This window comes from Protopterus annectens, chromosome 4.part1 (genome assembly GCF_019279795.1).
Source record: "Protopterus annectens isolate FY-2018-M chromosome 4.part1, PAN1.0, whole genome shotgun sequence".
NCBI classification, from domain to species: Eukaryota; Metazoa; Chordata; order Ceratodontiformes; family Protopteridae; genus Protopterus; species Protopterus annectens.
In genome coordinates this window covers 50,350,163-50,638,520 of record NC_056734.1, presented here as the reverse complement: position 1 = coordinate 50,638,520, position 288,358 = coordinate 50,350,163, and positions in this window count along the sequence as shown.

Below are 288,358 nucleotides of genomic sequence, written 5' to 3'. Positions count from 1 at the left end.
TTGCTCTTTTTGATTTTTATTTACATAGAAACAGAATTAGCAGTAGTTTATGGTGCTCTATGCCAAGCATCATGCAAAAATATAAATAAAGAGTACAGGCATATAGGCATTTTTGTTTTTGAGCCATTTCAGACCATGTGTATTTGTGGGTGTGGGTTGTGTTAATGTTTTGTGTGTCATCATTATAACATGTGACACGACCTGTATGGTAAAGTGTTCATGATATGGAGCATGCAGGGCCATACCTCTTCTCGTCTCTTTCCAGATTTTTGTAGAATGTCCAGATCTTTACCTCATAATTTTGTTGTATTCCTCATAAAATGTGTGGTTTCCTAGCAAATCATTGAATATTGAAGTCACTGCATAACAACATACATTTACATGTCAGTCTTCATACCCTTCAGAAAATGCATGCTAATGCTAAAATATTTTTTAGCAACTTTCTAAGTTTATAAAAGCAAAAACTGTAATCTGACCATAACTATGAACCGTTGTCTGCCATTACTTTTGGCTTTATCCAGATTTCTTACACTTAGAGGTGTAAAGGTATGAGCAGAGTGCAATACTGGTAGACTAAATACATGAATATGCAGGATACTGGAGGTGGAGTAACATATCTATTCAGTACAATGTTATAAGAAAGAAAACCTTAATTAATGTTTGACATATTGCCAGATTCAAACACCAGCCAATCTGCATCAACATTCTATAGATGTAAGCATTAACTGAGTGCACTGTAAATGAAGTCATATTTCAGGTAGTAAAACTCACACATTTGAAGGGATAATGAGAAAAGTGTGATGTAAAGGATTATGTGTGCATCGTGCTTCATAACAGTAATCAGAATTGAAACACTGAGTGTGGAATGCATTAAATCCTCTGGCATGTTATACATATAAGAAAAGCTGCTTCCTTAGAGTGCTATTGGTATTGTTTTCTAACTCGAAGTAGAGATAAACACAGTAGCGCAAGGAGCAGTGTATTAATTTGGCCAAAGGTAAAATACTCTGTTTTTGACATGGTTTCTGAAGTGTCATTCACATCAGTTAGTATTGCTGCTCATTGTCACGCTTCTTGCAAATGCTGAGGACAGAAATAGAGAGTTTTATTTATGCACCATTTCAGGCCATGTGTGTCATGTATAAATCTATTTTTGGCTATATTAAAGGTGTGAAAAGGGGTTGATAGGACAGTGGTGAAAATGGTGGGGGGAGGGGCAAGCAGGGAGTCAGACACTGGGGAAGATAAAGGAATGTGCAGGATGTTTTGGGAGACAACCATAGCTATCCACTTCTTCACAAGATAACAGTATATCTATAAAAAAAATGTGATGAATGTGGATAGTCAACCCATCAATGGTGTGTGACACCAACTTAATAATGTTGTGTATCCAATATGACCAAATTAAGTGTGCCACACATATATGTATGTAAAGTGTAGAACTACATATGGGGCGAAATATTATTTTTAGAAAGGTGCCCTTTACATTTTTTGAGAGTGAGAGGAATTTTTGAATGGTAATTTGGAAAAAGACAGGTAGGTAGCTTGGATAGGTGTGGTATTTGCAGACATACAGGACACACAAGACATTCATGGATGATTATGGACACAAAAGGTTGTGGGACACCATGACAAGGAATAGGTATGGACTTCAGAGGAACATCCTTGTGCAGCATGAACACAGTGTGAATCTAGTCATCACCCTCTGAACTCTCATCACTGTCTCCTGTTCCAGATACCTTGGGCAGTACTGGACAGGTCATTGCTTTGGCTATTTGATTCAGGATTTGTTCCATTCTGCCAATGCAGGCACCAAGGCCCCTCATCATTATGCCCTCCACCAGCCCTGTTGGCTCTTAACAGGTGACACAGTCACCATCTCCACTGTCACAATGCCTGGTGGGTACCAGTGCACCAACCCCCAGGGCAGAGTTACCTGGTGCAGATAGTGCAGAAGTTGAGGAGGCAATGCTGCCAGGTTGTGACCCAGAATTGCCGAGCAACTCTGCTGTCTTTTGTGGTGCTGCCACAACCACCTATGGAGAGATGATGGTCTGAGATTCCATGGCTGGTCCAGCTCCCCATGTGTGTTGCAGCAAGAATTATAACTCAAATGTCATTAGACAAAAAAGAGAGAGATAAAGGATGGGGGTGGGTTGAAACAACATAGAAAACTATCATAAGTGTCATATAATTGTAATATATCCCAGACCATGCATATTCCCACATAACTGTTTTGATTTATTACATCTATATATGAATGTGAATCCATACGTGTCTTAAAGTCTACATTAATCTCACCAATATTATCAATATTATGCAATTACTATGACTATTGCATATATGCTTTGTGCATTAAAACTCATAAAATGTGCATTTGAAATGATTAAATTGTCATTGTAAATTATTGATTGGAGAATAATAACCTTTTATGTAATATAGAGTAATTGTTGCTGCTTGGATTTGAACTCACAAACAACTATCTTGACAGAAATATTGGCTAATGCAATGCTTCAAGGGCTATTCAAGCCGGTATGCATAGTTTGCATATACAGAGTATGCATACCCATGTCTGACTGTGGCAAGCAGTTATGGGCCGATGTTAATAGAACTGATAAAAACAAGTTCAAAATCACTGCTATTATGAAATGTGTAACAGGAAAACTTGAGCCTTATCTACCATGACTCCCTGAGGCATTGTAGTCTATCCCTATTTCCTTCTATCACTACAGATGCTGCACAGAACACAAAAAAATAATGAACAACTTTTTGTGTTAAGTTATGACATTGTATCTCCTAGTAATGCATCCTGCACTTTCTCAAATTAGGTGGGTGATGCATCCTAAAATATTCGTCCTATCAGCTAAGGAGGTCTTACTTGCACTTTTTCATGTCACTGTAATGGTGACAACATTGTTCACCAGTGCATGGGATGCCAGCTGCACTGATGACAGCTTTGTACTATGACTCAATATATTTTTTCTGCAGCAGCCATCAGCTTAATGAGGAGGTCAACAAAAAACTTAAGACTCCTCCTGACATCACCATTGTGCTCTAAATGAAGCACTACCCTCATCACTGCCTGCAACCTCTTCTCAATGATATCAGAAAAAAGGCACAGCATTGGCACCCACTTCAGATTTCTTGTGTACTGGCTTGTACCCGATGATGGACAAGCTACAGAACTGCATTTGCATTACAGAAAGCACAGATATAGATCGGAATGGTATGTATGCATGATTTCTTCATTGTCCACTTTAGGTGAGAAACATGGCAAAAAATCTTGTCCATGTTTGCGTTTAAGTCCAAATGCTCCACAGTAACTCCAGGCAATGCTGAGCTACATTTCAAATTACATATTGCCACCTCTGGGCATGTTCACTAGGATGGCTGATAGCATTCATAACAAGAACAATACCACAAATGAATCTGAAATAAAAAAAAAATCCATGATAAGTTTGTTATCATTCAGTGTTGTCCTCATGTAAATTTAATTAAAGTAATAGAAAATGCATTGGGGGAACCTAAAATGTTAAAAAGTGTGAGTGATAGCACTTTGGAATCAAACCCATGACAAAAAGAACACTCTTTTTTTTTTTTTTCATTCTGTGTATTAAATGTTAATGCCACAGGAGAAATAATAATCACAGGGTGCAAGCTGAGGTACACAGTTCTGAAAAGGACTGGATACACATCTATTTTTAACAACCATGTAACTGTTTCACCTCAAGGTGTTTCTCTATGGAATAATAATTTGAAGCAAGTATGTATACCTGTGGAATATTTTCCCTTGCACTTATTTTTTTAATATCTTGAAAGCTAACTGATGCATGTTGAAACCAAGCTTATTTCCATGGTCTACAGCAAAGGTTTAGCACATGCATATTTTTTTTTCCTAAGTTTTTGCTATAGGAAGTGAATTACCAGTTATTTACAATCATTCCTTCAAACCGACAGCACTCCATGCCAATTGTCACAAAAAGAAACAAGAAACACTTTTGGAATACTGACTTTGTGTAATGACCCGGTGTTTTCATATGCATTGATGTTATAATACATGTTGGGAAAGTGATCATATAGAGTTTACAGGAAATGGTATTGTGTACAGCATACATATATTGATACAATGTACACTTGGGGTAATTAAAAATATATCCCACTAAAGCCATGATCATACACATGAGTGTTGCAGGTGTCGTAGATCACATTTATCTTGTTCGGTATCCATCACTTCCACTTATGATGCAAAATTCCCATTTTAAATTGCAGGTACAGTTCAGGTTCAAGTAAAGACAAAACAAATTTCTTATGACCCCCTAAAGGTAAATTATGCCTAATGTTTATTCAAACACTATAACTCTTTTGCTGTTATGTGGAACATACCTCATTAACGCAATGAGCAATTGCAAAAGCTATATAACAGTTGTTATTTTCTGCATTCAGTACTATCTAAAGTGCTGACTAAAGGACACTGTTGCCTCATTTGCATGACTGACAGCGAAGTCTTTGTGCATGTGAAATAAAAGTTTGAGTTCTTCTCACGGTAAGTGAACTGACATTCTGTGAAGGCCATAGCTGACAGGCCCCAATGCATAATGCCAACTGTCACACAAAGGATGATGTTTTCTATCTATCTATCTATCTATCTATCTATCTATCTATCTATCTATATATATTAAATAGTAATCATGGTGATGATTTCTGAACCTTGAGCCTCATACAAGTAATATAAGACATCAGCCTCTCTATATTTGAACCCTGCACTTATGGCATCACCACGAAACACTGACATGATTAACAGATTTTGCCACTACACCATTTACAAATGAATGTATAGAAAGTCATGCACACATACTCAGCTTTAAACTTCTGACAGTTACACTTAAGACAGTAACATGGCCATGTTATCACATAGTTGTCATTTGTCCTGTCACAATACAATTCATGGTGAATGTGATACTTGCAGAGGTGATGGTAGATAAGCATGGGAGATTAGAAACAAATGTCTGCAAGAGAATATTGTACTGCTTCCCTTTGTTTGCATTACTTTATTATAATTCTTTTGTACCATGAATGTATGACACTGTGCAATGATTTTAACTTTTTTTGTATTTCTGTGTTGTTTGTATGTATATGTATATGTGTATATATATATATATATATATATATATATATATATATATATATGTGTGTGTGTGTGTGTGTGTGTGTGTGTGTGTGTGTGTGTGTGTGTGTGTGTGTGTGAGTATGCAATGAGTTACATCTACTTTGTCATCTGAGGCACATAATCTTCTTACAAAATGTTAACTAAAGTGTGTATCAAGGTTCTCTGCTAAGCCAGTAAATGCACATAAAGCCTTCTCAGTAAGACTTTTCTCTCTGACACACCCTCTGTAAGCATATTTCTAGTTAACAGGAGTGCTAAACAAGTAATTGAACTTGCAGAACTACTGAGTGACACTTGCAAGAATTACCTAGACAAAGGTCTTAATACTCACTCTTGCACTGTTCAGCATGTGCATGCCATCGTGTAGGTACTAACACCATGTTAACTGCCCACCCCCTCTAACAAACTGAGCAATTCAAGAATGATAATGACCTGAGACCTAATTAACATATTCAACATACTTAGAGGAGTTAATCTACACCATATAAGAACCTGGTGCTATGAAACTTTCACCTTGCAAAGGAAGATTGCTTTGTTTCCTAAGTGCTGCCAAACAACATTACTGCTGCTGCTTGCTAGACTGTTGCATTTCCAATATTTTTGGAGAACAATCATAAAATCTGTCAAGGTATATAAAGTTTTTTTATAAATGGCAGCTTAAAGATTTATGTTTTAAATGTATTTATTTGCAATGAGTGCCAACTTTGCAAAATTGTGTTTTTATGATGAGTGTATAACAGTTGCTCTTGCAGTGCTCCATTATTTCATAGGTATCTCGCAACATTCTGAGGATGATGGGACATGTCTGACTTGTGAAGCTTGGGTAGTTTATCATTACATTAGGAAACTGTTTTCTGTTAATGTTCTTTTACCTGCCTAGTTTTTGTATATTTGACTCTTCATATGTCCCTGACATCAGTGTTCATTCTATTCTACATTCATATGGCAGTGACATTTGTGTGGGGGCATATGGTGATTTTACAGGTCTTGCACTGATGCACATCAGTTCAGATATGTATTTTTATGTATTAAATGGTGATACCTGCATAATGAGTATTTTCTCCTCAGTGTTAAATCAGCTTGCAACCCCAACCACTGTTGTGTCATGTGTGTGTCTGATATATTTTTTATGTTTTACTTCACACCATGGATACGGCACCAAAAGCAAAAAAAAAGGTGTCAGTCCCATGGAAACCTCCATTCTCAGATGCTGAGAAGGTCATATCCCAGGCCTTTCATCTTCATGGGACATGGATCCCAGATCCCCATTTAGCTGACAAACTCTTTTGAAACCATGTTTGGCAGCATGTGGTCATTGATGTGAATGCTGTGGATAGTCAGGGCTGTAACAGCAAACGTTTCAGACATAAGGCCAGTGATATGGTCAAGAATGCTATTAACAGAGCCAAGGTTATGGCACTGGAACAAAGAGCTACTGGAGATGGGCTTCCTACTGAACCACACTCCCTGAGATGGACAGGTTGTTGCTGACTTTTAATGATCCAGGCAGCTCAGAAGAGTTCCACAGTGATATAATGGACGGTGGTGAAGAGGAGGATGGCAACTATAGGATGTCAGTTATTGGCTCTTCAGGTATGCCATTCAATTATAAATATAATATTAGCAGTTTAAGTTTTTTCTTAAGTTTTATGCTTCACACTTGTAATTCTCCTTTTTCTACAATCCACTTACCCATGAGAAAAATAACTTTAAGATCACCTCCCTAAACAGTACACCAACTGAAGTAGTGCCCCTTACAAAACTGCTGGATGTTACAATAGATGACAACCTCAAGTATAACCTCCACATACAGAGCAATATAAAAAAAAATCCTCACAAAAAATTAGAAACGGTATCTGGAGCCAAAAAATTCCTTACTGCATCCACTAGAATCACTCTTGCCACTTCATACCTAATTCCCTCTCAATTAAATGTTTCTCCCATATTAATTAACTTTCAAGTCACCCTAAAATCTTAACAAGAACAGTGTTACAACAAGCTACATAGATTTGCAGATCATACAAATCACAGAACATGTCACTCTTCTGCACTAAAATGTTAAATTGGATAGAAATAACCCCACCAACTGAATTATACCCAACTCTTCTTAACATACAAAATTATATTTAATCCCACATCCTGCCAGTTGTAAGCACAATTCTCCACTACTACCTCCCAAGTCATCACCTTCAATCTTCTGACAAAAATCTGCTTGACATGTTTAAGCCTAACAAAAACTGAGTTGAAAGTCTATATTCACACTGCATAGCAAAAGTCTGCAATGTGATCCCTGTACCAATCAGGCATGCAACATACATTTATTTAATCTGGAACTAGAAGAATTCCCCACTAACTCCTGGCTTTGCAATTGCTGCTCTCCTGGCTAACATTTTAGCTTCTTCTCCACTAATACTTTTCTGCATCCTATCTGTCCTTTTCCTTATTTTTATTTCTCTTGCTCTTATTTCCCTTTTTCTTAATCTTTTCACTCATTATTTCTCCTGCCTGTCATATCTACCCTACTTATCACCTCTTAACAAATACTTTTTCCTCACTCTCCCCCTCTCTTCCTCACCTCCTCCTTACCCACTGAATTTTTTATTACTCTGACATTTCATTTATGAGTGAGTAGCCAACTGACTCACAGACAAGTCACATGTGGTTAAAATGGGTAAATCCAGATGCAGCAAGAGGCCAGTTACTAGTGTTGTGCCACAGGGCTTAGTACTGCAACCATTCCTGTTTGGAATATACTTTTCTGAAGTCAAGGCAAATGTGGAAGGCCTCTGGATGACACAGATTGCTGATGACTGCAAGCCAGGGGCAATCACTGAATCTCCCAGTGATACAGATATCCTTCAGAAGGGTCTAGATCAGACAAATGGCTGGTGCCAGAACCATGGCCTAAAACTAAATGCAAAAAAAAAAAATGCTTTATCATACTCTCTGGGAAGTGAAATACCCCTGCAATTTACAACATCAATAGCACCCCCTTAGGGTAGACTAAGAGGGAGAGATCTAAATACACAGATAGATAATTGGCTGAATTTGACAGCTATGTGTCTACAGTGGTGAGGAAATCCTTTTATTTGGTGCAACTTATAAGTAAAAGTATGCCATCCAGATCCAAGGAAATTATACTCCCACTGTACTCAGCCCTCATTAGACCAATAATCGAGTACAGTGTGCCATTTGGCATGTACTTGACTAGGCATTTACAGCAGCTGGAATGATCTCAGAGGTTTCTCACAAAGAAAATACAGGGTGTAAACAACAGGAACTGTGTGGATAAACTAAAAGCCCTCTCTCTTTACTCTGTCTCCTACCAACTGTTAAAGAGTGATCTATGCCTGACCTACAAGGCACTCACAAATCCAGCCCTGATGGAGCTGATATACATCCGTAAGTCAAACAGTACGAGGTTCACCTGATCTAGGCATCTAAACTTAGTCAGCAACTCAGACAAAACATGCTGGAGAGACAGATATGTGTCTCAGAGATAGCCCCTTCTTTGGAACAGGCTTCCTATTCTCATTAAGCAGAGCCCTTTCTCGGCCCTCTTTAAAAGCAATTTGGATCAATGCATGGGGAATTGCAAATTCACACCTGCGGTAGCGCCTATGTCCCTTACGAACAGGAGTAATCTGTAAGATGCTCAGTGGCATAGGCACAAATCCATGCCATCCTTTTGTCGCTAGTGGCCATATATTGCGTAAAATCAGGTTATATTAGCTAGGCTTGTAAAGGCCCTTAAGCTGATAGCCTAGTAATCTCCTATGAACCTATAATTACCTCTTGCACTTATAATATGTCAACAAATTTCAATGCTACATGATATTGCATTCATCTTGTTTTAATGACAACATATGTGTATTATTATAGGTCATACTTGTATTAATATTTGTATTAATCTATGATTTTACAGTATATTGTAATATGATGTCAGTTTTCATGTATGTATATGTCTTTTCTCTTCTTTTATTTCAGGAGCTTTTCTCCCTGACCCTCCACTAAAAATGGATAAAGTTATCCATTTGGGCTTTCCTGGTAAACAAATATCAATAAATACATAAATAATAAATAAATCCCTCTTTCATCTACAATTTGTGTATCTAGGGATTTCTGCCATTGAGGTATAATGACGACCTGCACATCTTATTGGCATTTGTTTTATATATACATATATATATATATATATATATATATATATATATATATATATATATACATACACACACACACACATATATACACACACACACACACACACACACACACACACACCTATATATATATATATATATATATATATATATATATATATATATATATAGATATATATAATATATGTGTGTGTATATATATATATATATATATATATATATGTATATAGATATATATATATATATATATATATATATATATATATATATATATATATATATATATATACATATATGGGTCAACTTCTAAATACCATAATACCACAACACTGAAGAGCAGACTATCAAGACAAGAATCACAAAACTGAAAATCCCAGGGCAAGTAAGCACTTGCCGAAAGTTGGGAATTATGTCCTTTCTCCACTGTAGTGCGATCCCACAGGTGGTATATATAGTTAGGTAGGGTGTGTGAGGCGCAGCCCCCCACATTGGAGATATGGGGGGCATAGCCCCCTAGCTAGGTGAGTTTTAGGTAGTGCAGTGTATTTTAATGTTGTGTTGGGCAAGTGTTAATTGTCCTGGGAATGCTTACGTGGTTCGGGATTTTCAGTTTCGTTCGTGATTCTCGTCTCGATATTCTGGTCTTCAGTACTGTAGAATTACGGTATTTAGAAGTAGATCCATATATATATATAAATATATATATATATATATATATATATATATATATATATATATATATTCACACACACACACACACACACACACACACACACACACATATATATATATATATATATATATATATATATATATATATATATAGATGGTTTTCCTGCATTTTGTTGAATGCTGTTTCTTCAACAAGCACAGGGGGTGTGGTCTAATGTTATGGGTACAAATTGCTGAGTGATGGAAATATCAGTGGTGTGTGATGTGGAGACAGGTATGTGAGACTGGAGGGGTGGGAGTGTACGTGTGTGTGTATGTGAGTTACGGTCGAGAATGAGTGAAGGATAGGTGCTGTGCCCTTGTGTATGAGTTTGTGTATTTTAGGGTTAGAGTTAGGGTTAGGTTAAGGGAAAGATATAGTGTTGTCCGCATTTGTTTGTGAATGTCTGTGTGTCCGAGTGTGACTTATGTAGTGGCAGTATGTGAATGTTTGTGTGTCTGAGTGTGATTTGTGTAGCGGCAGTATTACAGGAAGGTTTTTATGAAGGTACGGTGTAGGTTTAGGATTGAGGGAAGGGGCAGTGTTAGGGTTAGCACCCACTACTAAGATGCTGCATGGGGATCAGCAATTGCTTTAAGAAACATGCTGAGTGTTCTTGAGGCATAGGCTTGTGACACCCCCACTGTGTCCCCAGTGGGCAACTGAAATTCCGCTGTAGGTAGTATAAGTAATATTGCACATACATTAGTTTCCTTTGGGATGGGTTCTCCATGTTTTCCATGGGGCCTCAGGTGAGCATGTCAGGTGTTCAGTAAATGTTTTATAGTATACCTGTCCATCCTGCAGCACTCCATTATTTCTATTTCGTATAGTCCATAAAAGGTCAAAAATGGGCTGAACACCCAATGTCTTCTAGGCTGAGGTCTGACAGCAGCATCTTATATTTGAGCCTGTTGTACATACAGATTTATAATGGCTGCTGCAACCCCTAACATTTTTTCAAAGATTCCCTGTGGCTGTATTCTAGCATGTCTTGGAATTCAGAGCTAAAGCAAGTGTGAAGTGTCCACTCTCATGTTAAACATTTTGAATTGCTCCACCATGATTATTTGCTTCATTAGCATGTACTTCAGCTATTTATTGGCTCATTAGCATATTAGGCTGCAACCCCCTGATTTGCAGCTGACTGCAATGTGTGCTGCTGCTTGTTGAATCGCACTGTGCTCACCTATCACTGTTCATTGCTTAGGCTTAGCATGACATGTAGACATTCATGGATCTAAGCCTAGGTCTCTGAATCTTCTCCCATATTATTCCAGTGCCATAGAATCAGAAACAATTAGAAAATAATCTTGTCAGATATAGACATCTTGCAGGGTTATTCTGTTAAGGCTGCTTTGCAAATGTGCTTGTTAATTTATTGTTCCACAGTCTGTAACAAAAATATTGCTTTTTGGACACAGGTGAAATAAATTACCTGCACTCTTTAAAAATAGCCACCCCAATTAAATAGGTATTCTGCATGAAACAAATAGCTTTTCTAAAAAAAAATTGCACCACTAGATCATCCATGTGTTATCTGTTCAACTAAGGATTTCCTTTTTCTGTAATCAAATCAAGTTTTACATAGAAAATAAGACAATAGTAGTACCCATTATAAAAATAGGGGTTATGGTAAGTCCCAGAACCTTTCTTTTTTTTCTTTTTCTTTCTTTCTTTCTTTCTTTCTTTCTTTCTTTCTTTCTTTCTTTCTTTCTTTCTTTCTTTCCAGAATTGGTATATCTCCTAGAATTATTTTATTGACATATTTACTTTACCTAAATGCTTAATTTCTAAGCATTTTAGAAATAAAATGCAAATGAAATAGACATCTCTAAAACATTAAATTAAACTAACATAAAATATATACTTGCATCTTTCCTTCTGCTATATATGTAATGATAGTCTCCAAAACCACTAGACAATCGGTCTGGCTATTAAACAAAGGAAAATATGACTCCTCTATCAAGCTAGTAGGTGACAGTAATGGTGTTACAAGGGTTATATTACTTACTACCTGGTCAGTCCAACCCTGGTGACCTTGACAGACTCAAATGCAAAAGCAGAGCAGCTCCTTTTTAAGTAAATGGGCTTGTTAGTGACTTCAATTCCAATATAAAGACTTGGAGACCTTTTACATTTTATAGGAAAAATATTCAGTCTTCTTCTCCTCCCCTTTTCATACACATTATGGGCTTGTTTATATTTGTTTGTATATAATAGCAAAAATGCTTAATGCACATAGTTCTGTCCATTTAGATATCCTAATAAACTGTAACCATCTCAGAGTGAGCATACAAAAGTGCAATAGATTGTGAATGTTTTTATTTGATTTTATTTATTTTATTTGTTTTTATTTTACATTTGTTTACTGTGAAATTCTTACTGGAAAAGCTGTCTTTTTTAATGCAGGCCTAGGGAGAACAGCTCCATGATTAAATACATGACAGAGATAATAAATAGAAATGGAATACACAATTTACAAACTGAATAAAACAATATGATCATAGTGGTACATTTGAGGTATCAGAGTTGAGCATAGTGTGTAAGATACAGAGATAACAAACACCAATATAATTCACAATATGCAAACAAATGCAACTAGAAAATGTTTTTGTTTTATGTACAGCTATCTCCTGCACTCTCCATGTCAGACGACTGATTCCCCTACACACCCTCCTACTTATTTTACTGAAGCAGGAGGTCTTCATTATGTTGAGAAAAGTAGAATAACTGGTTTGCTTGTTTTTTAATAAATACCACTATTTTCTGTAGTGGCTACGTAATTGGAAAGCTGCATGTCAAAAAAAACTGATCTCAGACTGCTCTGATCTAAGCACTTGCATTTTGGAAAAAGGAATGTATCTCTGCCTAGTTGTGTACTATATGATGGTGCAAATCACTAACAGCCCTTTCACTAATAACCTTTAACATCCTTAGGGGTTGCAACACTAGTTTACTAAAATCATTAAACAAGGAAAATCACCTTGAATTCAGTTTGCATAGGGACAGCTGTTTTTTTTAATAGCTGTGTGAACTTCTGCATGTCTGAGTGTTATACATTATTGACCAGATTCAATAAACCCTACATGGTCCATTTACACCATGTGTGTGGTATGGCAGCACACTGTTTTATATTCAGCAAGTGGTTCTACATGGTGTGTAGAGCTGCACAAACAAGGTAAACACCGTGGCTTGCTAATTACATCATAAGCTGCTGAATTGTATGCTAATCAACCAATCCAAGATGGAGGAACTATTCAACAAGCTATAAAGCAACCATATAGGTTCAGTGCTGGTTTTCCCTGTGAATTCCAAAACCTTTTGGAATACAGCCATGGAAAGGAGTCTACACAGAAACAATGTTAGAGGCTGCTGTTGCTTTAATTGATGTGTATGTCAACAGACTGAAGTCTATGCTGCTGCTGCTAATAGACGAAGACCAAAGAAGAGAATATTTTTCAGGCCACATTTAACTTATCACAGTCTACATGATGTGGAAACTGTAGAGCACTAAAGGGTGGATAGAGGCATACTACAGGAACTCTGCAACCTCTGTCGTCCTCAACTCAGACCCAGGGCAAACCGAGGGGAACCCATAGCAGTGGAGACAAAGGTATGTGTGGCACTTAGAATCTTAGCTACAGGTACCGCAGAGACCAACAGGGGACATGCTGGGAGTGTCACAGGCATCAGCATCCAGAATCTTCCATCAATTCCTGGATGCTATGCTCCAACATGCCAGTGACTAAATATATTTTCCCCTGTACTCCTGAGGCCAGGACTAGAAATATGCAGGAGTTCTTCCCTGTAGCACAATACCCTGAAGTACTGGCTGCCATAGATTGCACACGTATAGAAATTAAGGCACCACCTGGGGAGCAGGGAAGGCGCTACATAACAGAAAAGGCTTCCACTCTATTAACTGCCAAGTCATGTGTAATGCCAAGGGAATTTATTTATTTATTTGTTTATTTAACATTTGTTGACTGGGAAAGTCCGACTAGGTTCCACAGATCCTGTTTTCAGCGGAGGCCCTGGGAGAAATGCTCCAGAAGGAATCATCTTGAACATGTGTGCTGGCAACCCTGGCAGTTACCACAACTCACATATCTGGCACAACTCCCAACTGTATCAGATGTTTTCTAAGGGGGATATCCCACAGGGTCATTTACTAGGGGATGCAGGTAATCTGCTGGAACCATGGTTGATGACACCCATAGAAATGCATACACACCCACTGAAGAACATCATAATGAGGTACACCCTCAAATAGATTGTGTTTCGGATGCTGAAGTCATGGTTCCTAGATCCATTAGGGGGAGCTCTGCAGTACAATCCATGGACATGTACTGAAATATTCACATGCCATTCTATACAACATCATCCTGAGAAAACAGCTTCAGCAGGCTCAACAAGGGGAAGGACCACACATCCCACCAACAATGCCAAGGTCACCGCAGCCACACACAGATGAGGAGTCAGAGGGGGAGCCAGCAACTGCTGTGGGTATAGACAGACACAAGCATGCTCAATATGTCCTCGCATTGGCTAAGATACAATGCATAGCACACTCACTCTCCACTGAAGGGCCTAAAACCTTCCTCCTACACACATACATACAGTGGATATAAAAAGTGTACACACCCCTGTTAAAGTGCCAGGTTTTTGCGATATAAAAAAATGAGACCACAATAAATCATTTCAAAACAAACAAATCTGTTAGGGGAAAAAATATAAAAAATATACAATAAGCTGGTTGCATAAGTGTGCACACCCTTAAACTAATACTTTGTTGAAGCACCTTTTGATTTAATTACAACATTCAGTCTTCTTGGGTAGGAGTCTATCATCATGGCACATCTTGACTTGGCAATATTTGCCCACTCTTCCTTGCAAAAGTGCTCCAAATCTGTCAGATTGCGAGGCCATCTCTTGTGAACAGCCCTCTTCAGGTCATCCCACAGATTGGATTTAGGTCTGGACTCTGGCTGGGCCAGTCCAAAACTTTAATTTTCTTCTGGTGAAGCCATTCTTTTGTTGATTTGGATGTATGCTTGGGGTCATTGTGGTGTTGAAAGGAGAAATTCCTCTCATCTTCAGCTTTCTAGCAGATGCTTGAAGGTTTTGGGACAACAGTGACTGGTATTTGGAACTGTTCATAATTCAGGTCTATATTATAACATCGAAGTTTCAAAACTTTGAATGTTTTAATATCGACTCCTATTCAGCGAAAGCTGAAAATATCGAAGCAACAGAAAACCAAATTTTTTCCTAGGGAAAGAATTTGGTTGTCCATTTCTGTTGCTTCGGTATTTTCAGCTCTGTGGTGGAAAGTTACAGGTCGGGTTCAGGTAAGTGTGCGATTGAGTGTGGGTTAGGTTAGTTAGGGTTAGGGTGCAGGTTAGGTATGTGTGCAATTGTGTGGACATGAGGGTTAGGGCAGGTTAGGTGAGTTAGGGCATGGGTTAGGTATGTGTGCGATTGTGTGGATGTGAGGGTTAGGGTGGGTTAGGTGAGTTAGGGTTAGGATGCGGGTCAGGTAAGTGTGCGATTGTGTGGACGTGAAGGTTAGGGTGGGGTAGGTGAGTTAGGGCACGGGTGAGGTGAGTGTGCGATAGTGACGGACCTTGGGTTAGGGTTTGGGTTAAGGTAATGGATAGTTAGTGGTATGTGTATAGTTTAGTGTAGGGTTAGGTGTAACATTTTAGGTGTATGTGTGTGGATTGCTGTTTGTTTGGTGTGCTTGTGTTGTGTGTATGTGTTTTGGAACAGTAAATTTTTTCCATAGGAAAAAATTCTCTGTTCTGTATGTTCGTTGTTTTCAGCTTTCGCTGAATAGGGGTCAATATTAGAACATTCAAAGTTTTGAAACTTCGATGTTCTAATATAGACCCCATAATTCCCTCCACCTGGACTAAAGCCCCAGTTCCAGGCGAAGAAAAGCAACCCCAAAGTATGATACTGCCATGATCATGCTTCATTGTGGGGATGGTGTTCTTTTGGTAATGCAAAGTGTTGTTTTTGTGACAAATGTACCTTTTTGAATTGTGGCCAGAAAGTTCAACCTTGGTCTCATCAGACCATAGCATATTTTCCCACATGTTTTTGGGAGACTTGATGTATTGTTTTGCAAATTTTAGCTGGTCCTGGATGTTTTTCTGTGTAAAAAAAGGCTTCCATCTTGCAACCCTATCCCATTGGCCAGACGTATGGAGAATACGTGAGATTGTTGTCACATGTAGTACACAACCCATACTTACCAGAAATTTCTGCAGCTCCTTCAGAGTTGCTGTAGGTCTCTTGGAAACCTCCCTGACCAGTTTTTGTCTTGTCTTTTCATCAATTTTGGAAGGACATCCAGTTCTTGGCAACGTCACTGTTGTCCCATATTTTCTCCACTTTTGATGACTGTCTTCGCTGTGTTCCAATGTATATCCAATGCTGTGGAAATTCTTTTGTACCTGTATCCTGACTGATACCTTTCAACAATGAGATCCCTTTGATGCTTTGTAAGCTCTCTGCGAACCATGGCTTTTGTTATAGCATGCAACTGAGTAAATGTCAGGAAAATCCTACTAAGATAGCTGAGCTTCTTTCGGAGTTAATCAGAGTCTCTTTAATTGATAGCAAATGTGTACCCAAGAAGACTGAATGCTGTAATTAAAGCAAAAGGTGCTTCAACAAAGTATTAGTTTAAGGGTGTGCACACTTATACAACCAGCTTATTGTACATTTTTTATTTTTTATATTTTTTCCCCTAACAGATTTGTTTGTTTTTCAATTGAATTGTACATGTTATAGGTCACATTAAAGGTGGGAAAAGTTTTGAAATGATGTATTGTGGTCTCATTTTTTATATCACAAAAACCTAGAATTTTAACAGGGGTGTGTACACTTTTTATATCCACTGTATAGTAACATTGATACCAGGCAACTCTCACAACCTTTACCTATCCATGTATTGGCTGTGTACTGCTTGCATCAGACAGAGTCAGCCCTGAACTAAAACTGTTGCAAATGCTGGATTTACAAGGTAATTACTGAACCTGGAGTGTATTGTGTAATAATATGAGTTACTGGCATATCCCTGAATTTCATTACTTGGTACTGTCTGTAACCAAGTAAAAGGTGGGAGATTTGTAGAGAAATTACCTTAACATGTGATAGTAGAGACCTATTTGCCTTAAATGCGACCATTATCAAGTAGTAGGCCTCAGGCATCAAAGATTCACACAGTCATACCTCTCAAAAGTAATGATAGTCACTGCATGCCCTCAGTTTAACATCGTACGTTTGCACTGGAAAATCATTAAAGAGAGGAGTTAGAAGGTAATTATACATATTGCAGTTTCAGACTTCACAACCCTCACAAGAGCATTCACAATAAAGTTGCGAAATTTTGCTGCTATCAACTGTCTAACTTTCTAAGACCAATATAAGTTAAAGGTACAATTACCAGTTCAACATCACAAATGCAGATATACTAAGCACTAAGTCAGCTGTGCACTCTGAGCATAAGATGCAAAGCTTATGTAACCCTGAATACAAAAGATACAAAACGGGCATACGGCACAGTTATCATCACTTGCACAGGTTGTTGTGGAGGTGTGGGGCAGGAAGCCTAGACTGAGACAACAGGTCAGTGAGTGTGTATGTGAGTAAGAAAGAGAAACAGGCAGACATTTGGATATACCAACAAAGGGCTAGTGAGACAAAATGAGTTTTAAGCTGCATGGTTGAACCATGTAACTGTTGTGTGTGTGTGTCTGTAAGGGTGCTCCAGGTGAAATTGCTGTGAGAGTGTCTGAATAAACACAACCAAGCTCTGTGTTAGCTCTATATCTTGGTATGTTGAACAGGTGTGAGCCATGCATGGTAGAGGTGACAGTTCATCTTTGTCATCCCCAGCCATGAGAACTGGCTCTTCCAGGAGTTCCACTGGCACGTCCATGCCCACAGTCAGATGTACTGCTGCTACCTGAATGTAACTGATGTCTGCTGGACAAGCTGTCTTCACGAAGATGCCCAGTAAAACCCCATGGTCTGCTACATCTGGGTGTGGACAGCTCACCCACTGACAGAACACTGGAAGTACTGCCACTATGGGAGCATGATCGGGCACAGCCACGTTGGATAACAGCAGATGATGTGGCTGACCTACGCACATGAGGATCCCGTTACCCTCCCAGCAGACATTCCATCACAGACACCGCTTGTTCCATCACAGACACCCAACCCTCTCAACCTGGAAGCATTAAAAATCTGGACAAAGCCCCATGAAAAGTAGGTACAACTGCCCAAAAATTGTGACACTGATTTTAATAAAATTTGTGTACATAATCATGTAACCCCACCCACTCTGATGGAACTGTGAGTTACCAAGATGAAGACTGAAGTCACTAAATATTAATAAATAATGGCAGACATTTTAATTTCAGACTTCCTGTCCCTCAGAAAACACATAATATTGCAAAACCTGTTATTCTAGCAACTATATGAGTTTACAGGAACAATATTTAAAATCTCTCCCTGTTTTTGGGCCTTTGTCCCACTATTATTTTGGCTTTATCCAGACTTCTTGCTCTGAGAGATTGAGAGGTATGTTAGCAAGTAATAAGGAGTTCCCAGCAAGAGGCTTTACCTGTTCAATGCTTTGGACCATTTTGGTTTAGGTTTATCTTCACCAGGTTTTTTCTTGCTCTGTTGCTTGTTAACTTTACCTCTTTTCCCATTCTCTTCCTTTTTCTTCTCTGACAATGCTGCCACTCTCTGGCATCTGGTAATTACTTCATCTGAGCCATTAGATCTCCTCACAGGTGCCCTTCTTCTATTTGTCTTAGTATAATCCTTCTTATGCAGGCGCTCTGTGGCTACTTACTCCACAGGAGTTGAGATTGACTCAGTTTCCCCTTCCCAATAACAGGAGACATTCACCCTTTATAAATACTTGGAGTCAGTTAAGTTTTAACAAAAACCTGATCTCTGATAGTTGCACGGTTTATTATTTTCTTTACAGCTGTCACCCAGAGTCCTATATGCTTCTGTGACTGCCTGCCTTATACTAAAGTGTAGCGCTTTACAACTTACTTTAAAAACTTTCTGGTACTCTTATTCCCCCAACACTGTCAATGTGGTCAGTGAGATTGCTGTCCTTCTGCTTTCCATATATCTTCCTCCACACCAAATACTGCCCCACCTCTGGAGTGTACATCAGCTGGCCACACCCAGTTTAAAGCGACAGTATGCATGTATGGAAAAAGCCTGTTGATGTTATCTAGCAAGGAGTCAGGAGGTGATGAAAATATTTCACTCTGTTTTAAAAAATTTCTGAACCACTTAGTCTCATGTTCAGTGAGCCCTGTGTTTAAGGTTGTCCTTTTAATACCACTTGGAAGCACTCTGCCCCCAGAAGGAAGGTGCATTGAATAAGCATATAGTTTTACAAACACACACACACTATTTATCCTTGTTCACATCTTTTTAAACAGGTTAAGAACTTTATTTGCATAACATCACATTTCCAAGATGTGTTAAAATCTTTCTGATTTCTCAAAAAATAAGTATTACTGCACTTCACTGCAAAACGTTTAGTCATAATAAGTATTACTGCAGTTTGCTACAAAATGTTTATTCATAAGAAACCATCCTAATAATCAAAATATTTATGGATTTATTTACTTTCTTTGGGCGGTGGACTACCAACCCTTCTCCATACAAGCTGTAACCTCTACAAATATAGTAAGTGCTAGGAGCGCTCATTACCTGATGTATTGAATAGCAAAATATCAATGATGGAACTGAGAGAGAGAGATTTACTTTCTTTTTTACTGTTATCCTTTTAATGTACTTCTTATTGATAAAGGAGTCAAACATAGGATACTCAGTAATGACTTTCGAACCACACACACAAAAACCAAGTAAAAGAAATGCCAGTAAATGACTGGAGCTTCAAAAAAGTCAGAAGTCAAAAATATGTTTACGCGTTTCGTTCACTTTTAATTCACCATGAAGAAGTTCATGGTGAATTAAAAGTGAACGAAACGCGTAAACATATTTTTGACTTCTGACTTTTTTGAAGCTCCAGTCATTTACTGGCATTTCTTATACTCTGTAATGAATTCAACAAAAATACAAAAGTTACAAAATAAATATCACTCAGTCCTCTAGGATATAAGGAGCAAGGCAAGGCATCATCCTTCATGTATAAAACACCAGACTGCAAACAAACTGGCAGAATCTCCTTCAACTTAGACCACTGCATAAGTGGCCAATAAAGAAAAAAAAATCTTGATTTGAAGGGGCCACTCAGAGATTCATGGCACCCCATTATTTTAGCCTCAAAACCAGAAAATTCTGAGGAATTTGATAAGGTTGAGAGGTATGCAGGCACTCCTCATTCCAACATGTCATTCATCTGATCCATTAAATTGGCAACAAGGTGGAGGCAGTCACACATGTCAGCCTATGCCACATCTACAATCCTAAACATTTCTCTGGAACACCTATGCCTATGCCTCCATGACAGCCCTAAACATATGTTGAGTGGCATTGGAAGAGACACCTGGATCAAGTGGAGGACGGACAATAGGCCTCCTCCGAACACCCCTAACAACCCTCCTGTTTGGCAGCTCGCGCACACTTTGGTTACAGCCAGAGTCAATAGGCACTGAAGGCACACAATAACCACACTTCTCTGATCAATTGCTTCACCCTCCACCTGTACAATAGCTGAGGGCTTACTGGAACCAGTAGGTGTAGGCCTACTGGCTGTATCCGATGGAATTGCAGGGTATGGTTGTATGTCAACCTCAGTGTCAAATTCAACTTCTGCTCCCCCCACTGTGCCTCTGTTTGGCCACCATCATCATCAGAGTCTGCTGATACACTGACATTAGGCGGTAGAAGTCCCACACTTCTACTGTCAGGATAAAATGCAAGAAACACAGGAACAATTAATACCTAAACTACTTTACTCCAATACATGCTAACAAAACAACAGTGCTGCCATAATTAGACAGTACAGCAATACACACAACAGTCCTGACATCAACATCACACACTAAAATATTTCTTCGAATTGCTCATCAGTACTGACATAAAAATGTTTGGCTTGCCATCTGCAGATGTGGATATCCTCTGCAAGCCAGATGGTCCTGGAAGAAGTTAGCAAAAGGTAAGGACAATATAATCACAATTAACAGTAACACAGGGTGTAAAATTTTACCCATTTATATGTCCATAAACTATACTTTCAACAAGACCTTGGATGACAATTCCAACTTAAGCTACTCAATGAGAATGTGTTGTTAACTGTAGCAATCTTCAATCCCCCCAAAAAAAATTCTTCTGAAACAAAAGTAATGTATTGATTCAAATTGCTTTACTAAGCAATAGTATTCAACAGCTGAGATATAAAAGCCTACCTGGAAGCTCTTCCAGGGGCATGCTTGCTGTCCCGAAACAGTTGCACCGGTGACGAGGACATGCTGTTCTGTGCTTTCCTGGGAGCTGTCTGGATTCCTGACAGTGGACAGGAACTCTTCATTTGGTGTTAGTGGTGGCTCTGTAGCAGGCTCCCTCAGTACCTATCCAATCATAGTCCTAGGTGTCCTAAAAGACAACAAAAGGATGATAAACATAAATATCACATAACTACAAAATAACTGTTTTCAGATAAAACAGAAAAGGTAGCATCTCAGGTATTACCCACTGGAGAAACATAAACAGTCTAGAGATCTGAAATATGAACAACAGGCTGGATGCGAAAAAGGAGAGTAACAATAGCAACATATCTTTGTTTGCTCCATAACAGAAATGCAGCTTTGCTCTCCCCAAAACAACAGGCAAATGACGCATTTTGCTAACAAACCGTCTTTGAAATGGTAAAAGTGCTATCAAATGAATTGTCCCTGAAACATGTCTACAGATTTATCACAGAACATTCTATTTTAAGGTATTGCCAATCATGGATACCTGTGAAATGCCTTCACAAACATGCCCACAGCATCAGTACACTTCTAACTAATGCATGCAGATAAAAGTGTAAAAGCCTTTGCTTCAGATTTTTCTTAATTATGTTCCAGCATATGCAGTATGTAGCTGGCAAAATGCAAACATGCCTTCTCAAGTTCAGTAATCCTCTGTGCAGATATATCCCAAAGTCATAGCTTCTGTTCTCTGTTCTCCACATAAACAAGTCTACTCACTTTCAGTTTTCCTAGCTACATGGTTGTCTTTTTATATGGTGTAGATTCAATGCTATTAGCATGGTAAAGATGCAAATGAGGTGTGAACTGATTAGAATTCCTGAATCACAAATACTTGGCTCCATGTATCTGAAGTAAACATTGTGCAGGTACTCCCTCAGTGTTTGTTTTTAATAGATTGCAACTGTGAATGATTACTGCTTGGGAAAAGGAACATACAACAGCACTGCAGGGTGCCATACATCCAGTGGTGTGTCAAGTTAGACTTACACAGTGTTAGATGTAAGGTTGGAAATGTAAGTAAGCAGAACACAATTCACAGGTTCTGTACATTAACATCTAGCATCCCCTTCATTTGTTGGCAACTGCATAAGATATTATTTCCATTTAATATCCTCACACATTTTAAGGCCAATGTTAAAGAATGGCTTACAGACTACATGTCTAAGATTACTGTTAGATAAGAGAAGAATGACCAACAAACATAGAGAGGTAAGACAGAGCAGTTTATTTGCAAGAAGTAGTCAAAACTGGTTGTGTGATCACTAAGTGCACTATATCCAAAAATAAGAAATGTACAAATAACAGTTGTATGGTTTCATATTACTCTAGATGATGTTGTAGTAGGTTGTATGCAGAATGACTTCAGTTCTTTTCTGCAAAGCTGTTTGTGTGGCAAAGAGGGATAAGGCACCCTTCCTATGTTCTGAAGGTTCATTGGAGTAAGAGTTGAAATCCAGATCTATGTATAAACGTCTCATATGAACAAACATTTTCTAGTGTGTATGTCATAGATTGCTTTAACTTATTTCAACTACTTGTCCTTTTTTTCTTTTCTTATTTTTTTTGGGGGGGGCAGTGTTTGCATAATGTGCTGCTTAGCACAATCACGGGAAATGGAGGAAAATGAATGGCAAGTTTGGTTGTGCTTCTCTCATTTATACAAAGCGTGGCAATGCACAAACTGGCCAACTGGACCACCCAGAAAGCAGACAGAACACCTGCAGACAGGACTCAGAAAATAATAATAGTCAATAATAGAAATTAGATATATTCAATTAATTTTGTTGGGCATTGTGCAAACCTGCTAAGCAGTGTTGCACAGTGGTTAACACAGAGACCTTAAGAATGCTTAGTAAATTAGGGAACATCATGTAACTAGTCCTGTGGCAGCAGGTGTAAGGGTAGTGGTGGAGTACACATGGCCCTGGGTTCTAGTACAGAGTGTGCTACCTTTTTTTTGTCACTGTTGAGACAATACAGTTTATAGCATTGAAATGAAAAATAGGCAAGTGTTATTTCAACATTCTTGTTACAACAAGTGTAAGTGTAGGACTACTATACACATAGTCCTAGGTGCTAATATAGGATATTCCATGCATGTTTACTGTTCTACTTCCCGTTAAATTTGCCTTCACTTATAACACTTTAGATAGTGAAGCTGTTATGAATAATATGTATGAGGGATGAGACATCATTACTGTATTATCAGATGTATGACTGAGGGTATACTATGTACTATAGTTCTGTAAGTATAATTCTGCAATCTGGACTTCCATGGCCTTCACAGTTACCTAAGACACATGCACAACTGGATCTATATCCAATAACCTTGTCAGGTCACACATACATACATGTGTAACAGCTCATACTGTCACCTGTATTTATGTATGATTCTTGACTATGTCTGAGCAGCACTTCTTCTGTGGCAAAGATGGAAGATCAACACTTTGGAAAAAAATGGTTTGTCCCTTATGCCTAGGTTTGAATACCACAGTGTAAAAATCAATTTTCTCAGTGTAAAAAGTTAAAAACAAATGTGTTAGGTCATTACATTTACACCTTCAGTGCATGTCTGCAAACCTAACTCACCTAACAGTTACCTTCCAATTTCCAATATATATTTCCATGCTACATCAGTAGATACCCTTCAAACTAAAGCCAAATATCATATTAACCTTCAAATTGCAATAATTTAATTCCTCACTGCTTGGCACAGCTGCTCTCTGTTTAACATCGCTCAAATGCATTGCTCGGGTTTGTGTTATTTGCTCTGCTCCCACACCCCAAAAACTCCAAGATAAACTGCAAAAGTCATTTCTAGATATTGAAAATTATCTAAATGAACTTCAACTCATCCTAAACCCAAACAAAACAAAATTAATGATCTTCTATAACAGGAAATCCAAATCAAAACCCCCTCCTCTCTCCATATACTCCACTAATGGCACTATAATAGAACCAGTTAACCAAACAAAACTACTTGGTGTCATGATAGACAACAACCTAACACTCAATAAACACATATCACTCACAATAAAGAAAGTTCACATCAAACTTGGTGCTCTATATAGGGCCAAACCTTACCTTACTCAAAATGCCAGACTAGCCACTGCCAGATCCCACCTCCTATCTACTCTTCTCTACTGTTCTCAACTTTTCACTAACCTGTACAAGTCTGATTTACATATACTTGATTCCTGCTATAACAAAATAGCAAAATTTGCTGCTAATATACCCAACAGGACCCATCATTGCCTTGCTCTTCAAAAATTACACTGGCTTGAATTTCCCAATCTGTTATTGCTTAATCAGCTCACCACTGCCCATTCTATTATCCACAAACCTGAAAATTGCCCTGCACTCTCCAGCCTAGTGCAACAAAATACCAACCCCAGGACCCTTAGATCATCTGATAAACTTATACTCAAGGTTACAAAGTCCATAATTACTTTGGTGACTATCTCTTCTCCTTCAAAGTAGCCAAACAGTGGAACCTATTACCCCAGAATATCTTAAAAACCACAGATCATCATAGCTTCAAAAAACTCCTAAAGGAATACCTTACTCAACAATGGCTATGTGCCTGTAATACTCCTGGCTAGTTTCTCATGCCTTCGATCAAATGTTTTCTATTCTGCTATCTTCTTATCTTACTTCTACCAAATGAAAATACCACAATGGTTTTTAGTTATATATATCTAATGAGTTTCATATTACTGTCTGTAATAAGGCTTAAGAAATGTAATGTTTTCTGTTTTACATTCACCTTTTTGTAAATTGTGATTGTTGGCAACTGTCAAACTTTTTGCATATTGTTTGTAAATCTTTTAATAATTTTTGTAATCTTTTTGTACTATTGTTATGGAGCTTATCTCCCCGGGTCTCCGCTGAAAACAGGCTACTTACCCAGCTGGACTCTACCCGGTTAACAAATGTAAAATAAATAAATAAATACCTGGAATTGGTGGGAAAGCTTCAATATTCAGAGCTCTAGTTCTGCTGGTAGACATGGTTTGAGTTAGTAAAAAGGTGCCAGGTCTAGGGCACAGAAGTGGGTTGTCGAGGAGTCCAAGATATTTATTGGACTCCTGGTAAAGCACCACAGCCAAAGGCTTCTGCAGGGGAACTAGTCTGGCTCACAGTACAAGTCTTAAGCATGGAATAGTTTGGCTCAGGCAGCATCTGGTGTCATTGTTATCCTGCACACTGGAGAACAATGTAGGCATCATTCTAATGACTTACAGAGGAGAAAAAGGGATATTCTCAACTGTTGGCTGGAGGACTTTGAGACTGCGGGCATCACACAGCTGTGCTAGTATGAAATTAAGGGAGTACTTGTAAGACTTTGAAAGCTTAATATAGGCAAGACTGATATACATAATGCTCTTCTGTTCTTTTCTCTTCTTTCCCCAGCTGCCAGGGACCATGAGTTCAATGTGCAGGCTCATGTTGCTCGATTGGAGAGACTGAGGGAAGTAAGTGGTATATATGCAGCAGAAGTCCTACTATAGCATTAAAAGTGAAAGATAGCTTTTTTGGTATTTTATAAAAAATGTATCAAATTGAGCATGCATATCCCAACTGTAAAAGCAAGTATGCATGCATTAGTCTGTAGCACAAACCAATTGTAAGAGTCCAATATTAGACTGTAGTCAGAGGCTGTGGGATCAAATACCACAATTCAAAACTATATAATACTGTTATTTCTCCAATAATATTTACATTAAATTACAAACTCTATACCAGTGGCACAAATGCCCTCCTGTAAACTGTAATCTGTATAACTGGAACATGAATATGTGCAATATATGCGCATTTCAAGGGTTACTTTCAGCAATCTGTAGCATACTGTGTATCTATTAGGAAGTATATTTAAATGTAACACTTCAGATAAAATAGGTGTATAATTGTATTAATGCATTGTTTGTCACATATGATGATACTAATTTTATCTCTTTTTTTCTCTCACCCCAACCCTTATCTATCTTTTTTATTTTCTATTATGTGTCATCAAAATGTCTCCATATCATTCATGTGTACCCCATCACTAAATGCTTCACAGCATGGTGAGGTAGTCCAACCCCAGTCGATCAGCCTGCCCCCACTCCACCAGCTCTAGCACTAATGCACAGCATGTCTGGGAGCCAAACTGGCAGCACTGCCTCTGTTGCCCCTGTACTATGTGTGCCCTCTGGTAGTCCTGCCCCAGATGTTGATGCAGTGGTCTCCTCTGGGAGCAATGGCAGAGGTGGTGATTTCATCACCCACAGCTAGTTGCCAGGGATGGTGCATAGGGTCATGCCCTGCACCACTGGTGCATGCCTGCACTGGATGTAGGGGCTGCTCTCCCTCATGGTCCATAGGAGAGGGAGGAAACATCAAGCACTCCAGTCACCAACTGAGTAAGGTGACAGTGATGTCAGTCCAGTGGATGAGGAATTGATTCTCACTGTTTCCAAGCTTGATGGGCATGAGCCTGTGTTGTCCCCTCCTTCACCCCAATCATGGTGTCCTCCAACCTTTTGTTTTGTGTCCATCACTGTCCCTATCTCTTGTCTTGTCTTGTATGTTTGGAATAGCTTCCTCACCTACCCAACTTACGTGACCCTGACATACCAACGTCCCTACCCCAACATCCCTCTCTTGCTGAAATAAAAAAAAAAAAAGAAATAGGCACCTGTCCCGTAAAAAAAAAACGTCCCATACATAGTTCTTCATTTCACACATGTCTCCTTGACACACTTGATTCATTCGAATTGGCTATACAACATGATTGCTTTGTGGTCACCCTCTTTGTGGAGGTGACAGTTCAAATTCAGTTAATATTCTGCACTTATTTTCAGTTTACACTGTTAAAAAAATGAATAGCTATGGTTCCTTCCTACCTCCCTCCTGTACATTCCTGTACTGCGTTCCCTTTGTTCTTCTCCCTGCTTGCTCACCATTTTAACACCTTTAGTCTGTTCAAAAACAGAATCACAGACAACACACATAATTAGCAGAAAAAGCAATGGATCCCTTCACTTTTTGTGCTTTATGTTTGCACAGAGGTGCGCATCTCGCACCAATGCACAGCGATGGTGACCGGCAGCAAAATGCTGTGGTTACCTCCATGCAATGCCACTTAACCCTATTGCACTATGCCAACACACAGCAACACATGTACTATAAAGAATTCATGTCATTGCATTATCAATGTTTATTTAAAAGTCTTTAAAAATATTGGATACACCTGGATTCAAATCCAGACTCATCTGGGCCCAAAAAGAAATGTGTTAGTGCATTTACACCTGCTGCCACAGAGTCACTTAAGCAGTAGGTGTGTTTCATAGTCTCAATACTAACTCTCAGACTTTAGCAATGCAGCTTGTATTTGCACACTGCTTAACTATGTGTAAACATGGATAGTACTAGAAATGTGTGTCTCACATGCGCAAACACTTTGCCAACTGTTACTGCTCACTGAGTTATGGAAAAGTAAATATTATTATGTACTATTGCTGTTCACTGTCCATTTCCTGTCTGTGACATGAAATTACATGGGGAAACATAAGAAAATTAAGGCCCTATCTAGCAATATGTCATATATTTACAGCACAGCCTTGTGTTGCCTCCCCCCAAACACTGCAACTCTGGTGTCTCAGTACTTTTTCCACATATATATCACCTACACTACAGAAACTAATATCAAATGTTGTGTGATATACAATGCACATCAATCTGGTAACATGTAGAACTAGAACTATTGAACCATAAGCCTAAAAAGCCTTATCTGCAAGTCTAGGAAGGAATCAGCATGGACCTTATCCACAGGGACATAGGTAACCATCAACACATTTGACCCAATCCATTTTGGTTTTGTCAAGGGTAGATCTTGCATATTAAACCTAGTAGACTTTTTTCATACTGACCCCAGAGACCTGGATGAGGAACAACAGGACATACCGCCTATGATGAGTTATCCAAGGCCTTTGACACTATCCCCATTCAGGTACCATAAAGAAAATTTCCCATCTGGGAATTAATCTATACATTATTTGATGGCCAGTCAACTGGCTCACCAACAGAACTTGCACTGTCAAAGTTGGGGACTGCACCCCCACCACTAGACCACTTACAAGTGGAATACCACAAGGATCTGTGCTGAGCCCTCAACTGTTTTGAATATATTTCTCTGAAGCCCAGGCAAAAGGTAGATGGCCTGTGGTTTACAGATGACTGTCAACTAGACACACTTATATAAAGTCCCCCAGTGATGTTAGCACATTACAGAAGGGACTGAGACAGACAAATGATTGGTGCCAAACTCATGGACTGAATTTTAAAGCAAAAAAATCCTCGTTGTCCCTTTGGCAATGAAGTACCCCTACTAATTATGATATACATAGCACCCTCTAAGCTCAAACACAGTGTTGCAAGAGTTGCAAACACATCTTGATAGCAATGTACACTTCAATCACTAGGCATCCATAGTGGTGAGACACACATTCTACATTGCGCACCTTATAAATAAGGCCATCACATGAAAGATGAGGGAGATCATAGCTCTGCTTCACTATATCCTTATCAGACCACTAACTGAGTATAATTCTCCCTTCTGTCTGTACCTCACCAGACACCTGCAGCAACTGCAGAAAACACAGAGGCTTGTGACTGGCAGAATCCATTGTCTTCAAAATATGTCATACATGTAAAGACTGAAAGACATGTCACTATACTCAGTATCATGCAGGCTTCTGAGAGGTGACCTATGCATGGCCTACAGATCAGTCTTAGACCCTACCCCACTGGAATGCTGGACATCTGCAAATCAAATTGGACAAGGATAACTTGCTCCACAGATCTCAACCTAGCCTGTGACATAAACAGAACATGCTGGGGAGACAAATATATGTCCCACCGATTGCCACCCCTCTGTAATAGGCTCCCACTGCATGTGAAGCAGTGCTCCTCAATAACCCTATTCAACCACAACCTTAACAACTGGACGGGTGATTGCAAATTCCCCCCTGGGGTGGCACCTATGTCCCTTATGGGCAGGGTCAGTTGGTGCTGATCACAAAATTGCTGTTCTAACAATGACCATCTAACTATGCTCAATAAGGGCCATTGTGTTTTTACACAACTAGGCCTGTAAACGCCCTAGGGCCATTAGCCTAGTAACCTCTTATGAACCTAAGTAGGCCTCCCAACATCTTCCCTCCAACATGGCCTGCTGATATCATCCACTATAAGTTGATCTGCAGTCTCCTAAAAGTCAGACTTGTGCCATGGCACTTGTGTAAGGTACTGAGTTCTGTAGTTTGTGTATTTACATAGGGGTTCTGTTCTTACTGCAGTCAACTGTGTGTGTGTTTGCCTAGACAGAAGAGCAGAAGTGGGTATCCTACAGTTATTGCTCCAATGCCATGGATTGACAGTATTTTGATACTTGCACATGCCTTCACATTCATTTTATGTAGACCTCCCAACATCTTCTCTCCCACATGGTCTGCTGATGTCATCCACTATAAGTTGACCACAGTCTTGTAAAAGTTCGACATCTGGCATGGTGCTTGCATAAAGTACTGAGTTATGTATTCTGTGTACTTAGATAGGTAGGGGTTATTTTCTCACTGCAGTTAATGGGAGGTGTGTGTGTGTTTGTGCTCTTGCTTGACATTACAGAGATGCTTTTACACCAGCATGTGGGACACTTTTATTGCCATATTCTCCTCAACAGACACTGAGGACATCATCAGCTATAAAGTGTTGTCTGAGACACTAAAAGTCTGCCTTGAGCTGTGGTGCTGGCCTTAAATACAGAGGTATGTAGTCTGTGCAATGTACGTAGGGTTCTATTCTCAATGCAGTCAACTGTGTGTGTGTGTGTGTTTGTGCTCTTACATGACCTAACAGAGAGCCTTTTACACCAGTATGTGGGACACTGTTATTACCATATTTTCCTCAACAGACACTGTTGATGTCATCAGCTATATCTGATTTGTGGATATGCACTATTCCCACCAGGGCACGGTCAGATACTGGCCTGGAGGCCATGCAGAAGTCACCTCATCCTATACAATATAGATTACAGTGACATAGCTTTCAGTCTATCCACATAAATCATGGCATGGTTTGTAGACCCAGTGTTTTCTTTATGAGAAACCCCCTGTGGTCTCTCCAGCTGCTGCATGTGTCTGGTGAGGTACAGGCAAAACAGAACATTATACTCTATTAGTGTTCTGATGAGGTTCGAGTACAGTGCTGTCATACAATCCTAAGATCTGAATATGATGGTATGACTTACGATGTGCACAATAGGCTTTCAATACCAGTGTGGACACTTGGTGGTCAAAGTTCAGATTGCTATCTATGTGTGTTCCCAGTGCTTGCATCACCAGGTTTCAGCACAGTAGGACTGTTATCGATGCTGTAATTAGCATGGAATTCTACTTTTCAGAAGAACAACATAAAGACACATTTCTGCATTTATTTATAGAGTGCGTGGCTTTGTCATCAATCATTTGTCTGTGTTATCCCCTCCTGTAAGTATGTTATCATCATCAGTGGGCTCAGTGATTGCACCCAATATGCAAGAATCAGCAAACTTGGTAAGCCAAAAGTGGTATACTTTAGTCTGAACCGTCGGGAAATACATTCCAATCAGTAAAGGGCCAAGCACAGATCCCTGGGGCATGCTAGTGGTGACAGCTCTACTGGTACAGGTTGATTCACCAACTTTCACAGTATGTGTTCTATCGGTGAGTCAGTTGGTTACCCCTCTGGTGACATAAGGATTAATCCCCAGTTGGGAGAGTTTCTCATTGATAACTGTGCGGGGGATTGTGTCAAAACTGTAGTAAGCCAGATCAAGATAGGCAGTATTTACTGTCTTACCTTCATCCAGATCTATCACACAGAATCAGTGCTGTGACATCATCACAGATCACCTATGGTATGACTCAGTACATACACCATCCTGATATGGTTGAATACACACTCCAACAGACCTTCCACATGGGCTATGTACCCATAAAAGGGTGTACATCAACATGCATCCATCTGAGATGGGAGGAACACCACCTGATGCATGTATGTATAGACACATCCTGACTCTCCTTAACTGTGAAGTAAACCAACATGTCAGCAAGGATCTTTTCTATATGGACACTAGTAATATCCCAGCTGTGTGCAACAGACCTGTGTGAGTTGTTAATGCTACATCATGTCTGTTGCATCTGACAGATGTACTCAAAGAGGTCATTGAGAGCATGCATGATGACAACACTATCATTTTGTGGAACTTGACCAGGCCAAGGCAAATCCACACTGAACTATTCAATCAACACTGTCAGATGTGGTCATAAACAGCTATAACACCAAGTGGGTAGACCAGTGTATCACATACATGGCATCGCACTATGTTAAAATGTCCGAAGTGACCTATATCTCATGTCCAGTGATCAGGCCCATATATCAGGGCTGTCTGCTAGGCCCTTTGATGTCCATTATTTAAGTGATAGGCATCACAGATGACATACACAGCCTGTGTCAAAACAGGTCTATATTAGTTCATCGACAGCTTAGGTTGTCAAATCTGTAATGATCGAAACCTACGCGTCGAACTTGCAAAATCACGAATGGCCATTTAAGCTAATTCTTTCCTCGGGAAAGAATTCAGAAGGTCGTCTGCGAACAAAATTAACTTTTCAACCTAAATAAAGTGGGGTGCTTCGCCCCACACACCCCCCCCGACATGGGAGGCTATGCCCCCCACACCCTCCAACTAAATATACCAACTCCAAGATCGCTCCACATTGTCGAAAGGGCAAATCCACAATAATGGCCAAGCGACTTCTTTCCCGAGGAAAGAATTTGTTGAAATGACCATTCGAGATTTTGCAAGTTCGGCGCTTAGGTGTTGATCATTACAGATTCGACAACCTAAGCTGTCGATGAACTAATATAGACCCTGTTAAAACTGCCTGAAGGACTACAGATTGCGAGCAAACATTGGCTCCAACTGTGATATTAGTATAATACAGACAGTATCAACACATACCAAAGACAGATGCCACAACCATGATAACACCTGTAATAACAAGAAATCATTGGGGGATTTGTTATATCAGGAAAGCAAACACACAATCCAAGTATAATGTGGACATAATACCCTATAATCAGACCAATAGGTCACAGTGCTGACTACTCCCTTGTTTGTAACATAAGTACTGGGTATGTGAAGGACATGCACATCAGAGGCCATTATACCTCCATAGTTCCCAGCTTTCATCACACCAATAACTGAGTATAATGCACCCTTCTTCATGTACCTCCCTACACATCTTCCACTGATGTGTAACTGAAGTGTACCACCTTTGTCAAAGTGAGCTGTCACACATCTTATTGGTCATACTTAAGTATTCTTTTTGTGGCATAAACACGACTGTCTGATGGTGCAGAACACGAATCATATTGTTACATTAGATGCATGTGTGCTACCTGTTCTGCTGATGCACACACTACATACATAGGTGTTTCACAACATTAATGGCATGGATAGCATTCATGACAGTGTGGATTGTGCCATATACATATATATATATATATATATATATATATATATATATATATATATATATATATATATATATACACACACATTATATATATATATATATATATATATATATATATATATATATATATATATATATATATATATATGCCATGCACAGCAGTCAACTAACCTGTATTGCTCATAATGTCACATGCAGGTATAGCAATGTCCCTCCTAAGAACTCCAGCAGATGTTACGGTGCCAGGACAGAGAGTGTGATTACCCTCATAGAGTGTGGACCTATCATAATAGTTGTACAAGTGTATTTGTGCAGAATCATCTCTTATCACTCTAAATCATATATGTTATGTCAGAGACATGAGATTACTGGTGGTATTATTCTGATATTGTCCATGATTGTGGTTGGTTCTTTTGATGTTGTACATGAGCCTTTACCTGTGTCCCACTTGCTGGAGACCTATGCTGAAATTACACTCATATTCAGGGAAATCAGTTTGCACAGCTTCACAATATGCACACTACCCCAATTGTGTGTCAGATCCCTGATAGATATCCTCTGCATTATTCATGTAAGGATGCTTATCTCAGAGACATTCTCCCCATTGTTATGTCACCTTGTGTGACAGTCACATAATATACATTTTCACTGTGCAGTCCCTACTGTACCAAATTGATATGTGATTGGTGTTGCTGCTATAGCCATCTTCCACTAACATTCCCTTTTCAACTGCTGTACATTAGGTTGTTTCAACTGTCCTCTTTCCCTGTGTTAATTCCTACAGTTCATCTGTGTGTCCCTATTCAGTACACACACTTCCCCTGAGGGTTTATTTTACATGGCAGTCCATGCACCATTACAGATCATTTATATAGCCTCAGTACAGAATGCCAGGAATGGGATATCACAATACTCTGCACTGTAGCTACACTGTCCTGTACTGTATTTGGACCATATACTTTGTAATCGTGCCTCTCAAATGTCCAGATTTTCGCATAATGTCCAGATGTGTTCCTTATCAAATGTGTGGCTTTCTACAATATCACTAGGATAATCTCAGGACTGATTGACTCAGTACTGCATACGCTTGAGTTTCATTCTTCAAATGCTTCAGAACATGTATCGTAACACAAACCCATGGTTATTCTAGTACACTTCTATAGGGCAAGTATGTAAATATGTCCCGATTTCTGGGTCATGGTCCCTCTATTATGCTGGCCTTTGTCCTGCTACCTGTGAAGCCCTGATGATCATTGTGGCATTCCAAGCAAAACTGCAGACTGTCAGTGCTCTGATTTAAACAGGAGTGCTATCTGTGTTTCCTTATATGGTTTCCTTGCTGGCAACACTGATGCCAGCCACAAAACTTTGCTTAAGCACAGTGCGCTACATGAATATGCATTGCACATTGCTGCTTGCCACATACCACCTTTGTGCGAAGCCTACACATAGTTTATTAAATCCCGGGGCATAGTTTTAAACAGCTATAAAAATAGTTCTCATTTGTGGTGCAATCCCTTTTACATATGGATTCTAGATTTAAACGCCCACACTAGCAATAATCATATTTAAAGGTTTTGGGTTTCTAAATACCAGCTATAGATGTTTTAATTTGAGGCAGTAAAGTATATATATGATTTTTTCTTTCTTTTTTTGTTCTTTTCTCTTATATCAAAATATATTATATTTTCCATGTTATACTCCCACTATGATCTGTATCTTAACACTTAAACATGTAATAGAAACTGCATTGCAGTTTGTTATTCTCTTGTGAATGCAACAAAAATATGTGCCTACTACACATTAATTTGCCTCTTGGTATATATCTAACATCATTTGTATGATGTGCTTCAAATAATTTTGATACGCATCAATGTTTTCTGGTAAATAACACAAACATTAGTGAAAATTATCTTAGCTTATACTTTACAGTTTATAATTTAATGATAGCTGTGTGCAAGGCAGCTAGTGGCACAGAATCAATCACTTAACCTTTTTATTTTTTCTACTGTTTGAAAATGTTTCCTGTGAACTTCTTGCTGTACTTTCCTTTTTGAGCTTTGCTCCTGTGACCATAGAAATGTGATTCTAGTGTGATTCTATAAGAGGAAAATATATTACATCACATTGTTTTTACCTCTTGTATGGGTACAGTGCTTAGCATTTGTACTTGTTACTGTCAGTATGATGGGAATTTAGGATTTTCAGGCTGTTGTTTTATAAGTCTGTTGAGAAAAAAATCTTTACCTGCCTACTTATTCAGCATCCCCTTATGGTTTGCATTCATATTTTTTCTTCTGTAAAGCCCTTTTTCTTCAATTCTTTCCATATTCCCTGTTTTCTCTGAGTCTTGTTTTTCTAGAATGCTACTAAAACAATTCTTTTGTACTGTACTTGCTCTGGGCTATTTAATCTAAAAGCAATTATTAAACAAGTGACTGCTTACTCTCAAAAAGATCTTTCCTTTCTTTGTGTATGTTCCTTAGTGGCCTTACCCTAAGATGTCTTTTCCTAGCAGTCACTGAATTAGTAGGATAGTTATCATTTCTCAGTTCATCCTTTCCCATCTAAGGACTATATGCCACTAAACTGTAATAGCCGCCACAGAATATAATCAACACAAGATGGCAATGTTGACATATTTCTATGTCGCCACTCTAAAGTCAGATTTAACCTTCAGTGCCATTATGGTCTTTATTTAATATCTTTCTTCTCATCCATTCCTACTCTTTCCATCCTCACTTGCAGTCCACCCATCCTGGATGTCTTCCTTTCTCCTGCCTTTCAGATTTCCTGAGAGTTTTTCTGTATTCTTGCACTTCCCAATTCTGACAACTCAAATAACTCACTAGACCAAATGTCCTTGGGATCACTATAATAGGTCCTGCCATTTTCTTGGACAATATTTTGCATTTTCCCTGCAACAGTAAGCATGTGATAATTCTAATATCATCAACAAGGTTAGAAAGTTGCATAAATGCTGACACCCAAAGTTTTAGCCAATATCATGGTCAAGCTCTAATACTATTAAACATTTAAATATTTTCTTTCAAAGCTTCCAAATACGCAAATATCTGTTTACATAGTACTATATCCCTGAATAAGCATCTTATAATATAGTGACCATTGTAGTTTTGAACTTGCACACTACTTCCCCAAGTAATTCCATCTTATTAATGCTCCTACGTAGGCTTTGGCCCTCTTCCTTCTATTATGTACCACTACTACAGAAGTGTGCAACCTTTCAGCACATCATGAAAACAAATCAGGACCTCATATAATTTTCTTTTCTGCCTATGGCTATCTTTATTCCATGCATTTTATCTGCATTTCAATCTCTTGGCAATGACATGAAGATAGGCTTAACCTCTGTCTTTTTCCTAGCTCTAGGTAACATTCTGTTGCATCTGATGTTCTGTAGTTCTCCATAGTTTGTTGCTGAAAATATCCATGTTTCTGAAATTGAATACATCTGGATGTCATAGTTGTACAACCTTTTTAAAATTTCAAAGATCCCAGTGAGCATAGTAGCTATTTAAATCTTCAGCCTTACACTACCAGTAGCAGTATATCCTGGACAATGTACTAAGCAGCACTGCCCTACTGTTGGCAAAACTACAAACCACAGAACTTGTATTCCTGAATCAAAATTTTCATTAAAACAGTTGCATACAAGAAGTTAATCTCTGACTGTGTGTTATGTCCCTGTGTATTGTTACTATTATGTAAGAAGCCCAGAATTTCCAGACAAAGGATATGCAAAAAGATTAAAAGAGAAATTAGAGGAAAGAAAAATACTTCCACAAGAAAAACTGTCAGAAGCTTCAAACAAAAATTTGTCTTCATTAATACAACTGATAAATGAAAAATACTACCATGGATATAAAAAGTGTATATACCCCTGTTCAAATGCCAGGTTTTTGTGATATAAAAAAATGAGACAACAATAAATCATTTCAAAACTTTTCTGACCTTTAATGTGACCTATAATCTGTACAATTCAATTGAAAAACAAACAAATCTGTTAGGGGGAAAACATATAAAAAAATAAAAAACTTACAACAAGCTTGTTGCATAAGTGTGCACACCCTTAAATTAATACTTTGTTGAAGCATCTTTTGATTTAATTACAGCATTCAGTCTTCTTGGGTAGGAGTCTATCAGCATGGCACATCTTGACTTGGCAATATTTGCCCACTCTTCCTTGCAAAAGCACTCCAAATCTTGTGCACAGCCGTCTTCAGGTCACCCCACAGAGTTTCTATTGGATTTAGGTCTGGGCTCTGGCTGGGTCATTCCAATACTTTAATTTTCTTCTGGTGAAGCCATTCTTTTGTTGATTTGGATGTATGCTCAGGCTCATTGTCATGTTGAAAGGTGAAATTCCTCTTCATCTTCATCTTTCTAGCAGACGCCTGAAGGTTTTGGGCCAAAAGTGACTGGTATTTGGAACTGTTAATAATTCCCTCCACCTTAACTAAAGACCCAGTTCCAGCTGAAGAAAAGCAACCCCGTACTGCCACCACCATGCTTCACCATGGGGATTGTGTTCTTTTGGTGATGTGAAGAGTTGTTTTTGTGCCAAATGTACCTTCTGGCATTGTGGCTAAAAAGTTCAACCTTGGTTTCATCAGACCAGAACACATTTTCCCACATGCTTTTGGGAGACTTGATGTATTGTTTTGCAAGTTTTAGCCTGGCCAGGATGTTTTTCTGTGCAAGAAAAGGCTTCCATCTTGCAACCCTACCCCATAAGCCAGACATATGGAGAATATGGGAGATTGTTGTCACATGTAGTACACAACCAGTACTTGCCAGAAATTCCTGCAGCTCCTTCAGTGTTCCTATAGTTCTCTTGGCAGCCTCCCTGATCAGTTTTCATCTTGTCTTTTCATCAATTTTGGAAGGGCACCCATTTCTTTGCAACGTCACTGTTGGCCCATGTTTTCTCCACTTTTTTGATGACTGTCTTCACTGTGTTCCATGGTATATCCAATGTTGTGGAAATTTTTTTGTACCCTTCTCCTGACTGACACCTTTCAACAATGAGATCCCTTTGATGCTTTGTAAGCTCTGTGAACCATGGCTTTTGCTGTAGCATGCAACTGAGTAAATTTCAGAAAAATCCTACTAGGACAGCTGAACTTTATTTGGGGTTAATCAGAGTGTCTTTAATTGATGGCAGGTGTGTACCCAAGAAGACTGAATGCTGTCATTAAATCAAAAAGTGCTTCAACAAAGTATTAGTTTAAGGGTGTGCACACTTATGCTACCAGCTTATTGTAAGTTTTCTTTATTTTTTATATTTTTCCCCTAACAGATTTGTTTTTCAATTTAATTGTACAGGTTATAGGTCACATTAAAGGTGGAAAAGTTTTGAAATGATTTATTGTGGTCTCATTTTTTATATCACAAAAACCTGGCATTTTAACAGGGGTGTGTACACATTTTATATCCACTGTATATAGACCAAGAAACCTTGTGCTGTTTGGAAAAAGAAGTGACGGAGGAAGTGCAAAATTAAAAAAAAAACTAAATTTGCCGATGTTTGAAGGATATAAAAAAGAAATAAGAACATGGGAATGAAAGAGAGATCCGATATGGTGCAATATTTATGCAAAGGATAAAGTCTAATTAATCAACACAAAAAAGGCTGGCCCAAAGATATTCAACGAGAAATATAGGCAAAGGCAACCAGATATGGAAAATTTTACAATAAAAAAAAAAAAATAAGATCACAAAGGGAGAATGTAGACCAGAAGATTAGTCAAGTAGACGTAAAAAAAAATAGAAGCTGAAATTATAGGATATTTCCGAAGTGAAGGATTCAGTGTAGAAGGTCTAACACAGATTATATAACAGCATGATGGAACAATTAGTCCCCAAAGTAAGGAGAAACAAGAGGAGCAGGAGACATCTAGAAAATAAATCTGGACACGGGAAAGAAAAGCGATTTAATATGGTGTCATATTTATGCAAAGGAGAAAGCAAAACTAGTCAATACAAAAAGAGCAGCAGCATCAAAGATAATTGAAGAGAAATGCAGGCAAAGACATCCAGATAAGGAACATTTTACAGTATAAAAAATAAGGAAATAAAGAGGAAAAGTAGAGAAGAGGATTAGTAATGGAGAAGTTAAAAAACAGAAACTGAGGTTATGAATTACCTGCAAAGTGAAGGAGTTAGTGCAGAAAATTTAACTCAGACAACAACACAACAGAATATAGCAATGGACAACCAAATTAAGGAGAGACTAGTAGAGCGAGAAGCATCTAATCAGTTGGTATATGAAGGTACTATGAAGACCCCAATAGGAAACCAGTACAAACGTTCAGCTGGAGCTATGCAGCAAGGGAAAGAACAGGAAACTGTGACAACTCGGACACAGTCACTGTCGTCGAGTTATAAGCCAGCGAGTTCCCATATGAAAGAGCAACGGATGACACAGGCTAAAACTGAAGAGAGTATAGCACAGGAAGATGCTCTGCAACTTTCTATGGAATGCCTGCAGGATATGGAAAACAAACAATGTGCCCTCAGTTCAGAAGAAAATGATCTAAGAGAAGAGTTGCTTGATTTAATAGAGATGGATAGACATATTAAGATCAATGAAAGAAATAGACTGCAGAAGTTCAATAAAACCCAAAAAGTTAGAAGTTTGATAAAACAAATGAACACAGTAATTAGGACTGTCTGTAGAGATTCATGCGATATAACAGAAGTAAATGGCACACTATTGTACTGTGCAGCCAAATTAATAACAGATAAAGTCCTACCACATGAGCACAGGGTAGTAAGGGAAAGGACAGGGAGAAATCGAATGCCATCATGGAAGTATCGAATAGAGAAAACAATAATGCAATTAAGACAAGAAGTGCCACTGTTAGAAGAGTATAGAAGAGGGATCAGATCAACAAAAATACTCAGAAAGATAGACATAACAGAAGCAATGCACAGTATATCAGGATTTATTCACTATCACAAATAATAAATTAAAAATATCAGCACAGGCAGAAAAACTTAGAAGATACATAGATAAATGTAAAGGAAAAGTACAAAATAAGCAATTTATTGATGACCCAAAAAAAGTTTTATAGAGAATTGGGAAACAAGGTAAAAGGAATTGAAAGACCAACAACAAAAAAAAAAAAGAAATAGATACTTTTGGAGAAATATTTATGAAGCTCCTGTGGAACATAACAAAGATGCTAAATGGATAGAAGAAGTAAAAGAAAGAATAAGAAGTTAAAATGTACAGGATATGAAATGGGATGAAGAAACGTCCAGAACGATTGAAACATAGATAAGAAAAGTCTCTAACTAGAAAAACTAGGCCCAGATGCAGTACCTTATTTCTGGCTAAAAGTATTAGCATCTTTGCACGAAGAATGAGCCATGAGTAAGAACTACTTATATGCGCACCCTGATCAGACACCAGCCTGGCTAACAACAGGAAAAACAATGCTACTACTTAAGAGCGAACCTGCAAGCTACTCTAAAAACTATAAACCGATAACTTACCTTCCGACGATATATAAACTATACACTGGAATCGATGCTGACAGAGTTTATAGTCATTTAGAAGAAAATTCAATTATGGCAATAGAACAAAAGGGTAATAAAAGAAAGTCATATGAACAAAGGATCATTTATTGTTAAATAATTTATAATGGAGTACTGTAAAAGAGGGAAGAATCTAAGTATGGCATGTATAGACTACAAAAAAGCATTTGACAGTATCCCCCACTCATGGATAAAAGCATGCTTAAAAATGTTTAAGATACACACTACAATGATAAATTACATCACAGTGAGCATGAAAGGACAAATTATTATTCCAGAGATAAAAATTCAAAATGAATATTCCAGGTTGACCCTCTGTCACCATTGCTCTTTTGCCTTGCCCTTAACCCATTAAGCTGTCTGCTTAACAGATTAGGTCATGGCTATAATTTGGCTCCCATAAAGCAGCAAAGAATAAAAACTTATCGTCTTCTCTTTGTAGATGATTTAAAGCTGTATAACTCATCAGATGAGGAACTGAAAACACAACCGCGAGTAGTCAAAACTTTTTCAGATGGTACAAGAATGTCATTTGGTCTTGATAAATGTGCAAAAGCAACCTTTAAAGCAGGAAAGCTGCAGCACCAAGAAAAATCAGTTTGGGACAAGAATGTGATATAAAAGAACTTGAGCTAGAGGGAGTATATAAATATTTGGGAATTGATGAAGGATCAACAATAAAATATGAACAAATGTGAATTAAACTCAGTAAGGAATATTTTAGAAGACTTAAATTAATCCTGAAAACAGTGTTGACATCTAGAAACAAACTTCAAGATATAAACCAATTTGCTCTTCCTGTCCTAACTTACAGTTTTGAACTGATTGGCCCCAAAAGGTATTGGATAGATTAGACAGGAAAACAAGAAGGGTGCTTAATGCTCATCAAATGATTTATAAAAATCAATGCATACCAAGATTATATATTTCCCATTCCAAAGGAGGTATGGGCCTCCTTGAAAGTGATTACATGTATACATCTGCAATCGTGGGACTGCATACATAATTGGTGACCTCACAAGACCCAAACATAGTGAAAATTTTGAAACATGAGGAGAATAAATCTAAGATGACCTCCCTGCTTAGTACAGCAGAAGCATATCAGCGTCAAGCAGGAATGGAAATCAAACCAGAAGTAGATAAAAATCAGGCAGCAACTGAATGTGCCAAAAACCAAAAGGAAGAATACAAGGTGAAAGATCAGATGAGAAGGCAAGAAATGTGGAAAATGTATAACTATAGTTGCAAGTATAGAAAACTCCTAGAACAACCTCATGTTGATCAGGATCGAACACAGGAATGGTTAAGGAATGGCTAATTCAAACCAAAAGATTAAAGCCCAAGATATTGGACTGCATACACATTGGCTCATTGAACACGTGGGAGAAATAGGCAAATGTAGATTTTGTAAAACAGAATTGGAAACAGTTGCACACCTTGTTGCTGGTTGTGACATACTAATGGCAGAAGGACTGTATACTGAAAAGCATAATAATGTGGTAAGACTGTGGCACTGGGGATTCTGCAAACATTATAATATTGAAGTAGCTGAAAATCACTGGAAACATGAGCCACAAAGCATCACAGAAAATGATGAAGTATACATCACATGGGATCATCTATTACCAACAGTTCAAAAGATAGATATGAGAAAACCAGATATAATGGTCCATGAAAAGAAGATGAAAGTAGCACTGATCATTGAAATCGCTACACCCAATGACTACAGTGCGTAAAGAGAGATACAAAGTCATAAAATATCAGGACTAGCAGGTGGAAATGACAGCAATGTGGAAGAAAGATACCCAGTCAGTTCCAGTAGTAGTAGGAGCAACGGGTATTATAAAAAAGAATCTACAATCATATTTAGATATGTTACTGATACATGTAACTCCATACGAATTGCACTAGGAGTTATTACTGGGCACATTGCAGGTGCTGCGAAGAGCACTTCTGGCTAACATCCAAGACTGAAACAACAGGTTCATACATGTGTACTAGGCTAACAATCACAAGGGCCTTTTTAAGCCTAGCCATGCATCTCAAATCTCTGACAAGTTCTGATACCCTTGATAAGTGTAAGCATGAGCCTGGGAGATGAATTAGTCACAGTTTATCTGTGTCCATTAGAGACATAGGTGCCAAACCAGGGATGAATTTCTGGTTTATCATCCAATTGTTCAACTTGCGCTTGAATTGGGTTAGGAAGAACTCTGCTTCCCATGGATGGGTAGCACCCTGTTTCATAGACGGGGTAGTTTCTGGGATACATACCTATCTCTCCACCAGGTCCTATTTATATCACAGGCAAGGTTTAAGTCTTTAGAACAGGTAATTCTGGTGCTTTTTGTTTTGTGGATATGTAAGATGTCCATCAGAGTGGGGTATGACAATGCCCTGTATGCCAGGCATAGATCTCCCCTCAAAAGTCTGTAGAAGACAGAATACAGGGATAGGGCATTGAGGCAGTTTGTATAGGAGATATTACTTACGCCCTGTATTCTTTTAGTGAGGAACCTTTGTGGCCATTCCAATTGTTAGATATGCCTGGTTAGGTACATACCAAAGGGGGCATTATACTCAATGATAGGTTTGATGAATGCCAAATACAGTGGAACAATGACTTCCTTGGAATAGATGCCATACCTTTGTTTATAAGTTGCACAACATAGAATGATTTCCTCACCACTGTAGACACATGATGATCAAAGGCTAAAATACTTTCTATGTGTGTCCAGAAGTCCCTGACTACTGGGTCAACTCTAAGGGGTGTGTTGTCAATATGATAGTTACCAGGGATGGATGAATTCACAAAGAATACTATTATGTAGAGGGATGACTGTTGCCTTTCTTCATTCATGAGGCACAAAGCCTGTTTGTTGGCTACAGTTAAATAGTAATTCCAGAGGCCCTGATAGCTCATACTTCATGCTATTTAGAAAGCATCCTAAGATATTGTCTGGGCACATTGATGCAGTGTTCTTGGTCATAGAGAAAGAATTAAGGACCTGTTCCCTAGAGATAGTAGTGGGGTTATATTTGATGAAATTTCCTGAGGGAATGTTGAGGGAGAGAGAGAGGGGTAAAGTTGGAGCTGAATTTATCAGCCAGGAGGTTTTCTATATCTTCTGGCTCAGTATAGGTGGCTCCATTTACATTGATCTCTGCATGCAATTGTGTATTGCATTTGAGGTTGTGGACATAGCTAAAGACTGCTTTGTTGTTGTCCTTGGCTTGGGAGGCCAAACCTTCCTCAAATTTGACTTTTTGGTAGACTTTATTTGTCCTCTGTGTGCTTGTTTAGTTTGATGAGAGTGTTTTTATCCTGCTGGGTGCTGCACCTCCTAATTTTTGCCACAGTTATCTTCCTCCTGTTATACAGACAATTGATTTTGTGATTCTATCAGGGTGGCTTATTTTTTGAGTTCATTCTGCACTTCTTCCTGGTGGGTACAGCCTCTATGCAGCTATTAACAGTTCCTGAATATTCCAGGTTTAGTTGGGGATCCAAGTTTTATTTTTACTTCAAAGGAGATCATTTTCTGGTCTGACCTTACCAGAGAAGGCATTACAGTAGGGGGTATGCATCAGTCTCCCATATTATTGAGGACCAGATCCAATATGGTTGCACCCCTGGTTGGTGTATTGACTATCTGGTCCAGGGAGTTTGTGTTTACAAAATCCTGGAATCTTTGTACATATACATTTGGTGTCATATAGGATTCACAGTTAATAATGGGGTAATTAAAGTCACCCATGTATATGGTATTGGGTTTGATGGTTAGTGTTTCTAATAAGTTTAAATACATGGTATGGATTCCCTGGGCCATAGAGGGGGACCTATAGATTGCAAGGAAGTGGTATTGGATTTTATCTATGGTGATTTAAACATGGAGTAGCTTAAGTGCATTGTCCTGTTTGACCAGCCTTGAAGTATATTTATTTTTGATGTAAATAGCGACACCTCCACCTTTAGTCCCTGCCTGTGAAGTAGCTGGCCTAAATGTGTGGAAGGCATTATAACCTTGCACTGTTGGTGTGCTCTCTGCATCTTTAAGCCATGTCTCAGTGACTGCACAGACATCAGCATTCTCTAGGGTAAAGAGAGCTTCTAGGGAGTGGAGTTTTTTGTTTAGACTCCTAGCACTGAGCAGTAATACTTTAGATTTTCTTGGTTTTGATTTGCTATATCAGAAGTACTTTTAGTTTGGCATTGCTAAAAAAGGCACTATGGGGGAAGACAATGTTTTAGTTAATATTCAAAAGCCTAGAGGGGAGAGGTGCAGACCCTCCGTGGCAAAGCAGCATGATCTATTGACCATCTCCTTCCATGCTGACAAATATTGCACCCCCTTAGAATGACACCAAAAGCTAAGCCAATTATTAAAGTCAATCATCTTTTTTTCGTATTGTGGTATCATTCTTGGAGAAGGTAAAATGCTGCTCAGTGCTAGGCTCATAGCAGTCTGAGACACATATTCTGAGAGCTCCATGGTGTCTCTCTTCATATAGTCTTGGGAGGTACATTTCAGGTTATTTACTCCCACATGGACTACGACTGAGTCATTTTTGTAATTGTGGTCCAGTCACCTGAGTGCATGCATAATGTGGTGGATCCTAGCCCCTGATAAGCAACTGACCGTAACTTTCTCCTTACTCAGCCTGGTGAGAGGGGCACCGGTGTGTCTCACGATGGAGTCTCCAGTGACTAGAATGTTGGATTGTGTGGTGGCTTTCCTAATCAGCTTAGAGGTAGAGGCTCTGTGAGATGCAGCTCTATGTGTTGATGTGGGTGTTGTTTTGAAAGAGCACATTTGGGGCTGCTGAGGGTATTTGTAATGTGTACTTTGTCTAGGAGGACTTTGTGGTTTAGGAAGGTTACATATAAGTGCCTCAGCATATGTGGGTTGATATGTCTGCTTTGAATTGTGTTTAATTGGTGCAGCGTGTATATTACTGACAATATTATTGACATTAGGAGTACTTTTATGTGAGAGCTTTGCCTCCAGTGACATTGCGCAAATACATCTCTCACCTACCATATCAGTTTGTTTGAGAATTAACTAGTTGTCAGTGAACATGAGACAATGTCTACATTGCCTCAGGATGCCCATATCCACCAAGCTGGTAACAGAGACAGAAGGAAAGTTAATATCCATGGCAACAGATCCTTTTTTATTGATTAGACAGTTGGAGCAAGAATATCAATCACTGTCAGGACTATCCAGTTTGTAACTATGTGGACAGTGCTTGTCATTGCAAACTAGTTGTCCTGTGTGCAACTAAGTATTAGATAAATTTTAATTCTGCTTTTACAGGAAAAGTGTCACTCAAGGTGCCTGAGTCTGTACAGAGCATTGCCAAACACTTGAGGGGAAACTAATACGTAGACCCTGAAAATTTAAGGATGAAGTATTTAGGCAGATATTCTGAAGTTAGAAACAAATCAAGCAGTACTTACTGAAAATAAAGAATTAGCTTGTCAAGAATGATGATAAGAGGGGAGTCACATGAATGGCTACTGCCTAGCTACTACTAATGCTGGTCTCACCACAGCATCCCTCTTTTGGGATAGAATGCTCCTTTTCTTCTTCTCTCACCAGAAGCAAAATGTTAGCACCAATCTGAAGAAGAGAAGCAGGCCACAGCCTGTTTGGTGATCCACAGTCTTGCCGCAGATGATGCAAGTAGGCTTGTAGCCTTTTTCTGGTAGATGCCTCGAATAACAACCAGACCAATCAGGAACATTAATCACGGACACTCACTTTCCAACCAGAAACAGTCATGAGTCAATGCACTCTGCTCCTTCTCTCACCAAAATCAGAATATAGCACAGATTCCAAGCTGCCACGTATAAAGCAGTTATTAGGCTTTCTGGTGATCAGAAGTCTCCAGGAAATAATGTCCTCATACTCCTTCTCTCACCAGAAGAAAACAGAAGCACTATTCCCCAAGATGACTACTGAGAGGCAGATTGTGGGCTCACTAATAACTAGTGATCTTGCAGTAGATGTTTAAAGGTGAGATGAAAATAAAAGGTTTATCCTAAACATTACAGTGTGCACTAAGTAGTTAGATATGAAAGTTGGTAACTTAAGAGAGCCCCTATTTTTAAAACAGCAAGATAGATTGAAAGGAGTGGGCATTTTTGTATTCTGGTACTATGGAATACAGTGGGATAGCCAATAAAATTAAATAGCTGAAGGGGAGTGATTTCACAAAATGATAAGTTTGTGCTTACTCACAACATCCAGTGAAAGGAGAGAGGGAATGAGATATGTGGCCAAATTAATATAAGGGGCAGGCAACGGGAAAGACAGTGCTGTTTAAGAACACAACAGTAACAGGGTGGAAGAGTAGGAAAAAAATTCTGTCTGACTCACAAGACACAGAGCTGTGGTCTCTTCAAGTTTTAATATGCAACTAAAAGCAGAATGCAAGTAAAACACAGTGTAAATAAAACAAATCATAGTATACAAAACAGAAAATACTAATACTAATTTCATAAACTTTAATCATACTTTGACTTAGAAAATCCCATCATGGTATTAGAAACCCAAAAGACTTAGAAGTTAAAAAACAGAAAGCAGCTAATGATGCATACTTCAACTTAGTGAATATTAAAGTTTATTTGCTGAAATAAAGAAATTTAATATTACATTTGCTTTATAAGTCATGCTATTTATTGTGTATAATGGAAAGGTGAATGAAATAATAGCAAAAAGAAGATGGATTCCTGATACAAAGGAATGATGTCCTAACTATTACCCAATAGCCTAAGATGGAATAGTGATCCAGGCACTGGATAAGTTTACCAGGGAAAGTAGCAATAAGTGGCTATGTTAGCTCATCCATCCAGTATGCCATAATCAAAAGTGATTATGGCATACGGAGGCTCTCATTTCTGAAGTATACTAGATGGTAAGACATTAGTCTAAATGCAGAGCTTTGTATAGCACTTGAAAAATTGGTCTGTGTCACTTAAAATGTTCAAACCAAAGGGTAAAAAGGACGCACATGCAAACCACTCAGTAAAAACTGCAAGCAAAACCCAGCCAAGCTAGAGTTTTCACTGTGTGGTGCCTTAAATCTTCTACAGTGGAGGCTGATAGGATATATGCAAATGACCACTTAAGGACATTAAGTGCTTCAGCTAAATGACTTCTGAATGTCCATGACTTTTTAAGTCTTTATGGTTACATTCAGGCCAATAAAGCCAAACCCCACTAGCTATGGACATGCATGTTTTGGCCTTTTTATTGACCTCATCAGTACAGTATAAGTGGATTATTTGACTGTACTTCAGAAACACTAGGTCTTTAAACCCAGCAGCTGATACCCATAAAGATTAAGGTGCCTGAAAAATATCCCAACTAACATCTAAACCAAATGGTAAAAAGGCACACAGAGAAACCATTCAGTAAAAACTGCAAGAAAAAAACAGCCAAGCTAGAGATTTCACTGTGAGATACCTTAAACCTCCTGTAGTGGAGGCCCATGGCATAAATGCAAATGACCCCTAAAGGACATCATGTGTTTTAGCTACATGGTTTCTGAATGTCCATGACTTGTTTTTACATTTAAAGTCTTTATGGTTACATTCAGGCCAATAAAGCCAACCCCCTCTAGTTGTGGGCATGCATGTTTCAGGCTTTTTATTGACCCCCATTAGTAAAGCATAAGTAGATAGCTTGCCCATACTTCAAGAACACAGGGTCTTTAAACCCAGCTGATGCCCATAGAGATTAAGGTGGCTGCAAAATATCCCAACTAACACCCAAACCTAAGAGTAAAAAGGAAATACAGACAAGCCATTCAGTAAAAATTGCAAGAAAACCAGTATCAGACAGTGAAAACTGCAGTGTGGCAATTTATAACTGTCCATTTTTTGTCATCTTTACTTTGAATCCTTACCATGTACTTCAATTTTTTTATTATCTTCTGTCTTCTTTTCTGCTACTCCCCTTCTGCCTAATTTTACTTTCTCTGTGTATGTTTTCTTTTCCATCTTCCCACTAGACTTCAAGACTGTCTCTACATCATCCTTTTGTATTTTCCCATTATGTCCCCCAGGAAAAATCTCCTTAATTTTCTGGCTCACTCTGCATCACCATTTCTTTAAGCAAGTCATCCCACATCCCAACTAACTGGAGGTTTGTAATTATAAAGCCATCATTTCCTGGCTCATCTCCATCAAACACGTTTCTTTGAAATATCTCCTCAGAATCCTGCACACATTCTTCGGTCTCGATATTTGTTTTATCATTCATTTCTTTCACCTGTCCTCTCCTTCTCTCTCCATCTGCCTCCCTGTTTCTCCAGGCTGCCTCTACGCCTTGAATGGAAACAGAAAGTGCTCCTGCAAAGTGGGTCCCACTCACGACAATGACAAGTAGGGAAGTTCCCTGATGCTCTGGCCAAATTTCCCCAAGTAATACAAATACTACCACAGGCTTCCCCTGAAACGAGACCACTAGGTCTCTACGCCTTGAATGGAAACAGAAAGTGCTCCTGCAAAGTGGGTCCCACTCACGACAATGACAAGTAGGGAAGTTCCCTGATGCTCTGGCCAAATTTCCCCAAGTAATACAAATACTACCACAGGCTTCCCCTGAAACGAGACCACTAGCCTAATGGAACTAACCTAGCCAACAATAAATAAATAAATAAATAAAAATTAAATACAATAAAAAATGCTGAATTAATGATGCAGTACTTAGGCTAAAATTGTTTCATTAAAGCATTTTAGTGAATAGCTAGCAATATCACAATCAGCAAAGTGCTTCAGTGTTGAGATGTATACTATGCAGTTTCATACATAGATTCATAGAAATTCCTAGGCTATTGAATCTTTGGACCATTAATGTCTTTCTAGTACCCTCATTAAAGCCATATTCATTTTTTCCAGGAGGACCATACCAGTCAGTCCCTGAGTAAGTTTATGATATCCATCCAGTCATCTATGTTATGTTTAAAGAAATATTGTGATTAACACTGCAAATGCAATGGAAGTCTATTAGGATCATAGGATCATAGAAAGTTACTAGGCTATTGGCCCTGAGGCCCTTACAAGCCTAGCCAAGAATTTAGCCCATGTTCCAACAAGTCAGCACCCTATGCCACTGTCTAGCAGGGACATAGGTGGAATCCCAGGGGTGTATTTTCTGTACCCATCCAATTATCCAGGTTGCACTAAAAAAGGTTTAATGAGGTACTCTGCTTTACATGGAAAGGGAGTGTGTTCCACAAAAGGGGAGTCTCTGGGATACAAATCTGTCCCGCCAACAAGTCCTATTGATGTCACAGACCAGGTTGAGGTCTCACATGCGGGTTACTTGAGTGGAGCTTGACTTGCACATATGCAGCAGTCCCATCTGGGCGAGGTCTGAGATTGCTTTGTATGCCAGACAGAGGTCACCTCTGAGCAGTCTGTAGGAGACTGAATAGCAGTGGTAGAGTCATTGCATTTGCAAAGATTAAAGAAATCCAGGGCAATTGGGTCTCAAATGCCTCTGTAAGTGCGACAGGGATCTCACCTCAAAACTCTGTACAATACCAAATAAAAATATAGAGTTTCTAACTTCTCGCCTATGATGTTTTTGGTCAGGAACCTTTGGAGGCTTTTTAATTATGTGATATGTTTAATGAGATACATCCCAAAGGGGCCTTTGTACTCATTAATTGGTCTGATCAATGCTGAGAATAAGAGAGTGAGTACCTCTTTAGACTTTGATAATATTTCATTGGCAATTAGCTGTGCTAAATAAATGGAATTCCTGACCAAGTTCCTAGGTCCCTGACTGTATTTATGTTTTATAGAAGTACTTTGTCTACACAGTATGACAAGGTAATGGTTTGTCTACCAAAAGTGATGATACTAAGCTTTCAGTATGCTTTTATTCACACAGAGGATGGATTTCAGTCCTTATCTCTGGTCAGTGTCTAACTGGAGTTGTATGCTCTCCTTGTTTTGGCATTTTTTCTAGGGTATTCTGATTTCCTATTACTTCTTATGGACCAATGAACAACAAGAAACTAGCATTACTGTAGGGACAGATATCTTCTTTCCTTGCACACTTGTACCAGTTTGGGTTTATTTATATATTTGAAGCTGGGATATTTTTGCCCTAGGGATGGGCAAAATGCCACCCCCTTAAAAGTCATTTGAAGACCATGAATTACATTGTTATGTATCAATATTGCCATGCATCCATTCATACATAAGAGCAGAAGCCAAAGTAGCTCCAATTGCAGAAAAGGTCAAAGAGAACATATTACAGTGGTTTGAATGTATGTGCAGGAAAGCAGAAGACAATCTTTTGAAGAAGATTTGGGACAGACAGGAAGAAGGCAAGAGGAAACAAGGACATCAAGCAAAGAGGCGGATGGATTGTGAGAATTTGAAGACTTTTGAGAGTCAGGCGTAAGTGTTGCTGCAGGTAGGAGAGTGGCAATGAATAGGAAGGGATGGCTACAAGTGACATGACACTCTGACCCCATGTAGGAAATGGGAAAAGAGGGGTTCATGATGATGATAGCCATGTATCCAAGCAATTTCTCTGCATTCTTCTAACAGATTTTTTTTTCAATTGCAAGCCTTGACTTGTTTGCCTGATTACTTGATCTTTGGTAGTAGCTTCGCTTGAATGAGGAGGGGGGAAGATGTTTGTATGTGTGTGTAAATATGTATAAATCGATATATATATATATATATATATATATATATATATATATATATATATATATATACTTATCTATATAGATGGGTCCTTATATGGGGTCCTTGCAGTTGCTCTATTTGGTTTTATTTATTTATTTAAGCTTGTTAACGAAGATAATTAACTGATCCAAAGTCCATTATCAGTCATATCCCAACTCAAATGGCAAAAACAGAGAAGAGACAAAAATCTTTTACAATACATATGTACAGATAACAAATAATAGCATATCAGTAACATCAGTTAATTATACACAGAGAACCATTGCTCCTTCTTAGCCCAGTCCATCTTTCTATCTTACATTTTTTTCCTGCACTCCTTCTTTCTTTTGTAACTTCCTGGACATCTATATTCCACCACCAGCTTTTCTCATGTACCTTTTTTCAAACTTGGCTTGGCCACATATCTGTTCTATAGTTTCACACATGCTGTTTTGAGATGCTACCATTTATTTTTGACTCTACCATTTTCCAATTCTTACCTGAGGTACAAAAGCACCGAGTATTTCTTGAACTCTTGTGCTTTCATTCCAGTCAACTTCTATTACTTCAGCCCAGTCTTTGTTGACTATAGAACCTTCTCTGACAACTGCTTGTAGCTGATTTTGGCCACCAGTGTTTTATACTACGGGACAGTTGTTTCGTTGGAGTGACTTTGCAATCTCTGACTCCACCTCAGTTCCCTTTTCTTATTAGGAGGATGTGTAACTGAGTTGTATGTTGACAATTCTTGCATGTTTGTGACCGTTTCTCTTCATGAAGCATGTGTTGGCCACCATCAAGCCGTTTTCCAGACAAAAATCTAGAAAGGTTTCTCCTTCTTTATTCCTTTTGCTCCATCTATGTGGATCCGGGCATCCCTAATATCTTGTTCAGTCTCCTGAAATGAGCATTCGTGTTTCCCATTATCAACAGCAACTGTTGTCCCACATTATAAAGTAGGCCCAGAATTTACTTTTTTCCTTGCCATCAAAACCATGTTGTGGGGCATAAGCTGAGATTATGAATACTGCCATATCTTTATACTTGAGTCTGATTGCCTTGTGTCTGTCACTAACTCTGATGACATCTCTCCATCCCTATCTTCTGAAGACCGTCCCTCACCACAGTTCCTACATCATTTCTAGTCTGCTACCCAAACCTCCTAGTAATAGCATCGGGATCTCAAGTCTTTGCTGCACTGCCCTTCCATCATGTCTACTAGAAAAATGTGATGTCCAGTCTCCTCCTTACATTCATATATTCCATTTCCAAATTTCATCCTGACAGAGAAACTACACTCAGTGTAGCAATCTGTAGGTTGACTGGTTTATATCCTACTTTCACACAATAGAGCTATCTCAGTTAACCCAGGCTGTGCAACTTGACAATGCCAGCCAGAAGCTTATTGACCAGAGGATGCTGGAATTTATAGAGGGCACACACTGGCCAATATTAACACATAGATCCCTCCCACCATTATCATCGGTCTCTTGTGTAGGTGAGAGTATGCCAGATCCTCAAACCCCCTTATCACTGACAAATACTTATGCCCATTTTTGGCAACATTAGTTAATATGATCAGATCACTGACAGCTAAATTTTACACCATCAAGTGGCTAGCCCTGGCATAATGCAGACTGTGATCCATGTTCTCCTTTCTACAGGACAAAGTGTACAATATGTGAGGCCTAAAATGATTGCTATACAAAACACTTCCATTATGGCACCATTTAGGTTTGTGCTGCTGAGCAATACTCCATTACATTTTAGGTGCACTCTGTTGGCACACCTTTCAAGTTTGAGGTGGAACTTGTATGTACCACACTAAATTTACACAACTCTGTAATTTGGCAACAAATCTAAAAGACAAATTCAGGAGAACAAAAAAAAAGTTACACATAACTCAGCTTGAAATAACTATGCAATCAGGCTGAATCTGTTTCACAGAAACTGGAGGGAAGTACTAGTGACTAACACACAAGAGATGCTATCAGCACACATGCACTGTGACTCAGCTTTGAGATACTGCTTTAGACCAGTACAGGAAGAAGTGAAGGATGCCACTGAATGTAAATAGTACAGGCCTAAGTTCAAGAAGAGGACCAAATACTTAGAAAGCAGAATTAAGTTCAAACTAGAGGCAGGTGCAGAGCAGACAGCTTGGATACATTCTGTTTGTTAGACTGCAGGCCAGTGCTGAGAGCTTATAAGTGAGGGTAAAGGTACACTTAGTTTCTCATTTCTTAACAGGAAACTAGTCTGCTGTTTTAAGTGAGTGACGGGAATGTTCTTTTCTGCATGATTCCTGGATGAGCCTGCTTATTTAGAAATATCCAAAGTCTTAGTAGGGTTATGGTTGCGGATTCAGTTAGTTATAAGAGTATAAACTAAAGTAGGAATAAATGAATTCTGCCAAGTGAAGACTTGTCTTGAAGGTGTGAAGGCTATGCTGAAAAAAAAGAACTGAGGTGTGAAATAACAAACAGAGATGTAGGTCTACCCAGGCCCCTAGGTATTTGAACACCTTTTTTATTATGAATGGGCTATTCAAAATACAGAGGGAATGTGCCAGTCAGAAGGAACTGAATGAATCCTGGTGTTACAGATGAATGCTATGACTTTCTGGGAAATTATCGTAAGTATTCTGCTGTTACTGCTAAAGTGTCTAAGTAATTTTCACAGACCAAATTCAAAATTAATTAATAAATATAAAAATGTTGGGGGGGTAGGGATAGTAATTCCTCTGAAGAAGGTGATAGAACTACACCTGTCAATCTTTACTCTCTGCAGATGAAGGACTCTGAGAAAGGATCTTTCAAATCTGCACACTTCCTTATTACAGTTAGAAAGTATACAGAGTGCATGGTCAACAACATAAATTCATGAGTCACTATACCACTTGTCAAAGGCAATGGCAACATATGAATTAGAATAAAATGGGAGACAGAAAAGACAGGCCAAACTAAGAAAGAATACTGGTTGGCTAACAAAAATGCTAAGAGAGCAGTTACAATAAAAAGAGAACATGCATCAGAAGCACTCGACTAGCTTCAGGTAGGTAATTTGGCAGATGGCATAAAGAAATTCCATCAGGTTACAAGGCAAAGACAAAAAGATAAACAAGGCAATCATCAGACACCAGTCAAATGGGATGCCTGCAGCAATCTGTTCACCAGTCCACAGTATATCAAAGGCTGATGGAAGAAGTACTACCAGCAGCTTCTAAATGAACTGTCTGGTTGCCACACAAACATCACTTGAATAAAAACAAGTCCGGGGTGGAAAAAGCAATCTTATCTCTTTATTAATATACAATCATTAAGCACTTTTCATCCTGTAAGATGGACTTCAGCAGAATAAAGATTTATGCAAAGCTGCTCTTTTATAACAAATAAAGCCTGCCCACACAAATAAGGTTCCAAAATACCATTGGTCAAGATCAACATCAACTAACGGAAACCATAAAAATACACACGACAGAGTGCCAAAACAAACAAACCAATACAAAGTAAAAAATAGGCACTCTAGAAGGATGTTCAACACTCAGCATGGGTAGAAAAGTAGTTTATTAGTCCAAAAACACAGAAGCAAATTAAATAATATAAATCATATAAACCACATCAATGCCCAACAAACACCGTTTTCATCCTCAAAGAAGACTTCATCAGATGTATCCCAAATTTCCAAAGCAACATCCTTTTATACAATACTAATTAAAAACAATCATTCAATTAAAAGAAAATTAGTTCATACAACCCTATCTCAAAAGCTATAATATTCAAACAAGCCTAAAAATATATAATATGAATAAATATATATGCAAATAAAAGTGTATTTCAATGAATAAATAACATTTACATAAAAAAACATGATAATATATCACACCCATCAATATAAAAATAAGAATAAGATTAAAAAGAAAGCCTTTTTAGTCTTCATTAAACTCCTAACTAATCATTACTGTATAAAATAATAAATGAACTCTGTCTAGTGGCCAAAATGACAAATTAAAGTCTGGCAGACCTAAGTTTTAAAACAGGGGCTATGGAAACTGTGTCATTCACACCAGGGAATCTTAGTTCCCATGGCCCCCGTCTTTTGTCCATAGGTATAATTTCTAGTACAAAAAATAAAAAGTAGCTGATGAACATATAGTAGTATGCTTATATAAAGCATTATTAAGCTTTTTACTTTTAACATCACATATATGTTCGTAGATTCTCTTATGGAATTTCCTTTCCATTTTGCCCACATAAAATGCATCGCTGGCTCCACATAAAGCTATGTAAACCACTCCACTGATATTGCAAGAAGCATACCCTTCGCAAGTAACACTCTTATCTCTTGTGGGTATATAAATACTCTTCCATTTAAAACATATGCACACTGGGAGCAAATTCCGCACCTATAAGTACCCCTCTTAGGTGAATCGCCTACATCAACTACCTCACTCTTCCTCTCAACTAAATTCTTAATGTTGAGACCTTTCCTAAAAATACACTTATAGGACTCGCCAAAACTTTTCAGGTCAGATAAACTGGCAAACTTACTCATTCGTTCATAGATTCATAGGTAGGTGCTAGACTATCGGCCTAAGGGCCTAAGTAAGCCTAGCCAACAAGGTTCCCTGGCTTGCACCACCCAAAAAAAGTTATTTTCCTGTGCCCCTGACGAGCAGAGCCACAGAAGTGATCCCCATGGTGTATTTCCTATTTCCCATCCACTCATCAAGATTTTTCTTAAAGAGTGCTAATGAGGAACTTTGCTTGACATAGATGGGTAGCTTGTTCCAGAGTATGGGAAGTCTCTGGGACAGGAATCTATCCCTCCAGCATGTCCTGTTCATTGTGGTGACAAGGTTTAGGTCCCTAGAGCATGTAGCTTGGAGAGATTGGGATTTCTTTAGGTGTAGCATGTCCAACAGCTTTGGGTTTGACATAGCTTTATATGTTAGGCAGAGATCACCTCGGAGTAGGCGATATGCTATGGAGTAAAGCTGGAGTTTTTTTGAGATGGTCAGTGTAGGGCATCTGTTTGAGGCCAGTAATCCTCTTTGTGAGGTACTTCTGTGGCCTTTCCAGCTGCTGCAGATGTCTTGTGAAGTATATTCCAAAAGGGGCATTGTACTCTATAATGGGTCTAATAAGTCTCAAGTAGAGGGAAACAATGACCTCTTTTTTCCTGGATGAGAACCCTTTTGTGATGAGGTGTGCCATGTAGAAGGATTTCCTAACTACTGTGGTGATGTGATTATCAAAGGAGAAACTACTGTCCACCTGAGTCCCACGGTCTCTTATCACACATTTGGTGTTAAGTAGACTGCCGTCTATGTGATAGTTCATGGGTACAGAGTTTTTACCAAAGGGGATGACAATGCACTTTTTGGCATTGAGCTTCAGGCCATGGCTCTGACACCAGGCATCTGTCTCAGTGAAGCCCTTCTGTACGATGTCCACATCATTTGGGGACTCAAATATAGCTCCTAGTTTGCAGTCATCTGCGAACTCCGTTAGCCAAAGGCCTTCTGTGTTAGATTCACTCTTTAGCCATTATATTTCTGATAACCCCCGCATCTCCACTGAAACATGTCACAAAAGCTTGTTCATATAAATTTATTCTCTGTGGAGGACTATTAGATTCAACCCTATCCATTTCATCCTTTCCTAATAGGGGGGCAAACCTATGCTGTCTACCTCGAATGACCTCTTCTTTCTGTTTTTTATGTAAATGTTATGTAGTCATTGAAATACACTTTTATTTACATATATATTTATTCATATTATATATCTTTAGGCTTGTTTGAATATTATAGCTTTTGAGCTAGGGTTGTATAAACTAATTTTGTTTAATTGAATAATTGTTTTTAATTAGTGTTGCATAAAGAGATGGTGCTTTGGAACTTTGGGATATATGTGATGATGTTTACTCAAAATCAATTAACTAAACATCCATTGAAAATTGATTGAAAAATCTCATAATGAAATAAGCAATCAATTATGTTAAAAAAATTAAAAAGTTACAATACAACCACAACATTAAAAAAAGTATCCTAAATGCAATAGCTGTGCCAGATATCTTAAAAAACATGCCTGAACAATTTAAAAAATAGAGAAAGGTAGATTTTTTTTTGAAGTTCAAGTTTTCAAAAACTCGATCATATCATCTCCACAAGATGAATTTAAAGTTTCTGAAAACTTGAACTTCTGACATAGACCCATATATACACATTCAGATAGAACCACACACACACACACACACACACACACACACACACACACACACACACACACACACACATATATATATATATATATATATATATATATATATATATATTAGTTAATTAGGCTCCCTGCTGGCACAGGGAAAAAGAGCAGTGATTGCAGATCAGATCATCTGGGGTCTATTAGCTACTCAGGGGCTTGAGGAATTGAATGGGAAGGGAGAGTGGACAATGTCATCTGCCCCATACTGGAGGAAGGTGGCCTGTCCTACTGCAGTGCACAGCAATTAGCATTATGGTCAATCAGTGTGTGCTGTCCACTAAACTGCATTGCAACCTATTATGGGGATCTGCACATGAACAGAAACACACATGGGTCATGTCATCACTGTTTTGGTTTGAAACCATGAAGATGTTGCAGGAGAAATAAAGTTAGGGCTATAAAAAAAAATCTCCACTAGTCTCTTGGATAACAGGCCTTGCCCTAACAGAAACAAATAGCCACTTGAGTTAACAGACATCTGAAGATTGGCAGATATATTAACATTACAGTTCTTCTGGCTAACTATAGTAATCCTTTGAAAAACACATTTCCACTTGTTAGATCATACATCATTAAATTGCTAAAATACTGATCAACTCCCCTTCGCCTCCTAAATTTTGAATATCTATGTTTTATTCTAGGTTTCCAAGACTGATCTGGTCAAGTTAATTAGAAATTTTCTGAAATTCAGAAGATTGGGTATATCTTTATAAACATAGGCCAAGATAGGCAGAAAATATTTGCCCATAAAAAAAGAAAGAAAAAAAAAGGAAAATTCCTAACAGTGTTGATTAAAACTAGAATCTATGCACAAAAAAAACTTAGAAATCATTTTCATAGTTCCATTTATTGCCAACATTTTTATTTGACACACTACAAATACTGGAAATGGTTCCATTATTCTAGCATGTCATACATAACAGCCAGCACCCCTTTAAACTAAGCAGATATGCCACTTAGGCATCTGGCTTGACTCACAACTAAAATTCCAGAACCATATCAACATTACTAAACAAAAGTCAACAAACAACTGTTCTGTTAGGGCTAAAAGGATTTCACCTATCATCTCATCTCACTGAAGATCGACATGTTATAGGTAATTGGGTACTAGTCACACAGTTGAGTATGGCCTACCTATTATCTCACCAGCTTTTGAAAAGAAACAGAGTCTGCTACAAATAATATCCAATTATATTGCCATTTCATTACCCTCTTTCCTAAGGGTATCGTTATTGTCATACCTTTTCTAAAGCAAAATGGCCACCACTCAGAGACCACAACTCTATCTAGGTCCCCTTCTATTTAAACTCCTGAATTTATTTTCATTGTGTATTTTACTCTTAGTTCTTTAAAGTATCATCATAAATCTCTACCTTCAAACAACCCTACCTAATAAACTCCTCGCAATATACTCCAAAGTGGCAAAACTACCCTCTTAGTCAGTGAACCTAAGCTATAGAAAACTTTTTCTTCTAATTTAAATGAATTTCAGTCATACCCAAAATTCTGCTCACAATTAAAAGATCACCATTTCAATGAAGTCAGATGCACCTGTTTTATTCAAAATGCTATAACATAAAATAAAAACATCTTTTCATCACTCCAGTTAAATAATTTACTATTCATATGGATTCTTACCTAACTTTGATATATGTGTATATATATATATATATATATTATATATATATATATATATATATATATATATATATATATGTGTGTGTGTGTGTGCATATATATATATATATATATATATATATATATATATATATATATATATATATATGTATGTATATATATATATATATATATATATATATATATATATATATATATATATACACACAATGGATATAAAAAGTGTACACACCCCCCTGTTAAAATGCCAGGTTTTTGTGATATAAAAAAAATGAGACCACAATAAATCATTTCAAAACTTTTCCCACCTTTAATGCGACGTATAACCTGTACAATTCAATTGAAAAACAAACAAATCTGTTAGGGGAAAAAATATAAAAAATAAAAAACATACAATACGCTGGTTGCATAAGTGTGCACACCCTTAAACTAATACTTTGTTGTGTGTGCACACCCTTAAACTAATACTTTGTTGAAGCACCTTTTGATTTAATTACAGCATTCGGTCTTCTTTGGTACAGTTCTGCTGTCCTAGTAGGATTTTCCTGACATTTACTCAATTGCCTGCTACAGCAAAAGCCATGGTTTGCAGAGAGCTTACAAAGCATCAAAAGGATCTCATTGTTGAAAGTTATCAGTCAGGACAAGGGTACAAAAACATTTCCACAGCATTGGATATACCATGGAACACAGTGAAGACAGTCATCAAAAAGTGGAGAAAATATGGGACAACAGTGACATTGCAAAGAACTGGATGTCCCTCCAAAATTGATGAAAAGACAAGATGAAAACTTGCCTGGGAGGCTGCCAAAAGATAGCAACACTGAAGGAGCTGCAGGAATTTCTGGGAATTACTGGTTGTGTACAACATAAGAGCAGGGCTGCTAGTTTTGTGTTGGGCAGTGACACTGAGGTAATCCTAATTTTATATCCTTTTCTCTTGCTCTGTTGTTAGTAATTCTCCTGTATAACGCCGATCTCCCATATCTATTTCAATTGGTCAAGATTTCTATCAGCAGCTCAGGGGCGAGGTCATTTACCCTATTATATACCCCCAGCCGAGGGATTATAGCCCGCCTGAATCTATCCTCCAGCACGCCCCACACGCCCCACGTGGGATTTTGATCTCCGCGTTTGTTGCTCCTCTGACGGATCTTTTTTTGACTAGATTTATATCATTGAAGCAAGGTCATCTCTGCTGGGTATGTATGTGGCACAAAAGTCCTCTCTGAGCAGCGGTGTGTTGAGCGAAGAGAGCTGAGTTCTTTCAGTCGGCAGTACAGGACAGATTTTCTTTGTGTCGGGCTTTTGGTGAGGAACTTTGTGGTTGCCAGCTGCTGCTGCAGTGTCGGGTCTTCAGATCCGTCCGAATGGGGCATTGTACTCAATCATTGGTGATCCCTGATGGGTATAGGAGACTATGAGTATAGGGATCTAGATGATAATCCTTCATATGACCAGGTTAAATATACTAGATGGGAATCCCTTAGAACTCTACTCCTGTCGAATGACGTCCTATGGAAGTCCCGTCCCTAGGTGGGTGGATACTGACCTTGTACTCCCTGGATTGCCCTTTATGCCTATTTGTTAGGGGTAGGGGGTTTTTCCCCTTTTTTCGAAGTGTATCCATTATGCATTTTGGCATTAGCTTTAGGCCATGGCTTTCTGGCATGGCTTGTCCAATTCTGTGAGACCCGCCATATCTGTGCTGATGTGTCAGATCTAATATGGCTTCAGTGCCCAGTTGTGTTTTTGCTTACAAGCGTGCAAACTTTGTGTTTGCTTGTACTCTTGTGTTTGCTTGCTGTGAACCAGCCAATGAGAAACAAGTGTGGGGGCATTACCCAGCAACTCACTTGGTGTACTGCTTGTCCTCAGCAGTTTGCAATCAACTCTTCTGACACATGAGTTGTTTTTTCAGCCCAGAGTTTTTATGGCACAACCTTGTGGGGTATTGTTTCAAGCTGAACCTGATTGAATTTTCAACGAGTATGGGTGGGGTATTGTCTCATCAGGGCTGGGCCACTGCCTTTAAAAACATCAATAAGTTTAGAATCTATTGTCTTGGTGTGACAAAAAAACCATAAAGTCAATCAATGATCTGCAAATTCAACTGCCAAACTCCAAAGTCTGGTCCAGTCCATGTCCCTATGTATGTCTTCCATTATGATCCTGTCTCAAGCTAATGGGCGGTAATTTCCAGATTGCAATGGGCCGGGACTTTCAATCGGGTGGAGAGACCGGAGGCACCGCCACGTGCACAGGGTGCACAGTTGCAGTGCACCACTCAGATGCCGATGTATCCAGAGATTATGAACAGCTGTCAGCGCTCTAGCTAGTTTCTCGTTGAGTTCAGGGAGCACACAAATGGGACAACCACAGGGGCTGTGTGTTTTGCTTTGTTTGGAGAGGAGTTTCTCACTTGGGCGTGGAGATGTTTGGGGGCTGCAATGCTGGGGATTATATATCTCTTTGGGGGAGGGAGGGAGAAGTTTGCACTGAACCTGTCAGCCAGTATATGTTGGCAATGTCTGTAGATCTTAACATCATTTTCATTTTTGAATCAGTTCTGAGCATACTGGAGTTTCCTCCCAGTTTTTCTATAGCTAGCTAAAGAAGGCCTTATGATTGTTGTGACAACAATCTCCCATATTCTCCATATGTCTGGACTATGGGGGTAGGGTTGTCAGACAAAAGCCTTTTCTTACACAGAAAAATATCCAGGCCCAGCTAAAATTTGCAAAACAATGTATCACATCTCCCAAAAGCATGTGGGAAAATGTGTAATGGTCTGATGAGAATAATGATGAACTTTTTGGCCACAATTCCAAAAGGTAAGTTTGACGCAAAAACAACACTTCGCATCACCAAAAGCACACCATCCCCACTGTGAAGCATGGAGGTGGCAGGTTGCTTTTCTTCAGCTAGAACTGGGGCTTTGGTCAAGGTGGAGGGAATTATGAACAGTTCCAAATACAAGTCACTTTTGGCCCAAAACCTTCAGGTTTCTGCTAGGAAGATGAATATGAAGAGGATTTTCACTTTTCAACACAACAATGACCCCAAGCATACATCCAAATCAACAAAAGAATGGCTTCACCAGAAGATAATTAAAGTTTTGGAATGGCCCAGTCACAGCCCAGACATAAATCCAATAGAAAATCTGGGGATGGCCTGAAGAGGGCTGTGCACAAGAGATGCCTTCGCAATCTGACAGATGTGGAGAGTTTTGCAAGGAAGAGTGGGCAAATATTGCCAAGTCAAGATGTGGCATGCTGATAGACTCCTACCCAAGAAGACTGAATGTTGTAATTAATTCAAAGGGTGCTTCAACGTATTAGTTTAAGGGTGTGAACACACAACAAAGTATTAGTTTAAGGGTGTGCACATTTATGCAACCAGGGTATTGTACATTGTTTTTATTTTTTATATTTTTTCACCTAACAGATTTGTTTGTTTTTCAATTGAATTGTAAAGGTCATATGTCACATTAAAGGTGGGAAAAGTTTTGAAATGATTTATTGTGGTCTAATTTTTTTATATCACAAAAACGTGGCATTTTAACAGGGGTGGTTACACTTTTTATAGCCACTGTATATATTAAAAATAGCTATATAATCTCCTATATTCCTTTTTTTCTCTGTTCTTTCTCATCTCTGTCTCTCTCCCCGTAATGCTAACTAAACCATGTGTTTTTATATTACTGTATATTGCTTAATTGCTGATAACTGCTTAATTATGTTTGCCTATAGCTAAATTACTGTATTTATGTATTTACTACCATGCTTTACATATATTTCTGATTGTGTAGAGATGATCTGTTTCTTTTGGACTGATATGAAAATGATCTATTGTGATCAAGGGTTCTGTATTAGTTAATAAATTAAATAAATAACTAAGTTTAGTTTTCCAACACTTTTGAACCATCTTACAATCTAGAACTCAATACGTTTTAGAACTTAAGACAGCTGTTGGGTTATTGTGATTTAAGCTAAGAAGTCATTGCCCAACAAATGCTAAAATATTAAGAGAGAGGGAAATGTAAGATCCAGAATCTAAACCAAAACCAAAGAACAGGACCAAGAACAAATCAGAATAAATCCAAAAGCTGGTCTTTATTGTAGAAAGGATATTCCTAGCTTTATCAAGTTGCTAAAACATTCTGAAACATCAGCTTAAATAGCTGCTTGTGTTAATTAAACAATCATAATACAATAATGGTAATGGCAAGTTTTTAATTGTAGGGAATCATGCTATGCAATACCATTTGAACTGTCAACATAATTCTTTATGTATTTGGTAGGCAGGTTCCCTAAGTAAATGAATGGTATTCAATTAGTTTTTTAATTGTATTATGATTGTTTAATTAACACAAGCAGCTATTTAAGCTGATGTTTCAGAATGTTTTAGCAACTTGATAAAGCTAGGAATATCCTAGCTGATCGTGGACTTTGTGTGGTGTTTTTCTACAATAAAGACCAGCTTTTGGATTTATTCGAACTTTGTGGTGTAAGCTTCCTGGCGGTTGATAAGATCCAGAATCCAGAGGGTCAGGATTCTGATTAACCAACCCAATGTGTAAAAGTGTAGGATATATTTAAAATAACTAAAACATTTAAGGAATACCTAGAAAGGATGATTAATAACTCACAATGGTACTTACGTATTATCGCAACCAGATTTTCAACAGCCAAACCATTTACTTAACGATCTTGAAATTTTGTAATTAATGATGGAGAAATGAAGTATAAAGTGTGTCCTTATAGCACAACATTGTCTTTTTTGTAGTGATGATAAAAAAATGTAGAAAACATACTTGGAGGGACTGCACGTCACTTGTTGGAGTAATATTGACTAGAAAACATCTGCCGTGAAAACACAGCCTGCCCAGAAAAAAGACTGCTTTCAATCAAAACTAAACTGCAATTGCAGAAAATTTCCCACCACATACTAACACAAAATCACACAGTGTACAATGCACATCATTACAGCAGTAATAATATAAATCATCGGTGTACTACAATCTAGGTTTTTCGGAACACACCCCCTTCACAAAGCCAAAAAAGCACTACTCCCAACTTTCTGTACTAAAATCGACCGTAGAATCAGATGCCAACATCATCCACCCTCATAATGTGTAATCATTAACAATGCAGTAGTTCTTTGTACATTGATTAAAACCTAGGTTACAAATAAAACGTTTACCAAAAGAAACTGCCTACCTCTGTGTTTTCCTTCTAGTAAATATTCCTTGTACACCATGGAAGTATTCCTACCGACACTATGAAACCAGCCTTGATAACTGAAGTGTGCATCTGTAATGCACGCAAAACAGGAAGAGGATTTCTTCAATTGTTCTTGTTCCTGAAAGTAATGCAAACTTTTTGGCGAGTACTAAGGACTATGATTAGCACTTTGAAGAGTTTCAGGCACTGGTCTGTCTGCAGGAATGCGCATTTCGCAACCGCGAAAATCTGGTTGCGATAATACGTAAGTACCCTCACAATTTATTAGTTTGGAGGAAATTAATAACTCTATTAAATTATACCAGATCCCTAAATCTTCTAATTTCCTTTAGTAATCATTTCCTGTGTATTTTTCAGGTCTATATCACCATATCGAATGGTGATAATGCCGAATGCCAAAAATATCGAAAGTTCACGAGAACAAACTTGCTATTGTGGGGGGCTGTGCCCCCCACCCCCACTAATTATATATTTTAACTCCGAGGTCGCACTACAGTGAGGAAAGGGCAAATATCCCAATCCTCACTGTACCGCGACCCCAAAAACACAAGTTTGTTCTCGTGAACTTTCGATATTTTTGGCGTTCGGCATTATCACCATTTGATATGGTGGTATAGACCCGTATTTTTCATATATAGAACTTAACTGGTATTTACTTATTGAAAGAATAGTAATGCCACTTGCCAGTACATTCTTCCTGATTAACTTCACATATTACTAATAATAAGTCTGGTTAGGACATCCTTTCTAGGGTATATAACTTTCATTGCTCTTTAAGAAGATGTCCACTCAAGTACTGGAGATATGTACTAACTAACATCCTCCATTCATGATGTATTGCCAATGAATGCTTCAGATCAAATGATACTGATCTGGGTGTGGAAGTTTCCATCTTCTTGAAAAATTACTCTCAGTATCAGACTACTATATATGGGTCTATATTGAATCACCAAATGCTTAGAAAAGCGAACACTGATTCATCGACCCCATGTAAGCAAAAGCTTACAATCTCGAACACTCAGAACAGCAATTTTTTCCCAGGAAAAACGTTGATGTTCTGAGAAACACACACACAAAACATGCACACCACAAACTATTTCTAATGTGGGGGGCTTTGCCCCCCACACCCCCCTACTTAAATGTACCAACTCGGAGACCGCACTACAGTAACAAAGAAGGCAAAATACCGAAGGTGCCAAGTGATTTCTTTCCCAGGAAAAAAATTTGCTTATATGCCGCTTCGCTATTTTGCCATTTCATGCTATAAAGTTCGATCGAGACACATTTGAAAGAATGCGTCATTGATCAGCTAATAGGGAACCCTATATATATATATATATATATATATATATATATATATATATATATATATATTATATGTGTGTGTGTGTGTGTGTGTAGGTATACTAACCAAAATGAAGAAACAATGTGTACCCAAATTATTGGCTCTGTGACACTCACTTACATAATAAATTCCTTAATAAAGTAAAAAACATAGTGGTCAAGTACAATGTCATCATCATGGAAGATTTGGGTTAACTTGCAAGCAAATAAGATAACTATAACCCCTACAGCAACCACAAAGTAATCAGTTTCTGGTATTTTATTTTATTTATTTGTTTCACATTTGGTTACCAGGAAAGTCCAACTGGACACAGGTCCTTTTTCAGTAGAGGCTTGGGGATAAAAGCTCCACATACAAAACCTTGCATAGCATTTATAACACAGTCACAGACATTTTTCACAGTACAATTAAATACAGAAAAGCTTATCACACAACACATTACATAGTATTTATAAAACAGTCACAGACACTTTGCATAGTACAATTAAATCCATCCATCATTAACCTGTTTTCCACATGGGGTCAAGGTGTCATTTCAGCAGTGACAATCATCTCAAGCCAAGGTTTCCACTGCTGGGTGGCTAGCCCTGCCACAGTACTGCATTTGTGCCACTCACTACTACAGCCAATTTAAAAGAAACCAGAGCAGCCAGAGAAAACCCACATGACCACAGGGTAGACATGCATACTCCACACAGAAGGCACCCTAGCTGAGAATTGAACCGGAGAACCTCTTGCTTTGAAGTGACAATGCTAGCCACTGCACCACTGCAGACACCCCAAATCAACACAATCATAGTAGTGTAGTATATCATATTATTTGCATATACAATTACATTTGGTTTAGAATTAAGTGTTATTAAGAAGGTTTAGAAAAGGACAATTAAAGAATTAAAAGAGATTAGAGACATGTACTGTTATCTTATTCCTTATTTAATTTTAATAGTAAACACCTTAAACAATTTACTAAAAATCCTAGAGGTGCAGTTATACTCTGGGTATTAGTTTAACAAGTATTGCCACAATTTGTTCCACTCCTACTGTTATCTTATTCTTTATTTAATTGATTCTGACATTGTAATGTTCTATATCAATACACAACACAACATTTACACAAAGTACATATTTGTGACTTTTTCAGTTGCAAGTACTCTGAGATTAATGTCACCCTTGACATCAAAAATTGGTTTCTCACTCTCAGTGTCTCTAGTATGTCTATGGCCAAAACTTTCCTTATGCTATATTTCATCCTGAATGGTTATATCCCCATAAGGTGCAGGTATAGGGGTAAATTAAAAATGTCTGGTAGAATTTCAGGTTAAATAAATTGTGAAGGTGGAAAGAAACTCATTACGCTACCTGTAACTGTTATCCCACACTGCCAAAAAAAATCCAGACATGAAATGGGTACACAAACAATTAACTAATTCCATTCATCAGACCAAGGGGACCAGTTAATTCAGTCACATAGCCACAACTGAAATGAATATCAAACTCTCTTACAACTATATTGGAAAACTAAATGGTAAAAGATACTGGACAGGATTCACGAAGCCTCCGTATAAGAGTTACAAGGTTTACACGGAAGCTGCAGTTAAACGGTGTGACGTCAGCATGTCATGCATATGTATGAGGGTATGCTGAATCACACCTAAGGCTTACACGGTCCGTGGAAGACAGTAGGGGGCGTGTCCGTAGGCCGAGCCCTGCAAACGGACACGCCCCCAGAAGAGTAAAAGTCCCGAAAGTAAACCCCCATGACAGAATCCGTGTAAATGTGAATAAACACAACACAACACATGCCCCCACAGACTATGAACATAAAATATATAAATGAACATGTTATATTTTTTTTTTAAATTGTAAAGATGTTTGCCCGAGAGTGCGCTCGTTTGCGCGGGTGTGCCCGTAGCTTAGCCTCAGTTAGCAGTCAGTGGAAAAGCATATAAGAACTACATATACAAAGTAAGCCAAGAAGCAATAGCATAGCGGTAGAGACGTCGGCTGAAGAGCAGACAGTCATGGTTCGAGCCCCCCCAACATCAATTTATATTTTTAGGGTAATAAGCACGAAACAAGTCCCTGACATATATGTACACATATAAAATTATATTTTATGTAAAATGTAATGAAATGGGCCATTTATTTTGAAGAAATGTGATATAACAAAATAATAAAAAATGTTAGATGTGCCTATAGCTGAGCTACAGTTTAACAAGTTGAGTGCATCTGCCCATAGGTGAGCAGTGGTTTAACAGGTGTAAAATGAGTGCCCGTAGGTGAGCAGTGGTTTAACATGCTGAAACTGTGTGCCCGTAGCTGAGCTGAGTGTAATATGCGTGCTGACAGCCAAATGATGCTTAAACCAGCGTACCCCGTTTGCGCAGACCTGCGCGCCGCGCCAACAAGCTAACCAACGGGCAACGTTGAGCAAGCTGTAACAAAACTGCCTTTGCACAGACACACCTCCTAGCCTGTGTAGACAGTCATAAAATAAAAAAGCAGTGGCCAGGTTCAAACCCAGAATACCATGCACCATAGTCAAGGTACTGAACCACTAAGCCATGACAGTTGCACTTAGAAATGCAGTAATAGCAAATATATAGGAATGAATAGAAAGAGGAGCATGACAAAGCAGGTTTTGTGAAGCTGATACAATTCCAAAATGGCCAATCACAGATAAGTGTGGGAAAAACAGCATATATAAGCCCCATAGGCGGGAATACACAGCATAACCAATTGTAGAACCAACTTGCAGCCAGAATGTCAGGTGTAGGTGAGGGTAGTTGCTTTCGAGCACAGAGGTGGGGCGTTGAGGAGTCCAAATATATGGATTGGCTCCTTGTCCACAATCATGAGGCCCAACTCATGCAGGGCCAGGTCCTGTGGGGAGCATATAGGGCTGAGGCATGGGACCGGTTGGCACATGATCTCACCAGTGCCATAGGGATACCAAGGACTGGTGAACAGGTCCATCACCACCATGCGGACCTGAAGAGACGGAAGCAGGACCAACTGAACCGTTGGATCCAGGAGGCCCAGCAAATGCCCAACGCCCCACTACTGAGTAAGTTACATCTAATTATTTATGTAAGAAATTAACCTAGCTGATATTATGGAGATGTGTATTCCAATATTACTTTATTTATATTACAGCTGCAGGTGTCCGTTCTGTGAACCGTAGAGCCTATGGCGATAGGCTGGCACGGTTGCACCACCAGGCAGGTCAGTAATCCTCTCCCTGTAACTGTAAATAAATATAAAAGTATGACAGTTAGCAAAAGAGTGCAGTGTAGTCACTAAGTAGTAAAATGTGCAAGTAACAGTGTAAGAGGGTTTGCAAGTATTGCTTGATTACAAAAGTGTGATGCAGTCTGTAATCCAAACAGAAAAATGAAAAGTCTGAAATAAAGTCTGAAATAAAGATGTCCCACCTGTAATATAATAGTACATAACCTGCAGCAGGCTGAAAAGTACAGCTGCAGAAGCTGAGTAAAACACATGTGTGAAATATATCCCTGTTGAAATACAGAAACATGACAGAAGTGAGACTGTTGGAAAGGATTGTAATAACTACAGGTAAAACATGTCAATAAAGCCTAGAATTAAGTACCATCCTGAATTGTAAAAATAAAACAAGTGAGAGAGTGTGAGAAAGAGTTATGAATCCACCAATAAAGTAGTAATAACTCCTGAATAAAGTATACTGCAGTCAGTACAGAATGAAATTAATGTGACAAGCAGAACCAAACTGTAAAATGTGTTGAAAATGTTACCGCAGCTGGAATGTGTATCCCAAAATCTGGATATGTTGCTCTCAGTCTGCAATATGCAGATAGTATGGTTGTCTGAAATACCAAACATCCACAGTTGTCTATAGCTATATAAAGCAAATGTAGCAGGATGATGTAGCTGAACAGAGCCAGATATGAATGTGCATGAATAAAAATGAAAATGTATATTGATGTAGCAGTAACATTCCTATCACCAACTTGAAGTAGTTATCACATAGGAAACTGTAGGCAGAACTGTAGTGTGTATATATCTGCAGCTATTAGAAATGTACAGCATATGTATTGGTATTTGAAGTTGTTAATGAAATTTTCTTCACCCTACCCTATAACCACATATAATCCATTCCACGTGAAATTGGTATGTGCAATCACAATTAACACCCTTGGACATTTGTCCTGTTGGTTCATACATATTTGCATGTACGTTGATGCATCTGCCCTGTTCATACATCCAAACCTGATGGCCTGTTGCCATCAATCAACCCTGCATGTTGTTGGACTGTGTATTGCTGTTCAAAATATGCATGTGTTATGCTTGCTGTTCAATGGTTTGAATATCTGGGTGTTTGGTTAATGGGAATACTAATGCATGCTGTTACAACTAATTGTGAATGGTATTGTACGTTACTAACCCAAACTGTCATGACATAATGCAAAACATAGGATGACAGGGAAGGCGGGTTCCAGCGGACCCACCTCTCCCTCCTCAGCTGGCGAGTGCACCTGGCAGTAGTGCCCAGGCCGGACCCTCCTCCGGTGGCCCTGTGCCACCTGTGGGTGGAAGCGCAGCAGGGGATGGGGCTCGTCCCCCCTCTGCAAGTGTGGCCGGAAGAGAACATCCACTCACCCTCCGTAATGTCCGGACTGTGGTGCGTAGGGAGATCTGGGAAGCTGTTCTTGGGCCCCTACACCAGCTTGAGGCACAGGTGGCACAACTAATGGGCGTGCCTGCTGCCCGGCCTACACAGCCCCCAGAACAGCCCCGTCCTGGGCCGTGAAGGCACAGTAGCAACTGCCCATGAGTGGGGATATCAGTTCCACTGTTGCCATCTGTGGGCTCATGGGCTCTAGATATCCAAACATCCATCCCCGTCAATTGTGTTAACCCCCCCACATGTGTCATACATCGCCCCTGTATGCATCTTGTTTGTCTTGTCTGTTAACCTACCCAACCTACCTCCCCAGCTATACTGACTTCCCGTACCTGACATACCACTCTCACCTGAAAAAAAAAAAAAGGGCACTCTGTACCCACAAAAAAATTACGCCCCATACATAGCTGCCCATTTCGCACACATGTCTGCTGAACATGGAAACTGTCAATTACAATTGGCTGTACAACAAGTATTATTGTTGTCCTTACACCTCTCTCAGGGGTGGAAGGTTTCAAATGTCACACCAAATTACAAACATATGCACAGCTGTTGCTGATGAAGAAATGGGCAGCTATGGGCCTTACCTACAGCCCTCCTGCAAAACCCGAGCTTGTTTCCCTACTGTCTTACCCTCTTTGTGACCCTTTTTCACCACTTTCCTGTCTCCCCATTTTCATTTCTTTCAAAGAAAATAGCGCGGGTGTGCGCAAGAGTAAGCACTTTTAAGCGGTTGTAAGCGGGTGTGCGCAGAGCTGAACACAAGTGCGCATGCATGAGCTCCGCGCAAACCAGCGCTAACCCAGTTACAACTGCTTAAAAGTGCCTTAGTCACTCTGAAAGACAAGTCATGTAGTCTGCTCAAAAGCAAAATAAAATCCCACTGTCAGTCCCACACCCAGGAAACAGTAGTCTGCATGACTTACCACTAAGCCATGACTGCTATATAAGAACATTGTGCTACAATAAATATATCATGTAATAGTAGGAATGAATCTAAAGGGAATATAGGATGTGTAGTACACAAAGCATGTCATGTATATTTACTGTCAAATGTAGTGGATTTCTAGAATAGTAGTGTTTGAACAGAAACAGCCATGCTAGTTGGTAGCTAGTAGGTGATAATGTCACTGTAGCACCTTGCAAGCCACACACATACTTTCAGCAGGATAATCACTGCCCATACCCCACAACCTCTTACAGGAACACATCCAGACTAAGTAATAAAAAATGTGGAGCAAAGGGCCAAAAACAGGGACACATTCCAAATAATGCTACAACAAACTTAGACAGTTCAGAGAGTAACAGGTTCTGCATTTTGTTGGATGTTTGGAAGGGTATGAAGTCTGAAACTGAAATGTTTGTCACTATAGTCTGACTTGAGCCCAGAGTGAATTGCCAGAAAAAGCTGTTTATGAGATATTGACCAAAATATGAGGCAAAAATGTGGACAACCTGCAAATATCTGTACACTTGAGAGGTCTGACACTGCCATATTTGAATAGTTAAGAGCCTAGACATAGCAACAGTGACTGAGTTACAGGGATGCCCCACAGACTCCCTGTGAAATGTACAAACAGTAGGCAGAAAGGTGTTCCAATACATGCAATGGTAACTATGAAGTACTGAAAGTATGCACCACTTACACGGCAGAAATAGTGTAGTAATACATATGCTCATGCTATCCCACAGTCACAACTGCAGAATACCAGACAATTTAATGGGTGTACCCCACTGATATGTACCATTCCATGAGGCAGATAAAAGATGCACCTGAGAGTCTCTGGGGCCTGCTCAGCAGCATACTCAAATACCCTAATAGATGTCAAGGCCCACACCATGGCCAGACCACACTGCATGCAGTAACACCCTAGCAGATATAGCAAGTATTCCAAGGTGTGAATGTACATGGAAATTAGGAAAGCCACAGCAACACACTACAGTCAAGACAACTAGCAGGCATACAAGTAGTGAATATAAAGGGCAAATATTGAAGCCATAGCAACAAAGTGCAAGAGCCACTGCTATATACCAGTTACACCACATGTCCCACAGGAAAGCACACACACCCACATTAACAGTAGTAGTAGTCTTAGGTGTCAGTGTACATACACACTTAGTACAGGAAACTGGAGAAATGAATGGAGAAATGTTAATCTACAACACAGCCAGAAATATGAGAGAGATACTAACCTTTACACTCACAGAACAGTGTCCACAGCATACCAGCATGGTCCCTGCCCTTAAACTCTGAAAGGGCTATGCCTATCTCACATACCTTTTATAGCACTGTCCTGGAATCACAGTGAGAACTGCAATCAGTACACAACTGGCTGCATGCAATTAGCAAATGCTGGCTAACAATTGGTGCAGAGGCCATCACATGGACATATGCAGATACCTACAAAAGCATGCTGTACTCCCAGTCCACACATGCAATACTTTCATTGCACCCTGTGGAGGTAGGGAGAGACAGAGAGAGAGAAAAAAAAAACATACACAAACAAAACCAGTCATCAACAACCACTCAAAAGCTGACAACTGGTAAGTGGAGCAGCAGGACACCAAACCAGATGGCAATGCAAGCAGCTGTGACAAACACAGGTAATGTAAAGTAATACTTTAAAAGTCTACATACTGTGAACCCTCCATATGTGTCATTGGTCTGTATCCATATGTATATGAAGATGTGCATAGGGCAGGGGACATACAGCAACTATCAGTGAAGGCTGTACATACATATGTATGTGAGGGCATCTATGTGCACATATCAATGTAGGTTGAATGTAGGTTGTAGTGCAATGTACAAAGTAGGTTTCACAGTTATGTATGTTTAGCAGTATGTTAGTGTGTGTATACAGTTTTGTAAACAAACATGTTGATATACCTATCTATCATATGGATACGTATGTATGTCAATATATGTATGTGTGTATATATATATATATATATATATATATATATATATATATATATATATATATATATATATATATATATATATATAGATAATATGCATATATGTATACATACATAGAGAGGGATGTAGGAATACATAGACAGATGTAGATAGATAGAATATGTACAAACATATATATGTAATACACACATACAGATATAGATATATGTAGATACATATACATAGACAGACGGATCTGACTATCTACAGATATGACTGTATATGACGATCTCACACTCCCCCTGTCCCACCCCCTCTGTCACTCTCTCCCCCTCTTTGGCACACCCCCCCCTCCACATCTATAGCAATATATGTACATCGATATATATATATATATATATGTGTATATGTATACAGACATATATATATATATATATATATATATATATATATATATATATATATATATATATATATATATATATATATATATATATATATATATATATATATATATATATATATATATATACATATATATATATATATATATATGAGAGAGAGAGAGATGTATATATATTCTGAGTGAGGCACATGTGTACAGATGTATTGCAACAGGTGTCTGGTGACAAAGGCATGGAGTGAACACCAGTGTCAAAAGTGGAGTACCATACCTCATTTCAAATCACCTACACCAGTAACCACCAGATATGTGATTGGCTGCCCACCACTGCATGTGTCAGGGGTGAACAGGGTCATAAATGTGTACAATAGTCCCCCCAATGATATTCACAGTGGCACACTATTCCTGGAATACCTGCACATGGTATGTGTCAGCAGACATGGTGTGTCAGCTATGGACATGTAGGTCAGTGTACCCCTCCACACCACACAATGGCTGCCACGGTATGTACCTCACATGACAGCTACAGATATGGAGAAGGACACAGTGACATGTACAACACTGTGACAATGCACTCAAACACATTACCAATGCACAGTGACTGACAACACCACAGAGTACACAAATACTACCCACATAGAGGTTACCACTCCTGGATTTACATACTTAAGTCACACCCATGACAGATGTCCAACAACCATAGTAACACCTCACACCATCCACAACCTAAATGACTGCTGTGTGTCATCCGTGACACTGCAGTAGAGAGCACATGGTGGAGGTACAGGTTCCTACCCACAGATAAGACATACCTTGCAATAAACCACACAGCATTAAGAAGCAAGACTCCCCATGAGTACATGTCACACATACCCCTGCTGAATGTTAGCCAGATAGGTAATATGCCATATGAGTTACCCTGTGTAACTGTTTGACAGGAGCAGGTACCATCACATCACATGTGTCACAATGGTCAGGGTAGCAGAACAGTATGCTGCTGTAGTCCCAGGGGCAATAGCATATTGTATTGTATTGTATTGTAATGTATTGTATTGTGTTGTATTGTATTGGTATGTAGAGGTGCCTCCTTCGTGGAGTGGAACCACTGCTGCTGTACGCCAGTGTACAGGTACATATCCTGTAGTCAGGCTAGTGTTACATAGCACTTCTATATGTGTGTTTAACTCCTCTTGGAGTTCATGTAGCATGCAACCGGGGATACCATCAGGTCCCATTCATGTTGTGTTTTCTGCTTTTCTGAGGGTGGCTCTCACCTGGACATCTGTGATGACAGGGAGGTTACAGTCAGCTGGGATAAGTATGTCTTAGTTTGGGGGAGAGGGAGGGGGAAACTTGCACTGAACCTGTCTGCCACAATGTTGCCAATATCTGTGGGTTCAGTGAATTATTTGTTGTTGTGTACTAACTATGAGCATATTGGAGGGTTTCCAACCAGGTTGCTAACATAACTGAAGAAGGCCTTGTGGTTATCTGTAGCGTCCCCGTTGATTTCCCTCTCAAAGTTGCCCATGGATGTTTGTATGAGAGGAAATAGCTCCTTACTAGTGCTGATCAGACATGCATTCCCTTTATGGAATTATGCTCTGTCTTGCAGTAGCTTCCATCTTTTGTTATACAATCTGTCTATGGCTGGGGTCCACCAGACAGGATGCTTTCCCTTTGTGGAGAGTGTCTTGGTCTTATATGGGACTGCATGATCCAAGCATTCTCGGAGATGTCCGTAGAAATCATTTGTGAAGGGGTCAGCATTGTGGGTTGTGTCTTCCACTGACCCAGTGGGCTTAAGGATACCATGTCAGTGTTATGAAGTGTAAAGTTTGCATTTGAAATGTTATTCACTGTAGGCATTTGTGCTGGTGGTGGAGGTGGGATATGTATATCCAGGGCAATTAGTTTGTGGTTAGCTCACAGTAGTTGATGATGTACCCCATACAGTACCTCGATACAAAGCCCCAGAGTGAGGAGGTGCTTTGGACCTGAATCAGTGTTCTGACTGCTGGGGTTTGGTAGTATGTCGTATGGAGTGTGCCAGGTACTGTTGCACAGTTGTTGGCTGAGCACTGATACCTGGCCATTTACATGTGTATCCACCAATAGACAGACAGATGCTATATATGTGAGATATGTTGTATCACAACAGTCGAGTAGCATGTGTAGTATGTGTGCCAAATTCTGCTGACATATTTTGCTGATATCATGTTATTTCCTTTTTCAGGACCATGGCTCACCAGTGCAATCCAGCGTACTCTGCAGCTGAGGATGAGGAGATACACCAGAACATGGTGCGGGATTATGCAATACTCTTTTCCCGCACCAGCCAGAATCAGCAGGAGAGGGCTGCACTGTGGCAAGACCTGGTCCATCGGGTAAATGACATAGGCACGCATAATAGGACATATGAGCAGGTACGACATCACTGCAGTGATTTAATCAGAAATGTCCATCAGCATGCGTCGGATATCCACAGGCAACAGGTTGCCACAGGTGGTGGGGTGGCTACACATCCCCCACTCACCAGACTGGAGGGACTACTCATAAGTGTTGTGGCTCCAGCCCGCCAACAACAACAACAGCAGCAGACCTGCATTATGATGGAGGCTGGAGCCACACAGCAGCAAGACTATGAGTGTGCAGGTAATATGCCATATGTATAGTTGACTGCTGTGTACACTGGTAGTTAATGCATGTGTGAGGTGTGTCCTTGGTTTGTAGCTGTCATCATAGTATTGAATGTGCAAGTGTGATATTCTCAATATCAGCAGCTGACCTGTGAAAGGCAACTGTTGTACTACTGACCTGTATCATACTCAGTAACAATGGCACAGTTGTGCCCACTGACATTAATTTCTTTACTTCTGCAGGTCCCTCTGGTGTAACAGCAATGCAGCCTATCCATGCTGGTGAGTGTGTATTAACAATACCTTTAATAGTCTTGATAGTAATAGTAATATTAGGCTCACTGAGTAGTGCTCTGTGTATGCATGCAGGTGTGTCTGTGTCTGTGTGTTGATATCTTGCATACTGAGTAGTGTGCAAGTGTGCAACTGTGTGCATGTGTGCATGTGTGCATGTGTGCAAGTGTGCATGTGTGCATGTGTGCACCTGTGCATGTGTGCATGTGTGCATGTGTGCACCTGTGCATGTGTGCATGTGTGCATGTGTGCACCTGTGCATGTGTGCACCTGTGCATGTGTGCATGTGTGCATCACTGGTAACATTGTGTAGACATTGTAAACTGTGTTTCCTGTTTCCCTCCCACAGGTTCTGGTGCTGCTCTGGTGTCATGCAGCAGGGAACCTGAATCAGGTGCCACGGGTACTGATAATGATGATATCTGTGTAATGGCACAGGAAGGTATGCCAGGGTCCGTCATTGGTCAGCCAATTGACAGTACACAGCTGTCAACCCCATCAATGCGCACAGTTATCCTGCCAATACACCCTTTGTCACCAATGTCCCTAGGTGATGGACAGGATACAGTGGGCATTGACCAGGGTAATGTGGTATCTGTGGCACATGCTTCCCCACACAGCAGCCATGGGTATGGCCCTGAGATGGTACCAGACAGACAGATGTCCAGGGGTTCTCGTGGGAGCATCCGTGGGCATAGTGTCCCTGTCAGACGTGCCCACAGAGGTCTTACAACCTCAGCTATGTTTCGGGCTGTCATGCAGGCACAGTCACATATGGAACGGTACACCAGACAGGGTCTGAAGGAGCTGACAGCATGTCACACAGCCATGACTGACAGTATGCGTGACATTGCGGCTGCCATCCGTAATTTCACCGATGTCATAGACAGACGTTGTGGGGACATATTAGATCGGTTCCACAACTACATGTCCATGCGCCAGGGTGATGGTGGACGGTTGAGGCGTCGACGTGATCGTATGCTAGCAACAGCAGCAGCTGTCAGTCGTTGCGGACGACAACAGGGCCGCGGCTGCCCCCATAGTGCCAGCAGCAGCCCCAGCAATGCTGGGTCTGTGCTGTCATCAGACCGCCCCAGGAGACCACGTGCACGTGGCTCTGGACAGGCCCGACAGGGATCTGCATCCAATCAACAAACACCTGCTTCTGATGACAGTACCCAGTCTGGATTGGTACCAGATACGGTCCGTAGCACCCCTGCAAGACACAGGTACCATGTCCGTGGCCAGAGAGACTGATCTGTATGACCTGGCAGGTACAGTCTGTGGCTGTCCACAAACACCAGTATATGGCAGCCATGAGGTGAAACTGTGTGCATCCATACACACATGCGAATTGACAACACCTAGGGCTACCACATACATGCACACACTGCATCAACAGTGCCCCACCTTGTACTGCTGTCCCTCACCAAACACACATACACATACATGTCAATTGGTGGTATCAGTGGCAGACTCAGGCATACCAAGTTCACACCCTGTGCATATGATGAAACTGTGCCACCTCCTGCAATCTGTAACATCAGTGCAGGTACAGGTTAACATGTTGCTGATGCACAGGGTGACTACATAGATGTGTAGTAATAGTATCATGTTGTTAACAGTACTGTGTGCTGATATAATTGTGGGTATATCCCAGCATGCCTGATGCAGTAAGGGTATGATTGTCTTGTACTGTTGTCTACACCCATGGTAAGTACCATAGTGTATCATCTGCACATGTTGGCATACTGGTGGTAAGGATGTCAACAGAAGGCTACATACATAGGTAGCACAGGGGATAAGGTAATGAAAGTATTGATACACAATGATGGACATGTAAACTGCAAGTGGCATGTTGCCCACACTGGACTCTGCAATGCGGATGTTTGAGGATGTTGATATGTGTGCAGTATTACACGACTGGTACAGGACACACAGGAGCACCCTAGCACTGCAAGCTCACATCTCATACCATGCTAGACAGCCCCAACACACAAAACTAACTTTCACAGGAGGGAGAGTCCCCATAAATGTCAGGGATACTGTGGTGGCAGGACAGGTAGCATACATCCCACTAAGTATGGAACCACTGAGTGAAGGCTCAGTGTCTGTTATTTGACATGTGTATTACTGCAGGTATGAGCACCTGAGTTTTCATCCAGATATTGTACATCCTGACGGTACATGGTCTGTACACTTGTGTGTGCTGAGACTGGACCCTAGCCATCTGACCTGTGTATTTCCATGTACATGTGTATAGTGCCTGCATATTTGCACTGTTACCTACTGGAAGTGGTACAGCTTGTTTGTTGTACAATGGACTACATGCAGCCCTGCTTACTGTAGCTTTGTTTGCATGCATGTTTGCTTGCAGTTACCCTGGAACACTGATCAATGCAGAGGTACAGAGCTTCTGTGGACTCCTAGTGACATCTGCATAGCTTACTATATGTATGTCCATGTCTCACTTGACAGAACATCACTGTTTGTCCTGTTCAAATGTACGTTGCCTGTGACACATTGCATATGACTTACCTGGCATTTGTCCACGTGAGCAGTCATGTATGCCAGTGCTAACTAATCACAGGCACTACACCCTCACATACTCACCTTCTGTACCTTGTTCCCCATTGGCCCTATGTGCTGTTAATCACCATGGCAATCACAATACTATGGTAGCATGTGCAAAGGTCACTTGTCAGTCACCTCTATGGGACAGTTGTGGAATATGTGGGTCATGTGGCAATGTCACAGCTGCCACATGTACACAGTCAACCCTCTCCCCTACACATGGACGTACAACACATGTATGAGATGCAACCACATAGCCAAACTGGGGACTAAGCACTCTGAACCCAGTACTGGCATAACCTGTCAGGTGGCATGAAATACTACAGTGACTACAATACCAGTCTGATGTAGACCTATACTGACAGCAATCCAAACACGTGAACACACTGGGCCATTCGTGGAGTCTCAGAATAGCATCCTGCCTGAGCAGCAGACACCTCTGCAGCTGGCACACAGGCATACGTTAAGCCAGAACACAGCACGTGCAACACATAGCACACAAATCCTGTGTGCCAAACAGTCACAGCCTGTATGGCTAGACAACACACCTGCTACAGTTGTGTTAGGTACCTTTATTGTCCAGTACAGTGAGGTCCCACTCACCAGGCTGGACAAGGTGAAGGTCACAGTGATATGCCCGTGGGGCACTATGGTCCACCACATAACACAAGCATACAGGTCAGTCAGAGGCATGGACACATATGACTCAGTCATTGTCCATGCCACTCTGGCTGACCTGTGATGTACCTCCCTGGACTACATGATAGGGAACATGGAAGGGCTCTCTGAGCATGTGGCACAGGCTGGTATGACCCTGACCTTGGTTTGCATCATACCGTCACCAGGAATGCTGACGTATTACTGAATGCTGATGAATTACTGTAGCTACAACACCCTAGCTGAAAGGCTCCTAGCATGTAGTCACTGCTTTGCTATGGAACAACTTGTTACCACTCCCACAACAGGTGAAAACATGCAGCACCTGTTCATCAACAACATGTAGACTATATGCCCCAGACCAGATGTGTATCCCTCGCTGCTAGGATGATACCATATACATCTCACACCGTATATACACATACCAAATGCAGCACCCACACAGAAGACCACAGTCATAATGTTATCCAGTGCAAATACCATGTATTCACATGTGGCAGGCATCAGACATGGGAACTATTGAAGGTCACAGGTACATATGTGTATTTGGCACACATACATCATCTGTGTCCATTGCCATTACTGGTTTAATCGATGTCATGCATTATTGTGAACAACAACCCACACACATGGGCATTCTGTGTGACAAAAACACACGTGGCATGTGTGGAATTCAAAGCCATAACTAACTGTGCTATGACAGTAGTGAGAGACACAGTAGCAGAGCGTGCTATTTGCATTACTGGGAGATTTGCCCTCTTCTGCTGTACTTGTAGAGTGCTGACATCATCTCTGTGTAGAGATTGGAATATGCAGCAGCTGGTGTGTTGTACTGGTTGGCAAAAGGGTCAGTTCTCTCACACATGTAATTCCACCCCCTCCCCCCACTTCTCAGATTCAAACCCCTACCTAACTATGTTATGAAACACAAGATGGACGCATTAGCAGAGCGTGCTATTCGCATTACTGGGAGGTTTCCCTTCTCCTGCTGTACTTATAGGGTGCTGACATCATCAGTGTTTAGAAAGGGGAATGTGTATCCTGTAGTGTGTTCTCCTAGTTGCCAAAAGGGACATTTCCCTCGCACAGAATTGCACACACACTAACCCCCCTCACCCAAACACACACACTTGCCATTTGCAGGATTCAAACCCTAGTTGCCAAAAGGGACATTTCCCTCACACAGAATTGCACACCCACTAACCCCTCTCACCCCAACACACACACTTGCCATTTACAGGAATAAAACCCCTACTTAACTATGTTATGACACTCAAGACGGACGCATTAGCAGAGCGCGCTATTCACATTACTGGGAGGTTTTCCTTCTCCTGCTGTACTTATAGGGTGCTGACATCATCAGTGTTTAGAAAGAGGAATGTGCATCCTGTAGTGTGTTCTCCTAGTTGCCAAAAGGGACATTTCTTTCATACAGAATTCCACACACACTGAGCATTTGCAGGATTCAAACCCCTACCTAACTATATTATGACACTCAAGACAAACGCATTAGCGAAATGCACTATTTGCATTACTGGGAGGTTTCCATTCTCTGGCTGTACTTATAGGGTGCTGACATCATCAGTGTTTAGAAAGGGGAATGTGCATCCTGTAGTGTGTTTTCCCGGTTGCCAAAAGTGACATTTCCCTCACACAGACTTGCACACAGACCAACCCCGCACACCCAAGGAGCATTTGCAGGATTCATACCCCTACCTAACTATATTATGACACTTTTGAGAGATGCATTAGCAGAGCGCACTATCCGAATTCTGGGCATCTATTCTGCACCTGCAGTATTTATAGGGTGCTGACATCATTATTTCTACAGAGGTATGTACATCTAGTACTACCTGTCAGGTGGGGGATAGCATATATATGCATTTGCAGCCACCTACTTCAGGGTCAGATATGCACATCGCACTGGCAGGTTATGTTCTATACCATGCTTCGTGACCACAGGACCTGTAACACACAGCACAACCAGTTCGGACTACCCCTCCCACATCCAGGACACACACTTTGCTTCCCTGGGAACAGTGCCAAGATATGCAGGTGTTCACATGCACCATTCCAGTTGTTAATGTCAGGTACAGGTATATTGTGTGTGGGAACTACTCAGGCCTCTGCAACATTACCCTACAGCCACTACAATTTGTGAGTCCATGTGCTATGGCAGAACCACTCACTACAGCCACAAGGGGGAATACATATTGCACCTGACCATCTGCAACATGGGTACTCACTGTTCCACACCAGAGGTAGACCACCATTGTTGATATCTGACCATACCCACCTTTCCCTGGACATCCATATCCCATCCCCACCCCAGGCAAGGTTGTCACTGCAAACAAAGTGTATTTATCAAAAGCAGACTTTACACTTGTGAAGACTGGGGTGGAAGACTTCAAAGGACCCATGCTGGGGGAGTATACAGGCCACTCTGCATAATCCTTGACAATTGCATTCTATGAGCATGTGGAAGGTTTGCATTGATCATGCTATCCCAAATATACCCATGACTCCTCCACAACAGGACACCTGTCAGGTGTACACCAGCCATATATGAGCTGTCCAACAGACAGAGTGAGCTAATACATTGCAGAGCAGTAGCCCACAGAGGGAGGACATCTCTGAACAGTACTGGCACGACACTTCAATCCCTCATAATTATCACCACAAAGTGTTGACAGTGAAATTGTCCAGACAATGCAGATAAGGCTCCCCTCAGTCTGTTATTGATGCCCACTTACTGTTAGAGGTCCTCACCAACCCTCTTCCAGCACACACCAACAACATGGATGTGGCTTAGCAAATTCAACCCCTGGGATCTCCACTGTGTCCCTGCTTGACAGAGGCACAGCACACTAGCCTCACACGGTGCCTTATGTGACCTACTTTACAGTGGCACAGTAGCCTACTGTACTGGGGAGGCAGACGCCAAGCACACTCTGGCTAAGCTGTCATTCCCTAGGGCAAACAGCCTATTGCTGACCTCTACACCCATATGTTTAATTGTCAGATGCACAATATTTGTTGCTGATAGACTGTTTGCAGGTCTTTATTGCCATAGCATTCCCTGTTTCTATGAACAACTTGTGTATCTGTGGAAGATGTTTGAATATGAGAGGGATCCACTATATCAGTTATGTCTCTGTAGTCATTTAACTGTGTGCACTGGGCAGATTTCTGTAATGTGGTTGGTTCCTGGAATAACACGTACAAATACCAGATATGTGTGGCCAACTGCTAAACTGAGATTTGGCCTAAGTGTGTGAGCATGCCCAGTTCAGGCTTTCCATGGCATGTTGTCTGACATATGTCTCATTTATCAAAGTGTGCGAGCATGCCCAGTGTGAGCTTTCCATATGTTGAACTCTGCAGCCCACCACATTTGTGGATGAGTGTGAACTTCAACAATATCTCACGTTTATGGTTGTGTGTTGTGTGTCATGTTGTATAGTTACTGTCCAACTGCTTTGTGTCTGAACACAACAGGGATTATACTGTGCCTGCAGGGTTTGCATGGGATACTTTGCATACAGTTGTCAACATCCATTCATACTGACCTAACACTGTAGTACCGTATAGTGTACTGGTTCAGTACTTTCACTGTGGTGGACAGTATCCTGGGCTTTAGTCCTATCACTGCTTTACATTTTCATAGTGAGCACAACAGCCTGGTTAGGGGCCAGTTGTGCACATCTGACCATGTTGCATTATGTTCAGATATGAACTACTTAAACCAGGCTTGTCCAACATTGGTAGTGTATTCCACAACATAGGTGTACATTGGCAAACACTAGCGATGTGCCCTAGGCCATTTCTAATGCTAGTCGGAGAGTGTGTTTGTCCTTCGACACACATTGTAAGTGGAGTTTGCCATGACATATGTCATGGTTAGTATACTATGCCTCTGTCTACCCATGACATAACAGTGATACCCAGGGTAAACCTACCATCTCCCATCCACTCATCAAGATTCCTCTTGAGGAGAGTCGATGAGTGACTCTCTGGCTAACCTGTACTGGGAGTTTACTCAAGAGTGGGGGTGGCTTCTGTGTTATGGATCATTCAGTACAGCTTGTCCTATGTATGTCAGTGCTGGGGTTCAGGTCTCTCATGTGCATAGCTCACTGCCATTCAAATTGTACAAGGTGCAGCATGTTCATTGATTCCAGCTTGGACATGGCTTTATACATCAGGCACAGCTTGCCTCTGGGTGGGCAGTATGGCAGTGTGTGGAGCTGCAGTTTGTTTAATCAGGCAACACATGGCATCTGTTCAAGCTCTTTGATACTCCTGGTGAGGTACTTTTGGGGACTTTACAGTTGATGGAGGTGTCTGCTGAGGTACATCCCACAGGGGCTATTGTAGTCAATTGTAACGCTGATGAAGGATGACTGCAGAGCCATGATGACCTCCCCTTATCTAGATCTGATAACTTTCATGATTAGGTGGGTATATGGTATGTTTCTGTAACCATTACAGCCACATGCTTGTCCAATGCAGGATATCTATCAACTTGTGTCCCCAGGTCTCTCATTACATGTTAAGTACTTAATGGGTTAACACCTATGTGGTAATTGGTGGGCACTTACTGTATAGCCACAGGGGTTGACTATACACTTTTCTGCAATTAGCTTGCTAACATGGCTATGGCACCAGTTGTCTGTTCCTATGTGGCCCTTTTGTGGGATGCTTGTGTCAGCTGGAGGGTCAGATATGGTGGCCAGTTTGTAGTCCTCTGCAAACATATTCAGACACAGTCCTTCCATGTTGGCCTGTACCTATGGGACATATATACCAAACGAGGGAGGTCCCAGGACCAAGCCTTGTGGGATGCCAGTTATATCTGGTTTGTAGTCTGACATGGCTGCAGCATGTCTGACCATGTCAGTTCTGTCCTTGGTCTGGTTTGCAACCCCTCTACTGACATAGGGGTTTATATTTAAGCTGGTGAGCTTATCTATAATGAACACGTGGGGTATTGTATGGAAGCCTTTGCAAGGTCCAGCTACGCTGTGTGGACCACATTGCCCTCATCAATGACCTTAATGACTGTTTCAAATGAGTCAAACATGTTTAAGGGGCAGGATCTGCACTTAAGAAAGCCACACTGGGTAGGGTCCAGTGTCAGTAGGTCCCCAAAATCTTTATGTCTGCGGTACATGCTGATCCTTTCCATAGCTGTGCAGACCAAGCTTGTCAGGATTCTGGGGTGGTAGTTTGCAGTATCCATTCAGGCAACACCTTTGTTGAGAAGGACCACTGTTGTTGTACACTGCTCTTTGGGTACATATCCTGTGGTAAGGCTGACATTGAGCAGTAGTGTGATTTGGCATTCCATTCTTCTTGGAGTCCATGTTGGACTCAGCCCAGGACACCATCTCATACCATTGCTGCTGTGTGTTTTGCTTTGTAGATGCTGGCTGTTACCTCAGCATCTGCAATGTCAGGGGGCCAGCAGTCTGCTGGGATAGATATTTTGCATTCTGGGGGGGGGTTGCACTGCACCTGTCAGGTTGGATGTTGGCAATATGTGTGTGTGTTTGGTATGTTGTTTGTAATATTTGAGTGATTCAGAGCATATCTGTGAATTCCCAATAAGGTTCCTACCATCTGTTAAGAAAGCCTTGTGATTATCCTTACTGTACTGTACAATTTGTATCTTCATAGGTTCATAGGTTCATACTAGGCTATCCACCCTAGGGCATTTATAAGCCTAGCCAGAGTGTGTGTGGCTTTCACCACCCCTTGCTATGTGAATATTATGGCCATTTATGATTTACTTTACTGTGCCTCTGTCTGGACGTGACACAGTGAAGACCCCCAGTGTACATCTATGATCATCCATCCACTTGGCAAGATTCCTGTTGAAGAGTGTCAGTGAGGGGCTCTGCCTAACATGGAGTGGGATTCTGTTCCAGGGTGTAGGGAGCCTCTGGGTTATGTATCTGTCCCTCCAGCACATCCTATTTCATTATGTGTTGAGGTTGACATCTCTCACTCTCACAGCTCCGATGGCTTTGGGTTTTCTGGGGTGGAGCATGTCCATTACTCCTGCGTTGGACATGGCCTTGTACAACAGGCATACAACACCTCTGTGTAGGCAGCATGTGACTGCATTCAGCTGGGGTGTCTACAGCCAGGCAGCATATGACATATATTTAAGACCCTTTATCCTCTTGGTGAGGTACCTTTGAGGTCTTTCTAACTGCTGCAGGTGTCAGGTAAGGTACATCCCAAATGAGGCATTGTACTAGATTATGGGTCTGATAAGAGAACAGTATAGGGGCACAATGACCTCTGTTGATGTAGATGTGAATCCTTTCATGATACGGTGTCCAATATAGACAGTCTTCCTAGCCACATTGGCAATGTGAGTGTCACATAACAGGTTACTGTCCACTTGTGTCCCTAGGTCCCTGATTACTCCTTCCATACATAATGGTTTACCACCTATGTGGTAATTTGTGAGTAGCTTGTTTGGTATTTGGTGAGACATTCATACTGTCCAGTGTCTTCAGGACGGCTGGGTGGGGTTCCTGTGTGTGAGAGTGTGGTCTGTAGCATGCTACAGACTGTACAGCAGTTTTGCCTACGGTTAGTTGCACATGGGTGATCTCCGATGCTTTGTGCATTGTCAGTTACCTGGATGTATGGGTGTCTGTGCTGAATATGGATACTCCCCCTCCTTTTATGTTTTGGTCCAGGTTTTGGGGCCATAACGCATGGTATGAGGTATAACCTGGTAGTGCTGGTGTGCTGTCAGGAGGCTTGCTGCAGGTTTCTGTCACTGCATGGACATCAATGTTCTCCATACTGGGGAGTGCCTCAGGAGCATGCATATTGACGTTTACACGTCTGGCATTGGTCAGCATTACCCTTATGTTTCTTTCCACTTATGTTTTCTAGGGTGGTGGGTTAGTCTTTTCAGCCTTGCCTACGAAAGGCTCTATGGAGGTGGCAAAAGCCTTATCCAATATCCAGATGCCCAGGGGTAACAGGTGCAAGCCATCCCTGGAACAGCAGTGTGGCTTGTCAAGCATGACATCCCAAGCAGACAGACATTGGAATGACACCAGTAATTGTGCCACTTGTTAAAGCTGATCATTCTGTGTTTGTACTGTGGCATCATTCTTGGTGAGGGTAGGATGCTGCAAATGGTCAGTGTCATACCAGCCTGGACTACATAATCGGAGAGCTCATCTATGTCTCTTTTCATGTAGTCTGGGGAGGGACATCTCAGGTCATTCACGCCAGCATGGACAATGACTGCATCATATTTCTTCTTGCTTTGGGGTGACCTGCGTACTTGTGTTATGTGGCATATTGTAGTAGCCTACAGGCAGCTTACTGTACCCTTTCCCTTGTTCAGTCTGGTGAGCGGGACAGCAGTGTGTCTGACTATGGAGTCACCTATTACAACTGTATCAGGCATGTTGTTTCTCCTTCTGGCCTGTGACTGTTTGGCACACCAGCTTTGTGTACTATGTGTTGCATGTGCTATGTTTGGAGGTTGTGGTTGCTTGGGTATCTGCTTTGGAGGCCTCTGTTGGTGTGGTGTGTTTGTAATTAGGGCCTCTGGGAATGTTTTTCTGTGTTTATGTCTTTGGTTTGCAGTTGTGATAGGTCTATGTGGGACTGGGTTTGTGGTGTGTGTGGTTACCTTCTCCTCCTGACTAGTTTTGACAGTACTGAGTTGAGGGAGCTCAACCTCTGGTTTGGATAAATGGTTGCATCTCTCACATATATTTGTATTTCTTGGGGGGGGGGGTTGAGGGTTGTCTGTGTACTTGGGGCAGGTGTAACATTGCCTCAAGATTCACAGATTCAACTTGTTGTAGCTGGCCTTAGTGGATTGTATGTGTGGACATATTTTATTGCCATACTACTGATCAGTGATTACTTCCCTTTTTATGTTTGCTCTATCATGTAGTAGCTTCCTCATTCTCTTGCATGGTTTGGAAATGGCAGGAGTCCACCATGCCAGATGCCTGTGTGTATGGCATTGTGTCTTGGTTTTATTTGGGATTGCATAATCCAAGCAATCCTGGCAGTGTTCATGGAATGCCTGTATAACAGGTTCTGTGGTGTGGCCCCTATTTTGCACCTGCACAGGGCCTTTAATGGATTCTACATCAGTTTGGAGGAGTGCAACCTTTGCTTTACACATGTTTTTCACTGTGGTTTTCTGGCAGGGACTGTGGTCAGGATGTGTATATCCAGTGTGATTACTCTATAGTCTGGTCTTACCAGTGAGGGATACACTTCTCATCTTGCCATCCAGTACCCATGTTGCTGATTATCACATCCGGTATGCTTACCCCTCTTGTGGGAGTGATACATTGTTCCTGGGCATTTTGGTTTATGGATTCTAGGAACTTTTGTCCTACAGTGTTGGAGCTAGTATAATGCTCCCAGTCTATGTCTGGGTATTTTCAGTCACCCAATATAATGTGGTTTGGAGGGCTTGATATATTCATGCATTCTAACATAGGCCAAGTGCAGTTCCTGGTGTTAGGATGGTAGTCTGTAGCAGGCTATAAACTGGGAGGCAGTTTTAGCCACTGTTACTTGACCATGGCTAGTCCATGCTGCTTCTTGTTGTGGTACCAACATGGGGTGTGGTTATCCTTGACAATTATTGCTAGTCACCCTCCTTTTGTAGCTTGTTCCATGTTTTGAGGCTGTACAGCACAGTATGAGGTGTAACCTGGTAGTGTTAGGGTGCTGTTGTGAGCCTTGACCCAGTTTTCTGTTACAGGACAGATATCAACATTCTCCATACTGGGGGAGTTTAGACTGCATGCATCTTGCTATTTAGACTTCTGGCATTGGGTAGCATTGCATCTAGGTTCTTATCCCTTGTGATACCTATGGAGGTGGGTTTGTGTTTTGAGCCTTACCTATTCAGGGCACGCTGTGGGTAACAACAGCCTTTGCCAGTATCCATAAGGCCTGGACTGATAGGTGCATGCCACCCCTAGCAGGTGGAGCATCATGTCATGCTCAGCATGTCATCCCAGGCTGGCACACATTGGATCCCCTTTGACTAACTGCAATACTTCAGCCAATTATTGCAATTGATCATCTCATCGTCATATTGTGGCATCATGCTTGGTGAGGGTAGGATGTTAGTCAGGGTCATCAAGTGTGCATATACTACATGGTGTTACATTGCTTAACACATGGCATTCATGCCTCAGGTGGTGCTGCAGGGCTGCCTCTGTCGGATGCACATACTACATTCCCTGTACATGTTTGAGAGCAGGTTATGTCATTTTAGGCATCCCTGTTATTATATGAGTGAGTCAGAGAGGGGTATCATTCACAGGGTTCCTACTGAGCCAGTGTATGTGCTATGCGTTGCCTCTTTGCCAAGGCCAGGGCATACTGGGCACGCCTCCTTCTGCCTACTGGGGCAGGCTCAGGTTGTTTCTCCTCTGAGTCACGCTCTGCCTGTGATGGCCTTGGCAATGGTGGGGGGCTGTTTGGCCCGGCCCTATGCTGGTCCTGCTGCAGCTGTTTTCGCAAGATCATATTATGTAGCATAGCACATACCATGACAATTTGGGTACATGTAGTTGGTGAGTACTGCAAGGCTCCACCAGATGTGTCCAGACACCAGAACTGTGACTTGAGCAGCCCAAACACACGCTCTATTACATTACGTGTTTGTGCGTGTGCCTCATTATGGCGTTCCTGTTCAGGTGTGTGTGCATTTCTGATGGGTGTCATCAGCCACGGCTCCAGTGCATAACCTGTATCCCCCACTAGGTGTCCATGTGGGATGTCCCCATTGGCAAATGTCTGGTACAGCTGCGTCAAATGCCAGATATGGGAATCATGGTAGCTCCCAGGGCAGCCAGCACACACATTCATTATTATGCCCTGGGCATCACACACAACCTGGCAGTTGATGGAGGGGAAGACCTTGCGGTTAATGTAGGCCCTACCCTGCTCACCGGCTGGTGCTTTGATGCATATGTGCGTGCAGTCTATTGCACCCACTACCTCAGGGTATTCCGCTATTTGCTGGAAGAGACGCATATTGCTGGCCAATACCTCACGGGCATTGGGGAAATATACATGATCACCGACATGTGCTGACATGGCATTCAGGAACTGGTGCAGTACCCTGGAGGCTGATGCCTGTGATATCCCCATCATATCACCAGTTGGTCTCTGGAAGGTACCTGTTGCTAGTATTCTTAGGCCAACACATACCTTGGTTTCCACTGGGATGGGTTCCCCTCTGTTGGTTCTGTGTGTGAGGCGTGGCCTGCACAGCTCGACAATTTGCTGCAGGAGGTCTCTGTCTACACTCTATAGCGCTCTACTATCTCCAGCTCATGTAACCCATGGTAGGTGACCCTGGGCCTGTACACTCTTCTCCGTCTCCTCACTGTGGGTTGTGTGGCACCATTTGCATTGTCACCACTCTCAGCAAGTAGCCTATGTCTCCTTATGACAGCTATGGCAGCCACTAGCATTTCTGCTCTGAGTTCAGCTTTTTCAGTTTTCACTTCTAATAGCTTACTCCTGTCTTGCAGTGTCTCTTGAGAGAAACATCCTGCACTGCTGTTTGCAGAGTTTTAAGTGCTTGGCTGAGCTACTATTCTGCCTGTGTAATTGCCTGCTTCTAATTGTTTTCACCTGCTAGCTCCAGCAGTATTCCCTGCTAGCTTCCTACTAATTCTGTTGCTTCCTTTTTCCTTTCTGTTTCCTCAGGGGGGAGCAACGCGCATACCAGCAGAAACATGCTCACAGTGGCTTACATGCACGCACACATGCTTACATGGTTTAGAATCATCTTATTCGGGTTAAAATGCATGCACACCAGCGCAAACAGTCTTACAAGTCTGCCAACAGGCTCCCACATGCTCAGTCTGCCTTACACGCGCACACTGCCCTACTCACGCCTCATGGTGCGCACACGTGCGCATGCACGCCCAGCAAGAAACTTTGGTGTAAGCAACAGTGTACACCTTCCATTTCTTGACTTTCCCATGCTTATCTTGTGGCACTCCTCTTTCCATAATATGTGTCTGACATCTGTCATGTAACACTGACCTCCAATGAACTGCATTTCTTTCTGCCATTCCCCCCTGTCATGTCACCTATCTCCTACTCTATTCCTCCCCCTTACGTATCTCTTATACTACTCAGAATGTGCTCATTTGCTATGTGACAGTGGAATTCAGTATCCTAACACTCATTTACATCAGATTGCCTACTAATGCTTAGTTACATGTCTTAGACTCAGCTTCCCCCCTTAGCAGCCACTAAACGGTGGCCATGTTGTTTTTGGTCTGCTGGTCTCTGCATTGTAAATCCATGTATTGCATAAAACCCACATTTGTGGGTTTATAACCTTCATTTTTATGTTTTATACAGCGCAGCCCGTTTGCACAGGGCTGCACTGCGTTTGAAAAAAAAAATTATTTATTTCTCATATTTGCATCAGGGTACCTTGCCAATGGCCACATATTTGGCCATTGGCATGATGCCTGACACATATGCACCCTTTATTTGGAGCTGACATGGCTCCATTGTGTTTGTAGAAACGCACTCAGTTGTCAACTGAGTACATTTCTGCAGCTAAAGCGGCTCTTACACGGGCTGCTTTGGGCTTCCTGGATCGCTAATCTACCTCATTTGCATGCCTTTCGGCTGCAAGTGAGGTGATTAGCATATCCATGCCCACTCCATGTAAGAGACGTTTTAGCTGGTCTCTTACACGGAATTTCGGGCTGTTCCTGGATCGCGAGGGCTGCATGGAGTCTTACACTACTCTTAGACTCCGTGCAAGCCTTCGTGAATCCTGCCCTAAGAGTATAGTACAGTGGAGTCCAATAACACCATTGTCTCAAGCCAGCATGAAATTAGCAATATCTTAGCTGACCTTTGCAGTACAATGTTGGGCCTCCCAGATAAAAGTCTTCTCTCGTCTCAGATGTAGACTATGAAGCAACAGACTTACATCATGACCTCATGGCAGCCTTCCATATACACATCAATAATAAAAGCTCAGTGGCCCCTGAAAACATCATCAAGAGTTTCTTCAATTTGATAAAGCATTATCTGGCATGTGATATACACGTCATGAAGAATAAGTCTTATTCCAAATGTATTGTCTCTGATCTGTGATATTAGGCTGCATTGGTGGCATTTCTCAAGGAGGAGGCTAGAAATAAGACCCTCATTATCTATAATCCCATTATTTTCAACTCTATTCTGTGCAAAATAATGCAGATGTTCCTCATGTGGTGCAGAATGACACTGAGGATCTTTTTTTCTTGATAAAAACAGCAGGGCATTGTAAAGGGTCAGCCCTGTCTTCTTCATGGGTTCATAGATTCATAGGAGGTTACAAGGCTAATGGCCCTAGGGCCTTTACAAGATTAGCCATGTAACAACCCCCCCCGAATACCCTAGTTGACCATAGTTAGACAGTCGTTGTTTTCAGAGTGATACTATGATCAGCACAGAGTGCCCCTGTCCATGAGGGCCATAGGTGCCACCCCAAGGGTGATTTTGTGGTTTCCCATTCAGTTGTCAAAGTTGCACTTAAATAGGGTCATTAAGGAGCTCTGCTTTACATGAAGTGGAAGCTTATTCCAAAGGAGCAGCAATCTTTGGAAGATATATCTGTCTTTTGTGCAAGTTCTATTAATGTCGCAGGCCAGGTTGACATCTCTGGAGTGAGTAACTCTTGTCTCATTTGATTTGTGGATGTACAGCATTTCCATTAGGGCAGGGCAGAGACTGATCTGTAGACCAGGCACAGGTCACCTCTCAACAGACTGTATGATACAGAGTACAGTGATAGAACTTTCAGTCTTTCCATGTTGATTATGTCTTGGAGGCTATGAACTTTCTTGCTTATAAACCTCTGTGGTCTTTCCAGCTGCTGCAGGTGTCTGGTGAGGTACATGATAAGGCCAAGTACAGTGGTGCAATGACCTCTTTGGTCTTGGATGCGATGCCCTTATTTATGAGATTGGCAGTGTAGAAGGCATTCCTTTCTACTGTGGACATGTGGGGATCAATGTTTAGATTGCTATCAACCTGCATTCCTAAGTCATGCACCACTGTGTTTGAGCTTAGAAGGATGCTGTCTATATCAGGGTCTATTTCACCCTGTCGAAGGCCGACAATATCGAAGCTGATATTGTCGGCACCAAAATGTCGAAAGCAAAAGTCATTGTGCGTGTAAATGGAAATCTCTGTAAGGGGAGATTTCCATTTACTGCAATGTAATGCGATCTCAGAGTTGGTATATTTAAGTAGCGGGGAGTGTGGGGGGTGCAGCAGGGGCTTGGCCCCCTGCATAGAGCAATTTGCATTGCGTTTGGGTGGGGTTTTTTTTGTGTGTGTTTGATGTTTGGGGGTTTCGACATTTTCGTGTCGATTATTATGCTGTCGACAGTTTAAGTTTTCGACAAAGTAATATAAACGCTTGTATCATAACTTGCAGGGGCTACTTCTCTGCCAAAGGAGAAAATGAGGGATTTTTTTGCATTTCATTTCAGTCCATGGCCCTGGCACCAGTTGTTTGTCTGTGTCCGTCCATTTTGTAATTTGTTGATGTCGTTGGGGGACTCTGTGATTGCACCCAGTCTATAGTCATCTGCAAACTTAGTAGGCCACAGGCCATCAACTTTTGACTGGACTTCAGAAAAATAAATTCCAAATAATAGAGGGCCAAGTAAAGATCCTAGTGAACATCACTGGTAACTGGTCTACTGGTGGAGGTGGATTTCCTAGCTTTAACAATGTGCATTCTATCTGTGAGCCAGTTTGCTACCCATCTAGTGACAAAATGGTTGATACCCACCTAGGAGAGATTTTTAATGATCCCTGAGTGGAGAATTGTGTCCAACACCTTAACCAAGTCAAGATCGGTGGTGTGTACTGCATTACCCTCATCCAAGGCTTTGGTGACTTTCTCAAAGAAGTTCACCAGGTTTAATTAACAAGATCTACTCTTGACAAAACTAAACTGGGTTGGGTCAAGAGTTTGAAGGTCTCCTATGTGTTCGTTGATAAGATCCATGATAATTATTTCCATGGCCTTGCAGATAAGGCTGGTCAGGCTAATGGGTCTATAGTTCCCAGGGTCGGTTGATGGACCCCCTTTGTGCAAGGGGATTACTGTTACTGTTCTCCATTCTCCAGCACAAAACTGACGCTCAGGCTATGGTTAAAGAGACAGCTAGGTGGTTCCTCTAAGGTCCTCTAGGTTCCTCTAAGTTTTGTTTTAGATTGATTAGTATGAAGCCTGAGATGTTATCTGGTCCTATACAGGCCAAATTTTTGGCCTTGGAGAGCACTTGAATGACCTGTTCTTTGGAGATAAACAGTTGAGGATAGGTGACAGGAATGCTATGGGGTATGGCTGGTGGGGACAGGGGAATGAAACTGTCACCACATCTGGCAGTCAGCATGTTGGCAATTACTTCAGGTTTTGTGTGAGAGGTGCCATCCACTATAAGTTTGGCACACAGCTGGGTATTTCCTTTGAGGTTTCAGACATAGCTAAAGAATGCCTAATGATTGTCTTTAGCTAGGAATGCCATTCTAGTCTTGTATCTTTAGAGGACTTTACAAGATTTCTGATTTGCTTGTTTAGGTCTTCCTCTGCTAAATACATTCCTTCTTGTTTTTAGACATCAGTTTCTTTCTTTTGTTATATAACTTATTTATACTTGCACTCCACCAGGGTGGCTTGTTTTTGCAAAAGGACGCAGTTTTAGTCCTGTCAGCTACTGTCGAGTCAATACATTTGCTTAAGTGGCTATAACAGGCATTAGTGTACTTCTGTGCATAGAAGTCATTGCTGTCTGTGTTAGCACAGGTTTGAAACCATTATATCATCATTTTTGCTCTTGTGGGGGTGTCAGATCTGATCTTTACTTCAAATGAGACAGATTTATGGTCTGACCTAACTAGGGAGGGACACTGGGGGTAGTGCAGTAGCCCCCCATTTTGGTAAGTACTAGGTCTAGGACATTTCAGCCCCTTGTTGGGATGCAGACTAACTGTTCCAGTGCATTTGAGTTAACAAAGTCCAGGAACATTAGTGCAGTTATGTTTTTGCTTGTCTAAGCTGCACAGCTGATAGATGGGTAGTTGAAGTCTCCCAAGACCAAGGTATTTCGCTGAATACTGAGCAATTAATGCAAGTCCAAGTAGGCGGTGTGTTGGGTCTACCTCAACCCAACAAAAAAGTAAAATAAAGCATCGAGAAATTTTAAAAGCTATTTCAAAAAGTGCAATAAAGCATTGAGAAGCCCAAGAAGTTTATTTCACAAAGTCCAGTTATTATAAAGTACTACAAAGTTGTTCATTCGCACAATTATGATAAGCTGAAAGAGAGAAAGTATAAGTACAGTGTACCAAAACATTCAACAGATTGTGTTTATGCCAATTACTTATGCACATGCATGTGTGTGTATATTCATACGTATTTGCAAGACCCTTCTCTGGTATGTGTTAATATGGCAGACAGATTTCGAAAATCTCATCACTTGTATTTGACCAGAATATTACAGAAAATTAGATAATACTTGAAGAAGAGTATGATATTTTCATACAAGCAGCTTATGCAGATAAAGAGGCATGGGCCAAGGCATTCATTTTGCTAAATCTAGCAGGCTCTGAGGCCACAGAAAGAGAACGTTCATTTGTATATGCACCAGTAGTGTATGAAGGTGAGGGTACAGACCCTGAGTGTTTGAAGCATAAGTTCAGAGAAATTTGTAACCCCCAGATGAACATTACATTAGAGAGGCATTTGTTTAATCCAAGAGATCAGAAACCAGGGAAACATTTGCAGCTTATATAACTGACTTGAGAAACAAAGCTGAAATGTGTCGGTTTGGTGATTTGAAAGATGAGCTGATAAAGGACACACTTGTGTGTGGTATTAATAGTGCTGCAGTGAAAAAGATTTGACTTCGTAACAGTGATATGACATTGAGCGAAGCAACATAGATTTGTCAGATCCATGAGGTGATAGAAAGAAATATGGACATGCTTGCGAGTGACAAAAGCATAGTTTCAGTAAGCTCCAGAGCAAATGTAGATAGTATGCAACATGTGGCAAACAGAAACAGGCCAAAGGAAAGGGCAGCCACAGGGTTTCCAAAGAAGGTACGAAGCTTTCCAGAAAGTTCCAGGAAAAATGAAGTTGGATCCCAAGGTCACTCCAGTAGTCAGACCAGCAAGAAAAGTTCCAAGAGCAATGCAAAATAAAGTCAAAGCTCTGTTGGATAAGATGGTGCTGCAAGGTGTGATTTGTTCAGTCACAGAGCCAACGGAATGGGTGTTGTCCATGGTAGCTGCTCACAAGAAAGGCTCAGATGAAATTAGAATATGCATTGATCCTAGAGATTTGAATAAAGCATTAAAAAGGACATATCATCCAATGTGCACAGTTGAGGAAGTTGTAGCTCTGATACCAAATGCCACTGTATTTTCTGTTTTGGATGCAAAGAGTTCATTTTGGCAAGTGATGCTTGATTGCAAATCCTCTTTCCTAACTACTTTTGGTACTCCATTTGGCAGATACAGATTCCTAAGGATGTCATTTGGAAAAAAATCTGCAAGTGAAGTCTTTCAGCATGCAGTGGAAAAATTTTTTTCAGGATATCCTTGTGCCATAATAGTAGACAATCTCTTTGTTGGAGGAAATGGTGAAGCAGAGCATGACAGAAACATCAAAAAAGTTCTAGACAGAACACGTGAAGTAAATTTGAAGCTCAGTCCTCTGAAGTGCAAATTCAGTCTTCCAGAAGTGACCTATGTTGGACATTTGTTTACAAGTATAGGCTTAAGACATGATCCATCCAAACAAACAGCTATTTTAGAAATGTCAGCACCAGACAATGTGCAAAGTTTACAGCGTTTTCTGGGCATAGTCAATTATGTCGGCAAGTTTATACCAGATTTCAGTGAGTTAACAGCACCTTTGAGAGGGATAACATGCAAAAATGGTGTATGTCCATGGTTGCAACACCATCAGAAGGCATTTGATGACCTTAAGCAGAAAATTGCCACCCCACCTACGTTAAGGTACTATGATGTGAATAAACCAGTTATTCTTTCCTGTGATGCTTCAAATTTTGGTCTTGGTGCAGTTATTCTTCAAGAGGGCAGACTAGTAGCTTGTGCATCTAGGACACTTACTCAAACAGAAATGCATTATATTCAAATTGAGAAAGAGCTTTTGGTGATAGTTTTGCATGTTCCAAGTTTCACGATTATATTTGTGGTCGAGCTATTCAGATCAAAACAGATCATCAGCCTCTAGTTACCATTCCAAAGAAGGCTATGCATTCCACTCTTGTGAGACTACAAAGAATGATGCTCAAATTCCAAAAGCACAAATTCAAAATGGTTTACACTAAAGGTAAATTGCTCTATCTGGTTGATACCTTATCCATATTGCCTAGAAGTACAACAGAACAGCTTGATGCTGAAACTTTTGAGTTTGATGTGATGTCAGTGCATAATTTTTCCACCACTAGACTTGATGAGTTGAGAGATCACACTATGACTGATCCAATTTCGCAAAAGCTTAACCACTACATCAATGTCGGATGTTTGGAAAAGCAATCCAGTGTATCACCTGAGGTGCAATTGTATTTTCCTTACAGAAATGAATTGTTGATGGAAGATGGCATTATTTTCAAAGGTCTTAAAAATGTTTTCCCTGCTTCCTTACAGCAAGAATATATTCAGATTTTGCATCGTGGTCACCCAGGTTTATTATCCACTAAGAGAAGGGCAAGAGAAATAGTATTTTGGCCTTCATTATCAAAAGACATTGATAAAGTTCTTTCTTCTTGTTCAATATGTAATAGTATCAGAGCACATTTGCAAAGAGAACCACTTCAGCTAAATCCAATACCTGAACTACCTTGGTCTCCTGTAGCAACTGATGTCTTTGCGTGGAACAATCAACACTATTTGGTTTTGGTAGACTCTTACTCAAATTGGTATGAAACTGATCTGCTACCAAACTTAACTTCAACAGCTGTTATCACTAAGTTAAAACATAATTTCCCAGTCTATGGTAGTCCACCCAAACTTTATTCTGACAATTGTACACAATTTACTAGCCAGTTGTTTCAGAAATTTGCAAAAGAATGGGACTTTGTACATGTCACTAGCAGTCCTGAATATCCACAGTCAAACGGCCTAGCTGAACGTGCAGTGCTGAGTGCAAAGCAAATACTTGAAAAGTCAAAGTGTAGCAATACCGATGTATTCTTGAATTTACTTAATCTTAGAAACATACCCCATGATGATATTCTTGGCTCACCTGCTCAAAGACTACTTTCCAGACAAACTAGAACTACCCTAGCTATTTCATCAAGTTTGTTACAGCCTAACTCTAAGAACAATAAAACCATTAATGCTCAATTGTTGAAGTGTAATATCCAGAAATCTAGTTCTGACAAATCAAGCAGATTACTTTGTTCATTGAGGGAAGGAGAGACGGTACAAATTCAGACAATGAAAGGTTTCAATCGAATAGGACAAATTACAGGCATCTGTGCCAAGCTGAGATCCTATTTGGTAAACTCCAAAGGTGTGGAGTACAGGAGGAATCGCAGGCATTTTCTTTCTGTACCACAATCATCATTTCAATCACAACATTGTATCTATGATGCAAACTTTAATACAAAAAATGAGTCAGACATTGTTTCAAGACCAGAATGTGTCTAAAAGTCTGATTCTGTTCCAGAAAGTAATTTGAATATCCAACAGGTCAACCATTTTGCAGAGACTGTTCCAGTTGCTAAATCTGATTCCCAGTTTTATGTCACATGATATTGATGAGTTTCTAAGCCTAGTCTGAAATACACAGCAAAATGGACTTGATTGTATATAGCTGTGTATTTAGTATTATATAAGGCATGCCTTTAGATTATCTGTGATTTCTGCATGCTAAATAGTCTCATGACAAATCGCATGATCTATTTCTCAAAGAAGGAGGCTGTAGATCAGAGTGTAACGTGCTATGTCTTTAAGAAGCATGCAGTGCTGTGCATGCATGTATAAATTCCAGACACGTGCAATCCCTAGTGCCATTTTGCAGAAGCAGCCAGTGAGTGAGCATGTATGATCGCAGTATTTAGTTTGTATATAAGTTACTTAGTCATAGTCAATAAGCCTTTACAGTGATGTGTTTGTATAGAATAAAGCTACTTAAACAGAACCCACGAAGACTCATTTATTTGTGTATCAACACAAAAGTGACAGTGAGTTTATGTGTCTTGACGTTAGCTTGTGTAAGAGGAGAGGTGTGTGAGCTGACAAACTTTTTTATGTCTTGTTTATTGTAATGTGAAAGGACTGATTCAAGTTTCATGGTACAGTGGCATCTCTCAAATACTGTATTTAGTTGCTTTAAGAGCATGTGGTTGTCAGTATACATGAGGCAATTGCTATCTTAGCTCAAGATGCTCATCACAATCAGGCTGGCTTGAGAAATGTTAGGAAATTGACCGTCCATAACAGCAGGTAATTCCTGGTTTGTGGGATGGCAAAAGATCAGATACTGCTCTGGAATTAGCAAGGGGACTTAACAGTATATAGGATTATTGAAGAAAGTAGGACAACACTTGACAGTGTTAAGCTAAGCTGCCTGCAGTGCAGCTTTGAGCAACCCAGTTGCCCCAAGAGCAGCAGGAAAGCCTGATAGGGTTTCACTGAGTGGTGTTCATGGGAAACATGTGACTCTAGGTGTTTGCATCTATACAAGGCACTGCTAACCCATGTTGCATGGTGTGCAGCTACATGCAAATGTGGTACTTAAATACAAAGGAATTTAAACAGTTCTAAAACAATCTACCAGTGGATAACCCCCCTCACAGAGCCTTTATTCCAGCAATCTCCAACTCAGATGGGTCCTGAGCTACACACTTCTACCACAAGGGTACAGGGGGACTTTTAATGTAAGATGACTGGTTTTAGTCCCCAAGTGATATCAAAGAGTCTAGATTCAGCAAGTCTGAATCTAGCCTATGTTATTTAAGGCACATGAAGCAAATATACAAGTGTAGAATGAATCAGTCACAGCAGTAAAAGCAGTATAAAGTGAAACAACAGTTCAGTGAAATGCAGTAAACAAGTGCAAAAAGGCTTAAATTCTACTTATTTGTTGAAGATTTCAGTGGATGCCTTGGATTCTCTTAGATACACTTCAGAACTCTGGCTAGGAATGCCAAACTCTGAGCAGCTATGGTAAACTGAATCGTGTCACTGTTTTTAATCAATCTTCTTTACTGATCTTTCTCCACGTAATTTAAAGTAAAAAAAAAATACAGTTAGTCTTTAAAACTTTTCTAAAGCAGTTAAATGCTATGTTGTATCATCAACTTACTCCTTTTCTTTTTTTTCTTTATAATACCCATATACCATTTGTATTCCCCAGCACTGCTAACAATTAACATCACTCATTATTTAATATTAATTTTGATTTCAGTAAGGCATTCTCGGTCAATAATAGCTCAAATGTAAATGAACCTTAAATCTATCATCTTAACTATACTCTCAGATTTTGAAAGGTAAGCTAAATACACCTTACTTCATAAACATAATTATCAAGGATCCACCCTTTCTATATAAAATCCAATTATACTTTTAACATAATTTGTGTATATATATATATATATATATATATATATATATATATATATATATATATATATATATATATATAGAGAGAGAGAGAGAGAGAGAGAGAGAGTATTCAAATTTTATGCTAATTAGATGTCCAGATATTTTTAGCTGGATGTATTTGCTTTTCAGTGGTCTTTGAACTTATTTTCAGTGTCTGCAGGTTGTGAGGTATGGAGATAGGATTAGATACATTATTCTTTGATTGAATAATTGGTTGATTGTGCTTAAACCATCAAACAATGTATATTAAACAACATTATGAATATAAATATTATACATATAAATAAATATTTGTATGAGATATATGGAGATAGGAACTCCCATATTTCTCTACTACAGCAAAAGATTCCCCTACAAAAAAAGGAAGCCTCCCGTTATGGAAAGTTTTGGCAGGCTGCTTTATTTTGTCTTAACTTATTAGCACAAAATATTAGAGCAACAATACATTCTTGCTCAGAAAATTTGTGACAGGTCCATTGAAAGTGCAGTTGTTGGAAAATGAGCACTTTGGGATTAAGATGACGTTATATCCTTGGAATAAATTGGATATACAAGCTTTGGCATGAAATATAAGAAAATTAATGTTTGTACATTTCAGAAATGATACTGTAAAAGTACAAAAGTTAGAAAGTTAGAGAGAATATTTTTAACACTGTTAAGAGCACCTTAGTGTTAATGAGATACAGAACCTTTGCACAATGGACTTGAAGAAAATGTATGACTTGAACATGGAAATGGTCAGGCTATTTATTGACTTTATATTTTATTTCTTCATAATTTCAAGAGCACTATCAGTTATGATGATAAGGTGAACTTGAGAGGTTCGTGAGCATTTTTTGAAGGACCACCCTAAAATATATTTATATAAATATGTGATTAATAGGTTATACAAAAAGATAAATGTGCAAAGGAACATTTCTGGATAGACAGTTGAATGTTAAACAGCAAGAATTCATTAATAAAAACACTGTTTTAATATTTAATAAAGATGTGGAAACTGAAGTATTGAAGTACAGAAAAATAGTTCCTTTGATAGCAAATGGCAAAAAATAATGCAAACTCAGCAGGAAGAAGTTACAGTCAGTAATACTTTTGTGTACTAGCCAAGGTGCAAGGGGAAGAAGTTGACATTTGGCAATTAAATTAAATAAAGCTGTGATAACTGGGCAGAGATGAATACAGTGGGAAAAGAAGAAAATGTAAATAAAGATAAAACTGCAATTTTGATGGGCTTGTTCTTATAAAAAAAGTTAAGGTAAATGCTATTAAGTCATCAACATGCAGGTATGCTGTTGTAAATTTGTCCAAGAGAGAAAAACTGAAATATATTCAGGGTGGAGAACATTTTAAATTTCCCTACATTTGGATGAGGAGTTTTTGTTTGTGCATTTTTGTTGACTTCTGTTTTGTCAACATTAAGAACTTTTTCCATCAAAAAATTATTTTTTTTTTTTGCTCAGAGAGTTGTAGACTTTCATGGCAGTAATCATTCAACTTGAGTTTTGATTTTGTCTTATAGAATATATTTTTTCAGTTTTGGCAGTTCGGTCTTTGATTTACACTGTTTGATTTCCTTACTATACTTTGCTCGTGTGTGTGTGTGTGTGTGTGTGTGTGTGTGTGTGTGTGTGTGTGTGTGCGTGTGTACTTTGTTCCTTTATTTAGATAGGGACATCAGGATTGCTGTTTCTGTTTTATTAAATGAAATGAACACAGTGAATTATTTTAGGAAGTAAAACATATTTAATGACAAATCAATCAGTATAACAGATAGGGAATTCAGCTGCAGTTTATGCTGCAAAAGAAAGAAAGATGTAAGAGATGCAAGAATATTATGAAGAACCAGAATATATGAGGTAGAAAGCAGGCACTATACCTATACATAGGGTGATTTAAACACAACAATAAATTACATTTGCATCAGTAAAATACTGAGAGACGTCAAAGCAAATGTATGGATACTGTTTTTTTTTTCAAAGACAGATCAATAAAGAGAATATTGAGGGATATCAAAAATATGAAACAAAATGAAGATTGTTGATTACTTTTAAAATTAGATTATTAATGCAAAAAGACTTCGAGAAAACTTTAGCTTTATTATGGAAGGAATATTTAGGTATGAAACCATTATATGATGATTGAATAGTGTGGTGGCTTTCCTTTAAATGAAAGATAAAATTAGTTTATAAAGTTCAGAGAAAGAAAGGCAAAATTTAGTATGGAGCTAAATAAAGAGAGATGGTGTCATTGTTTAATAAGAAATGGAAGGGAATAATAAGGAATAATTTAAACTGAAGGATGAATTATACAAGAAAAATGAAGGCAAAATGAGAGAGTATATTAAGAGTCAGAGGTCTGCAATACATGGTAAAATAAAATATTATCTCAATTTTTTAAGTTTAAATGTTAAACTAGGGTTATACAGAGAGTACCCTCATTTAGAATGGTGAGATTAAATAGCCTCAAAAAGAAGTCATGGGACAGATAATGATTACCTGAAAACAATTCTGGATGTGGAGATAAACATAAGGATGTATAACAAGGAAGTTGGATGAAGGAGATGAAACAAAAGCTAAATTAGGAAATTTGAAAGAAAATGTGGTTCAAGTAATGTAGAACATGAAGAAGGAAGGAGTTGCTGAACAAGTTTATTTTGGCTGAACATTTTACGATTTTGAAGGACTTGTATTTAGACTTGTCATATATATATATATATATATATATATATATATATATATATATATATATATATATATATATATATATATATATATATATATATATATATATATATATATATATATATATATATATATATATATATATATATATATATATATATATATATATATATATATATATATAGATAGATAGATATATCAGATTTATTTTGAAAAAAAACATCAACCTGACAAAAGTATTTAGCTCTGATAGATTATAAATGGTGATGGTAAAGCTGGTATATTATAATCTTCTATTAAACTCCATTATCTCTTTTGGACTAAGCCAAGACTTTCTTCTATAGTTACAAAACTTCCTGGACAGGTGAGACATTAAAGTCCATATTAGAGCCTTATTTTCTCCTTTTTCACCCCTAATCACAGGAGTGTTTCAATAATACATCTTATCCCCTCTATGTTTCTTACTATTTACTAAACACCTTCCCATGGACCACTGGCAGCTCAGTATCATTCTATATGAAGATAACATGTTCATCTACACAGTCAAACTTTTATATTTCAGCATTAAAGTAGAACTTGAAGAAGACCTTTCCCTCCTCTCTACTTAACAACTAGTTGAAAGGACACATTGTGTGTATGTTCCAAACTTGGCTATTAGAAAGCAACCTATACCTTTAATAGCAAAAATGCAATCCTATCAGCAGAAGGAGTTGATTTTGACTAAACTGTGACAGAAAGACAAAGAACTGAAAGTGGGAGACAGCAGAGTATTTGTGGAGAATGATTATTCATTCTACACCAGGCAAAAGAGAAGCAAATTGATTCCACTATTCAGGAAATATTGAGACACAGGTGTGAGATTCAAACTGCTGTACCTATTTGTCTTCAAAGTATTTGTCCATGGAGGGAAAAAAGTTATCTTTTGATGAAGTGCATACTAAGGAGGAAATACAAAAGTTTGTCCAACAAAAAGTGAGCTGAGAAGCAGAAAGATATTCTGCTTCTTGTTCTTCTGGTAAAACTAAACTTGTACTCAGTAACAAGAAAACAAAATCTAGAATATTTGGTACCAAACAAACATTTTCTACCATTCCCACCCAATGGGCCATTTAGTTTAACAATTGGGTGCACTTAGAAATAACAGCTTACTTCAAAGACCTAGGTATCTAAATTGTTCAAAGATGAAATTTTCAATATCATATCCTGACTACTAAATCAAAAGATAGCATGCTACTTATCCATAGATTAGTACTAGGCTAACTGCCCTTGCGAGCCATTTTAAGCCTAGCTAATTATCCCTTGTGAGACTCAAACCCTGCACCTTGTGTTAGTAAGACAAACACCTTAACCATTAGGCCACCCTCCCAACCCATGGTGTAAAAGTAACTTTCATTTCTTCTTCCCTGCAATCAGGGTAGCCATAGGCAAGGAAATTCTAATGGCACAGCATAGCCTATGTTATGAAGAAAAATTTCCCTCCAAAGCACATCTAATATCTGTGGATTCATTTCCCTGGCCCCAAAAACAAACATTATTACAATGCCCTTCAAAAGGCAAAATAGCTGCTGATTAAACACTGATGCACACTGTGTCTGGCTTCCCTTACCTATAAACTTTTAAACCTAAAAAGCCTTTCCCATTTTCCCCAGAGACTGAATAAGATACACTGACTCTGCCATAACAAAAGATTTCATTATGCGGATACAGATTCTCTACACTAGCCTCCCAAAATATGGGAATCCCTGACACTAAAGGTAGAATCACTGCCTTTGAACTAAGCCTCCTCTAATTCCTATAAAATAGATAACATAACTTAATGTACAAAGACATGCGTCTGGAGCATTTCTCCCCAGGCCCTCTGCTGAAAACTGGCTTCATTCCAAGTCGGACTTTCCCGGTAAACAAATATTAAATAAATAAAAATAAATAAATAAAATAAATAACTTAAACCTACTTCCCTCCCTCTAGGCTCTCATATTTGTTATGCTATACTCAGTTATTCTAGCCATAAAGTATTTCCCCACCCAACCTTTCTTTCATCTTTAAAACATTCCTTTCACTCTACCCCATCTATCTACCTCCCCATCTTATCATACATACTGTATACATTGAATGTTTGCTATATTTTCTGCTTTTTTTGTCCCAGTTATATAGTAGTTTAAACATTGATAACTGTATTTTAATTATATCTGTAGCCAGATAGACTGATAGATAGATAGATAGATAGATAGATAGATAGATAGATAGACAGACAGATAGATAGGCAGACAGAATATATGATTTTATATGACATGATTCACATTTCAGAATGTTGAATCACAGATGATCAAATTCAAAGGGTCAACTATCTGAAATCTTGACCACTGGGTATTGCAGACAAACTATTTTTAATGAGATTGTGATACAGTTGGGGTAACAGAATGGGCCATTTTCCTCAATGTACTGTGATCTTGGAATTGGAATATAAAATTATCAGGGGGGTGTGGGGATGCAGGGGAGCTTGCCACAATGTGTTTTTTTTTCACATTTCAGGCATTTCACAATATTTACCATTTAGTGTCAATGTTTTGTGGTTTTGTGGTTCAGTGTTATGAAAAGTTGATCATTTGATTTAGATTCTTATATATATATATATATATATATATATATATATATATATATATATATATATATACATATATATATATATATATGTTGAAACTCTTTTCACAATTCATCAGTATGCATGCATCAATTTGAAACTGTCAGTTTTGTTATAATAATGGGTAGATAGTAAGATTAGATAGAAATGGGAAGGCAGATTAAACATTGGGAATTTAGTAATACTTATGATAACTGTGACAGGCTGAGACCCAAATATATAGCTTAGGGGTATTTTTGTTAATTTTAGGTAGCCTGAGTAAGACCAACAGTTAAAAGCTGTTTATGTCAAATTGATATAATGAAGAATGGAGTCTATAAAGGAAGTTTGCTGAGTCCAATACTGTTACTTAACTTTTAAAGAAAATAGCAACCCATGCAGAAAGGTTTTTAGAAAGCTGGAAATGGGATATATGAAAAAGTACAGAATACATTGTGATAGTTTTTTATGCTGATGATATTCTTTTAATGGCAGTGGAGACAAAGTCTGCCTGCTTTATGATGATTATTATTTAGGAGAAATCAATAATTATGATACTTATGCTTAAAACAGAACATTTAAACAGGTTGGTAGGGATATAAAATAGAACAGATTTATTTTACTGATAATCATATTATAGTTTTGGAACTTCAGCTTGATGACATAACTGGTGAGGCAGTTATAATAAGGAATTCTAGATTTATATTTTTTACAGTTATTACAATATAGAAAGCATCCATTATATCCTACCCAAAAATACATTTTTTTTTTTGGGGGGGGTTCTTTTTTAAAGAGTTTGTGGTTATTCTGGTAGAATTTTTCTTTTTGTGTTTTTTAACGTATTGGTTTTCCTGTGCGACCTTTTTACTCATTGTTTTAGTTTATTAGTTGGGATATTTTGTAGACAACCTAATATTTAGGGATATCAGTTGGGTATGACAACCCTGTGTTTCTAAAAGTCAAACATTCCTCTTATGCTGTGCTGATGATGCCATAAGAAGGCAGAAACATGCATGTCCACAGCTACAGGGTTTGGCTTTATTGGCCAGAAACTGTCCATAAATAAACTTAAAAGTAAAAGAAAAGTCATAGACATTCAGAATTGCCATTTATCTGAAACACCTAATATCCCTAAAGGTAATTTGCATATATTCCAAGTTGCCTCTGATACAAGAGGTTTAAGGTATCACACAGTGGAAAGTGTAGCTTTGATATATTTTTCTTATTGTGTTTTTTAACCAATTGGTTTTCTGAGTGACCTTTTTATTCATTGTTTTAGTTTGTTAGTTGGGATATTTTGTAGCCACCCTAATGTTTAGGGATATCAGTTGGGTAAGACAACCCTGTGTTTCCAAACATCAAACATTCCTCTTATGCTGTGCTGATGATGCCATAAGAAGGCAGAAACATGCATGTCTACAGCTAAAGAGTGTGGCTTTAAATAGACTTAGTAAAAGTAAAAGAAAAAGAAAAAGTCACGGACATTCAGAATTGCCATTTAGCTGAAACACCTGATATCCTTAAAGGGCAATTTGCATATATCCCATGTTGCCTCATATACAAGATGTTTATGGTATCACACAGTGGAAAGTCTAGCTTTGCTACATTTTTCTTTTTGTGTTTTTTAACCAATTGGTTTTCCTGTGTGACCTTTTTACTCATTGTTGTAGATGGAAGTTCTGGAAATATTAGGCAATATATACACACACACACACACACACACACACACACACACACACACACACACACACACACACACACACACACACACACACTCACCCACACACACACATATATATGTATATATACAAAGAAATGTTTAAATGTCAATGAAAGGGAAAATAGCATGGATAGCTGAGAATGGAGTACAGGTTATACTATAGTAACAGAATTGAGATAGATAGACAGAAAAAGTGTACAGGGAATTGTTCAACAAAGCATGGTGAAAAAGTAGAATGGAAAAAGTGGTATAACAGTATGTGAATGTAGTAGAAAGATAAGCCTAGACTGGAGAGATGAAATACAATAAAGTAACATGATGTACTGACCTGCTCTAGCCCTGGCAACATCAGAGTATGAGCAGTAGACCTGTACTATACTGTTAATGGCATTAACAAAGTATAATATGGTGTTATCAGGGATGTCAATCCATCAATTCAGTCCATATGTCAGTATATCTAAAGCTGACTATAAACGGGAGCTCCTGCAGCATTCAAAGTAAGAGGAGTAATAAAACACATACATCAGTAAAATGTACAGGCTGAGGTCAAGAAAAGAAAGATAAACCTCAAGAGAACTGAACTATGACCTTCCTACTGAAAGTTTCAAGAACAGTAGCAAGGGCAACCACTTCAGCAGAGTAAAAGGGGATTGTAAAATACGCATATCAGGAGAAATGTAGCACACATGCAGATTCTGAACTGAACAGTGTAAAACAGTATACAACTCCCAGGGGATTCAAACCCCAAACCAGTGCATTGACACAGTAAAAATAATGGCATGAATACACAGCACCATTGAAGGAGTTGGAATAAAGGCAGCAGCAGTACCTGAGTTCAGACTGGTATGCACAGCAATGCCTAGCTTATTTGTGTGACTAATTAGTGCATGACAAATATTTTCCATCATTTTACTATAGAGCATGGAGTACAATTTGTCGGTGAGCATATGTGGCTATCTACATTGCTCTCTGCTAACTGCTGCTCAGTGTTTGGCCACAGAGATGATTGTGATTAATATGTCCTATGTGGGCATGTGTGGGTATGTGTGGGGTGTGTCAATTTTTTAACCATCTCAGAGGTTGGAAATTGAACTATAGAACACTCAGAGATGGATAGGACAAGCAAGCAAAAGGTGAGGAAATACGGAATGAGCAGAATAGAGGCAGGATAACAGCCTATATTTCTCAATGTCCTAGCTCAACAATGGCAAAGCCACAAATATACTTGATTAGATCTTGCAAACTCCCTGAAATAATTTACAACCTGATGATAGTATTTTTTTTAATTTAAGAGGAAATGGGACAAATAATGGCAAGAAAATACACCTGCATGTATTTGAACCCAGACCTCTCTCAACAATATTCTCAGAACCAGAGCATTTGTCAGCCACATTACAAAATTCTTTCTTGGAAGTGTGTTGGTATAACATGCTTCAGGGGAATGGAACACATGGCATTAAGAAAAGAAGAATACATCTGAATGTGTTTGAATCTATGCCTCTTTCACTGAACCAAAACATAAGTAAGGCATACCACGGGAGCACTCATAGGAAATATTTCTAGAAAACACATTTGATGAGACTGGAGCCCACGATAACAAGAAAAGAAAAACACATGTGAATGGAATATAATTATTTCCTATGTCACTGATACTCTGTAGACCACTGTATTGACAAGGTATGCTATGGGAGCACTCATAAAAAAATTTCTGAAAGTCACATTTTAGGGGATTTGTAGCCATGATAGAAAGAAAAGAGGACAACACCTGAATGGATTTGAACACTTACTTTCGACACCAATATTCTTTTGGTAAGTGTGATCTGAAGTGATACTTCAGAAGAATATACATTGAAAGTGTCTGAAAACACACATGTCAAGGGAAATTAGGAACTGTGTTGAAGATTAAAAAGTGAACACTGGAAGACAACAAACCAAGCATCACAGGATTAAAACCTTTCTCCCAGTGTATTGACAATATACATTTCATTGTATGAGTGCACTGAGCCATGGAAGCTGTTACATACATAAGATGTGAAGTGTTTACGTATGGCCATCATCAATGTTGCTGTCTGTTAATGTATTTTCAAAATGGTTGGAAAAGATATATGACAGAGATGTCAATGCGAAGCAATCAGAGGGTATAACCCATAATGAGTAAATAAGGACTAACCATGTTGGAGGTGGGTGAAGAGACTGATCTCAATGGAATGGATTTTAACCTGTGCTTTGCATAGTGATATGCTCCATAACACTGTAGTAGCAAGGGGATCCACTGAAGCTGCCTGTAAGGGGTCAAAAAAGATACATATCAGGGAAATGTAGCACATTTGCAGAGTAGAACACCATACAACCCATACAACCCTATTGAGTCAAACACTACACCCAAATACTTTGACTCAGTAGAAATCATTTCATAAGTACACTGGCCATTGAACCAATTAGAATAATGGCATTCACTTGACTCTATTGCACATTGCATATGGAACTGCAGCAGTGCACATTGCATACTGAATTGCAGCAGTGCTTAGCTTGGTTGCAAGATCACTAGCAAGACCTTAATAAATTCTGAGGATGTCTCTTCAGCCTTGCCATAGAATGAGAAGTGTAATTTCTTCAAAGTGATAATATTGACACTGACGCTACTGTCTGTGAACCATTGCAGTATATATGGCCATATAAAAGATGATTTTATATATAAGCCCTTCTAGGTATATGTGTGTGTGTGTGGTGTGTCTATCTATATTGGACCACATCATAGATTGGAATGGGAGTAAAGGAAAGAGATGAAAAAGGGAACAAGCAGGGAGAAGAATACAAGTGAACCAAAACAGATGAACAAGATGTCAGTGGATTAGTAGTATATCTCACAACTTCTTAGTTAAACAGTGCTAAACAAATCCATACTTAAAACTGATCAGAAAGTGCCGAGCTCCCAGTCAGAATTTATACAATGGTGATAAGAATGTTTAATTCCAGAGTAATAGAAGACGTGACAGAAAAAAAGTAACACCTGAATGGATTTGAACCCATGTCTTTGTCACTCATATTCCTCAAACCACAGCATTAGCCAGATATGTCTATAAAACACTCAGAGGAAAGCATGAAATAAAACATTTCAGGGAAAAGGAACATATAATACCCTGAAAATAGAAAAACAAGTGAAAACATTTAACCCCATGAGTTTGTCACTCAATAGTCTCTGAACCCAAACATTAGCCAGGTATACCACAAAAGCACTCACAGGAAAGGCATCCATAAAACACACTATAGGGGAACATAATACAGCTGTATGATAAAAACAGAATATTATAAAACAATATGCTAGACTCAGGGGATTATTTTAGAATCGCTTGGTGAAGCACATCATCACTCATCGCAGATTCTTGACTGTTGCCAAGATCTTAGCATGTTTCAAGAGTATTTCTTCAGGTTTGCCATAGGAGGAAGACTGCAGTATCCCTATGGTTATATATTGGCAGTAGTGCTGCTCTTTGCAAACCTTTACTCAACATATGACAGCAGAAGGATGATGTTATATATAAGCCCTTTTTGGGCATGTTTGTGATAAGTTTATCTATTTTTACCCAGCTAAAGGTTGAAAATGAGAGTATAGGACATGGATAAAAATGGGTTGCAAGCAGATGGTGGAGCACAAGGTGAGACAATAATGAATGAGCAGGATGGAGGTGGAATAGGAACATACCTCTCATCTTCCTTAGCTCAATAATCATGATGGTGAATTAAAATAATTGTAATGATTTAATGACTGAAATCCTCAATGATTGTGTAAGGAAACTTAAATTTTTAAGATGACCAATTAAATCTAGTCGTGTACATTAGCCAAATGTGGGTTACATTGAAAGGTATGGGTGGGACTATTTTTGTGACCAAGGTGATCTTTTATTTTTTTATTTTTTGTTGAGAAGAAGAACATTAGAGAAGGACATCAGGAAAGAAAGAGGTGGGTAAGGGGGAGGTTAGGTAGAAGGGAAAGACAGATATAACATGTGGGTTAACACAGTGAGGGAAGGGTAACACAATGGTGAGCAGACATTAGACAAACAAAGGGAAGACAATGGTGATGGGAAGAATGTACAACATACAGTGATGTGTCATAGGCATAAAAGGGGTGGGCAGTTGGTTTGAGGACAGGGCTTGGTGTCCAGAGATACAGTCTCCAACAACTTAGACCCAGTGAGAGATTATGTGTTACCATGGAAGCCATGACCTCTGGATCCTGCCTCAGAAGCAGGGATGTGACTCAACAAGTTGTCAGAGCTTGGTGTTCATACAGCCAATGCAGGCATCCAACCTCTTGTCTATTTTTCACCCCAAAAGCCCTGCCAGATCAATTCAGGTGACAAACATGTTATCTCCACCTGCACATCTAATGATGGGTACTAGCATATCATCTGCTAGTGTGGAGCTACTTGATGCATGTGGTAAAGGTAGGGCAGGAGGTGTGGTGGTAACTGTGGCAAGCTGGGACCCAGATGTGCAGGATTCCTCTGGTGGTGGTGGTGGTGACGGTGATGGCATTATTGCTGCCCACAGGCCTTGCAAGTGGATTAGGTACAGGTTGCTGTGCTATTGCATGTAACAGGGACACAAAAGAAGAAATAAAAAAGGGAAAGAACAGTGACAAATTGGGCGGAAATTGAGAAATACAATAACAATGACTACTGCATTCTGAAATGGGTCTATATCAGAACACTGAAAGTTCATACTTTCGAATGTTCTTACATCAACCCATATTCAGAGAAAGCTAAAAATAGCAAAACTACAGATAACCAAATTTTTTCCTAGGGAAAGAATTTGGTTGCCCATTTCTGTCATTTCACTATTTTCAGCACTGTGGTGGAAAGTTACGGGTCGGGTTCAGGTAAGTGTGCGATTGGGCATGGGTTAGGTGAGTTAGGGTTAGGGCAAGAGGGATGCATGTGTGTGATTGCGTGGACGTGAGGGTTAGGTGAGTTAGGGTTAGGGTGTGGGTGAGTGTGCGATAGTGACGGACCTTAGGGTTATGGTTTGGGTTAAGGTAAGTGGATAGTTAGTGGTGTTTGTACAGTTTAGTGTAGGGTTAGCTGTAAGATTTTGGGTGTATGTGTATGGATTGCTGTTTGGTGTGCTTGTGTTGTGTGTATGTGTTTTGGAACAGCAAATTTTTTCCCTAGGAAAAAATTTGCTGTTCTGAATGTTCAATGTTGTCAGCGTTCGCTGATTAGGGGTCAATGTAAGAACATTTGAAATTGTGAACTTTTGGTGTTCTGATATAGACCCTTCTGAAATATAGTGATACTCATACAGTAAAGGCAAAAGTCATTTAAATACCAGAACTTACACAGGTGGGTTATTAAACCGTTTGTCTTATCATAACATATGGTGGGGGTGCAAGCTAAGATAGAAGCCATCCTCACATGCCATCTGACATAAGTTAACAGTACCTGCAGGACTTATCTATTAGCACAGCAGATTTTTGCTTGTGACCAGAGATGTTATTTGAGTATTGACAATAATAAAACTGTACATACAGATGATATACATGCTGATCCCACAATAAATATATCTAGCACAGGTGATACACAAAGGATGGATACTTCCACTGCATTTAATGTGAAATGCTTAACAAAATATTACCTAAGGCTATCACACGCACAGGCCTTGTACTGCTAAAATGATATTAGTGGGACAACACATGCACTCTTCTGTGATAACAGGATTACACAGAGGGATGCATGCAGAAGAACAGTTCTAGCACTGCATTGTCAGACTCATTCCCTTAAGTTATGCCAGTACTGACAAAGGTGCTACTGCTATATAAGTTATACAGACTTATGTTAATGGCTACAACTGTTAGTGACTATACTATTGTGTAATATAACACACACAATAAATATTTTGGTGCATTTAAAGGGTCATATTACAAGGCACTACCAGATGTATCCAGGCCATGAAACCATGTCTTCAGTACCCCTAACAGACATTCTATGATGTTCTGGTTTGTGAAAGGGCATGAGTATAACCATGGTCAGTTTTTGTTATGTGGATTTCTAATTGCTGTCATAAACCAGGGTTCTAGGGCATCACCCACAAGATACCCCTATGGGAAGTCACTCCAGACAGTGGTCATACGTGAAGGGCAGTGAAGGCAGAGCAGTTGAGGAAGCTAGAGGTAATGGAGAAGAAGTGTCTGATATGAGTGGTAGGATGCATACTGTGAGATAAATGAATACATGAGGACATCAGAGCAGAAGCCCAAATATTTCCAATTGCAGACAAAGTCAAAGAAAACAGATTATAGTGGTTTGGGCACATGAGCAGGAAAGCAGAAGACAATCTGGGGAAGAAGATTTGGGACAGACATAAAGAAGGCAAGAGGCAATGAGGGCATTTAGCAAAGAGATGGCTGAATTGTGTGAGAGAAGACCTGTTGAAGAAGGCAGGAAAATGGCACTGAATGAAGAGGGATGATGGCAGTTTACACAACACCGCAACCTCATGTAAAAAATGGGAAAAAGTATTGTGATGATGCTGATGATGGCGTGTGTCATATGTGGTAGTCATGCAAACTGTCTAGGCGGTCTGCATACAGACTGTAGAGGATAGCCTGTGTATTTAAGACCACTTGGCAGTTGATGGAGTGATACTGTTTGTATTTCATGTATCACCTTCCCAATTCACCAGATGGACCTTTATTTCAATGTGGGTACAATCTATGGTCTGCAGTATCTGAAAAAATAGAATATAACATAAAATTCCTAAAAAGTGTTTGCTTTATCTTTGGGGTACATGGAAACCACAAATACAAATACTTCTCTGAATGTTGAAGTATGTCATCAAAGAAATGGTGGGAGTCTTCTCAAAGCAGATGCATGTGATGCCCTACCCCCAAGGTGTCCAAGTAGGTTGCTGAAATGTCCCTGTAGCTAATACATGTAAAGCAACACATTACTATGTATCCAGCTAGATGGGTATTCCACATCTCCCATGGGACTGCAGACAAAGTCAATACATATCGTGTGCTAATAGCATGGTGTCTCTGTACACACAGTAATGGTCCACTATGTTGTTATCATAGAGGATATGAAATGTTAAGCATGGTTGGAACACCTGGCACCTCAGGAGTGACAGTGAGCACAGATGGTTGTAGCAGCTGCTGTAAGATCCTCTTTCAAGTACATATTTACAGTTGCTATGGCAAACCCTAACATTGTACACTACTTTACTGTGCATGAACATCAACATCTGACTTTGAACAAATCTAAACTGGTACAGAGTGATTGCAAGACATTTAAATGTTTTTTGAATCACTCTACCATGTTGTTTAGCCTCATTAATATGTGTGATACTTAATTTATGGCCGACTATGTTATTTCAACTGGCCACATAGTGTTTCTTTGTTTTCCGAATTGCACACTCCCTATTCATCACCATTTGTCGCACAAGTTTGCTTAGCAAAATGTGGCAACAATTTTTGAATTTAGCAGGTGTGAGCAAGCATTATGTAACTGATTTTTAATCATTGACTTAAAGAATAGTTGGGAATTTTAGGAAAATTATTAATAGATATGAGTAACAGCTAGTTATAACTTTGAAAACTATTTTTTATTCTTTGTATCTGGTTTACATAATGTATATCTTTTAAAGGATTTTTTTCAATAAATGATCATTTTTTGCTTTTTCAAAATTTATCTGACCATTTCATTGTATTCAATTATTTTTAATGTTGTATGGTTGCAAATATTGTTTTAATAATGCTCTTCTAGGCTGTTGTAATGTTGATATAGTGGTTTTGATAAGTGCCATGGAATCTTTCCTATATATTTGAGATACCACCAACTCATAAACATGACACTTTAATTTAAATTCTATCTGAAAGGCAGCTTCTTAGGCATGCAGGGTGCAATGCCCTGTAATGTATACATATGGCTACCCCAGTGCTATAGCTGGCTCATCTAGTGTCCAGTTGCAGTCCATGATCTGGCACCCTTCAACAATATGTTGAGGAAAAAAGTCTGGCACTCCTCACCTATCTCTTAAGGAGCCACAGATCTCTATGAATTTCTTCAGCTAGAGGAGTAAGGATAAGAAAAAAATACTGTAACTTTACAAGCAGCTTGCTACAAGTTACACCGCTCACAAAGTGCTGAAGAAAGCACTTCAGTCCCGACTGCAAATGTATGAATGCTGTTACAGAAATTAATGCACTTGCAACCAATCAGCATTTGGTGATCATGCCCCCCCAACACATTGTGCCTGGTGAGGTTGCCCCCTTTTCTCCACCCTAGTAACTCTTCCACTACTACCCTAGCAAATTTAAAGCGACAACTGCCTCCAACACAGTGTAAGCAGTCACCCATCTTCACAACAACAGAAAATAACTGCATCAGAGGTAATATCCAGACCGACCTCTAAGTTCTAAAACAGCTTAATTCTCCTTGACTCATCTCATATCAGACATATTCCTGAATATAATGCCCCTTTTGGCATGTCACTGCTGAATCATATGCCTCAGTGTGACTGTCCTCAGAGATTCCTATCTAAAGACATCAGTGGCTCCAAGACCAGGGTTGATTAGCTCATCTCCATTTGCCTAACTGTGTGACCCTGAGAAAGTCACTTATCCATATAGCACTATCAGGCAAAGTCTGAAGCTTCCATGGGGATCAGTGTTCTATCCCAGTTAACAGAGACAAATAAAATAAAATAAAATTCAACAAATCAACCACTTACCAGGCAGACGCTTTGTTCAAAGTCTCTTGTAGACTCCTCTGTGGTGATCTGTGTCTAGCCTCTAGAGTCATGCCCTCCTATTCATACACCAAAAAATGGTTCTTCAAATATCATGTTAAATGAAGTAAATTTCATCAATAGAAAAAAAGGAATTGTATTTTGGCATAATAGATTCATACCCTAGCATGTCACTCACCACTGGAACAAACTTCCACTGCTTGTTATGTAGTGGAAAGCAGATTGGTACACTTATCGCCTTCAAGGTAAACCTACAAAATTGGATAAGCAGCCTCAAATTCTCCTCCCATCTGTTGTGTGTTGCCTCTTTGAGGTTAGAAGGAAATTTTGAATATGGTATATTGGCTAAGCTTGTAAGGGTCTGTAAACTACCTAGAATATTAGGTAAAAAACTTTAACCTTGGACAGCACAGTGGTGCAGCGGTAGCGTTGTTTCCTCACAGCAAGAGGTTCTCCGGTTTGACTCTTGGCTGGGGTGCCTTCTGTGTGGAGTCTGCATGTCCTCCCTGCATTCGTGTAGTTTCCTTCCACTTTACAAAGACATGCATCTGGAGCATTTCTCCCTGGGCCTCTGCTGAAAATTGGCTTTGTTTCAAGTCAGACTTTCACGGTTAATAAATGTTAAATAAATAAAACCATGAACTTAATGAAAAAGATCATATGAATTACAACTATTCTCCTCTTAATAAATTTACATTTTATTGATACCAGATGATATATTTTCTAACATATTTCAGTTAAACACACTGCCTAAAGGTATAATCACCCCACATTAAAAATTATAATCTTCACCATAGATATTAAGAAATAAGGGAAACAGATGAATAACTGTAGAAAAGGATAAAGTATTGACGCTGTATATACTTACGAAGTCTAACAAAACTTTAGCCTAATACTGACAACTAAAACATTTCACTGGCACACTGCAGTTTTTGTCTTAAATATGGTATTTACATACACTGTTAGGGTAGGGAAGGGAAGCTAATATGATGTACTCCTGATGTGAATAATATATAATACCTTAATCAATATTAATTTTTATAAGTTAAACAAGTGTAAATTTGACTAACAATGTTGATTTGAGGAACAATAGCACACAGCATTAAAAGGTCCTTCACTGCTCGCCTCTAAACTCAAATATAGTAACTCTGATTTTACCATTTGGGGTGTAGGGGTATAGAAATTAGACAAGAGGGAGCTGGAATTTTCAGAAAAAAATAGCAAAGGAACCAAGGTATTGGGAATAAATGATTTGGGAGTGAAGGTAATATATTGGGATGAGGCTAAGTAGGAGTTAGATTGCCTTCCCAAACAGGGATTTATAACACAGTATAAGCAAAGAGAAAGGGATATGGCACTGTTAAGTGAAAGACCAGCTCTGACAGAGATTTTAGGTAAGTCGAGAACAGAAGATGCTGCTAAAAAAGATAATTAGCATGGTGTATAAAATATTATGTGGTACCTATAAGAATCTGTTACTGGAGGTTTGAAAATATTGGAGAAAGAGAATAGAAAAGCAAATTATAAAGGAACAATGGGAAGAAACTCACGCGTATGCAGCAAAATCCAGAAAATATATGATTCTAGCACAGAAGTGTTTGTATACGTGTTTATATCCTCAAGTAGGCTTCACGGGATTTTTCCTCAAGTAGATATCAATTATCAGTAATGTGATGGGGAAGAGAAAGAGGAAATTGAAACATGTTTTCCAGATTTTGTAGGTTAAAAAACTCATAAAGAGTAGTTTGACATAAATGGTGAGGGAACAAATGGCAGGAACTAAGGAAATGATTCTTTTGAGCTGGGATATAAGATCTGAATTGCACAGACATAGTTAAGTCCTTAATAGTGTTAATACTACTGATGGCCAAAAAAGCAGTTACTAGAAAATGGAAATCAAAATGTAATCTGATTGTAATGAACAGGAGATGGGATCTTTAGAAAAGAGAAGGAGCGAAGTTGATAAAAATAAATGGAATGCACTGGAACAATATATGCAAAATAACGCCCAGTAGGAGAAGTAGTGAATTTTAAAGGAAGGTAGAAATGTACGTAATGTTGGCGTTAATAAAAATTGTTCAAAAAGAACAAACATATGTACATTGCATGATTATAATAATGGAAATGTTACTAGTGATTATTTTTTTTCCAAATAATATAGGTGGACCCATGTTGCAACTTAAGATGCAATGATTTAATAAAGATGTTTGAAAGAAGACCTCATATATTGTACCTCATGATGCACATCCTTGGAGGAAAGGGGAATACCTGGTTTGACAAATGAGAGTCATTCCATTTATTTGGTGAGGCGTACCTCTATCAATGAATAGAATTAACTTTGCAGACCAGCAGTATGATGACTGGATATTTATCAAATACTGCTCTAGCAAATGACTTCAAAGAGGTAGGAACACTGTTCTTAGATTTATTTCAATAAAGCTGACAGTTAATCATTGTCTTTGGATCCAAACACTCCTTTAAACAGGTGTACATGACAGTTCCTTAGCTGGTTCTTCTCTGTCTTAACGATAAAATATCTTCTCCCACTCAGTTTCATCCTCAGTGTCAGTGGTGTTCTACTGTGAATATACCTTGGCCACTTGCTATTTTAAGTTTTGGTTAAAGGCAGGTAGAAAGACTATAGGCCCTTCAACATAATTTAATGAACCAGCAGGTCTGTTTTACTGTATGGTATTGATTCGTTTTAGGCAGATCTGTCTTCACTTAAGAGCAAACTTAAGAGCAAACAGTACTGTAGTAGCAGTTTATGCTCTGTACTCTTGTTATTAAACAGTACAATGAATAAATTATGCCATCCAAGTCACTTCTATAGAAAATTCAACAAAATTGTCAGTACGACTACCATTAAGGCTGTTACCTTACAAACTAGGGATCAGGCAATTACAGATCCATGTTTGATTACCACGATATTTACTATTTCACTTTTATTCCACCTTTACCACATTCATATCCTGTATCAGATAACCTCATCATCATACCTGTATCTTGGACACCACACAATATTTTGAAGTAATCATAATGAAGCAGGTATGTGAAATATGCCAGAACTTAAAAGATTCTCAGGGGACACATTACAACCATTATTTCTTGAATTACCTGCAAACTTCCAACACATCCCTTTCTAGATGTAATGTTTCATAATTAACTAATTCATTTTACATTATCTGCTCTGAGGAAGACAACTGTATTAAGTTGTGCTCCTCAGCTCACCTTGCATTCTTTACCAGTATTGTACAGGTTAACCTTTGCTTTGCAATGCCAGCCCAGTCTCCAGAAGAAGTACATTATTGAACATATGCAACATTGCCTCCAGACGTGTGGCATTCGACCAGTGGCTTACCAATAGTTCTAGATCCAACAGCGATAGTTTTACAGCTCTTTGTTTATCACAATATATAAACTGTAATACAGCAGTTATTATTATTGTAAGGCTACAATACTCTCCTGTGTAGTATTCCTGATGAATATGTGAAATACAAGATAGACAGAACCAATAGAAACTGATTAGTCCAGAAAACCAGTCAGCCTGGTGAGTATTATGACTTCTATAATATAAATGATTACACTGCTCATGTTAGAAGTTTACACCTTATAACAGGCTCTACTTTAAGACGCGTTGCTGATAAAAGAAACAGTTAATGACTGGCATTTTCACAAAAGCAAACATTTAAGTTTTAAGTACGTGTACGATTACATGAAGGTATACTAAGAGAATTAAGCAATTACATCTTCAAAATCATGCTTTAACCTAGGAAATGATTAATTTAAAACAGGAAAACAAACACATTTGTGTAAATTAATTAAGTCCCTATGATTGTCTATCTGTATGGATTTGGTATGGAGTGGATAATAGCCTGGTAAGAGTTTTGAGATATAGCTTTTTTTCAGTTGAATTCCCTCTAAATTGTCTTAAGATTGCAATTTCGTCATATGGTAAAAATGTTTTCACAGCAGGAAAGTACAGTAATTAATAAAAAGTAAACTCATTCCCTTAATCATGTCACATTTGTTAAGCTAAAGTATAAATCAGAGCATTTACATGAAGAAATAGTTTGTGGTTAGTAATATGAAAGACAAGATTTAACGCTAGTGACACTTGTTAAAATTTAAGGTGAAGAAAACTGACTGATTTCTAAATAATCAAAAAGAAGCTAAATATTGCAGGTATGCAACAAGCAGATTATTGGAGTCTTTATTTAACATAATGTTTCCACTGTTTATATAATCATTCCCAGTGCCGCTGTGTACATAAATTATTATTCTAATAACATTGCACAGTGATGAGTTGCATTAGAATATTCAGTTTAAACACAGCTGCGTTCAGAGTTTTCCCACAGGCATTAGCAATAATGCATAAGCAATAACCAGTGGTACAGGAAACAGAAAGAACTGGCAATAAAATTCCAAGAAATACATTTTGTCTTGACAACCCCACTTCTTCAGATTTATTTGTTAATTGTACCATGCTCAAGGCCAGCATATATTCTAGAAACCTGCATTCTGAGCTTCTGAAATTAACTGTTTCAAAAGCTAAGCAAACCATGCTTAAAGAATGCAGCACAAGTACATTAAAATCCACAGTCAGTAGTGCTATTCTGTGCCCCATCAGAAGTAAAAACAGACAAAATGCAAGTAGATCCGCTGCACAATAAGGACACAAATTATACCTTTATTGCAAGTATAAAAATGAATGCCAAATGCAGTCAAGATTTTAAAAGACATGTATATAAAATGTACTGCAGCAAATATTAGCATTCAGACTAGGATGAAAGGAGCAATCAGTCAAAAGCTGTGAAGAAAAACCTGATCATCATTCTGTTTGTAAAAATAAGGACCAATTATTTTATCTGTAAAAGTGTTTTTGACTTTTCAGTTTATTATGTCGATCATTCACTTATTGTTTGCTTTATAATTTACTTTGGACCATTTTGAACACTGTATGACCCACTGAACTTAATTATATTAATTTTAAGTATCTATCCATAACTGAATCTCTTACTGAATCACACAGTATACAAAAGTAGTATGCAGCACAGAAATTCATGTATCCAGGATGAGGCCCTTTTTAAGACTCCCCTACACATTCTTGAGAAAAAAATTGCTCAAGTGCCAGTAGCATGAAACATAGACATTTTTTTTTTGTTCCTTTGGCACACTGACTTTCAGGAAGTCAGCATTTCATAGTAGAACCACCTTTTAGGTATGTTCCATTTCAAACTTGAGCTCCCAAGAGTATTAAAGACTCTATTTGAATGTACAAAGCTGTAATCAGATGACTACAAATGAACATTTGTCTGGAGTAAGATTTGTTCTATGTGAAGTGACTGCATCTGCCAATACCATATTGTATTTAATATAATCCATGGCCATCGACTCAATAAAAAGTAAAATACATTTTTTCTTTCTTTTTTGACAAATTCAGGAGAAAGTATCATATCAAAATGCTGTGGTCAGCTAAGCATTGCTTAGCATAGTTCAATTACTTGTGTTTTGGAAGAAGAAACAGAACAATTTTAATACTAAGTTTTTCTGAAACCTTCTGAAGAGTATGATTGGACATTTTGTGGCACCTAGAAAGTTTCTACATGTTTATTACATTCCTCCTTCTATTTTCTTGTGGCCTCTATCCACATCTCTGGTGTTAAGAAAGTATCAATCTTCTAAAGTATTCTATAAATGGGATGCTCCAAAACCTCATCTTTCACTTTCACACATCAGACCACTCATAACACTAGCATTTCAGTGTTGTAGTCATTAAGAGTTGTTGCCACAAATAGTTTGCTGCACTGGTTTGATTCCAAGCAATGGTGACTCCTGTGCTTGCCCTTCCTACGTCTCTTTGGATTTCTGCCAGGTGTTTTATTTTTTTTCCCCACAAGCCAAAGTCATGTCAGTAGATTGACTGGTGAATTTCTACATTACCTGTAGGCATGTATAAGGTATGTGCACTTCACAGCAATTGAATGGCATCCAGCCCTGTACTGGCTTCTCTGCCTTATGCAAGATGAATGTACCTATATTCTTATCCTGTCACTGGTCCCCAAATAGAATAAACAGGTATCATAAAATGAAAGAATGACTATTTCTTTGACCGTATGCTTTAGTATTTCATTTGCAAAGTTCTCCACATGGTTGGTAAGTCCAGTGCTTCTTCTGGATGGCAACTATGCCATCCAATTTTCTTCTTATTATTTTTTTTGTTTGTTTTTTGCATCACAGTATGGAACTGTAACCCTCCCAACCAAAGTCATAGTTTCCCAAATTACAAATTTCAGCTGTCTAATTTACCCGTTTCCATAGATAACATATAACATTTCACTATTCTCTTTCAGAACGGGGCTGTCCATGTGTTCATTGTAAATCACTGTACAATGAGACACTGGTAAGAGTTCAGCCTGTAAGCACTGTAATTGCAAAAAAATGAATAGACTTTTTTAATATTTTTTCATTTTTCTACACTTCAGTATGATATTGAGGTTGCCTTGTCCCTCAACTGTGTTATGTCTCTCTTCTATGAATATGAAACATGTTGAAAAGACAACTGTATTTACATGATATAAAAAGGTCAGCTGTTTTGCGTTTCATTATTAAAATAATAATAATGTTGTTATCTTTCGGCTTTTCCCAGTTAGGGGTCACCGCAGTAGAACCTGGTCTGCTAATGATTGGCAGTAGATTTTCACAAACGCCGAGGTGCCAGCTCGATGTTCAACCTTCAAAGAAGGCACGCCCATTTACGCATGTCTCTCGAACGCCCACCCAACCGCAGGGAGGACATGCAGACTCCACACAGAAGGCACTCCCCGCACTCCAGCCGAGAATCGAATGGGAGAACCTCTTGTTGTGAGGCAACAACGCTACCGCTGCACCACCATGGAAGCTATATTAAAATAATAATAATAATAATAATAATAATGCAAATAAGTTCATCTCGTAGTCACCGCTAAATAAAGAAAGCAGTCTATGATGTCTTATACATTCTCAAGCAATCCCTCCTTCTTGTTCCTTTCACCATGAATAATTTTACATACCGCAAGGTGTTGCAAGACTTTCTTCTTCTTCTACTTCTTCAGTGACTGAGACATGTCAATAATCTTGGCGCAATAACTGCAAAATGGATAAGGGTAGATATACATTACTGTCAGGAGGGTTGGTTCCCTAGTATTCAATGAGTTTCAATTCATGGTACTAACTGTGCCACTCTGTAACATGGTGGGTGACATTTCTCAGTATGCCATATACAGTGCATCATTTACAAGTGATTTTCTGTACCAATTACAATAACATAGTTTAAGACCAAATTTAACAGTAAAAACAAAGACAAAATGTTTATTTAATTTCATGTAGCAAATCATAATGACTTATATGCCTTTTCAAAGTGACAACTAGAGGTAATCAAACATAACATAAATAAGGTAAGCCATAATAGCATGTAAATATCAAGGAAAGTGCCAAAACTATATGGCAACTACTCTGGGCAAGGAATGGCAATATAAAAGGTAAGGCAATGAACAATAACCAGTGTAGCAAGGTACTGCACAAACAAATAAAGCAGTATGTGAAAAAGAAAGCACTAATGTGCAATTTAGTGATCAGTATCATAAGAGTGGGATTAAAGTGAGATACAAAATAAGAACCAGCAAGCTATAAAGAAACAAACCGCATTCTTCACCTCTGCATTTATACAGCAACAATGAGACAGGTTTGTAGCAAATAATGCACAGCAGGTTTGGACTCTGAGAATTGGACATATTGGAAACTAACAAATGTGCAAGTACAGATAGAACCTTAAAGGTGTTGGGAAGCAATAATTAAAATGATTGTCCAAATCTGATTTTATTTATTTATGTATTCATTTAAAATTGTTAACCATGCCCGAGCACTGATGACAAATGTCCAATTTCAGTTTCAGCCTGGGGAAGCATGAAAGCCTGATAATTACAGAGATACATTGCAAGAGGTAAAGTATATGTAATTATACAATTTCTGAGGATATACAGGAATTGTATATAGAAATGGAAATATATAGATATGTACTTTTCTGCAGAGAAATAAAGATAAGTGAGGTTTATAAAATGTGTGCTGCATTGTAACATAGAGATATATACAAATTCATATATCTTTTAACAGAGGGATATGTAGATGGCTGAGATTATTTACGATACAAACCTAGAGTTTAAAGTACTTTAGTAGTGCATTTGTTTTAACAATAGTTTTAAGTACGGAGTGTTTAAAGTAGAGGGGATAAGGAAGGGTTTTAACATGTTTAATTAAATGGCATGATTAGATTATGGGATTTGAGATATTACGTTGGTTTTCTGCTATTTTTCAGAATGTACATTTTCAGATGAGAACAAAATTAGTAGATGTATATTTAAGTGAAGGTGACATCGATTCCAGATTTTGGAACTTAGAAGAAGTATCTGTGCATTGGAGTAAAAATTAAATGTCATTTTACAATGATTAAAGGGTAGATGGGAAAGTGGTAAAGACAGAAATTGAGAAACAGAGAAGGAGAGCAACAGACACTGGGAAGATGAGAAACAGGTACTGGAGAAGCTGAGTCCTACAGTGTTAAAGTAACTGGGAGTGATGCTTGAGGAGCACTGCAAATTCTATTAAATAAAGGAGGGAACCACAGATCTGGAGATAGACAATGGTGATTGTGTTGCATGATGAGAAATCTAGGAAGACAGCAGGAAATAAAAGCATTGTTAGTCTCACTTCCACTTCAAGGCAGGTTAGGTAACAAGATGTAGCAGGACAGTATAGTGAATTTTGTAAGTTAAATGATGCTGATGTTAGCCAACTGCATGGCTTAGTTTTGCTGTTCTATAACTAAATTATCACAGACATGGGTAAATAGACCCACAGGTTATTACTGTAGTAGTTAGCTGAAGTCACTAGATATGGTATACCCAAGCCACTAAGCAAGGCCTTTGGCAGTGTGTCTAATATGCAGTTAGTAGGGGTACAAAATATATAAAAAAAAAAAAATATATATATATATATATATATATATATATATATATATGTATGTATGTATGTATATATGCATGTGTGTATGCATAAACTGGCTGTCTGACCAGAAAATGCCTGATAAGGATAAGCTGTCAAGACTGAAGTTATTCATTAGGGAAACAGTATTGGCTTCAGGGCAAAAGAGTCTTCTTCAGTAAGCATATTGAAGTCTAATGCAGTATTGGGATTGGAGAACAAAAATGGCTTGTATGGTGATGACATCAAAATTGTTTTAGTAGTCATGGACACAGGAGCCAGCCTCCCAACAAACAACAGTAATAGGAAGGAGTGACAACATGTATCAGTTAGAAATGTAAATCTTCATACATTTTATCTCTCTTATATCTATATACCATAAATTATTAAGAGGGTTTAGGGATGCCTCACATAAACAAAAGAAGGGACCAGGCTGTGGTGTCAGAAATAAAGGAGCAGTGTGTCACAGATAATTTGTACCATCTATTGTATTTTCATTTTGCTTTCAGTTTTGGTCAACTGAAACTATTTTTCGATTCTTCTCTTGAATTAATCCAGAAGCATCTAGCATTTCACAGCCATGTGGCATTACAGGCCAGTGTGATTTCTTCCTGTCACTGAAAAAGTCCAGACTTGCTTTTCTTTATTTTTCAAAGAAAAGTCTCAATTCTCTTTCTCATTTATTTAGTGCAGAATCTATTATAATTCTGAAGAATTTAGACACAAATCTTAAACCTGCATTATTTATTTAGTTATTATTCAGTCCACTGAACCACCAATCCTTCATGTCAATTTCTTCAATTTTTCCAATTGTAATGTCGACATTATACTAAATATGTCTTCAAAGATTAAAGGGAACGGAGGGGCGGAGCCTCATGGCTAACTGAAAGCAGCTTAAATCTGAGCTCTTCAAACTCTTACTAGAAAATACAGGAAAAACTAAAAATATTTAAAAAATTTGGGTAATTATTGAAGAAGAAGTAACATACAATAAAAATACCAACTTTGAAGAAAAAATTCTGAAATTTTCCTGTCAAATACTTCAGAGGACACCACAAGCTGTTGAAAATGAGTAACTCAAAGAACTCACACTCAGATTCTATACTGAAAAAAGAGATGCAACAGATATCTGCTACTTTACTGGACTTGTCATTAAAGATGGAAAGATTTTCTGAGAACTTAGAAAGTCTTAAAGATAACTGTCAAAAACAAACTGAATTTTTTAAAGAAATATTACAACAGCAACAAACAAAAATTTCAGACATTGAGACTTCCTTAAGTGATGTTGATGGGAGGTTAAAAGAAGAAGAACTACAAACCCAATTTTTGTTACAACAAAACACATGGTTAATAAATAAAATGGATGATACTGAAAATAGAGAGAGAAGAACAAACATAAGGATTTTTGGTCTTCCAGAGAAAACTGAAGGGGATGACATTATCTCATTTTTGAACTCCTGGCTACCTGAAGTTCTAGGATTAAAAGAAGGATTATCTTATGGAATAGAAAGAGCACACAGAGCTATTGATAATCCACTTTCTATTTCTTCTAAGTCTGCTCCAAGATCCATAGTGATTACATTTTTATCTTTTATGGACAAAGAACTAATATTGAGATCAGCATGGAGGAAAAATCCTGTTATGTATAAACAGTCATTATTAAAATTTGATAATGATTATTCTACAAGAGTTCTCGATTTAAGAAAGAAAGCATGGCCATTAGTAAAACTTCTAAAGCAGCATAAAATCAAGACACAGCTCTCTTATCCTGCCAAAATAAGAATTCAATACAATAATGACATGAGATCTTTTAATAACATAGAGGAAGCCACAGCCTTCATAAAAAACAACAACATAATTCCACTTCCCGATGAAATGGACTGGGCAAACTCATCTTCCCTAAAAAGAGCTTCAGGAAAAAATATCTGGTCGGAGGTGAGGGAAAAAAAGAAGCAGAAGACTGACATGAAGAATTCGGAAGATACTACTTCTCTCAAAGTATCAACCAAGGTATGACTACATTATCTAAAAGTTAATTCCCTTAATATATGACCCAAAGCAGTTTTTCTGTCCTTTATTAGTTACTTAGCCTATTATAATAATATTTTATTTAGTACTTAAAAATTGATTCACTAAGGAACTGAAATGCATAATTGCTTTTTTTTATGTTGTCGCATGAATATAAAATCAAGACAGTTTATTAGATGCTTATTAACATTGTTCTGGAAGTCCTTATAATAGTTTATCTTTTAGACTATTTCTCCTAGAAAAGCATTTCATAGCTAAAATAAGTTACTAGCAACTGTCTGAATAAATTCCTTTATATTTTATAATAGTATGTTATGTTATTAAAGTGCACATTTTATACTTATCAACCAAAATTTAGAGATAAATATGTTAAAAATAGAAATGTTTCTAAATGCATCAGTTGTTCTTAGAACATCATTGAACCATTTAAAAGTAAATAGCATTCACAAACCTACTGCTTGGCTATTTTTGGATTTTTACACAGAAAGTTGTTCATCATCTCTTTCACAGCACGAGATATACTGAAGCATGCATACTTGTAGTTACAATTACTGACCAGAAGATGGCGTGCAAATACACACTATCACAATATCCCTTTTCTAAACTCGGCTGTTCTGTTTGCTTGAAATGAAAGCGTTTAGCTTTCAGTTAATTTTACACATCATATATCCTCCTTTTATCCCCTGCTACAGCATTATTTCCTAGTGCTAACTTCAGATAAAAGTATACTTAAGAATAGTGCTAAAATAACTTTGAATAAAGCGCTATATATATGCTTACAAACACATTAAATTATCATTGCTACTAGTGGATAATAGAATTGGAAAAGTCTAATGATAGTATTTCTTAAATTAAATTGGATGTTATCATCATTTTAATAAATTATTTAAGTATGAGCAGCAGTCATGAACTTTCTGTTTTAGATTTCTTTAGCTTTCTGTTAAGGAAAGTAGCTTGTCTTTACACATTTATCAAGTGAAATGCTGAAATGCATACAGCTGTAATTACAGCTACTTCCCAGAAGATGGTGTTCAAATACAACATTGTAAAGCTTTTTTTTCTTTTTTTTTCTCTCTGCACATTATTATTCAATACTTTGAATGTGAAATGTTTACTTTTAAATTATTTCTAATTTCCCAAGTGCTTTCATTATTTCCCATTATTTAAAAAGAGAAGGGAGGAAAAGGGGAAAGAAAAAAGAAGGAAATAAAAAAAAAGAAGAAGAAGAAGGAGAGTAAGGAAAAAAGAAAGTAATAGTGTTGTCAGTTGCTGTTAAATTTTACCAGTGATATATCCAGATATAGTGATACCTGCGCTTTGAAGAAGGTGTTACATAAACTGACTGGGATAGAATGAGCCATTTAAATACTGCTGTGATCTGGTGATTAATGTTTTGTATATATATGATGTACATGCTCTCCAAACTCATGTAATTGTTAATGTGTTAGATGGATTAGTTTCATTTGTTGATTTAAAGTGACATGAAAGAAACTTCCAACTACTAGTTTAAAAGGTATTTCAGATGCTTATTTATTTAATAACTTGTTCTATTAAACAAGTTAACATACAAAAAGAAGCTTTATAAAAGGAGAGAAAGAAAGGAAAAAAAACAATCATTATAAATAGTTGTATATGATACAACTGTGACTTCTTGGCATTATCATTGTAACTTACATTCATAGGCATAATGCTAGTTTATTGTTTACAGCCTACTTTAAATATGAGACTTTTATCAGTTATTAAATACTCATTACATTTGTGTTTACAGATGATTAACTCTGTTATGTGTGGCTTTTACCTGGAACTAAATAGAGAAAATCTTCTGAATAATAGCTAATTAGTCACAGAGTTATAAAAGGTCACATATAAATAATGCAAGAGTTTAACTTTTCATACAAATTAATAATTTTTCTTTACTTTATTATATAGACAACAGAATTATAAAAGTCATGACATCTTGACCAGGTTTGATAAGTTATATTGTTCAAGTAGACGTAATCTAATATGTAATAATTCTTATTGTTAATTATTAATATAGTAATTTATTTTAGAAGATTGTAATAATAATCAAATAATATATGTCTCATACAGTTTTGGAAAGAAATTATAAGAGTTTTAGTAACAATGTACCAATTCTAATAATGCAAATTCATAGCACAAGTATCAATTCTATTTCTAATAGCACAGTTATAATCCCTTATAGATAGTTTAATATTGTTGTTTGTAAATTAATACCATTACTACAATGTATGGAAAATAACTATATAAATGACTAATTAATTGAAGCATTGCACTCTATGGGTACAATATTACCTATACCAAGACATGAAATAATAACAGAATGACTAGCTATTTATTAATTATCTATACTATGTTGATGGAATGCATTCATGTAGTAACAAGATTTTACAGTCAAGATTTAAATATATACATGCATGAAAGTATTTGATGTTCTCTGATTTTAGTTTTGTTTTCCTTACTGAAGAGCTCAAGCTAGAGTAATATTTCTTCTTTAATGCTAATGTTTATCTTGAAGGTAAATCTGTTTGAACTTTTAAGTTCAAACAGATTTGAGGTGTTAGACACTTCATGTTTGAGACTTGGTGTGGTTGAAACACTATTTGTTTGTTTAAAATATGTTAATACAATGTTTGTCAATTTTTTTGTTTCTCAGTGGTCCAAATGGAAGATTTTTTTTAAACACATATAGAAATAGTTATACTTGTTTTGTAATAACTTCTAAAAGTAAAGAGGATATAACTAATATACTAAATACCATAGGTCCTAAGACAAAGCAAACATCTAAAAAAACAATCAACCTGAAAGCACATGATAAATATTTATAAAAATGACTGACACAACTTTGTTATCTATAAACATTAATGGTTTAAATAACCCTATAAAAAGGTCAAACTTTCTAAAATATCTGAAATTACAAAAAGTACAAATTATATTTATACAAGAATCCCATCTAAAATTAGAGGAAGATTTTATATGGAAACCCAATGACTATCTAATCCTCTCTCATTCCCAGTATAAAAAAAAAACAAGAGAAGTTATAATCTTATGGAAAAGAAGTACCATTATTCCACAGATCATTTACAAACATGAAGATAAAGAAGGGTTATTATCAATTGTAATAATAAAATATCAAAATAGAATTTGGACTTTAATAAATATTTATTGGATTCCTGGAGTTGGACTATCTACTGTTAAAAACACATAGAATTGATTAACAAAGTATATAAAGGTATGATAATATTGGGGGGAGATTTTAATTGTATTCTGGATACTTTTGAAACAACTAATAAAAGAAATTTACGTCTTTCACCCGTAGGTAAATATTTCAAGAGATGGATAGAAAACTTAAATTTGATAGATGCATTTCAGTTTAAAGAATCTAACTCACTAAACTATTCACACAGTGATTATCGCTTTAATACTCAAACAAAAATAGATAAAATACTTATATCTTCTGACTTAAACAACAGAATAGTAAATTTTTCTATTATTCAATGTCCTCTTTCAGATCATAACGCCTTAATCATTAAAATACAAATGGATTTTAAAAGATTAAATCTAGTAACAAGAATATCAGCCTACATTTTTAAATTAAAGGAATTTAAACCTTGGTTAGATACAGAAATTAAATATTTTTTAGAAACAAACCTGATTAAAGATACAAACAATACAATAACATGGGACACATTAAAGGTCTTTTTATATGGCAAAATTGTTACATGGTTTAAAAATAAAACAAAAGAATGGGAATCTGAACTACATAATATTCAAAAACGAATAATAGAATTAAATATATGCTATTATGATGTATCAGAAGATCAGAAAAAAAGGAGAAGAAGTTAAAGATTTAAACAAGAAATATAATGAAATTCTTACCCATAAGACAAATCTAGCTTTGGAAAAACAAAAATTTGCCTCAATATCAACATCCCCAAAACACCTCCATAACTTAGCTATGAGAATTAAGAGGCAGAATTCTGAAAATAATATCATAAATATAATACACGAAGGGAAAGGGAAAAAGAAGGTATCTGAAGTAAATGATATTCTTGAAGCCTTTAAGTATTATTATGCTCATCATTATGGAAATAAGGCTAGCAATACTACTTCTTTAGAGCTGGAATTTAACTGTCCTTTATTAAATACATTACCTGCACAACTAAAAATAGACCTGGATAAACATATCTCCATAAAGGAAATAAGAGATATAATCAAAGTAAGTAAGAATAACAAATCACCAGGAATGGATGGAATCATAATGGAATTATATAAAATTCTCCCAAATGCAGCAATTTCTTTGTTCCATAATATGACAAATGAAATTCAAGCACAAAATATAATCCCACCATCCTGGAAATACTCACTAGTTACTCCTATAAAAAAGATAAAAAAGATTTATCCCAGTGTAGCTCATATAGACCAATCTTTCTGCTTAACAATGATTATAAAATTTTTATGTCTATCTTAGTGAATAGAATTAAAAAATCCTTGACTCACGTTATAAATGAAGACCAAACAGGCTTTATATTTGGTAGACACACGTATGATAACATTCAGAGAATATGAACTATTATTGAAGCTTTGAATAGAGATAACTTAGAAGCCCTTATAATTACACTTGATATAGAGAAAGCATTTGATTCAGTAAATTGGGATTACTTATTTAAAATTCTGGTATTTTTTGATTTTCCATCAAACTTTATAAATTTAATAAAGAACATATATAAAGATAATCTAGCTTATGTAAAGTTAGGTCCATTTACTTCAGAGGCTTTTAAAATAACTAAAGGCTCTAAGCAAGGCTGTCCTATGTCTCCCATACTATTTGCCTTAAGAACTCACAGTTATAACAACAGTAAGAGCAAAGCACTGAACACACTCGTAGATAACTGGAACCAATTCCAAGGCTAGTAGAAGCGGTTGGATCCCCAAATAGTAGGTTGGAATCAAAGCTTCAATCAGCACTTACAAATGCAGCATATAAAGTCACTTTTAAGTAGACAAAAGTATTCCAGGACTGTAGAAAATAAAGAATTTATTCTTGTACAAAATACGTTAAGCGCTTTCACTCGATAAACTCGAGCTTCCTCAGAACAAGCAAGGCTGTCCTATGTCTCCCATACTATTTGCCTTAGTGATAGAACTATTTGTTTCTACAATACGAAGTGAACTAAAAATAGAAGGAATTAATTTTTATAATCAATATAATTCCAAAATCATGTTATTTGCTGATGACATCTTGTTGACTTTAAAACCAAAAGAAGAGACCATACAAGCATTAGAGGAAAAAATAAAAGAGTTTTCCTCCATTTCAGGTCTTTATTTCAACAAAGCAAAATCAAAACATATACTCTTGAATAGAGATGATGTTTATCATCTGAGTGAGTATCAAATTATTGGAGAAAGAGTTTCATCACTCAAATACCTAGGAATTCTTATAGCCGATAACATAAATACTACTATAACTTTAAATTATAATAAAATTCAAAACTTAATTCAAAAACAAATTGATGCCTGGAATAAATTAACGTTAAAATTTGAAGATAGATTACAGATAATAAAAATGATATTATTACCCCAAATAAACTATATAGCATTAGCAATTCCTATCTTACCAAACAAAAAAATTATAAAAAAAATTCAGAAACTCTTGATGGGCTTTCTATGGTATCCAAAAAAAATGTAATTGCTTTCACACACTATATTAGACCCTGGGACTTGGGAGGAATTAAATTTCCAGATATAGAGACATACATTAAAGCTTCCATCTTTAAACTTGTACTACAATGGATAAACCCAAACTACTCGTCTAGGTGGAAAACTTTACATACAACTTTTTTCTTAAATGAAAATAAAACATTAAAAAATATAGACTTGAAGAATCATAACAACATATTTTGGCACTTATTAAGTAGCAATCTACAAAACAATACAACAAAACCTGCCAATTTATCATACTTAAATAACATATATAATCTATTTAGAAATTTCGTAAAAACAAATTCTGATATAAAACTATGGTTTGAACTTTTGATACCTTTTAATACAACAAAGAATTTTAAAGAAAAAATTCAAGAAAAAAAATTTATTAAATGGGAAACTATGTGTGTGTGTGTGTGTGTGTGTGTGTGTGTGTGTGTGTGTGTGTGTGAGTGTGTGTGTGTGTGTGTGTGTGTGTGTATGTATGTGTGTTTTTATACATATACATAAATAGATAGATAGATAGATAGATAGATAGATAGATAGATAGATAGATAGATAGATATGGGTCCCCACCATTTGATCTAAATGCAGGTTTGTTGACATCTGTTTAATCGACCACATTTCATTGAAATATGCAGATTGCTGAAAGGTATGCAATATTGGCAGTTTCTGGGTTGAGGAATGTTCCTTTTCCCCAGGGATTGTGTGATCTTGGAGTTAGTATATATATTAGCTGGGGTGTGTAGTTGCAGGGGAGATTTTCATTTTTTTTTTTTTGTTTGAACATTGCATGCACTGATATTCTTTCTTGACGCATGACCGTTAATGTGTCAACTTGGTTTGTTGACCTTATGCATTCAACATTTCAGAGGTCGAAATATGAGCTACTCAGCTAAAGTAAGTAGATCCATATACACATTCATGTGTGTGTGTGTGTGTGTGTGTGTGTGTGTGTGTGTGTGTGTGTGTGTGTGTGTGTGTGTGTGTGTATGTGTGTGTGTGTGTGTGTGTGTGTGTGTGTGTGTGTGTGTGTGTGTGTGTGTGTGTGTGTGTGTGTGTGTGTGTATATATATATATATATATATATATATATGTATATATATATATATATATATATATATATGTACATATAAAGTATAGACACACACATACACATATATAGGTCTACTTATATATTTATTTATTTATTTATTATTAATTTTTTTGCATATGTTAACTGGGTAGTGTGTCTGACTGGGTAAATAGCCCATTTTAAGTGGAGACCTGGGGAGAAATGCTCCAGTTCAGTAACAAATTAGTTAAGAATTCAGTAGTCGTGAACATAAATAGGAAAAAAGCATTTAACACAGTTACATAAGAATACATGTACTAATGAATACAAAATAATAGCAAGCAAAAATACAATTAAACAAATTAAATAAACACTATATCAGGTATAAGGAGTATAGTATAATAAAATACAGAGGTACACAAAATCTATCACACAAAAAAATTGTCAGAGAATAAGCAAGTCCATTTGAAGAAACATAAGGTTATAAGCACTAGCTGCTTAAAAGTGCTGGAGAGAGGTACATGAGAAGGGAGTCTGCAAAGTAATAGGAGAAAGAAATTATCCAGGAGCCATACAGTTTTAAATGAGAACATGTTGGGATTTTTTTGGATGTGCTGAAGAAGAGCATTCCACTTCTTAGCTATTTTATAGGAGTAGAAGGTGTCACCATAATCGTTGTGAGTCTGGGTAACTTTTAGCATAAGTCTGTCGGAGGACATAAGGGACCTACATGTAAAGTTAGGTTGGACCAGGCTTGAAATAGCAGGGCAGTTACTGGAGTTGTGTATGACTTTATGGGCAAAGGTAAGTTGGTTTAGTGTTAACAAGTTGGGAAGTTCCAGCCAGTTGAGTTGTTGAAGAACAGAGCAGTGATGTGTTTTAAGGGACTGACTGGCGGCAAACTTAGCTATTTTGTTATAGCAGGACTCTAGATTATTAAGATCAGTCTTGCAAAGGTTGTTGAAGATAGGAGAGCAGTAGAGGAGGGTAGATAGCAAGTGAGATCTAGCTGTGGCTAGTCTTGCTTGATGTGTAAGGTATGATTTGGCCCTATAGAAAGCTCCAAGTTTATAGTGGACTTTTGTGATTGTTAGGGATATGTGTTTATCATATTTTAGTCTATCATTTATTGTAACACCTAGGAGCTTGGTCTGATTTGTAGGTTCTATTTTTGTATCATTAGAGGAGTGAACAGAGACAGGTAGTGAGCTGAGCATGGATGACTTGTTTGTGAAGATCATTAACTTGGTCTTGTTTGGGTTAAGGATGAGTTGATGGTTAGAGAGGTAGTTTTCTATGTCCTGCAAAGATATCTGCATTTTGTGGTGAAGTTCTTTGGGGGAGAGGGCTGAGCAGATAATAGAGGAATCATTGGCATATTGGATGATAGTGGCAAGTTGGGTGGCAAAACTTAGGTTGTTGGTAAATATGACAAAGAGGAGGGGACAAGTATGGATCCTTGGGGTACCTCAGTGGCGACTGGTAGTAGCGGTGAGAGTTTGTTCTCCCATTTTGTAGCCTGTTGTCAGTTAGACAGATAGCTGTGGCACCATGTTAGGGAAGAGAAACTGAGGTTATAAATTGCAAGTTTGTTGAGTAGCTTTTGATATATCCAGGACTAGCTAATTTTTGAGATGACGAGTAATATCTGTAAAGGTTATTAGTGCTGTGCTTGTACTACGTTTAGGTCTAAAGCCAAGCTGAGAGCTGGAGAGTAGGTTGTTAGTGGCGTGGTGATTCATGAGTTGTTAGTGTATACATCTTTCTGGGATTCTGGCTATGGGAGAGAGGATAGCAATGAGTCAATAGTTTGCAACATATCTAGAGAGGCCTCCCTTGTGGAAGAATATGATTTGAGAAGTTTTCCAGAGATGAGGCACATACTGGTTTGAGATAGAGTGATTGATTAGGATGGATATGGTGTAAGCGATGAATGGAGCAGCTAGTTTTAGAAATTCGTTGTGTAGTTGGTCAGCAGCAAGATAGCAGGGTTTTAATTTGCTTAGGAGGTTTTTATGTAACAAGCTTGAATGGGTTTAAAGGAGAATAAGTTAGTGTTTTCAGTAGTAGGGGAGGGGACTGAGAGTGGTAGGTTTTCTTTGCTATCTAGGAGGGAGGTGATAGAGTTGAAGAAGTGAGAGTTGAACTATGAGACTAAAGGCAGAGAGGTATTAGATATGAAGGGAGCAGGCGGTGGAGGTTTCACCAGGGTTAAGGAGGTGGTTGATATTTTGCCAGGACATTTGAGGGTTGTCCTGGTGCTTTTGTTGGCAGGTTAGAAAGTATTTTTTTTTAATCACAGATGACGTTTTTCTTAACTTGGTTTCTTAATTGCTGATATAGGGTGAAATCAACTTTTTCTTTGGTCATATGTATGATATAGTGACCAATCTCTATCCCTTTGTTTAATTAGAAGTTTAGTTTCATTGGACAGCCACGGTAATTGTTTGGATTTGTGGCGTATTTTCCTGGTGGGGGCAAGATTATTTAAGATGTCAAGGATTTGTTGTTGAAGTATTCCACTGCAAGGTCTAGCTGTAGTTTTTTTTTTTTTTAATGGAGACCAATCACAATGTTGAAGTAGCAGATTAAATGTATCAGGGGAAAAGTTTTTCTTGATATGAGTGTATCTGAAAGGAATGCAGGTTAGGGTTTGAATTTTGTTCTGACTAGAAATGTGGGGGCACAGTCACTTTGTGTGACAGGTAGACAGCCAGCTTGGTACCCCAGGTTTGGCTTGTTTGTCAGTATCCAGTCAAGTAATTACTGTTTTTTGGAATGTTTGTCAGTGCAGGTGGGACAGCTTATAGTTTGGGTGAAGTTGTATAGGCTAATAAAGTTGGTAGGGCAGTTAGAAAAGCAATAGAGCCAGTCAAGGTTGAAGTCACCTAAGATGAGAGTTTCTTCATTGAAAGAAGAAGAGTTCCAAGAGAGAAGGGATTCTATGCTGGGAAGGATGTTACCTGGGAGCAGGTAGGAGGTTATGATATTAAGGACTTTTTGAGGATTAATACGCAGATGTGTGATTAGAACTTCAGCACTGGGGATGTCTGGGGAAGTGCAATTTAATTTTTCTATTTTGAGAGAGTCTTAAACATAATTGCCACACCCCCACCTCACTTGTTTATCCTATCTTGTCTTATAATATTGTATTAATTTGCTGTGATTTTAGAGTCTTTGATGTGGGGCTTTAACCAGGTTTAATTTATGACAGTTATGTCTGGAGAGTAGGTGGCCAAGGTGGCATGGAATTCAGTGATTTTATTTACAAAGCTTCTGAGTTTGAAATTGGTTATTAGAAGATCTGAGTTAGAGGTTATAGGTAGTGAGGTATATAGAGTGGTATCAATGAGAATTTGGTGTGTTGTAGATGAAGAAGAGAGTGGAGGGAATTGTTGATTAGGAGGGAAGTCGCAGTTGGGGCCTGGGTTGGGATGGATATCAGACTGGAGTTTTATATGTGTTAAGGAGTGCAATACTAGATTTTTCAGTTTGATCATTAGTCAGTTATACCTGTAGGTGGACAACCTAGGGTTGGTGGAGTGTATATGTTTTAAAGGGAAGAGCACGGTATAAATGAGGGCTGCTAAGACTATAAGGTTTAGATAGATGTTGAGGAGAGGTGTATGTGAGTGTTGGGGAATGATAGTATTTGATTTTATAATTACAGAAGTCTATAGCATTATAGGTTAGGTAGAGAAAGCATAAAAGCATTGTGTAGTAGTGTAAAGAGTGGTAGAGCAGCATAGTGTGAGGAGATGAATGAAAATAGGGGACGTTAAGCAGAGTAGTTAGGAGAGGGGCACTGTGCTAGGCAATGGTTATAGAGCTGTAAGAAATGGTGCCAATTGGGGAGACCATTGTTAAAACTATTGTGGTGGGAGGTGGTATGATTGGTGGAAGTGGTAAGGGGTGTGGTTTACTTAGGTATAAAAGTATTGAAAGAGGAGGGGTGGATGGGAAAGAGGGTAGGGTAGAGGAGCAGAGTGAGCCAGAATGTAGCAAGGGCAAACAAAGCAGGTTGGACCAGATAGCATCAGCTTTCCACCAAAAGCAATCAGTGAGGTAAGAAATGACTTTTACATTTAGTTCATTTTTTTGTTGTATTAGTGGACAAAATAATGTCTAATGGTGCCCTGAAGCATAAACAACGTTTACGGTATGGTCCTTAAAAAGAAAGAAAATTAGGATATATGTATGTTGATTACACTGCTCATAAAAGCAATTTAGCAGCACTAAGGGGCCATAATTGGCAGTGTGAGGTGCAAACCTGGACTGAAAAAGAGATTAGTTGTTGGAGAGGGCTGGGGGGGCTAGTTCCTTGCTGCTGTGACACACAGGAAAAAACACAATGCCACTAGTGTTTACACTAGGTAAAAACTGAGGTATTGACAAGAAATAAACTTTTCCTAACACCTACAAATTAATATGATTGTTGGTCCAGGTAACAGACTTGATGTAAAATAGCAGTCATAGATGCTTTTGGTGAAGCACAGTGTATGGGGTGGTTGAACTGATAAAAAGAAGCATATGTTAATGTTACTAATGTCAAGTACAAAATGTGAGCAAAGAAACTTTCAGTAAGTTATTACACATAAGAAGAGCATCAGTACATGCAACATTAAGATATCAAAAAATAACCCCCTGTAGGTCTTGCAAAGCATGTAATTTCATGTCTTGGGATAATATGTTTATTCATCCGGTTACAACACAACTCTTTGTCTTTAAGTTATATGCAGACTGTAAATCAGAAATTCTTGTGTACTTGGCTAACTGTGTAGTATGTGACTCATTCTACATAGGTAAGGCCAACAAAAAATTAAAAGAACATGTACTACAACATCTAGGTGATATTAGGAGGGAGAATAGCCTTAATGCTCTTTTTAAACATATTAAAATTAATCCTGGACATTCTTTTAAATTTACAGTTGTTGAAACAACAAATTTTGGCCCTAAAAGTGGTGATATTTTTAATCAAATGGAGCTGGTGGAAATGCAATGGATAGCTAGGTTACAGGCTCATAGAATGTCTAGACTCTTAATTTTACTATACCTTTAAAACCAGCTTTAAAGGCTAGACCATTACATCATTAATTATTTGTGGAATAGGATTGGTTCATCTTTGTTTTAAATATCGGTATGTTTTAATGTGATTTTTTTAGGATCTGATGAAGCACTGTTGTTGAAAGCGCTTATCCTTTTACAATAAAACTGCCTTTGGACTTTGATGCCTTCAGCCCAGGTGGCTGAGCTGTTACTTCTTTTCTATTTTGTTTTTTGTGTTACAGTTCAACCTTTAGTTGTTGGTATTATCGTCTTTTTATATATAATATATATATTCCCAACCCTGGAAATTGTGCAATCTTGCATTTCTGCTTAGCCAGCCAAAGAGTGTCAATTAAATTGATATCAACTTAAGCATATTCAATCAAATTTGCTTTCCCAATATCTATTTGTCTGTCTATCTATCTATGTATCTGTATCTATCTATCTATCTATCTATCTATCTATCTATCTATCTATCTATCTATCTATCTATCTATCTGTCTGTCTATCTATCTATCTATCTGGCTGTAAATATAGCTAGCTAGCTAGATATATATATATATATATATATATATATATATATATATATATATATATATATACATAAACATACAAACATGTATGTCTACTTAAATTGAGCAATAGACCCAAATGTCAATGTTGCTAATATCAAACACAAAACATTGACAACAAAAATGTCAACAAGTTATTACGTTGAGCACTAACCTTGGTTAAACACACACACACACACACACACACACACACACATATATATATATATATATATATATATATATATATATATATAATACTTGTACAAACACACACAAGCATTCACATTTGCATTATGCATATATACACACAAATATAAATATTTAGCAGCTTTCTACATTTATAACAATATGACATAAAGTAAAGCAGCAGAGACCACCAGTCTATATAACAGTGAAGGTTTAGTCAACATAAGAAAAACTAATACCAGTGCAGATCCTTCTGGTATGTAAAGGTGAATTACCAGAAATAAAATAAAAGGCATTTTCTTTTAGTCTGATAAATCAATTTGACACAGTTAAAGACCTTTTCAGACAGGTATCTTCTTTCTGGATTCTTAATGGAAGATGTCTAGGCTTCTTAGGGTGAGTCTAGATTCATGGTCCATAGGAAATATAAGGCAAATGAGTCACAAGATGATTTTTGCCTTGCCAATACTCACCTTTATGTTGTTCTTCAGTTCTCAAGAAAGGCAAAGCAGGTCAGTCCTGAAATAAATTTATTGGTACCCATCCGATCACCCAGGTTTAATCGGAAGGATAATGGGGTGTAACTTTGTTTACCTGCAGGCGAGGTCTGCTCCAGAGATAAGATAGACTTTGGGTAATAATTTGTTTCTCCTTTGCATTTTTATATGCTGGCTGAAATATAAGTCTGTAGTTCTGGTATTAGTGGAGCTGTGTGAATTGTGAAGTTACAGGGAATAAGGGAGTTTGGGGTCCCTAATGGCAAAGAAAACAATAGTGCTTCAAGCCTTTCCTGTTAGCTCAAGGACTTTTGTCTAACAATCTTATTGATTAGGAACATTTGGGGCCTTTCCAGTCACTTAATATGCCCAGAAAGGTACATCTTGAAGGGGGCATTCTACTCAATAATTAGTCTAATTAGGACTGCAAAACAAAGGAAGATGGCTTCTTTTGACCTGGATGAAGAATGCTGTCTTCTTTGCTGCAGCACACTGCTAAGAACAACTGTTCTAAGCATAATTTCCCCCTGCATCTAAAAGTCAACTTCTTTTCTGACTAATAAGCTCATAGTCCTCCTTTTATATACATTTTTAATGGAAAGAATGTTCATAAACAATTCTTATGGGAACCTCTATATTTAATAAAAATGTAGCTGTTTGAGACACTAGTATTTGCACTATCTGCAAAAATACTTCAGTGTTATTTACATTAGTGTTAAAAAATTTGACAGTGATGAATGCTGAATTATAGCTAACAAGATTTGATAAGATGAAAAGGAGTAGAGATGCATTTATTTATTTGTTGATATTTTATTACTGGGAAAGTCTAACTGGGTAAGAGCCCATTTTCAGTGGAGTCCTGCAGAGAAAAGATCCAAAGTATTACAAAACATTATATGAATAATAATTTACAGTCTTTAAAAATAATACAAAAAAAAAACAAATGTAGTTTAAATAATTATACCAAATTAGACACAATATGAAAAAAAATTGTTAAGAACAGATACAACTTATATGATAATGATTTAATAGTTAGAGAAATTTTAACAAGATTTTAGAAATTAAAGGTAAGTTAGTAGCATACAGACAGGAATTGCAATACAAAATGAGAGAAAAGCAGGCTTATTGTATATTTAGAGAGAAAGCCAGGGGGAGAAATTGATAGAAGTAAAGAAGTGAATGCAGAAGGGAATAGTAAGGAGATGTAAGGTATGAATAGGTATTTGTCCACATTTGGGGATATAGTTTATCCTGATGTTGGGCAAGAACAAAGCCAGCTTTTGGCTAGGAAGTCTTTCAAAATGGTTTTGAAGGATGGAAGGGAGGGACTGACTTGATAGATAGAGTTAAGGAATTCCAAGCCTTAGCAACATAGTATGAGTGCAGACAATGCCCAACAGACTTAATAGATTTGTGGGCAGACCAGAGGCCTTGGTCACTGGACCATAATGCCTGACTAGGAACATTGTTGTGTAGACAGTCATTATGATCCAATGGCCAAAACATCTTGCCCACAGATGCTTCAGTTCTCAACTAAAGACGGGACAAAATATTTCTTATACTTAATAGGACAGGATATTAAGACAAGTATGCTGAAGACTTTATCAGAAATTGATTAATACTAGGAAATAGAAGGTACTGTGCTTCTTTTAGTAAAACAGTGTAAGAAACTTCTCTGTGTGGAAGATTTTCAGTCCATATATTTCTAGTTAATCACTGTATATTAATCAGATCCGACAATAGTAGTAGAAGTAGCGAACGTAAACTCGTCAAGTCAGAACAAAACAAAAAGTAATAATAGAAAATATATAATTTTACAGCATTACTAAGTATTCAAAAGTAATCCAAGCAAGGCAGGCAGTCTGTTTCCAGTTGAAAATCCTTTATTAAGTACACAGACTCCAAAATCCTTTATTAAGACTGGAAACAGACTGCCTGCCTTGCTTGGATTACTTTCGAATACTTAGTAATGCTGTACAATTATATATTTTCTATTATTACTTTTTGTTTTGTTTTGACTTGACGAGTTTACGTTTGCTACTTCTACTACTATTGACTGATCTGATTAATATTCAGTGATTAACTAGAAATATATGGACTGAAAATCTTCCACACAGAGAAGTTTCTTACACTGTTTTGTTTTTGGATCCACTATACTTTAGTGGGTTGTTTTGAGACTTCGGGGATACCACGGAGATTACTTGTGCTTCTTTTAGTACAGACTTCACTTTTTTCTTGTGTTACATTCTAGATATGGCTCTAATTTTATTTTACTGTCCTTTTTCTCCATTAACTTTAGGTTCTCTATTTGTCTGATTATACATCCATCATAATGTATGTTATTCCCTTTTTTTTTCAAATATTTTATTGATTTTTAAAAAGACAAAATATAATTTCTACTAGAATACAAATGAAACAAAAGACAAGCTATATACAATATGTACATATGGCCTATATGAAAAAAAAAATAGAATTTAATTTTCTTCTCTCATAAATGTGAACTACAAAAATTAATTGTAAGGGTCCAGATGCAATTACACTATGAATAAGGGATGTTGCCTTTGCCTTTACTTTATCTCTGAGGCTGTGTATGTGGTAAAGCTTTACTGGAAAAGCTCACTCAGACTTTGCCATAGATTGCAGTGAGGGAAAGGTTAGTTTGTTTTTTGTTTCTTGTAAATTGCACTGCTTCAGTGTCTTCTTCTGTTTTATATATTAAGGTGAATTTTCTTTACACTGTGTTTTACTTGTATTCTGCTTTCAGTTGTACCTTAAACTGCTAGAGTTTGAGTTACCCCTTCTTTCACATCTAATTGCTTAGTGCACACTGCATCACTTACAATATTAGACAATTTTTCCATCTCATCTTTAAAATCTGCTACATCTAGTCCAAGACAACCAGCTATTGGAAAGCTCACATTCTACCTTTCAGTAGTCTTTTTAGGATTAATGTTTCTGTTTTGCTCCTGGTAAGAGAAGGAGCATGGGGAATACCTCTCAACTGAACAGATTTTTGCAGAATGTCCAGATGATTTTTGCCTCATATTTTGGTTTGTTCCTCTTGAAATGTTGGTTTTCTGGCAAATCATTGGCAAAGCACTAAGAATTTAGTTCAGAAAATAATGACAGTGATATGAGTTTTAGACTTCATAACCTTCAGAAAATGCATGCTGATACAAAATCTGTTCTATCAACTTTAAGAGCAATATTTAAAAATTGTCCCCATTTTTGTCCTTTGTCCTCCCATTATGCATGGCTTTGTCCAGATTTCTTGACTTAAACCTTGAGAGGTACGGCATAGGGACATTATTTCCTGGAGACTGATGATCACAGGAAAAGCTTGTCAATTACTTTACAGGTGCCAGCATGGAATTTGCGCTTATATTTTGATCCTAATGAGAGAAGGAGCAGAGCACATTAATTCCTGACTGTACAGTGGGAGTCTGTGTGGGAGATTCCTGATTTTTCTGGTTGCTATTCAGGGTACCTAAAAGGAAAAGGCTACAACAAGCCTACAAACCTCTACATAATTTGGGACAAGATTTTTGGTCACCAAAGAGCCTATGGCCTGCTTCTCATCTTGAGAATCTGTGCTATTGTTTTGCTTCTGGTGAGAGAAGAAGCAATGGGGCATTGCATCCCAACAGCATGAAGCTGTGGTGAGACCAGCACTAATATTAGCCAGGCAGTAGTCAATCAGGCGAATCCCCTCTTTTCGTCATTCTTGATAAAACTAATTCTTTCTTTTCGGTAAGTTCTGCTTGATTAGCTGCTGTCCAACAAAACTTCAGAATATCTCCCTAAATTCCTCATCGATAAGTCATCAATGTCTACTTTAGTAGTTTCCCCTCAAGTGTTTGGCAGTGCCCTGTATAGGTGCAGGCACCTTGATTTGACATTTTTCTTGTAAAAGCACTCTTGAAATGTCACCAACACTTAACCTACACACAGGACATATAGTGCAAACCAGATACTACTGACATTACTTTATGTTCTCATCAATCAATATAAAAGGGCCTGTTGCTATGAATATAAACTTTCCCACTATCTCCATTACCAGCTTGGTGGATATGGTCATCCTGAAGTAATGCAGAAATTGTCTCATGTTTACTAACAACCAGCTAATTATCAAATAATCTGATATAGTATGTGAGAGATGCACTTACAGAAATGTCACTGGAGGCAAAGTTCTCACATAAAAGCACTCCCTATGTCACTCAGTTTGTCAGTAGTACACATTCTGCATCCATCACACACAGTTCAGACCAGATCCAAATATGCTGAGGCACTTAAATGTAGCCTGACTAAACCCCAAAGACCTCCTAGATGAAGTACAGAAAACAAATGCCCTCAGCATCCATGAATGCAATCTTTAAAAACAACACCCACATCAACACAGATAACCATACCTCATGGAGTCTCTACTTCCATAAGGCAAGCCACGACAAAATCCAACATTCTGGTCAAGGGAGACTCCTCATAAGACACACTGATGTCCCTCTCACCAGGCTGAGTAAGGAGAGTCAAAGCCCATGTAGGTGTAAAGAACCTGAAATGTACCTCCCTAGACTGTATGAAGAGAGAGGTCATGGAGCTCTCAGAATATGTGTCCAAGGTTGGTAGGAGCCTTGCACTGAGCAGCATTTTGCCTTCAAGAAGGATGATGCTACTATATGAACAGAAGATGACTGATTAATAATTGGCTTATTTTCTGGTGTCATTTTAAGGGGTTGCAATATTTATCAGCATGAAAGAAGATGGTCACCAGACTACACTGCTTTGCAAGGGATGATCTGCACCTCTTCCCACTAAGCTTTCAAATATTAGATAAAATATTGTCCTTTGCCATAGTGCATTTGTTAGGCAATGCCAAACTGAAAGTACTTCTGCCATAGCAAATCAAAACCAAAATAATCTAAAGGTGTTACTGCTCAATGCTAGGAGTCTAAACAATAAACTCCACTCCCTACAAGCTTCCATCACCTTAGAGAATGCTGATGTCTGTGCAATCATTGAGATATGGTTTATAGCCATGGAGAGCATACCAGCAGTGCAAGGCTATAATCCCTTCCACACATTTAGACCAGCTACTACTCAGACAGGGTCTTAAGGCAGAGTTGTCTTGGTTTGCATCACAAATATATATATATCCTCAAGGCTGGTTAAACAGGATGATGCATTTCTGCTTCTCCATGTTTAAATCACCATAGTCAAAATCCTGTACCACTTCCTTGCAAGGTATGGGTCCCCTTCTATAACCCAGGAAACCCATAACATGTATTTAAGCTTATTGGAAATATTCACTATCCAACTCAGTATAATAATCCTAGGTGATTTTAATTACCCCACTATTAACTGTGAATCATACATGACACCAAATGTGCAGGCATAGAAATTCCTGGATTTGTAAACACATACTCTCTGAACCAGATTGTCACTCTGTCAATCAGGGGTGCAAACAGTCTGGATCTGGTCAACACTAATATGGGAGAAAGCTACACAATCCCTAGTGTAATGTCTTCTCTGGTAAGGTCAGACCACAAAATTGTCTTGTTTGAAGTAAAAATAAAACACAGAACCCCGGGTAACCCTGGAATATTCAGGACCTACTGTAAGGCTAACATCTTACTATTAAGTGATGACATGGCAAAATTTCAAGCCCCCATAAACCATGAGAACACTGCTGCCTACACAGAGCTGTTCACAGAAACCCTATACAAGCATGTTAATAGCTGCATAGAGACAGCTGTACCCACCAGGAATAAGTACAGAACTAATTCAAAAAACAAACCACCCTGGTGGAATCACAGCATCAATAGACTGTATAAGTGAAGGAAAAAAATCATGGCAAATATTAGGAAGTGTAGCACCCAGCAGGATAAAGGCACTCCATCAAACCAAATAAACAAACAACTTAGAGGACAAAGTCTACAAAAGCCAAATCTGAGCTAAATTTTACATCCCAGGCCAAGGACAACCACAAGGCATTATTTAGCTATGTCAGCAACCTCAAAGGCAATACACAATTGTGTACAGAGATCACTGTTATTGGAGCCACCTATACTGAACCAGAAGATGTAGCAAACCTACTGGATGATAATTTCAGCTCCAGCTTTACCCCTCCCTCCCCCTCAACCTCCCTTCAGGAAATACCATCAAATATAAATCCCTCTACTATCACTAAGGAATAGGCCCTCAATGCTCACTCTCTCTAATGTCAAGAACACTGCATCAGTGGGCCCAGTCAATATCCCAGGATGCCTTCTAAATAGCATAAAACATTTCCTGTCAGCCCTCTGGGATTGCTATTTAACAGTAGCCTCAAAACAAACTCTGTGGTTCACAAATGGAGAACAGCAATAGTCTTCCCTCTGCATGAAGGTGAGCCATCTACAGACCCTGGAAACCACAGACCCATAAGTTTTATTATTCTCATATGTAAAGCCATGGAAAGAATTCCCTTAGAAATTATCAATATTGACATAGGAAACCTTCAAACACTGAACCCAACCCAATTTGGTTTCTTCAAGGGCAGTCAATACCTAGTCAACCTGGTGGATTTTTTTTTTGAGAAGGTCAGCAAAGCAATGGATGGGGACAAAATGGTTCACACTGCCTGCCTTGACCTGGTTAAGACATCTGATACAATACCCCACTCGGGCATTGTTGATAAATTCAAGAATTTAGGTATAAACTCTTATGTCACCTGGTGGATAGTTGGCTGGTTCAGAGACAGGGCCCATGAAGTCGGAACTGGAGAGTCCTCCTCTATAAATAGGTCTGTCACAGGCATAGTCCCTCACAGATTGGTCCTGGGACCACACTTTTTGGCATTTACTTCTCTGAAGTCAAGGCTAGTGTCATGGACTTCTGGCCTACTAAATTTGCAGACAATTGCAAATTAGGAGCAATCATTAAATCCCCCACCAACACTAATGTTTTCTAGAAAGGGCTGATACAGACAAATAACTTATGTTAAGTTATGACAAACCCAAACATAAAACTACTGTTCAATCTCAGCCTTACTACAGGATATGTACCCAAAGAGTGGCGTACAGCAACAGTGGTCCCTCTCCACAAAGGTGGTGCCTCAACGGATCCTGGAAACTATCGCCCCATAAGCCTGACTAGCTTGGTCTGCAAAGCTATGGAAAGGATCATCATGGACCTCATAAATAAAGATATTGGGGACCTACAGACACTGGATCCCACCCAGTTTGGCTTTGTTAAGGGCAGATCCTGCCTCTTAAACCTGGTTGATTTCTTTGAAACAGTCACCAAGGCCATTGACGAGGGGAAGGTGGTCCACACAGCCTACCTGGACCTCGCAAAAGCCTTCGATACAATACCCCACTCGGGCATTATAGATAAGCTCACCAGCTTAAATATAAACCCCTATGTCACTAGATGGGTTGCAAACTGGCTCAAGGACAGAACCCACATGGTTAGAATTGCTGGAGCCATGTCAGACTCCAAACCAGTTACAAGTGGCGTCTCACAAGGCTCAGTCCTGGGACCTCTCTTGTTCGGTATATATTTCTTGGAGGTACAGGCCAACACGGAAGGACTGTGGCTGACCAAGTTCGCAGATGACTGCAAACTGGGCACCATAATCGACTCTCCAGCCGACACAAACATCCTCCAAAAGGGCCTCATAGAAACAGACAACTGGTGCCAGAGCCATGGCCTCAAGCTAAACACCAAAAAGTGTATAGTCATCCCCTTTGGCAAAAACAAACTGCCCACAAATTACCACATAGGTGGTAATCCATTAAGTACAGAAGAAGTAATTAGGGACCTGGGGACCCAAGTTGATAGCAATCTCTCATTTGACAACCACATGGCCAAAGTGGTTAGAAAAACATTTTATATAGCCCACCTAATCATGAAGGGATTCACATCTAGATCAGGGGAGGTCATCGTACCTCTTTACTCATCCCTCATCAGACCCATAATTGAGTACAATACCCCTTTTGGGATGTACCTTACCAGACACCTACAGCAACTGGAAAGACCCCAAAAGTACCTCACCAAGAGGATCAAAGGGCTCAAACAGATGCCATATGCTGCCCGGTTAAAGAAACTCCTGCTCTACTCAGTGGCATACCGCCTACTCAGAGGTGATCTGTGCCTGACGTATAAAGCCATGTCCAACCCGGAATTAATGGACATGCTGCACCTCAGAAAATCCAAATCCCATCGAGCTACGTGCTCGAGAGACTTGAACCTCAGCACTGAAATAAACAGGACATGCTGGAGGGACAGATTCATAACTCAGAGGCTCCCTTCACTCTGGAATAAAATCAGAGTCCAGGTTAGGCAGAGTCCCTCATTGACTCTCTTCAAGAGGAATCTTGATGAGTGGATGGAAGATCGTAGATTTACCCTGGGTATCACTTCGGTGTCACTGTTAGACAGAGGCACAGTATACTAACCTCAAAAAAGGGCATAGCAAAATTAATTTAAAATGGGTGGCGAAAGCCAAACACACTCTGGCTAGGCTTATAAATGCCCTAGGGCAGATAGCCTAGTATGAACCTATGAACCTATGTCAGAGCCATCAACTAAAACTAAACAGCAATAAATGCATAATCATATCCTTGGGAAGTCATCCACCCCTGGTAACTATCATATTGATAACACTCAGCTAAAAGTCGACCTGTAGTCAGGGACTTGGGGACCACCTAGACAGTAATCTAGCCTTTGACCGTTATGTGCTTATAGTGGTGAGTAAATCATTTTACTTTGTGCAACTTATAAACAAAGGTATGGCATCTAGGTCCAAGGAGGTCATTTTTCCACTGTATTCAGTATTCATCAGACCTATCACTGAGTACAATGCCCCCTTTGGTATGTACCTAACTAGGTGCATCCATCAACCAGAATGTTCACATAGGTTCCTTAATAAAAAGAATTAATGGAGTGAATAACATGGTCTATGCAGCCCACCGTAGAGCCCTATCCCTGTATTCTGTCTCCAACAGGCTGTAGAGGGAAGATCTATGCCTGGCATACAAGGCATCATCAGAAACCACCCAGATGGACCTCCTGTATATCCACAAAACAAACAGCACCAGCTTTACCTGTTCTAAGGACTTAAACCTTGCCTGTGATATAAATAGGACCTGCTGGAGAGACAGTTATGTATCCATTGAGACTACCCGTTTTCTGGAACAGTCTCCCCGTCCATGTGAGGCAGAGTTCCTCCCTAACCCAATTTAAGTGTAACTTGGACAATTGGATGGAGAAAAAGAAACTCATTCCTGTTTTGGCACCTATGTCTCTAATGGACACAGGCAGCCTGTAAATGGTTCATCTCCAGGCCCCTGCTTGTAATTGTTTGATCTCCCAAGAAGAGCTGGATCCAGCACTAGGTGGCCTAGGCAATAACCTAGGGCCTACTGGCTGGAACAGGCCACAACATTTACTTTTTAAATAATAAAAAAAAAAAATACATGTATTTTTAAGGGCATTCTTCTTTAAGAATGCCTTCTGCATCTGTGCTTCCCTACATCCATCAATGGACATACCTGTTGCTTCTGCCCGTACATCGGCTCACACACCTGTGACTTTCCACATTCCACACCCATAATTTGAATACATACTTGCCAACTGACAAATGCAGCTACTCTGAAAATGCACTTGTACAATGTTCCATTCATCAGTAAGCATGGACAACATTCCATTCATCAGTAAGGTATGTGTGTTTAATGCCCTAGTTAGGGATGACATGTAAGTTAATTTACTCAGGCATAAACCCTGTACCTTGGTTTCAGGAAACAAGGGCCTGAGTTCTCTACACCAACTACCAAACTACTCATAAGAATTGAGTTTCATTGCATTATAAAGGCATTGAGTTTCATTGCATTTTTAAGGAACTGAGAACTTCAAGGAAAGAGAAGTTTACTGCTGCTCATGCTAAGTCTATTTTCAATGTGCAGCTGTTTTGTTTAACAAGTGGTCATCTCTACTGGCTACAGAATTCATGGCCACGGTGGTGCAGTGGTTAGCATTGTCACCTCACAGCAAGAGGTTCTCCGGTTTGATCCTCGGCTGGGGTGTCTTCTGTGCGGAGTCTGCATGTCCTCCCTGTGGTCACATGGGTTTCCTCCGGGTGGTCTGGTTTCCTCCCACATCCCAAAGACATGCTGCAGGTGGATTGGACACTCTAAATTGGCCCTAGGTGTGAGTGCGTGTGTGTGCCTTCTGTGGAAGGTTGTGCGCCGGGCTGACAACTCGACACTGTAAAACTCCACTGCCAATCATAAGCGGACAGGTGATCCACTGTGGCGACCCCTAACCGGGAAAAAGCCGAAAGAAGAAGAAGTTCCCAGGTTACCAAAAACACTGCTCAACCATCCAAAAAGTGTCCATTGTTTGGAAGTGCTGCCCAAATTTTGGCCCTCTGCTCTATGAAATTGGCCAGCATTTCTTGTTCACTAATGTAAGAACCACAATGAATTTTTATGACAGCACATGACCCCCCTTTTGCAGTAAGCATTATATCAAGTACCACACAGTTCTGTAACACCACAGTTCGCATTTCAGTCATTTTTCGAATTGTCATTCTGATGTGATGTGAAGTATGGTTAGCTACCTCCTGAAGAATTTGAGCAAGTATGTGATTTCAAGCATTGTCCTTTGCACTTCATACCCAGGAGTAAAAACTGAAAATGCTTACTCTGTCCAGTGGATTACCTGCTTATTTCTCAGTCTGCCTGCTGGAGGTATTTCAAAACGCTGAATAGCAGGAGTAATATAGCCCACAAAACAACACCCTGACCAGTTTGTGGGTAACCAGGGGGTAGGCACGATCACCACAAATGTAGTAATGATCCTCTATCATGCCTATGCCATGCCCCCAGTCATAGCTTTTTCACTGTAAAGAGTTCAACACACTTTCATGTCTAGTGTCATTGCATTTTCTGATTCCCATTTCTGGCATAATATGTACCTTCACGATTTGTGGTGGTAAACTGAAGAGACACAACTTTTGAAAAATTAACCACATTACACCAGGTTAGATTAATGTCACTAAGTTCTTTCTCAAATGTTACCTGTGATGCAGGAATTGGAATCATAGGAACTCCTGCCCTGGAATGATGATGTATATGCAAACACACCCAACAGTTTGTCACATTTAAGTCCACAGCATACTGTCAAAGAGCCAACAGGAAACTATTTTCTCTCGACCAGGTTATAGAAGGAAACAGCAACAAGAACAAAACAAAGGTACCTGTAGTCACAGGATTCATCATGAAGTGCTGTTTGAGTTGATTTTCTGCTTAATTCTCTACTGGAGCAGATGATTTGTCCTTCACACTACATTAGCAAACGGTCCCCAAGGTGGTGGTAAGCATGCAGCCTTAATGTTTACATTTTTGCAAACATTATACTCTAGGCATGTTGCACAGTTATTAACATAGTGAAGTATCAAACAGGAGACATGATGGGCATACCAGCTTTGGGTAATTTGATTAAATAAAGCTGTCTTACCTGCATGGGCCAGTAAATGATATGCCCTTACCAGGTAAAGTAGCAAGGAGGAAGGTACTACCAGTCAGCCATTCAGATGTCACCAGAAGACATTGATGGATTTGATGCATCCATCCTTGAGCCACCTCTGAACTTTTTTCTGTGATTCTTCAGCTTGGAAAAATGGCACTTTTTAAAGTCAAATACATGATTACTGTTAGATTTTTGCAATAAAATCACATTTTAATTTAGTACCAAACAAAAATAAAACCTAACCACAAGCCCAGAAGTGTAAACAATTTAATATAAAACGCTTTACATCACTGTTATACAATAACTTCTTCAGATAAACAGACAAAGATTCTCATAACATTTTAAATAGTGGTCGCTGTAAAATCACATGATGAAGATCTTCCAATCAACAAGAGTTACTACAATAGAACTTGTAGTTAAAGTAACAGCACTAGAGTCAATTTTACATCTCTATAAACGCTGTGAATGTTATAATTATCAGATTGTCAAATCAAGAATATATTACTAGAATCTCTAGAGTGATTTGTAAATACAAGTTGTAAAAGTAAATTCTGTAGTTAAAAAAGTAATACATGCAGAAATGGTACATAAAAAACACATATAAAACCTGTACCAGTATTATTACAATAGTGTCATCTATTCAAGCTTTTTAACTTGAGAAGACAAGTAATATTACATGCTTCATTTAAACCCGGGTTGCAGAAAGCATTAAGTCACAACTGCCAAACTAATTCACGTTTCACCAACAATAAATTCATAGGGCCACCTCTAATGTCAACCTGAATCTGATCAATGGCTTTGAAGTTGAACCTGTGACCTCCACTTAACTGAGTGTGTTTAGCCAGAGAGTTATCAGGCTTGTTTTTGTCCATGGCATATGTGTGTTCATAAATTCTGCACGGAACCTACGTTCCGTCTTCCCAACATAAAAAGCTGTACAGGATTTACACTTTGCAACATACACCACATATTTGGAATCACAGTTTAACTTGTAGTTGAGATGTTTGAATGTATCACTGTTGCCATAGCCTATCTATACGGGATTAGTTGTTGCTGAGTGGAGGGCACCTACTGTGACCAGTCCAGGTGTTTCCATTGTTCAGAGTAATATCAACTAAATCTATCATTCTTGTAAGCACATAACTTGAATGTATTTATTTTTTAATTTTGTTAACTCTAGAACTTTCTAGGCTGAACCTTAAATTGTTCTGTTATGTTCAGAGTTCTATCCTGGTTAACACGTATAAATAAATCAATATACAAATCTCAGTTTTAAGGTGGATGTGCTCCACTGATTTGCATATGTATATTTTGTGCTTTGAGTTCACGTTCTTTTGGCTATACATTTTTTAGCTGATCTTGACAGTTGTTTATCTGAATTTCTTTCCATTTTTTTCTTAATTCTTAACCATGTCACAGACAACTTTGTCATTATAGTATGTACACTGTTTTATTAGATTATATTATGCTCTCTCAGTATTAAAAAAAACACCACATTGGGTGCTATTTTTGTTTAGGAGTCATGTTAAAGCAAAGCCATACAACATGCCTCAATCTTCTGACACTGTGTATTTCTGTAGCTTACTTCAGTTTTAGGCAACCACCTTTTCTGAAAGTTCTAGCTCTTGTGGTGTCAAATCAGCTTCTGTTAGGAACATATCTGTGTGACTCTCTTATGTCAGTGTTCACAGAGAATTAATTATTGCAAGTGAGTTTAAACTGAATTGATGTTTTGCTTCTCAAGTGGCCTATCACTAGGTTGTAGAGCAGAATCGCCCATTAAGAAAAAATACATGTTGACAGAGCAAGATGATAATTGTTCTTAAAAGCATTTTTGATTTTGTGATAAGACATAACGTGTTTAGGTTATTTAGTATTGGTACTTTAGCTAAAGGTGACTTGGTTTGTGAATATCCAGTCTATTAAAATTTGTGAAAGAAAGTTGAAACTTGAGTTTGGTTACTCTGTAGCAGTCCCCTTTCTAGTTAGGTTTTCTCATTTAATATTATATGTTTTCTTAAAGTTGTGTCTAATTAGCATGTGTTAGGGTATAGGAGAATAAAGACCTGACTACTTCCCAGGCAGCCTGTCCGTTAGACAAGAGGAGTGCATGTGGGCGGATCTTTAGGAGGTAAGACAGCCATTGTCAGCTGTATGACATGCCCCAGAATGCCATGATCCCCTCATCATCGCTGAACACAGGTCAAAGTTAGTCTGAGGGAGGATAACTAATTTTGGTTGATCAAGTGGAGAAGAGAGGCTACGTCCTATACTGAGCATCTTAAAGCCTTATCTCTATACTCAGTCTCCTACAGGTTACTGAGAAGCGATCTATTTCTGGCACAGAAAGGGACTCCAACTCTGATGGACCTTTTGCACATCCACAAAACAAATAGCATCAAAACCACTATCAGGGGTGTCCAACCTTTTGGCTTGCTGGGGCCACATTGAGTGAACAGAAATGGTCTTGGGGCCGCATATAAAATATATCATATAGTTAACTGTTTTGTTGCTCCGGAAGACCACAGTCGACCTCCTGGCTGTACTGGTAGGTGCATTTGAACAATGAATGAATAAATGTAATAAATGCTTAATATTTGCCTTAAAATTCTAATTATCATTCTAATTCTAATTCTCTAATCTAACAGTTAACTCTAACATCTTAGTTAATATATCTATCTATCTATATATACATATATATATATATATATATATATATATATATATATATATATATTTACAATAAACAGATATTCACTACAGCACTAGCATTTCTCACTGGGAAAACCATTCCAGCAATCCAACTACGTAAAATGTCAACATCAGCAGTCCTACAATACTATAATCCACAAAAATAACCCAACAAATTTGCAATAAAGTAAAGAATTCACATTACTGACTTAATAAAACAATTCTGAATAAGCTACAAGAGGGTTTCACCCAAACAAATAACTGGTGCCAGAAATATGGCCTCAAGCTAAATGCCAAAAAATGCATCATCATCCCCTTTGAGGAGAGTAATGTCCCCACAAATTATCACAGTAATAACAATGTTGCAAGCATGCAATCACTCATATGGTACTTGGACACCCAGGTTGATAGAAACCTGACTTTTGACAACCACGTTGTCTCCGTTGTAAGGAAAACTTTTTACATGGCCCACTTCATTAGTAAGGGAATCTCATCCAGGAACAAGGAGGTCATAACATCCCTGTATTCTTCCTTTACAAGAGCCATTATTGAGTGCAATGCCCCTTTTGGCATGTGCCTCAGCAAAACACCCTGCCAAAAGAAAGACTACAACCATTTCTGACAAAAAAGGTCAAAGAACTAAGTTCACTTACTTATCCAAACAGACTAAAAAGCGTTTTGCTTTCCTCTGTCTCTCACTGGCCCCTATAAATTTCATCATTGGCTTGCTTTCCAGGCTAAGAAAGATCCTGCCTTAAGAGACGTCCTCTACCTCAGAAATACTGGTTATACTTAAAATGCCCACTACAAAGACCACAGCTTTCACTGCAACATAAACAAGCCACTTTTTCTGGACAGGTTCTTGACACAAAACCTTTACCTTCTGTAAAAAGCTCCTCTCATTATCAAACAATATAGTTCAGCAACACGATGGCTGGATGGATAGCCATAAATGTAGTCCTTGGGTAAGTAGCATAGCCTTCATCAAACCAGATGGAAAATCCACATACTAACCTTTCCCAGCTGGATGGCTAAGATCTAATATTGGTTACTCAAGTCTAGTTGCCCAAGAAGAGGGGCATGTTTAACTAAGAATTCCATTTGCAAAATTATATTCAGTATACATATTAAATCTCTCTCTCTCACTTACACACACACACACACACACACACACACACACACACACACACACACACACACACACACACACACACACAAAAAAAACTTACTTTTAAAATAGGCAACCTCATTAATCACATGACACCAACTCACTGAATGAAATTGTCTGGAATTCAAAATATCTGAAAAAAAATCATAATAGAGATGGATTCATCCATGTAATTTCCAACCACCAAAAGGACCATCAATAAATCAACAAACAACTGCTCGGCAAAAAGTAAATCAATAAGAAAACCATAAACTGTAATGCTACATACTGGTGTAAACATATAACTTGTGTCACTCCCCAGGTTAATCCATACCAAAAGATTGTTTCAGAGCTTCAGCTATGTACAAACAGCTTTCTCCTAAAAACTTAACTCATTGATATTGCCTTGCTGTAATTATAACTGTAAAAAAAATGTTTTTAAGTTTATTCTGTACCTCAATGATTCTCACTGTTATGGGATGTAATTTCTGCCATATTGTATGAGTACTACATCCATAATTTGCTGTCTCTCTCTCTCATGTATTGTATTATATTGTTTTGTGTTATTTTTGGAGCTTTTCTCCCCGGGCCTCCGCTGAAAATGGACCTGTGTCCAGTCGGACTTTCCCGGTAAACAAATGTAAAATAAAATAAACTTGTTATGTAATGGTCCACAACTTGTGAATTCTGTTACTGTCATCATACAATCCTGTCATAAGTGAATACTAGGCTAGGTACCCTGAAGGCCCATTAGAAGTCTAGCCAATAATATGAGGTGAGAATCAAATTTTGTACTTTCTGTCTATGAGGTGAAGACCTTAACCGTTATGACAAGCTCAACCCCACCTGTCATCTTTGCTATGTATCAGTAACAATGCTTTTAGTAATTGAATAAAAAAGTGCTCTATAACATAAATCCACAGTGGCAAATTATTATTTCATAAGGCATGGTCAAAATATAGCCATATAGTGAAAATCACATAGGGCGGTGCAGTGGTAGGAGAATAGCATTTCTGCTTCACAGCAAGAGGCTTTCAGTTCAGTTCTGTTCTCTGCTGGTTTGTCTTCTGTGCAGAATCTGCATGTCCTTCCTGAATCAATATGGGATTTTTCCAGATGTTCCCATTTCTTCCCAAATCCCAAAGACATGAAGTACGTGAAATGTCTTTTTGCAAAACTATTCATAGAAGTGCGTGTCGTGTGAGAGTCAGTGAGAGTGTATGCTCCTCAATAGACCAACACCATGTCAGGAATGATTTTCAATGTCTTCAGCCCACTAGCTGTTGAGACAGCTTCCATATTCCCATAATCTTTCAAAGGATAAGGCATGTTATATGAAAATGGATGGATATAGGGATAAGTTTCACTTAAACTACAATCAACAGCTAATGTTATAAATGTACATTCATTTGGAAGACTTTTACAGATAAATTTGAACTTCTGCCATTCTTTTGTGGTATTTGCAACAGAGTTATTTCTTCATGCTATTTATTGAAGGCACTAACTCTTGTACTTCAGATGAGGGTAGTAAAACCTTTTTACATTTCTCAGATGTGGTTATCAAAGTGATTGTAAAATCATATACTGGGACTTAACTGAGTAATGACTATGGAAAAACCATGACAAGGTTTCTAGGATAATGTTGCTGAGTATTTTTGCCCAGACTAATGTGTTTCCTAATGTTATTAGCATGTATTTTGTTTGGCAAATGCACACTCCTCCCACTGGCAAAGTTCAGTATTTTTATCTGCAATTTACAAATTCAGTTTCTTCATGTTAGCAAATAACTGCTCCAATTGCCCCATATTACAATCGGACTATGATAGTATTCCACATGGCCAAACAAACTTGCATCCTACTTTAAAATCAGCTTTTTTATTCATATAGGCACCTTTTGCCTGTTATGTACAATCAAAGAGACCATATATCATAATCCCCTACTGAGATGCTTTCTTGTATGCTCTTGAAATTACATACACATAACTTCAGATTGTCACATTCACAAAAACAAATATCACTATGACAAATGCTTCATTTAGTATTTTTTTCTCATATGCCAATGATGAAAGATAACATTTTCTATTTAGCATTCTAAATTACCACCTGACTTACCCTGGTTATTTGTTAGTCAGTTAATGGCAAATAATTAAAAAAGTCTGACCATAATGGAACTCCCTCTTCCCTCTTAGCATGCATTACCAGATAGTGATGCAACACAAAGGTCTTTGCAGCACTGCCCACTTTAATAAATGTGAATTAATAAAGAAAAGTCTTGTGGAGCAGAAAGACATGTAACATCGAAACAATATCTGGTCCAGCATTCTTTGTAACAGGAATATTCCTAATTCATAGATTCATAGGTTCTTAGGCTGGTACTAGGCTATCGGCCCTAGGGCCTAAACAAGGCTAGACAAACAATTCCCCGGACATTTCTTCCCACAATATTTACTTCCCTGGACCCCTGTCTAGAGTGATCGCCGGGGTGAATTTCCTATCTCCCATCCAATCATCAAGGTTCCTTTTGAAGAGGGCCAAGAGGTGCTCTGCTTGACATGTATGGGCAGTCTATTCCAGAGTATGGAGAGTCTCTGGGTCAGGAACCTATCCCTTAAGCATGTTTTGTTCATTGTGATGACAAGGTTTAGATCCCTGGAGCGTGTGGCTCTGAGAGATTGGGATTTCTTTAAGTGGATCATGTCCAACAGCTCAAGATTTGACATGGCCTTGTATGTTAAGCAGAGATCACCTCTGAGTAGACAATATGCCACAGAGTATAGCTGGAGTTTTTTTAGATGGTCAGCATGGGGCATCTGCTTTAGGCCTGTGATTCTTTTAGTAAGGTATTTCTGTGGCCTTTACAGCTGTTGCAGATGTCTTGTGAGGTACATACCAAATGGGGCATTGTACTCTATAATAGGTTTAATGAGGGATGAGTACAGTGGGACAATGACCTCCTTTTTTCTGGATGAAAATCCCTTAGTGTTGAGGTGTGCCACATAGAAGGATTTCCTGACTGTTGTGGCGATGTGGTTATCAAAGTTGAGACCACTGTCCACCTGTGTCCCTAAGTCTCTCATCACACTTTTGGTGTTTAGTGTACTGCCACCTATGTGGTAATTCATGGGTACATGGTTTTTCCCAAAGGGGTAACTATACATTTCTTGGCATTAAGCTTGAGCCCATGGTTCTGGCACCAATCATCGGTTTCTGTAAGGCTCTTTTGTAGAATATCCACATCATTTTGGGATTCAATAATGGCTCCCAGTTTGCAGTCAACTGTGAACTTTTTTAGTCAGAGTCCCTTAGTGTTGGCCCAGCTTAGTAAGTTTCTCTATGATTCCAGAGGGGGGATGGTGTTGAAGGCCTTGGCGAGGTCCAGATAGGCTGTGTGGACCACCTTACCTTCATCCACAGCTCTGGAAACTGATTCGAAGAAGTCAATCAGGTTCAGGAGACAAGATCGGCCCTTCATGAACCCAAACTGGGTGGGGTCCAGTGTTTGAAAGTTGCCAATGCCTTTGTTTATAAGTTCCATGATAATGCGTTCCATGCCCTTGCAAATCAGGCTCATCAGACTGATTAGACGGTAGTTCCCGGGATCCAAGTTGGATCCCCCCTTGTGGAATGGGATAACTGTAGCTGTGCGCCACTCAGTGTGGGCACGAAGCCTGAGGTAAGGCTATGATTAAACATGGCACTTAGATGAGGTGCAAGTTCATTTTGTAGCTCATGTAGTACACAGCCCAGGATGTCATCTGGTCCCGTTGATGCTGCATTCTTAGCTTTGGAGAGTGCGATTTCTACCTGTGTGGCCGTGATTACCAGAATTTGGCAATCTTTTGGTATTGAGAAGAGCCCTTTAGGGGGTGACAAGGGGGTGAAGTTGGCACTAACTCGATCTGCCAGGATATTGGCAATATCCTTGGGATCAGTATATTTAATGCCATTCTGTTGTAGCTCAGAGCAGATCTGAGCATTGCCATTTAGATTCCTGACCTAACTATAGAATGCCTTGTGGTTGACTTTGGAATCTTTGGCAATTTTATTTTCGTAACTAGCTTTGGAGGATTTTATGAGGGATCTCACCTTCTTACTGAGGCTGGTAAGGGAGTTTTTTGCATCCTGGGATTTTCCTCTTTAATGCAACAGTTTCTTCCTTCTGTTGTATAGTTTGTTTATGGCAGGAGACCACCAGATTGGCTTCCTTTTTTTGGAGGAGAGTATTTTGGTTCTGTTTGGGATGGCATGATTCATGCACTAGTGGATGTGCTCATACAAGGCATTTTTCCTCAAATATGTCATTCTGAATGAAATAGCAGGCTATGAAATGGCATTAAAATTAGGAAAGGATGTCTAGTCTGACAGCCTGTCATATTGGGCTGCGCAAAAGAAACTTTGGAGCATTCCTAAAGAATCTTGGTTTCTAACATCAACATCAAAGAAAATCATTCAAATACTGTTCCAACAATCAACTATGTACAGGGAGATCTTAAGAATAATTTCCATTAATACTGGTATGGGGGAGCTGACATAGTTTAACATGATTCAGCTTTCATTCGGAGCTCTTAGTAGGGGACAATCTTTGAAAGAGATTGCTCATTTTTAATGCCATTTCATAGCCTGCTATATCATTCAGAATGACATACTTGAGGAAAAATGTCAAAGGTTTGACATGCATTCTGACTTCTATTACAAATGCTGCTTTACAATTACAATGCAGGACAGAAATTGACAAGAAATTGCTTCTTATTTACAAAATTACTGACTTTATTCAGACAAAGAAGAGAGAGACCAGATGTAGAACTTTACAGCCTAGTAAAAGAAAATAAAAGGCACAAAACTGAACTATTTAATGCAAATATATATATATATATATATATATATATATATATATATATATATATATATCTTCTTCTTTCAGCTGCTCCCATTAGGGGTCACCACAGCGGATCATCTGTTTCCATTTCTTCCTGTCCTCTGCATCTTGCTCTGTCACACCAACCACCTGCATGTCCTCTCTCACCACATCCATAAACCTTATCTTAGTCCTTCCTCTTTTTCTTTACCTGGCAGCTTCATCCTTAGCATCTTTTTCCCAATATACTCTGTATCCCCCCTCAGCACATGTCCAAACCAATGTAATCTTGCCTCTCTGGCTTTGTCTCCAAACCTTCCAACCTGGACTGACCCTCTAATATACTTATTCCTAATCCTGTCCACCCTCGTCACACCCAGTGCAAATCTTAACATCTTTAACTTTGTCACGTCCAGCTCTGACTTCTGCCTTTTTGTCAATGCCACTGTCTCCAACCCATATAACATAGCTGGTCTCACTACCCTCTTGTAGACCTTCCCTTTCACTCTTACTGGTACCCGTCTGTCACAAATCACTCCTGACACTCTTCTCCACCCACTCCATCCTGCCTGTACTTTCTTCTTCATCTCTCTTCCACACTCACCATTACTCTGAACTGTTGATTCCAAGTACTTAAACTCATCCACCTTCACCACCTCTACTCCCTGCATCCTCAGTATTCCTCTAACCTCCCTCTCATTCACACACATATATACTGTCTTGGTCCTGCTGTCCTTCATTCCTCTTCTCTCTAGAGCATATCTCCACCACTCCAGGGTCTCCACAACCTGCTCCCTACTCTCACTACAGATCACAATGTCATCTGCAAACATCATAGTCCACAGGGACTCCTGTCTGATCTCGTGTGTCAACCTGTCCATCACCACTGCAAATAAGAAAGGGCTCAGAGCTGATCCTTGATGCAATCCCACCTCCACCTTAAACGCATCCGTCACTCCCACCGCAGGCCTCACTGTTGTCACACTACCCTCGTACATATCCTGTACCACTCTTACATACTTCTCTGACACTCCCAACTTCCTCATACAATACCACAACTCCTCTCAAGGCATCCTATCATATGCTTTCTCTAAGTCCACAAAGACACAATACAACTTCTTCTGACCTTCTCTGTACTTCTCCATCAACACTCTCAGAGCAAACATCGCATCTGTAGTGCTCTTTTCTGGCATGAAACCATACTGTTGATCACTAATCATCACCTCCCTTCTTAACCTAGCTTCCACTACTCTTTCCCATAACTTCATGCCGTGACTGACCAATTTAATCCCTCTGTAGTTACTACAGCTCTGCACATCACCCTTATTCTTAAAAATTGGTACCAAAACACTTTTTCTCCATTTCTCAGGCATCCTCTCACTTTCCAAGATTTCATTAAATGATCTAGTTAAAAACTCCATTGTCATTTCAGCTAAACACCTCCATGCTTCCACAGGTATGTCATCTGGGCTAACAGCCTTTCCAGTCTTCATCCTCTTCATAGCTATCCTTACTTCCTCCTTGCTAATCCACTGCACTTCATGATTCACTATCTGCACATCATCCAACCTTCTCTCCCTTTCATTCTCTTCATTCATCAGCCCCTCAAAGTACTCTTTCCATCTGCTCAACACACTCTCCTCACTTGTGAGTACGTTTCCCTCATTATCCTTTATCACCCTTACCTGCTGCACATCTTTACTAGTTTGGACCCTCTGTCTAGCCAGTTGGTACAGGTCCTTTTCTCCCTCCTTAGTGTCCAACCTTTCATACAACTCTTCATACGCCTTATCCTTAGCCTTCGCCACCTCTCTCTTTGCCATGCACCTCATCTCCTTATACTCTTGTCTACTTTCTTCATCTCTCTGACAATCCCACTTCTTCTTTGCCAATCTCTTTCTCTGTATACTCTCCTGTACTTCTTCATTCCACCACCAGGTGTCCTTGTCCTCCTTCCTCTTTCCAGATGTCACACCAAGCACCTTTCTAGCCATCTCCCTTATTAGCTCTGCTGTAGTTACCCAGCTATTTGGTAACTCTTTACTGCCACCCAGTGCCTGCCTTAACTCTTCCCTGAACTACACCTCACAATTACCCTTTTTCAATTTCCACCATTTGATCCTTGGTGCTGCCCTCACACTTCTCCTCCTCTTCTTGATCACCAATGTCATCCTACAAACCACCATCCTATGCTGCGTAACTATACTTTCTCCTGCCACCACTTTATAGTCTCCAATCTCATTCAGACTGGCCCTTCTACATAAGATATAATCCACCTGTGTGCATCTTTCTCCATTCTTGTATGTCACCCTATGCTTCTCTCTCTTGTTAAAATACATATTCACCACAGCCATGTCCATCCTTTTCACAAAATCCACTACCATCTGACCTTCTGCATTCCTTTGCTTAACACCATACCTACCCATCACTTCCTCATCCCCTCTGTTCCCTTCACTAACATGCCCGTTGAACTCTGCTCCAATCACCAGTCTCTCACCCCTGGGTACAGTCATCATTACTTCATCCAACTCACTCCAAAATTTTTCTTTCTCATCTATCGTACACCCAACTTGTGGAGAATATGTACTAACAACATTCATCATTACACCATCAATTTCCAGCTTCATAAACATCACTCTATCCGACACTCTTTTCATCTCCAAAACACTCTTAGCATACTGTTCCTTCAGGATAACCCCTATGCCATTTCTCCTCCCATCCATACCATGATAAAACAATTTGAACCCACCTCCGATACACCTAGCCTTGCTCCCCTTCCATCTGGTCTCTTGCACACACAATATACCAACCTTCCTTTTGTCCAACATATCAGCTAGCTCTCTCCCTATACCAGTCATACTGCCATCATTCAAAGTTCCGGCCCTCACTATCACAGTCCTAGCCTTTACCTGCCTTCAGGCATGCCTTCCTCCTCTTCTCCTCCTTTGGCTAACAGTAGCCCAATTTCTGCCAGCACCCTGTTGGCCAACAGTACTAGTGGTGGTCGTTATTAACCCAGGTTAAGTCAGTTATCAGGCTGAAGAGAGCTCATTTTCAGTGGAGGCCCAGGAAGAAAAGTTCCTAATCTTCATTTTATATATATATATATATATATATATATATATATATATATATATATATATCTCGCACAGTACAAACCTTTCAAATTATTATTATTATTAGACATAGACCTAGACATAGACATTATTAGACATAGAACAAGATATGGAGCATTTCTCCCCTGGTATCTGCTGAAAATTGGCTTTGTTCCAAGCTGGACTTTCCCAGTAAACAAATATTAAATAAATAAAAATAAAATAAATAATGTCAGAGTTATAAAGCTGAATAAGAAAACTTTGTAAGCAGAATGTTATAGTGCACTATATCATATAACAGTAGTAGAACAGCCAGCACCAGTAACTACACTCAGGTCAGGATGTAGCCCACACCAGATATTTATATAAATATGGTATGTTTTAGTAAGTTAAGTAAAACAATAAACAAATATATGTAAAATATTATTTGTTCTGAAGAGGGGTCATTTGTGTGTCACCCAGATACACTTTCTACCAAACCCATGCCTATCAGTTCATCTGAATTAAATATATAAACAACACTAATGATAAATAGGCTCTGATTTTTTTTTGTTTTGTTTTATTGCATTGTCTTTGATAGCATTATTTAAATAAAGACAAATAAATACATAGAGCAACTAGATACATAAATAGATACACAGACTAGATATACAGACAGATTCATTCTAATTTATACCCAGAGTTATCAATGTGTAATTTGTTAAATCTTTAACACCTGCAGGCATGCCACAATCGCTGCCAGCTTGCATAAGTCATTTATGATGCTATGTGTGTCCTGCTGATGTTTTTTTTTTTTTTTTATTCTAGTACTGCAATACTTACCTATGGTGACCCAGTCATCGCATTTAGCCACATAAAGAACATTAGCAGTCGCCAGCATTTTAAGTAAAACACAAAATGGCAGCAGAAATGCAGTTAACAACTTAAGCTCTCAATCAACATTATACCAACTGCCACACCAGAATCAAATAATGGGACTGATTACTTCTCAAAGATATAACACTATATCCACTGTGCATACTAGTAAAAATATGTACTCACTTTTTATCACATCTCCCCAGCCCTCAAGGAAAGAGGGAGCTCTCTCTAAAACTATGGTACCCCGCTAAGCTTTGATGCACTATTTTAATGCTTTTAAATACTACCGAATGAACAGATGCTCTTTAAAACTTTTTACACATTTTAGACAGGCAGTTACTTTCCAATAACAGCATCTGATGGGGATAAGCAATTTTCAAAAGTAATGCAAACACATTTATCAGCAGGAAAATGAATCAGTCACTTATCTGGCTAATGGATTTGATTGCACTTATGATATCTTAATAGAAATCAGATCTCATAATCCTTATCAATATTACAAACAGGACTGGAACTTGTGGATGGTTAACAGACAAATAAAATATATTGAATTTTGTCTAGTGCTACTCATTAGAGTAGTCTGGGCAGAATCAGTAACTTCCACATTCTGATCAACAGCATTCAGACTTACGACAGTATTTATGTCATTAGAACATATTACAGATTCAGGACTTCCACCTTTATCTCAAATAGAGGTTTATGTTAGAGTACTCAAAGAATCTAGAACAATTTGGTTAACTAAGAACCTCATCATCCTTGAATCAGACATCTGATTATGGTTCTCTAGTACACAACTTTCACTTTGTGATTTTTTTTCAGGAATATCCTAGACATGTCTCTGGCAACATTTCACAATTACACCACCTTCACTTGGGGCTTTGTACTTTTGCACTGCAAAAACTGTTGTCTCCCACACTCTCATGCCCTTATCTCAACTTTAAGGCGTACTGGTTAGCCTGGCTGAAGGAGTGGCAGAGTTTGGGTGAAATATCACCCGTAGGAAAAATGCTTATAAGAATCTTTTACTCTTTGCTCACTCCTCATGAGGGATTCCTACAGAATGGCCTTTGGTTCAGGTTTGGATTATAGCACAGGTGTGTTAATCCTGATGTGGCTTCCAAGCACAAGCAGTGCAGGCTTAACTCTGTGGCAGAATGTGAAATAGCACAGTAAGACATGAAAGCTCTGTGAGGATCAGGTGTCAAGCTATTGTTTTATTAGCTTTTGTTAGGATGTGACATAGTACATATGAAGCCACAGTTCTCAACAAACTGCTGGAACTCATTTGATACATTGTGTACCATTACTAGAACCAGTTTGATGAGTATGGTATACCTCAAAGTCTTAAATCTTGCAAAAAATTGTTGGCTAGTTATGGTTGGCATATGAAATATTTCTGTGTATCTCAAGAGTAATCTACTGCTATGAGGTAGCACTTTCCTTCAGATTCATACAGGTCAGCGGCCATTTTCTGCCAAGGACCTTGTGGTAAATGATTTGGTACTAATGGGTCTCTCCTCTGGGATGGTTTGTCAATGATACATAATTGGCACGTTGGCTCAAGCTTTACAATGTCTACATTGATGTTAGGTGAACATACAGAAGTCTTGGCTTATTCATGATACATGATAATTCATTGATGTCCTTTTTGTATCTGTTTCAGCACTTCAGTATGTCCTGAAGTGGGTACAATAATTCTGTTTTTGTACAGTAGGAGACCATCACATTCAGACAGTTGGGGTCTGAAAGTGCAATATTTATATGTCAAATGCACTGACCATGTCAAGTTGTTAGGCCACTCATTCCTTACATATTTAATGACTCTTTGCAACAGTTTGTAACTCAATGTCATGTCTGGTAGCCTGTTTCAGTTTTTCTAACCATTTTGTAGCAACTGGTTGGCTTGTCACAATGACATGCACATAGAAAGCAGTAGCTTCTTCAGTATTAGACTGTGTCTTGTCAGATACTGGTTTTCTAAACTACTTGTATGCAATGATTACTTGTTTTCCAGGCAGATGGATTGTTATGGCACTGAAACATCTCATCTTTATGAGCAACCCATTGTACAAACTGTAGAAGTTAATCAGTGGAACCAGTGAGCTATGATCCATCTGGAGTTAGAAACTCCCTAGTCCCAATGCATATATTGAGAAATTCTCACTTGCTCATGTTTGCAAGGCTTTATGTCTGTGAAGATCTCTGTTCAGCATCCATTGTTAAGGAGTTCTTTATTAGTTCTGCACTGCTTGCAGTAAATCCACTGAGACGTAACAGCATTTTGTGGCAAGACATTTTATTGTCCACAATAGTATTGACAGCTACTGTGATTACTCAAAGACAAATCTTACGTGGCAGACTATGAAGACAAACTTAAGTGCATGAAACAAATCACTGGCCAGCTTACAAGATACCTTTTGGAATATTATTTTCAATCATAATTTACACACTCTAAACTGACAGAAAAATAATACAATCATCATCTATTATTGGATTAGTTTTTTATATTTCATAATGTTCTCATGATGTGCACCTATAATTTTCCTTTACACAAACAACTCTGCCTTCATTACAGAACTTGTAGTAAAAGCAAGGACAGCATACAATGGCTGACTGTCCATGTTTCTAACTGCTTCTCCTAGACAAGCAATGTTTTATAATAGTTCATTGTCTATAATAAAACAGAACTGTGTCACCTTCTCTAAACTTATACTATGCAGCTACAGTATCTGGCAGAGAGCAACATGTTTTCTGGCCTAGCTTACTTTGAAGCTATGTTTAACAAACAGAAATTCATTTTGACAGTTGTAATGTCTAAAGTAATTCTACTAGAGACAGAGAGAATTCCTCAATATGTACCTATTTTTAATTCACTCATGAATACATGAATCAAACTTTTATTTACTCAGGAAAGTGGATATAGGAGATCTGAGCTAGAGCTCCATTAGATAAACATCTCATTATTTTATTTTCAGATTTGCAATGAGAAATAACTAAGTTGGATAGACATGAGGTGCAGGAAAAATGAACACCAAGTTAGAAACAGAGTTAGTGATTAGAGTGGTTGAAAGGTAGCCTTCATTTCATGCATTTACAGGCATGCATACTCTATAATTATAATTAATTCATTAGTACATATTTTGTACTATATTACTATTAATTATCTGCACATGAAGAATAGCAAAATCAGAATTATAAATGCTACAACTAAGAGCCTTTTAAAAATCTTTTTTTTCCTCAACCTGGAAATGGATTGCTTATCCCTGTCCATAGTGAACTAGCAGCTGCTTTGGCATATAAAAAATTGCAATTTGCTAAGGTGTGCCGAAATTATTTTAACTTCATTTTACTACCTGGAATGATTGTGCAGTATTTGTAACAACACACTATATTCATTGAGAATAAACGCATCTCCCATATACCAGTGCTAACTTCAGAAACATTGTCTGCTTGGTGTAATATTAATAAGGTTAGTATTTACCTCCCTGAATTATTCTTTATATATATTAGATATTTTTTTTTCATTTTCACTAGTTATTTTAATTGTTCTAATTGCACTTCCACAAGCCAATCTACAACTTGCAATTTCCCTCTTTTGTCCTGACATGTATTAAAATCATGTAGTTTATAACTGTTATTTTCTTAAATGCAGTACCCTATTCATATCCTTATATTATCCATATTCCATTTATCAAAAATCATGAAATAACTAAGCCTGATTCATGATATCCTGAATTTCATTAAGTAGAATTTATTGTTGGTTTCCTCAGGTAGTCGTATAACTAATTTTGACCAACATGTCGCAATGTACATCACTCCACTTCTCAGTCTGATTCTTGAATAGTGTCAAATGTGATGCTGTATAAGAAAACCAGTCTGGTCATAAGCACATGGTGAGCATATTGCGAACATCATGTATGCATACTTTGCATATTGTGAAAACTCTCTGGTAAATGTAAAACATAAAAGGGCTATATTTAGTACTGAAAGAATTCTAACAAAATATTGTTGTGCTCTAATAACACACATGTGTTGACCATGTATGTTCACTGGATATACAGTTATTTTCCTTAGACAACCTGAGAGGAATGTCTAGTTAAGTGACTTGTTCAAGGTCACACAGCAATCAAATAAGAATTAAGGGAATCAAACTTTGTACTAGAGAAACTGCAGCTCACAGCCTTAATCCTCTATGCCAACTGCTAGACTTTTTTAGCTGCAATATTATCTTTAAGATAAGGGAGTTATTGAATCTGTTTTAATTTACAAACCAGTCCCTAAATCAGTATTACTATAAAACAAAACTAGAATCTGTAAAAGTGCCTCACACTTCCTCAGCAAATACTTCCCCTAATGTACAGACACACTGTCTAATTCACCACATTTTTTTCTGCAGGATGTCCTGCTATTTAATCTCATTATTTTCAATGTATTTTCCATTATTTTCTCTAACATTTTGTGACAAGGTCTCATTTTCCCCTTTATCAGTAATCAATAAATTAATCAAGCAATTAATTAATTGGTCATATTTTATTCATACATCCATAAAAAAGGATTTGAGAATTACTAATTATGCATTACTTAAATCATGCAGGAAAAAAATCTCAATATGAAATCTGTCATTAGAATGTAATCTTAGCTAATCTCCTGTAATTGCAGAAAAAATGTGAGAAAATGTGCTTACATGTAAAATAACCTGGACAGAGTTATAATATACTGGTTACCATTAGTCTGAAGCAATTGTCAACTTTTGTTGGTCACCACCCTCTACATGAATGAATATTTTCACATGCCTGCCTATAATTTTATCAGTACTTAAATTCTTTTGCAAAATTTTTGTTAATTTCTTTTTACAAGCTATGGAATAAGCATGGAGACATTGTGTTTAGTTTCCTGATACAAAATAAATATGCTTACTTGAACTTGTACACTACAAAATACCTAATTTCTTTATATGTTAGATTAATAGTTAATATTTAGCCAGGACACAAACTCTGCATTTACTAATTTCTCATAATTTTACTTTGTTTTGACTATAAATATAAAAAAATCTCTGTAGCTTTAAATGTTCAGCCATATAACAGCTTACCCTGGTTTACCTGCTTAGAGCATAACTCTAGCCAATAAATAACCAAAACAGTATAAAGTTCTGCCATCCATTTTCCTAGTTATTACTGACTCATTTAACATGAGACCTAACTTTGGCTAGAATCTGGAACAGTGGTGCCCTTTTAACTTTCACTAGAATCTGGTACAGTGGTGACCTTTTAGCCTTTTGTCTGTATCATGTCTCAAACCATGACTGTTTCTCACTTCACTCACAGGCCAGTGAAGCATTTTCTACAGTTTGTATGTGGTTAACTTTCACATGGCTCTGGAACTATGCCTGTCTTGTTTTAACCTCTCCTCCCTGTGAAAGCATGCTGGGAAATAACGGTGTCAGATACTAACCTGTCCCTCTTCTAGATCAACTAAATCTACAGCTGATTACCATTTACACTGAATATTCATCTTATGACAACATGGAAAAATGTGAATTCAATTAAAACAGCTTTTGTAAAATAATATCTTTTGAGCCTAGGAATGTATTCTTACATTTTTCTTCTCTCTCTCTTTGCAAAAAAAAATGTTTTAGAAATCTGGTCTGTGACTATGCCACCCAGCATAGTGTAATTAGCAGCACCTGACATGCTAAGTGAATTCAGATTATCTGGATCATGCCAAGAGTTTCATCTTTTGTGCCACAGGATGGGTGATGCCATAGAGAATTTTTTAACTACTTCTCCTTTGAGCCCAGATAAGGTAAGAAAGAATGAGAAAGCGTTTCCAGTGTGTGGTCTATGAGGGAAGACTGGAATATGGATAAGTGAGGCAAGAAACTGAGGGAATATATTCCAGTGCAGCAGTGAAAAAAATATAGCCATTATATTTGGCTTTGGAAACCTTCTGCAGGTAATAACTGTTGAAAAGAATCCCAAGCAGTGAAAATTAAATCTTCTATGAGGTTCAAGCTGAAAAAGACCTGAAGGCAAGGTCTGAAAAGCCTGAGTTCAGAAGCACTACAGTACTGTGTCCCCATAAAGCAAGCGGGGATGAATGCACTGATTAGAGGACAATTCTGACACCACTTTTTGGGGAGGAAGCATATGTTAGTCCTTAAGGATTCTGGATCTTTGTGAATGACAAATTAGCTTTAGCTACAAATAAGGGCCCAAAGTTAGATGATCTTGAAAGTAGATGGGATGGCCACCAAAAACAGCATTATCTTAGAGGTGTACTTTAGAGCCACCAACCTAGCCAGTTTAATGGAGGTCAGATAATCCTGCCAGTTATGAAATTAAAGTCCAGGTGGGGGGGGGTTGTCTGCAATGGCAGGAAAAGTTTAAGGCTAAAATAGCTACCCAAGCCAAATATAATCACAAAGCATTTTTTTTAATTATGTTTGTTATGTCAAAAGCACAATGCAGCAATAGGCTGAGCTGATTGTGAACAATGTTATATACACTGTGGCTGAAGATATAGCTAACCTACTGGCCGGTAAATTTAGTTCTAACTTTACTCCATTTTCCCCTCCATCTGCCACTCAGTGTATACCTAAAATTGTCTCATCTCCAGCTATCATATAAGACCAAGTCCTAAAAGTGCAATCAAAAGCTAAAAATACTGCATTGTTGGGTCCTGACAATATCCCTGGATGCATCTCAACTGAAGCATGATTTTAGCCACATCCCTAACAACACTATTCAGTCTCGGCCTCCATACAGGTTTTGTACCAAGCAAATGGAGAGCAGCTACAGTCATTCCCCTGCATAAAGGAGGACCTCCCATAGACCCAGGCAATTACAGACCCATAAGTTTGACCAGCCTTATATGCAAAGCCATGGAAAAACCTATCATAGAATTAACCAATCAGGACATAGGGAACCTCCAAATACTACTCTCATCTCAGCTTGGATACATCAAGGGCAGATAATGCTTACTCAACTTGGTGGATTTTTTTGAAAAGGTCACCAAAGCAATACTAATGGATGAAGGCAAAATGGTGCATATTACATACCTTGACCCGGCCAAAGCTTTTAACACAATGCCCCACTCAGGCATAATAGAAAAGCTAAATAAACTAGGAATAAACCTCTATGTCACCCACTGTATTGCCAACTGGCTCACAGATATAATGCAAGATAATCAAAAATAGGGGTAGTTACATCCACAAAGAGACCAGTCACCATTGGAGATCCCAGAGTTCTGTACTTGGACCTCTCCTGTTTGGCATCTACTTTTCTGAATTAAAAGCCAAAACCAAATGACTCTGGCTGACTAAGTTTGCAGATGACTGCAAGATAGGAGCAATAATTTAATCCTCAAATGACTTGGCCATCCTGTAGGAAGGTTTGTCTCAAATAAATAACTGGTGTTAAAATTATGGTGTGAAACTACATGCCAAAAAAAAATGCATTATTGCATCCTTTGATACACCCCTAAGAGTTGACCCAGTTTTTGGGGATTTGGGAACTTATGTGGCCAGTGACCTAACTTTTGACCAACACCTGTCTATTGTTGTAAGAACATCCTTTTATATTGCACAGTTTATAAACACAGAGACTGTGTCCAGACCTAAGGATGTCATTGTCCTCCTTTACTCAGCCATCATTAGGCCAGTCATTAATTATAAACCCCCTTTGGCATGAATCTGTCCAGACACATGCAACAACTGAAATGCCCACAGAGATAACTTACTTTTTAGACTCTCACTCCACGTTTCTAAGCACCCTGGAATCGATCAACGTCAAGCCCAACACTCTCATACTAGGAGACTTCAACCACCCCTTCATCAACTGGGAAAACTACTCAAGCACCAATGCACTGGCCCAATGCTTCCTGGAATTCATCAGTTCCAATGCCCTGGACCAGCTCATTCTTACCCCCACTAGAGGAAGCAACATCCTTGACCTGGTTCTTACTAACATGGGCAACAGTTGCTCTATACCAGTAGTCAGTTCCTCCCTGGTTAGATCCAACCACAAACTAATCACCATGGAGATCCAAATCTCACCCCCCCCCCCCCCCCACAAAGGTATCCACCATGAAAAACTTTGCCGAAGCTGACTTTGGACTCCTAAAAACAGAGGTCACTAACTTCACGGCACCCATGCCAATGGAAAATAGATGCATGACTGCCGAATCATACACCAATGCACTGTATGAACATGTACATAAATGCATGGAACTAGCCATACCCAACAGAACCAAGACGCTCTCCTCCAAAAAAAGGAAGCCAGTCTGGTGGTACCCTGCCATTAATAAACTCTACAACAGAAGGAGGCAACTGTTGCAGAAAAAGGTGAAGTCCCAAGACTGGAAAAATTCCCTTATTAGCCTCAACAAAAAGTTGAGATCCCTCATCAAAGCCTCCAAAGCCAGTTATGAAGACAGAATTGTGGCAGACACTAAAAACAACCACAAAGTCTTCTTTAGTTATAGCAAGAATCTCCATGCCAATACCCAGATTTGCTCTGAGTTACTGCACAATGGTACCACCTATACTGAGCCAACAGATATTGCCAACATACTGGCCGACAGATTCACTGCCAACTTTACCCCTCTCCCCCCCCCAAGGAACAATCTCAATACCGAAAGAATGCCAGGCACCCTGCATTACTGCAGCACAGGTTAAAGCTGCATTGTCTAAGGCCAAGAATACAGCTTCCACGGGACCCGACAATATCCCTGGCTATGTTCTACATGAATTACAAAGTGAACTGGCACCACATCTGTGTACTCTGTTCACTCACAACCTCATGTCAGGCTTTGTCCCTACCGAATGGCACACTGCTACAGTCATCCATCTCCATAAAGGAGGAGTGACTAAAGACCCTGGAAATTATTGCCCCATTAGCCTGATGAGTCTAATATGTAAAGCTAAAGAACTCATTATCATGGACCTAATTAACAAGGATATAAGGAATCTCCAAACTCTAGAACCCACACAATTTGGTTTTATGAAAGGTAGATCATGCCTGCTCAACCTGGTTGACTTCTTTGAGTCAGTCACCAGAGTGGTGGATGAAGGTAAGGCAGTTCATACAGCCTACCTCGATCTGGCCAAGGCCTTTGATACCATTGCTCAGTCAGGAATTATTGATAAACTCACCAAACTAGGCATCAACCCCTCTATTGTTAGGTGGGTTGCAAATTGGCTCACAGTTAGAACACACAGTGTGAAAGTAGAGGATTCCAAGTCAGACTGCCAACCAGTCACGGGTAGAGTCCCACAGGGATTGGTCCTGGATCCTCTCCTGTTTGGTATCTACTTCTCAGAAGTCCAGGCCAACATGGAGGGACTCTGGCTGACCAAATTTGCAGATGACTACAAGCTGGGAGCCATTATTAACTCCCCAAGTGATGCAGAAATCCTACAGAAAGGCCTCACTGAGACTAATGGCTAATGTCGAAACCATGGCCTTAAGCTTAATGTCAAAAAATGCATTGTCATCCCCTTTGGAAAAAACTTAGTTCCCACTAATTACCACATCGATAGGAGCCCACTGAACACTGAAGGCATTATAAGAGATCTGGGGACACAGGTTGACAACAACCTCTTCTTCAACTACCACATTGCCACTGTGGTCAGAAAGTCCTTCTATGTGGCACATCTCATTACCAAGGGTTGTGCATCCAGGAAGAAAGAGGTCATCATTTCTCTCCACTCTTCCCTCATTAGACCAATCATAGAATATAATGCCCTATTTGGCATGTACCTCACTAGACACCCGCAACAGCTGGAGAGGCCACACAAGTACCTCATGAAGAGGATCCTAGGCCTTAAACACATGTCCTACATGGACAGACTCAAAAAAATCCAGCTATTCTCTGTCTCATATCGTCTACTAAGAGGCGATCTCTACTTGACTTACAAAGTCATGTCTGACCCAGCTCTGTTAAAAATACTACATCTAAAGAAATCCCAATCCCTCCACACCACACATTCCAGAGACCTCAACCTCATTACCACAATCAACAGAACATGCTACAGGGATAGATTCATAACCCATAGACTCCCCATGCTCTAGAACAGACTTCCCATTCATGTCAAGCAGAGCACCTCACTAGCCCTCTTCAAGAGAAATCTTGATGAGTGGATGGGAAATAGAAAGTTCACCCAGGGGATCACTCCAGTGGCTCTACTTGATAAAGGCACTGGGAACTAAAGACGGACGGCACAATGCCAGGGCACTTCTATGGGCTAGACTTGTAAAGGCCCCAGGGCCATTAGCCTAGGACACACCTATGAACTAAAAGGACACAAGGCCTAAACAACATGTCTGACATGGACAGACTCAAAGCCCTGTCACTATACTTGGTATCTTACAGACTAAGAGGTGACCTATGTCTGGTATACATGGCATCCCCAGGGGTGGCCCATGCTATTGGACTGCTGGACTGCAGCCCCCTCAACTTTAAAATAAAAAATAAAAAATAAATAAATAGAAAAAAAAATTTTAAATTCACAGACTTCACACTAGTCCGGACTGAGACAGTCTGGAGCATGCACAGATGTCTCAGCAGCAGTCCTGACTGGGAAACATGGACAACAGAGCTCCCACAAGTCTATGCAATTTTAAACTGCATTGGGAGCTCACTGGGGTTGGACTGCAACGTCGGCAGTCAGGGATGCAGGATCTCACGACGGGCAGAGTTAGATTTGCGTGGGTGGTGTGTGTGGGTTTTGGATAGGGAGGTGTACTTTGGATGTATGGACTACAGGTAAGAATGGTGTGTGTGTGTATAGGGAGATGTACTTTGGAGTTATGGACTACAGGTAAGAGTGGTGTGTGTGTGTGTGTGTGTGTGTGAAAATGCCCCAGGTGCAATATACTGGTGGTGTGGTAGGGAATACCTCAGGCTTGAACCCTGTACCTTGTATGCAGGTGTTAAAGACCTGAATTCCCTACCCACCACCATTTGCAAAAAAATTGCATATTTTTGCCTCATATTTGATCTGATCTATTCCTCATAATATCTGTGGTTTGTAAATATTGCAATGCTTGATATTTGATGGTGCAGTGGTAGCATTGTTTCCTCACAGCTGCAGGTTCTGGGGTTTGATTCTTGGCTGGGGTGCCTTCTTTGTGGGGGGGTCTGTATCTTCTCCCTGTATTTGTGTGGGTTTGCTTTTGTGTCCCCCCATGTTACAAAGACATGTCTGCATTATTACTTCCTGGGCCTCTGCTGAAAATTGTTTTTTCTGTTCCAAGTCAGACTGTCCTGATTAACAAATGTTAAATAAAATTGACAGGCATTTGGATTTCAGACTTCAGGTTTCTGAATGTTTGCTTCCTTACATATTTGATGGTGCAGTGGCAGTATTGTTTCCTCACAGCTATAGGTTTTCTGGTTTGATTCTTGGCTGGGGTGCCTCCTGTGTTTGTGTGGATTTGCTCTGGTGTCCTGCCATTTTACAGAGACATGTGTCTACAGTATTTCTCCCTGGGCCTCTGCTGAAAATTGTTTTTATTCCGTCAGAAGTAAAATTGACAGGCATTTGAATTTCAGACTTCATATTCTTCAGAAAATACATAGTAAAACAACTTTTTATTCTAGCAATAAATATATAGTAACACAACCTTTTATTGTAGCAATTTTTTAAGTTTATAAGATGACTATTTGAAATTTGTCATTTTTGGGACTGTAATACCCTGTTATTGGCTTTGTCCAGGTTTTTTGTGCTAAGGTTGACAGCTATGGCAAGAACTGAATTCACTGAATATGTTTGAGGGCTGTATTCCCTCATTACTGGGTTTGTCCAGGTGTTTTGTGCTAAGAGGTTGACAGCTATGGTGAGAACTGAATTCATTAAATGATAGCCATTTAAGTTTCAGTCTTCCTCTCTTTCACAAAGCAGCTGATTTGGCGTAGTGGTATGTTGCTCTTGACTGTTTTGCACAGGGACCTTGGCAGTAAAACGTACGGTGGTAACACAGCATTTTTCTTTCACAAAGCAGGTGATTTGGCATAGTGGTATGTTGTTCTGACTCTTTTGCACTGGGACCTTGGCAGTAAAATGTATGGTGGTAACACAGCATTTTATTCTAGCAGCTTTCAAGATTATACAAGCAATGTTTAATGTGTCCCTTGTTTTTGCCCTTTTGACCCATCCCAATAAATTTGGCTTTTTCCAGACTTCTTGTGCTGCAAAGTTGAGATGCAGTTGAGTATTGAGTAGATTTTACAAGGAGCTGAGAGCTGCAGGGGAAGAGAAGTTTAGTGCTGATTATGCTAAGTCAGCTCACATTGCTAATAGCACAACAGGTTGTGTACTTGCGTTTGATGCAGAAGGTTGTTGGTTCTACTCCCATAAGGGGTGAATGCTGCTGTACTGAAATTTAAGATACTAACTATGAGCCTGTTATCAGTTTGCCATCCATTTCCTATTGCAATATTACTAGCTTATTTTTACTGTAATTTAGGCAATTTATTCCTCAGGGGCATCAGACACTTTATTTTTTGATGAAACCATGAAATATAAAGGTGATTGCTAGAAGCAACCTGTTCATTACAGATTTATTTAACGTGGAATTATTTAGATTACTTTTTTACTACTTCAGAGATTGTGCATATTTACTGATAATGGTGGACTGTAGAATTGTGCATATTTACTGATAATAGTGGACTGTAGAAGTTTGAGTAGACTTTTATGATGGAAATGTTCTGAATTGGGCAGTTTTGTTTCATTGTTTACTGGAAAAATTTTCAAAGCAATAGGAAGGTGTATCAAAGAGCACATGTATGTTTCATATGCAAGGGGGCTATGATTTGAAAACAGCCCAGAATTAATTTTTATCTGCCATGGGTAAATGTATTTTCTTTGAATGTGGGTTTTAATGTTGTTTCAATGAATGTGAATTTCAAGGGCAGAGAAGTTTTAATGCCAAGTTTGTTTAGCAGATGTCTTAGTGTTTGTACTGAAAAATGCAAAATAAAACTTTCAAATGAAGTTCAAATCATCATAGAAGTAAATCAGTATGCACGTTAGTGTTTATGGTAAATGGAGTGAAATAGCAAAGTAATGGATCATTAGAATGGCTGCAGGGGGAGGCTCCATTTGACCATGGTTTTGTGAGGGGGAAGGGCGGCAAACTTAGGCAGCCCCAGCTGAACTATACCTCCCGACTGTCCATATTTTCAAAGAATGAATAGATTTTTTTGCTTCTTATTTTTGGTTTGTTCCTCATAAAATGTGTGGTTTTCTGGAAAATCATTTAGGAATTAAGTCACTAAATAATGACACACTAGTTTCAGACTTCATAACCTTCAGAAAAATGCATGCTAAAGTAAGACCTGTTCTATCAACTGTCCCAGTTTATACAAGAACAATTTTAGTACTGTTTATATGTTCCCCCAATGTATTTGGCCTTGTCCAGATTTATTGCATTAACAGGTTGAGAGGTACATGCAAATAAATTACTTTATAGAATTAGGCATAGCCAAACCTCTCAACTGTCCCTGATTTTGGCTCAAAATGTTGCTCTTCCCCTAATGATCCTTCCTCAAAATAGCAATTTTGGAAGAAAACATGGAGGGTTTATAATTAAGAAATAACTGTAATAATCAGATTACTTTTATTTCAGAAATGCATGTAGATTATTTTATTTTGTCAGCTGCTCACGTTAGCAGTACTAATATTAAAGTGTCCCTTCTTTGACAGGTTCCCAGCTGTATTGTGTTGCTATTTTATATTTTTACATCACATTTTTGGTCTATTTTTCATAAAATTGTGTTTTTTTGGCAAATTAGTGACAAATAATTAAAGACTGAAGTTAGAAAATAATGACAGACATTTGAGTTTCAGATTTCATACCATTCAGAAAATTCATACTAATGCAAGACCTCTATTAGCTTTCTAAGTTTATAAGAGCAATATTTTAAAAATTGTCCTTATTTTTGGGCCTTTGTCCCATTTCTTTGTATGGCTTTGTCCAGATTTCTTGCTCTGAGGTTGAGAGGTATGACAAATCTGTCAGGGCCATCACAAGTCAGCCAGAGACATTTCAAACTGTGACATACTTGTTGCACCCCACTCCCCCATGTAGTGACTCTGGATGTGTCGAAGCAAGGCAAGGAGTAGTTATGCAGTGTAAATGTGCAGAGAATCCCACCCATCCAAGGTAGACACTAGTACTTGAGTGGCTTTTCATCTGTCCTTGATTTTTACAGAATGGTCTGGTTTCTGTCATATTTTTTGTACTGTTGATTTATGCTTATTACTCAAAGTGCCTGTTGCTCTGTGTTTAAGTAGCAATACTTTAATGACCATCAGGTAAGCTTGGCTGAGATTGCAAGATGCAAGTAAGCTTTAATAAGCATACTGTTAAAGAATTGCCAACACTGAAAGCCTTTCTGTTGCCATGTAGAGAATACTTAACTAGATAATGTATAAGCCTTGGGTATTGAAATGCATATGCCAGTATTTGTAATAAAGGACAGAATTACATTATTTTAAGAGTCTCATTACACTTGGAGACTTCCAGTCATCTCTGCAGGCTTTACCCATAAACCGAATGCCAATCGCGTGGTCCATAACCTGTACAGTAATCCTTTTAAGCAATGTATCTTGAGCTTATTTCTTGTTTGCTTTTCATTTTTTACTTTAATCATGTTTTCCCCATGAAACAAGTAGATGTCAGGCAGCAAGTCTTTTTTGGATAAGAAACATTTTACAAGTGGGGACATCAGAGATTTCTACTTTCAGCATGTTACTTGTTACTTTAATAAAGCTGAATATAAATTATAATTAGAACTGCAGTGCAAGAAGTGGTTTGAGTTGAGTGCTGCTTGTTTTTCTTATACTTGATTTTGACTGGCATTCCATTAATGTATTTAAAAAAAGTAAGTTATTTTTTCATGCCTCACAACCTATTTTGTTTCCATCTAGATATTAAGCTGTCAGCAGCCAATGCATTTAAATATTTTTATTCTTCTACACTTCATTTTGTCTTGAGTGGACTCTCTTAATGACGGTTTGGCACCCAGGGCAATATATTTAGTTTTTGTGGTTTGCTACTACAGGTGTGTGTGTGTGTGTGTGTGTGTGGTAGGGAATACCTCAGGCTTGAACCCTGTACCTTGTATGCAGGTGTTAAAGACCTGAATTCCCTACCCACCATTTGTAAAAAAAAAAAATTGCAGATTTTTGCCTCATATTTGATCTGATCTGTTCCTCATAATATCTGTGGTTTGTAAATGTTGCAATGCTTGATATTTGATGGTGCAGTGGTAGCATTGTTACCTCACAACTACAAGTCCTCAGGTTTGATTCTTGGCTGAGGTGCCTTCTTTGTGGGGTCTGTATTTTCTCCCTGTGTTTGTGTGGATTTGCTCTGGTACCCTGCCATTTTACAAAGATGTGTCTGCAGTATTTCTCCCTGGGTCTCTGCTGAAAATTGTTTTTGTTCTGTCAGTAGTAAAATTGACAGGCATTTGAATTTCAGACTTCATGTTCTTCAGAAAATACATAGTAACACAACCGTAACACAACCTTTTATTCTAGCAATTTTCTAAGTTTATAATATTTGAAATTTGTCCCTATTTTTGGGACTGTATTCCCCCATTATTGGCTTTGTCCAGGTTTTTTGTGCTAAGGTTGACAGCTATGGCAAGAACTGAATTCAATGAACATGTTTGAGGGCTGTATTCCCTCATTACTGGGTTTGTCCAGGTGTTTTGGACTAAGAGGTTGACAGCTATGGTGAGAACTGAATTCACTAAATGATAGCCATTTAAGTTTCAGTCTTCCTCTCTTTTACAAAGCAGCTGATTTGGCATAGTGGTATGTTGCTCTGACTGTTTTGCACAGGGACCTTGGCAGTAAAATGTATGGTTGTAACGCAGCATTTCTCTTTCACAAAGTAGCTGATTTGGCGTAGTGGTATGTTGCTCTGACTCCTTTGCACAGGGACCTTGGCAGTAAAATGTATGGTGGTAACACAGCATTTTATTCTAGCAACTTTCCAAGATTATACAAACAATGTTTAATGTGTCCCTGGTTTTTGGGCTTTTGATCCCCCCCAATACATTTTGGATTTTTCAAGTTTTCTTGTGCTGCGAAGTTGAGATGCAGTTGAGTATTGAGTAGATTTTACAAGGAGCTGAGAGCTGCAGGGGAACAGAAGTTTAGTGTTGCTTAAGTGAAGCTGGTTTGCCTTGTTAATAGCACAACAGGTTGTGTACTTACTTTTGATGCAGAAGGCTGTGGGTTCTACTCCCACAAGGGTTGGATGCTGCCGTACTGAGAATGTTCTCCTTGGTGAAGATACTAACTATGAATCTGTTATCAGTTTGCCATCCATTTCCTCTTGCAATATTACTAGCTTATCATTTTTTTAATGTAATATAGGCAATTTATTCCTGAGGGGCAACAGACACTTTATTTTTCGATGAAGCCATGAAATATAAAGGTGTTTGCTAGCAGCAACCTCTTCATTAGTTACAGATTTCTTTAATGTGGAATTATTTAGATGACTTTTACTTCTTCAGAGATTGTGCATATTTACGGATAATGGACTGTAGAATTGTGCATATTTACTGATAATGGACTGTAGAATTGTGTATATTTACTGATAATGGTGAACTGTAGAATTGTGCATATTTACTGATAATGGTGGACTGTGGAAGTCTGAGTAGACTTTTATGATAAATGTTCTGAACTGGGCAGTTTTGCCATTATGGGTGCATGCGTTTTGTTTCATTGCTTACTGGAAAAATGTTCAAAACAAATTTAAAACGCCCTCTAACAACTGTACTGTATTGTGCAAGGAATATAATTTAGTACAATGAGGAAGGTGTATCAAAGAGCACATGTATGTTTCATATGCAAGGGGCCTATGATTTGAAAAAAGCCCAGAATTAATCTTTATCTGCCACTGGCAAAATGTATTTTCTTTGAATGTGGGTTTCAATGCTGCTTCAATGAATGTGAGTTTCAAGGGCAGAGAAGTTTTAAAGCTAAGTTTTCATTGCGAGACTCATTGCTTTGTTTAGCAGATTACTTAGTGTTTGTGCTGTAAAATACAAAATAAAACTTTCAAATGAAGTCCAACTCATCATAGAAGTAAAGCAGTATGCACATTAGTGTTTATGGTAAATGGAGTGAAATAGCCAAGTAATGGTTCATTGGAATGGCTGCAGAGGCTCCATTCAACCATGATTTTGTCAGTGGGGATGGGCAGCAAACTCAGACAGGCCCAGCTGAACTATACATCCCAACTGTCCAGATTTTCAAAGAATGAATAGATTTTTGCTTCTTATTTTTGGTTTGTTCTTCAAAAAAATTGTAGTTTTCTGGCAAATCATTTAGGAATTAAGTCACTAAATAATGATACACTGAGTGTCAGACTTCATAACCTTCAGAAAAATGCATGCTAAAGTAAGAACTGTTATTCTATCAACTGTCTCAATTTATACAAGAGCAATTTTTAGTACTGTTTATATGTTCCCCCAATATATTTGGCCTTGTTCAGATTTACTGCATTAACAGGCTGAGAGGTACATGCAAATAAATTGCTTTATAGAATTAGGCATAGCCAACCTCTCAACTGTCCCCGATTTTGGCTCAAAATGTTGCTCTTCCCCCTGATAATCCCTCTGCAAAATAGCAATTTTGGAAGAAAACATGGAGGGTTTACAATTAAGAAATAACTGTAATAATCAAAGTTATAGATTACTTGAAATGCATGTAGATTCTTTTATTTTGTCAGCTGCTCAAGTTAGCAGTACTAATATTAAAGTGTCCCTTCTTTGACATGTTCCCAGCTGTATTGTGTGGCTATTTTATATTTTTGCATCACATTTTTGGTCCATTTTTCATAAAATTGTGTTTTTTGGCAAATTAGTGACAAATCACTAAAGACTGAAGTTAGAAAATAATGACAGACATTTGAGTTTCAGATTTTATACCCTTCAGAAAATTCATACTAATGCAAGACCTATTCTATTATCTTTCTAAGTTTATTAGAGCAATATTTAAAAATTGTCCTTATTTTTGGGCCTTTGTCCCACTTCTGTGTATGGCTTTGTCCAGATTTCTTGCTCTGAGGTTGAGAGGTATGACAAATGTGTCAGGGCCATCACAGTCAGCCAGAGACATTTCAAATTGTGACATACTTGTTGCACCCCACTCCCCCATGTAGTGACTCTGGATGTGTCCAAGCAAGGCAAGGAGTAGTTATGCAGTGTAAATGTGCAGTGTCCCCCCCCCATCCAAGGTAGACACAAGTACTACAGTGGCTTTTCATCTGTCCTTGATTTTGCAGAACGGTCTGGTTTCAGTCATATTTTTGTACTGTTGATTTATGCTTATTACTCAGATTTATGCTTATTACTCAGAAAGTGCCTGTTGCACTGTGTTTAAGTAGCAATGCTTTAATGACCATAAGGTAAGCTTGTCTGAGATCGTAAGATGCAAGTAAGCTTTAATAAGCATACTGTTAAAAAATTGCCAACATTGAAAGCCTTTCTGTTGTGGCCATGCAGAGAATACTTGACTAGATAATGTATAAGCCTTGGTTATTAAAGGACAGGATTCCATTATTTTAAAATGCTCATTACACTTGTTGGAGACTTCCAGTCATCTCTACAGACTTTACCCATAAACTAAACAGAATGCCAATCATGTGTGGTCCATAACCTGTACAGTAATCCTTTAAGCAATGTATCTTGAGCTTGTTTCTTGTTTGCTTTTCATTTTTTACTTTGATCATGTTTTCCCCATGAAACAAGTAGACAGTTGTCAGGCAGCAGGTCTTTTTTGGATAAGAAACATTTTTACAAGTGGGGGCATCACAGAGATTTCTATTTTCAGCATGTTACTTGGTACTTTAATAAAGCTGAATATAAATTATAATTAGAACTGCAGTGCAAGGAGAAGTGGTTTGAGTTGAGTGCTTCTGGTTTTTCTTATACTTGATTTTGACTGGCATTCCAGTAATGTATTTAAAAAGTAATTTATTTTTTCATGCCTCACAACCTTTTGTTTTCATCTAGATATTAAGTAAGCTGTCATGCAGCCAATGCATTGAAATATTTTTATTCTTCTACACTTATTTTTGTCTTGATTGGACTCTCATAATGATGGTTTGCCACCCAGGGCAGAGTATTTAATTAAAGTTAGTTTTTGTGGTTTTAGCTCCTCCCCTTTCTAGTTGACCACACCCCTTCCCCTTGACCCCACCCCTTCAGCTGTCTCCTGCAGCCCCCCTTTGATTTGAAGTCACCACCCGCCACTGCCCATTACTGATGGATTTATTATACTTCAGCAGGTGAAATGGCATCAGAAATAATTGGTCATGGGATCTAAACCTCTTCTGCAACATCAACAGAATGGTTTGGAGAGACAGGTATACTTTGCACAGGATACTACTGCTATGGGACAGACTCCTCATTCACATAAAACAAAGTTCATCCCTGTCCATTTTCAAACACAACTAAGATCAATGGATGGAAAACCAAAAATGTATCCCAGGACTGCCACCTGTACTACTAATGGACAGATGCAGCTACTAAATGATTTATCCCATGCAGCAGTCCCCTCAAATCATCATGAGGGGTAATATATAATTATTGACCACAGGATGGGTAAGACCAATCCATAACCAAATGGAAAAAGTTATTTTAAAAAGAAAAAGGTGGTCTGGATAGGCTTAAAATCGCCTGCAATTGCAGCTAGTCTAGTACTTACCTATGAACCTATGATCTCATAGACACTAAATTAATCAGTGTGACAGAAGAATGTTCAAGTCTGTCAATTATGACTTTCAAGTCCAAAGAAGGAGACAGGTTCAACAAATGCAGGAGGAAAGATGCAGAACTTCTTTCAGGATTTCTTAATCAGTCAGTGAGGGTTTGCAGTTTTGTTCGTCACAAAGTCATGATCTGAAGAGAACCCAAAATAAGCACCTTCACTGTGTAATACCTATTGCCCATGTCATGCAGGTATCAAAGGTAAGTTAAGACCACCTACAGACTGATGGAATAGAGCAGCACAGTGTGCCTCTCTGCCAAGATATAGAATCTCTTTCATGTGGCAGCATAGGTCTGTTGAGTTTACAAACTTATGGCATCCTCCAACATCTCTGAAACTCTGTCTGGGAAATGTAGAAAGGGTGACTTCCTTAACTTGTACTAAGAACATTTCCTGTACTAACAGACATAAGGACCTACAACTACATTTCTTAGCCATCGTGGGGCAAAGCTCATGAATTTTATCCTTTCTCTGATAAATTTCATAACAGGCATAGAATCAGAGGGAAAACTGGAACGGCATCCAGGAATCTTCTCTGTCACAGGAAGAAGAATGAATCCACCATCAACTCTTTCATGCTCATTGGACTCCTGAAAGAGGGATCACATTCTTAAGTAGAGAACATGTTAATCTCAGTTTTGCCTTATCACCAGAAGATTTTGATCAGACAGGATTACCAAATCCTCAGCTCTACAAAAAGACTAGGGGAGAGGCTGAGGGATTCTGCAAGCAAATTCACTTCTCTCATGGTGATGTCTTTGTCTATGCACCCCTGGCAGTCATGAATCTTCTCAATGTACAGGAAGTATGAGTGTGTGCCACTGTCATTTTATATACCACACCATGTAATGGCTGTTTGAATGGCAGCTGGAGATCAGGTTTTAGCTCTCTTTGGGGCGTTTTTAGCTCAAGAAATATTACCTGTAGCACCCGCTAGTTTTACACTAACAACCCTGCCTTTGGGAACACACTTCACGTGGACTATGGAGAAGCTGTGGTGCACATTGTCCCTTGTCTTGTGTGTTCAGTAGAGACAATGAAGTGGTGTTTGGGCTCAAGATATTTATTGTACATAAACACATCAGGAACTGTAACTGGAACATGCACTTAAGCTAACTCATTACTTCAAACACACTCACATGTGCATCTCCATTCATGCCTGCATTCACTCTGACTGACTGTACAAAGTGGCACTGATCTTGCATGTGCTCAGTAATTTATATGCATGAGTTATCTAGCTACAGTGGTTGACTAGGTACAATACAAACAATGATCTACATCCTCCCTGTTTGATTTGTTTGACATGCAATAGGAGAACAAGACATTTCACATGCAAGATATCACATCAACATTTAATAACAAATCAGAGCTCAAGTCCAAGTCACTGTGTATTTCGGATTGGATCTGGAAATTCTACCCGATCTGCTTACATAAAACTTTTGAACTGGGTTTAGCAAGAGGGACAATCTTTAGGGATTCTTTCTTAATCAGTATTTCAGGAGATACATGAGGATTACTTGAAGAAAGTATACTGTCTTCTGGAATTCAAACAAGTGTAGAATCACTCTAAGAAACAGAGTCTCTGGCATAGGCAATCTACTGGTTTGGAGGCTGGAAGTAAATGTCTTTGATTCCTTCTGAAATCCATTTCTTCACATTGTATAATGTAGGATCTCTGTTCTTCACAAAGATTTTTGACAATACCCACTTGGTCATATCCTTTAGATGTTTGCATTCTCACAGTCTCATCTTGTCTTAATAGTCTGAGAGGTTTGCTGGATTTATCGTAGTACAACTTTTGTGACTGACGTTTCTTCAAAAGTTGACCCTTGACCATTCTGTTGTTCATTACATTTGGTTCTAACAATCATTTACTGAATGCCAAAGTTGTTCTTCTCTGTCTGGACATTAACGTCTGAGGAGGTGAACCAAACAAATTATCTTGAGGAATGTTTTTGAGATTGAGTAAGTTAAGGAAAACATCGGTACCATCTCTCTTGGATTTCTCCAACAAATATTTCACACTTTGAACTGCATGCTCAGCTAATCCATTGGACTGTGGATACTCCGGCCTACTAGTAACATGGACAAAGTCCCAAGATTCAGCACATTTCTTGAACTACTGACTTGTAAACTGTGCACCATTGCAGAAATGACTTCATATGGACTACCATGGACAGAAACATGTCTCTTCAACTTTGTAATGACAGTGATGGACGTCAAGTTAGGAAGAAGGTCAATTTCAAACCAATTTGAATAGTCTACTAACTCTAAGTAATGCTGACCATTCCATTCAAAAATATCAGTAGCAACCATCGACCATGACAATGGTAATTCAGGAATCTGGTTTAGCTGAAGTGGTTCTTTTTGTTGGTGCAATTTAGTACTATTACAAATTGAACATGCTAGAGTTTCCTTTTCTATATCTTTTGACATAGAAAGCCAAAGTACAATGCCTCTTGCCCTTCTTTTGGTTGAATCACTACTCGGGTGACCACGATGTAAAATTTTGATATATTCCTGTTGTAATGCTGTAGGAATTACCACTTTAGGACCTTCCATGATGAAGTGTCTACTTCCATTATAAGCTTGTCTTATAAGGAAAATACTTCTGTATGTCAAATGGTCGACTGTTTTGTCATATTGGCCATCCTTGACTGATAACATTCTTTAGCTTCTGGAAAATTGGCTCTGAAGCTATGTGATTTCTAAGCTCATCAAGATGTGATGACAAAAAATGTTTGGCTTCCATGACTTCAAAATCTGCTTTCTCATTTTTGTACTGCTCTGTTGTTTGTCTGGGCGCTCTTGACAAAGCATCAGCAAGGTATGAATATTTGCCTTTTGTCTAGTGCTGCTTTTACTTTGCTCTGCATTGCTTCCGGAAGCTTATTTGCTGGTTTGACAACTGGGCTTACTTCATGGTTTAATTTCATGGAATATGTGACTGGAAGTTTGCCAAGATTGTCTTTGAAAATATCAGCATATTCGCTAAAAATATTCTGTGTAAAACTATCTTTGTTGTCCAGACTTAGATGGTGGACTTCTTTATTGAATGAAATCAGTCCCATTCTCAAACTGTCTTTGAGGCCTAACAATGAATGCACTTGTCTTTGGACTACATAAAACTGCAAGTCATAGCTGTTCACTGCAGAATGGCATGTGAGAACTACTGCGTCATCAGTATGAATCTCTTCACCACCATAATTAGCTAGTTTTGCACACTTTGATGAATCAAGTTTCTCACCACCATGTACTTTGGCAAATATCTCTGCTGATATAACTTTGCACTTAGATCCAGTGTCTACTTTAAGCTATACAGATTTTCCATTAATACGAACAGTACAAAATATTTCACTCTTGGTTGTCAATTGACAGTCTACTGCATTAACTGTTTCATCAATAACAGAGACACCATCAACATAAAAAGTTTCCACATAGCTCTCTATCTATCTACTTGCTTCTTCGGATGCTATCTTTTAATAAAAGTGTGTGTCACTAGATTTGCAAAGCCTTTTGAAATGATTCCACTTTTTACATTTGTGACATTGCTGCCCAAAAGCTAAGCACATCTGTCATTTAGATTCATGACTGCCTCCACAATTATGGCAGTTAACAATAAGGTTTGGAGTAGCAAACAACTTCTTCAGTTTATGGTTAAGGTTAGGCGGTGGCAAACCCTTTGGTTTATACTCCTTTTTCATCTTAGCTTTATGTCATAACACTATCAACATTCACACTGGTAGATCTTGTATGCATGCTTTTTTCATTTGTAAGCATATTCTTGTGTTTTTCTGTAAGTTCATATATCTGATGAATCACTATAGCATTGCTTATTGTTAAATCACTCTCTCAAAGCAAAATCTTTCTCACTGCATCTTTGTTAACACCACATACAAGCCTGTCTTTTATCAGCTCATCTCATAAATCACCAAATCTGCATGTTTTAGCTTTATTTCTTAAGTCAGTAATATATGCTGCAATAGTTTCACCAGGCTTTTGATTTCTAGTGTAAAACATGTGCCTTTCCATTGTAATATTTGTTTGAAAGTTACACTTTTCTCTAAATTTACGTTTTAAGCACTCATGGTCAGCTCACATTTTAGTCTGTATTACAATATGGCAGGTTTCCCCCTCCCCTGCATACATGGCAGGTGCATATACAAATGAATGTTCCCTCTCAATGGCTGCTGAGCCAGCTGAATTAAGAAATATCAATGCCCTTGTACATGCGTCTTTATCAGAAAATGCAGCCTGTATGAAAATATTATATTCTTGCTCAAACACTCTCCAGTTTTCAGCGATATTATAATCAAACACCAGAGGTCCAGGTCTGCGAAATCCCTCTGCCATAACAACAAGATTTGTTTAAATATAAGCATAAACCAGCTACTTGTAATTATGTCCAGCTGCACAACAATCTTTCTGAAATGGCTTTACTTTAACACTGTAAACACTGCAAATACTGTGAACATTCCAGAAATTTCAAATATTTCAAATAGCTTTAGTTAATGCGAAAAAGTAGTACACTGTGAAGAAAGTCAGTCATTTTAGCGTTTTTGTACATTTTAAACAATTCAGAAATTATTTCAAACATTTCTGTAATTTTTTGAATACTTTTATCAATATAGTCCAATTTTGGACATTTTATCTCGATAATTATTTTGAACATTTCGAATGCTTCCCCACACATTCAGTAACTGAAAAATCATTTAAATGAGTTTAAGTATCTTTGAATAACCTCGGACCTGTCTGCGAGTTCACTCCTGCATATTTCTCCTCTTTTAACTTTGTGCCTCGTGGCTTGTATGTTTCATCAACTTTGGATCCCATTCTGACATCATGTTGCTTGTCTCGCGTGTTCAAAAGAGACAATGAAATGGTGTATGGGTTCAAGATATTTATGGTATATAAACACATCAGGAACTATAACTGGAACATGCACTTAAGCTAACTGACTCATTACTTCAAACACACTTGCATGTGCATCTCCATTCATTCCTGCATTCATTCTGACTGACTGTACAAAATGCCACTGATCTTGCACATGCTCAGTAATTCATATGCACGTGCTGTCTAGGTACAATGGCTGACTAGGTACAATACACACAATGATCTATGTGCATGTCATTGATATGAAAAGCATCCATCATTAGTACATATGATTAGTTCTATTACAGGAAAGAGAGACCAACACTTAAAGCGGTGGAAGTCATCTACCAATCTAAAGCCACATGGCTGGGGTCTGACACCTAAAAGTCTACTTTTATATACTTTTCACATAGTACCTGCTAGCCATTTATTCCTTTCTGAGGGTTTTCTGAAGGTATGGCTGGAATCCTCCATTTGTTTGCTTGTAAGAGACTGCACCTTTAGAATCTACTGCTAGGAGACTGTGGTAAGGCCCAGATGCCATACCACCTTACTCATGTACTCGCCCTAACCTTGCTGCTGCACATAACTCCAGCACTATACATTACCTTCTGAGAAACCCTTTCCCTCATAGTTCCACTATGCAAGCCATTCACATACCCAAACTTCAGATAAACACATGCAAACAATACAAAAATCTATCCCCTTAACCAGACTATAACTGTAACCTGAAAACACTCATATAAACACTCCTACCCATAATGCCACAATGTTCTGTATATCTAAAAGTTCTGGCATTCAAAAAAAAAAAAACTTATGTTCAAGCAAGCACACCTCACACAGCAAGGGAAAAGTTGATGCTCCCCAGATCAGCAGTTCCAGTAATTAAACATAACTGCAATCGATCAAGAAACATATCAGTTAACTTTGAAGAAGCATGCCATATGGCTTACTAAACCTACCAAGCAAATTATGAATGCCACGGACAAAATATGGAAAAAATGACAAAAGCATAAAAATCCCACTGATCTCCTACAATTCAGAAAGCTCTGTAACCAAGCAAAGTGCCTAATCATTAATGATAGAAAGGAATACTGTCTAAACCTTAAAAATAATTACAAACAAAATCCTAAGAAATTTTGGAACTCCATTTCATCTCTAATAAACCCTGGTACCAGAAACAACCTATGCCCATTCCCCGAGAAAACTGCCAGTGAAATACCCACCCCCTTCACATTATAGCCAAACTCACCACTACTTTTCTCCACACTAAGGCTAATACTAACTGTTATCCACTATCACCTCCCTTTCAGGAAACAGCCTCCAAGTCATCCACCTTTTCTTTCTCCCCCATTCCCATTACCATCATAAATAAACGCCTGTTTAAACTGAAACCTGGCTCCTGTGCCCCTGATAACTTACCTCCAGAATACCTCCAAATGTCAGCAAGATCCATTGCCTATCCCATCAGCATACTTCTCAATAGATCTCTCCAAGAGTCTTATGTTCCAACTATATGGAAAAAAGCATACATTCTTCCAATCCACAAAGCTGGTAACAACACAGATATCCCTAATTTCAGACCCATTGCTATTCTCTCCCCTCTCTCTAAAATTATAGAGAAATGCATTCATTATCAACTTCTAAACTATCTACTACTAAACAAACTCCTCTCTCCAACTCAGCATAGGTTTAGACCTGGCCACAGCACTACTACTGACCTTATTTCCTTTATAAACACAGTGAACCAAGCTAGAAATGCTGGCAGATTTGTATCCTCTCTCTTTCTTGACCTTTCAAAAGCCATTGACATAGTGTTCCACCCCTACTCCTCAGTAACCTCTCCACCCTTGGTATCTCCCCCCAGTTCTAAACTGGTTCACAAACTATCTAAAAGATAGATAACAATCCACTAGATGTCTCAACTATTTCTCTCATTTTCTTAACTCTTCTACAGGTGTTCACCAAGGCTCCATCTTAGGACCCCTTCTATTCAGTATTTTTATGAATGACTTCCATACCATCCTTACACATGGAACTGTTGTACATTATGCAGATGATTCGGGTCTATATTATGTGATCGAACGTTAAGGTGACCAAACACCTAAACGGTGTCCCATAAATGTCGAACCCTTAGAACCGCGAACGGCCATTTATGCAAATGTTTTCCCTGGGAAAAAAATTTCTTGGCCGTAGGAAACAAAAGAAACCTTTAAACATTAATCAAGTGGGGGGCTTCGCCCCCACACCCCCTGACATGGGGGGCTGTAACCCCCACACACACCCAACTAAATATACCAACTCTGAGATCACTCTACATTGGAGAAAAGAGTAAATTACCAATGACGGCCAAGCAAGTTTTTTCCCAAGGAAAAAATTTGTGTAAACAGCACTTCACAATTGTCAGAGTTCGACATTTATGGGTCGATGTTTAGGTGTTCGATCAACTAAACGTTCGATCACGTGATATAGACCCAATGATTCAACCATTATTTGCTCTGCTAAATCAACAGCAGAACTTTTGCAGATAAGCCAGAATGCCTTTACCACCAACGGAATCTGGATTGCTAATAATCATCTAGCTCTAAACCCAAACAAAACTAAATTGTTATTATTTACTCCCAAGAAAAACCTCTCTGTCAACAAGACAGATTTCACCATTCATTCTCAAGCCAACTCTACTATAGAGGTTGACTCCCACACTAAATTACTAGGAGTTATCCTCGACAAAAAGCTGACATTCGACCTTCACATCCACAATAATATCAGAAAAACAAACTATAAGCTAGGCACCCTCTACCAACAAAAATGCATCTTAACTCCTCTACTAAGCATACTCACCTTCTCCTTTCTCTTACCTTCACTCCTGTATGGTGTTCCTCTCCTCATCAATATCCATGCCAACCTAAAAACCAAGATTAAGTCAGCTACAACAAGGCAGTCAAGTTTGCAACCAAAGAAAAATACTTTTCCCATCATTGCATTGCCTTAAAAGCACTTAACTGGCTTGAACTTCCACATCATCTAACCTACCTACAGCTAATCACAGCTCACAAGATCATTTAGAAACCCTCAGACAGCCCACCCTCTCTTCCATGTTAGCCCACTTCCACCCAAATAAACCACATAGATTTAAAAATCAACTTCTCCTGCAAGAAAACAAACCTAAACTACCAGCTGGCAACATGTTTTATTCCTTCCCTATTGCCAAGCTTTGTAACTATCTCCCATTGGCTATCAGACCCTCCAGTAATATCTCTTCTTTCAAAAAATATTTGCAGTATCACCTCTCCACCCTGTGGCAATGCACGTCTCAATTCTCATCCATCCACTCATTAGACCCATTATAGAGTACAACGCCCCTTTTGGAATGTACCTCACAAGACATCTGCAGCAGCTGGAAAGGCCACAGAAGTACCTCACAAAGAGGATTACTGGCCTCAAACAAATGCCCTACACTGACCGCCTCAAAAAAACTCCAGCTTTACTCCGTAGCATATCGCCTACTCCAAGGTGATCTCTGCCTAACATATAAAGCTATGTCAAACCCAGAGCTGTTGGACATGCTACACCTAAAGAAATCCCAATCCCTCCGAGCTACACACTCTAGAACCTAAACCTTGTCACCACAATAAACAGGACATGCTGGAGGGATAGATTCCTGTCCCACAGACTTCCTATACTCTGGAACAAGCTACCCATCTATATCAAGCAAAGTTCTTCATTAGCACCCTTCAAGAAAAATCTTGATGAGTGGATGGGAAATAAGAAATACACCCTAGGGATCACTTCTGTGTCTCTGCTGGACAGTGGCACAGGAAAATAACTTTCTTGGGTGGCATAAGCTATGGAATCTTGCTGGCTAGTCTTATGTAGGCCCTTGGGCTGATAGCCTAGTACCTACCTATGAACCTATGAACCTAATCCATAATCTGACTGCCTACACTCTAAATTTGTTCACACCTTAATTTACATCCTTACCTCTTCAAACTTTCTGTCACTACTCAAAACAAATAATTTAACTTTTGCTCTACTATCCATCTTTGCCCTTCTAGTTATCTAAACATCCATTCCACTCTGCTGCCTGTATACTCTAAACACCTTGAGAATGTTGCTAAGTTATTGTTTTCTTCAATATATTACCTCTAGTGTGTAATAATATAATCAGTGGACTAGTTTGCAATTTTACCTGTATAAATCTGTACATATTGTGTGTTTGCACACTTTTTCAACTATTGTATATTACTGCCTGTTTTGTGAATATTGCTTGCATCTTGTAATTGTTTTATATTTTATATACTGTTTTATATTTTATGTACTGTTATATTGTGGAGCTTTGCTCCCCAAGCCTCCAGTGAAAATGGGTTATTTTGGCCCAGTGGACTTTCCTGGTAAACAAATGTCAATAAATACATAAATTATATATATATATATATATATATATATATATATATATATATGTGGGTCTACCTGAAAACGCACAGCACCGACAACGATAACACTGACACCGGAAGATCGACAACAGAGAAGACTGAAAGTTGAGAATCCCGACGCTGAGAACACCGACATGTTAAGGTAAGTGTGCAGTAGGGAAGGACGTTAGGGTCAGGGGGTGGGTAAGGTAAGTGTGTGATTGTGACAGACATTAGGGTAAGGTGCGGGTCAGGTAAGTGTGCAATAATGACAGACTTTAGGTTTAGGGGCGGGTTAAGTGATTTAGGGTTAGGGTGCGGGTAAGGTAAGTGTGCGATAGTGACGGACTTGGGGGTTAAGGGCAGATTAAGTGAGTTAGGGTTAGGGTGCAGGTAAGGTAAGTGGGTGATAGTGACAAACTTTTATTTTATTTTATTTAACATTTGTTGACCGGGAATGTTCGACTAGGTTCCGCAGAGCCTGTTTTCAGTGGAGGCCCGGGGAGAAATGCTCCAGATGCATATCTTTGGAATGTGGGAGGAAACCGGAGTACCTGGAGGAAACCCACATGAACACAGGGAGAACATGCAAACTCCACACAGAAGGCACCCCAGCTGAGAATCGAACCGGAGAACCTCTTGCTGTTGGCTGATAGTGCCGCCAGTGGGTGATAGTGACAAACTTAAGGGTTAGGGGCAGATTAAGTGAGTTAGGGTTAGGGTGCGGGTAAGTGTGCGATAGTGACGGACCTTAGGGTTAGGGTTTGGGTTAAGGTTAGTGCATAGATAGTTGTGTATGTAAGGTTTAGTGTAGGTTTGTAAGGTTTATGGTGTGCTTGTGTTATGTGTGTGTTTTCCAGGAAAGGTATTTGTTTTGTTGATTGTTGGGATTGTGGTTTGTTGGGCATGTGAAGTTTCGTGTTTTTGAACTTTCTTTTTTTTTCGGTTTTGTCGTGCCGGTTATTTCGTTGTCAGTGTTTTGGCGTGTCGGTGTTATCAGGTAGACCTATATATATATATATATATATATATATATATATATATATATATATATATATATAAAATGTTTTGGCCAATAACAACACCCACTTTCTTCCAAAAGAGGTAATTTATTGGCAGAATGTATAACAGGCTTTACATTTTTATCTTAGGAATAAGCAATAAAAATGGCAACATAAAATAAACATGCAATGAAACAAAAAGTTTGGTTTTTTGCTGCATTTGTGTCCACAACCAAAAACAGGTGATAAGATCATTCACACAACTGAAGAGTCTCTCCTGCTGCACCTTCATGAGTGATTCCATAAGACAAAACGTCTCGGCTGCAGTGCAGCTTCTCCTGTGCTCCACAATCACAGGCTGTGGTGAATATTCTGAATTACTTCAACAAAAGACTTAAAAGTCTGTCACCAGCTTAGCTGTAGTGAAATAGTGATCAAGGTGCCTCTATCACAATATAGGTCATTCCCACACTCTCCACCACCAGCATTCTCTCGGCAAATGTGAATCTTCTGGTGACTCCTGCTCAGGAGTCAATTACAGTAGCTTTGCACAGTCACTCTGTTCACCATGAACACATCCGGATAAACAGGTTGGAGTCCTCTGGTTTCCAGAACATTTTCTGCAGTCTTGAACTTGCCTTCCCCTTAAAAAGGAGCAGGTAATTACTCAAATACATTCTCACCTGGAAATTCAGGCATGCTGGTATGAAGGGCAGACACCATTACTCTGCTTTATTATCTCGATTCCCATACTAGCCTTCTCAATACAGCCTTTAAACACTCCTTGACTCCCATACTAGCCTTCTCAAAAGCAACTTTTAAGCAATCCATGGTTGGCCATAAAGTAGTGCCACAGTGCCAAAACTACCTGACTACTAGACACCTTGGATTACTTGCTGGACAATTCCCAGTGGTCACTACTCTGTGTTACAGATGACAGCCCTATGTTGAAGCCACTGACATCAAGTAAGTTGGAATATCTGTGCGCTGTAGACACACCCTCTACTTTTTGATGGATAGTGATTGGGTGATGCTGCATCCAGAAATGAAACAGCTATAATGACTGGGTCCTTTGGCATAATTAATATCTCTTTCCCTTTGCCAAAGAAGTCACTGGGGGAGGCATGATTTGTGAACAGGGTGAACTCCCTGTCCAACAGGTAATATTAAGGATCCTAAGTCCCACTTCATAGCCAAACATTATTTTACAATTGTGAAGTATTTATTTTCTGTTTTAGTAAGTTTCTTAGTAAGGTTACGTATTGCATGCCCCTTATCATATATTTTTTCCCTAGCACAGCCCCCAAGCCAACCTCTGAGGCATGCGTAAAGACAATGAAAAGACAGGGAACACCAAAACTATTGCTGCATAAAGGCATTGCTTGAGCTTCAAGAAAGCATCTTCTGCCTCAGATGTGTCCCTGACTTGCTTTGGCAACTTCACCTTACTGTGGTTATTAAGGGACCATGCTGTGGAGATGAACTACAAAATAAGAATCTGACAGTACCCTACTATCCCTAGAAAGGACTTTACTTCTTTTTTTCCCCAGTGAATGGGCCAATCCCTATCAGCTTTTACTTTTTTTCCCTTTTGAGGCTTTATCAGACCTCTTCCTCTTACATATCCTAGGCACCTCACTTTAGTCCAGAGGTGTAGCTGGCTCAACCAGTGCCCTATACTGAACCCAAAAACTAGTGCCCCACCCACTGACATCTTCAAATGAAGAGCAAAAAAAAAAAAAAGACTCCTACAAAACTGCTACATTTAATTTAGACCACACATGGAGCACTACAGCACTTAGGGTTGACCATAAATGCTATACCATCTTTTAAAAGCCAGTATTGCAATAAAGAGCTATTTGGAATTGGGATGATGGATCAAGTGGTCAGTCCCACTCCCTAACATTTTGTGCACAAGGATGTTGTCCCCATTGTCCTGCCCTAGCTATGCTACTGCCTTGGCCATTCATATTTTACTTGCAACGTTAGCCGTGAGCTCTGCCTGCTTTATCAAATGAAGTTTTATCTACACCATGGGGGTGATCAGACTCACAGTCTTCTGACTAGATGAAAATATATTCCAGGTATTCTGCATCACAAGCCTAAGAAGGTTTTAATACCTTGTCCATCAGACTTTGGAAATTGGACAGAGCCCTGTGGAGGAAAAATGGCAAAACCATATACAAGCATAATCCATCAGCTATGGAGAATGCTGTTTTCTCTTTAGCCCCATCAGTCAAGAGAATTTGTCAGTACTCCTTTGTGACATACTGGGTAGTCAAAACACTTAGTCTTCACCAACCTCTCCATCAGCTTATCCACCACAGACAGACATAGTATAACTATTGAATTTAGAGATATTATTTAGCTTTCTGAAGTAATTGCAGAATTTCACTGTGCCTTCTGGATCTGGATCCAATACAGTGGGGTATTCCAGTTGCTGCTGGAGTCTTCAATAACCCCTAATTTCAGCATTTTTTTATCTCTTCTTTCACTACTTGTTTTTGAGCTTCTGCTATCTAATAGGGTCTTAGGTTAATCTTCTTCCATGGAACTGTCTCTGCATGGTACTTAATAAGAGTAGTTGTCCTTGGTAATTCTGAAAATATATCTTTATTCCTCAAGAGAAATTCCTGAACTTCCTGCTTTTGAGGCTTAGAGAGAGTTTCAGGTACTAACACTGGCGGAATTAAGAGTATACATTTTTCTTTTCCATGATCTCTGCTTTCAGACACAGAGCCAACTTCACTTGTGTGGACCTCCCTTCCACAGAGTCAGAATATTTATGTGATATATATTCTCAGATCATCTTTTCCTTGTTTGCTTAACTTTGATATTTATCTCATGTATTCGTTCAATGACCTCATAAGGTCCTTGCCACTTAGTCAAGAACTTGTTTTCAGTGGTGGAAACCAGAAGCAGGACTTGGTCCCCCACCTGATACTCTCTGCTCTGACCATTCCTGTTGTACACCCCTTATTGGGTTGCTTGAGCCCTTTCCATCTGTTCTTCCACAACAGATATTTCAGCTTTTGGTCTTTCCTGAAAGCTCATATAATAACCATTGGCACTCCTAAACAGTGGCATGCCTTTTTCCCATGTTTCTTTCATGATATATAAAATTCCTCATGGTCTCTTGCAACATAGTAACTTAAAAGATCTAAACCCTTTGAAAGCTTGGGCTACCTCTTGGAGTTAGAACATTAAACTAGGCAATACTTGGTCACAGTTCTATCCACCATTCTCAATTACTTTTTTCAACATTGACTTCAAGGTTCATGTGAACTGCTCTAAAACTTTAATGCTAATGTTTCAAAATTTTTGAAATACAGGATGTTCCCTGATGTGTCTTAATTTCTTTAGGTACCCCTACTGTACACATAAAAACAATAAAATTGGTTCTCTGATGATTGCTCTGCAATTTGCTTTTCTGAGAGGAAGAGCTTCAGGCAACTGAGTGGCAAGTCTTGTACCACCTGTATGTACTGTGTCCACTGCTGAACTTAACCAATGATACCACTAGATTCATCACAATCTATTCAAAAGGGAATTCCATTATGTGGTTTGGAGTTAAAGGATTCTGGAAGCCAGGGTTTGGGACTTCCCATAGACACTCATAGCATCCACTACTTCTTTTTTAATACCTGGTCAGCAAAACCTATCCAAGACTCTTGATTTAGTTTTGCTCATCCTTTGATGGCTCCCAAAACATGGTTAACAATAGATGGTGGGAATCCTTTGGAAGTGTCGCCAACCTCTATTCTGCAAACATTTTCACTTTCATGGCTTAAGGTATCCTCTTCCACTTGGTGTCTTTTAAAACTTAGTCAGCCTACCTGAAGGTCAGACAGATTGGGATTCCCCTCTTCCAACAGACAATGAGAGGCAGAGGGTCTTACTTCTTCTCCGGACATAGCAGGTACAAAGATGTCTGAGTCCCACTCTTTCCAGACAAAAGGTAACTCCAATTTCCTGAGTAATTTTCCCTCAGCCTCCTCTTTTCTTGAAGTGCCATGACTCCTCAGTGTTTTCATGATTCTCTCTTCCTTCCTCTCAACTTGTTCCTGGGGGATTCTTTTATTACCCACCTGCCTTGAAGCTCCATATTTCCTCTGTCATTCTCCATTATTCTACACCCCTATCATGTTCTTGAACTTGACTTTGCCTTGGTTTCTTGGAAGCTGGTCTGCCTAATTCTGTGACACTGACCCTGCCTTGGGTTCTTGGAACCTGGTCTACCTAATACTGTGAACTTGACCTTGCCTTGGATTCTTGAAGTCTGTTTTCTTATTCAGTTGATATCCTCTACCCTTGCTTGGTGTCCTTATGTTATATGGGCACAAACTTCCCTTTTTTGATGCATTTATCCGCAAGGTAGTGCCATAGTGTCCAAAAACTGCCCTACAACTGCCTGGCATGGCTTACCTGCTAGGCAGTTACCCGGTGGAGGCACTGCACTGTGTGTGTGTGTGTGTGTGTGTGTGTGTGTGTGTGTGTGTGTGTGTGTGTGTTATTTTGAGTAAGAGAAAACCTGACTATTTGAAGAAAACACAAAAGGAAGCACAGAAAATTCCACACAAACAGTGGCCAAAGGTCAGGTTCAACTCTAAATTCTAGAACTGTGAAGGAGAGCGCCACACCACTGAGCCAGTGTGCTGTCAAGGACAGCATTTACTATGCATATTGGTAAGGATCTGCTTCCTCAGGTATACATAAAATCATAAAATATGTCGCCCGCATCTCAGTGGTCACTGCTCCACAGAGTTTCCTTAGGCTAGCCCAGGATGAACTTCATGATTCCGACAATAACATATTAAGCAAAAAGTGAAGCTTAAAATGTCAAGTTCTGCCGAAGAGTTGTTTCAGCTTATATCCAAGCCTTGTTGTGATGATTATAGTACATTAACAGAACTGCACTTCTAATTAACTGTAATAACTATATTAGTCTGTGTGTATGTGTTTTTTTATGTTTTTATTCTTTGTAAGCTTAAAGTCAGCAGAGGGGCAATGGTAAATTAAGTATTAGCTTTTGTAGCCATCTTTTACGCTGTTTTTTTTTTCTGGTTTGTGCTCTAACACAATCATTTCTTTAACAGAATATATAATTATTAATTAGTCTTTTTATACATCTAAATATGTCAACAGTGAGTCTATAAACTGTTTTACAAGAATCTTTCTAAAAGTATTTATTAAAGGTATTAACATTTTAAAAAACACAAATGCAACTTGGCTTCAGGCAGAGTAAACCCTTAGGACCTATTAAAATGGTGCTTTTTTTTTCTTTTTTAGCTGATGATTTTCCAGACCTGTATGTTTCTATAGCAACTTTTCCACTGCTAATCTCACTTTCAACATTATAATGTGGTACCTCTGTCATAATACATATTCAATTTACCAAGTTCCATTAATTAGGTAGCTTCTACAGACTGCAGTGAAACAGACTCAGAAGGAAATGGCAAAAGATAGAAAGAGATTATATGCAATACTTGTATCTGAATGACGGATAAAGGAGTGGGTGACAGTCATGACTGCCCGGGGCAAGCAATGCCTCATGGGGAGATTAGGTATATCCAAGCCCTCTTCTCTGAGCAGCTAAACTAGATTCTGCATGTTTGTGTCACCAGTCATATACTGTATAAAACATTACCCTAACACATAAAATTATTCTTTTCTCCCAGCTTATGCTGTAACATGATTTAAATGTAATACTTCTAAAATTGCTCAAGATATTTTAGTCTGCATGCAGCTAAACCTTGAAATATGTCGCACTATAAAACATAGCCTGCCCATTATAATAAATTCTGATGGTTCATGTGTAACTGTTTAGCAGACTGTAATGCAGCATCTTTTCTTTTAGATGTGAAAGTCATTGCCTGCAGCTGTTGTTCATAGCTGACCATATTTTTTTTTTTCAGTTAAGCAATATAACATGTATGATAATACTGCTTTTACTACAACAAAGAACTTTGACAATTTAGGAGTATTTTAAGAAAACTGTTAATGGTTTTATTTATTTATATATATATATATATATATATATATATATATATATATATATATATATATATATATATATATATATATGGCTTAGCTTCTGCCTTGTGTAAATTCTATATGATGAAACAACTCCACGTATCATAGCAGAATATCGGTACAGATAGTTCTGTTAAAAGTCATTGTAGTAGCCAAGTTAACATTGCTGACAAGGATATTGGGATTGCTGTACCTTGTTAATCAAATAATAAATGATTGTGTATGTGGCCCAGGTTCTCCTGCTCAGTTCTCAGCTGGGTTGCCTTCACTGTGGTGGCTACGTGTCCTCTTTGTATTTGCATGGGTTTCCTCTAATATCTGAAAGACATGGTAGGTGGATTGGCAACTTAAACATAGTCTATAGGTGTGTGTGTGTGTGTGTGTGTGTGTGTGTGTGTGTGTGTGTGTGTGTGTGTGTGTGTGTGTGTGTGTGTGTGTGTGTGTGTGTGTGTGTGTGTACTTGTATGTGGGAGGGGGATGCATGTGATCTCGTAATCTGCTTCCATTGACTATTTACCTGATAATCTCTGGGGAAGGAGTTGGTTGTTTTGGGATTATTACAAGGTCAGATGTGACCCGACAGGAATGAAAGGATATGATCCTGTAAAAGGATTTAGGCATATTTTTAATAAGGAAAGTATACATTGCATGTGAGATCACAATACTGAATAATTAAATTACGTCCATATAATTCTAATTAAAAGCTTAAAGAAATAAAAACAGAACACAGCCTTAAACTATGTCAAATGAGTCTCCTGTATTTGACAAAAGAACGCTTAAGCAAAAATGGTATAGAAACCCAGCATCTAAGCTTGACAGTAAATCAAAATGCCACAGTTATATATGTAGCTGTACAGCAGAAATTGTGCATTTATATACATGTGAAATTTGCAATATGAAAAAAAGTGGTTAAATATATTTTCAGTCCACAAAGGGATGGACTATAGCTTAATAATGTAAATGACCTACAATTTACAGTATAGCCAATACAAGGCGTACAAAGCAGATATCCATCTGGACTGGGCAACTGCAAGGCAGCATCCAAACCATGGGGTTGATAACAGTATCAGAACAACTAACCAATAAAACCAAGAAAATGACATATATACATATATATGTATACATACACCAATAACGTTGTACCCTGTTTTCTGAAATGACACTATCAGGCCTATCTAGCATATTCAAAGAAAAGTGTCGGAAAATGGTAAAGGTGGGTGGCAACTCCTACAGCAGCAATAACTGCACTATCTGAACATCTGTGGATATGCCGAGTTCCCTCAAACAACCATGCTATGTGCATCATAAGGACCACTGCTGCAGATAATTAATAATGAATAGAAGACTACCAAGGAGTGAGAAGGTGTCTGACACTGACTAAGCATGGAGGAGGAAAGCATGCCTTTTAGCATGGCAGAGACACAACTAAGCCTACATCTAGACTGAATGTCCATTTTGTAATTTTTGAAGAATGGAAATCCAAGAGACTAACTCACAGATTCTTGGTGCTAGAACATACTGAAAGAGGCCACAGCTTGTAAAATGAATCCTGATCTGACTAGCTAATCTTTTCATGGTAGTAAACAAAAATGGTACAAATGGATAGATTTTTGACAGGGTCTGTTTGCATACTGCTCTACCCTCCTTCTGTAGCATTAAGAAAATAAGAAACTGATCAAATAGTCAGCTATTATGCTTGAGGCAGGGTGAATGGGGCAGTTGCTCTGGATGTAAGCTGCTCAGGAAGTATGACTGACACCTAAAAATAATTGCCACTCATCCAATGAGTGCAATATCAAGATTCATTAAAACAGCCACAGCCAATATAGCTGGTATTTATATGAACACCTTTAGATGTCATCAACTGTAACAAGAGTTAGTAGAGGCTCTTTGCTAGCTTTGCAAGGCCTAGTTAGTTAGTCAATTAATTTGATTCTCAACTTTAAGTTATAGGGGACACCAGTCTAGAAACAGCCTAGGATACCAAGTGACCAAGGTATGGCTCTAATGCTCAGAACTGCTCAGAGGAAAGGTGTAACAAAAGAAGGACTCAGACTTGATTTCTAGAGATTTAGGGATATACCCAAGTTGAAAATGCAGTGAAAGTTTCTTACAATTCTTCCAGAGAGCCTGCATGAACTATTCCATGTGGACATACCTCAGCCTCGGGTGGACAACTACTAGTGCTGTATAGTTGGTCAAGACTCTGATTGCAGCAGAAAAAAAAAACAATGCAGATATGCTTGCTGAAGACAGTGGGTACAGAAGAAATTCCAAAGAGCAAAGTGACCAACTGGAAATGGGAATGCCTATAGTGGCATTATGAATTTTGTGAGTAAGTATATGAAGACAGACATGTTTCATGTCTAGGATGACTAAAAATAGTGCCCCATCAGATATATGACGAACTTTGAAAATTAAAGTGTGACTTTGTTGAATAATTGCAAATTTTGAAACTCATTTCACTTTAAAGCATTTCTGCAGAGGACATTCACTCTCTTCACCCTGCAACTTACATTTACTAACTCTGAAAACACTGCTCCTCTGAGCAGAGTCAAGGACTCCATGAAAACACTACTCCTCTGAGCAGGGGGAAGGATTCCATGCAAATACTGTTCCTCAGAGGAAGGATGGACTCCATGAAAACACTGAGGAGGACTTCATGAAAACACTGCTCCTCTGAGCAGGGGAGCTCCATGAAAACACTGCTCATCTGAGCAGGGGGAAGGACTCCATGAAAACATTGCTCCTTTGAGCAGGGGGGAGGACTCCATGAAAACAATGCTCCTCTGAGCAGTGGGAGGGCTCCATGCCACCACTGTCTTGGAATGTATATATATATATATATATATATATATATATATATATATATATATATATATATATGTGTGTGTGTGTGTGTGTGTGTGTGTGTGTGTGTGTGTGTGTGTGTGTGTGTGTGTGTGTGTAAAGATCTTTTATGACCTTGACTGATCTAAGTTAGCCCTGCTGTGTTATAGGATATCAATGAGCTTGACCAGCTAGAAAGCATATAGTCCAACAATAAAGATGAAGGAATTTTGGAGGGGTGCCCATTCTCTGTGGTCATTTTGACCTTATGAATAGCTGAATATAGTTATGTATCCTGGTCCATGGTCAATCACCCGGGGGAGGGGATCCTGAGATGAACCAGAAATAAAACCTGCTAGAACCACATGTTGTGGTCAGGGTACTGATCAATTCAGCTTGAACCACTACACAGGGTGATCCAAGAAAAACAGCCAAAGTCTTCCAAGGATGATCCCTAATACCTCAACCTTAGTTTAAAAAGTCCTTCAGGTTAAGGATTTGTTTTTTTGTGACCTTAACTGATCTAAGTTATCTCTGCTATGTTATAGGCCATCAGTGAGGTTGAGAGGTTGATCAGCTAGAAGCATATAGCCCAACATTAAAGATGAAAAATCTCTGAAGGGCTGTCCACTGTCTGTGGTCATTTTTGCTTTATGGATAGCTGAGTATAAGTGCAAATCCTGGCAGGCAGTCAGTCAACTAGGGGGGCCTGGGACAAACTAGAAATAAAAAAAATGCTATAACCACCTGTTGTGGTCAGGATACTGATTGATCCAATTTGAACCACTGCACAGGGTGAGCCAAGACAAACAGCCTAATCTAGATGGTGCCTATTGGGCTAAGAGTTATATAGACCGAGTGCATTGGGCCTTAACCGCTGTGCTGTCCTTTAGATAGCATAACATGAATCACAGACTGTTTGCTATCAGGGCTAGCTACTCAACAGTGTAAAAATTGGTTTTAGGTGATTAGGTTGTGCTGACCAATGTCATCAAAAATGGACATGGGTTTTTGCCAGTGATAAGTAGGTTGACGACTTGAACTATGCAGGGAAGCCTGCTAATGGTGGGAGGAGTCTATGTGCCTCCATAGGCTAGTATGTGCCTGCCATAAAGCCCAGCAACCCTGGGTCAGTAAGCTACTGGCTGGCTGGTTGGTATCCAGTCGCCCAACTGGGGTTACCTGGGATAGCAATGTTGAGTGACAGCTGGATGTAAAACTAATCAATCTGTTAAACATGAAATAAGGATTGCTATACACAATGTACATTCACTGACAGGATACAGCTCAGAATTGGATGACATGATGGTAAGGAGAAGGCTGGACATCCTATGTATCCAGGAGAAAAAAAATGGAAGGAAAGTACAGCAAAGTCACTTGGCTTGAGATCTGGAATCTACTACTCAGAAGGAGGACAGTCTAGAAATGGTGTGGAATTATGGTGAGGGAGAAGTTTCAGAAGACAGCAAAGGATGTCACCAGAATTAGTGACAGACACAAGGCAATTACAATCCAGTGTAAGGGTGAAATATTATTTATAATCTCGGCCTATGATCCATAGCATGTTTGTGATACTAAGGAAAATAATGCATTCAGAAAACAATTGCAGGACCTACTACATAAAGCAGGGCAACATAAATTGGGGTTGGTAATGGGTGACAAGAATGACAGAATAGGATATGAGGACTGTCTGGGTTTACATGGGTGGGACAACAGGAATAAAGAAGGAGAGGCCATTCCAGACTTCTGTCTAGCAAATGGCTTGATGGTAGCCTTGGTTCAGTAAGAGAGACAATCACATGATCACATACAAGAATAGCCTGCACACAACTCAGGTAGACTTCCTCCTAGTAAGGAAAGGGTATTGTGGTAGAATCAGTGCTTGCAAAGTCATCATAAGTGAAACAGTCAGCCCACAGTATAAACCACTAGTTGCCACTATCATCTGCAAGCAAAGGTCAGGGAAGCTCGGCTCTAAGGTCAATAGAAGATGGACTGAAGACCTGGAAGTTGACTTGAGAGAAAGCATAATAGTTCAAGTAATTAGTTAAGTCTAGCCCCAGAGGCTGAAGATCTCGGTAGCCTCAGACTGATTGGGAGACCACTCATGAGGGAAAAGAATGGACCTGCTCAGTTTGTCTGCTAACACACTGGACTTTCTTGGGATAAGCATCACCACAAAAAAAAGCTTTGAAAAGATATTGTCCACTGCCACACCCTCATGACTTCTGGACAGATTAGATATGATTGGGCCCCCCTTGCTTGTTGATCTACCAGACTACTGCCATATTGTTCATTTGAAATGAAATCATATCCATGGGAATAGATTTCTGAATGGCCTGCAATGCTAAGAAGACTGCCCTCATCTCCAGCACATTGATGGGAAGCTTGGCACCTGTTAATGTCCATGTGCTTTGGACAATCTTCCCTTCAAAATACCCCACCTCAGGAGGGATGTGCTTGTGGTAAATGTGGCCATGGGAGATGGAAGAGTGAAGGGACAACCTGTAAGATCCAGTAGGGAAGTTAGTCATCAATGAATATGATATCATTAGACTGAATTGAAACTGTGTGGGTTGCTACAACATGGACCACTGGACGGATGGAGTCCATTGCAGCACTCTCACATAAAACCTGGTATAAGGGACCAGAGTAACAGAAGCTGCCATTGAACCTAGCAAATGTAGAATGGACTTTGCTGAGAATTCTAAGTAAGACAGTAGGCTTGATAGGGGGTAAAGACTCCAGAATCCAGGAGTTTCACAATTTGGGAACTGGTAACTAGGTAGCATTCTATGAACTCTATCTGGAATGGAGTTAAGTGGGATTTCTCCACAGTGACCACAATAAATAAGTGGGGGCATTACCAGAGCAAAGAGTTCCTGGCTCAAGTAAGCATATTCCTCATGGAAGTGGTTATGAGCCAGTTGTCTAGATATGGAAACACCCAATAACCCTTCAGCCTGTGATGTGCAGCAACTGCTGCCATGTATTTTGTGAAAACCCAGGGGACTGTAGTAAGACCAAACGGCAGCACCCTGAAATGAAAGTGACTGCCTCCCAGCCAAAAGTGGAGGAACCTCCTGAATTGCCTCGCTACTCTGATGTGATAGTAGGCATCCTAAAGATCCAGCAAGAACATTCAGTCATCCTTCCTCAAGAGAGGTAAAATGGACTGAACTATGACCATCCAGAAATTTCCCTGTCTTATGAACTGTGTGACACTGCCAGCCCAGCTATCTGGAATTTTGTGGATAGTCGTGCATTTCTGAATATTAGTATGATTCATATGCTTGTCTTACAAATGTAAGAGAACTATATGTTATGTGTATATTAATCTACTGGTGCAGAAGTGTGTGTTCAACTGTATGTTATGTACTGAGCTTCAAGAATGTAACCACAGTGTACCCTACTGGAAAAGAACAGAAATATATATCAACTGTATTTATTTATTAGTTATTCATTTTATTTTAAATTTGTTAACCGGGATAGCCCAACTGGACACAGGTCCATTTTCAGTCGAGGCCCGGAGAGAAAAGCTCCACATGTGGATAGTTACATAACAGTTAAACAGTAGCAATTTTATACAGTCACATATAGATACCAGTACAGACTTATAGGATTATATGCATACTTGGAATACATACATACTTAAACTTAACATTGTAGTTTTCTTGTTCGAACTTAGACATTTTTAGTGGTACAAGGCTGAAAAAGGTAGCATGTCATTCAGTAGTACAATACATATGAGAATGAGACTAAGTCTGAAACACTGACTATTTTACAGATAGCCAGGTAGTGAAGAGAGTGGTAAGCTGGTTAGTCTGGGTTGGTACAGGGGCACAGCCAGTGACTTTTTAAGGATTTTTTTTATTAAAATATACCTCTGCAAATGTATGTTTTAATAGTAGTAGCTGGAACATACAGAGTTAACTTTGCAAAACTTCAAGAAAATAAGTAAAAATTGTTTTACAATTATGTTATTTCTCAGTTTCAGTGAAACAGACACAATGTCTAGAGCTAGAGGTTTTTCTATTGTCTTGAAACAGAAATAATTACTACATTTCAAATGTAAAAGTGTTTTTATTGCTCTATGACTTCCTAGCAGCTGCACACTTCTGAGAGATATGTATTTTTGACACAGAAGTGTTAAATTCTAAGAATCTGTTTAGCCTGGGAACTGAAGTCAGGTGTCAAAGAGTGATGTCATCTGAGCTAACTCAGCAGTAATGTTGATTATTAATTTATGAACTCTCTCAGAGAAAGACAAGGCATTTTGCATCTTGTCTTGGGCCTAGAAACATCCATTCAGCACTTCTGCCTGTGTCTTGCTCCAAAAGTAAGTTATTTAGAGCATAGTATCTCTTAGATATAGATAGGAATATAGTAAAGATTAGTTTAGATATTTTCTTTATCTATTTGAGACTGTCCTGCAATGTTGTTTTAAAATATTTCCTGTGGTTCAGAACTCTGCAGTTACTGTGTTGATTGAGTATTGTCTTGTTCTTTTATTATTTATTATTAAATGTATTTAAACCTATCTTTGTGGCTGGTTTGTTTAGAGATGTTTAAGCTCTTAGAGTACTTGAATATGTATTTGGTGACACTGTACAAGCCACTCCTAAATAGCCTTAGTCTTGGTCACACTTACCATTTGGATAATAGTAACATTACACAGTAGGATTGGTCACCTTTTGTAAGGGTCTTTATAGTAGCTGATAAGTAGGGGTTGGTGGCAGTGATAACTACCTTATAGTCTGGGCAGAAGGGGGCATAGCTAGTAAACCTGTGCCAGCCTTCCCCAGGTGTATATGTGTGTGTGTGTGTGTGTTTGTATATAAATCAAATCTCAAAGTGTGTGTGTATGTCAGCTACTTCAGCAGGGACATGAAGCAATAGCTGGACAGGGAGAGTGCTGGGGGTCTTGGCTTGTCTCATCAGCTGAGATCTTAACACTATAGCTGTGCCAGTGGTGGCTGGTGACTTAAAATAGAAGGGGAGCTACAGGAGACAGCGGAATGGGTGGGGCCAATGGGAAGGGGTGCAGCCAACTAGAAAGGGGAGGAGCTATGGTCAAAACCACAAAAACAAGAACTTTAATTAAATATGCTGCCCTGGGTGACAAACCATCATTATGAGAGTACAATCAAGACAAAATTAAGTGTAGAAGAAAAAAATATTTCAATTCATTGGCTGCATGACAGCTTACTTAATATCTAGATGGAAACAAAAAGGTTGTGAGGCATGAAAAATTAATTTCTTTTTAAATACATTACTGGAATGCCAGTCAAAATCAAGTACAAGAAAACAAGCAGCACTCATCTCAAACCACTTTTCCTTGCACTGCAGTTCTAATTATAATTTATATTCAGCTTTTTAAAAAGTACCAAGTAACATGCTGAAAGTAGCAATGATACCCCCCACTTGTAAAAATGTTTCTTATCCAAAAAAGACCTGCTGCCTGACAAGTATCTACTTGTTTCATTGGGAAAACATGATCAAAGTAAAAAATGAACAGCAAACAAGAAACAAGCTCAAGATAAATTGCTTAAAGAATTACTGCACAGGTTATGGACCACACATGATAGATTGGCATTCTGTTTAGTTTATGGGTATAGCCTGCAAAGATGACTGCAAGGCTCCACAAAGATAATGAGCTTCTTAAAATACTGTAATCCTGTCCTTTATTACAAATACTGTCATATGCATTTCAATACCCAAGGCTTATATGTTATCTAGTTATGCAAGTATTCTCTGCATGGCAACAACAAAAAGGCTTTCAGTGTTGGTAATTCTTTAACAGTGCACTTACTTGCATCTTACAATCTCAGACAAGTTTACCTGATGGTCATGAAATCATTGCTACTTAAACAACAGGCACTTTCTGAATCATCATCATCTTCTTTTGGTTGTTCCCATTAGGGGTCGCCACAGCAGATCACCTGTTTCCTTTCTTCCTATCCTCTGCATCTTGCTCTGTCACACCAACCACCTGCATGTCCTCTCTCACCACATCCATAAACCTTATCTTAGGCCTTCCTCTTTTCCTGTTACCTGGTAGCTTCATCCTTAGCATCTTTTTCCCAATATACTCAGCATCCCTCCTCAGCACATGTCCAAACCAACGTAATCTTGCCTGTCTGGCTTTGTCTCCAAACCTTCCAACCTGGGCTGACCCTCTATTATACTTATTTCTAATCCTGTCCACCCTTGTCACACCCAGTTCAAATCTTAACATCTTTAACTCTGCCACATCCAGCTCAAACTCCTGCCTTTTTGTCAATGCCACTGTCTCCAACCCATATAACATAGCTGGTCTCACTACCCTTTTGTAGACCTTCCGTTTCACTCTTACAGGTACTCGTCTGTTACAAATCACTCCTGACACTCTTCTCCACCCACTCCATCCTGCTTGTACTCTCTTCTTTACCTCTCTTCCACACTCACCTTTACTCTGAGCTATTGACCCCAAGTATTTAAACTCATCCACCTTCGCCACCTCTACTCCTTGCATCCTCACCATTTCTCTATCCTCCCTCTCATTCACACACATATATTCTGTCTTAGTTCTGCTGACCTTCATTCCTCTTCTCTCTTGAGCATATCTCCATCTCTCCAGGGTCTCCTCCACCTGTTCCCTACTCTCGCTACAGATCACAATGTTATCTGCAAACATCATAGTCCACAGGGACTCCTGTCTGATCTCATCTGTCAACCTGTCCATCACCATTGCAAATAAGAAAGGGCTCAGAGCTGATCCTTCATGTAACTCCACCTCCACCTTAAATGCATCCGTCACTCCCACCGCAAAACTCACCGCAGTCACACTACCCTCGTACATATCCTGTACCACTCTTACATACTTCTCTGACACTCCTGACTTCCTCATACAATACAACAACTCCTCTCTAGGCACCCTGTCATATGCTTTCTCTAAGTCTACAAAAACACAATGCAACTCCTTCTGACATTCTCTGTACTTCTCCATCAACACTCTCAGAGCAAACATCGCATCTGTAGTGCTCTTTCCTGGCATGAAACCATACTGCTGATCACTAATCATCACGTCCCTTCTTAACCCAGCTTCCACTACTCTTTCCCATAACTTCATGCTGTGACTGATCAATTTAATCCCTCTGTAGTTACTACAGCTCTGCACATCACCCTTATTCTTAAAATATCGGTACCAGAACACTTTTTCTCCATTCCTCAGGCATCCTCTCACTTTCCAAGATTTCATTAAATAATCTGGTTAAAACCTCCACTGCCATTTCACCTAAACACCTCCATGCTTCCACAGGTATGTCATCTGGGCCAACAGCCTTTCTATTCTTCATTCTCTTCATATGTATCCTTACTTCCTCCTTGCTAATCCATTGTACGTCATGATTCACTATCCCCACATCATCCAACCTTCTCTCCCTCTCATTCTCTTCATTCATCAACCCCTCAAAGTACTCTTTCCATCTCAACACACTCTCCTCACTTGTGAGTATGTTTCCCTCATTATCCTTTATCACCTTTATCTGCTGCACATCTTTCCTAGCTCGGTCCCTCTGTCTAGCCAATCGGAACAGGTCCTTTTCTCCCTCCTTAGTGTCCAACCTTTCATACAACTCTTCATATGCCTTATCCTTAGCCTTTGCCACCTCTCTCTTTGCCCTGCACCTCATCTCCTTATACTCCTGTCTACTTCTTCATCTCTCTGACAATCCCACTTCTTATTTGCCAACCTATTTGTCTGTATACTCTCCTGTACTTCCTCATTCCACCACCATGTCTCCTTGTTATCCTTCCTCTGTCCAGATGTGATACCAAGCACCTTTCTAGTCATCTCCCTTACTAGCTCTGCTGTAGTTACCCAGCTATTTGATAACTTCACTGCCACCCAGAGCCTGTCTTAACTCATCCCTGGACTTCACATCACAATTACCCTTTTTCAATTTCCACCATTTGATCCTTGGTGCTGCCCTCACACTCCTCCTCCTCTTCTTGATCACCAGCGTCATCCTACAAAACACCATCCTATGCTGCCTAACTACACTTTCTCCGGTCACTACTAACTGGCCCTCCTACATAAGATATAATCCACCTGTGTGCATCTTCCTCCACTCTTGTATGTCACCCTATGCTCCTCCCTCTTGTTAAAATACGTATTCACCACAGCCATGTTCATCCTTTTCACAAAATCCACTACCATCTGACCTTCTGCATTCCTTTGTTTAACACCATACCTACCCATCACTTCCTCATCCCTCTGTTCCCTTCACCAACATGCCCATTGAAATCTGCTCGAATCACCACTCTCTCACCCTTGGGGACAGTCATCACCACTTCATCCAATTCACTCCAAAATTTTTCTTTCTCATCCATTGCACACCCAACTTGTGGAGCATATGCATTGACAACATTCATCATTACACCATCAATTTCCAGCTTCATAAACATCACTCTATCCGACACTCTTTTCACCTCCAAAACACTCTTAGCATACTGTTCCTTCAGAATAACTCTTATGCCATTTCTCCTCCCATCCACACCATGATAAAACAATCTGAACCCACCTCCAATACACCTAGCCTTACTCCCCTTCCATCTGGTCTCTTGCACACACACTACACCAACCTTCCTTCTGTCCATCATATCAGCTAGCTCTCTCCCTATACTAGTCATACTGCCAACATTCAAAGTTCCGACCCTCACTACCACAGTCCTAGTCTTTCTCCTCTCATCCTGCCTTCGGCCATACCTTCCACCTCTTCTCCTCCTTCGGCCAACAGTAGCCCAATTTCCACCAGCACCCTGTTGGCTAACAGTACTGGTGGTGGTCATTGTTAACCCGGGCCTCCAACCATCTGGGCACTTTCTGAATAAGAAGCATAATCAACAGTATAAAAATATGACAGAAAACCAGAACATTCTGCAAAATCAAGCAAGCCAGATGAAAATCTAATGTAGTACTTGTGTCTACCTTGGATGGGGGGGATACTCTGCACACTTACACTGCATAACTGCTCCTTCTCTTGCTTGGACACATCCAGAGTCACTACACGGGGGAGTGGGGTGCAACACGTATGTCACAACTTGAAATGTTTCTGGCTGACTGCAAAGGCCCTGACACATTTGTCATACCTCTCAACCACAGAGCAAGAAATCTGGACAAAGTCAGGCCCAAAACTAAGGACGATATTTAAATATTGTTCTTATAAACTTTCTAATAGAATAGTAGGTCTTGCATTAGTATGAATTTTCTGAAGGGTATGAAATCTGAAACTGAAATGTCTGTCATCATTTTCTAACTTCAATCTTTAATGATTTGCCACTAATTTGCCAGAAAACCACAATTTTATGAAAAACGGACCAAAAATGTGATGCAAACACATAAAATAGCCACACAATACAGCTGGGAAACTGTCAAGGGACACTTTTTAATATTAGCACTGTTAGCTTGAGCAGCTGCAAAATAAACAAATCTACATACATTTCTGAAATAAAAGTAATCTATAACTCTGATTATCATGCTTTCTTCCAAAATTGACATTTTGCGGAGGGATTAGAGGGAGAGCAACATTTTGAGCCAAATATCAGGGACAGTTGAGAGGTTTGGATATACCCTATTCTATGAAGCATTTTGCACGTACCTCTCAACTTGTTAACGCAGGAAATCTGGACAAGGCCAAATATATTTCAGGAATATACAAGCAGTACTAAAAATTGCTCTTGTATAAACTTAGTTGATAGTACAGGTCTTGCTTTAGTATGCATTTTTCTGAAGGTTATGAAGTCTGAAACTCAATGTCTGTCATTATTTAGTGACATAATTCCTAAATGATTTGCCAGAAAACCAAATTTTTTGAGGAACAAACCAAAAAGAAGAAACAAAAATCTATTCATTCTGTGAAAATCTGGACAGTTGAGAGGTATAGATCAGCTGAGCCGTGGCTGTCTGAGTTTGCCATCCTTCCCCCCTCACAAAATCATGGTTGAGTGGAGCCACCCCCTGCAGCCATTCCAATGTCCCATTACTTGGCTATTTCGCCCCATTTACCATAAACACTGCAATGTGCATACTGCTTTACTTCTACAATAATTTGGAGTTCACTTGAAAGTTTTATTTTGTATTGTACAGCACAAAAACATCTGTTAAACAAAGCAATGCAGTCTGACAATGAAAATAGACTTAGCATTAAAACTCTGCCCTTGAAACTCACATTCATTGAAACAGCAGTGAAATCTACATTCAAAGAAAATACATTTGGGTAGTATAAAGATTAACTTTGGGCTGTTTTCAAACCATAGGCCCCTTCTACACAAAACATACATGTGTTGTGTGATACACTTTCCTGAACTGTATTAAATTATAGTCCTTGTATAATACAGTACAGTTGTTAGAGGGTGTTTTAAATTTATTCTTTTGAACATTTTTCCAGTAAACAATGAAACAAAATGCATGCACCAATAATGACAAAACTGCCCAATTGAGAACATTTCCATCATAAAAAACTCTACTCAAACTTATACAATCCACCAGTATCAGTAAATATGCACAAGCTCTACAGAAGTAAGTTATCTAAATAATTCCACATTAAAGAGTTCTGTAACTAATGAAGAAGTTGCTGCTAGCAAACAATTTTATATTTTATGGTTTCATCGAAAAATAATTGTCCCTGAGGAATAAATTGCCTATATTACATTAAAAAAATGATAAGCTAGTAATATTGCAATAGGAAATGGATGGCAAACTGATAACAGATTCATAGTTAGTATCTCCGCCAAAGAGGACATTTTCAGTACAGCAGCATCCACCCCTTGTGGGAGTAGAACCCACAGCCTTCTGCATCAAAAGCAAATACACACACCTGTTGTGCTATTAACAATGAAAGCAGACTCAGCATAAGCAGCACTAAACTTCTCTTCCCCTGCATCTCTCAGCTCCTTGTAAAATCTACTCAATACTCAACTGTATCTCAACTTCGCAGCACAAGAAATCTGGAAAAAGCCAAAATGTATTGGGGGGGGGGTCAAAAGCCCAAAAACCAGGGACACATTAAACATTGCTTGTATTATCTTGGAAAGTTGCTAGAATAAAATGCTGTGTTACCACCATATATTTTACTGCCCAGGTCCCTGTGCAAAACAGTCAGAGCAACATACCACTATGCCATATCAGCTGCTTTGTGAAAGAGAGGAAGACTGAAACTTAAATGGCTATCATTTAGTGAATTCAGTTCTCACCATAGCTGTCAACCTCTTAGCAAAAAACACCTGGACAAACCCAGTAATGAGGGAATACAGCCCTCAAACATATTCAGTGAATTCAGTTCTTGCCATAGCTGTCAACCTTAGCACAAAACACATGGACGAAGCCAATAATGGGAGAATACAGTCCCAAAAATAGGGACAAATTTCAAATATTCATCTTATAAACTTAGAAAATTGCTAGAATAAAAGGTTTTGTGTTACTATGTATTTTCTGACGAATATGAAGTCTGAAATTCAAATGCCTGCCAATTTTATTTAAGATTTGTTAACCAGGAAAGTCTGACGGAACAAAAACAATTTTCAGTAGAGGCCCAGGGAGAAATACTGCAGACACATGTCTTTGTAAAACGGCAGGTCACCAGAGCAAACCCAGGGAGGAGATGCAGACTCCACACAGAAGGCACCCCAGCCAAGAATCAAACCAGCAAACCTGTTGCTGTGAAGCAACAATGCTACTACTGCACCATCAAATACTTAAGGAATTAAACATTCAGAAACCGGAAGTCTGAAATTAAAATGCCTGTCAATTTTATTTAACATTTGTTAACCAGGACAGTATGACTTGGAACAAAAAAAACAATTTTCAGCAGAGGCCCAGGAAGAAATAATGCAGACACATGTCTTTGTAACATGGGAGGACACAAAATCAAACCCACACAAACACAGGTAGAAGATGCAGAGCCCCACCCCACAGAAGGAACCCCAACAAGAATCAAACCTGAGAACCTATAGCTGTGAGGCAATAATGCTTCTACTGCACCATCAAATATCTAAGTAATTAAATATTTAGAAACCACAGATATTATGAGGAACAGAACAGATCAAATATGAGGCAAAAATCTGCAAATTCTTTACAGATAGTGGTGGGTAGGGAATTCAGGCCCTTGCCACCTGCATACAAGGTACAGGGTTCAAGCCTGAGGTATTCCCTACCACACCACCATGAGCACCATGAGTTTTCTGTAGCCACCAGTATATAGCAAATGTGGCATTTCACATACACCTTCATCTCTGCCAACAAGCAAACACATCCATTGAGCAACCCTGTAATCGTGGTGTATGTTAAATATCCACCTTCATCGCTGACGAACACACACACACTGTTGAGCACACTCACCTTCATCTCTGCCGATGAGCAAACACATCCATTGAGCAACCCTGTAATTGTGGTGTATGTTAAATATCCACCTTCATCGCTGATAACCACATCCATTGAGCCTGTAATTGCACTGGTTAAGTTAGCTGCTCGCGATTGGTCCACTGCACCTCATTAGCTGCTAAATGCACTTTGATTGATCCAGCCTGATGCTGCAGTCCAGAGTGCCTCCATTCTGTGATGTCACCACTGCACAGACTGTGGGGCATCTCGGGGCCAAGATGCCTTTCCCCCTATCTAGACTGCTGAGAAAGCAGTCTGAGAGTGTTCCCGTGTATCTAGAGTGTGCGCACATGTGGAGTACTTCCGGGAGTTACAGTAATGTGTTTCTTTTACTATTTGTTTTTGTGTTTCTTTACTTTTATTTATTTTGTTTTCTAGGTGGGAGGGCTGCAATCCTGCAGTCCTGCAGTCCTATAGCACAAGCCGCCCCTGAGCTGTGCCAGTGGGGAGTCTTATTGCGGATCTGAAGAAAGAGGCAGAAACCAGCCCCAGACTCACTGTGACCTCTGTGTGCTCTTAAGAGAAATTGTACTTTACTGTGTGTTTACTTGTCATCCTCCCAATATGTACATCCCTCACTGGTGCTTGTGGTGAGGATTGAGGCTCTTTGATTACTGGGCCAGTGCAGGGGCATCACAAACTGGTTTAAATGATTGAGGTTCAGAATGGGCCTGTTACCTATTTTTCTTCAAAACCAAAAATAATCTTAAATAAACACCAGACTCTTGCTGGTCTGATCATATCTCCAGGAAGAGCATTTCTCTAGCAGCTTTAAGATCTCCAAGGCTGCTGCCTTCCTCTGACTGTGTGACATCATGACATTTTCTTTGCTTGTTTTGAGGTTGGAAGACAAAGGGAATAACATAACCACTAGTTATGATTTCTGCACCCAAGAATTCTGTATAATGGATAACCAGACTTAGTGGTGCAGGGAGAAATGCCCCCCCCCAAACTGCCTCTAGAGTGCAGCAGTTGTGCAACTTTCCAGAAGCACTGAAAGGGTTTGTTGGCAAAAAGGCATCAAAACCCTTTGTTCTGTGGGCTCCACTGCCATGGAGGTGACATCCATTGTAGTTGTTCCCCCCCTTCTACCCTGGGGATCAGTTGATCAAAGTGTCATGAGCAACGTCCTGGGTCTTGTGAAGCTACAGTCTCTTGACACCCTTTTGGTTGTAGAAGAAGGCCCTTTATGGGGTGGAAAAGCAGATACCCCTCAGCAGACAGTGTTTTTTCCTCTTGGTCACTTCTGGTGAGTGATTCTTTAAGTTTGGGTCCAAAAAGGGTGCACACATCAAAAGGGGCATTCAAAAAGAACATCTTGAAGTTCTCTGCAAAATTGCTGTGATGCAGCCAGGCATGTTAATGTAGAGTAATTCCAGTGTCAGCTGCTCTAGAAGTGCCAATAGCCGCATTTGATAAAAGGCACATGGGCACATTAGATATGTACTGCAGGGTCCGCAGTCTTGTGGACTTCTGCACATAAGGCACCCAAAAGGGACCTGGAGAATTTCTTAGTTACGTTTCTCTGAAACCTGGTAAAATGAGCTAACTAGTTCAGTGCATGTAAAGCAAAAGTCGTTGAAGCATAAGTTTGCTTCCCAAATATGCCTAAAGCCTTAGACTCCCTTTCAGGAGGATGGGCATTTAAGCTTTCTTTGGACAGCTCCTTTTTAGTGGCTTCTGCAACCATGATGTCATCTACAGCAGGGCCCTTGCTCCACTGTGTTCTGTCTTGTGGGGTAACCAAGATTTTTTCTGGATTTCATGGTAGAGGCTCCATCATGACCGGCTCCTTCCATGCCCACTGTGAAACCAAACCACTGAGCTTGCCATCAGGAGTGAACAACTAGAAAGTAGACAAACCAGCTCTGAATGCAGTGAGGAATACTGACTCCAATAATCTCAGGATGTCTCAAAGGAGATGTCTTCCTAGTGGGATCTTGGGAAACGCTCCCATTCCTCAAAGTCAGTGTCTTCAGTGGTTGACTCCTGGGAGGTTCTAGATGCCTCCTATTGTAAGAATGGTTCCTATGCTCCTCTACAGTAGGGTGCTCTAGAAGACTCAAAAGCAGAAGGGGATCTCACCTCATGAGTTTCTTTGATTCTTAAGGTAGTTTACTATCCCTATCAAATAGGATGAAATGACAAGGAGACTGTAGAAGCCAGAGGGATCAGGATGGAGCCAATTTTGAGCAGGGGAACTGTCCTCTAGATCTGAATAGAACACTCTCAGAGGACTTAAAGGCTGAAGTCAAATCTGGACCCAAAAAGGGCCCACTGGGATCTGAGGAACCCAAAATAGGTACCTCCTGAGATCTAGTCTGTGTCATTTCTGTGGCAGACACTAGAAACAAACTGTCTAGAGTTGACACACCTAATGGGAGGGATGGATCTGTTTGACCCTGACCCTGGGTACTGTTGCCGGCCTCTTGGCTCTAAGACCACTTGAGATTCAATGTTGCCAGATTTGAACAGTTAAGGGGCACTGTCAGTTGAAGCAGACCAAGCTACTCCAAATTCATCCACAGGTAATGTTCAGCTCCCTAACCACCAGATCTGAATATCAGACCATAAAAGGTGAAACTAGAAGAGAGATTATCAGGGAAGGACCAAACACCCCCAAAGCGGCAAGTATATGAAGGTCCCCCAGCTGGATCTGGTTCCTCAGAAACTTTCTCATTATCCTGTCAATGTTGACTTCTGAAAGGCTCCTTGACAACTGTATGGAACTGAAGGAAGACATCACTGACAGGGGCCTAGAGATCAACGAGACAATCTCTCTCTCTGTTTAAGAATCTGTGACTGCAGCCAGGGTCTAGCTGGCTCAGAGAAAATCTCTAAGAGAAAAGTTAGTAGGAATATATAGATCTGTATATATAAAGGACCCTAACATGACTGACACAAACAATTGTATGTTATTATCTAAAACCAGATATCCTGGAGAGTGAAGTTAAATTGGCCCTAGAAAGACTTACTAATAGTAAGGCTTCAGGAAGTGATGGGATTCCAGTTGAACTATTTAGAATCCTACAAACTGGTACTGTTGCAGTGTTACTTAGAATTTGGCAGCAGATTTGGAAAAGATCAATGTATGTTGCAATCCCAAAAAATGGCAAGGCTAAAAGGTGGTCAGATCTTCAAACAGTTGTATTTGTTTTGAATTTTATTAAGGTAATGTTGAAGATCCTGCAAGCTTGACTCCATGAATATATATGGGCTGAAAACTGCCTGATGCACAAGCTGGTTTTAGAAGGGGCAGATGCATCCAACATCCCCAGGTAATGGGAAACCACAGGGATCTCAAAAGGGTATTTACTTCTGCTTTACTGACTACTCTAAAATCTTTAATCATGTAAATCATAAAAAGTATTCCGGTTTCTAGAGACACATGGATGTTGGGCCACCTTATTTGCACTCTGTGGAATTTATATGTTAAAAAAGCAGAAACAGTTAGAATTGAATATGGAATAAGAGTGGTTCGAGATTGGAAAACAGTTCAACAAAGCTGCATATTGTCACCCTACTTACTGAGCTTACATTCTGAATATATTATTTAAAATGCAGGGTTAGATGAATCAGATAGTAGAATCAAAATTGCTTTGAGACATTTACCCAGGCTATGCAAATTTCTAAATGAGCACTGAAGTACACAAACAATTCTACTGTAATGGCTGAAAGTGTGGAAGAGTGGAAGATCCTGTTGATGAAGGTGAAAGTAGAAAGTACAAATGGTAGCTTGTTGATCAACAAAAAGAAATAAACACCAAGAAACACCAAAATTATGTTATCTCGCCGTATAAATTCTTTACAACTAATATATGTGCAGGTGCTGGTTGCAGCCATGACATTATTATTTTTTTTAAGAAGGAAAGCTATGAAAAATCTGGATATGATTTTAAACAGCAAAAGCATCACATTATCAGTGAAGGTCCATATTGTGAAAGCGATGGTTTTCTTAGTAGTAACATATGGCTTTGAGAGTTGGACTATATGTAAGGTGGTCCTCAGGAAGATTGGTGCTTTTGAACTGTGGTATTGGAGGAAAAGTTTTCAGAGTTCCATGGACTGCAAGAAGATCAAATCAGACAAACCTTATGAAAATAAATCCAGACAATTTACAGAAAAACTTGACAGTAAAATAAAGATCAAATAATTTGGACACATAATGATAAGACAGGATTCAATTAGGAAAGACACAGTTGCTGAGAATGATTGAAGACAAAAGAAGCTGCAGCAGAAGCTGAAGTTAGTGGAAAGCATTACTAAAGTAAAGAATGTGAATTTGTAAGAACTTAAAGAAGCAGTTCTTGAAAAACAATCCTGGTGTGCTAATGTCCTTGAGATTACAAGAACTAGATTTGATTAAGTAACAAAAGGAGGTTATGTGAATCAGCTGCCTTTGGAGTTGTATTGGGGATACTGTCTTGTTGAAGTCCGATTCCCAATTCCTCAGATGGAAGAGGATGGCAAGAATAGTCTCCAAGGACTGACAAGGGTAGTCAAAAAGTGCCCATAAAAGAAGCTTGGAGGACAAAAATAAAAAAAGACTGTTAACCAGTATCCTGGAGAAAATCTTGTGAAATTATTTGCCATACCTGCTTGTTTGGATAAAGATACAGAAGTTTTGTAAGCACTGTTTTGTTTTTAACACTTTTGAAGGGGAGCACCTATTATTCAGTAAGGACTGTGGAAAGGTTAAAGTGAAGTACTGATGATTTTTTACTTTTTCTGTTATTTGACCACATAGTGACAAAAGGTGTACTTTTCATTATTGTCTTGTAAATAATCATTTTAAACCTGTGGGAATATTATAGTGTTTTTTCTTTCAGAAAATGTCTTGACATGGTATACATACAAGGAATCAATGCAGAGCCCACAGCAAAAGAACTAGTATTGTTTTTTTCCTAAAATAGGAATTCACAAAGAATTCCTTAATGACCAAGTCAAAGCATTAATCTCCACAATAGTGCACAAGTTTTGTTGATTTTTTTAAGCAAGAAAGTTAAGCACATCTGTATACCACACGCAAATCTCTTAAAATCAGTGTTACAAAACTTAAAAGCTTTTGAGGGAAATGGGAAAAGGTGAGACCAGATGCTTCTATGTCTCCTTTTTGCTATAAAAAAGTACTCAGCATCTCAACTAGATTCAAACCATTTCACATACTGTGTGGAAGATATCCTAGAGGCTTGTTAGCTATTGCAAATAAAACTTGGGAGGAGGAAAACACCCCCTGTTAAAAGTGTGATACAGCATTTTTAGACCTGCAGGGGTTATAGGTTCATAGGTAGGTACTAGGCTATCTGCCCAAGGGCCTAAGTACACCTAGCCAACATGGTTCCCTGGCTTATGCCACCTGTGGCCATAGAAAGATCATATGGCGAGACAGGAGACTTAACAGACCATACAACAAAAATGCTTGTGGTACAGAATTCAGACCAGGAGATAAAGCATTTATTTTAAGTTGCAAATACTAACATAAGTTCCTTGTAAAGTGGCAAGGACCATTTGAAGCTGTAGGGAAAGTAAATGAAGTACATTATAAGGTAAGACCACCTTGGAAAATAAAGCCAAAACAGTTATGCTACAAAATGTTTTGAAACCTTGGAGAAATACTGAAAATTATGTAGCATATTTACAGAAGACATTAAGGTTAAAATAGAAAGACAGTTTCAATGCTTCAGAATCAAGTAGCAAAACAATTTACACTTTGGAGTAAGTATTATTTTCAGAGTTGCTTGGAACAATCAGTTTGATTCAGCACAATATAGAAACTGTGCCTTCTGAGAAAGTTAACTGTAACCATACATGATACCAGAGTCTCATCACCAAAATGTTAAGAAAGCAGTCTAAAAATGCTTAAACCTGGGACAAAGAAGAGTCACAGAGTGGAATATTCCTATTGTACTTGTTCCCAAGACAGATGGGCCTATATGTTTTAGTGTGACTTCAGAAATTTAAATAGTACAGTGAAATTTGATTCATAGACTATGCCTACAGTGGGCAATCTGACAGAAAAAATGGGCAAGGCTAGGCTTCTGTCCACAACAGATGGATTTTTTCACTACAGATTCCTTCATGTCTTTTGGTCACCATGGAGCTCCAGTAACATTTTAGAGGCCGACAGACAAAATTCATAGACCCCACACTAGATATTCAGAGGAACTATGTAAAACCATCAAACCTTCCCTGCCTCGAACTACTATTAAGCCAGACCACAGGAGTGAACATTTAATACAATGAATGCTTATTTTAGTGAACATTTACTCATCAAATTACATTAGTTAACCACCTTTTAGCAGAACTATGTGTTTTGCATTATTATTCAAGATGTATTTATGAATAGTTGAGAAACCAATGCCATATATGTTAATCTTTGTCAAGGATTTATTTATAATTGTGAGCATGTACTGTAACTGTAAAAAATAAAATCTATATATATATAGAGAGTGTTATATCTAGGCATAACTTTAAAATAAACTGCTAAGTAAGACAGTGTGATGGGATGTATAGTATTTCACATAGGTTCATAGGTTGGTACTAGGCTATCAGCCCTAGGGCCTATACAAGCCTAGCCATAACAATTCCCTGGATATTTCTTCCCACAATATTTACTTCCCTGGACCCCTATCTAGCAGGGTGACTGACGTGATCCCCGAGGTGAATTTCCTATCTCCCATCCAATTGTCAAGGTTCCTTTTAAAGAGGAAGGTACTATTTTACTTTCATGTTCAGTGCAGTTAAGGACAAATTCCAGTTTCACTTATTTATATTTGAAGGGTATTATTGTATAGTTAAGTACTGTCATATGTATAGCATTTAGAATGTAGAGTGTTTTTTTTTTTTTTACTTTACTTAGTTACTGGGTTTTTTAATACCTGCTATGTTGGCCAGTTATGGCAATTTGATTATGTGAACTTTGGCAATGTTAGCATTTGTTATATTAAACATGGTCTCACTAAATAGTAATTCATGGAAGAAAACATTCGCTGGTTTGGCATAGACTCAGTTCAGCAGCCTCCTTGGATGATGTGGTAATATTTTCTTACAGCTGGGAAGGCCAACTGTCTTAAGTTCAAGCTATCTGAGATTCCCGCTGCCAAGCTATGTTAGCTGTTTACCCAGCTGTTTAACAGCAAGTTAGGCATAGCAGAAGTCAACTATTTGACCTGCGTAATAGGCCCAACAGTAGTGAAACCACAGGCTGAAAAAGTTGAATCAGTACAATACTGACTCACACAACCCACTAAGAAACAGGCTAAGACTTTTTTTAGCACTGGTTAAATCATAAATTTATTCCTAATTTTGCTACCACTGCTTTTTCCCTGACCAATATTAGGAAGTGCAAGACTCTTCCAAAAGTTAATTGGACAACTGAAGCAGAATAAGCCTTTAAGCAACTGAAAGATATACTATGTTCCTAATTAATACTAACAGCTTTATATTTTTCCATATAACTTTTGGTACATATGGATGCCCCCAGGTAGGCAATAAAGTAGTCTTATCTCACATTATACATTGTAAGAACACATTCCTTTCAACTGTACAGATTTTCACATAATGTCCATATTTTTGTGTCATATTTTTGATCTGTTTCTCATAAAATATGTGATATTCTGGAAAATCACTGGGAAGATCTGAGGACTGAATTCACTAAATAATGATATACATTTGTGATTTAGACTTGATATCCTTCAGAAAAATGTATGCCAAGACAAATCCTGTTATTCTAGCAACTTTCTAAGTTTGTAAGAGTAATATTTAAATTTTGTCCCTATTTTTGGGCCTTTGTCCCCCATTCTGTCAAACTTTGTCCAGATTTTTTGAGCTGAGAGGTTGAGAGGTATGCAAGAACATGTCACTTATTACATCAGTAGAAGGCTCAGCAGAGCTAAAGAATGGCAATTAATGCATATTTAATTTTGCTGCAGCTCAAAGGCTCTCAGTGCCTGCCACAATGAGCTTTCACAAATCACAGAAAAATCCTTCAGCTTCCCATAAATACCAAAAAACAGTTTCAGCTTCCCCCCCCCAAAATTAAATTATAAATAATGACCCCTCCAGTCATGCTACAGAAATGTTCATTCCCATTGTTCCTGCAAACAAATTTAGTGCCAGTTTCACCCCAAGACTTCTAGCTAAAGCCCTGAAATACTTGAATTCCTTACCCTCCCTTTACCTCTCCTTCTTCTTCTTTTGGCTTTTCCCGGTTAGGGGTCGCCACAGCAGATCACCTGTTTCCATTTCTTCCTGTCCTCTGCATCTTGCTCTGTCACACCAATCACCTGCATGTCCTCTCTAACCACATCCATAAAACTTATCTTAGGCCTTCCTCTTTTCCTTTTACCTGGCAGCTTCATCCTTAGCATCCTTTTCCCAATATACCCAGCATCCCTCCTCAGCACATGTCCAAACCAATGCAATCTCACTTGTCTGGCTTTGTCTCCAAACTGTCCAACCTGGGCTGACCCTTTAATATACTTATTCCTAATCCTGTCTACCCTTGTCACACCTAGTGCAAATCTTAAAATTTTTAACTCTGCCATGTCCAGCTCTGACTCCTGCCTTTTTGTCAATGACACTGTATCCAACCCAAATAACATAGCTGGTCTCACTACCCTTTTGTAGACCTTCCCTTTCACTGTTACTGGTACTCGCCTGTCACAAATCACTCCTGACAATCTTCTCCACACTGCCTGTACTCTCTTCTTCACCTCTCTTCCACACTCACCATTACTCTGAACTGTTGATCCCAAGTATTTAAATTCATCTACCTTCGCCAACTCTGCTCTCTGCATCTTCACCATTCCTCTATCCTCCCTTTCATTCACACACATATTCCGTCTTAGTCCAGCTGACCTTCATTCCTCTCCTCTCTAGAGCATATCTCCAACTCTCCAGGGTCTCCACAACCTGTTCCCTACTCTCACTACATATCAAATAATCATCTGCAAACATCATAGTCCACGGGACTCCTGTCTGATCTCATATGTCAACCTGTCCATCACCAGTGCAAATAAAAAAGGGCTCAGAGATGATCCTTGATGTAATCCCACCTCCACCTTAAACGCATCTGTCACTCCCACTGCAGATCTCATCGCTGTCACACTACCCTTGTACATATCCTGTACCACTCTTACATACTTCTCTGCCACTCCCGACTTCCTCATACAATACCACAACTCCTCTCTAGGCACCCTGTCATATGCTTTCTCTAAGTCTACAAAGACACAATGCAACTCCTTCTAACCTTCTCTGTACTTCTCCATCAACACTCTCAGAGCAAACATCACATCTGTAGTGCTCTTTCCTGGCATGAAACCATACTGCTGATCACTAATCATCACCTCCCTTCTTAACCTAGCTTCCACTACCCTTTCCCATAATTTCACGCTGTGACTGATCAGTTTTATCCCTCTGTAGTTACTACAGCTCTGCACATCACCCTTATTCTTAAAAATCGGTACCAAAACACTTTTTCTCCACTCCTCAGGCATCCTCTCACTTTCCAAGATTTCATTAAACAATCTGGTTAAAAATTCCACTGCCATTTCTCCTAAACACCTCCATGCTTCCACAGGTATGTCATCTGGACCAACAGCCTTTCCATTCTTCATCCTCTTCATAGCTATCCTTACTTCCACCGTGCTAATCCATTGCACTTCATGATTCACTATCCCCACATCATCCAAACTTCTCTCTCTCTCTCTCTCTCTCTCATTCTCTTCATTTATCAGCCCCTCATAGTACCCCTTCCATCTGTTCAACACATTCTCCTCGCTAGTGAGTACGTTTCCCTCATTATCCTTTATCACCCTTACCTGATGCACATCTTTCCTAGCTCAGTCCCTCTGTCTAGCCAGTCGGTACAGGTCCTTTTCTTCCTCCTTAGCATCCCACCTTTCATACAACTCTCTATATGCCTTATCCTTAGCCTTTGCCACCTCTCTCTTTACCATGCACCTCATCTCCTTATACTCCTGTCTTCTTTCTTCATCTCTCTGACAATCCCACTTCTTCTTCGCCAACCTCTTTCTCTGTATACTCTCTTGTACTTCCTCATTCCACCACCAGGTCTCCTTGTCCTCCTTCCTCTGTCCAGATGTCACACTACACACATTTCTAGCAGTCTCCCTTACTAGCTATGCTGTAGTTACCCAGCTATTCAGTAACACTTCACTGCCACCCAGTGCCTGTCTTAACTCTTCCCTGAACTCCACCTCACAATCACTTTTTTTCAGTTTCCACCATTTGATCCTTGGTGCTGCCCTCACACTCCTCCTCCTCTTCTTGATCACCAGTGTCATTCTACAGACAACCATTCTATGCTGCCTAACTACACTTTCCCCAGTCACCACTTTGCAGTCTCCAATCCCCTTCAAACTGGCCCTCTTGCATAGGATATAATCCACCTGTGTGCAACTCCCTCCACACTTGTATGTCACCCTATGCTCCTCCCTCTTGTTAAAATACGTATTCACCACAGCCATGTCCATCCTTTATGCAAAATCCAATACCATCTGACCTTCTGCATTCATTAACACCATACCTACCCATCACTTCCTCATCCCCTCTGTTCCCTTCACCAACATGCCCATTGAAATCTGCTCCAATTACCACTCTCTCACCCTTGGGTACAGTCATCACCACTTCATCCAACTCACTCCAAAATTTTTCTTTCTCATCCATCGCACACCCAACTTGCGGAGCATATGCACTAACAACATTCATCGTTACACCATCAATTTCCAGCTTCATAAACATCACTCTATCCGACACTCTTTTCACCTCCAAAACACTCTTGGTATACCATTCCTTCAGGATAACCCCTACCCCATTTCTCCTCCCATCTACACCATGATAGAACAATTTGAACCCACCTCCAATACACCTGGCCTTACTTCCCTTCCACCTGGTCTCTTGTACACACAATATATCAACCTTCCTTCTGTCCATCATATCAGCTAGCTCTCTGCCTATACCAGTCGTACTGCCAACATTCAAAGTTCCTACCCTCACTACCACACTCCTAGCCTTTCTCCTCTCTTCCTCTTTACTTCTAATGATCATTTAATTGAAAGTGCTAACCAAAACCAAAATACTTCCTTCATGGGATCTGACAATATACCTGGCTGATGAATTAATAATGTTAAATATGCCCTCACAGGTACTCTCCTCAGATTGCTTAACCTAATTATACTTACTGATTACGTCCCTGATTAGGGTGCAGTACAGTGGTAATGCCTCTCTATAATATGGCCTTACAACCAGTCTGGATAACTATTGACCTATCAGCCTTACAAGCCTCATCTGCACAGCCATGGAATATATTGTAAATGACATCATAAACTACAATATTAAGAATCTTATTAGATTTAATCTCCAGCAGTTTGTCATTGTAAATGGTAACTCTTGTCTGCTGAATCTGGTAAACCTCTTCAGAAATGCTACAGAGTTTGCAGAAGGGGGCCATGCAGTACACATGATGTAGCTTGATATGAACAAGCCTTCAATACCATTCTCTTTACTGGTATTGTACATAAATTCAATGTTTTAAAATCAACCTGTATGTGGTAAGATAGACAGAAAGCTAGATAAAAAACAGAAGCCACACAGTGAGAGTTATAGTTGCTGCATCAGAAAGTATGAAAGTGACCAGTGGTGTCACTCGGGGCTCAGTGCTGGGACTTCTCCTTTTTTGCATTTGCTTTTCAGATCTCTAAACACACAGCCAAGACCTCTGACTAACAACATTTGCAGATTGCAAACTAGGTGTTGTTAAGTCATCTTCTGACACCCACATCCTCTAGAAATAACTCTGTCTAGTAAACATCTGTTGTACTAAAATGGGCTCAAACTAAATGGAAAAACGTGTAGTATCATCACTTTTCATAGACAATTCCTCCACTCATCATACTGTATAGACAACAGTCCACTACAAACCAAAAATATAACCAGTGACTTAGGAACCTGGGTTGATAAGTCCCTCTCTTTTGACCATCATCTGATAATATTGATTAGGATGTTCATTTATTTAGTACAACTAATTGCCAAAGGAATATCAAGGTCAAAAGTGGTAATCATTCCCTTATACTCAGCCATGCCTTTCAACTGTCCAGATTTCTGCAGACTGACCACATTTTAACCTTATATTTTTGGTCTGTGTCTCAGAAAATCTGTGATTTTCTGGCAAATCAGTGACGAATAAATTCACTAAATAATAGACATTTGAGTTTCAGACTTCTTACCCTTCAGAAAATGCATGGTAACACAAAATGTTTATTCTAGCAACTTTCTAAGTTTATAACAGCAAAATTTAAAATTTGTCCCTATTTCTGGGCCTTTGTCCCCCTATTATTTTTGGCTTTATCCAGATTTCTTGTGCAAGAGGTTGAGAGATATGTTAACTCAGCACCAAACAGGTCAATTATTGAGTGCAAACTCCCTTTCCGGTTGTATCTCATTATACATATCAAACAATTAGAAAGGCCCCAAAGGTTCCTACTCAAAAGATCACAGGCCTAAAGTCACTGAGCTACCAAGAGATGCTAGAATCCCTATCCCTTCGTTCAGTGTCTTACAGACTTTTGAGAGGAGAGCTCTGTTTCACTTACCCTGTCACTAGAGACCTAGTTGCCCAGGGCCTATATCTCCACAAGTCCAATATCTGTACCAGTACTAAAACAGGGACCTAAATCCTCACCAACAGATAAATAAAACACAGTAGAGAGACAAGTTTATAAACCAAATTCTTGCAAACATTGGGAATAAACTTACCATGCACATTATGTAATGTGACTATCTTCCATTAAACATAATCTAGACGACTAGATAGTTAGCCACAAATTTACTGTGGGTTGTACTGGTGTGTCCATCTTCAGGAAAGGATGTGCATCATACAGGAGGGTACTGGTGAGGTTCGAATGGTCATAAACCTTAGTAGACTTGGAATAACCAGGATATGACAGTATGTTATTATTTTTAATACTGATCTACAGCCATACGCATATAGTCATTCAGTGTTATCCTTATGTTTTTGGTCTCACACCAGCTAATAAACAAAGAATAGTTGAATTTTTTTACTGCACAGAAAAAACAGACTTGCTTGGGCCTCCCCTGAAACAGACATTTACTTCCCTGGGAAGGACAATCTCACAATAAGAGAAATGCTGTGCTAGCATTTTACAACGTATTATATTTCTCTCTCTTTCTTCTTCTGAACTTTCTTTTAACTTTTGTGACTTATGATCTCCATTCAGCATACTGGCATCTGCTTTATAAATATCACATTTTATGAAAGAGCTAGACATTGGTTTATATTGTAGCTATATATGACAATAGTGGCTACTTTTTAAAAGTTAAGTTGACTTGTTGTCTAATAATTTACTTCATAACTGTATTGTTATTTAATTATTGATAGTCGGAAAAATGAATTACCTCTACAGTCGCTTAGTTTTAACAAGCTACTTACCTTTCTTATGCACATTTCTGTGTGACCTGATGTAATCAACTGCCCCTATGCATTTTTATTTCCCAACTTGGGTCAAGATATCATCACTATTTGTATTAGTAATTCTGTTAAAATATTTTGTAGCCTTTTGTTGGCTTCTTTAAGTAGTTTAGTGTGTGATGGGTCCCTCTGGGCTAGCAATCATGGAGACTCAATCTTCACCGCTGAATCCAGTGAGGGATGGTCACTAAGAGCAAAGATTGATTCATACAGCAGTTTCAGATGTAGCTTCCTACATCAAGCACAGTTTTCCTTAAGAGCACACAGGGAGCATGCTCCAGACCTGGGGTTGAACTCTTTTTCTCTTTCCAGGGCCACACAAAACTCCACACTGACCACTTTGGTGCTTTGTGTCCCTCTTCCCAGTAGCTGACACACACACACTTGGATATTTGAGTTTCACACACACATATACACCTGGGACTCTGCGGTAATCACCCTGCCACCAGTCAGCTACCCTAAGGCTCTAACAAAGGGTACCCAATTATACTGTGTAAGATTAATACTAATACAAATGGTAGGGTGTAACCAAAGCAGCAAGGTTTTCAGGAGTGGCCACTGTGTTACTAAAACAAGCATAAGTAGTCTCAAGATGTTAAAAGCATTTTCTAAAGTACCAGCCACAATGAAAGGTATTAAAATATTTAATGATAAATTATAAAACAGAAAACAGCAGACTTCTGAATACAATAAACAAAAAAGTTTCAATGACAGAGATATAAAAATAATAGTCAGATATTTTCTCACTGATGCAGAAAACAATACTAAACTATTGTCACTAAATATCCCTGACTGACTAAAGCATTACTATTCCATGACTGCTTACTAAAGCAAGGCAAGCTGATGTCTGCTGAGTGTCTTACCACTGCAAAAGGCAAATGATGTCTCTCTTTATCTGTGTGGATGTGTGAGATATATTTCCTGTCAGGTTTCAAAGTGCTGCTGCAAGAGTTCCAAAGAAACCAGATGCTGGTTAGAGGATGACATCACCTCTGGTCACCTGACTCTGGTACAATACACACACAGAGCTTTGCTAAGTTCTGTGATAGCATCTGAAAGCTATAACACAATTTCAAACTCCACCCTTCCAGGTCTCTCTGATAAACATACACATTTGATCAGTTACAACAATACAACCTAATATACGTGCATATATTCTTTCTGTCCAGCCTGACCTACTGTTGGTGCATTTTTAACACACAACTATATTTTTAACTCAAATATCTGTGCAAATCAGTGTGATAGTCAAATAACATAAAATTCTTTACAAAACTCCAGCTAGCTATGCTGGCATATGTACACATGTACTGCCATAATCTCCCTGTCACAGATGGCACTACTTCATAACATCACACAGTTCATCACTTTAGTCTTGTAACAAATGAACAATCATTTTATGCAGTAGCTATGCATCATAAATGACTTCATCCATACGGTGTTTAACACTGGCACTGAAGTGATTTAAAGTTTAGTTCTCTCTCTCTCTCTCTCTCTCTCTCTCTCTCTCTCTCTCTGGCCTCAGCCACACCTACAACTCAGACACCAATCCCACACAGTCTTTCCACCCCTCCCACCTATCAGCACCTCCCACTGACAATACTTTAATCCCTAACACACACAATACCCTCTCACCCCCTTAACACTAACTACTAAGCATGCTATCACACTCTCTACTATGCTATCTCCTAAACGTACACTACTCTTCCTGACTATTAACTCTATTCTACTCCTGCTATATAATATCTCCTCTTATGAAACTCCTCTCAAACACTCTCTTCCACCTCCATACCACACCTCAACAGCACCAACATTTCTGAACACTCAACAATGGTCTATTACCCCAGCTCTCTTCTACACATCCAATACAGACTACTACAAAATCGAACTCCTTCCACAAGTAACAAAATCCCCCACCTCTCTTAGACTTGCTCAGCTCCTTAATATACTTTTCAAGCTCCTTCAACACATACACAAACAATTAATACTGACAGGAGACATCCATCCCAATCCAGGACCCTCAAATACACATACTTCATAACCCTACCCCCCAAACTAACCTTACTCTAATTTACCACAGGAAAAAATCATCTCTCCTCCTTCTCAACATTAATGTATATAGCATAGCTAACAAAATCTACAATTTACATGCTCTAGTATCCTACTACTCCCCAGATATAGTTACTTTAACTGAAACATGGCTAAAACCAAATATCAGCAATAATAAAACCAGTACCCCAGGTTACAATATCCTAAGAAAAGACAGAATAGACAAAAAAGGAGGCAGTGTAGCTATCCTATACAAAGACCACCTATCAGTTGAACTACTGCAAGTCTCTCCCCCCCAACCTCACAAATACTGAGCTGATTATAGCCAGATTAGCCATCAACCCTAACAAACACTTTAATATAGTAGGTGGGTACATCCACCAGTTAACAACATTCCCACTCTGGAAAACCTATTACAATGGTGTACCATAGCCCTCCCTCAAGAGACTATCTTAATAGGTGACTTCAATATAGACTGGCTTCTATGCTCTTCGACAACTCCCACTATGCACTTTAACTTGTATGGTTTTACCCAAATCATCTCAGCTCCGACCAGGACCAATAAAGTCTCTAAATGTGAAGCCATACTAGACTGGATACTAGTTAATTCCCCCCACCTATCAATCCACTCAGGTTGCCTCGCTGATAAGCTAAGTGGCCAGAGCCCAACAGTTCTCTTAAAAGAGTGAAACCAGGTACCACATCCAACTTCCTTCCACACAACTAGAAGCAAAAAACAATTCAACCCTGATATGTTTACCACTGATCTTAAAAACTGTTCCTAGGAACATCTCAAACTGCCATTAGATGAGGCAGTATTCCAACAACACCTTCCTCAAGATTCTTAATACACATGCCCCAACCAAAAATATTAGAGTAAAATCCAATTACACACCCTGGTTAACTATAGAAACTAGAGCAGTACTCAAACACAGGGGACAAGGCCTAGTTACACTTCCATAAGAACAAAAGCAGCACCAATAAACAAATTTTCCTAGAACTTAGAAACAAAGTAAAGAAATTAATTAAAACCAACAAATCTAACTACTACCACAACATCCAAATCACGCATCAGTATAACACACAAATATTCTGGGCAGCTGTAAACAACCTACTTCAACCAGGTAAAAATAGCACACCCACACCAAAAATGGCTAACAACTGTGAAAGCATGGTCACCCAGTTCAACAACTACTTTACAGAATCCATTCAATCCCTAGCAAACAACCTGAATAACACTAGACCTAACCCCCCAGTAAAAAATCCAAATACCCCCCCACAAAATTGCAATAAACTCTTCAAAATAAAACCAGTCCCGACCCACATCAAAAAAACTACTAAAAAAACTAAAACCAACTACTTTAGCTGCTGATAACCTCCCTGCAGATTATCTAAAACTAGCAGCAGAAGCCATCTCCTAACCAGTAACCATACTTATAAATAGATCCATCACTGAGACATATGTTCCCACCATTTGGAAAATATCACACATTTTACCCCTGCACAAAGGAAGTAGCTCCTGTTAACTAACTAATTATCACCCCATTGTCACCCTTTTCCCCCTGTCGAAAATCCTAGAAAGAGTCATACACTCACTCATGGAATATCTATTATCACACAACATCCTATCCTACACTCAACATGGCTTTCGCCCTGCTCATAGCACAACAGCCCTTCTATCCTTCACAAACACAATTAATCAGCTCAGAAACAACTCCCAATTCATATCAGCTGTATTCCTGGACCTGTCAATGGCATTTGACATGGTCAATCACCCCAAACTCATAAACGTTCTCTCCTCCCACAACCTCAGCAACACAGCTATAGCATGGTTCCAAAGCTACTTAACAGATCATCATCAAACCGTCCTTTGGCAAGAGTCCCTCTCACCCCTACTACCAGTTACCTTAGATGTACCCCAAGGCTCCATCCCTGGACCCTTACTTTTCCCACTGTTTACCAATCACCTCCACTTTGCCACTCCCCAAGCCAAGATCATTCAATACACTGATAACTTCACTCTAATCTGCTCTGCTTCCTCCCTTGCTGACCTGCAATCTATCACCCAAGACACCTTCCTATCTGTCGAAACTTGGCTAACAAACTCCCAAATTATGTTAAATCCCAATAAAACTAAACTTATGCATTTTTACCCCCACCAGAAATCCTTCCTCTTCCACAACCTTTCATATCTTCACTGAGAATAAAACTACAATCACTCTTACCCCCCATACCAAACGTCTAGGTATTATTATTGACAATAACCTGAAATTTGACCTCCACATAGACCAAATCCATTAAAAAAGTTCACAAGAAACTTGGTCTCCTTTAAAGGAATAAACAATTTCTAACTAACAATACAAAATTTACAACTGCTAGAACACATCTGGTAGCATCCCCTATCCTTATAAACCACCGTAAAACTGACCTTGCCAAGCTTGAAACCTGCTATAACAAAATCTCCAAATTTGCCACTAATGATTCTATAAATCCCATCACTATCAATCTCTCAGACAACTTAACTGGCTAGAACTCCTTCTTTTACTTCTATTTAATCAACTAACCATAGTACACAAAATCCTCCACCATCTCGAAAAAACCCCAGCTCTTAAGGACATTATCCAATCATACTTTGCATCCAGATCCCTTCGCTCAAACAACTAACTACTCCTCCAAGTCACCAAAGTAAAAAACTCAAAAGGTGAATCCTTCTTCTCCAACTATATCTCCAAACTTTGGAACTCTTTGCCCAACCCACTTATGAATACTTCCTCATCTAAACAGTTTAAAGAACTCCTAAAAACCCACCTTACAAACTCCTGGCTCTGCTCCTGCCACAGCCCAAGTTAGACCTACTAAACTCCCTCCAAACCTCCTATACTACACCATCCCCTCAAACATTGAACCCACTCAACAAACACCTTACTGATTCTTATATCAAACTTATTCTCTATCTACTACCAATGTTCAATCACACTGACATATCTTTGAAAATGCTACGTACTGAAATTAACCCTTCAGAATGTATTAAATGTTGTTGCTTTAATTCCTGTTGTTTTTTCACTCCTATGAACCATTACAGTTGTAAATAGTCTTATTATAATTACCTACTTTGTGTTACAAAATGTATAGATGTATTAGGAAATGTAGCAATTTAATATTTTAATGTGTTAACTATACTCTGTACTAAAGACTTTGTACTATTTGATATTGGAGCTTTTGTCCCCGGGCCTCCATTGAAAAAGGACACATTCAGATGGACTTTCCCGGTTAACAAATGTAAAATAAAATAAAATAAATAAATAATAGCATGTGCAGCCTTATACCAGAATATCAGTGGGCATTCTAAGTTCACTTCTTTTTTTGCTTGCAGAGTGGATGTTTCAGAAGGTGTTGTAAGTTCAGAAGCCAGTTTGTTTGAGGAGTAAGTTTTGTTATTCAAATTATCTGACGTTTGCTAAATAACCAAATGAAAGTGCAAGGATAAGATGAAGTTGTATCCAATTTGGAGATGTATCTAGTGCCAAAGCTGTGTCTTAAAAAGTATTGAAAAGAGTGCAAGCATTTCCACTACCAGAATTGTGCTCACTCTTCATTATCACCAAGACCAATGTGTGACTGGTCAGAAGGAGTAGATATTATTAGTTCAAACACTGCTTAGCAGTCACTGTGCTATCAGATTGAAAAAGAACAGGCGTACGAGCCCAGGACCTCCCGAATCTTCAAAAAATCCACAGTGTGATAAAAAATCTATTTGGAAAGATATTCCACAAATTCTATTCCACAAATTCTATGTTAACGAACTTTATTGTGAAGCGCCTCAGTAACAAGCTTCATCAGACAAAAACGCCAGTTGCAATCAATTTAAAACCTATGCTAAAGGGAATGATGTCATTTCCTTAGACACACCACTACAATTTAAAAGTAAAGTGCACATTCTTATATTACACGTAAACATCTATATAAAAACAATGATGTGCCAAACAGTCACCCTGTCAAGATATAAGTTTACATATAAATACATGAAAACTACCACTCTCTAGAATGCAAATATAGGGTGACAGTTACAAGGCAATTTGTCAAGCAACATAACATTTTAAAGTGTATAAAACACATAAGAAAGGATAAAACCTATAACATTTTTGCGTTTTTACTGCTCCATAACAGCAGATATCTTTACCTTAACCCCATAATTTAAATAAAGAAAATAAGCCCCTACAAAGTATAGATTTTAAAGGTTATAAAAACACTACCTTAGGTAACTTTTATATTTTAAAACAGCCAAGATGTTGCATGCATCATTCAGTCCAGGAAAGAAAAGCATCCAACAAAGTTGCCATTCAAGCTCTCTAATTTCGAGTAAAAGTGATTGTGGCCCACCCTGATGCCCACATTCACACAATCTATCCCATAAATTGAAAACTATGCCCAACATGGTTTAAGATGTGTTTAGAAAGGGCATTATCGCCTTTTTATTTTAATGGAATAATTATGTTGGTAAATACGGTCCGTAATCTGGTCCGTCTTCCCAACATAATATGCAGGGCAACAGTTACAAAGAGCTAAATAAACCACTGATTTGGTATTACAAGTGATCTTATGTTTAATGTTATATTTGTCCCCATTAACAACAAAGGAACTCCCAACTTTTAAAAGTTTACACCAATTACAGGTGCCACAAATGAAAGTACCATTTTGTCTAGATAAAAAAGGAGAACATGATGATTCTCTTGGTTGTAAGAGTTCCTTTAAATAGTTACCCCTCTTAAACACAAAAGAAGGTTGTAGTCCCAAAATCTCGATTAACTGAGTATTATTTAAAATAAAGTACCAGTTTTTCTTGATAATCGAACAAATGGCATTGACATGCCTGTTATATGTGATGACAAAGCTGGACTTAAAGTCACAGTGAACTACATTTTGTGTAGGGGTTGGTTCATCTAAGTCAAGTTGGTCCATCAAGGGGTTCGAAGATAGTGTACAACCCCTTAATTCAGAGCTACTTGTAATAGTAATATCTACATTTCGTTGAAGGAGAAGAGGTTTATAAAACCCATTTTCTCTCTTCAGGAAACCTCATCGATTATACGTCAATAAACTCCATAGGATACCCCTATTCAAAACATGGCCTTAAGAGTTGAGCACTCAAGATCAAAGCCTCAGGGTATTACACATACGGACAGCTCGAACAAGTTGACCTTTAACAATTGACTTCCTCTGTTTCCAAGGGTGGTTACTATCAAAATGGAGGAAGGCATTACAATAGTAAGTTTCCTAAAATGCTTGATAAATACTGATGGTTATCAACATCTTTGACCAATTTAACATCAAGGTAGTCTATTTCACTGGTTGAAAATTTATGTGTAAATTTTAAAAAGGTAGATGATTCATTCATGTACTCAATTAAATTAATGGCAGTTTCTTCGCCTCCATGAAAAAGGATAAACACATCGTCCAAGAATCGATTATAGAATCTTATAGACTCTTTATATGTAGTGTTATTCAAGAGGTAAGTGTTCTCCCAATATGCAACTACTAAGTTTGCCACGCTCCCTCCACAGGCCATACCTCTTTTCTGTAAATAATGGCAGTTATTGAAAATGAAAAAATTCGAGGACAGAATAATGTCCAAAAGTAATGTGACCACTGCGATCTCGTCATTAGGGGCCTTTAAATTTGACAACATTAACTCAACCCATTCAATAGCCTCTTTGTGTGGAATAGATGTATATAAATCCACTACATCTATTGTTAAAAATTAAGGATCGGGTGAGGGATGTTGTCAATAGATTTAAGAAAGGACCAAGAGTCTCTACAGATTTGAGGTATAAACCTAAGATACTTTGAAATAATATGGTCCACAACTCTAGCACAAGGATGGGTGATTGAGCATCTTCCGTCAATCAAAGCCCGCATTGGTGGATCTAGCACATTTTTATGAATTTTAGGGATCCCAAACATAACTGGGATCCTAGGGAAAGAGATGTTTATAAAATTAAAGGTATCAATGTCGATCCTGCCATCAATGAATAGGTCTCTGAAATACCCTTTAATTTTATTATATTGCCCAGACATCTCATTTAGCGAAGAGGTGTCATAAGCGGAAGAACTTAATACTGTTAACATTCTAGAGTTGTAATCTTCTTTATCGAAGATGACCAACCCTCCACCCTTGTCAGGTTTAATAACCCTAATCGACATGTCACGTAGATTTCTCAAAGCGATTCTTTGATCACGCGAAATATTACACTTGTTATCAAACCATTTCAAATTTTCAAAAAGCTGCCTTAAATCTAGTTCACAAGCACATTCAAACAAGTGAAGAGTAGGATGCAAGGGGGGATTAAAAACACTCCGCAGCTTAAAGCCAGATCTATCATTAGATAAATCCCCCTGAAATAACACTTTGAAATTCAAGCTACAAAGCATTTCAAGTCTGTAAGAATCTTAGGAAGATGGATCCTCTGATCAGGGACAAAAGACAAACCAAAGGCTAAAAGTTCTATCAAGTCACTTTCAATGTGAACATTAGAAAAGTTATAGACTTTAAAGTCCCCTTTGATGTTAGTTAGGATAGTTGGTGCAGAAAGAACCATCTCTGTACTACCATCATTAAAGTCTATTTGGATTTGTTCTTGTTGTTCTGCCTTTGATAGTACTTCCGTCCTAAAAAAGGCTTCTGTTGGCCTCTATAATTAGGACGGTTCCCTTGATTATTGTGATTGTCACAGATCCGACTACTCCTTCTTGGTTCCTGAGTCGTAAGGTTATCATCCGTAATGTCAAAGTCATAGTTGCCCCCATCGGGTAATTCATCACAGTCAGGAGGTACATTCACTCTGTCATTAGCATTAGCATTGTTAAATTTAAGATTATTTCTGTTAATAGATTTATGTAAATTAGGATAGGCAAGATGATTAGCGTAGGCTTGCCTATCTCTACACAGTTTTTTATTTTTATTAGATTTAAATTTCCCCAACAACGCATCGATGCTCTGAAAGATACGATTGTAATCGTATTTGTATCTCACAAAGTTAGAATCTGCCTTAATTTTCTCATCAAGTTCACTAGTTTCAACCAGTAAGGCATCAATCTGCCTTGAGTAATGTTGTACCATTAAGTCCAGTAGTTCTAGTCCTTGCTTGTCAAAAAGGCTAGACAGTTCATTGATAAATGCAATATCCTGGAATAGCCCTGTCAAATGAATTTCTTAAACCCTTAGGTATTATTTTCTCTTTAACACATTGTTTAAAGTAGGAAACCTCTAGTTGTAGTTTCCTTATTTTCAACATTTTCTCATCAAAGGTTTTAAGGTTATTAGCAATGTTATCAGTAGTGTTACCTGTAGAACTGCTTCCTGAAGCGGTGGACCCGAGGCAGTCGGAGAACCAAAATCGAATAAATCCAGGTTCCCTACCCATGCTGAAAAGAGGGCACCAATAAGCCCAGGATGGATGTCGAGACTACTACCCATTCCATTCGGAATGGTATTCTGGTCTAATGCCACAGTTCTAACCATACCTCGTCGTTCATTATTGTAATTTTGATTCTCTTCGGAGCCTGAAAGAACTCTTGTCCTGCTTGCAGGAAGAGCCTGTAATGGGCCCAGTATTTGTAACAGTGGGCCGCTGGGGTTGTCCTGGTGGTAAAGAGTCAAGTTGTCCGCTCGTCGAGCTGGCATTATGAAATGCTGGTAAATTAAAGTTTATATTCCGTGCCACTGGCGCACCATTACTTTCTATCCTGTCCAGCCGGGTGTTTAATGCGTCAAGCCGCTGGGTTAACAGAAGTAACAGAGTGTCTGTACTCTTCGGTTCTTCATTAGAAAAAACGCTACTTAAACCAAAGAGAACCGGTGTCCTGGGACTCGTGGAGCCGCTAACTGACATACTGATAAAAAACGGAAAAAAAACAGACTAGGCAAACATGAACAGGCCAGGACCTCCCGAATCTTCAAAAAATCCACAGTGTGATAAAAAATCTATTTGGAAAGATATTCCACAAATTCTATGTTAACGAACTTTATTGTGAAACGTTTTCACCTCAGTAACAACGGAAGCTTCATCAGACAAAAAGGTTGCAATCAATTTAAAACCTATGCTAAGGGAATGATGTCATTTCCTTAGACACACCACTTCAATTTAAAAGTAAAGTGCACATTCTTATATTACACGTAAACATCTATATAAAAACAATGATGTGCCAAACAGTCACCCTGTCAAGATATAAGTTTACATATAAATACATGTTTACGTGTAATATAAGAATGTGCACTTTACTTTTAAAAAGTTGTTACTGAGGCGAAAACGTTTCACAATAAAGTTCGTTAACATAGAATTTGTGGAATAGAATTTGTGGAATATCTTTCCAAATAGATTTTTTATCACACTGTGGATTTTGAAGATTGCCTGTTCATGTTTTTTATCAGTATGTCAGTTAGCGGCTCCACGAGTCCCAGGACATCGGTTCTCTTTGGTTTAAGTAGCGTTCTAATGAAGAACAAGAGTACAGACACTCTGTTACTTCTGTTAACCCAGCTTGCTTGCGCATTAAACACCCGGCTGGACAGGATAGAAAGTAATGGTGCGCCAGTGGCACGGAATATAAACTTTAATTTACCAGCATTTCATAATGCCAGCTCGCCCACTGTTACAAATACTGCTCTTCAGCAGGACAAGAGTTCTTTCAGGCTCAAGAGAATCAAAATTACAATAAAGTATGGTTAGAACTGTGGCATTAGATCAGAATACCATTCCGAATGGAATGGGTAGTAGTCTCGACATCCATCCTGGGCTTAATGGCGTGCCCTCTTTTCAGCATGGCCTGGATTTATTCGATTTTGGTTCTCCGACTGCCTCGGTCCACCGGCTTCAGGAAGCAGTTCTACAGGTAACACTACTGATAACATTGCTAAACCTTAAAACCTTTGATGAGAAAATGTTGAAAATAAGGAAACTACAACTAGAGGTTTCTACTTAAACAATGTATTAAAGAGAAAATAATACCTAAGGGTTTAAGAAATTCATTTGCCCCTACAGGGCTATTCCAAGATGTTGCATTCATCAATGATCTTTGACAAGCAAGGACTAGAACTATTGGATTTAATGGTACAACATTACTTAAGGCAGATTGATGCCTTACTGGTTGAAACTAGTGAACGAGATACAAATACGATTACAATCGTATCTTGGAAATTTAAATCTAATAAAAAATGTGTAGAGATAGGCAATAATCATCTTGCCTATCCTAATTTACATAAATCTATTAACAGAAATAATCTTACAACAATGCTAATGCTAATGACAGAGTGAATGTGATGAATTACCCGATGGGGCAACTATGACTTTGACATTACGGATGATAACCTATCCGTGACAATCACAATAATCAAGGGCCAACAGAAGCCTTTTTGGACGGAAGTACTATCAAAGGCAGAACAACAAGAACAAATCCAAATAGACTTTAATGATGGTAGTACAGAGATGGTTCTTTCTGCACCTACTATCCTAACTAACATCAAAGGACTTTAAAGTCTATAACTTTTCTAATGTTCACATTGAAAGTGACTTGATAGAACTTTTAGCCTTTGGTTTATCTTTTGTCCCTGATCAGAGGATCCATCTTCCTAAGATTCTTACAGACTTGAAATGCTCTTGAATTTCAAAGTGTTATTTCAGGGATTTATCTAATGATAGATCTGCATCCTACTCTTCACTTGTTTGAATGTGCTTGTGAACTAGATTTAAGGCAGCTTTTTGAAAATTTGAAATGGTTTGATAACAAGTGTAATATTGATCAAAGAATCGCTTTGAGAAATCACATGCCGATTAAGGTTATTAAACCTGACAAGGGTGGAGGGTTGGTCATCTTCGATAAAGAAGATTACAACTCTAGAATGTTAACAGTATTAAGTTCTTCCGCTTATGACACTTCCTCGTTAAACGAGATGTCTGGGCAATATAATAAAATCAAAGGGTATTTCAGAGACCTATTTATTGATGGGTGGATTGATATTGACGTCTTTAATTTTATAATCTTTCCTAGGATCCCAGTTATGTTTGGGATCCCTAAAATTCATAAAATGTGCTAGATCCACCAATGGATGCTCAATCACCCATCCTTGTGCTAGAGTTGTGGACCATATTATTTCAAAGTATCTTAGGTTTATACCTCAAATCTGTAGAGACTCTTGGACCTTTCGACAACATCCTCATCCCTTAATTTTTTAACAATAGATGTAGTGGATTTATATACATCTATTCCACACCAAGAGGCTATTGAATGGGTCGAGTTAATGTTGTCAAATTTAAAAGTGGTCACATTACTTTATTTTTCATTTTCAATAACTGCCATTATTTACAGAAAAGTTGGGAGAACACTTACCTCTTGAATAACACTACATATAAAGAGTCTATAAGATTCTGTGTTTATCCTTTTCATGGAAGAAACTGCCATTAATTTAATTGAGTACATGAATGAATCATCTACCTTTTAAAATTTACACATAAATTTTCAACCAGTGAAATAGACTACCTTGATGTTAAATTGGTCAAAGATGTTGATAACCATCAGTATTTATCAAGCATTTTAATGCCTTCCTCCATTTTGATAGTAACCACCCTTGGAAACAGAGGAAGTCAATTGTTAAAGGTCAACTTGTTCGAGCTGTCGTATGTGTAATACCCTGAGGCTTTTGATCTTGAGTGCTCAACTCTTAAGGCCATGTTTTTGAATAGGGGTATCCTATGGAGTTTATTGACGTATAATCGATGAGGTTTCCTGAAGAGAGAAATGGGTTTTATAAACCTCTTCTCCTTCAACGAAATGTAGATATTACTATTACAAGTAGCTCTGAATTAAGAACCCCTTGATGGACCAACTGACTTAGATGAACCAACCACACAAAATGTAGTTCACTGTGACTTTAAGTCCAGCTTTGTCATCACATATAACAGGCATGTCAATGCCATTTGTTCGATTATCAAGAAAAACTGGTACTTTATTTTAAATAATACTCAGTTAATCGAGATTTTGGGACTACAACCTTCTTTTGTGTTTAAGAGGGGTAACTATTTAAAGGAACTCTTACAACCAAGAGAATCATCATGTTCTCCTTTTTTATCTAGACAAAATGGTACTTTCATTTGTGGCACCTGTAATTGGTGTAAACTTTTAAAAGTTGGGAGTTCCTTTGTTGTTAATGGGGACAAATATAACATTAAACATAAGATCACTTGTAATACCAAATCAGTGGTTTATTTAGCTCTTTGTAACTGTTGCCCTGCATATTATGTTGGGAAGACGGACAGATTACGGGACCGTATTTACCAACATAATTATGCCATTAAAAATAAATAATGCCCTTTCTAAACACATCTTAAACCATGTTGGGCATAGTTTTCAATTTATGGGGATAGATTGTGTGAATGTGGGCATCAGGGGTGGGCCACAATCACTTTTCGAAATTAGAGAGCTTGAATGGCAACTTTTGTTGGATGCTTTTTCTTTCCCTGGACTGAATGATGCATGCAACATCTTGGCTGTTTTAAAATATAAAAGTTACCTAAGGTAGTGTTTTTATAACCTTTAAAATCTATACTTCTTATTTTCTTTATTTAAATTATGGGGTTAAGGTAAAGAAATCTGCTGTTATGGAGCAGTAAAAGCAAAAAGTGTTATAGGTTTTATCCTTTCTTATGTGTTTTATACACTTTTAAAATGTTATGTTGCTTGACAAATTGCCTTGTAACTGTCACCCTATATTTGCATTCTAGAGAGTGGGTAGTTTTCATGTATTTATATGTAAACTTATATCTTGACAGGGTGACTGTTTGGCACATCATTGTTTTTATATAGATGTTTACGTGTAATATAAGAATGTGCACTTTACTTTTAAATTGAAGTGGTGTGTCTAAGGAAATGACATCATTCCCTTAGCATAGGTTTTAAATTGATTGCAACTGGCGTTCCTTTTTTGTCTGATGAAGCTTCCGTTGTTACTGATGCGTTTCACAATAAAGTTCGTTAACATAGAATTTGTGGAATAGAATTTGTGGAATATCTTTCCAAATAGATTTTTTATCACACTGTGGATTTTTTGAAGATTCGGGAGGTCATGGGCTCGTACGCCTGTTCATGTTTGCCTAGTCTGTTTTTTTTCCGTTTTTTATCAGATTGAAAAAGAAAACGGTCCCAGGTCTGTGCAGCCAGTGAGAACTGCAATGGAAGATGACGGGTCTGTCTAAACACTAGATCATGGAGCAACTTTGGACATAAATGGGGTTATGCAATGGTAGAGAAGGAATGTGGTCTTGTTATTTTTTAAGGAACATCTTCCTGCTTCTGCTAATCATGTATCTGTAGCAAGATTGCTAGCTAGACAGCCAAAAAGTTGGAGAGATAGATAGATAGATAGATAGATAGATAGATAGATAGATAGATAGATAGATAGATAGATAGATAGATACATTCATACATGCATACATAATGAAATCGTATTTTTGGGTTGAGGCTGAAAAGTGGCTCTGGACCAGTCCACCTGTCCACTTACCAAATAGTAAATCTATTTTATTTTCTTATATTTTATTTATTTATTTATTCTTTGTTAACTAGGTTAGTCCCACTAGGCTAGTGGCCTCTTTTCTGGGTAGCTAAAATGGTGTTTTATACTAGGGGAAATTTGGCCAGAGAATCATGGAAATTCAATACCCTTTGGAGCTGCAAGATTGTGCTGCATGACTCCTACAGCAGCAAGGAAGAGTCCTTAGGGAAGCAGTGGCATGGAGGAGGGAAGGAAAGCTATGAAGAGTTTGGAGGTGCAGAGTGAGAATCTGGAGGAAAAAAATTGCTCAGTATGGAGCTTTAGAATATAAACAAAGATCACTGTGTGTTGGATGTTACAAATGAAAAGCATTTAGCTATATCCATGGAGAAGAAAGTAAGCAAATCCATTCATACCTCTCAACTGTCCAGATTTTTGCAGAATGTCCAGATTTTTGCCTCATAATTTTAGTCTTTTCCTCATAAAATTTGTGGTTTTCTGGAATTTTTGTAGCAAATCAGTGAGGATTGAATTCAGTAAATAATGACAGAAGCTTGCATTTTAGACTTCAGGATTATCTTAGAACTAGAGCCCTGAGCACCATCACACAAGTTACCTGCCTTAGTCCTTTGAGCCACAGAGGCTCAAAATGCATGGAAACACAAGACCTTTTATTCTAGCCTTTTCTAAGTTTAGAAGAACAATATTTAAAATGTGTCTCTGTTTTTGTGGCTTTGTCCCCCATTATGTTTGGCTTTATCCAGACGTTTTGCGCTAAGAGGTTGAGAGCTATGAATCTGTTGAAGTGGTGCAGAGCAAAAAGTGCTACCAGGAGGGCTTGGAGGTGATGTTCTGTTAAAAATAATCAAGCAGGATGATGATCCAGGTGATAGTTCTGTTATTTGATGGGGTAAAATAACATAACTTTTTTTGGAAATGCTGAGGATGGTATTATGGAAAAGGAACCAGGTAATGTGTCAGAAGGGAATGCAGCAGTTAAAACTTATGCAGCCATGACAGAAGGTAAACGAGGAAAGCAACAACAAATTGAGAAGGTGTGTGATTTTGTGATAGTGGGGAAAAAGGAGAGAAGCAACAAATTGTAACTAATTTTTTTAAAAAAGAAGAGAAGACCAACTGTGAGAGTGAAAACAATGACACTATAATAGACAGCTACTACGTATGGGCATATGGGATAATTTAGTAACTGTTCTGGGTTTTAAAACTCAAGAAAATCAGTCCTTTATATTGGATCAGAGACTTTTTGTGACTTAACATTTGAAATTGAAGGGTTGATAATGAAATTTCTGGAACTGTGTAATAAAAACAAGGACATTTACCTGTGGATCAATTATTTGCTTCATTAAGCCGATCATTGATTATAATGCCCCACTGGGTCTATATTAGAACACCGAACATTTGAAATGTTGGGTGTTCTAATATCGACCCGTTTTCAGCTAACGCTGAAAATATCGAAGTAACAGGAAACCGAATTCTTTCCTAGGGAAAGAATTTGGTTGTCCCTTTCTGTTGCTTCGGTATTTTCAGCGCTCTGGTGGAAAGTTACAGGTCGGGTTCAGGTAAGTGTGAGATTGTGTGGACGTGTGGGTTAGGATGGGTCAGGTGAGTTAGGGTTAGGGTGCAGGTGAGGTGACTGTGCGATAGTGACGGACATTAGGGTTAGGGTTTGGGTTAAGGTAAGTGGATAGTTAGTGGTGTTTGTATAGTTTAGTGTAGGGTTAGGTGTTAGAGTTTAGGTGTATGTGTGTGGATTGCTGTTTGTTTGGTGTGCTTGTGTTGTGTGCATGTGTTTTGGAACAGCAAATTTTTTCCCTAGGAAAAAATTCACTGTTCCGAATGTTCGATGTTTTTTTTTTTTTCGATTGCTAGGGTTCGATATTAGAACACTCGGCATTTCAAATGTTCGCTGTTCTAACATAGACCCTGCCCCATTCGGTATGTAGCAGTCCAAAGAATTGTCACAACTGGAGTGACCACAATTCTTTCTCACTATAAAAAATAATCAAGTGCCTGAATCACAAAAATTATGCAGACCATCTCTAAGCCTTATCCTTCTTCTTGATATCATACAGGTTACTAAGAGGCGACCTCTGCCTTATGTATAGAGCCTCGGCAGACCCAGTTCTGTCATACCAATTACACATGTGTAAGTCGAATGGTGGCATAAACACCTACTCAAGGGATCTCAATCTCTTTTGCAACATAAATAGAACAAGTTAGCAGTATAGGTATGTATCACAGAGAATATATTTTCTATAGAACCGTCTTCAACTACACATAAAGCAAAGCGAAGCACTTCTCTTACTCTATTCAAACATAATTTGGATGAATGCATGTGAAACTGTAACTTCATTCCCAGTTTGGCACTCAAGTCCTTCATAAATAGAGATGTTACTATCCAAAATATCCTTTTTCTTCCCACTTCAGAGTTATTTGCATGCAACATATAAGGGCTAAAACCTACCATTAGAATTTAAGGCTAGGCTTCTTAAGATCCTCACAGATCAATAGCCTAGAAAGTACCTAAGAACCTATATCACATCCAGTCCATAGTGTCCTGCAAATGTATTCAGTGAAGACCAAGTAGCTGCTGCAGAATTATTCCAAAGCTGCATTAAGGAAAAAAAGTCTGTCATGTAGCAATTGCTGCTGTGTAATGTGTCCTTGGAGCAGAGCGCATGGACCTTGTTGTATATGCCATTGCAATATCTGATTCAATCAGCTGGATATTCTGCCAAAGTCACAATATATACTGCCATCAAATTTCTTTTCTGAATAAGAAATGAAGAAATGGGAATCTTCTCTTAATAGATTTAGTCTTATCCGCATAAGTTGCTCATGCATACTGATACAACATAGAAGGTATTCTCCATTACTAAAGCAGCTGGTGAAGAAAACTGTTACAAATACAGTCAGACTGACAAAGGTTTTGAAAACTACCTCATGAAGGAGCTGTGTATATGGACTCCTTATACATATGAAATGCCACATAAGGAGGGTCCACCTACAGATCCCACAACTCAAAAATCTTTTTAGCAAATGTGATTGCAGCATAACAAATGTTTTTCAGGACAAATACTTTCATTTTTTTTTGATGATGCTGGTTCAAAAAGGTGGAAATTATAGCTTTTCCAGAACAAAAAATAGTTCTATATTAGATAATCGAAATCTATTTACCTCAAACCTGTATTCATCGACACCAAAACAGAGAAACACACTTAAAAGAACATTGAAAATTTTACCAGGGTAAGTAATCACTTGACCACTACAACATCACAGCACACATTGCACTAAATCAAACCCACTAAAGTGGGGGGACCCCCCCCCTAACTATTTGTACCAACTCTGAGATTGCACTACAGTGGGGAAAAGAGCAAAGTTGTGGTGTTGGCCAATTGCTTCCTTACCCTAGGAAAATTTTCATCATTTGCGAAAGTGAATTTCACTGTTTCGGTGTGGATGAATACAGGTTCATGGTAAGTAGAATTTGATTATCTAATATAGACCCCAAAAAATATACGAATCAGAAATGTGATTCTTAATAGTTCATATCAAGTGAAATGTTTCCTTCAAAAAAGGCACTATGGGCCTTAGAAAAACTTAAGAACAATGAATCTGCATCTTGATGGAAGATGGAAATAGTGCCTCAGTTAGTACACTTTAAGTGACCCTAGATGGAAGCAGGAAATAGTTCATAAATGCACTTTATTTGAAGAGCAATTAAGTCAAGTTAAATACTTGTGAAGAAGCTTCAATAAAGAAGGGGAAGGAGGTGTGAAAGGGTCATATCCTTTGATGAAGTTAATATGGAAAAAAAGAGTTGATTTGCTTTTGTAATTCTTCCAAGTCTTAAGTTTCTGGGAAGATGTAATGATGTGGATTTCCGGTGGGACAGGATAGCAGGGTCTTGAATGGATGGAAATGGAGAGGCGTCTCTAAAATGTGATGCATGTCCAGGGGTAATCATACTTTTTGAGGACAGAAAGGGGGATATTAGAATGACTTTGTACTTGGGATTGGCTTTCTAGATGAAGCTTACCATCAGAAGAGATGGCAAAAAAAAGTAGAGAGGTCTCAATGAGGCAATACTTGGATGACTGCATACACTGGGCATGCCTTTGGTGGGAAGACGAGGGAGTAAAAGCTGTGGACATGGTATCGGGTGAGAAGAAAAAAAGTCACAAGAAGACTTGACCGTGTGATGAACATTTCTGAGCTACCAAGAGGTTGAAAGATCACCTATGTGACATCAGCAAATAGCTCCAGCCTTTCTTCAAATGAACAGGTTTACACAAGAATATAGTCTGCTGTTATAAAGTGGATGGGCAATATACCCAATTCTTAAGCTGTCACAATTTCTCAGTAAGAGAGAAAAACATCAGCTCCTCCTTTCTGATCTAGAACACCATGGCTATGTAATCAGGTGGCTGTCTATCACATTCTGGGGCAGGGAGCCCTGAAAGGCTTACAAGGTGATTTAGACCACTCTTATCTGCAGAATACTGATGTAAAGACTAGCGTCTGTATGTAGCCGTACACCTTGTGCAGTCTGCCATTAACCATGACCCTCATCATCCCAGGGCAGAGAAGTGTCCATAGTGACTGCCACCAGTGAAGCAGGAATCTGAAATGGAATGCCTCATAGCAAATTGGGTAGATACAGGCACTACTGTATATGTGACTTGTAGACTAAGGAAATCTTTACTTTCTGAGATAGGGTCTGATATCTGACACCATTGGACTTCCGGTGTCCACTGTCACATTTTCATGTAATACCTTGTAGTAGTACTAAGGGATTTACTCCTGCTGTCAAGCCTTAAAGATCTTGAATCAAAGATAGAACATGTCAGATTGTGACTGAATGAGCTGAAGACACAGCAGTGCTAGAATAAAAAAATGCTGTAGAGGTAAAATTCTCTCTAAGGGTGGACAAGCTCTACACATTTTTGGGTCCAGACTACAGCCTGTAGTTGTAAGCAGCTGAGAATGCTACATTTGAGACTTCACTGTTTTAACTATGATCCCTAAGGACTAAAATGGACAGATTAGAAATTCTAGAGCAAGGATCAGATTGTTAAAGGGCAGCAACTAGAAGCCAGTTATCCAAGAAAGTGAAAACATTTGCCCCTTGAGTCCTTTGTTTTGCAACAACTGTAGACAGGCACTTAGTGAACTACCTAGGAGCTGTGGTGAGACTAAATGGAAGAGTCTCAAATTGATACGAATTGTCTTCTACATGGAAGGGGAGATACCTCCTAGGCTCTTTGCTATCTTGATGTGGAGGTAAGACTACTGAAAGTCCAAACAGTACATCCAGTCACCTTCAGACAAACTAGGAAGTAGGGTCTATCTCAGAACATTGCAAAAGGTTTCGTTGGAACTGACACTGTTTAAGTTACTTAAATCTAAAATGAGCTTCAAACCCTTTTTCTTTGATAAAAGAAGAACTTGGAGTAATGCCCTAATCCTTCCTTGTTAGGTTGGGGTACCTCTTTGATCATTCATTTTACTAGTAAGTTGATTACTACTCTTCTTGCTGAAACCTTTTGATGACATTATATTATAGCAAGACAAAGGACTGTGTCTGTAGGGCATGGAGCATTTCTCCCCAGGCCTCCACTGAAAACAGGCTCTGTGGAACCTAGTCGGACTTTCCTGGTCAACAAATGTTAAATGAAAATAAATGTGGAAGAAATTGTATTTCCAGTATTTCCATTTGATATTACTAACGCAACCGTAGTTCAGTTTTATTTTTGGAATAAAGCTTGCGATCATTTTATACTTCTAAATGGTGGTTCGTCTTTGTGGATTTAGCTGACACATTGCCTGCTTTTTTGTTTTTGTAATCCTGTTACCAGTTAAGAGTAGACTTACAAAAGTTTAGGTCGGAGAGGACATTTAGGAGTTTGGAATGAGAAACCATGTCAAAAGCTTTTGACAGGTCAAGGAAGGTGGAGGATACATAGTTGTTTCTGTTCCTGTAATAAATATAACTGAAACTTTCCCTCCTCACTAAACACAAATAATTCTTATTAATCTGAACAAAAGGAACCAATTTGTCTACTGGTATAATACACATATCTGACCTAGGAAAGCAATTTGTCGACGGTTTATAACCACTATACACCTACACCTGCTCTTTTGTACTCTAAAACGTCATAACCTCTACCACCGCATCTAGGACCTAAAACATCACAGGCCCTCTGGCCAAAACACACCACTAGACCTTTTAATCACAGTTAGCCCTTCATGTTAAGAAACAACCCAAGTAATCCTTTCACAAGTGTGCTCCATACCCTGGAATAAACAACCCAGTTACCTTTTGAAGGTGGACATCATCTGGAACTATAACAAAGATTACTAATCTCAAACATGACCATCATTTGGATTTCAAAGAACATCTTTAAACCTTGACTTCTTTGGATGTCAAAGGCGACATGGAAACTAGTACCTCCTAGATTACCAAGGCTTGACAATCCCACTAGCATCATTACAAACTCAGCAGGTTAACCTATCATTAAGGGTCATAACTGCACTGATAAACCCATATGTCAAAATGGTCACTCACCACTGTAACCATGGTCCAAGGAATCCACCTCACGTTGGAACATTTTCAAATAAGTACTAAAGTCTTGGTGAAATTTCTGATACGCAAACTAAAGTCTGTTCCAAGTTCAAATCCTCAATGGGACACAAAAATTCTCCAAACATGCTAATCTCAAGCAAAAAAATTATTCTTTCAAATTATGTCCTTACTCAATAATAAACCCTTCACTAGTGTGAGCCTGCACACAGTACACCTAACTACACCATGTCCCTAGAAAGTAGAAGGGCACTATCTGTCATAATTCAGGAAATGCTCAGTTAGTAGATTCTTCTGTACTCTACCTATCAGGCCAATAATGATACATCCTGGATTTTATATGCAATATGAGCAATGGAGTTAAAAGTCTCACAAAGCACCTTTGGAAGAGGTAACATATAAGGTTTTCAAAGGAGGAACTATCCACTTCGTCTTTCATAGATTGAGATGGAATCCTTCCTTTGGTATTTTGTCTCTTTATGAAATTCTGCATATTTTAGTGGATTTATTTTTACATTTCAATTAATGGTATGTACAGTCAGAAATGTGGGAAGACTTGTACGGGATGTTATTACTGGGTGGTCCCATTCTGTCATCCAGAGGTCTCATAGCTTTGTAAATTGACAATGGTGAGAACATATTCTCCAGAGGTTCTGTGTTTTCTTGGAAGGGAATTGTCTGATGTGCAAACTTTGTAGATCTTGGTAGGTTAGTGGACTTAGGGCATTAGCTAATATCCTTATCTTTATTGCTTAGCTTATAGTTTTTGAGTACCTTATTGGTTGTATATTGTTTTTTCCATTTTGGAAAGTTATGACTACTCTTTTCAGTGAAGTTTCGGAGAAAAGCTCAGAATAAACACTAGTAAAGTATAAGAATTGTTAAAGCCGTAAATGGAATTTCAAGGCAATTACATAATAATATCAGAAATGATAGGTGTAACAAAAGAACAAATAGGCTGAGTTGCATAAGGTTCAGTTAGGTGGTACAGTCAATGCAAGTTTCCTGTGAACAATCATATTTACAAACATTAGATATCATATTATATATTTACAATCATCAGCAAAACATAAATTGATATAAACAGGGCAGGAGCCTGATGTTCCACCTAGCAAATCTGAGAAAGCAGCGTGATGTAGTCCTGTCAGAAAATGGGAGAAGTGTCCTTAGTGACTGCCACCAGTGAAGCAGGAATCTGAAATGGAATGCCTCATAGCAAATTGGGTAGATACAGGCACTACTGTATATGTGACTTGTAGACTAAGGAAATATTTACTTTCTGAGATAGGGTCTGATATCTGAGATCATTGGACTTCCAGTGTCCACTGTCACATTTTCATGTAATACCTTGTAGTAGTACTAAGGGATTTACTCCTGCTGTCAAGCCTTAAAGATCTTGAATCAAAGATAGAACATGTCAGATTGTGACTGAATGACCTGAAGACACAGCAGTGCAAGAATAAAAAAATGCTGTAGAGGTAAAATTCTCTCTAAGGGTGGACAAGCTCTACACATTTTTGGGTCCAGACTACAGCCTGTAGTTGTAAGCAGCTGAGAATGCTACATTTGAGACTTCACTGTTTTAACCATGATCCCTAAGGACTAAAATGGACAGATTAGAAATTCTAGAGCAAGGATCAGATTGTTAAAGGTTAGCAACTAGAAGCCAGTTATCCAAGAAAGTGAAAACATTTGCCCCTTGAGTCCTTTGTTTTGCAACAACTGTAGACAAGCACTTAGTGAACTACCTGGGAGCTGTGGTGAGACTAAATGGAAGAGTCTCAAATTGATAAGAATTGTCTTCTACATGGAAGGGGAGATACCTCCTAGGCTCTTTGCTATCTTGATGTGGAGGTAAGACTACTGGAAGTCCAAACAGTACATTCAGTCACCTTCAGACAAACTAGGAAGTAGGGTCTATCTCAGAACATTGCAAAAGGTTTCTTTGGAACTGACACTGTTTAAGTTACTTAAATCTAAAATGAGCTTCAAGCCCTTTTTCTTTGATAAAAGAAGAACTTGGAGTAATGCCCTAATCCTTCCTTGTTAGGTTGGGGTACCTCTTTGATCATTCATTTTACTAGTAAGTTGATTACTACTCTTCTTGCTGTAACCTTTTGATGACATTATATTATAGCAAGACAAAGGACTGTGTCTGTAGGGCATGGAGGATTTCTCCCCAGGCCTCCACTGAAAACAGGCTCTGTGGAACCTAGTCAGACTTTCCTGGTCAACAAATGTTAAATAAAAATAAATGTGGAAGAAATTGTATTTCCAGTATTTCCATTTGATATTACTAACACAACCGTAGTTCAGTTTTATTTTTGGAATAAAGCTTGCGATCATTTTATACTTCTAAATGGTGGTTCGTCTTTGTGGATTTAGCTGACACATTGCCTGCTTTTTTGTTTTTGTAATCCTGTTACCAGTTAAGAGTAGACTTACAAAAGTTTAGGTCGGAGAGGACATTTAGGAGTTTGGAATGAGAAACCATGTCAAAAGCTTTTGACAGGTCAAGGAAGGTGGAGGATACATAGTTGTTTCTGTTCCTGTAATAATTAACAGTCTTAGTAAAAGTCAGAAGGGCAGTGGATGTGCTGTGATATTGGCAGAAGCCATGCTGAGTGTTAGTTAGAAGTTTGTTCGTATACAGATATTGTGAGACTTGCATATGAATGACTCTCGCTGGGATTTTAGACAGTGATGATAATATTGCGATAGGGTGGTAGTTAGAGAAGTCAGTAGAAGAGCCACCTTTGTGAAGAGGGATAATGTATAAGGTTTTCCAAAGTGGAGGAACTTGATGTCCAGCTATCGATCTATTGATTAGTATTGATATGGGATATGCTATTCCTTCTGCTGTTAGTTTAAGGTACTCAACTGGTAAATTGTCTGCTGCTAGTTTAGTGGGTTTTAATTTTCTTAACAATTTCCTAATTGTAATGGTAGGTACAGGTTGCAGGAAGAAAGATGATGTGATGTTGAGAGAGGGACTGGTGGTTGTATTAGTAGGGGGTGGTTGTTTGCTGGGCAGTCCTAAGATGGTTTCAGTAAAGTATTTGTTAAATTGAGTGGCAATGCTGTCAGAACTATTACTAGTGGTAGGTGGGGGTGTACTTGTTTTACCTGGCAGTAGGATATTGTTTATTGCAGACCAGAACTTTTGTAGATTTTTATGGTATTTAGTCTGGATTTCAGTATAGTAGCTAATTTTGTCATGTTTTATTTGTTTCTTTGCTTTATTTCTAAGTTCTTTGTAAGCCTGCAAGTTGGGTTGTGATATTGCTTTTCTCTCCATTTTAGGAGAGTTAGGGCTTCCTTTGTTAGCCATGGGGCATAGTTTGATTTGACGCAAATATATCTGCAGGAGACATGTGAGTTTAGTATTGTAAGGAAGGTGGAATTGAAGAAGTCTATAGCTTCCTATAGGGGAAGCTGATTTAAAGGTAACCAGTTACATTGTTTGAGTGTATCTATTAATTTGTTGGGGTTCAGGTGTTTTTTGTGTATTTGTACATAAGTGGTCTGTTTTGGTATTTATGTCCTTTCCCTAATAATATATGTTTGGAAGTGGTCACTGAGGCTATCTGGCAAACAGCCTGCATGGGAGTAGAGGGCTGGGTTGTTTGTTAGCATCCAGCCCAGGGTGGACTGTTTGTTAGATGTCTTATTAAACCTCATGGGTGTCTAGATGAATTGATTAAAGCCATGCAGGTTGATACTATTTTTGGGGTGAAGGGAGTTGTAGTCTAACCAATTAATGTTAAGGTTGCCCATGATTATAGTTTTTTGTGGTAAAGATGTACTGCACCAATGTAATAACTTTTCTAGCATCAGAATATTGTCCTCAGGTGGGATATAGATACCGATTATATATATTTGTTTGTTGAGATTAAGCTTTAGTTTGGCAAATATAATTTCAGCATTTTTTAGATCATGGGGTTTTTCATCTAGTCTTTCTACTGTTAGATTGTCTTTGAATAGCAGGGCTATGCCTCCACCTCTTTTATCTTTTCTGTCTGTACATATGATATTATAGCCTGAGGTTAGTATTTCATTGCTTGGTGTGCTAGGGCTTAGCCATGTTTCAGTAAGGAGAGCAATGTCTGGGGAATAAAGGGTGAGAGTAGCATGCAGATGGTGTATTTTGTTGTTAACACTTCTTACATTCATATTTAAAAGTAACATGTCTGATTTGACCCTAGAAGGGATGATAGATGTGAAACAACTTGATGACTGTAAGACATTTTGAGGGGTAATGGTAGGGGGCTTACAAATTGGGGCAGGATTTGGGTGTATGTCCCCACTAAGGAGTATTTTTGATGCTATGTAGACCAATGTATGTAGTAGTTTAGTTATGTGCCTGTTGTATTGCAGGGAGATACCTGCTATATTAGGATGAGGGTGTAGTGTGAATTTTGCATAGTTTAGAATGGAGCTGCATATGGGAATGCTGATTGTGTTTGGGTGGTGGGGGGAAGGAGTTAGAAGTGGAGTGGAAAGGGGTTGGATAGCTAAGGTCGGTATGATATGAGGTGTTGTAAGTTGCTACTGTTAATAGAAATAAGGTTAAAATTATTATTTGTGTTTTGTATAGTGATTTTCCAGAGGGGAGGAGAAAGTTGAGTCTGATAGATGTGGGGGATCTAGTAATGGTTTGCATAGTAGTTGGTTTGATTTAGTTTAAGAGGTAGTGAAATTAATGATAATAAAGTAAATAGAGTGGGGGGGGGCTTGGGATGGGGTTTGTGCAGTATGCTGTGTAGGTGGTATGTGTTGATTGGATGATTGAGAGTAGAAAGTGGCTATGGATGTATAAGTTTGAGGAAAGTGGGGGGTGGACAGGAATGGAGGTAGGGTAGGGAAGCAAAGAGAGCCCAAGTGTTACATGACTTGAGAGATACCTCCCTAGACTATATTTAGAGAGACATCTTGGAGCTCTTGGAATATGTGTCCCAGGCTGGTATGAGAATAGCACTGAGTATCATTTCACCTTCTCCAAGGATGATGCCGCAGATTATTGACTTTAATAATTGGCTTAGTTTATGGTGTCATTCTAAGGGAGTGCAGTATTTGTCAGCATGGAAGGAGATGGTCAACAGACCAGGCTGCTTTGGCAGGGATGGTCGGCACCTCTCCCCACTAGTCTTTCCAGTATTAGCTAAAACATTTTCTTCCCACATAGTGTTTTTATTAGGTAATGTCAATCTGAAACTACTTCTGACATAGCAAGCAGAAACCAAGAAAATATAAAGGTATTACTGCTAAATGTTAGGTGTCTAAACAAAAAACTCCACTCCCTAGAAGCTGTCTTCATCCTAGAGAATGCTGATGTCTGTGTGGTCACTGAGACATGTTGCTATGAAGTGCACACCAACAGTGCAAGTTTATTATGCTTTCTACACATTTAGACCAGCTACTTCACAGGCAGGTACTAAAGGTGTAGGTGTCTCTATGTACCTCAAAGCTAAATATACTTCAAGGCTGGTCAAACAGGACAATACACTTGAGCTACTCCATGTTCAAATCACCACAGGCAAATTCCAATACTACAAGCAAGCTATAGGCCCCCACTCTATGACCCAGGAAACCCATACCATGTATTTCAACTTATTAGAAACACTAACCATCCAAACCTATACCATATTCATAGGTGACTTTAATTACTCCACTATTAACTTGAAGTCCTATACAACACCAAACGTACAGTCACAGAGATTTCTGGATTTTTGTAAACACAAGCTCCCTGGACCAGAGAGTCAATACACCAACCAGGAGTGCAACCACACTGAATCTGGTCCTCACCAATATGGGAGAGTGATGCACACCCCTTACTGTAATGTCTTCACTTGTTAGGTCCAAACACAAAGTGGTCCTCTTTGAAGTAAGAATAACACCTGGACCCCCAGCTAAACATGGAATATTCAGGAACTACTGTTAGGCTAACCTCCAGCTATTACATGATAACCTGGCAAAATTTCATAAAACCTGAGAACACTCTGGCCTATGCAGAAGTGTTGACATAAACCCTGTACAAGCATGTTAATAACTGCATAGAGGTATCAGAGAGAAGTACAGAACTAACTCAAAATCAAGCCATCCTGTTGGAATCACAGACTCAATAGGCCGCATAACAGAATGAAGAAAAGCATGGTAAAACTTGGAGGTGCAGCACACTGCAGGATAAAAGCACTGTCATCAAATTAAACAAAAAATCAGAGGACAAATACAGTCTGCTAAAGCCAAATTTGAGGCAAGTTTGGCCTCCCAGGCCAAGGACAACCACAAAGTATACTTTAGCTATGTCTGCATCTTCAAATGCAGTATACAAATGTGTGCAGAGCTCATTGTAAATGGAACCACTTATAATGAGCCAGAAGATATAGCAAACCTCCTGGCTGAAAAATTCAGCCCCAAATGTACCTGTCTCCCCCTCAACCTTCCCTCAGGAAATACCATCAAATATAACTCCCCCTACTATCACTAAGGTACAGGGCTTTAATGCTGTCTCTAAGACCAAGTACACTGTATCAATGGGTCCAGACAATATACCAGAATGCCTTCAAAATAGCATAAAACATGACCTATCAGGGCCTCTAGAATTACTGTTTAACTGTAGCCTCCAAACATGCTTCATGCCTCATTAATGGAGAACAGCAACAGTCATCCCTCTACACAAAGCTGGGCCATCTACAAACCCTGGAAACTACAGACCCAGAAGTCTCACTAGTCTTATATGTAAAGCCATGGGAAGAATTATCATGGACATGATCAATTTAGATATAGTACACCTCCAAGCACTGGACCAAACCCAGTTTGGTTTCATCATTAGCAGATTATCCCTACCCAATCTGGTGGACTTCTTTGAGAAGCTAACCAAAGCAGTGGATGAGGGAAAAATAGTTCAGACTGCCTATCCATGACCTGACAAGGCATTTTACACTATACCCCAATGAGGCATTGTTGACAAACTCAAGAGGTTAAATACAAACTTGTATGTCACCTGGTGGATAGCCAACTGGTTCAGAGACAGGACCCAGTAAGTTAGAATTGGGGATTCCACCTCTACAAAGAGGCCAGTCACAAGTGGACTCCCTCACAATTCAGTCCTTTAACCATTCCTTTTTGGCATTTACTTCTCTGAAGTCAAGGCCAATGTCAGTGGTCTCTGGCTGACTAAATTTGCAGATGATTGCAAATTAGAAATTGTAATTGAATCCCACACTGACACAAAAGTTCTCTAGGAGAGGCTGACACAGACATACAACTGGTGTCAGAGCCATGGACTAACAATGCAAGGCAATGCATAATACTATCCTTTAGGAAGTCATCCACCCCTGGTAACTATCATATTGACAACACACCTCTAACAGTTGACCCACTAGTCATGAACTTAGAGACACACATAGTAATCTAGCCTTTGACTGTCACGTGTCTACAGTATTGAGGAAATCATCTGATGTTGTGCAACTTAGAAACAAAGGTATGGTATCTAAGTCCAAGGAAGTCATTATTCCACTGTCTTCAGTATTCATCAGAGCTATCATTGATTGCAATGACCCCTTTGGTATGTACCTAACCAGACATATCCAACAATTGGAACATCTACAGAGGTTCTACACTAAACCAATACAGAGCATAAGCTCTCAATAGAAATCTACACAAACAGCAGAGATCTCCAAGGCAGAAATGCACTTGACCACCACAACACAGGACAAACCTCGACACATAGCTCATCTACATAGTGTGCCCCTCAACCTAAGCTGCAAAACAGCTTGCCCAATACACTAATCATAGGTGACTCAATAGTGAGGCACACTGATGTCCACTCACAAGGTTGAATAAAGAGAATGTAACAGTCAGCTGTCTATCAGGTGCCAGAATCCAACAAATAACACACGCACTCAGGTCACTCCCAACAAGTACAAGTATGACTCTGTCACTGTCCATGTGGGTGTGAATAACCTGAGACACACCTCCCTGGACTACATGAAAAGAGACATGGAGGAGCTCTCGGATTATGTGGCCCAGGTAGGTATGACCCTAGCTCTGAGCAGCATCCTACCATTGCCCAGAATGGTACTGCAGTACAAGCAGAAAATGATTGACTTCAACAATTGGCTACATTTCTGGTGTAATTCTAAGGGGATCCAGTATCTGTCTGCTTGGGATGACATGAATGACAGATCTCGATGCTTTGCCAGAGATGGCCTGCATCTGTCACCCCTGAGTTTCCAGATACTGGCTAAAGCTCTTGCCACCCCTATAGTGCCTTTTTAGGTGATATTCCAAAGACCAAATAACCACCGTAACAGCTATAAATAAATGCAATCTGAAGGTCATGCTGCTCAATGCTAGAAGTCTAAATCTCAAAATGCACTTGCTCAAAGCACTCCTCAAAATGGAGAACATCAAAATTTGTGTTGCAACAGAGACCTGGTTTAAAGCAGCAGAAAGCACCCTTGCACTACCAGGCTATAACTCATTTCACACCTTTCATCCCCAGGACATGGACCGAAGCTCCAAAGGCAGTGGATATGCACACCTCCAGACTAGTAGCCCAGCATAATGCATCTAAGATAGTTCGGGTACAACTAACATTGGGTAAGACAGCAATTCAGGTTGTAGCCTGCTATAGGTCCCCAACCCTGCCCCAAGACTCTCACTCCATGTTCCTAAGCACCCTGGAAAATATTAGGGTCCAACCCAACACACTCATGCTAGGTGACTTCAACTACCCCTCCATCAACTGGGAAACTACTCATGCTCCAATGCAGTGACCCAACGCTTGCTGAAATTCATCAGTTCCAATGCCCTGGACCAGCTCATTCCTACCCCCATTAGAGGAAGCAACATCCTTTACCTGGTTATGACTGACATGGGCAATGATTGCTCTACACCAATAATCAATTCCTCCCTGGTTAAATCTGACCACAAACTAATCACCATGGAAATCCACATCTCACCCCCCCCCCCCCCCCCGCAAAGGTAACCATCATGAAAAACTTGTCCAAAGCTGACTTTGGGCTCCTAAAAACCAAGGTGGCAAGCTTCATGGCACCCATGTCAATGGAAAATAGATGCATGACTGCTGAATCATACACCTATGCATTGTACAAACACATACATAAATGCATGGAGCTAGCAATACCCAACAGAACCAAGACACTCTCCTCCAAAAAAAGGAAGCCAATCTGGTGGTCCCCTACCATTAATGAACTCTACAACAGAAGGAAGAAACTGTTGCAGAAAAAGGTGAAATCCTAAGACTGGAAAAATTCCCTTATTAGCCTCAACAAAAACTTGAGATCCCTCATCAAAACCTCTAAAGCCAACTATGAAGGCAGAATTGTGGCAGACACTAAAAACAACCACAAAACCTTCTATAGTTATATCAAAAATCTCCACAGCAATACCTAGGTTTGCTCTGAGTTACTGCATTATGGTACCTCCTATACTGAGCCAACAGATATTGTCAACATACTGGCTGACAGATTCAGTGCCAACTTTACCCCTCTCTCCCCCCAAAGGACCTATCACAATACTGAAGGAATGTCAGGCACCCAGCTTTACTGCAGCACAGGTTAAAGCTGCATTGTCCAAGGCCAAGAATACAGCTTCCATGGGACCTGACAATAGCCCTGGATATGTTCTACATGAACTACAAAGTGAACTAGCACCACATCTGTGTGCCCTGTTCAATCACAGCCTCACCTCAGGCTTTGTCTCTACCAAATGGTGCACTGCTACAGTCATCCCTCTCCATAAAGGGGGAGCAACTACAGACCCTGGGAATTATTGCCCCATTAGCCTGACAAGTGTGATATGTAAGGATATGGAGCGCATCATCATGGACCTAATTAACAAGGATATAGGGAATCTCCAAACTCTAGATCCCACGCAATTTGGTTTTGTGAAGGTAGATCATTCCTGCTCAAAACCCAGCCACTGGGGATGCACAATCCAGTGCATTTCTTTGTGCCAGTCCCAAGCCCGGATAAATGGGGAGGGTTGCGTCCAAAAGGGCATCTGGCGTAAAATTTTGCCAAATCATACATGCGGACAACAGTACAGATATACATACCAGATCGGTCGACGCCCGGGTTAACAACAACCGTCACCAGTGCTGTTGGCCAACAGGGTGCTGGTGGAAATTGGGTTACTGTTGGCCAGAGGGGGAGAAGAGGGGGAAGGCATGCCCGAAGGCAGGTAAAGGCTAGGACTGTGATAGCGAGGGTCGGAACTTTGAACGTTGGCAGTATGACTGGTATAGGGAGAGAGATAGCTGATATGATGGACAGTAGGAAGGTTGGTATATTGTGTGTGCAAGAGACCATATGGAAGGGGAGCAAGGCTAGGTGTATCAAAGGCGGGTTCAAATTGTTTTATCATGGTGTGACTGGGAGGAGAAATGGAGTAGGGGTTATGCTGAAGGAACAGTATGCTAAAAGTGTTTTGGAGGTGAAAAGAGTGTCAGATAGAGTGATGTTTATGAAGCTGGAAATTGATGGTGTAATGATTAATATTGTAAGTACATATGCTCCACAAGTTGGGTGTGTGATGGATGAGAAAGAAAAATTTTGGAGTGAGTTGGATGAAGTGGTAATGACTTCCACCCAAGGGTGAGAGAGTGGTGATTGGAGCAGATTTCAATGGGAATGTTGGTGAAGGGAACAGAGGGGATGAGGAAGTGATGGGTAGGTATGGTGTTAAGCAAAGGAATGCAGAAGGTCAGATGGTAATGGATTTTGCGAAAAGGATGGACATGGCTGTGGTGAGTACATATTTTAACAAGAGGGAGGAACATAGAATGACACACAAGAGTGGAGGAAGATGCACAGAAGTGGATTATATCTTATGTAGAAGGGCCAGTCTGAAGGAGATTGGAGACTGTAAAATGGTGGCAGGGGCAAGTATAGTTAGGCAGCATAGGATGGTGGTTTGTAGGATGACATTGGTGATCAAGAAGAGGAGGAGGAGTGTGAGGGCAGCACCAAGGATCAAGTGGTGGAACTTGAAAAAGAGTAATTGTGAGGTGGAGTTCAGGGAAGAGTTAAGACAGACACTGGGTGGCACTGAAGAGTTACCGAATAGCTGGGTATCTACAGCAGAGCTAGTAAGGGAGATGGCTAGAAAGGTGCTTGGTGTGACATCTGGAAAGAGGAAGGAGGACAAGGAGGCATGGTGGTGGAATGAGGAAGTACAGGAGAGTATACAGAGAAAGAGGTTGGCGAAGAAGAAGTGGGATTGTCAGAGAGATGGAGAAAGTAGACAGGAGTATAAGGAGATGAGGTGCATGGTAAAGAGACCGATGGCGAAGGCTAAGGATAAGGTGTATGAAGAGTTGTATGAAAGGTTGGACACTAAGGAGGGAGAAAAGGACCTGTACCGATTGTCTAGACAGAAGGACCGAACTAGTAAAGATGTGCAGCAGGTAAGGGTGATAAAGGATAATGGGGGAAACATACTTACAAGTGAGGAGAGTGTGTTGAGATGGAAAGAGTACTTTGAGGGGCTGATGAATGAAGAGAATGACAGGGAGAGAAGATTGGATGATGTGCGGATAGTGAATCATGAAGTGCAGTGGATTAGCAAGGAGGAAATAAGGATAGCTATGAAGAAGATGAAGAATGGAAAGGCTGTTGGTCCAGATATCTGTGGAAGCACGGAGGTGTTTAAGTGAAATGGCAGTGGAGTTTTTAACTAGATTGTTTACTGAAATCTTGAAAAGTGAGAGGATGTCTGAGGAATAGAGAAAAAGCATTTTGGTACCGACTTTTAAGAATAAGGGTGATGTGCAGAGCTGTAGTAACTACAGAGGGATTAAATTGATCAGTCACAGCATGAAGTTATGGGAAAGAGTAGTGGAAGCTAGGTTAAGAAGGGAGGTGATGATTAGTGATCAGCAGTATGGTTTCATGCCAGGAAAAATCACTACAGATGCGATGATTGCTCTGAGAGTGTTGATGGAGAAGTACAGAGCAGGTCAGAAGGAGTTGCATTGGGTCTTTGTGGACTTACAGAAAGCATATGACAGGGTGCCTAGAGAGGAGTTGTGGTATTGTATGAGGAAGTCAGGAGTGTCACAGAAGTATCTAAGAGTGGTACAGGATGTGTACGAGGGTAGTGTGACAGCGGTGAGGTCTGCGGTGGGAGTGACGGATGCATTTAAGGTGGAGGTGGGATTACATCAAGAATCAGCTCTGAGCCCTTTCTTATTTGCAATGGTGATGGACAGGTTGACAGACAAGATCAGACAGGTGTCCCTGCGGACTATGATGTTTGTATATGACATTGTGATCTGTAGTGAGAGTAGGATGAGACCCTGGAGATGTGGAGATATGCTCTAGAGAGAAGAGGAATGAAGGTCAGCAGAACTAAGACAGAATATATGTGTGTGAATGAGAGGGAGGATAGCGGAATGTTAAGGATGAAGGGAGTAGAGGTGGTGAAGGTGGATGAGTTTAAATACTTGGGATCAACAGTTCAGAGTAATGGTGAGTGTGGAAGAGAGGTGAAGAAGAGAGTACAAGCAGGATGGAGTGGGTGGAGAAGAGTGTCAGGAGTGATTTGTGACATACGAGTACCAGTAAGGGTCTACAAGAGGGTAGTGAGACCAGCTATGTTATATGGGTTGGAGACAGTGGCATTGACAAAAAAACAAGAATCAGAGCTGGAGATGGGAGAGTTAAAGATGTTAAGATTTGCACTGGGTGTGACGAGGGTGGACAGGATTAGGAATAAGTATATTAGAGGGTCAGCCCAGGTTGGAAGGTTTGGAGACAAAGTCCAAGAGGCATGATTATGTTGGTTTGGACATGAGCTGTGGAGGAATGCAGAGTATATTGGGAAAAAGATGTTAAGGATGAATCTGCCAGGTAACAGGAAAAGAGGAAGGCCTACAATAAGGTTTATGGATGTGGTGAGAGAGGACATGCAGGTGGTTGGTGTGACAGAGCAAAATGCAGAGGACAGGAAGAAATGGAAACAGATGATCCACTGTGGCAACCCCTAATGGGAGCAGCTAAAAGAAGAAGAAGATCATGCCTGCTCAACCTGGTTGACTTCTTTGAGTCAGTCACCAGTGCTGTGGATGATGCCAAGGAAGTTCATACAGCCTACCTCGATCTGGCCAAGACCTTTGATACCATTCCCCACTCAGGAATTATTGATAAACTCACCAGACTAGGCATCAGCCCCTATATCACTAGGTTGGTTGCTAATTGGCTCACAGATAGAACCCACAGTGTGAAAGTAGCACACTTCAAGTCAGACTGCCAACCAGTCACAAGTGGAGTCCCACAGGAATCGGTCCTGGGTCCTCTCTTGTTTGGCATCTACTTCTCTGAAGTCCAGGCCAACACAGAGAGACTCTGGTTGACCAAGTTCGCAGATGACTACAAGCTGGGAGCCATTATTAACTCTCCAAGTGATGTAGACATCCTACAGAAAGGCCTCACTGAGACCAATGACTGGTGTCAAAACCATGGCCTTAAGCTTAATGCCAAAGAATGCGTCATCATCCCCTTTGGGAAAAACTCAGTTCCCACTAATTACCACAATGATGGGAGCCCACTGAACACTGAAGGTGTTATAAGAGATCTGGGGACACAGGTTGACAGCAACCTCTCCTTCGACCACCACATTGCCACTGTGGTCAGAAAGTCCTTCTATGTGGCACATCTCATTACCAAGGGTTTTGCATCCAGGAAGAAAGAGGTCATCATCTCTCTTTACTCTTCCCTCATTAGGCCAATCATGGAGTATAATGCACCATTTGGCATGTACCTCACCAGACTCATGCAACAGCTGGAAAGGCCACAAAAATACCTCACAAAGAGGATCCTAGGCCATAAACACGTCATACATGGGCAGACTCAAAAAACTCCAGATATTCTCTGTCTCTTATTGTCTACTAAGAGACAATCTCTGCTTAACTTACAAAGCCATGTCTGACCCAGCTCTGTTAGAAATTCTACATCTAAAGAAATCCCAATCCCTCCACACTAGACACTCCAGACACCTCAACCTCATCACCACAATCAACAGAACATGCTGGAGGGACAGGTTCATAACCCAGGGACTGCCCATGCTGTGGAATAGACTTCCCATACATGTCAAGCAGAGCACATCACTGGCCCTCTTCAAGAGAAATCTTGATGAGTGGATGGGAAATAGAAAGTTCACACCGGGGATCACTCCAGTGGCTCTACTTGATAAAGGCACTGGGAACTAAAGACGGGCGGCACAATGCCAGGGCACTTTTATGGGCTAGGCTTGTAAAGGCTCCAGGGCCATTAGCCTAGTACACACCTATGAACCTATGAACCTATAAGTAAATTGTCTTATGCAGACCACGTCAAGGCACTATCCCTGTATTCTGTCTCCTACAGACTTTTGAAGAAAGATCTAGGCCTGGCATACAGGGCATTGTCAGACCCCACTCTGGATTTCTTGCATATCCACGAAACAAATAGCACCAGAAGTACTTCTTCCACAGACACACACCTTGCCAGTCAAATAAATAGGACATGCTGGGGAGACAGGTATGTATCCCACAGACTATCCCGCTCTATGGAACAGGCTCCCCATCCATGTGAAGCAGAATTCCTCCCTAACCCAAATCAAGTGCAGCTTGGACAATTAAATGGAAAACAGGAAATTCATCCCTGGTTTGGGACCTATGTCTCTGATGGACACAGGCAAACTATAAATGGTACATTTTCCAGGCCCATGCTTGTAAACATTACATTTTCCAACCCCCTGCTTACATTTATCAAGAGTTCAGACCTTGTCAGAGATTTGAGATGCATGGCTTGGCTTAAAGAAGCACATGTGCTCATTAGCCTAGTGCACACCTATGAACCTATGAACTTATACTGTATTACCATTCTGATGACATTTTTCTTCCGTGCTGACATTGAGTCCTGTGCTCTGACATTGATCAGTTGATTGTAGATGTCTACCCAGAGGTGTGTACTACACAATCCTGAAACATACATATTTTCACGAGACGCATTTCATTGTGTGACTCCACTGCCCTTACAACAGCATCCATTGTAATGTATGCAAACTATTGTGCTATCTGCTGTATAAATGGCACATTACAATATCTGTAAATGAGCAGTACAAATAGTATGTCAGCAACACCAGTGGATGACAGGAATTCATACTAAAGAAGATAGTCTCCCTGTGCGTCCGACACATAGCTTTATTGTTCTGCATCCATGAGAAAGATGAGAGGGATGTGGCACAGGTATTATCACTTGCACAAGATGTTATGTGGGGGTGCAGGAGGCCTAGGCTGACCCAATAGGTTGGCAAGCATGTGTGCAAGTAGGAAGAGTAGCAGGCAAGATGGACCATGTAAATGTTGGGTGTGTACCTGTAGGTCCCTCAATGTGACAGTGGTGTGTGAGTGTCTGCATTAACACAGCCAAGCTCATTGCCAGCCCTACATGTCTGTATGTTGGACAGCTGTGAGCCATATATAGTAGACCTGACAGTTCATCGTCTCTGCTCCCTAACATTAGAACTGGGTCTGCCAAGAGTTGCACTGGCACCTCCATGCCCAAGGTCAGATGCTGTGGTACTGCCTGAGGGCATCTGATCTCTACTGGGCATGTGTCCTCCATGGAAGCACCCAGGGCCATGAACCCATGGCCTTCTACATCTTGGTATGAACAGCACTCTCCCCTCTGAAGCACTAGATGTACAGCCACCACGGGAGCCTGATTGGGCACAGCCACATTGACTCTCAGCAGTTGTAGTTGCTGACCTACGCCCATGAGGCTGACACTCAACTGTAATTATACGTTCCATCACAGACAATGTGTGTTCCAAAGACAGATAGTGTGCGCTCTGTCTCAGACAGTGGCGGCTAGTGACTTCAAATCAAAGGGGGGCTACAGGAGATAGTTGAATGGGCGGGCCCAATGGGAAGGAGTGTGACCAACTAGAAAGGGGTGGAGCTATACTCAAAACTACAAAAGCTGGGACTTTAATTAAATACGCTGCCCTGGGTGCCAAACCATCATCATGAGAGTCCAATCAAGACAAAATGAAGTGTAGAAGAAAAAAAAAATATTTCAATACATTGGCTACATGACAGCTTACTTAACATCTAGATGGAAACAAAAAGGTTGTGAGGCATGAAAAAATAAATTACTTTTAAAATACATTACTGGAATGCCAGTCAAAATCAAGTATAAGAAAAACAAGCAGCACCCAACTCAAACCACTTCTCCATGCACTGCAGTTCTAATTATAATTTATATTCAGCTTTATAAAAGTACCAAGTAACATGCTGAAAGTAGCAATCTCGGTGATACCCCCACTTGTAAAATGTTTCTTATCCAAAAAAGACCTGCTGCCTGACAACAACTATCTACTTGTTTCATGGGGAAAACATGATCAAAGTAAAAAATGAACACCAAACAAGAAACAAGCTCAAGATAAATTGCTTAAAGGATTACTGCACAGGTTATGGACCACACGTGATAGATTGATTCTGTTTAGTTTACTTGTCTCCAACAAATGTAGTGAGCTTCTGAAAATACTGTAACCCTGTCCTTTATTACAAATACACTCATATGCATTTCAATACCTAAGGCTTATACATTATCTAGTTATGTAAATATTCTCTGCATGGCAACAACAAAAAGGCTTTCGATGTTGGTAATTATTTAACAGTATGCTTATTAATGCTTACTTACATCTTACAATCTCAGACAAGCTTACCTGATGGTCATTAAAGCATTGCTACTTAAACACAGAGCAACAAGCAGTGCAGCAACATGCATTTTCTGAATAATAATAAGCGTAAATCAACAGTATAAAAATATGACAGAAAACCAGAACATTCTGCAAACTCAAGGACAGATGAAAAGCCACTGTAGTACTTGTGTCTACCTTGGATGGGGGATACTCTGCACACTTACACTGCATAACTGCTCCTTGCCTTGCTTGGACACATCCAGAGTCACTACATGGAGGAGTGGGTTGCAACAAGCATGTCACAATTCATGTCACTATTTGATATGTCTCTGGCTGATGGTGATGGCCCTGACACATTCATCATACCTCTCAACCTCAGAAAAAGAAATCTAGACAAAGCCATAAATAGAAGTGGGACAAAGGGCCAAAAATAAGGACAATTTTTAAATATTGCTCTTATAAACTTAGAAAGATAATAGAATAGTAGGGTTGTGCATTAGTATGAATTTTCTGAAGGGTATGACATCTGAAACTCAAATGTCTGTCATTATTTTCTAACTTCAATCTTTAATGATTTGCCACTAATTTGCCAGAAAACCACAATTTTATGAAAAACAGAGCAAAAATGTGATGCAAAAATATAAAATAGCCACACAATACAGCTGGGAACCTGTCAAAGAAGGGACACTTTTTAATATTACTACTGTTACGTTGAGTGGTTGCCAAAATAAGAGAATCTATATGCATTCCATAGGTAGGTTCATAGGTAGGTACTAGGCTATTGGCCCAAGGGCCTACGTAAGCCTAGCCAACAAGGTTCCCTGGCTTACGCCACCCAAGAAAGTTATTTTCCTGTGCCACTGTCAAGCAGAGACACAGAAGTGATCCCCGGGGTGTATTTCCTATTTCCCATCCACTCATCAAGATTTTTCTTGAAGAGTGTTAATGAAAAACTTTGCTTGACATAGATGGGTAGCCTGTTCCAGAGTATGGGAAGTCTCTGGGACAGGAATCTATCCCGCCAGCATGTCCTGTTTATTGTGTTGACAAGGTTTAGGTCCCTAGAGCATGTAGCTCAGAGGGATTGGGATTTCTTTAGGTGTAGCATGTCCAACAGTTCTGGGTTTGACATACCTTTATATGTTAGGCAGAGATCACCTCGGAGTAGGCGATATGCTACTGAGTAAAGCTGGAGTTTTTTGAGACTGTCAGTGTAGGGCATCTGTTTGAGGCCAGTAATCCTCTTTGTGAGGTACTTCTGTGGCTTTTCCAGCTGCTGCAGATGTCTTGTGAGGTACATTCCAAAAGGGGCGTTGTACTCTATAATGCATCTAATGACTGTCGAGTAGAGGGGAACAATGACCTCTTTTTTCCAGGATGAGAACCTTTTTATGATGAGGTGAGCCACGTAGAAGGACTTCCTGACTACTGTAGCGGTGTGACTATCAAAGGACAGACTACTGTCCACCTGGATCCCAAGGTCTCTTATCACACATTTGGTGTTAAGTAGACTGCTGTCTATGTAGTAGTTCATAGGTACAGAGTTTTTACCAAAGGAGATGACAATGCACTTTTTGGCATTGAGCTTGAGGCCATGGTTCTGATACCAGGCATCTATCTCAGCGAGGCCTTTCTGTAGGATTTCCACATCATCTGAGGACTCGACTATGGCTTCTAATTTGCAGTCATCTGGGGACTTCATTAGCCATAGGCCTTCTGTGTTAGCCTGTACTTCAGAGAAGTAGACACCAAACAGGAGAGGTCCCAGAACGGAACCCTGTGGTACTGCACTTGTCACTGGTTTGAGGTCAGATTTGGAGTGTGCAACTTTTACAGTGTGGGTTCTGTCAGTGAGCCAGTTGGCAACCCATCTTGTGACGTAGGGATTTATACCTAGTTTAGTGGGTTTAGCTATAATTCCAGAATGGGGGATGGTGTCGAAAGCCTTGGCGAGGTCAAGATAAGCTGTGTGAACCAACTTAGCCTCATCTACGGCTTTGGTGACTGCCTCAAAGAAGTCATCCAGGTTCAGGAGGCATGATCTGCCTTTCAAAAACCTGAACTGGGTGGGATCCAGAGATTGGAGGTTACCAATGTCTTTGTTTATGAGTTCCATGATGATACGTTCCATGGCCTTGCAGACCAGGCTCGTCAGGCTAATAGGGTGATAGTTCTGGGATCAGTGGTGGCTCCCCTTTTGTGGAGTGGGATAACTGTTGCTGTATGCCATTTACTGGGCACAAAGCCTGATGTGAGGCTATGATTAAACGTGGTGTTTAGGTGGGGAGCCAGTTCCTTCTGAAGTTCATGTAAAATGTAGCCTGGGATGTTGTCCAGTCCCTTGGATGCTGTGTTTTTGGCTTTAGAGAGTTCAACTTTTACCTGCATAGTTGTGATTACAGGGACTCTGCATTATTCCTGTATAGATATGGGCCCTTTAGGGGGTGAGGGGGGTAAAGTTAGCACTGAACCTATCTGCCAGGATGTTGGCAATATCAGTTGGTTCTGTAATTTTCATGCCGTTGTGCTGTAACTCAGAGCAGATCTGGGTGTTGCCATTGAGATTCTTGACATAGCTATAGAATGCTTTGTGGTTGTCCTTAGAATCAGTGGTGATTTTGTTTTCGTAGCTAGCTTTGGAAGATCTTATAAGGGATCTCAGCTTCTTACTGAGGCTGACCAGGAAGCTCCTCCACTCATGGGATTTTATGCTCTTTTGCAACAATTTCTTCCTTCTGTTGTACAGTTTGTTTATGGCAGAGGACCACCAGACTGGCTTCCTTTTTTTGGAGGATAGCGTCTTGGTTCTGTTTGGGATAGCACGATCCATGTACTTGTGTAAGTGCTTATAGAGTGCATTTGTGTAGGATTCAGCAGTCGTAACTGTATTGTCCATCTTCATGGGTGTCATGAAGTTCACCACTTCTGTCTTAAGATGCATGAATCTGGCTTTGGAGAAATTTTTTACGTGGTTTCCTTAATGGGAGGGTGGGGGCAGGATGTGGATATCAAGGGTGATTACCTTATGTTCGGATTGGACCAACGAGGAGTTGACTTCAGGTGTGGAACACTGGTCACTCATGCTGATAACGACTTGGTCCAGGATATTGTTGCCCCTGGTGGGGGTGTGGATAAGTTGATCCAGGGCATTAGAGTTTATAAATTCCAGAAAGCGTTGTGTGAAGGAGTAAGTACATGAGTAGTTTTCCCAGTTAATGGTGGGGTAGTTGAAATTGCCTATTATTAGGGTATTTGGTTGAATCCTAATATTTTCCAGTACATCAAGAAAAGAAGAGTGGGAATCCTGGGGCATGGTGTGGGATCTGTAGCAAGCTACAATTTGGATTGCAGTTTTGCCCAGAGTTAGTTGCACTTGGATAAACTCAGATGCATTATGCTGAGCAACTAGCCTGGAGGTGTGGATATCCTTAATGAATATGGACACACTTCCACCTTTGGTGTTCCAGTCCAGGTTACATGACTGAAAAGTGTGGTATGAGTTATAGCTTGAAATTATTTCTGAAATAAAAGTAATCTATAACTCTGATCATTACAGTTATTTCTTAATTGCAAACCCTCCACATTTTCTTCCAAATTGCCATTTTGTGGAGGGATTATTAGGGGGAGAGCAACATTTTCAGCCAAAGTCGGGGACAGTTGAAACGTTTGGATATACCTAATTTTATAAAGCAATTTATTTGCATATACCACTCAACTTCTTAATGCAGGAAATCTGGACAAGGCCAAATATAGTGGGGGAACATACAGACAGTAATTAAAATTGCCGTTGTATAAACTTAGACAGTTGATAGAATAACAGGTCTTGCTTTAGCATGCATTTTTCTGAAGGGCATGAAGTCTGAAACTCAATGTTTGTCATTATTTAGTGACTTCATTCCTAAATGATTGTCCAGAAAACCACAAATTTTATGAGGAACAAACCAAAAATAAGAAGCAAAAATCTATTCATTCTGTAAAAATCTGGGCAGTTGAGAGGTATAGTTCAGCCGGGGCAGTCTTTGAGTTTGCCGTCCTTCCCCCCTCACAAAATCATGGTCGAATGGGGCCTCCCCCCTGCAGCCATTCCAATGTCCCATTACTTGGCTATTTCACCCCATTTACCATAAACACTGTAATGTGCATACTGCTTTACTTCTATGATAATTTGGATTTCATTTAAAAGTTTTATTTTACATTTTACAGCACAAACACTAATAGACATCTGCTAAACAAAGCAATGCAATCTCACAATGAAAATAGACTTAGCATTAAAACCTATCTGCCCTTGAAACTAATATTCATTGAAACAGCATTGAAACCCACAATCAAAGAAAATACATCTGGCCAGTGGCAGATAAAGATTGACTTGGGGCTGTTTTCAAATCATAGGCCCGTTGCACACCAAACATACATGTGTTCTTTGATACACCTTCCTGATAGTATTAAATTATATTCTTTGTATAATACAGTACAGTTATTAGAGGGTGCTTTAAATGTATTGTAGTGTTTTTCCAGTAAACAATGAAACAAAATGCATGCACCAATAATGACAAAACTGCCCAATTCAGAACATTTCCATCATAAAAGTCTATTCAAACTTATACAATCCACCAGTATCAGTAAATATGCACAATGTCTGCAGAAGTAAAAGTCATCTAAATAATTCCACATTAAAGAGATATGTAACTAATGAAGAGGTTGCTGCTAGCAAACAACTTTATATTTCATTGTTTCATCTACAAATAAAGTGCCTCTGTCCCTTGAGGAATAAATTGCCCATGTTACATTAAAAAAATGATAAGCTAATATTATTGCAGTATGGAATGGATGGCAAACCAATAGGTTGATAGTTACTAGGTATCTCTACCAAAGAGGACATTCTGAGGACTGTAGCATCCACCCCTTTTAAAAGTACAACATAATACAGTAATGCATCTACATACTGTGGGAGCAGAACCCACAGCCATCTGCACTAAAATCAAGTATACTATTTGTTGTGCTATTAACAATGCAAGCATAAGCAGCACTAAACTTCAGTTCCCCTGAAACTCTTAGCTCCTTGTAAAATCCACTCGACACTCAACTGTATCTCTCAACTTTGCAGCACATAAGCACAAGAAATCTGGAAAAAGCCAAAATTTATTTTTTTGGGGGGGCTCATAAACCATGGACACATTTTAAACATTGCTTGTACAACCTTGGAAAGTTGCTAAACTAAAATGCTGTGCTACCACCATGCATTTCACTGCCAAGTCTTGAACCCAGGACCCTGTGTACTACAATAAGTAGCAGCATACAACTATACCAAATCAGCTGTTTCTTGAAAGACAGGAAGACTGAAACATAAATGGCTATCATTTAGTGAATTGAGTTCTCACCATAGCTCCCAACCTCTTAGCACAAAACACCTGGACAAAGCCAATAATGGGGGAATATAGCCCCCAAACATGTTCAGTGAAGTCAGTTCTCACCATAGCTCTCAACCTCTTAGCACAAAAAAACCTGCACAAAGCTAATAATGGGGGAATACAGTCCCCAAAATAGGAACAATTTTCAAATATTGATCTTATAAACTTAGAAAATTGCTAGAATAAAATGTTTTGTTACCATGTACTTTCTGAAGAAAATGAAGTCTGAAATTCAAATGTCTGACATTCCAGAAAACCACAGAATTTATGAGGAATAGAACAGAACAAAAATATGAGGCAAAAATCTGAATGCTTTTCATAAGCAGTGGTGGGTAGGGAATTCAGGTTCTTGCTACCTGCATCCAAGGTTAAGGGTTTGAACCTGAGTTATTTTCTAGCCACCAGTTATAGTTAACTGGGGCATTTCACACACACACACACACACACACACACACACACACACACACACACACACACCTAAAGCAAGTACCTGGAGATCACACCCCCTAAAGCAAGTACCTGGAGATCACACCCCCTAAAGCAAGTACCTGGAGATTACACACACACCCTAAAGCACGTACCTGGAGATCACACACACACCCTAAAGCAAGTACCTGGAGATCACACACACACCCTAAAGCAAGTACCTGGAGATTGCACACACACACACACACACACACACACACACACACACACACACACACACACACACACCCTAAAGCAAGTACCTGGATATCGCACACATACATGCTAAAGCAAAAGCAGCCATTTCGGGAGGCAGTTGTAGTTGTGTTTCCTCCATAAGCCAGTTCTCAGTGCTGGAATGCCAACCTGGAGATTGCTCTCTGTGCTCCCATGCTTCATAAAAAGCAGCCAGCCTTTCCTCCAGTAGTAGCAGTCCCATGGTTTCGGCAGCCAGTAGTTCAGTTTCCTGCCGGAATGCTGAGCACACATACACAGACTGCAGTCCTTGCAGTCCAATCCCCTTCCAGTCTATGCAGCTGTAACCACATAAACTTCTGGGCATCTGTAAGACTACTGCCCTAATCTAAATCCAGACTGGTTAAACAGCAGTGTGGATTCGTGTTTCTATGCACACATTTGTTAGCAGTTCTGGGATTTTTCTATTTTGGTTTTCAGCTGGGGGGGGGGCTGCAGTCTTGCAGTCCAGTAGCACAAGCCTCCACTGGTCTCAGATCTACCTCCTTCCACTGTGTCAGTCAACTGATCCAGGGTATCAGCAACACAGTGAAGACAGTCACTGATGTCAGACTGCACTGCATCCATAACCCTGAGCATCCGTTGGGAGTTCCTTTATGAATGTGCCTTTGCTACCATGATGGCCCTAAACATACACAGTGACATGTGATGAAGACACCTGTAACAGGTGGTGGAGGGACAGCAGACCTCCTATGAGCACCCCTATCAATCTGCCTGTTTGGAACCTCACCAACAGTTTGCCTATGGCCAGTGTCGACAGTCACTGAAGCCACAGTAGCCACACTTGCCTGTTCAATGTCCCCACCCTCTGACTGTCCAATATCTGTGGCCTCAGGAGAATGGGTATGCATAGGCATACTGGCTGTGTACAGTGATAATGAGAGTGGATGAGGAATGTCAGCCTCTGTGTCTGATTCAGCCTCTGTGACCCCCCAGCTGTGGCTCAATTTAGCCACCATCATCATCAGAGTCTGAGGAGACACTGACTTCAAGTGACGTAGGAGACAAAAAAACAAACAAATTGTTTTGTACATGCGATTTCAGGGAAGAGGTACTGCTCTAAAGATTATGTTACCTGTAAGACTAAGAATCTGGTGTACCTAGCCAAATACAGAGACTGTGTGTCTTTCTACATGGGAAAGGCTAATCGTATGTTTAAAGAAATGATTTTACAACATATTCGAGACATTAGAACAGGATCTCTGCATAATGCATTAGCCCATCATGTGCAGGCTTTTCCCAATTATTCTTTTGTTTTTATGGCACTTAAACTACACAATCTTAATAACAGAGGTGGGGATGTGTGAAAATGAAACAGCTTGAGGTCAATTGGATAGCGGACCTGCAAGCTGATCGGGCACCAGGGCTAAATACTGCTGTGCCATTGAAACCGGTGCTTAGGGGGCATAGGCCCAATAGATGAATTTCATTGGCTACACTGTTTTATCAATGGGTGGGTTATCTGTATGCATGAAAGAGGTTGTGTTTCCCTTGATGCTTGTGATTGGTTTAACGGCCTAATGAGACATTAATGAATGAAGTGGGTGTGGAACTTTTTTATTGGATATGTTTGCTTTTTAAGTGATTTTGTTACTTTGTTTGGTAGATTTGATAAAGAGTTTTACTCGAAAGTGCTCATCTTCTTGTTTTAATAAATTATTTGATTCTTAAGCTGTGGTGGATTGACTGGGTTGCTTTTTGTTTAGTACTACATTATACTGGTCTGGTTCTTCTATCCTTTTCTTCTTGGTGTTGTGTGGTTTTGTATATTGTAGTATTTTCAGAATCCCCAATCTAACAGTCTTGCTACATTATTGTGTTTTGCAGTGTACAGATCCACAGCAATGTACATATCATACTCAGCCACAAGATGTGCTATTGTTAATAGTTTTGTACTACAGAACCTACATTTGAATGTAGCTCATCTTTTTCTACTGACTTAGTAAACCAGTGTGTACTGCCAATATTTATTTAACCTATCACCATTTAGTTAAATTCATCTCTATTTAGCCATTCAAATGTCAAATCTTGACTGACCAACAAATGGTTGCTCCAGCAGTTATCTGTATATGCCATTATTATTGTGGGATTTCCAGTTTTCTTTCTTTTCCTTCTGGTCATGCTCAGTAAAACAATGTGGTGAGACAGATTTATTATTCAGTCTCTCTCACCTTGGAATAGGCTACCCCTGCAGATAAAGCTAGACTGGTCCTCCTTGACAGGGGAAGTTCAGTTTGGGGTGAGAGCTGGCAGGGTTCAAGACTCAATAACCTTGAACGTCCTATGATTCCAGTTTTTTATTAGAAAAGCAAGGTGGGCACCAGCAAGATTATTTTATTACTGACCAAGCATGTTGCGGGAACTGCACACCTGAAAGGAAACTTAACAGATCACACTAAGTAAAATTAATGTCAAACCACAGTCCCAGTTTATTGCACTTTTGCTTCCATGTAAGGGAGGTACAGGGTTGCAGTGCGATATTAAAGAAGAGATCAATTTTATTATTGCCTTTTTAAGAAATATCTTGGCTTTTTTAATAAAATAGAGGATTATATTGGTGTCTAGATAGGCTGTGGTTATCTTATTAGAAACATATCAGCATATATCATACACAGTCAGAGTGAAACGTATAACTGACCTGGGTACAAGCTGTTGGGGGCATGACACAAAGTTGCTAAAAGGGCATGATTTCAGTACTGACAGTCATTTAAGAAGTGGACGGCAATATCACGGCTTCATAAATGATTGTGAAACTGCATTTGTGCTTGCAGTTAACACATGCTAATAACTGTGGCAAGCAACTAGTTATAGAAGTATATTTATTTTTTGGTCCTCACCATTGAGTGGAGAGGGCCAACAGTCTGGAGAACTGCCCAGGGTGCGACAGCAGGGGGCCATAGCTATGATTATTATTATTTCGAGACATGCTGAGTATGATAAGAAATAGTACTGGTAATAAGAAAATATAATGCCCTAATGCTTGCTGGTTGAAAAGCACAGTCAGACTTTCCTAAAGTACTAGCACTGTTATAACTTGCATGACACGGAAACTTGGGGGGCATTATCATGGTGGGGAGGGAGGATAAGGAGCTGCTCAAGCTGGAATAATAATCCCTTTAAACAGAAAACACCACAGATAAGAGTTGCTAACTAATTTGATATGTTATTTTTAATTCTCCCTGAGTATTAGATCAGTAAGGAGTATGTAAAACAGAGGCTCCTTTCTAGTAAAGTCAAGAGGGTCACTGTGTCAAAGGGAAATGCTTTGGAAGTGCAGAAGGGACAGCACTTAAGTTAACCCTGCAGCAATAGCACTGTTCATGGTTATCCTCAAGAATACAACATCATTTATTAAACAAACCCCGCCCCCAGGGTTTTCCTAGACACCATCCTGAAAAGAAAATCAACCATTGATCTATCCCACAGGTACTTATCCATTTATGTTCTAATAAAGAATTTCTGACCTATCCTACACGGACTTCAAACTCCAGGTTTTTCTATTAATTCAGATGACCAAATAAGGTAAAGGTAAACCATTTGAAAAATCCTGACACAGAAACAATGCACTCAATCAGTATATCTACAAACAAGGATTAACACCAGTCAGTTGGAGTAGCATCGGAATTAAACTGGCACAGCTTGTTCATTGCTGAAAAGGTTGTTCTTTCCAGGCTCAACCAAGTAGTCTGCCTCAGTGTAAAAATGGGTGAGGCCTCCCATATGACCAATGCTTATGCAAAAAATGACATTTTTCCAAACCTAAACTGCAAACACCATAGTTAAAATTCTAAAACCTTTCTAACCCTTTCTCCAGCCGCTACTTGTCCTCTGCATCAATCCCCTTCCTATGTCCTGCTTGTAATGTCCACAATACCTCTCTTTTCTCTAGCCTCATGCCTTCTGTCTGTATATTGTAAATCACTATCAAGCTCCAATGGTCCATAACAGCAGAAAGCTGATCACTGTCCATGCCCATTCAAGTTGTATTTGCTTTAACCTATGAAACTCCTCAGCATACTATCAATTACTGCAACTGAGTCATGCAGCAGATATCATCAGTGTTTCCACCTATTGAGCTGCACAACAAATCCCTAATTACTAGTGTTGAGAAATCTCAGCATGCATTCAGAAGATTTATTAAGATTTATCTACATGTCCTTTCCAACTATTTTACTTGCTTGGGGTCTCATAAATAAGTAAATCTTTCCTACCATTTTTCCATATCTAGTTAATTAAATCAAGCTACCGGTCCTTAGTCTCACCCTCTGCTTTAGCTTACTGTTCATTTTTGCTATATATAGGATGATTCAGCAGGATAAATACATCCTGAAATCTATTTTATTACCTACTAATGAACTTTCTTCAGATGATAAACCTCTATGAACTCAGTGAAAAAAAACATAGCTGAAGTCCCTGACATTATACTGACTAGTAAACCAGCAGTCTATGAAATTTGTCTCCCTCCCCACCAGAAAATACCACTGAGCCTGTTCTGACTTTTACCAAGATACCTAGCTAGCAGGTACTCCACTTATCCAGTATAGTAAGGGGCTCATCAAATGACTACTCAAGACCCCGGATCATGCCACCTTCAGTACTCAAGGATTCGAACATCTTCTCTACCCCATCACAGTAGAAATGGAGAGCTGCTTCCCATTTGCAGAGCTCATCAACATATCTGTCTCCAGGGAAGATCTTGGCAGTTTTGCTACCTCTAGTAAAGCACCCATTGTGCAGAAAACGCAGTAAAATCCTCACTTAATTCATCTAACCCTGTGATTTTCTAACCCATTTCTGAGCGATCTGAACCCCCTGCTCCACCACTTTGTGCCTTCAACTACTCTCGTAATGCAGTGCCTAGAACATTCTTTCTCAACATAACCCCCTGTTCTGGCAAATGCCAACAATAGAAAGAGAATCAAGATCAGCTATAACTCACTAAGTGTTTGCAACAGCAGCCTTTCCTACGTGGTATACTATATTCCTGTGGGATCACCATGAGCTCTGGTTACTTCCCTTGGCCCCTCATGTAGTGCCACTGCAGGATATTCTGCACTAAAACTACCCCGCCCACTCTGTCAAGTGCAGGAGTCTCATATGATCTCAGCTGATACAACAATATGATATTGAATCATAGTTTGCCCTTTTGCTACATAGGATTACAGGATCATAGGAGGTTGCTAGGCTAATGGTCCTAGAGCCTTTTTTAAGCCTAGCCATTCATGCCTTAATTTTCCAAATTATCAATGTCCATGGGTGATGAATGGCTTTGGTATATGCTTTTGCCTTAGGGCATATACAAACTACACCTGTGTATAAGGCCACAGGCAACAAGACAGGGGTGAATTTGTCATTTCCCACCCTTTGGTCCAAACTGCATTTTAATAGGCTTAGGGAAGAGCTCTGTTTCACATGAATGGGAGTCTGCACCAGAGAATGGGTAATCTCTGAGACACATACCTGTCCATCCAACATGCTTTGTTTATGTCATAGATAAAGTTTAAATCCTTACTTCGGGTAATTCTAATGCTATTTGTTTTGCAAATGTGTAGCAGATACATCAGGGCTTAATCTGAGAATGCCTTTTAGGTTAGGCAAAAATCACCCCTCAGTAGTCTGTAGGAGACTGAGTACAGGGACAGGGCTTTGAGGAAGTCAGCATAGGACATACTATTAACACCCTGTATTCCTTTAATGAGGAACCTCTGTGGCCATTCCAGCTGTTGCAAATGCCTGATCAGGTATATGCCAAAGGGTGCATTGTACTCAATTATTAGTTTAATGGGGGCTGAGTATAGTGGGACTATGATCTCCTTAGATACAGATGTCATGCTGTTACTTATAAGTTGCATCACATAGTAGGATTTCCTCACTATCATGGACACATTGTGATCAAAGTTAAGGTTACTGTCAAACTAAGTTCCCAAGTCCCTTACCACTAGGTCTACTCTTAAGGTGGTGTTATCAATGTTGGAATTTACAGGAGTGGTCGGCTTCTCAAAGTCTATAATTATACATTTTTGCATAGAATTTTAAGCCATGGTTCTGGTAACAGCTATTTGTCTGCGTCACACCCTCTTGGTGATTCATTCATTGCACCCAGCTTACATTCGTCAGCAAATTTGGTTAGCCAAGGATCCTCTACATTTGCTTTGACCTCAGAGAAGTAGATTCCAAACAGAGGAGATCCCAGTTCTGAGCTCTAAGAGACACCACTATTAAAAGGTCTCTTGGTGGAGGTGAATTTCCCTGCCCTAACTTCATGTATCCTGTCTATGAGTCATTTCACTATCAATCAGGTGAAACAGGGATTTATGCCTAAATCTGTGAGTTTGTCTATAATAACTGAGTGAGGTATTGTGTCAAATGCTTTTATCCGGTTAAGGTAGGCAGTATGTAACATTTTGCCCTTGCCTTGCCCTTATCCATGGTTCTAGTGACCTTCTTGATAAAGTCCACCAGATTTAGTATGCATGACTTACTCTTGACAAAACCAAACTGGAATGTTTTTAGTATTTAAATATTTCCTATGTCTTTGCTTACCAGGAACACAATAATGTTCTTCAAGGCCTTGCATATAAGACTAGTCAATCTTATGGGTCTGTAGCTCCTTGGGTCCATTGATAGTGCACTTCTGTGTACAGGGATGACTATTGCAGTCCTCCATTCCCTAACGACAAAGCTTGTCTGGAGACTGTGGCTGAGTACAGATTCTAGTGGACCTGACAGGTCATGTTTTAAGCTATTTAGGAGGCATCCTGTGATATTATCAGGACCCACTGATGCAGTGATTTTAGTGATGTAGAGTGCAGTGAGGACTGTTCTTTATTGATAGCTGGGGGAGAAATGGTAGAGGGTATTTCTTGGGGGGAACTGGGAGTGATGGGGTGAAATTGGAGCCACATTTGTCAGACAGCAAATTTGCTATACCCCCAGTTTGGTATAGGAAGTTCCATTTACTATTAGTTCAGCACACTGTTGGGTGTTACCCTTAAGGCTGCTTACATAACTGAAAAATCCTTTGTGGTTAGTCTTAGCATGGGAGGTTATTTTTCCTCAAAATTGGCTAAGTGGATTTGATTAGTCCTGTTTTTTTTTTTTTTTTTTTTTTTGTCTTTTGGGCATAGTCCATCCTATTTTTGGACAGGATTTTCTTTCTTTTGTTGTACAACCTATTTATACTGGGGGTTCACCAAGAGAGCTTGTTTGGATTCTGTCCTAAATTTATTTTGGTTTGATACTACTGTGTCTATGCTGTCATGTATATGCTTGTACAGGGTTAACATAAACACTTCTGCATAGGCCACCACATTCTCGGAGTTTGAAGGGGCTTAAAATTTAGATATGCCTTCACCTAATGAGAGGTAGTTAGCCTTGGAAAAATTCTTAAAGGTTCTGGGGTTTGCTGGGAGTTCAACCTTTATATTTATTTCAAGGGTGACCACTTTGTGATCTGATCTGATCAGTGAGGACATTACATGGGGGAGGGGGGCAATGCTCCTTCATATCTGTGAGTACCAGATCCAGGATATTTGCATTGACAAAATCCAGGAATCTTTAGGCCTGCATGTTAGTGGTTGTGTATGTATCCTAGTTAAGGGTACGATAGTTGAAATCACCCAAGAATATGGTGCTGGGCTGAATTGTGAGTGACTCTGGTACATACAAGTACTTGGTATGGTTATCCTGGGTCATACAGGGGGGACATATAGCTAGCAAGGATATTGTACATGACTTTACCTAAGGTTAGTTGGACATGGTGTAGCTCAAGAGTGTCATATTGTTTGACCAGTTTTTAGGAATGCTTATCTTTTATGCACACTGATACATCTCCATTTCTAGTCCCCTCTTGTGCAGTAGCTGGTTTAAATATGTGTAAGAATTATAGCTTTGTGCAGGCTACACTTCAAGTAGCTGACCCATTTTGCTATCCACAACCTGCCTAATCATTAGAGGAAAAAAAGGGGGGAGTTGTGCCCCAGGTATCTAGCTATGACTGAGAATTACATCACATTATAGGCATGAAAAGAATATACTTCCTGCAGTGCTTTTCCGTTATACAAACCTCTGTATTAATAGGGAATTAGATCGAAAGTTAACGTGTAAAGCCCTGTTTTTGAGAATAGAATGTCCAAATGGCCACAGCATCTGCTACAAATGAAAATATATATACCGTTAAATAAATGCAATAAGTATTGTAACATACATAACACAACAATGTAAAATCATGAGACTTGACAAAATAGGCACATATTATGATTGGAAAATACATTTTCAGATTCTTAAAAAAGGCACCATCTTTTAAAGACCTAGGGGCAATGGTACACAATGGTATAAGCAATTTAAACAGTTTAACTATTGTGTACCTAGCAAAGTCAGAAAAATCCTGACGTGTCTGCATTTAAAGAGCACATCTTTTCACTTCAGGGAGATCATAGTACCATTTTATACCTCACTGATTTTGACCCATTATTAAATTAAATTCTGTATTTTTACTCTTCAAAGACATCAGATAAAACAACTTGAAAGATACAGAGATTCTTTAATAGAAAAAGAATATAGGTTTGGAAGATATGACTCAGAAAGGCTTGAGAAATTGTCATTATTTTCTGTTTTTAAAAGTTACCTACAGGTGACCTCTGCCTGGCCTATAAGTAAAATGTCTGATCCAGTTCTGTTTTAAAAGCTATGCTTGGTGCACAAAAGTGGGGGAGACAGCACTAGTTCAGGGAACCTAATACTAAAAATAAATATCAGTACTAGAAAAAAAAGGTATGACAGATATATAGCACAGCACTTTCCATTCTAACAGAATAAGCTTCCTCTTACAATAAGAAAACAGTCATTACCTTGCTTCAAAAACAATACTGACTTATATATGGAAAGTAGATAACATTACCACTGGAGGGATGGTGTCAGCAAATCTATCTTCTTGATGTCCAGTAAGTCATCAGCTCAACAATTAAATCTACAAACCTTTAGAAGTATAATATAATGTGCATTTAGAAGAAATATAATAACATAAGTTCATATAGTAATATAATTAATACAAAATACTGATCACCTTTATGCCCACTGCCTCATCTTTCAGTGGTTCTGCATCATTTTAACAAGATTTGTGGGCATTTTTACAACCATTCTACCAAAAATTAGCCCTGCACAAGATATATAAATAGAGCTTCATTGACACTGCAAAACTATGAGCACCTGTCACATACATATGATGTATTATTCACAACAATTTTCACTGGCATGCAAGTTAAAAAGTCATGGAACCATTAGTAAGGCAAAATGTTGCTATCACCCTTTCTATTACAAAATACAAGAGTCTAAAAAATGTCTCCTCTGCACAGTTCCCTCTGACAAACAGAGAAAAAAAAGAGTCAGCAGTTACAAAAATAATAAGTAAGTTATTTGGTGACACGTAAGCACTGTAACTCCCCAGGACGCACAGCAGCATATCCCACCTAAGTCAATTTTCTGAGCAGTGAGTGCTTACCCAATACCCAACAAGGATGTAGAATTGCAGGCAATAACTATTAACTCATTCACTCCAATGGAGCTCAGGAAGTTTGCAGTGTAACTTTCAATGGGAAAAGCCTAAGTCTTTTGGCAGAATCAAATTATGATCTCACATTTCAAACAAATGTTCATATCTCTGGAACCATAGGGGTTACAAAAGAAGTATGAACGGCATACCCTTCAGCATAAAACATTTTTAAATTGGTAGTATTCTTTAGGTTCTAAGTCTTAAACTGAATTTTATAAGTCACAGTAACCACAGTAACTATTATGTTTGCAATATTTTGCAAACAACTTATAATATCTCAGCCACCACTCAAGTCACACACATACTGTCAGCAGCATTTTATTCATCTAGCTGAGAACTTTCATATGAGACTAAAATGTTCTATCTGTGCTACTTGGTTGATGAAATATTTAGAAAAATGTGAAAATATATCTTTATAAATTAATATGATAAAAACAACAGTTAATATCTCCTTACCTGCACTAGACAGAGGTCAAATATTAATGCAGTCAACTTTGCCATTATTAAGCTTTAAGATGAAATCGTTTACATTCTTGTACATAGCATGGTTTTGGAATTATTAATGCAAAAACGAACAAGCAATATTTGACACCTAGAGGCGTCACTAGGAGTTAACTGCATATGCCCCTGGGGGTGCCACTCATATGTAATGAGTTAACTCATTACATATGAGTGATGCCCCCAGGTGCATATGCAGTAAATGGAGAGACCACACAGCTTTGCTAATGGACTATGCACAAGGGTTTGTGATCTCATAGTATATTCAAGTAAGAGAGAGGTAGGTAAGGATGTAAACCCCACCCTCATGCAAACAATGCATTTAAGATTAAAGAAAAAACAGCTTTGTCGGTGTGATAGTCCCTATTTCGATCCAATAATCAAGAACCTTCAATCCTCTCTACTGACACTGGTGAGGGATGGCCACTAGCAGCAAAAAATGTATTCACACAGTATTTTCAGATGCAGCTCTCTGCACCAAGCACAATTTCCCTTAACAGCACACAGGCAGCACACTCCAGACCTGGGGCTGGACTCTTCTCTCTCCAGGCCCCAAACAAGACTCCACATTGACCACTTTGGAGCTCTGTGTCCCTGTTCCAAGTAGCTGACATGTGCACACACACACAGACACACACACACACACACACACACACACACACACACACACACACACACACACACACACACACACACACACAAACACACATCTGGGAAAGGCTGGCACAGATTTACTAGCTGTGTCCTTTCTGCTCAGAGTATAAGGTAATTACACTGCCACCAGTCATCTACTCTAAGGCTCTTACAAGGGTACCCAATTATACTGAGTAAAATTGATACCAATACAAATGGTAGAGTCTGACCAATGCAGCAAGGCTTTCAGGAGTGGCTACAGAGTCACTAGAATAAGAATAAGTACTCTTAAGATGTTAAAAGTTTTCTCTAAAAGGCCAGCAACAGTGAAAGGTATAGAAGTATTTAATACTAAATAAATAGAAAACATGAGAATACTGAATATCTAGTTACAATAAAAAACAGTGTTTAATCACAGGAGATATAAAAAATAACACAGTTGGGTAGATTCACACAGATGCAGAAAAACAATATTTAACTAATCTCACTATATTTTCCTGACTGACTAAATAATTACTTTTCCCTAGTTAAGTCACTTACTAAAGCAAGGCAAGATGATGAGTGCTAAGTTGCTTACTACAGCAAGACAAGATGAGGTGTGTGGTTGTGTGAGATATCTGTGAAAGATCTTTCCTGTCAGGTTCTAAAAAACAAAGTGCTCATACAAGAGCTCTGGAATATCTCTCAATAATATCTAAAAAAAAGTCATTTCAGAGCTGGTTATAGAATGACATCACACCTGGTCACCTGTCTCTGGTACAATATACACTCAGAGCTTTGCTGATCCTTTGCAGCATCTGAAAGCTAAAAAACAATTTCAAAAACTTCCACCCCTTCATGATAGCAATTAATTTACTCCCTAAGGACAATACAGTAAGATTCCTACTCCTGGTTTTCCCAGACATTTTTGCCTTTGGCTGCAATCAGACCTGTACAATAAAAATGTTATGCCTTAAACCAACCCATTTAATTTTCAGCCTTTGTTTCAAAATTAGCAGGACTGAGATTAACCTCTTCCCTTCTCTGTTAAAACATATACATTTAATCCATTATAATAACACTGACATACATCCATATCTCTTTTCTATCCAGCAGGACCAACTGTTGATGCATTTTTAACATAGGCAACTTTACAAATACATTTTAACACAAGCATCTGTATAAATGAGTGTGATAGTCAAATGACATAAAATTCTTTACAAATCTCCAGCTAGCTATTGTGGCAAATGTTACATACAGATGCACTGCCCTACTCTCCCTGGCGCAGATGGCACTACCTCATAACATCACACTCGGCAAAACTGCATAATTGAAATAACTCTGTCAATCAGCGATTCATGTACTGCCTGTCAAGACTTTGCTGCCCAAAGCTGTATGAACCAGCCCTTTGGATTACTCTGATAACCTATCACTAGAAATTATTTAAACTTTCTTTAGATGACTTTAAAAAGAGTGGAGTATTGAATAAGGGCAGGATGTTGAATATTTAAAAAAAAAGATTGATCACCAGTTGTGTAACAGATGGAATACATCATTGCTGTAGTATTTCTGTCAAATTAGGCTATGATAAAAATGTCTTTCCAGCTATATACAACCAGTGATTTACAGAACAAATATAGAAAATATTTTATAACTGTTGAGTGATGGAAATACACATTTTAAGGATTCTAATTATAAAATAAGAAGCAAAACATGAATCAAAGTATGACTAACAGCAAGTATTAACATTTTTTAATGGTTCATAGCCTGCAACTTAGCTAAAGTAATCAAATATATGAAAGGATGACAAAGAATGAGCACTAGCAATTAATGCAATTAATGCATTTCTTAAAGAACAGAAGAATGCTAACAGAACAGTAGCAGCAAGATTTTTTTTATTCTATTTTTATTCTTTCATAGCTGGAAATACAAAAAGAAAGTATTAGCTAGTTTTGCCAATCATTTCATGATTTTCAAGAAAACGCATTTGTGTAAGAAACTTACCATAACAACAGGCATTCAGTTTCATTCTTGCCTCTCTGTGGTAATAACTAGTAGGCATTTGCTTCCTTTACAGCACCATTTTTGCCACATTTCCCAAGTAATGATCTCCTGATTGGGAGGAACATACATGGTATAACCTGAAGGAAGAGGAAACCTCTTCAGATCTTTAGAATCAATGTCTGAGAAAAAATTGGAATTTAAAGGGGTACTGGCATAGGAGAAACATGAAGAACTCCCACCCCCTGGTTCTAGTAAAAAAAAAGGAAACAGTATCAAATTCCTAATCACCATTTCCAGAATATTTTCATACTATAAAGGGGCTTGTGTTATTGCCCACCATTTAGGATAGAGTCTCAAGCAAGCTACATACTATGTGCAAAAAACATCTATATCATTCTAAGCCCTTGGTTTGTAAATCAAGCTGGTTAGGTTACAGGTACATGTAAATGCCATCACCAAGCATTAGGACAAGGCAACAAATACCACGGACTGTGGACTGATGAAGACTGAGGGTTGGAAACCACTGGAGAGACAAGAGTGAAGTCAAACATCTTTTCCATAGCACAGAGGGATAAAGCCCTGAATATGACCCAGATAACATGGGTTCTGCTAGTAGCCCAAACACTGGAAAAGAAGACACCCCCCCCAAAAAAAAACTTCTAGGTGGAAGCCACAGTCAAATACAATGGTTCTCCCTATCAGTAGCAGAGGAAAATACAGGGAACCTGGGGCCTGTAAAACTCCCATTCTTATTTGAAGTTTAAGAGAACTCACTAACAACCTGCAATTTTATATCTGCATACTCTGTACACTCCCTACACACTTTAACATTAGGGTTAGAGTGGGAAAACATATTTATGTCCTCAAGGAATTAAAAAGTGATATAATGATAGAGTCCAGGAACTATAGATTTCTGCACCTCTACTTATGTTTAGGGTAAGACATAACAAAAACAAACATGCCATACCCATTAAGTTAAAGGTGCAAGTGTCATATCACAACAGTAATAACAGTTCCCAAACAAACACAGAGTTGGTCTCACATCTATCAACCATCAACAACACCAACTGCCTATGCACAAAAGCATAATCGCAGCAAAAAAAAAAATCTGTAGAAAAAATGTGTGTCTGGAAAGCCCTCAACATACTACCAGCAACAAAAATACAAGACAAGCTGTACCAGAGGCACATGACTGATGAGGCCCACAGTAGCCTTCCAAAAATAAACAGTAGTACAAAATGCAGGAGAAATGTGTAGCTAAATAATTGTGGCAGAAATCTACCTGGGAAAAAAGTCAACAGTTATTCCAACTGGATGGGAAGTTGCATGATTATGAGTTATGCTATCTGAAGACTGATGGGCTACTTATGTCAGCATTTCTGGGTTAGGGTTACACTTAAGGTTTCAAAGGTAGGGTGAGGGTCAGGTTTAGAATTTCTGGGTTAAGGCTAGGGTTTTATAGTTAGGGCTATGGTTAAGGGGTTAATGTTGCTTGGCAAGTGGTTCCATTTGGTAGAAAAATGCACATTTCAAAAAGGTATTTCTAATTTCACATGGTGGACATTATTTGTTTCTCTTATTCTGAAAAACAATTTATGCAAGTGAGTTATACCTGTCTGGTACAAGTAACCCACATCACAAAAAAAAGCAAGCACAAATAACAAGAGAATAGTACAACTGAATTGACAGCAGCAATCAGACTTAAGTGTGTGGGACACTGCAATTGTGCTTTAAACTCATTGAAAATACAGGTTTGTTAAAACTCCTTTCTGACATTAGAGTGGTGCCCCCTCAGCACTCTTTGGCACTAATCTTCATCATTAACAGTGCTATACAACCATAACAGAAGAGCAGCAGAAATATTTTAAACACTTATTCAAACCTTCTTTGTTTGTTTAAGTCTGAATGAAGTATCTATTGGCTTCCCACTGCTCTTCTTTTGTGTTTGCTCTCTGTGCAGCAGCATTTAGTGTATCACATCTGTCTAGGCTGTAAAACACTTACTGCAACTGCAATGCTTTTTATTTTTTCCCCTCTTAGTTTTGTAGTAGGTGGGAGCAGGTAAAGTT